Genomic DNA, 288,358 nt, shown 5'->3' on the forward strand with positions numbered 1-288,358 from the left:
GCGCCTGCAGAAAAGCAGGTCGTAAACGCTGGCAAATACATACGAAATGAGTTTTTTTCGTTGTGTAAATATTGAATCTAGGTCAGGCAGGATCGCACGGCGTTTGCGATCGCCGATTGGTCGAAAGTGGCGCGGAAGAGAGCCCGTTTATTTAGGATAAATATACGGATTTCCAAGCCACGATAGTTAGTCGAAGTTTGAACATCGAGGGAGTAGCAGTCATCTTAAAAATCCGAAGATTTTTCCAAAGTTTGACGCTGCGGTTGAGATTCAACCCCTTTTTGTCAAAATGCCAGTGAATTTTCAAACGTTGATGGAAATCTCACTTCCAAAACATTGAATGTTCATTCAGCATACCCTAAACAGAATGTGAGCATTTTGAAAATAATTCCTGAATCATTCAGGAAGTTTGTTGCTGATTCTTTAGCCAATACAATAGACAAATCTAATGAAGCAAATTCTTTGGACTCCTTTGGCATATACATCGTTTTGTATTCCTTCATCCGAAAAACCACATAAAGAATCCATCACTTCAATAATTACGAGGAATATGAAAAACGCCTTCAATCTTTCAATATTTCCTCCCAGAGATGGAAAACCACCAACGAAACAGAATAAAAGTAAATATAAAAATCAATAAAATTTCTGAGGGTGATATTACTTCGACTATACGAATTTTGTCTTCGACTGACTCAATTACTACTTTTCACAATGAAACATTTACGTTGCTCAAATCAAAATATCCGTCGGAGAATACTCATCTAGAACTCAACATTCCAGGAAATGGAAATAATATCCTGGATCCACTTCAAGTAACTGAAATTGATGTTTTACGTGCTGTTAGATCATTTCGCACAGGATCATCTAGTTGGCTGGATTCTCTAAGACCTTCACACTTCCAAGATCTTTTATCAAAAAGCTCCGGATCTAAAGGTGAAAAACTCTTATCTTCTTTGACATCACTATGTAATTTTTTACTTGCTTGCAGAGTTAATTTGGAAGTACTTCCAATTCTGTATGGTGCTTCATTACAAGCTCTGAAGAAGAAATGTGGTGGTATAAGACCTATTGCCGTTGGCACATTTTTTCGACGCTTGGTAGCCAAAATTTCTTGTTTTACCATTAAAAATATATTCGGGAACTTATTTCGTTCCATACAATTTGGATTTGGAACTTCCGGAGGATGTGAAGTAGTCGCTCACGCAGCACCGCAGCATCCGAACTCATCTTCAACCATTTTTCTAAAACTAGATTTTCAAAACGCATTCAACATGATTCACAGACGAGTATTTTTAGAAAGAATCATGGATCTGACATCTCATCTTTTCCACTTCATCAGTCAGTGTTATCAAAAGCCAACATTTTTGAATTTTGAAGACAATGGCATCATATCGGAAAGAGAAGTTCAACAAGGAGATCCTCTGGGTCCTGCACTTTTCTGCGTATCCATCGATCGTCTGACGAAATCAATTCAAAGTGATTTCAACTATTGGTACTTGGATGATGGGTCTATAGGTGGTCACCCGGATATAGTTTTCACTCAGTTCAAAAATATATGATCGTCCTCTGAAGTAATTGAATTAAAATTGAATTTCGAAAAATGCGAAATATTTTTTTTCAAATCACAAGATGCATCAGTAATAGAAAAATTCAACAGTTCAACTCCTGGAATAAGAACAATTAATAGTCACGAATTGACTCTACTTGGTGCACCACTTTCAGAAGAATCTTTGGCTGCATGTTTGAGTCAAAAATCAACTTTCCTAAATTTGATGGCCTCACATATCAAGAGCCTTCCTGCTCACATTGGATAATTTTTACTGAAGCACTCTTTAGCAATTCCTAAATTAATGTATACCCTAAGAAGTAACCCTACATGGCGATGTCGAAAAGAATTAGCACAATTCGATTCAGCACTTCGAGAAATCTTGGAACAAATAACCAATAATAACTTCAAAAACGAATCATGGATCCAAGCTCCGCTTTCAGTGGTATTCGCATCCGACAATCATCATCACTTGCTTTACCAGCTTTTCTCTCCTCCTTCAATAGGGTAAATCATCTTATTCATTCTATTTCACCAAAATTCTTCTTTGATATTGATGATTCAATTTATTTGGAAGCTGGAAAAATATGAATGGAAAAATCGAATGCACCAATACCTGATAACAAGGGCTCTCAAAAATCTTGGGATCTTTCTTTATTGCAGATGTTATATACAGAACTCATGGCTAAGGACTTCCTTACAGATCAAGCTCGCCTCAAAGCTGTAACAACTAAGGAATCTGGTGCCTGGCTCAACGCACTTCCCGTTGCTTCTTTGGGAACATTATTAGACGACGAAAGTTTCAGAATTTCAATAGGTATTCGTTTAGGATATTTGATTTGTGTTAATCACCAATGTCGGTGCGTTTTCGTTGTTGATGAAAATAGTATTCATGGCCTCAGTTGTAAATTTAGTGCAGGTAGCTCTCCCGACATTAGGCATAACTAAACGAGCATTTTCAACAGCCAATATCCTTTCTGTGATTGAACTTCTTGAAATTAGCCGAGATGATGGAAAACGTCCTGATGGAATGTCTCTCATTCCTTGGAGACATGGAAAACCATTGGTTTGGGACTTCACCTGTGTTGATACCCTGACTCGCTCTCATCTCAATTCAACTTCGCAAACATCTGGTGGGGCCGCTGAATATGCTGAGAAAATGAAACAGCGGAAATACATTTGTCTGGAAGATCGATATATTTTCTATCCAATTGCCATTGAAACATTTGGTAGCTTTGGTTCCTTTGCTTCCGATTTTTCAGACTTATAGGTCGGAAAATAATTACAGTAACAGGCGATTCTAGAGCAAGATCATTTCTAATACAACGAATCAGCATTGCAATTCAGAGAGAAATGTTGCATCAATCCTTGGCACGATTTCTCCTTATCAGAGTCTTGATGAAATTTTCTTTAGCCCACTAAACTGGTCTGATACTACGGATTTCTCTCCAGCTTCTTCTGTTGAAAATTATCCAAACGTTAATGAGAGGAAATCAGACTTCAGTTCTGAAAACATTGTAGAAGAAGACTCAACAGGCAAACTCAACACTAGCAGTTTCAACATCATGAAAGGACAAACGCAGAAAAGAAAAAATGTTCAAATCCAGGAAAGTTTTGCAGTGATTCAACAAACAGCCGAATTTCCACTTTTTGCCAACTACCCGCACACTATGATTTTCCCGACGATGAACCACCATCATTCGCCTATGTCTGAACCCGTCAACAATTTTGAGAAATCGCTACTGACCAGGATGCCAAAACGAGTTCAACGACAATCTTCCCTTATGCCCCTTCAAGCTATCCAGAATGTCCCACCAGTTTGTAGATCCAGACTGTTATGGGATGGACATGTTTCTATCTACATATATGATCGACGGTAGGACAGTGAACTTGCAGCCAAGGGGTCTGCTCAATCAAAACAATCACTATTATGTCAACTCTATTTTGCAAGCCCTGATGACATGTCCACCACTTACTAAACAGTCTGAGTAAAAACATCTCTTCGAACGAGAGAATGACATCTACTTCGGTTATATTTGGAATGTGCCGTTTTGTGGAACAGTTTGTTCACCTACCTTCCTACTTTTTGACGAAAGACGGGAGAGTAGATAAAAATTCTAAGAATGACCAAAAAGTTTCAATCAACACTGGCATCCCATTCGGTCCGACGTGGATTTATAAAATGTTGCATAACATGCGGACTGACTGGACAGATGGTAGAGAACAAGATGCAGAAGAGTGTCTAGGTTTTCTTTTGAATGGACTCAATGATGAAATGTTTGAGCTAAATGAGTTGGTTGAATATTATATTAAAGATGAAAAACCTCTCGTTGACTCAGATTTGGGCAATTATTCAAATAATGTATGGACCATAATGGAATCGAAAAATAAAAGACATCCAACCAGAAGGATCGACTTCACCAATACACCGATAAGTGACATCTTCGGGGGGCAAGAGGGCAGCTGAAGTCGAGCGTTCATCGCAACGTGGACCACATTACAGAGAATACCCAGCCTTTCCTCACCCTGCCACTCAACATTGAGAAAGTGAAGACCGTCAGAGAAGCGCTCAAGGTACTTGTCTCCGAGAACAAATTAGAGGGAGTGACTTCGTCGAAAATAAACGAGAGGGTTGAAGCGTGGGAGCAAATTACGCTCTGCAAACTTTCCGTTATCCTTATTTTGCATCTGAAGTTTTTCGAATACAGCAACGATCGTTGCATGAAGATTATCAAGGCATTTGATTTTGAATTCGACTTGAAGTTTGATTCGACTTTGATATCGTTGGAAACACAGTCTCCAATAGAGAAACAATACAAGCTATTCGCCGTCGTTTACCACGAAGGCAAAAATGCCAACATTGGACACTACGTGACCGATGCCTTCCACGTCGGCTACAACTGCTGGATTAGGTACGACGATTCTTCGGTCAAGACCGTGCAAAAGAAGACGTATTGAAACCCCAGAGAACGCGAGGTACTTATTTGCTGTTCTACAGGAAAAGCGATATGATCCTATCTAAATAAGGTTGCTACTTTTACATAGAGTTCAGCGTCTGGAATCTTACGGAATTTCTCTTTTAAGGTTTTATTGAATTTGATATTTTTTTTGGTTCTTTCATTATTCATTATTCTTTCATTGTTCATTATTCTTTCATTAGTGATAGGTATTGTTCAATTTCTACTGATATATGTATTTCATTTATTTAAATGAAGCATTAAGTAATATTTTAAGGAATTTAATAATATTTGGAATATTACAGTTTATGCCAATAGTGTTGTAGATATCTAGGGGAAAGTTGAAGTTGTTTCGCTGCACCCAGTATTTTGGACAATCAGTGAAAATGTGCTCAACACTCAGTTTTGTTTCACACATGTCACACATTGACTCTTCGGTGTGATTTAACAGATAACTGTGCGTGAGATTGATATGACCTAAACGTAGCCGATTGAAGAGCACTTGATGTTTTCGGTTCTTCGTTTCGTCAGGCCACGGTTTTATACATATTTGATTGAACGTAGTTTTGCACCGGACACTTGCCACTGATGTTGCCATTTCTGGACTATCGCTGTTTTCACCAATGTTTTAATGTCTGTAGATACTACTTTCGACACTACTTCGGATTCGGTAGAGGTAATTGCGCCACGAGCACATTCGTCGGCTTTTTCATTGAGCTGAATTCCAATATGTGATGGAATCCAAATGAAACTAATATTTTTTCCATATTGCTGGATCACATGTAGTTCTCTTTTTATTTTCTGTGCAATTGGATTTTTGACGGTTTGACAGTCCAAGGAACAGGTGGATTGAATTTGATAGGAAACGTTTCCGGTAGGGATAGATCGAGTGTAAACAAATGGTCGCGGAACCTCTGGTAAAGATGTTTATGGATTATTGTACGATTTGTGAGGAGATTTCTATATTTATCGCAGAATGTGTTATTGTGAGTGGAATTTTGTTGGATTTGTATTTATTGTTGCTGTATATGCCAAACTGAGACAGGTATGTTTGTTGTGGACAGATGGCTTTCCTGTTGCACAGTAGATGAATTCAACTGGTGTTGTACAGAATGCACCTGAAGATATTCGTAAGGCTTTCTTGTGGATAGTGTCGAGTAACTTGAGTGTTGTCTTGTTCGCCGAGTTGTATGCAATACATCCAAAGTCCATTTTAGATCTGATGAGTGTGCTGTAAACGTGCAGTATTGTTTGACCGTCAGATCCCCACTCTGTATATACCAACGTTTTCAACATATTCAGTCTTCTGTTACACGACTCGGCTAGGCTTTTAATGTGTGCATTCCAATTTAGTTTGTCATCAAATATCACAACCAGGAACTTTATAGTTTTGACATATTTAAGTTTTGTCCATATCGGTAGAGGGGTGTCATATTGGCCGTTTCTTTTTTGGAGAAGAGAATACATTATGTTTTTCTGTTGAGGAAATGAATCCAGTTTCATTGGACCAATGCTCTAGGTTCGAGAGTGTTTCCTGAGACAATGATAATAAAGTGTCTATATTTTTGTTTTTGCAGAAGAATACCAGGTCATCCGCATAAAGACGTGCTTTCATTGGTGAATTATTCTCTTTTAGAATGTCATTCATGGCGATAAGGAACAGAGTTGGGCTGATGACAGATCCTTGTGGGGTACCATTTCATTCGTTCTGACGCAAAAAGTTCTTACTTTCATAAAGTTCTAGATGGAAGCGAAACAGTGCCCGCTAATTTTCCATGAGTCTAGTATTTTCATTATACGGTATCGCCATGCAGTATCAAATGCTCTTTCCATGTCAAAAAAGATGGCCAAACATTTCTGATTTACTGCTAGTGCTTCATGAATATCGCTTTGAAAATCTAGGATATTGTCACTGGCAGATCGATGTTGTTTTAAACCGCTTTGCTCGGGGGTCAATAGATTACGGTGTTCAAGGGTCCAGAGCAGTCTTCTGTTGATGATCTTTCTTAGGATTTTACACATAACACATGTGAGAGAGATCGGTCTATATGAGTTACGGTCGGTTTTTGATTTACGTGCTTAGAGGATGGGAACAATGATCGCCTCTAACCATGCTGATGGAAATTTGTGTTCTATCCATATTATGTTGTATATGCGTGAAAGAAGTTCATGTGCATTATGTGGGAGATTCTTCATAAAAATTACTGTTCTCTTGTTTATCTGATATAGCTCGGTTATCCAATGTCAAGATATTGATACCTTGGTAAGTATTAGTTTCCGATATACTCCTCACCTTTTTCCATACTTCGGTCATGGGTGTTGAGCTATTGATACTCGAAATATAATGTCTTCATGAAGTCCTCTTGTTATTGCTCTGAGTTTTTTGAACTGAATTATATTTTTTGTAGTTTTGTATCGTTTACATTTTTTGAATACTCTTTTACTATCACGTATTGCATATTTGCATTCATTGCTTCACCAGGGAACCGGAATATGTTTAGGGTTAAAAGAAGTTTTTCCAATAGCAATCACAGCTTCTTGCAGAACGACTCTGTTGAAGTTGGCTAGAGTTTCGCCTATATTGTCAGTGATTTCACATGTTGCTATATCTTTCTCTATTGTGGCAGAAAATAGTTTCCAGTCAGCTGATTTGATATTCCATTTTGGAATCTGATTATCCGACTGTTGACTTCTCAGGTTGTTGGATATAACTATTAGATTGTGATCACTGTTATAGTTGAAAGGTAGAGCTTCCCATGTTAGTAGAGGAGTAAGAGTGGGGAGTGTGCGCATTGAATCTGATTTTGCTTCCATCGTTTAATAGGAAAAGATTAAAGTGGTTAATTAGTTTTTCGATCGTCCGACCTCTACTATTGGTGACAAAAGAACCTCATATGATATTATGGCCATTGAAATCACCGACCATAATACGTGGTTGAGGAATTTGTTTTATGAAGCTCAGAAGATCCAAGATATCAACTGTTTCGTTTGGAGGGAAATATATATTGCAGATAATAAACTTACCTGGAGTTTCCATGTTGATAGTGTCAAACTGAAGCTCAGTAAACATATATATTTATTTCGTAGGTTGAAACAAACAGTCTCTTTTGATGTTCTCATGCTTTTATACCACAGTTTAATTCAGTCAGTGATTTCCTATGGTCTTGAACAGTGGGGCTTATCAGCTAAAGCTGATGAAGTGTTTGTTATTCAGAAAAAGGTAATCAGAATTCTGGCTGGGGCATCTTCAAGTGCAAACTGCAGGCCATTATCCATTCGTTATAGTGTATTAACAATGCCTAGTTTGTATATCTACCAAACTCTGATATATATATATATATATATAAGAAAAAATATTTCAATTATTCCTTGAAATGAGCAAACCCATGAACATTTCACCAGAAATAACCTTCAACTTTATCAGCCTTATAGTAGATTGACAGTATCGAAGAATCACCCCATGTGCTGTGGGATTAAACTATATAATAAGCTTAGTAATGACATTAAGTCCTCAAACATTAATGTCTTTAAAAGGAAGCTTAAGGTTTTTCTATTGCAAAAAGCATACTACTCTGTGGATGAGTTTCTCCTTGAGTCATAATCATAATTTGATTGTAGCTTAGTGATTTTATTTTTATTTAAGTTATGCTTTGTATTTGTTTTTCTATAATAGTTTGACCTGTTGTATCAGCCAGTATTTTATGATGATGTTTGCCTAATGTGATTGTAAATGAACACTGATTCAATAAATGTTTGATTGATTGATTGATTGATAGAAATGTTGCTTCCTTCCAATGTGACAGCAATAGCTTTCAAATTAGTATCTATGTCCATGAGATTTGCCTGAATTTTTTCTTGGACAAATATAGCTACGCCATCACTTGCCTTCCTCAAACTCGGACTTTTATCATTTCTGAAATGGGTTTCTTGTAAACAGATTACATTTGATTTTTGTTTCGAAATCAATACTTGTAACATTGATGAGTTACGGTAAAAACCATAGGTAGGTATATTCGAGACTGGCTTGAACGTTCAAAGTTCATTTCTTTAGATTTGTTTGCTTCAAGCATAGTCCACTGACTAATAGGAAAGTTTTTTTCCTTATTCAGAGGAATCGGGCACATTTCGGATATGGAGTTGATTAGTACCTCGTCCACTAGATGGAGTGACATTTTGTTGTTCGCTCCAACTTAGAAAGAGAAATGAAATTCTCTTTGAGAATTCCGATTTTCAATTATGGAATATCATTGACTTTAGGTCGATGATGGCCACTATCTTGTACTGATGAGTGACTAATGAGCCCGAAATCAGTCTGCAAGTGTGCCCGTTCCAAAATTGAAGGTCGACTCTTTCAGTTGTATCGTCAATTGCATATGCAGAAAATTTTCTATGAAGATTCCTGCACTGATGCCTGTCGGATATAATCCAACGCCCTTCGTGGTATAAGCCAGGGGAGTAGTTATTTTCCCATAGGCGTCGGTCCATTTAACCTACTGTGTAGGTATATTTGAGACTGGCTTGAACGTTTAAAGTTTATTTCTTTAGATTTGTTTACTGCTAGTCTTCAAGCATAGCCCACTGACTAATAAGAAACATTTATGTTCCACTGCAGAATAGAGTGAATGCCAAGATATGAAGATAAAAATTTGAATAAGTATGTGGTTTCCTGAGAGGAGTCACTTTCAATATCTGTAACAATCGTCAATGGTTTCTCCTCCAAGATGTTTCAATGATTTTTTCTTTAGTTCAGTGCACCTCGATTTGATATTCCTGTCAGTGGATATATTTCTGTGAGCATATTTACCAATGCTAATAGATCATTGGTTCAATTTTTAATCACACTGACTTGATCAGCGGATCCTCAAACATTGTCGAAAAGGTCCTTAATTTGACTATAATCCAATACAAATGCAGGAGAGTGTGTTTTTATGAAGTTTTCCGTAGGTTTGAATAAATCTTCTATTCGTTTGTTAATTTTTGGTTTTTTGGCTCGAGAGGTTTCCGAAGGTTTGATAAAAGGATCAGCTGTGATATCTTGTTTGTCCGTTTCAGTACTTTCCTCTATTGGTGATAATATATCATCTACAGTACGTTTACCCGACACTGTATTTAGAGGTAACAGGACATGCGAGTCGGGTGGTTGTTCACTTGACGAGGTTTTGCACTGAGACGAAATATGTCCAACATTCTTACCGCTGAAACAGGTGAGTGCATCTTTGGAGAGGAGAATACGATAGGATGTTCCATGAAAAGTTATCAAGATTGATTCCGGGATCGTCATTTCTGGAATGCTGATATAGACCTGTCGTCTGAAAGTCAGAATATGGCTATATTCGGAGACGGATGCGCTAATTCGCAGGAAGGTTATTGGATAAACTGGGGAAAGACCAATTTTTTGTAATTCATGGTTAAGTAGGTCATGAGGAATAGTTGGACACACATTGGACAAAACAAGCTGCTCAGCAGGAGTTATCAGTCGCCTGGCTCTTAGGGATTCGCCGTTTATTTCAATCATTCCATTTTCATTCATAAATTTTTGCTCTTTGCTCCAAAGATACATGCATATTCTGTTGTTCGATAATCTTGATGCAAACAGTATATTTTTAGGTTTATTACAGATCCCACCCCAATTAGGTAGTCTTGAAGTCGAATTCCGCCTATAGCGTTAAATATGATGGCTTGTTCTCTGGTGGAAAATTGTTGTTGAGTAAGTGCAGCAGAGTAGCTTTTATCAGTTGGGTTTCCATTTTGGGATCCTCTGCAGTCAGAAGTTTCGGGTGTAGAGTTCAACTAATCCATTTTAGATCAGCGAGAAGAGATAATTTTCAAGTACGACCCTGGCTACGCAGGTGTACTGAACATATCGTCACCAAAATAGGATTTCTCTTATTTGTATATCAATATGCAAGGTTGGATATGTGGAATTATTTCAAACTGTACTTACAGTTCAATACTGGATAGATCACTTATGATTTACAATGTACCTAATTTTTCAATTTTTAACTTTGAATCACAAGTTTATTTGAGTATAAATATGTTGCTGATATTAGACACGGTTGAACCTTGCCAGCTAGCGACAATTTTGTTCGCAAACTTTTCAATTTAAAAAACACGTACGCTGATTGAGCGAATAATGTGCAAGTTATTCAGAATTCCATTAATTAAATTCATTTCTTCTGGAATCGTCATCATGAAGCTGTCGAAGAAGGGGGTACGGACCCTAATTGTATGAAGGAGGGGACATGGTGTCAATAACGTGGGCAACGAAACAACAAGAAGGCCCACGAGGAAGCTGCCAAGATAATGAAAAGAGAGATTGTGACCCGGATTGTGAGGAGAATGGATTGGATTGGATTGGAGAGAAGGGATTAAAGAATACATCTTGGAAGAATGGCAGCGGAAATGAAAGAGTGGCATGACTGGTCGGCTGTTTTGCAGGTTCTGTAAAAGTTTTATGGGTTCTGCAAAAGAGTCGGATATGAATCACTGAATCTGTAGCGGAAGGCTGTTCATCTACTTACGGAGCACGGTAATTTTCCGAGATATTTCGTAACAAGTCGTTTTCACCTGCGGAATCGAACAATTGTTGCATTTTTTCGAGTATAAGTCGCGTATACATATAGTCGGACCAATATAATTCTTGTCATTCACAGAATAAGTAAATATTGCTTGAAGTCATTAAGATCGATTCAAAACAATTGAGAATCAGAGTGAAAAGGTTCGTAACTGAAGAATACAATGTTTTCTCTTTTACGAACTTCTGTTGAAATTAGTAGGAACTTTCACGAGGAATTTGCCGCTATTTTATACTAACAGCAAATTTTGCGTGTCCAATTCAAGTCAGCTTAGATAAAACATTTTTTCCAATTCGTAACAGAGAGATTTGTGTTGAAATCGTAACTGTGTTATGATCATTTTTACGAATCCGAAATAGTGGTGTACATGAAAGTAACACTTGGCAGGAATTGAAACATAAAATCCAAAATGTTTTTCTTTCGATCATCAAATGGCTGAATTATTGATTGCTGTTAATTGATTCAGAAAAAACCATTTACTTTCTTTTCAGTAGCAATAAAACTTATTCACCGTACTTCGATCAAATTTCTATCGGCAATAACTTCACCATTATGTCAGCAGATAAAACTAAGGATCTTGGTATAATGATTGAGAAGCACTTCAAATGGAACTCACATATATAGATTATCTAGTAAAAAAACTATGATGTATTCTATATAGATTCAGGAGAATAGCAGACATATTTGAAACCAAACAGCTCAAAATTCTTTAACAAAGTTTGATAGAATCACACTTAAAATATGGAATAGTCGGATGAGAAGAGGTTTCCAAAATCTATTTAAAGCCACTTGAAGTAACGCAAAAACGATTCTTAAAAATGATACTTTTCAACAACAGATACGCGAGTGCTGCTCTCTATGAAGAGTCTGTGATTTTTGATATCAGACAAATATTCTTTTACCACATCGCTACAACTCAGTTCTTCAAAAAGACCGAACGTATTAAACCTTTTCATACCTATACTACGAGACAAAAAATGATTATTTAGTACATTTCGCTTCGAAATCTATAGGCCAAAAATGTCTTTAATATTTAGCACCAAAAGTATTCAATCTCCTTCCCGAAACACGGCAAAACGAAACGTCACCATTCAGATTCAAAACTATGTATAAAACAATCGCCTCGTCATTATATACGGTCAATAGGTTTTCATAATGTTATCCTAAGTGCACTTAGTGCCTGTATATCGGTTTATTCCAGTATTTTGAAATCCTAAAAGTTCATACTTTTTATCTCGATATTCATTATTTAACATTTTACATCTTCACACTTTTATACATATATATATATAAAAACACATTTGAAATTCTTCTACATTATTAACACATTAACCGTTATATCATCCATATGCAATAGGTCTCTATAATTCGTAATTATATTACCTGCGATTAATTCAATGTGTATAAGCACACATGTTATATGAGAGTGTGTGTATTTGTGTGAATATATTGTATGGTATTCTGCATAAATAAGTATACTAACTTTGCTCTCACAATAATTGTATACTTGATTATATTGTTAGTAATTTCAGTAAAGTACTCCCTAATAATTTGTTTGTATATACTCATGATGTGCACCCCCACACACAAGCAGTACCTACTGCTTCTGTGGTTCATTCTTGTTCATTCACAATAATGCTGCATTTGTTAAATTATACTCTGTAATTATATTTTCTTATCATTTATACCAAAGTATGCGCTGGTCAGGCGCTATCCCTCGAAGCCCCGATACATTCGGGATGGTGCGCCAGCATTATCAACCAACGATCACTCGCCACACTGTGGGGTAAGTGATCATTGGATCCGAAAATCATGCTCCCTGAGCAAGCGCAGTGAGCCAATAATGACAGCCTTCTGCATCCATCTGTCCGGCTAATACACGCTGATATCAAGTGCATTAGGGTCTCGGTAGATGCGGTAGACTAAGGTGTTGAAGATCTTATTATTTTTTTAACGTGGTGTGCGCTAGTCAGGCCCTATCCCCCGAAGCCCCGATACATTCGAGGGGGCGCACCAGCATTATCAACAAATGACCACTCCCCACACCGTAGGGTAAGTGATCATTGGGTACAAGAATCAGGTGACAGCCTTCTGCATTTGTTTGGCTAAGATTTCTGTCTTAGTGCGGCAAGCCGGTATGATTTTAAGATTCGAGAGTAGAAAGGGCATCATTCTACCAAGGACTCCAATAATCAGAACAACCATCTTGACAGATCATCTGGATAGAGTCTGTTTATTATTATTATTATTATTATTATTATTATTATTATGTTTCGAGTTATATTATCAAGAATATGAAAAAAATGATTTGAAATACTGACAATGGAACTGAACATGTACTTATGATAGATGTAGAGGATTGTGTTCGAATTATGAAAATAATAGGTGAAAATTCGTTGAAAGTTAAATATACATGTAATAGAGTTCTCAAAGATGATATTTTTTAAATTCAGATTCAGCCCATACTTATACAAAAATACAAACATAAGGAGTGAATCTGTTTCCAAAGTTTGTATTGGAAAAATATACAGAAATATAGAAAAGTCGATATTTATTTCAATAATCATAAGATATATTACTCAGTCAAGCAACAACCGAAACTCGAAATACTAAGTTGTATGTATCCACCTCGCTACAATGTGTGTGACTCTATGAGCATAAAAATCATTGACCTATAACTGAATGAAACATCTGAAAACATGTAGCTCAAACATAATTATAAATTACACTCGATAATTATAAAATGTTGAAAAATGAGGTACAACACAAAACATCAACACTTCTTCACATGGAATGGAATATTATCAATTACTAGATATTATACCTACTACAAATTCATGCTATAATTATTGAAATTGTATAAAATTAAAGTTTTTCGTTGTCGTACCTATCTTACATCATCACATAGACATAATAGTCCTGTTCTAAAAAAAATACAATAATTTCTACAATTATATACGAAAATATTATATCTCCCATGATTTCCAAAAACTGAACTCCAAAAATATATTACCTATATTTGATAAAACTCTATTTGGCGTTAATTGTAAATGATATAGCTGTTTTTATTGCAATCAATTTTGAAGTTGTTAAAGTAAGACTTTGGAAAATAATATTTTGCCATCTTTGAAGGTAACCACTGTTCTTTTCTGAATTGATACTGAATTGAAAAATTCATCTCATTCTCAAAGATGGCTGAATATCAATATCATATTTATCACTTGATTTAACTACTTAAACTAAATATACTGGTTTCGTCAGAACGTTGTCACTTTTCCCAATTTCAACCCCAGTAGTTTTCTTTGTTTTCTTGCACTGAGTCTCGACAGTAGATTCCTGGTACCTTCCAGTATAGCACGTTCATCATCGTCCTCTTCTGCGTCCTGTTCTTGACAGGATACGAATCCACTTTCGGGGCGAGAAATTGACAGTGGCTCCAAGAGTTCAAACCAACGTTCTACCTTTGCCGATGAGCTGAGCTGTTAGAAAAAAAAACTACAGATCTGAGGATATAAACATTTGGCTTGCTAAAATTTCGTGAACCTGTAATAGGTACCTGCTAATCTGAGTATATAATCGAAAGAGTAATACTACCTGGGGTGAAAACTCTCAGGCTTAACACATATATGGCGCTAGTCTTATTGCAGTCAGCGATTTTCTAGTTAGTACTAACCTCTAAAAGAAAGCCGTTGAAATTTCATGATACTCTACTCATAAGTTTGAGACTTATTGTGCTGACAGTGACATTACTTTTGTTATTTTCTAAACAATGGATCAAAAATATGTTCGTGTTTTAGTTTTACACTGCTTCTTGATGGGAAAAATATTGTTCAAACGAAGCAACGACTTGAAAAAAGTTTCAAGGACTCCGCTCCATCAGAAACAACAATTAAACGTTGGTTTGCTGACTTCAAATGTGGTCGTAGAGACATAATCGGCTGAAAGGTTATAGCCTCAGTATTTCGAGATGTGTGTTGTGTAATATTCCTCGATTATCTTGAGAAGGAGAATACTATTAACAATGAATAGTATAAAGCGTTATTTGAGTGTTCGAAGGCCGAAATTATGAAGAAACGACCTCAAATGGCAAAGAAAAAAATTTTGTTTCATCAAGACAACGCACTGTATCACAAGTCAATCAAAACAATGGCAAAACTACATGAATTGGACTTCAAATTGCTCCCACATCCACCATATTCATCAGATTTGGCTCCCAGCGACAACTGGCTGTCCGTCAACCTCAAAACAATGTAAAAAATTTGCTCTAATGAAGAGGTTATTGCTGAAATTGAGGCCTATTTTGAAGCAAAAGATAAATTGCTCTACAAAAGTGGTAGTGGAAAGATTGTGTGGCTCTTGACGAAGATTAGACAATGTTGATCAAAAAAACGCGTTATTTTCAGTCCATGTTATTATTGCATTCCGTTCATCTCAAAAATACATAAAATTGAATTTTAAATTAAAAGAGATTAAGATCACAACCTATGAACTGAAAGTTGAAACTGGAAATATGATAAATCAGAATTGAAATACAGAAAAAAATTCTGAATGAACAATTATAGAAGTATGCCAACAAATAAATTGTCAGACATTCATTCGAATAATGATTATTGACAAAATTCATTCAAAATACATGCATTAATTCAAACAACTAACGCGGATAAATACATTCATCCAATCGAATGTGGAAGAAAACAAACATATCAAGATATACATTCATCATAATAACTAACCCTTTATTCTAACAATTGGTAGAAAACACAAATAACGTACATACATGCATTATTGTGATTCAATTATATAGCCTCGTAGGCTTCTTAGAGGGTAATAAACTACACTATACTATAAACTTGTAGTACGTACACTCAGGGTGGTCACAAGATATAGGGTGAAAAAATATATCACAAACCTATACTTCTCATTTAAAAAATTGGGCGTTGTACCTGTCATTTGGTTGAAGGTAAGGGTGGCATTTTTACGTTGAAGAATGTCAAATTATAATAAACTGATGGATGTGGCCGTTACTACGTGGTAGGAAATCATAATGAAGAAAAGAGAAATGAAACTTTCTATGTTTTTTGCCATTTTTATTTGTAACTAACGTTACTGCAGTTTCGTCCTATACGGACATTTTCAAACTTACCTATACAATAAAGTTTGTATAAGTTTGAAAATGTCCGTATAGGACGAAACTGCAGTAACATTAGTTACAAAAGTGGTAAAAAACATAGAAAGTTTCATTTCTCTTTTCTTTATTGTCAAATTATAATTTACATTTGACGTGTTTCGGATTTTTTTTTTAAATATGTACAGTAACCGAAATAATGAACTTATTTCATTTTGATTTCGCACACTGTTTAGTTCTACACATATATTTTGATTTGTGTAATGCGAATATGTTACTGGTATTCGACAGGTGAATTTTCATGAATTTTTCCAGTATTGCTCTAGCCATAATAATACTTCAAACATAATTCAACTAATCACCACATTTTTTTATAACCCGCATTTTGATTTTCCAAACGAATTATGGGGAACACGTAAAATATTTAATGACTAATAAACGCAGATGTGAAATCGAATTTATTGCCATGAATTTACTGACCGACTACCCATGTCAATACCAATTATCCTGAGTTAAATCAACGTATTGCTAATGGGAGATGGGGAGTGTGAAACGAACAAATTTCATAGATTTTTACTGCTTTGTTGATATAATTCACTTCTGAGTGAACGAACAGTAAATTATTCAACTATTAGGATAACTGAATGGGATCATTGAGATGTTTCCCTTATTATACGATTAAAATTAATTTTTGATACCAAAGTACTAAGGAGAACTAAACATTCCAGATGGGCTCCAACGTTGTTAGGTATACAGAGCGACAATTTCAAAACTCACAATGGCTATATCTGAGCAACCAAATAAAATCACTGAAAACAACCTCCATTATAAGGAGGAAACGAAATGATGCAATAGCTAACTTGTTTTCACTTAATCCCCCCCGCCCCCAGCCTTGTGATACTTCATCTGAAAGCCCTTAAGAAATTCTCTTCAACGGTATCCTACAATGCAATCAAAAAATGAAAAGAGAAATGAAAATTTCTATGTTTTTTGCCACTCTCAATTGTAAATAACGTTACTGCAGTTTCGTCCTATATGGACAATCTCAAACTGATATAATAAACTAACAATGATTCATTACATTCGCCAATATATACCATTCAGGTTCTTGATTGAGTATCTGAATTTACAGTTCACAATGCGGATGTGCTAATTTAAAAACCGGAGAGTAAATTAAATCGATTTGATCATTCAACAGGTTTATGCTTGTAAATTTCCAAGGATTCTAAATAATTGAGTTCCTCGCATAGTGCAGAATTTCCGTATCGTTTAGATTCGGAAACTTGTAGTTGCATGCCAAGGAATGGTTTGAAAACGTCGAATCATTTTTTACTACTCTGACGGACCCTTCATGTTCAGCATACCGTTTTTGGAAATTTCGTCCGCATTGTCCCACATAAATACTATTACACTCCGGAAACTTAAACTTATAAACTCCAGATTTTTCTAACTTATCGACCTTATCTTTGGCATTAAAAAGGAAATGAGATAAACTGGCATGTGGTCTGAATGCTACTTCCACATTGGTTTTTCTGAAGAAACCTGCGATTATTTCTATTCTTTTTCCAAAATATGTTAGCGTTACCCATTTCTTGATTTCTGGTTGTTTGACCTGAGGATATATTAATCTGTAAGTGAATTTACGGCTTTGTTTCCTGACTAACTTCTGAATAGTATCTGCGTTGAAACCATTATTATGACCTATCTGTGTAATTGTATCAATTTCCCTAGCTAGATAGTCTGCAGACAAAGGCAGTGAGAATGCTCTGTGCAACATTGAGTTGTAGGTTGCTAATTTATGACTGTCTGGATGGAAAGATTCGCTTGGGATGGTGATGTCTGGGCTAGGTTTTCTGAAAACTTCGAACTCGAATTTATTCTGATTGTGTGTAATGGCCAGGTCTAAGAAATTTATCTGTTTCTTTATCTCTGTTTCGAGTGTGAACTGAATGTTGCTGTTGAGATTGTTCATGAATGTCATAAATTGGTTCAGCTGTCGTGTAGTACCTCTGAAACAGGCAAGAATATCGTCTACATATCTGTACCAAAAGTGAATATGTTTTTTACCCAGGTCGGAGTTAACTATAACGGGCTCCAAGTTGTTCATAAATATGTCTGCTAAAAGTGGACTAAGGGGTGAGCTCCTTGGTAAACCTGAATCCTGTTTATAGAATTTGTTGTTGAACTGTAGGTAGCTCTGATTCAGGCACACATCGAAAGCTGTTGAAACTTCAAAGCAAGAAAGGAAGTAAGGTAAATTTATGAGCTATCACACAAGTTTGTTTCCCCTCCCTATTACAGATTTCTTATATTTTATGTGGTTGCTCAGATGAAGCCATTGTAAGTTTTCAAATTGTCACCCTGTATAATTGTCAGACAATAATTAGATGGGTATTTCGATATCAGTAGTGTCGGGCAGGGTCACGAAGGCAACATTGAAATTTTACTGTTATTAACAAGATCAATCTGTTTAAATATGTTAAAATGTGTTTTTCCGTTAATCAGCTGTCGCCCCATACAAACGACAACTCTCAGAAGTTGAGAAACTTGTGCGAGCTAAGGACTAACGAGGTCTTACCTTTTAACGTCTGATTCCTAACACGGTTGCAGATTAATTCCATTTTCAACCGGATAAATTGTCTCGAGAAAAATATCTGGTCGAGGCGGGAATCGAACCCACGGTCTTCGGATCGTAAGTCGGGCGCACTACCACCGCAGCCAATTCCACAATTGTCGATAATAAATGGAGATTGAGTCAAATGAAAGTCATCGCTGTATTTATTGACGTTTTGTGCTTTCTTGTGCACTTCAATTATAATCAAGAGGATACGTGAATATTTTCCAAGTGCAATCAATTACTTTTTTATTGTTTGAATCGTTAGTTTTATATGCGAAACTCATTTCACGATTTTATGGAAGACTGATAGAAGGTTACACGAGGTTATGTACATTCAACTCTTGATTCAAGGAAAGTGAAAAAATGTAATAATGAACACACTTATCGAGTTTTTGAAGGAGTCCCGGTCATCCTGCTACAATGTTGAGCACGGTACTTTTAACTTTTTCTATTGAGTTATGCTAAGATTCAATTGAAGTATTCATTGTATGAACAAATAATCATCTTGTAGTTAAGACACTCACTGATAAATCTATTTAAGGATAACTATAATTTGTAATCAACACGTCAGTTACTCTGTTACTGTTTTTCTCCTTGCATTGTGAGGCAAACTTATCGCGAGCTCTGTTTCAGGACTTATATTCGAAAAAAAATATTCGCTCCATTGGGAAGTTTGCTCTGCACGATTTCGTCTAATTTAATCTTAATAATTGATAGTTATTGAAAAGTTGAAAAAAAACTGTTATGAACCTGATTTTTCATCAACCAGCTCGATACCTCACAAACGACAACCTTCAGAGGTCAGAAATACGAGCTGATGATTACCGAGGGCTCATCTTATAACGTGCGATTTCTAGCACGGATTGGACGATACACTGAAAATCGACAGTTCGGCCGTGAGGGCTCGACAACCATCCACATAGCGGGTGGTAGAAAGAGTAGAATGAACCGCTCACGCTAACCATGTAACCTTACCTATCCTTTCATTGATCCGGAGTGAGATAACGGTACAAGTGCCCAGTTGTAACGACTAGCTGTGGATATGTGGAGGCAAGGGCGCAAGATGGTTCTTGATTTTCAATAGAAGCTCAATAATGAGTTTTTGTGATGCACTGTTTGGAACCTTTGGTGTAGTAATGAATATTACTGGAGTTTTTTCCCAACACCAAATCGTTATTTTCAACACCTCGACACGTGTTTCGATCACCAAGTGATCATCTTCAAAGAAAAGTAACTAACACGAAGCTAACGCTATTTATGCTATAGATATCCCATACAGGTAACCCATCCAGGTGTACCACCCATACAGGTATACCAACCTAAATTAATTTTACAATTTTGCCTTATCTATTATTTTACGATATATGTTTAACTGTTATAGCTGAAAACAATTTTCAGCTATATAAAAATTAACTTCACAATATTACCTACCTAAATTTATTTTCGCAAAGTGTCCTTATGTAGTGATCAGTAAACCCAACAACATTATTTTAACAAGCTGTATAGTATGCTCTTTAGTATAGGTCCGTCATCGTCATTCATAATATTATTGTGTTTACTTATTTCTACACTCTCATAGGAATCTAGTTGCCTGTTGTTATTAATTTGTCTAACTAATCTTAATGAACTGAAGTCTATGGAATGGTTTTGTTGCAAAATATGATGGGCGACTGCTGATTTTTCAGGTCTTCCATATTTTAAGTGTGCTATGTGTTCCTTATATCTTACTTTAATAGATCTTTTTGTCTGTCCATAATATTTTGCATCGCAGTCCTTACATTCAATTTCGTAAATTCCTGACTCATATTTTGCAACAAACCATTCCATAGGCTTCAGTTCAATAAGATTAGTTAGACAAGTTAACAACAACAGACAACTAGATGCCTATTAGTGTGTAGAAATAAGTAAACACGATAATATTATGAATAACGATGACGGACCTATACCAAAGAGCATACAGCTTGTTAAAATAATGTTGTTGGGTTTACTGATTACTACATAAGGCCACATTGCAAAAATAAATTTAGGTAGGCAATATTGTGAAATTAATTTTTATATAGCTGAAAATTGTTTTATATACAGCTATAACAGTTAAACATATATCGTAAAATAATATATAAGGCAGAATTGTAAAATTAATTTAGGTTGGTATACCTGTATGCGTGGTACACCTGGATGGTTTACCTGTATGGCATATCTGTAGCATAAATAGCGTTAGCTACGTGTTAGTTACTAGTTTAATATTCCTCTTTGAAGATGATCACTTGGTGATCGAAACACGTGTCGAGGTGTTAAAAATAACGATTTGGTGTTGGGAAAAAAACTCCAGTAATATTCAATAATAAGTGCTGAAAAGCGTTACCAAATTGAAGTTGTTAATTGGAAGCTCTCTACAGAAGTTTATAGAAATAATGTACCCCTTTTCAACACTCGTCACTATAGATAGGTACTCTGTTACACAAGAATAGAAAACACTTCGAGACTACCAATAAAACAAGGAAAACGGTTCAAGTTAGAATTTGAGGTAATTCCTTATAATTGGACTGGTCCCTGAACAAACGAATTAGTGTCAATCATTGAATAAGGAACTCTTTCCCAATGATGGCCTCTATAAGGATATTTAACAAATACAGTGTCTTTTCCAAAGGGTGCATTAAGCCTTACAATCTAGGATGGAAATTATATTCTCCGAAACTATCAAGTAAACTCCAAATGGTTGTCTTGTGATCTTCCAATTCGACTCCTCTGATCCAGACGATCCGGGATTCTCCAGTAGTAGTAGCCACCCCCAGACACGTCTTTGGCGCTCTTCTTGAGTCCAATCTCCGGTGGTTTTTATATCGGTTGATTTTGGTTGTATGTCTTTTACTAGTTTTTATATACTATGATGTATTCCGTTCCACTACGTTTTACTACGTCAACTATGCTTCATTACTTTTTACTACGCTTCACTAAGCTTGGTTAATTTTTATATTTGTGTTTTTGTTCGACTTTGAGGTTTTAGTTTTTGCCTGGCAGAACTAGTATAAAAAACTATTGTCAAAAAAATACAATTGATTCTAAGGTTAGTTACAATTCACAATTTCAAAATATGATTCAATATCATCCCTATTCAATTTCGTTTCTATAAATACTTTGACAGTTGAATTTCACTTGGATGGATGACTATCAGGAATCAATAATAATTTTTCTCGCCACTAGTTGTTGTTTCTTTAAAAGACAAGTACGGAAAAGACCGTTTGAAAACTTCATTCTTCATACACAGAATCGGTAACGGTTCAAAGTTCAAAGTATCCTCTCACCTAACAAAATAGACATATAAACAAATTCTACCGATTCTAAAAATGACATAAAAATAGATATCTCTTTTTGTGCCTCACTTCTAATTTGGCTTTACAATACACTGTAAATATGAATTCCATGACTGAACAACATTACTCTTTGAAAATAAATTCTATAACTGAACAAAAAAAGAATATTACGTGACGTCTAGTTGCATACCTAACCGGGATGCGGATAAAATCTTCCAAACAAACAATATGGCTTTTTATTTGAGAGAGGTACTGAAAACTGCTCAGAAGAATCCCAGATCTGTGAAAATATGAAATAAGGAATTCAAATATTTGGTATGTTACAATCCACAAATTGAAATCGGAAAAATTGAAGGTTTCTTTGGGTTTAGATTGTGTCGCATATAATATAAAATGACAAGTGGAAAAACGGAACGTTACAACTCAACCGGCTACTATTCTCTGCACTCTTTCTATATTGATGGAGAAGAATTGCCATACTAGAAATTATGACAGGATTTGTTTTTCACGAATATAACTTCTGGTATTTTGGAGCGTGGCATATTGAGGGAAAACATTCACTGAGATAGTTCAGTTCATTTGTTGCGCAATCTGTAGTCTGAATTTAGCGACCGCATTTCGGAAGAAGCTGTATAACATATCAGTCTAACATCAATCCCCCTAACTCCTACTGACAATCATTTGATTATCATGTCTTTTTATGCTTTATGAAGTGGAGCCTCAATTCGAGTATATCATCTAATGAAATACAAAAATCTGCATGCAAAAATTGTCACGCCACTGTCTGTGGCTGAACTATTTAGTATTTTCCACGCGGTACATTATGCAATGACAGATTCTAATTATCGTAATTTAGGCACAGATATTAATGGGTGCTTTAGATCTTCGTCTCATAAATAAAAATGATGAAAGGACAAAATCCCACATGTGATAAATATAGTGGACTCCCGTGCTGTTGATTTTCGTGAATGGATTTTATTTGAAAGCTATTTAAAGAATCACATATTCGAATTTGTGCTGAAAAATATTTGCTTCAAAGAATACTTGAAAACGATGAAATTTTTGAAGGCTATAGGCAGCGTATACCGAGCTTTACAGCTAGACCTGTTTTATCGATTGAAATGAACATTTGTGCTAATATTTCATGTAAATCCAAAAATAAATTTCGATTTTGAAACTGAGTTTCTGGGTTTATTTTATCGTTCCTTTTCTCTAGAAATGATCTGATAACATAGTTCTCATACACTAATTCCAATGAATTCAAAATGTGTGCCATCCCAACATTGTAAAAACGTTTCTTTCAGCAAATGCTTTCGCTTATAATAATTCAAAATGAAATTTTCCGAGCTATAGTCTCGAAATTTCGTCGACTACTAAAACCTCAAGTTCTTTACTTAGCAAAATTTGGACAATTATGTATTTGCACATATTCAAACCGACTAAACTTGATGCAATCCGGTTGTAACCTTCGAGAAAATTCAACACATTTTCGACTCCAAAAGTTATTCGATCCATTCGTTTATAACAAATAGATTTCTTTAGGTGAGGAGAGAACATTTCTAATGAAAAATAATTGAATATTCGATTAAAACAACAATCGATTTTAGACGATTAGTTCCTATGAGCCATTTGAACGAATTTTACTTTTAATAACGTTTCCCACTGGCAAAACTAGTGTCTATTTTGTGTATCTCTGACTTTCATTTGTTGATACATTTATGAAGAACATTGAGTGTTCACTGGTTTCACCAATGTAAAATACGGTAAGTTTGGTAATACGTTCTCTACTGGTTCTATGATAGCTGACACTCCTGACACGGAACAGAAAAAGCTGAAAATGAAAGTTCCATATGTAATTTTATGAATAATAATCTAACAAAACCTCAGATAACCCTATACTACCAAATGTGTTGGCTTTAGGAGAATCTTGTTAGTTTTCTTTTTCAAATACTCCCAAAAACTACAGTACAATAGAAAAGCATTGCAAGTCGTTTAGGACTGCGATATCACAGTATTTACTCAAATTCTTGGAGTCTTTTTCACACGCTTTATATTAGCTTAACCTGTATGCATGTTTGTTTGTAACTCTCTTTTTCATTTCATATCGGGATCTGTATTAGACAGAATTATCGACATTATTGCTTGATCTATTCGCGGGCAGATGGCGCAGTACGTAACCTTCTTGATATAATTCGAACTCACTTTACATATATTTCTTCATTTGAAAACAGTATTTTTATTCATTAACACGCGCGCCTGCTGCCTCATTTGTAACCCTTCTTCGCGCGCCTGCTACCTTGGGCTTGGTAGCTGATTTTCAGGCTCTCTCTCTGGAATCGGAAAAGATCAATGGTCACTTTTCTAAACAACATACGGCTGATTCATCCCAAAGTTTAGATGAAAAACAAAAACAAGAACCATTGCCAATAACTGGATTCACGAAATTGCAAGTGAATACTCACTCCTGAAAGGTCCGAATTTGTGCTAGGTTATTCTTATGGGTCTACGTCGTATGTATTCTAGTCCATCCCTGGCCTCCATGAATACTGGACATCACATTCTGTTGATTCATGTATTTTCTTCTTTCATGATGGATTTTTTGGAACGCTTATGCATATCACTAGCATCTCCATGAAGTCATGGGAATCATGCGTTGAATCAGACGAAACAGCAGTTTTCTCGTATCTTATTACGCAGTCTACTTGTGCCAATGCACACAGCGACAGCTACGATTGTGTTTCTGAACCACAAGACTAGTAAATCATGGAAACACCGTTGGATATCGAAAGATTTCTTTTGTACTTGACCGATCTAATTGTTGTTGCGTAGTCAATAAGTTGGCTTGGGGATGTTCTTGATGTTGTGCAATTTGAATAGTTTTCCAATGTGATGTAGACTGGGTCAACCTCTGGCGGCTGGCTCGTGATCAATGTTGGAGTATTTCTCTGTAAACCTTCGTAGTAAGCGTACCAACTTGGACTAGAGGTTTGATGAAGTAAGTACATCTCTTTTCATTTTCAGACGAAGGTTATAATCTGCCGCTGTACTTGCAATCATTGATGGTTTTGTTGTCTATAATTCTGATTTCCAAAGGAAGAATTCGCCCGATCTTGAAACTGGTTTTGGATCTATTGGGACTGATTTTGTGCCTCACTCTGTTGAGCACTGTACTAGACAGGTGGGTTATGCTGGAAAGCGTTGAAGTTTGACAACGATCTAGGCTCACTGTTTCTAGACTGCTCAATCGCAAGAGTTATCATTATAGCACGATTTTTCCTAGGTGGTAATTTGAGTTCTTAATGAGATTGATGTGGGGAAGTTTGCAATAAACTGCGTGACCCAGTTATCTGTGAATTTCACTGTTGACCAGAACATCCAGAAATAATATCTTGTTTCGTTTTCTTTTCTTACGGTAAACTGCAGCTGATGTGAGGTTCCTATGTTTTTATACCACTCGTATTTGTAACTGAAGTTAATGCAGTTTCGTCCTATAAGGACATTTTCTAACGAATACAAAGATCTCATTTTTCTTGATGATCTTCTACCACTGTTCTTATACTCGTTTCCTATGGTTCCATATAACAAAGGTGTCATCATGTAGCGAAACCAATAGATAGGTACCTATTAATGGAGCTACGCTTTCATCTCGCTTTCATCCCGCGAACTTGCAACCACAGGGCTGCAAATTCTTACTGCTCTGATATGGTAAAATTGACGTATTTTGAAAGTATCTTAAAAATGTTGAATTCAGTATATAGGAGATCTCGAATAGCGTTTCGTAAATGCGCTTGAAAATCCAAATATATTAACGGAGATACAAAAAAACTCGAATGAATTTTGAATTTTAACTAACACATGCTGGAATATATAATCGAAACCTTTTGGTAGAAGAAATGATGATACAGTGTATCCAACAATCATATATTCGCAGACCTAGATGGCTACCATGATGTATCCAAATATAATTATGGGAAAGACTTGATTGCTACATTTGCGGTTTGTTCCAATGTTTCAACCTATTTCGAGCAATTATTATCTACTCGGTAATTTTGACAGTGATTCAGTGAAATTTGTTAAGAACTATCAAGAAAACGAATTGGTATAAGAAGGAATACATTTCTGATTTACCTGTACAAAGTTTTTTAAATAATCCTAAGATAATATATCTATATATTACTACTCCAACTTTTCATCCTATTTTATTGGAATATGTCAATCATTTGTCTATGGGGGGGCAAAAACTGGTACCTACGGTAGTTGTCGGCGAAGACTACCAGTGGAATGGATGTTCAACTCAAGCACTATAAACACTTTGACTTTAGCGGTCCATCATTTGGTTGTATGTCTAGCCCAGTTTGTCCGTTGTACTTGAGACATAAGTTCGCTTCGATTTGGCACTTTTTCACTAGTAGTTCTAGTAATCCCAGGTCCGTTCATAGGCTTCAGGGTGTCAGCTAATCTCAAATTCGTAAAAATGTCACTAACGTCTTCTGTGGAATCCGAAGGAACAGGCACTATCACTCTAACTCTACCTTCTGAATCCGTCGTAGTAAGCGTACCAACTTGGGCTAGAGGTTTGATGAAGTTAGTACCTTTCTGTTCATTTTTAGAGGGAGGATGAGAAAGTGGTGAGGATTCTTTCGTCTGCCGCTGCACTTGCAATCGTTGGTGGGTTTGTTGTCCATAATTCTGAATTTTAGAGTCCGAATTCATCCGATCTTGTAACTGGTATTGTATATGCTGGGACTGATTCTGTGCAGATGCCTCATTCTGGTTGGCATTATACTGGACAGGTGGGCTATGTTGGAAAGCGTTGAAGTTTGATAACTGTCTAGGCTCACTGTTTCTAGATGTGCTCAATCGCTTCTCCGCCTCTGTACTCCCGCAAAAAGAATTTCGCATCAACAAAGGCGATGGCGGAATTTTCTTTTGCGGAGGCGGTTGTAAAGTGTAATTATTGTTCAAGAGCGGTTGGTTATATACATTCGGTGATAAAAACGGCAGCGATTGTGAGTAGAGATACTGATAAGGGGATGGCGGGTAGCCGCTTGAAGCTTGTAATCTTTGCAACAATTGAGATTCAAACGAGGTAATTTCGGGATATGTAAAATTGAACATGCTTCCACCCGGGTTGAATGTACTTCTGAGAGGTGAGGGTGGCAGACATGATGAGGCTCCTCTGTTTTCGATTAGTCCCTGTGAGTGCATTCCGTAAGATTGAGATGCAGAGGTGTTATTTGTATATACTGGTTCAGATATATCAGAGAGGTAGTTTTCGCCCACTGCTTGATGAGACTGCTGTTGAAAAAAAACAATATATATTTAGAAGTTTCAATATTTCAAAAAAATGTTTTGTTCATTCGTCGAAGTTTATGACTTTTGAATCCATTGAGGTTTAAAAACCAGTCACAGGACCAATGTTTTCATTTTCAGAGTAGACTACAGTGATATAGATATTTTTGTTAGAATGAGAAGAAAAAAGTTTCATTGTATATTCAATGAACAATAAAAAACGATTTTAAGTAGATAGAGCTTTCATGGTGGTCGTCTGCTTGATTGTCTTCATCAAGATATTGTGTTGTACATTACCCATTGCTTAGTTTTCAATTGTTTACTATGGAAAATCTTTGAAACGTCCATGCCTGGCATTGGAGTTATGACCATTTATTCTTCAATATAAAAACATACCTAATAATTATCATCAAATCAAGATGGTATAATCAAAATAATCCAAATGCAATTCACCAAATTGAAGAACATGTGGTATTATTATGATTGCATCTATTATTCATAACTCTCATATTTTTTGCAGTAAAAAACAATTACGTAACTCGAATTTATGAGTTTGCATTTTTTGTTTTGCGAATCATAATCATCTGCTGATCTAACTGAACAATGAAACTTCAATTCATGATAATCAAGACACAAATGAAGTGAGGCTCTCGTAATTATATTTAATTTTATGGTATGTCCAAACAATGACATGAAAAAAAAATCAGATTTCTCTCATCGAAGGACATCGGAATATAATGGTATGTTATACGATTTTTAAAAACTTTCGAGTAATTTTTCATTTTTCCAAATTTTACCACTAGATTTTTTTTTGTAATCCACACCAAACAGTGGTAGGTTGTCCGAACAGAACATTCAAATTGATAGAACAATTTTATTATTTGCTTGGGTTGTTGAATGGTGATTTGGCAAAAAATTGACTGAATAAATGACAACTGATTTGACGGATGTAGCTTTAACAAGTTATCAATTGTCAAAGTACCTGTTGGAAGACCCAATAGAAAAAGGAGTCTAGTGATACCTTTTTCAATACTTTTCCAAAAGTAAAACACTGTTTTACTTTCGGAAACCGATTCAGTTATTCCTGAAGTATTAGCAGTTTACAGGCCGTTTCATTTATCATGTAGTAACATTGTTATATTCTAAACCGTAACAGATACGAAGATGATTAAATGGGAAAAAAGGTAACTTTCATGGGGAAAAATAAAATGGGCAAACAAAATTTACGGACACTCTCGCTCTTTTCGGGTTATACGGGGAAAACCAAAAATGCTGTTTTTTTAATGGAATTTTTATTTCGGAGTATATCAAAAAATGGAAACAGAAAAAATCATTGATTTCGAAATATAGGTACTATGATGATGTAATGATGAATATTCGATGAAACGTTTCGTGTCAACATGACCACCATAAACTATTTTAAAATACGGACCTGTCTTTTTTATTACAGATATTGATAAAGCAATATATTCACAATTTAAGAATATCACATATGATATTTTTATAGCGTTTCATTTGAAATAACCACCATCAACAGTGACAACAATTTTAAATTATGGTCCTGTCGTTACTTCTTTTGTGAATTGTTTCGATTTCTTCAAAATATTATTCAGACAACCCAATATTTCGGATATTTTTGTATTGCCGTAATCTTTCTTTCAAGGCTTATTTATCCCTAATCAATTATAATTCGTAATATTTTCATAATTCTCAATCCTGGAAGTTACGAAAATATAAGTTTTTGGTCAAAATTCGATTGTTGTATAATTTGGTATGATCATATAGCATCTAAATTCATTTGCCATCTTGAATGCGTAGGCTTTGCTTGGTTTCTATGGCAGGAAAAATGAATGCGGTGTTGATATCTGTTGAGAACTGTCAGACGTTTATGAACATATCAAAGATGTATTCAAATGACGAAAGGACTGATATGCTATTCAGTTATGAAAAATCAAATAGAATTCCTTTTTTGGCGAAGAATATGCATGTTGAGCTATACCCGAATCGTCGTATTCCAAACATCCAAATGTTTAGACAATTAGAAAGAAATTTGAGGAACTATGGTGCATTTGACAAAAGGAAAACAAAAAAATGTGTGGAAAATGTTACTGGAAGTGTGAGGAATCAAATAAACTAAATGGGTACGCGAATATTACCACATAAAAATTTACACAGGGAAAACACTTTTTTTTAATTTAGGATTGGCCAGTTACAAAAATTGTGCTAATCAAGATTGTTCTTTACGAAAAGTTGCCCACAAAATGGTGATTTCTGTAAAATCCACCAGAACTATTTTGAAAAAGAACAAATATAAATGCTACAGGATACGCAAAGTTCATCACCTCAATGAAAGGGATTACGGAAGGAGAGTACGACTTGCGAAGTGTTTGAGACGTAGAAATAGGGAAGTTAGAAATATATCTAAAAAAATTATATGGACGGACGAATCAAAATTCACCAACAATGGTTGATTTAACAGAAATATCCATTATAGCTGGAATGATACAAATGAACATTTACATAGGAAAACCAATTTCCAAGAAAGGTTCGGAATGAATGTTTGGTTTGGAATTCTGGGAACAAACATCCTTGGCCCTTTCTTTTACGATGATCATCTGAATAGTGAAACGTATCTTCATTTTTCTTTTATTGTATTCGATGGCTACTTAGATGAATTGCCACTGAATATCCGCCATGAAATACAACATTTTCAACAGGACGGCGCTCCTCCTCATAATGCAGCAATAGTAAGGGAACATTTAGATGCAATATTACTAAGAAAATAGATTGGAAACAATGGACTAATTAACTGGCCTGCTCGATCCCCAGATCTTACTACATTAGATTTTATTGTCTGGGAATACATAGAGAGTAAAGTTTTTTTCACCACGAAGTATAGATATCGACCATCTCAAATAAAAAATAAGAGATGCATGTATTAGTATAACACTTATTATTATTTCCACAGAAATTGTCTTGACCGACAACTTATGTGCATTCAATAAAGAGGTCGTCAATTCGAACATTTAATGTAGATTGCCATGCAGCTTTGATTTTCCGTATTGGTTTTATTTTTCCTAAAAGTTCATGATAAAATGAATGGTTTTTCTGTTTGATTGTTGTCACTGATGATGGTGATTATTTCAAATGAAACGCTATAAAAATATCTAATGTGATATACCCTTGGATTGTGAATGTATCGCTTTATCAATATCTGTAATAAAAAAGACAGATCCGTATTAAAAAAAAAGTTGATGATTGGCATGTTGACACGAAACTTTTTATTGAATATATATTACCACATCGTCATAGTACACTTCGAATACAATTACATTTTCCTTTTCCATTGTTTGGTATTGTACGAAATAACGATTCCACTCGAAAAAAAAGAAAAACAGCATTTTTGGTTTTCTCGTATAACTCGAGAAGGGCGAGAGTCCCCGTAAATTTCCTTCAACCGTTGTATTGTTCCCGTCTTCGTACCTATTACGGTTTAGAATATAGCAATGTTACCACATGATGAAAGAAACGGCCTGTATATCCTTTTTGAGAATCTGCAAATGAATGACTTGTGTTGCACTGTTTGGAACCTTTAGTGTAGTAATGAATATTACTGAAGTTTAATCCCAACACCCAACCGTTATTTTTTAACACCTCGACACGTGTTTTAATCACCAAGTGATCATCTTCAAGAGAAAGATTGAACGACTGATAAACATAATGATTTCAAGAGAAAATGCATCCCTGACTCACTCCAGTTTATTTCAATAAAAATTCAAAATGTTCAACATTCGCTTTCTTACAATAGTATGAGGTCTTGTTATTTTGATTTTGTTGCAAAACAACTATTTTTATATCCACTAGTTCCTAAAGGAATTGTATTTATACATTGCACATTTCTGAGAATACATACACCCTCAATAATATTTAGAGGCGACATATCAGAAGATCTAGAAGGCCTTTTTGAAGGACCACGAGTGCCTATCGATCGGTTTGCCTTTCAAACCAGCATTTCGTAATAAGAATATAGCTCATTTTGCTGAAACGTAACATCAGTTGAAAAATGATTTGGGTTCGTCAAACATCCTAAACGGTAGATAAGCAGATGTGGTTTCCCAATTCAGCTCACTGGATCACCTGATATGGCGCCTGTCGATATTTTTGAAGGGGATGAAAATGAATATTTCATAATGTGAGAAATAAATATGTAAACGAACATTATTGTTGTGAGAAAGGAAATGATGAAAATATTGAACATTTAATAGAATATATTGAAGTGAATCATGGAGACTTTGATATCTTGTTCCGTTCTAAAGTTGAGATGGTGGGTGACTATTTACGTCCGCACTGTATACATACTAAAACTTGTTCACATTTATATTTGAGAGCAGATCATTTCGTGATTGAAAAAACGATTTATGAAAAATTTGCCACGGTTTGAATTAATGTGAATCCTAGTCAAAAATATTCGGTTATTCAAATTCTCGAAACAACAAAAATCTGATAATATTCATTGAGTATATTTGGATACCCCTCGATGCAAGAAATGTTCTTTTGTAACGTCATAGTTTAGAACACACTGTATTTGTTGTTTTTTTGTGATCATTGTCTATCATTCATGCTGAGTGAGTTTGAAAAAGATATTTTCAAAATAAAATTTTTTGTTAACTAGCTGTCGTCCCCTACGAGTGACAACCCTCAAAAGTCGAAACTTGGGATTAACGAGGTCTTGCCTTCAACGTCTTATCTCGCTCGTGCTCGATCTGAAGAAAGGACTACTTCTCAAACTGAATGAACAAAACAATGATATTTTGTAAGCATTGAAATCTTTCTTTCTTTTGATATCTTCGAAAAAGTCTAAGCAATATGTTAGCTTAGCTAAACGGGTATCATTACAGAGTTTCATGAGAAACTTGTCAGTTTGTCATTTATAAATGAAATGATAATTGGAAAAAATCGCTTACAGGAGTTTTCACAGAAAATCTGTGGAGTTTCATTTTACTTTTCATTATGAATTATTTCTTATTCTATTCACTTCACCATTCATTTATTGAAATCGAATGTTTCATTCATTTGTTTGACATATTTATGTAGAATGACAAAGAAAGAAGTGTATTGTTTGATGAAATTTGTACGAAGCTGGACTATTGCAAGTTCATGAAAAATTTTGCAACAGTTAATATTTCTATTCTTGAAATGTAAAAATGTCAGTTTGAGTCTCAGTGTAAATGAAAAGCAGTATAAATGAAATTTTATTCAATTTATCGTTTCATATTCATCAGGCAAATATTTACCGATAACGTATCGATAGCTCAGCTGTGCCTCTTTTCAATTATCATTTCATTTTTAGAGACAAGAAGATCTTTGAAAAAACTATTTTTTTAGATTTCCTTGTTTCATCGGTAATAATGAGTAGGTGTTCGATTCATTTACGATTCTCAAATTCAGTTGTCGAGTGGCACATCAGTTCAGGATGGGAAGTTTTCTTTTTCAAAAATAATCGATGGATTCAATGATCAATATTATATAATCCCTTAGTCTTTAGAAGGATTGTTTTTGCTTTTTCTATCTGTAATTCAATTATTGTTTTCTGGTTAATACTATACACATACTGATAGAGAATACTTTCACCAAAAGAAAGTTGAAATTTGATTCACTTGCTCAAAGACCTAGCTCACAAGACGAAGACAATGCACTTCAGTTACTTACAAAATAGAAAAAGTTAACGAGTTACAGTAATCTTCCCTAAATTCTACCAAATTTTACCGCCGACTGTTATGAGAATGACTCTCGATATCATCAATAATAACTGCATTCTGCAGTTTTAGCCAAATTATGTAAATGGTCAATAACCTATGCTTGATTAGATAAAGAATATTGAATTAGCAGATCCAAGAAAGAGCAGATCTTTTTTCATAACAAAATTGAAATATCTCAAGTCTAAATAATTAATAGGAATGCATTCTGCAGTTTTGCGGCAAATTCAGTAACTTGTCAATAACCTATGCTTGACCAGATATTGAACATTGAATTAGCAGATTCAAGAAAAAGCAAATATTTTTTTATAACCAATTCAAACAATAATTAATTGTGAAATTGATCACCTTCGTATCTATTGTTGCTTTCATTCTACAATTTAGTGTCTTCAAAAACGTCACATAGTTGAGTAAAGTGAACATATCTTTCTTATTCAAATTAGTTCGATAGATTTGTCGGTCCTAATAAGTACTGACTTTCAATTTCTTATCAAATGAATATATGCTCAATCCCTAAGTGAATCAATGAGGCTGTAGTAAGCTGGACCACCTCAAATTACTTCAAAACTCAATCGACAACTGAACTCTTGATACACTGTATATTCTATTCAATACCACACTGAATGATGGACGTGTGATTCACGATTCAACATTCAAAAATACGGTCTGGTTAACTTCCTCATTAAATGAATCGACCACTCCATTCTCAAGATAACTAATATATATTTACCTAACACTCAGGGTCAGAGAACACATCCAGAAGCATATGGTTATTGTTATCCAGAGATTTCGTAAAGACCTGCACATAAAACGGCGGACATATCTTTGGATTAGTAGCGTTGACGTCATTCAGTTGGAGCCAGATAAAGCGGAAACACTTTTTATTGCACTCGGAAAATGGTCAGCCATGCTGAATAGCAATTGGATACTTTTTGGTAAGCGAGAATAACTTCTAGCGCATGCTTTGGATGTAATGTGAATACAGATGCATAGTTCGATATTTTTCATCATCTTGAATAGTGTGTAAAAATTATATTCCGAACTCTCATATACATAATTTCTCCATCTCCACATTTAGCAGAGACAGGAACAGTTAGGAAGCTCAAAGCCAATAAACTGATAATAATATCACAAAAGTGATATTATTATCAGTTTATTGAAGTATTTTTGTACATGAATATGCCTAAAAAATATTATAACGAATGAATCGAAGAGTTTTTGTATTATCTATAATTATAAATTCTTATTGCAAAGCGCTTTCGACTTTCGTCATCATCAGTTCTCACCTGAAAGTAAGTGATCTAATTGAAAAGAAAGTTTTTTTCTGGAATTAATTTTTTTTCTAATTTTGAGGTTATGAATTTAGGAAAAATTATTTATGTTTACTTACTTGTCAGGCAACAGAAACTATAGAAAATGGGGCTATAGTACATTTGTGAAATTTAATTTATTTGTGAAATTTAATATGGTCGCCGAATGCAGATTTTTCAGATTTTTTCAGATGTTCAATAATGCGAGTGATAGATAGGTCTACATGTTCTACCTCAGACTAGAATTGTTTGTAGAGCTGGAGAGTTCCAAAGAACTTTCCAATAATGATTACTCCTTGAATACTCTAGTAAACTTATACAGAGATTTCCTTTCCCTTCATAAAAGGATTATGAATTAAAAATCGAAAATTTATTATTTGAACATATAATTTTATATTGTCTTCTCCACAACAATTTTTTTTGAATCCATAGTGGATCACTCCACATGTTGGTACCACTATTTTGCAACATGACACTTGACACATTCTGTCGCAAGTTGCCCTTCATTCATATCATACTTCAACGATCCACATGGCCACAATCTCTAACATGTATTTCGTTGGTTATTAGGCTGATTAGTTTTATATAAATAAAATTTTATAAATGTACTATGTACTCATTTTCTATACTTTCTGTTGCCTAATACGTAAGTATTTATAAATAATTTATTCTTAATTCATAACCTCCAAATTACAAAAAATTTAATTTTCACAAAAAACTTTCTTTTCAATTAGATCAGTTAGTTTCAGGTGAGCACTAATTGATGACGAAAGTTGAAAACGCTTTGCAATAAGAATTTATGATTATTCACTTTCATACAAAAACTCTTTGATTCATTCATTCAATAAGAGTATTCAGCTTCCCAAATCTATTAATATTGTGAATATCATCTAATTTTGAACTAAAAAATGGAATTCGGACAAAGTATGTCATTTGGCCAAAAAATTAGAGCATTTCGTGTGAAGGTCATTTTCATGGTCCTAATTATAATTTTGTATATTACTCATAATTCATGCTCAAATTGAAAGGGGTATATTTTTAGGAAAGAAATTTCCCATTTTTTCATAGAGATTAGGAAGTAGAAAGCCCGAAACCTTTCTTTCTCATAGTTCTCATAGTTATTCCACAAAAGTATGCGAGAATAACAGAAATGACATTCGAAAGTGTACTTTTATATAATAGTGGAAGCAGCATTGAATACACTTATATAGAATACATACGAATGAAAAGATGAATGAATTAAATAATTTTCACTCGAAGGAAATCAGGAGACAGACTTCACAAGATTATTGGCAGATACGATAAGACGAAGAGATCTACAACTGGAGGAAGGAAATATTTTTTGGAGCTACAATGCACGATTAAAGTCTTAAAATAGTACAACTAGACAACAACAAGTCGTCAATAATACCAACAGAAATACACAAATTGTCATTCGAAAGACTTCAAACTTTGCCATTACGCAAACAGTTTTGCGCAGATCTCAATCAGAAAATCTAATATTTATATCTTTCAGTAAACAAGCCTTTTGTTCTCTATGGACTGCTGGAGATTCCTATTTCTTTTCAGAGATATTTTTGCTGGGATTAGTTCAGCTTTTCAAAGTATTTTGTCAATATTGTGAATGAAATCGTAGTCATATACAGAGACAACTCGTCAGTTTCATTATTGGGAGATATCAACCATAACCTTCCTGTGGGAGACTTTGAAAATGTCATCTTCGAGGATTGATAACGAAATTACCACTCGAACAAATCATAAACTTGTTTGAGTGTCATATCTGAAAATGACACTTTACATAAGACTTCTTCACGCAAGCCATTAGTCTGCTAATAAAAACACTAGTGTCACTGTTAACAACAATTAAAAAGATCTCATCAATAGGAATTATATCTCCAGAAAACGAGTAGACCAAATATTGGACAGATGACAGGACGACACAGGGGGGAAAAAACCTAACAAAACACCTAAAGAGCAACAGTAAATATCTGGGAAGCCATACAACGAAAGCTCAACTATGCTAAAGACAAAGAGGAACGTGAGAGGATGAAAAAATCAGAGAAGACTCGTATACACTAAAGAAAATATCACAAAAATCACATATGTATGAAAACCGATTCACGAATTATAAAAGAGAAACATCACCCTGTAAATTGTGTCACATCGGTGACAGTGTCATGTCAGTGATCAATTGACTTATCGATATATTTTTTCACTATTTTGAGTATTTATATTTTTTTAATAGCCGTGATTTTCATGTCGACCTCATGATTGAGTAATTAAAATTTTCAACTTTAAATTTTCATTTCAGTTTGTTTTTCTACAGATTTGGTTTTGGATTTTCCGATATTTTACCTAATATTACCCCAACAATTTGTTGCATAGTTTAAATTTCTTCAATTCTACTGTTTTCTCGATTAATATTTTTAAACAACAGAAATTCGAAAATTCTTTATTTGAAAAACAAGCTTCTATCATTTCATAGAACTTTTGGCTAAGAGCTATTAGACTGGAATATGTGGACATTTGAAAAAAGTGATTGTTACAAAAAATTGGTTACACAAAAACGTCATACTATGATACACAATTGAGAAATGAATATTACATAAATAGTGAATAACATGAACAGTGAATTTAACATTATATTTGTTTTTTTTTAGGAAACCAGCCGCTCAGTCCATTATGTAGAAGAAATTTTAAACAATTTTTCATCTACATGTGAAATAAACTGTCGCTTCTTGAACAGATTCTCGGAATCATTCATCATTTGTTTTTTTATAGGAGAGCAAAATGTTTTCGGAAACTTGACGAAAACTTGAAAATAGTACTCCATGTCATAAAGAAATGCAATTTACAATTATGTACCTGATAGTTATTGCAGTGGATGAAAAAGTATATATAAAATAAAATGGGTGTGGCAAACGATGTGATGAATAAGGTTATAATATACGAAATTTTAGCAAGCTGCAGCCAACAGTAATACATCACAAAAAATACAAACTTCTTAAAACATACCTGCGGCATCGTCATGTGGGGAGGTGTTTGTTGTTGGCCTGGTTTTTCGCCCTGTAGATGTGCCACCAATGCTGCTATATGGTCCAGTAACTCACGATTATGAATTAACAGTTGATGAGTTCTCGCTTGAGCTTCCAGTCTTGCACTCTAACATAAAAAAAGATCAATATTTGTTAAAAAAAGCATGTATTTTAAAAAACGAACTTCATACAACCAATAGAGGACTAACTAACACGTTACATAACGAAAATATCCATAACCATTCGAAATCAAATTTCCTAAAAATGGAGCCCATTTAAATTCATTGGAGTCAACTCCAACTCTTACTTCTAGCCACACATCAATCATTTCTTGAGTATAAATTGAAAAAAAAAATAATTTTTGAATACAAAGACTTTCTTTAAATTTAATTTCATTAAATTATTGACTGTGCTTGCATAATATCCATTTCTTGTTCAAGAGGAACACATATCTGAGAGTAGTAGTATTTTTGCCATGTATACATTAAATTAAGAGCTTTTGTGTTTTTTTATAATTAAAGTATTATACTCTCACAATTGTTGCGAACCTCCACACTAAACTAACTGAATATGTCGTTGTTGAATATGTACGCCGATTCCTCACACTTTATTTTCAACCAGTGTTGCTCCCTGTCAATGATTTCAGCTTCGTGCCATAAGCTGTTATATTGGTGGGATCAAATGGACTTTTGGAAGGCAGGAAACGTTAAAATACTAGTTGATCATGCATTGAATCACTGAAATAGAAAGAGAAGTTTCGACAAAGAATTGGGCCACATCAGGAAATATTTTCCATGGAATGACTACTCCAAGAAGCTTCGTTTTTTTTTCTTCTTCTGGAATTCCAATCTCTTAACACGTTGGCGAATACTGGAAATCTGAACCTTTGGCATTCACCATGAAACATTATTAACGCCATTTGAACAAACGAAAGAAAGGTAAGTGACAAACGTGCCGCCAACAATTAAGCCTTACATTTTCTGCTGACGCATGAGCAACAGTAAAGTTGCCAAGAGACAAATCCGTTTGGAAAGGAAAATTGATACGTGTAATCAAGGGAAAGGACAATTGTGTGACTGATTGCGAATCCACGTGAGGAAAAGTGGCTAAACATTCAACACTAAATTGTGAAGATGAGCATGAATAAGAAGTACATAACTTCCACACTTATATCAAAATGGTGCAATTATTTGTCTGAATTATTTGTTGGGAATTGATGATTCAAGAATTTCTCAAGTTTTCTGATAGAGCATGCCTAATATAATATATGCATAAAAAGATAAATATCAAAACACAACAAACACAAGGGGTTATTTGACTATTGATTTCAGAAACTTAGCGTGATGATAATCACCATAATGATACATCCATATCCGTTTCATTTATCCATTATGTGAAAAGAAGTTTTTTGTTCGTTGTGGAATTGGCCGAAACTTTTATCTAAACTTTATCATGGGATTATCACATAAAAGTTTACAAAACCTGAACACGTGTTTTATTATATAATAATTCAATAATACTATGCAAGATAGTGGCCATCATCGTTCATTTCTTTAGATTTGTTTACTGCCAGTCTTCAAGCATAGCCCACTGACTAATAAGAAAGTCTTTCTTCGTTATTCAGAGGAATCGGGCAAATTTTGGATATGCAGTTGATTAGTACCTCGTCCACTAGATGGAGTGACATTTTGTTGATCCCTCCAACTTATGTAGAGGAATGAAATACTCTGAAAGAATTACGATTTTCAATTATGAAATATCATTGACTTTAGGTCGATGGTGGCCACTATCTTGCACTGATGAGTGGCTAATAAGCCCGAAACCGGTCTGCAAGTGTGCCCGTTTCAAAATTGAAGGTCGACTCTTCCAGTTGTATTGCCAATTGCATATGCAGGAAAGTTTCTGTGAAGATTCCTGCACTGATGCCTGTCGGATATAATTATTGGTAATGGTAATGGTATTAGCCAGGGAAGTAGTTGTTTTCTGATAGGTGTCAGTCCATTCAACCTACTGTGTAGGTATATTCGAGACTGGCGTTACGGTAAAATTTCAATATAATTTTTTATAATGCGGTTGGATAGAAACATTTTCCAGCTAATCCAGTCTCTTTACCTCTCTTCTGGATTATCACGATAGACACTTTAATATAATTTTCTCCACAAATATGATTTTATTCACCCTGATTCTTTGTTTAAGTTCTCGTAATATTTTCAGAAATGTTCACTGTTGTTCAAAACCATCAGTTATTAGTTATGACTGATAACGACATGAGTTTGAAACTAAATACCCGTATCCCAAATTTCACGTTATTTCTGAAATAGGAGCTTAATTTTCACTTTCGTTGATTCAAGTCTAATTTGCAGAGCGGACCAATAAAAATGTACAAGATCGGTTTTTCATAAATGGCATGATACCTCGATGTGAGCTCAAAACCTTGGATCTTAGAAGCGATCATGGGCCAGACGAAAGAGGGTATAACAAGTCATCTTTTTTTTGTATACTTCTTCCTTTTTCAAATTTAATGCAGTAGATATTGAAAAAACATAAGTCAACTTGAAGACATTTACTTTTTATACACTTTTTAATGCCATTTTTTGTAGGAAAAAATGAATGATGGAAACATAGCTCGATGACTTTAACAAATATTCGAAATTGTGACATTTTGTATTCCTGGAGGTTTTGTTCAAGCGGTTTTGGTCGTTCTGAAGCATTTCCTTTATTATGTTAGGATACTCAGCAATGATTCGTTGATTTATAGCATCTAGAGATGCTGGTTGAATTTTAATAATTGAAATCTCAAGGTGATCCCACTAAGAATCGAACGATCTCCAGTCGGATGATTTTGTGGGCCCTCTACTGGTACTCTACGAGTGAAACCACGTAAAAATTCTTTCAAATTATGACAAAGCGCAAAGGTAATAGGAAAAGATATCCTATTTTGTTGAAATATAAACTTACTTTGATTTAAACGATCACTAAGATGTTCAAAAATGTGTTTCAATGCGGGAATAGCAGAGTTTTGTAATAATTGTCAGTATATTTCTCCGGAAAAATTTTTTGGTGGGAAGAAACGACCAACAGCTTCTTAGAATGTTGGGTGTCTACTTGGATCGAGTTTTCGTCAGCTTAATATCGACGATTATGATCTTGTAAATCTGATAATGTACATATGATCGAAATTATCGTTTCTTACAACCCTAACTTTCATTGCTTTGTGTTTCATTATTATATTTTGAGTAATAATTCTTTGTTTGCCATCAAACCTGCTTCTACAAATTCTGCTACGAACTCAGTAATAAATTTCTGGTTGAAATCTCATCTGGATTTTGTCCGTTGAACAATGGTGTTAGAATATTAGTGCACCTACTGTTTTCTTAGTAAAGTTGAATCCATTTCTTTTATTCTCAATGAAAGATAGCTGAAACGGCGATCAGTTTTCAATTACAAGCATTGTACCCCGAATAATTAATTGTGAACGATTAAGTGGAGTAATTCGACAAAAAACCGGACTAGCTGCATGATAGAATATTAGTTCCGAAAACATAGTTACATAACACATATTTTTGTCAGAATAATCTTAATATCTACTGTATTGACACCTCATGCCATTTGAGATTCGAAGGTTGGAGCTGATCCCACCAAAAGGATGAGTGTAATAGAATTGAAAGTATGATTTATAGATTTTCGTCTCGAGATGGAAATCGATAAATCTGTAAGATATATTTTCTGAACGCCTCGTGTCGACATGATTGGCCAATGTAGTGAAAATTCACTGTGGTCTTTTATTTCTATTATCAAATTCCCAGAACATAAATACATACCTGTTCCGCAACCAATTGTTCTTTCGTCAATTGTAATTGAGCTAGAGCAGCCTGAGTTTGTTGATTTTGTTGCTCCAACTGTTCCCTCATGAGCTGTAGCTCATGGTGAGCTGACAGGGCAGTACCAGCGGGTGGTAGGCTGCTGGTAGCACTTCCAGCACTGACAGTTGTAAGTATGTCACTATGAGGTGAGGAATACGTTTCCGCTAACGACTAGAAAACGAAAAAATGATTGTCACAAAAATTAAGGAAGTGAATATACTATCAAATGAAATCTTCGTAAAAGAAACTTGTTTTATCGGTTAGTTAATTGTTTGACAATTCTCTGAATTGCTATCACCTGACTTTGGTGGAACTTATGAAGAAAACATATTTCGGAAAAAGTCAAAAAGATTGTGTTGAAGATTGAGTCAAAACGAAATCATAAGATTCCTTCGCCATTTTTTATGTCAGTTTCGTTCAAATGAAAAATTTGTGTTAAAAACTCTATAATTAACATAGTCATCTACTGTTTCATTGTATTAACGTTTCGAAAACTGAAATCTGCCGTGAAAAGAATCTAAAAACTATATATCTAGCAGTTCACTTCGTTTTCTTCTGAGAATTATGTTGATTATAAGTTTTGATGCCGTCGTAAAAATTGTTCATTGATGTCAGTTTTGTTGTCAAACAGCAAAGATATCATCTACAAATGTACACTTTCAAATTGATCTGGTTTGAACAGAAGATTATTTGAAATGTTGTTGTCTTTGTACTTCTACATCTACACAAAAACAATACTGAACACCTGGTCTGCAAAGAAAATCTATCAAAAACTAATCTCTTGTAAATACATTCCTTTCAAACCCACAGCTATGCCCTTATCTTGTCGATATCAGTCAGTTCAAAATTGAAAGTAGTTTTCCTCTATAGATACATAATATTACCAATTCCAATATAGAACTGATATCCATCTTCTTTTGGTGTTTTAGATTTGAATCAATTTCAAACCTAGACCTCGCAACGTGTATAGAGTTATCAAATTTTGTAAGTTAGCAAAAACTTCAATTCAGTCCAAAATAAATATTTCCGTTCAGTAATGTACTTCACTGCCAAGAAAAGAATGATGTGAAGAATTGGTGCACCAATAGAAAACGTTTGAATTATTGAAGGCATACTACGATGCATCATACGAATGTATTTTCTTGTTGGTTATATTTCTGACTTACCATACGTTTCATTTGTGATACGTGTATCATAAATAAGAAGGAATTTGAATATATTGAAAATGAAATAATGAAAAGTTTTCAGCAACTTTCATTAACGATTTTGTTGACGTGTGAATATTTTTTAAATATTGACATTATTTATAATCATTTCAGGAATGCTATCGAAAATAAAATAATTTGGGGTAAACCTGAAAAAATCATGACTAGAAACATTGCTGGTTGTGAAATGAAAACTAGCGTTTTCTTTGGTTCTAATTTAAGAATGAAAGTAATTTTTCACGAAAGGTTTTTCTCAGATATCATTATTAATTGTTCATATCCAGATTGAGAAAAAAATATTAGTTTCTGTGAAAATCAATATCTATGTCAAAACTGTTTGCCTGGTTAGTAGGCCACGACCTGCAGGTTTTTGAGCCTGACATTTCATGATCAAAGACGATAGAACAAACGTCAAACTATTCTAGTTATCTTCTCAGTAAGTAACTACACTGTACTGTGAGAGCATCTGGGGGTCCGTTGTCTGATTTTTCCATGTCCACCTTAGTTACCAAAAAAAGCTTTGACATAATCATCTCCGGACAAGAATGTTCTCATTGTAAATCGCCTGATGATGTACATATACAGGGGTTGCGGTAATCCATTCATGGGTGCATTGCAGCCCCATACCGAGGCACTGGACGGCTTATGCTGTTCCGTGATCCTCGCCTGCTTCTGTACGGATCCGAGCGTTCGAGGTGTCGGGGCTCGCGGTCCTTCCGGGCTCTAGTATCCGAGTCTAGTCTTGGAGGGCACCAAGGCAGACGCTTGGGGTGTCGGACCCCGGTTGGACGGAGCTACTAGTATCCGAGCTTAGGACCCCGACCGGCCACTTCCGGGACCATATTCCCAACTGATTTAGCATGGTTGGCGGGGGCAGGTGTGCGACGCGAGCACTCTCTGGCGAAAGAAGAGCTTAGTTAACTTGTACGAACGTTCGGTCGAACGCTGCCGATGGTCCTGTTAGCCACACTAAGTAGATGTAAGGAGGCAACTCCGGTTTTGGTGAGCGGGAGGAAGCCCTGCGAAATCCTGTTGGTGTGGGGTGAGGGGCGGTTAGGCCCCCCAGACTCTCTTAATGGCAAAAACTAAAGCGATACCAATGACAGGTACTGGTTCGATGAAACCGCTTACAGTGTCCTACCTTGCTAGGGAGTCAGCAACTTTGTTACCTTCCAGGTCTTGTCCTATGTGGATTTCCTCCCCGCCAAGAAAAAAAGGTCAGTGTGGAGAGGATTTCTTAAAAAACATTTTACTGAGTCTTCCTATTGAAGATAGTATTTTACTTGGTGCAAACAAGAGCTGTCAGAGCCGTCTAATCATCAGAGAATATGCTCATTGATTCATGAATGAGGTTAGTTCCTGCCAATTTCCCCATATGCAAATCAAGAGCGTGAATTTTTGCTTGAAATACGGTTGCATGAGTCTTTAGGTTTGTCTTCGGTACCAAACTTCATACACCTGTATTGAACCCTGAAGGTATTTTTGATCAATCTGTGAGCTGATATATTATGTTTTTTCCATTAATCAGCTATTGCACACCTGCGAACGACAACCCTCAGAAGTCGAAACTTGTGCGAGCTGAAGACTAACGAGGTCTTACCTTCAAACGTGTGATTCCTAACACGGGTTGGACGATAGCGTTCAGTCTGCATCTTGAACCATCGACTCACACATCGGCCGATTGACTGAGTGAACAAAGCACCCATGTCGAACCGCCTGTCTGCCGAACGACCTACCTACTCTTAATATTTCCTGCTTTCGAAAGATCCAATCATTTCTACTGGGGAACAGGACTGCATAAGATAGTTCGTAGTTGAGAGCTGGAGACAAAGAGTTGGAGGTTTTTATAACTGTAAAAATGCACAATTCTGAAAACCGTCCTCGACGCCTACTTCTTCATGATGTAGGGAAAATTGGTTGTTTGGCACAAATTATTTTTATCGAGTTTTCCTTAAATAAATATATGTGATATGAATGTATTCATTTTTTGAAGAGCTTCTCAAATGATTTGAAAATTTCTGACTGATAAGAGACGAAGAGAATTGGTTCTCCTATTAAAACTAATTTTTATCGGCTCAATAGAGTGTTGGAGAACTGTTGATGAATTCCCCTTCGTAGCATCAAATATCTGAACTTGTTAATCAAAATCTCGCACAAACTTTTATCCAATTCCCAGTTAATCAGAACTCCGATAAAAAGCTTTCAACTGACGTGCTTCAGTTCATTAAGAACTCATTCGAAAGCTGTCCGAAATCTGATAAAAAAACATTCTTGAGATAAAATGATATTTTTCCACAATCTACTTCTTAATAAGAGCTTCGAAAGTTAATGGATGTGACAAATGTAATCACTGGACGGAGTGGAAATTGTAATGACCTGGTTGAAAAGTTTAATTTATTATACCTGTAACAATAAAAGAGGAAATTTATAAAAAATTATTGTTGACTGTTGAGTGAGTTAAAAAACCATATATAATACTAGAAGTTTTTGTTTCGGACACATTCCAATCTGAACCCGATTCACGTAGGCGTGAATCGGGTTCAATACATAATTTGAATTGCAAATTATGTATTGAGACGGACGTTCTTTGAAATATATTGTCTCATGAGAGAAGTGTGTGTTGGTTCATAAAAGATCATAATTTTAACAACGACCGTTTCAACGCATACCTTACATCGCATTGAATTTCACGACCGTGTGCATCGGATCTTAGATTTCCCTTTAACATTTGTTTATTTTTCCATTGTGTTTTAAATAGTTTTATTTATTTATGTCTCAAAGAAATATTAGTTGTGATCTTTTCCATTCGAAAATATCTAAATTAGTCATTTATATACAGTATGCAGTATTTAATCTTATTGAAAATCACAGAGATAGGCATCCATATTTCTTACGCAAGTACTTTTATAGCAGTTCACAACTATCGTTGCCTCATTATCATTGAGTGAAGCTACTTTCGGGTTGAAGATGGAGCAGAACTAGAACGGTGACACTTCTAAAGTGAAAAACTCAGAATAAGATAACCTATAACCCTCTCGAGATGGGTAAGGTCGCAGATGTCACATGAAACTAGATTGGGTATTAGAAATTCTCCAAATCTAGTCCTCAGGTTATAATATATAATATATCAAAATCTTCATTTACACCCAGTTAAAAAAACAGCTGAATAGACAGATCGCTTCAAGAAATTTATTATAAAGTTTTTGTTAATGAAATTATGTTATTATACTCTTATGAAGGAGATTTTTTTAATTCAAATAATTTATTCACATACAGATACATATAACAGATGAGTTGTCTAATAGCAATACGGTGAATGAATGGTGATTCAACTCACGAGGTGGAATTCCACCTGTTAGTGAGCATTGACATAACATAATAATAATAGTAATAGTTCAGTCTTGTGAAAATGTAAATGTGAATTTTATACATTAGAGTTTCAGACATATTAAGTATATATACAAACATACATGTAGAGAGAACAAAACACAGTATGTAATACACAAATTATATACACACACATATGAAGCAGAAATATATATAAAAAAAAAAAACTGGTAGATTCAATAGCAAGGTCAATGGTATGAGAGATACATAATAATCTATTAACAAAACGTATTGGATGTAAACATTGTGAGGTCATACATTTTCAATAATATTCCTTATTTTTTACGAGGTGTATTCAGTAACAAAATTTTCAATTTAACTTTGAATTTATGGAAAATTGATTCATTTTGTATATCCTGTGGTAGTGACTTGTGAACCTTCAGGCCCTAAATAATTGGAGTTTTTCTATCCTATTGTTTTTTTCTTAAATGGTATCATGATATTCTAATTGTTTTTTGTATTATAATTGTGATAATTGTGATTATATTATTATAATTGTGAACAAATTAGATTTGTTCTTGTATTGTACAATAGTTGATCTCATGTAGTATAGCATTCTAGGGTCAAAAATTCCAGAGTCTCTATATAATAGATTCGAGGAACCGTTTTTGGATTACTTCAACTTACTGAGGTGAGTTTTGGAAACTGAACCCCAGGCAACTATGCCATAATTTATATGGGATTCTATCAAGCTCTTATAGAGTATAATTCTTTGTTTTATATTCAAAATATCAATGAATTTTTTGAATTTGTGAAGAATACATCGTAATTTTTTTATTATGTATCCAATTTGGTGGTCCCATCTGAGGTGACAGTCTATTATTATACCTAAGTATTTAATTTTTTTCTCACGGCTTGTTCAGATACTACAAGTTCGTAATTTGGTGAGTTAACATCGAAACTACCAAAAGTTAAGTAAAAACTTTCTTTAAAATTGATTGATATTAGCCTCTAGTCAAACCTTTTTTTATTTTTATGCATATCTGAAGATGAAGATTATTCCAATAAAAATTATCTAATTATTTGTGAGAAATTATGACATCTTCATAAAATGCTATGAGGCTGGGAGCACGAAAATCGCGAGCGATGGCGACAGTCGTGCTGAAGTAGAGTTATGAACAAAATGTCACGTCATCGTAACACAAGATCACATCGAAGAGAACTATTGGAGCCAAGTTTACTAATGAGCACGTAGTTATCATTACCTAGAGATGGTGTTCATTCAATAAATGAAGAAAGAAGTAATCTTGGCGAATCTAACCTTTATTACGAGGTGAGGTAAACATTTTTACTGTCCCATAGCTGGTTTTGACAAAATACACGGGATAAATTCTTCATTATCAATTTCCATCTGATATTGGTATTCTAATATTTTTCTAAACTACTGTAATCGCGAGCGACTTAATCACACTAGTTTGTTCTTGTCGCTTCCGCGGTGCGTCGCTCTGTTTCCGCCCGTGCATCGCTCGATCGCTACGCCTCGCCACCGCTCGTTTCGTGCGCGTCACCTATACTGTAGATGTTGTTGTATGCATCGCCACCGTTCCGTCGTCGCATCGCTCCGCCATCACTCGGCCGTCGCCATTTTCGTGCCAGTAGCCTGACATTTTGGGTAATTTATCAGTAACGTTTCCACAAATGAAAACGAGCATATAGCCTCTACTTATGTCAGTCATATTTTGTACAAGTAGCCGTCAATGAATTTTTAGTGAATATTTCTACCACTCATGCTGGTGTTATTCATGAACGACAATCCTGTTCTCGAAGTTATTATGCAACAATTTCTTTAGAAATAACATAATTTCTATATACTACACTTATCTCATCTTTCAACTCAGATTATCAAATCATCTGTTTGCCAGCGGATAATTCTGCAGACAAAAAATGCACATCTTACAAAAAATAAAATCTAGATTGATTCATTCTAAAGATGGGTGATATTTTTCTTGATTCGTTAAGAATAATAAAGATTTAGAAAAATATCTCTAATATCTCAATATTAGCAGGAGAAAATGGACGAAGAAAAGACTTTTTTAATGAAAAACTACTCGAATATGTCGAATGAAATATTTTTCAGTTCTTCGTCCATTTTGAATTCGGAAAATTCGCTGAGGAACAAAATGAAAATATATCACAGTACACATGTTAACCATGGTTATAAAACAATTTTCACACCTATATAAGTACGAAGATTGTTCTGCTATCATGGGTACCTAGTGTTACTTTTCCATCAAGTAACAGGTCTGTGTATTGATGAAGTATATTAATGAAAACTTCGAATCCTCCATCAATAATTAGAGAAAGAAGTAAATTTCAAAAATTATACCTCACGATTTGATCTCCACAAACTTCATTTGGAAAAATATCATCACAACATGTTTCGCTAGCACAGTAGCTTTTTCAAGTGTATGAATGAAGAAGTGACTTATCAGCAAAGAACATCCCTGTAGTGAAATTTTGCTGTATCTGTTGAAATCTTGTGAATTGTTTTCTCAAGCATAACAATTGAAATAATATATCTAAGCTCTTCCTTCGGAGATGAAGAGATCACCCATTGAATTCCTGAAGTTGGTTCAGAACTTGTGCGAACATTCACGTGGATTTGTAATTTCCCAGATAATACAACCCGGAATTAATTATCAATTATGTCAGAATTATCCCGCCTATAATTCTGGAACTTCCGACATTACTGGTCTTGTAACCCGTGTTCTAATTGGAAATGACGGTAATGGGAATAAGAGGGGAACTAACTCTTGGAAGATATCTTAAACCCCGAGAGTTGACGTTGAACTCTTGGATAATGCATTTAAGTTGATATCCTCAGTTCATCAATATGAATAAACCCTAAACTTCATTATATATTAGGTGATATCATCTTGTTCTTTCCTACGAGCTTGATGATAATATATTTTGAAAAAACTCCTTCGAAAACCCGAGGCTCTTCCATCATGTTAAACCGTATATGACGTGCCTGAAAGTCACAAAATAATATGCTAGTAAGACCTATCGAGAATACGACATGTTTGTCTACTTATGAGCTAGTGGCTAACGACCCTATAGTCTAGTTCACAATTCAAAATTCGCGTTTGACAGAGATAAAGCTATCGAAAATATTAGCAATAGCTACTTGGAGTCAGGATGGCGTGTAGAAGAATGTTCTTTAGTCATTCTCCACCCCATTTGGTATTATGAAATTAGGATGGAAAAAGGCTTTTAACTTTTTCTTAATATGTAACTCAAAAACTATCAATACTTGACAAATAGAAATGAGATATTTTGAAAGTAGGGAAACAATGAAAACGTCTAGTACAAACAGAAAAAAGTTTTATCATTCTGTTGTCATGGAAAAATAATGACTTGAAAAAATTGAATTGAAGGGGTTATATTTTTAGGAGTGATTAATTTTTGGGAAATAAAGTTTTTAGCTTTCTCCTACTCCATCTTCATACAAAAAAAGGAAGAGGGAATCTTCCAAAGAAAGGAAGGAAGTGATCAATTTGAAAATAAATAACTCTATACATGGATGTGTAGATCATGCAAAGAAGTAACTTTCAGACACAAACTGAAAGAAAGTCCTCCTGAAACAGCTACTTTTATATAAACATTGAATTACACGAAATAAAAAAATTCTTTCGAAACAAATACATCTATATGAACACTGAATTATACAGAAGATACTTTTCTCTACTCAGTTTGATTTTCAAACATGACAGTGTTCCATGTAAGTGCAATTTGTTACCATTCATTTCAAGTAGAACTCATGTGAATGATATCTGATTTTTATTCCACAACGAATGTTTGAAATACAAACTGAGTTAGAGAAAAGTATCTTCTGTACAATTCAGTGTTCATATAGAAGTATTTGTTTCGAAAGATTTTTTTTCTTTCGTGTAATTCAATGTTTATATGAAAGTAGCTGTTTCAGGAGGACTTTCTTGCAGTTTGTGTCTGAAAGTTACTTCTTTGCATGATCTACACATCCATGTATAAAGTTACTTATTTTCAAATTGATTACTTCTTTCCTTTCTTTGGAAGATTCCCTCATCCTTTTTTTTTGGAGTAGCAGTAGTAGAAAGCCAAAAACTTTCTTGAAAAAATTGTTCGTATTTTTTTATTTATAATTATTTGTTCAAATAAAAGAGAGGATATTTCAGGATAGATTGGTTTCGGAAAGAGAGCTTCTTTCTTTCTACTTCTCGATCGCCTCCATACATTTTTTGTATGAAGATGATGAATGAGTATAAAGTCAGAAAGCTTCTACTCAAAAATGAATTTTTTATTCTACAATAATTTGAATAATCAATAACGGCATTAACATCTCTCAGAGGAATAACAATTTTTTTTTTCATAATCAATAGAATTGTCTATTGATTTGAAAACCCCTTAAAAATTCTGATTATCATTTATTTTTTTAAGAAATGATTGAAGTTTCAGAAATACCTAGACGTATATAATGAATATTTCTTTTTATTTTTCATCATACCTCTTGATATTACACGATACTAGATGGTTGATTTGTTTAGAAACAAATTGATATAAGAGAAAAAACGCGTTAAACACAATAATTCCAGCGCCGTTCTAACATTTCAATACCACATTTGTAGAAGGATTTATCTTTTGCCTCAAAATAAACTCTTCATTCGAGCGCAATTTCCCACCAGTGAGCATTTTTTTGAGGTCTGCGAACAGCCAGTGTCGCTGGGAGCAATTCGAAGTTCAATTCATATAGTTTTTCCATTATTTTTTATTGGTTTGTGACACGGTACGTTGTCTTGATGAAACAAATTTTTGTTGTCTTTGCCATATGCGATCGTTTCTTTGCAATTTTGGCCTTCAAACGCTCCAATAACGTTATATAATATTCGAAGTTGATGTTATTTACCTTCTCAAAATAGTCGATGAATAATACATAACTTTTCCAGCTAATTGACGAGGTTCACCAGTTGCCCTCCATTCAGATGACGATCGTTTCGATTCCGGAGTGAAGTACCTAATGGATCAATGTTTCGTCCATTGTCACATATCGACAAAAAAAATCCGGTTTTTTATGTTTAAACATGACCAAACACTGCTCGGAATCATCAAGACGTTCTTGTTTTTGGTCAACAGTAAGCTCGCGCGGCACCCACTTTGAGCAGAACCTTCTCATAGTCAAATGCTCATGCAATATAAAGCCAACACATGATATATTTACAATGTCAGCTAACTCACGCAACTTCACTTTTAGATCATTCAAAACGATTTTGTGGATTTTTTTCATGTTTTCTGGTGTTACTGTCTTATTTCGACGGCCACTGCGTTCTGCATCATCGCTGTCTACCTACGACCACGTAGAAAAGCTACGTTTCATTGTTATTTCCGAAGAAACGGAGTCCTTAAAATACTTTTCAAGCCATTGCTTCGCTTGAACCATATTTTTTCCCATCAAAAAGCAGTGTGAAACTCAAAACACAGAATTGTTTTGAACCGTTGTTATGGAATTAACAAAAGTAGTCTCACTCTTAGCGCAATAACTCACAAACTCATGAGTGGAATATCATGAAATTTCAACAGATTCGTTTAAAAGATTAGTTTCAACTGAAAAAACGGTGAATACAAGACTAGCGCCATCTATCTTAGGCCCGAGACTTTTCAATCCATTGATGATTAACTGTTATAGCAATTTATTTATAGAATTTTATTTTTTGATTTTTAGTATTTTTCATGAACAACAACGTTGTTCGATGATAAAATGTCTGACAAATTCTCTATCATAGATGTGTTTCAATAAATCAACTCGTGTTTTCTTTTTCACATGATATTTCAGTTTTTATTGTATCGATGTTTATATATAATTGAACTTTCGATGAATTATGATTCATGATGATTAATGAGTTATAGAAGTTTCAATCTGAGAGTTTAGCTGGTTATCAAAATCATATTTTTTTTATTTCTGAATAAACAATAGCGGTACTTTGAAATAAACGCTTCAGTCATTACAAAATATTTGAAGTGAAATCATAGCAAAATATAAAAATGTGAAGCGAATAAAAACGAAAATATATAAAACGCGACACGAGTTAGATGATTATATTTTGAAACATTTATGTATAATTGAAACTATATGGGATATGGATATAATTGAATAATACTTTGGCAGACATTTCAACACTTAATAAATTTGTCCCAGAACTGCATTACATTTTTTTCATTATTCAATGTATCAACAATTGAAAAATGAAAATTGTATATATAAGAGTTCAAAAGTTACATGAATTGGTTCCTCAACAAATCGAGTTGTCGTTATCGTGATATATTGATAAGTATTGTGAAAAATTAAAAAAATTGAATATGGCTATTTCTGAAATTTAAATTACTTTCGAAACGAAACGAAAAGGAAATAAAATAATGGATTTGTTTTAACAAAGTTTTAATTAGACAAGTTGATCTATCTGGGACCTGCTGTAGTAGTTAGTCCAGTTAAAATAGACAAAAAAGTACTGATTATAAATTTTTTAGCTCTTTTAAATGGACTAACTACTACAGCAGGTCCCGGAAAGTAGAGTAATTCATTGATGACACATTTCCAAAAATTCGTTTGGTCAAAGACAATATACCAGCTGACCAGCAAAGTATCGCTAGCAGACATCAGTGCCTTGTTTGCTCACTGTTTATCTTGACGTATTTCTAGTGGGACGGTATTTTTATGAACAAACGGAAATTTCTCTACGGGAAAATTGGTGGAATGTCTCGTAGAGCGAGCATGAAAACATATTGTTGACCGCGTTTCATTGATGACACATCCATGGTATAACAGCACAGTAAAAAGTAACTAACACATTTTTGATATATCCGAATTCCCGCAACCCATCAGGATCCCGATTCACAATTGAACGGGAAATCCAAGGAATCATCGCATTCTTAGATGTACTAGTAAAGATGGAATATTGGGTCATAAAGTGTTTGGGAAATCAACGCATACAGTCAGATATCCGAATGAGAAATCTAACCCCAGCCGCGACAAAAGAGATAAGAGTTTCTTCGGGAAACTCAGTGGCAAAATGATCCAGAAAAGAGAATGTCAAGGCAACTCCAAATGGGCATGTCATTGAAAAAACTTCTCTGCAAAATGTAGGTAATCGACATCATCATGAGAAGTACAATGTGAAATCGATTTTTTCGCTAATTTCGGATCTTTACCTCCCAAAACTCAAGAACTCAAGAGAAATTATCACTTGGCACATACCGATAAATCACCAGTAGCAAAACATACATTAGAAAAGGTACCCACGTTATCGCATTCGAAAAGATACAATACCTCGTTCAAACACAGAATTACTATCCAAGACATTATAGGGAGGCGATAGAAATTCAGAAACACAGGAATAATCACAACCGAATAGAAGTAGGAATCACCATTATTGAAATCTGATTACGTTAACCCAATTGCTCTCGAATCAGGTGATCCAATTCAACCAAAAGTAATAAAACCAATTGAAACCATCCGAAAACCAGAACCTATTCTGTAGATTCAACCAGAACACTTTGTCTGTTGCCTAATCGCATTTGATAATGTCTACCACAAATGATAGTGTCTGAAAAATAATTTTCCATATCGGTTTACAACTGCAAGGTGCTTAGATAACCTTATCGATCCGTTATCATATTCTTTTATTTGGAAGCTGAACTAAATTACGAGTGGAACAGATATTAGATATTTCAACTACTTTCCATGACCCTTTCTTTGAAATAAAAAAGAAACCTGATTTTACTTCATTTCTGAAATGATTTTGAATCCATGTGATGAAATATGCCGATATTTGATGGAAATCCATGATGTATTCAAGTGAGATTGTGCTTGTTAGATTTAGAATGTATGTTTTTATCATTCCCTCTGTATGTATATAAATTTTCTACTTAGTTTATGTGATATCTGATAATATTTTCAGTTGAATCAAGTTTATTAGTGAGAAGATTTTTGATTTAGAGTTGTCGAATCAAAAAAATGTATAAACATCAGTAAGACTTTATTTGAGTATAAAATCATACCCATCCCATATTCAAAAGTGCGATTTTCTCCAAACAGTTCACAGAACACAACATGTGTTTCACTTCTCCAGTCGTGTTTATACTCACTGGAGAATGTACAAACCTAAAGTGTAGTGATACACGTGTTTCAGTTTTGTGAACTAGTCAGTGGAAATCTAACAAAAAAGTGTAACTTGAATGAAACTTGAATTCTTTGATTGCAAAGTTACATTATGTTGTATGCAACTGACCAATTAGTTGGATAGGATAGGATAGGATAGGTAATGACTATCTGTGACAACATGATTCAATGATATTTGATCTGAGAGATCATTCACGTTCATGTCCTGAAGTAGTTTTTCACGATTCTATTCCATTTCAGGCGATGTAAGATATAGCTCTACTTTTCAAACCAATTTTTTCAAAAAATTCATCGAAATCTGACTCTCTCAATATAAAAGAACAACCTCACATTACCTATTCATTGATAGGTTTATTCAAGTGAAATTATTTATACTGAGTGAACTGTATACATTGGCTTACCAGTGGAGCCTTTTTGGGGTTATTATTTGGTGGGGGCGGCAGTATATCTAGTTGAGGAGGTGGCCTATTATTCTTAACAGTTTCTACGTCCTTCAGGCTGCAGTCATCCGGAGGCAATGACATTCTGTCACTAGCACCTTCCGACATTATATCTGGAATAAAATAAAATCGTGTTTAGCACAAAATAATAACCAAACAGCAACGATCGAAATGTCATTTCGAGAGTGGAAAAAATCACACGTACATAAAAACTAGTGAGGAATCACACGACAATCGATAATTATTTTTCACGGAACAACTTGTTAGCAGTACGTTGAGGATGTTTGAGCTCCACAAGAACAATACGTAGGTACATCTTAAGCATCCCTTGTTCAGGTATTTCTTGTATTGGCATAGATATGTGGATGACGTTTTGGTGTGTTCTACAGGTACTAAGAGACAATTGGATATTTACCAAAATTCATGATAACATTGAATTCACTATTGTAGTAAAAGCAGACAATTCAAAGTTAATCAATTTCTTGGACTTGACAATTAGTTGAAAAAACAACAAACATGATTTTTCAATTTATCACAAACCTTCCCATACGGATTGAACTATTCATTACGATTCTACCCATCCGTACCAACACAAAATGGCATCTTATAATAGCATGATTCATATATAAATCAATATTCTTTTTCCAATAGATGATTTCAATTAAGAACTCAACAAGGACATTCCAGTAAACAACGGATTTAAAACGAAATTATTAAAAAAAATAATTTCCAAAAGAGTCTTCGCAAAAGCAGTTCGGGAGGTTTTTTCTGCTGACGAGTAAGATAATCAAATCAAAATATGAAACTTCAATATATTTTTAACAAACAACAGAAGAAGTGGCTTCATTTTTGAATAAACAAGATATTGAAATTGCCTATAGAACAAGTGATCCTTTGGGAAACCTAGTTAAAAATGATAAAGACGAAATATCCAAATTCGAAAAATCAGGAATTTATAAATTATCATGTGGCACTTGTCCTAAGGTGTATATTGGTCAAACTGGCAGAAAATTTAGCATTCGCATACAAGAACATCATATGACCTATGTGAATGAGGAAACAAGTTCAACATATTCAAATCATATTTTAGAAGAAAATCATACATTTAACGAAGATTTTGAAATTTCACACATAGAAAAAAAAAAGGTTTAGAGCTCAATTATTTGAAATCAATTATCAAACTTAAACATTCAAATATTTTACCGAATGACCAATTGAATTTTGATAGATCACCATTACTGAAATGGTTTTCTTAGAAATCGACATTGTATTATTTATGTAGGCTTGATATAATAAATAGGCTTTAGGTAATCATAATTTGAGGATGTACCTACCTTAGGAATGAAAGTTGAGTAGATGCTTTGGGTAATTGTGATGGAAGAAATACCTATGTAGGTATCTCTCACTTGATGAGTGGAGTATATAAAAATGGAGTATATAGAATTAACTTGCAGTATGTCATTCACTACGAGAAAGCTAATGTGATAGCGAAACATGTAAAGTGATATATGTGATATATTTTTGAAAATGAAGTTCCTGAAAATAGAATCATGAGATGTAGTTTATGGAAAAACATTGCTATGGAAAAAATTCAATATCAACGATTTGATACAGAAAATTACAATAAAAATTAATGAAAATATCCAATGGAGTGATATCAAATAGCCAGAGCAAAAAAGAATGATTGCTCTGAGATGAGATAAGAGCTTGGCGGGACGAAGCAGCTCTGTCTGGTGTTGAATCACGAATGTGTTATTTTTCGTCTCTGGCTTGAACTAGCTGATTTAATCCAGTCATTTTAGAGGGTTTGCCTAGAAAAGTGGACATACCCAGCTGTGAATTTGTATTAACTTTGTATTTTGGCATCATAAAAATATTCTCTCAAAATTCACATATGATTCGACGGTCAAAAGTCAAAAAAAACGACTTTTTGCACGTTTGAAGAAATAAATTCTCTACAACTTTTGTTTCAAACATTTTTCCATACGTTGAATCGTTTTTGAGATAGAGGGTTGTACCGATCGAAATAAGTTCATTTGAGGTTTATAAATTATTACTTAATAAATAATTATGAATAATTTTCATTTTTTATTAACAAATACATTATATTTGAATATTTTTTTCCTTAATTATTCATTTTCAAATAAGTATCACTTCATTTAATAACACTTACCTGCCCGTGTAGTTATGAATTTGTAGAGGAAAACATATATATTACATTATAATTTAAATCTAATCTACAGTAATTATTCTTCAATAAATAAAAATGAATAGACGAGAAAAAAATTTTAAATGATATTTTTATTAAAACATCTCATTTGATACATTCGTGAATGTCAAAATTAAAAAAACAGATAAAATAATTACAAGAATAATGAGTTTTGATTTCAATTTTCTATTCTTCATCGTCGTCGTCTTCTCGAAGCTGTAAATATTCAAGGGCGTTATCATCTTCATTGTCATCTTCACCCAGATTCGTTTCCAATTCTTCCATGATTTCTGGATCAAAGGACCTATCTTCCTTAACATCGATCTCTAATGCTACAGAATTGAGACAAGCTTGCCCTTTACACTGGCCACAAGCTGAAGAGCATTGCAACCCCGCTTTCCTTCGTCCACATCTTAAACCACAACCACTTTTGCAGTTACAGAATATCGTATTGAATAACTCATCTGGAGCAGGTGGTAAAATGGTCATGATAGGTTCTAGCAATCCGTTACGCATAATCCAACCCCATTCCTGGGGTTCCAAATCATGTCCTAAACAAGTTTGAACTTGGTAATGAACACGATTAAAATGTTGGTGAGCTGCTCCACTTGTTGGTGAGATATTTGATAACTGCACAGGTTTATTGAGCTTTGTTAGCTCGACATATTGTGCATAACGAAGATGATCGATAGTATCTACAGACTTTCGAGCATTATAAACAGCTAATAAAGTTTGCAATCCACTATCAAATGATCTTTGAACCGGGCAGTTTTCTTCTTCAAATGCTGCGGCAAGTTCATCCAAATTAGAAAGTTTCTCGAATGTTCTTGAAAACGTTTTTTTTACCCTTTTTCAAAGAGCGCAGAAGTCGTATCACAGCCGCTTAAAGCGTGACGAAACAAAATATGTTTTTTAGAACTTGAATATTTGTCGAAACTCATAGAGGAGTATATTTCCGTTTTCACAGTTGCTTTGCCAACTTTTTCAAAGAAAATTTCTTGTTCAAGAGATAGTGTACGCTCAATTACAATTACAAGTAAATCAATATCTTTACCGACTATAATTGCTGTTCTTTGACGTTTAGATTATTCAATAGCTGTCTCAATAATGGGAACAACCGCATCATCTCTGGCCTGTTTAGTGTTGATGTATTTGTTGATGAAAAATGAAAATTATTTATAATTATTTATTAAGTAATAATTTATAAACCTTGTATGAGCTGATTTCGATTGGGACAACCAGTTGATTTCAAATAATATTTATTCTGCGCTCGCGCTGCCCATCGGAAACGAGATATTGGTATTATATCCAGAAATAAGGCATTGTTCAAGAAAGGCAATATTTTCGAAATCAGTATCTATGAGTCTATTTTGAACTCAATATCACAGTGAATACTTATTCAATTTGATCAAAAACCAGCACTCCAGTAAGTGCACTTTTGCCAACGTAACACAAGTCGAATGATTTCATCACCATAAAAACTGGGTGCCGGAATTCGATAAAGTCGAGAAAGACCGTTTTTGCCTGGTCCTGATTGGCGAAGATTCTACCGGTGAGAAAGTTAGTGAAGTGCTTGAAAAGATGGCAGTCGGTTGGCGAAAGATCTGGGAAGTATGGTGGGTGAGGCAGAATTTCGACACTCAATTGTTTCAATTTTCAGACGATGATTTGTGAAACGTGCGGATGGGCGTTGTCGTGGAGCAGGATTGGACCTCTACTGTTGACCAGTGCCGGCTGCTGCTGATGTTATTTTCGGTACATCTCGTCGATTTTCTCATGATAGAACTCTCCTGTGATAGTTTGGCCAGGTTGCAGAAAGTTATAATGAATCACATCAGCCGCTGACCATGGTCTATGTATGGTGGAATTCTGTCATTGGTGAGTGCCTAGGTGGCTCATCTGTGAACAATCATCGTCCTGAACGTTCCCTGTGATTGTAAAGGATCTACTTTTCATCACCGGTGACGATCATTTCGGTTGCGCAAAACCGAAGAACAACAGACTTTGGAACGTGACAATTTCTGTCAATCGTTCAAACCGTGGGGCACCCACTTTTTGAACTCTTCCCCTTTCCAATATGTTTGAACCTTCAAAAACCGCATGAGAGTTGACGCCTAGTTCCTCCGCTGTCCCACGCAACGTTTGTTGTGAGTCAGCGCCAGTGAAATAGGGATGTAGTAAGTGGTAGTCTAATCAAGTTCAGAAACATGGAAAATGGAGATAAAGGTCCTAAAAATATGAGCGATAGCTCATTCGATTCGGAATCACCTCTAGAAAAAGGTTTTTGAAGGATTTTGGTGCAGGTAAAAAATTGCAATTGTTATTAACAAAATAAGAAAAAAAAATGGTATTTAGTTTTTCGTTAATAACTCAAAAAATATTAATATTTGAGAAATTTTGAAAAAAAACTCGTTAAAGAGAAGAAAGTTTTCGATAAAAAAGTTCCAACTCCCGAAACTATCTCCATTATTTATAATTTTAATTCAACGTTGGAAATAGGGTTCCGCGCGGCTGTTGCGGCATGCGCGCGCTGCCGCTAAAGAGAGTTTATCAAAAGAAATAATAAAACATAAAATGATATTTTTAAAATTTGAAAAAAACCGAGTATTTTCTTAACATCTCTTGATCGAGTCCCGTACAAAAAAAAGTTTTATCACCATTTTTCGAAAAGTTATTCAATTGTTAACTAACAAATTTTTTCCCAATCTCCGTTGGCATAAATAATGGGATAAAAGGTATAAATAGTTGGTCTATAAATTTTAAACTTCATGGAGCCTTTTTGATATATATATTCCATACGATCCTTCGATAAAAGTTCACAAAAATTCATTGATTTGTTAATTATGATTTTTTATAACTATTGCAAAATTAAATATCTAAAAATTGTTGATATTTTTTTTTAATTGATATTAAGCTGTTTGTTTTCACATTGAACAATGGCAGTTATTAACATAGGATGTGAATTTTTTACGTAATTTGTTTATTGAATTGTTTGAAACAAATAGAGAAATCCAATATTTTTGAAAAATTTTTTGTGCTATTTTGTTGTCTAGAGATGATTATAAATAAAAAAAATTCCTAATTTCAATTTTTAGTTGTTTAAAATCGATTTTTTTATATCTCGAATGTTTAAATAATTATATAAGAAATAATTTTGCTTTTAAAAATCATAATTCACACTTTTAAATAGTATGGCAGAAAAATATATATTTCATTTATCATTTAATTCTTCATTAGTTTAAAAATTTGTTATAAACAAATATTGACCAACGTTACATTTTTTTCTGAAGCAAAAAAAATTATAAAAACAGCTATATATGAAAAAGTGCCATAAAAAAATTATATGATTAATTAAATCATAAAATTGAAATATATTGAAAAAAAAATTGTATCTATATATAGCTGTTTTTATAATTTTTTTCTGCTTCAGAAAAAAAATATAAAGTTGGTCAATATTTGTTTATAACAAATTGTTAAACTAATAAACAATTGAATAATGAATTTTTTTCGCCAAACTATTTAAAAGTGTGAATTATGATTTTAAAATTATTTCTTAACTAATTTATCAAACAATAGAAATATAAAAAAATCGTAATTTCAGTTTTTTGTTCAATGAATTTGTTCTTTTTCGGTTAATCTTTTTAATTTTTTACAGATTCTTTCAGGGATTTCAAATCAATTTGTATTATATTATGGACAATGAAGTCCGAACTGATGAAATAAAAGGTAAGACTTCCGAGGGTTGTCGTTCGTAGGGGTGCGACAGCTGGTGAACGAAAAAAACATTTTAAATATATTTTTTAACATATCATGAGCGCATGAAATATCCATCATCTATCGCTGTTTGGTTAATCTATTCATGAGCAGATCTGAAATAAAATCGCTATCCATAATAATAATTATTGAATTTTCACAATGAATCGTATTTTGAACTTGTTTCGCTACTCGGTAGCTTCATCAGTTACTGGTACATCGAACTATTCTACAACATCTTTTATATAACAGTACGTAATTAATGGCAAACCTCATTAGACAAATTATTGAATCTGTTAAAAACAGGTATATTTTGAAAGAAGAATTAGGAAAAAAATGATGTTACTTCTAGGAAATCAAGTAAAATGTTATATCAAAACCTAATTAGATATATGTATGAATATGTTAATTATGAAAACAAGTTCAAGTTCAAGTTTTCCGTTAACCACCTGTCGCACCCCTACGAACGACAACCCTCAAAACTCGAAACTTGTACGAGCTAAGGACTAACGAAGTCTTACCTTTTAACGTGTGATTCCCAACACGGGTTGGACGATAGCAAGTGAAAATCGATCGTTCAGCCTAGGGCTTAAACCACCGACCAACATGGCTGTCTATTCGAGTGAGTGAACAAAGCACCCACATCGAACCGACCAGCTAGTGACCGATTGAATGATTGTTTGTTGGTTATTTGAAAAAAAAATTTAATATTTGCGTTTACTGATTTCCAGAGATTGTGTAAGGTTCAATTTTTGTACTTGTGATGCACGGTTTGGAACATTTGATGTAATAATGAATATTACTGGAGTTTTTTCCCAACACCAAACGGTTATTTTAACACCTCGATACCTGTTTCGATCACTTAGTGATCATCTTCAAGAAAAAGATCAAGATCTCCAGTAATATTCAATTTTTGTACTTCATTTTCTGTAAGTAATGTGTCGTAATCCATGCTGATATCGTGATTATTCTCTCAAATGTGGCAAGCATTAGTGGAATCAGTTTTATCAAGTTCAAAACTTTATATATGTTTGGAGATTCTCAATTTGATAATTCTTAAAATTCCTTCTATGAAAACTTCACCTGAGAATAAATATTGGTGGCTAACATCACAACCTTAATAAAATCGTTTGAAAATATGGTAGAATTGACCGATGTTTGATGAAAATCTATTACAACGTATTCAAAAAAACTGTTCAATGTGAGAATTCCATTTGACACAACAAGTGTTTCGCTATACAATATCATCTTCGAACATCACATTATGCTAATGTATAGCAAAACACGTGTCGCGGTTTTGTGAACTGTCAAGTGTTTTTTGAATACGTTGAAAACGAATATTTATCGAAATTGCATTTTACAGAAACGATCGAACAGAATTTATTATGAATGCGTGGTCGTTCACAATTTCCAACAGGATATTATTGCGAAGATGCTAGTTTCATATTTAATATTTCTTGAAGGAATTAATATCAACGTTAAAACTCCACCAACGCAAACGATTTGTTTACGATGATTATTGGCTTTCACGACGTTGAATTCTGAATTGCACTAGCTTTTCATAAGTATCATAAATTACCGTTCCGCTGCCGTGTTTTCACGACGAAATTTTATGGTACGCTAATAAATTGCTTGAATTACATTGCTTTGCAAACATGTATCGAGAACACGTCTCACTAAATTGGATGAGTAACGTGTTGATGGAAACAATTGGTAGTCGAAATATTTCGATGTGACCGAATACGATTCTTTCTGTTTTATTAATTTTCAACAAAGGAGCGGTGTTATGAGTGTTATGAGTCGTTTGGAAACTAGGCTCATAACACTAGATGCAAATAAAAATAGGAATTAAAAAATTTTGAAGTTTTTGCAATCAACGAAAATGAACATGAATCTGTCATCACATTGATAAAGGGGTGTCCACACTATGCCGATGGCAAGGTCGATCGATAATGTCGAACGACATAGGCGACAGTTGCCTCTTCCACACATAATACTGCTGTGTGGACGTATTTCATCAGTCGACTGTGAGTAGTTGAGTGAGAAGAGAGTGAGTAAGAAATATTCTAAATAAATTATATTTAGTGAAACAAGCGAAACAAAAACAAAATGAGTGATGAAGATTCTCTTCATCACTCTTCGCTGCTACTGTCATATTTTTGTCCACGCTTGTAAACTAACATGTTCATCGTTCCAGGAGGTTTTGGATTCGACCTAGTTTCGTTAATGGGAGAAAAAAGTACAGTACAATTGAATTTATAAAAGATTTATTGTTGGATGAACAATTATTTTCATTCGACTGTCGGAAAAATCGATTTCATTCGACTCGACATTTATCGATGGACACGTCCACACTACGTCGACTATGTCGATCGACCGCTGTCGATCGACACATTCGACATAGTGTGGACGCGCCTTAAGCCAGATTATGTAAGTTACGATCATAAACTTACTCATACTAATGGAACAGGGTACGATCACGTGATTAGAAATACGTCGTTTCAAATACATACGAAGTCTGTTCTAAATGAAATAGTTTCAAAAACTAAAAAACACGCTTTTGAAGAACATCGAACTGAAAAGTTGAAAATAATTTAAAAAAAAATAAGCTTGAAACAATAACGAACGAAAAATACTAGTATTATTGTGATGAAAGCGACGGGTGCTTGATATACAAAAAATATGGCACAAAGCGCCCACGCCAGTATTTTTCGATATTGTTTCGAGATAATTTTTAACTTTTCAGTTCGATGTTCTTTAAAAGCGTGTTTTTTAGTTTTTTAAATTACATTTATTTTTCATTTTTCAGTATCGTTTGCTATAAAAGCGTGTTTTAGTCTTTTGAAACTATATTTATTTTATCTTAACTTTGGAATCAATCAGCCGGACAGGAAGCCTGAAAATCAGCCAACAAGTCCAAGAAAGGCAGAAAGCGCGCAAAGGAGGGTTACAAATAAGGCAGCAGACGAGCGTGTTATTAAAAAAATACTTTTTTCAAATGAGTAAAGTGAGTTCGCGCCATCTGTCCGCGAATAGACCAAGCAATAACGTCGATAATTCTGTCAAATCAGATCTTGAGCATTCAAACAGGAATAAATATGAAATGAAAAGGAGAGTTACAAACAAACAAACATACATACATACAGGTGAAGCTAATAAAAGCGTGATGAAATAATAATAAATAGTATATTTTTGTCAAATGAAGAAATACATGTGAAGTGATTTCGAATTATATCAGGGCAAGCGAAATAAATCCTTTCAATCAAAAATACAATTGACAACTTTTCAGAACTAAATCACTTGGTACAAGAATAACAGTTTTCTCCAAAGTTATAATGCATACCACTTTTCTTCCATACAGATACCACTCCGGCTTATGAAGCCAGTTGAATGCCATCAAAAGTGCAATATAGTTATCGAATTTGGTTCCACAAGAGACATTTATGGAAAATAACAAAAGATGTACAGGTTTCCAACAGACGTATACTGATGAATCAAACTATTTGTTCAGGAAATGAATGAACGCATAAAAGTTCCATATCCAAGATCTAGCATATTCAATGAAGAGTTATATGTTATATGGCAAGCCCTAATGTTTTACACATTCATAGTGAAAAACGACCATTTTTCATATGTAAAGATTCTATCAGTGCAAAAAATGCATATTTTTCCGAGACAAAAACACTTTGTCAGCAAATATTACCTACCTTTCTCATGATCTTCAACTGAAAAATGAAATAATAATTATAATTATAATGCCAAGTCAAGTACCTAAGTATCAAGGGGAATGAAATTGCAGGTAGAACAGTACGAGCTACTTCTAAGTTGATTATGATGGCATTTCACAAAATTTTGCGTGGCTGGAGTCGAAAAAACAACAAATGATCCCAACAAACGCTAGAACACACTAAACTCATATTAAATCATCTATTGGAGGAATAACCAACCAGTTCGAAAGGTTTGCGAAAGGTTTGCCACAAAGCTGTGACATTCACAGGCATACTATGTCCAGTATATGCACTGATCCATCAAATATGTAACTTGTTCAATGATTTATACTCAGTTATTGTGAAAAAATCAAATTTGATGGAAAAAATATGAGTGTGATCTGGAAGGGGGTAATCATCGTATCAGTCGAAACATAACTGAATGGTTTTGATAAACCACCGTTTGTACTTTCATTTTGATGAGCTCTATTGTGATTAATTTGTCCAAATAATTATCAGCAAAGAAGTGGAATCAACAGAATCAGCCATAATAACGAAAGTGAACAATTTTCTTTAAATATTGAACGAAAGGAATTTTTTGTGAGGGAAAATCAGTTTTTAATCGACCACAATCTGAAAATTATGAAAATAATAATGGGAAAACTTTTCAGTTTTCCCGTTTTCCCATCTTCTAATATATTTCATAATATATGAAATATTATATTGTGAAGCATTCCTATGAATAATATTTGTTTTGATATCATAACATCTGTCAGTACTTAATGTGTAAAATGATTTTCGTGTAATTCACTGTTCATATGAGAGTAGTTGTTTCTTCCAGTTTGTATCAGAAAAAATCTTCTGTGTATGATCTATATAGTCTATCTTTCTAAAAACTTTTCATTGTAGTTATTTTCTTTCTTTCATTGGAAGTTTTCCACATTATTTTTCCAGAGAAGAAGAAGTATAAAAAAACTTTTCACAAAAAAAATTGACCTCTTCTATAATCATTCTCGTTGTAATTCAAACATATATTATAGTTCAACAAATTCAATTTTCTCTGAGTTAGTTGGTGAAACCTCAAATAATTGATTAATTACTCATGATAAAATATCTTCCATATATTTTCGAATTATGGAGACACCGTAGACATTTTCCAGTGAAAAATAGCCTATTATCTATCAACGACATCCATAAAATAATCTCATTAAAAGCACGTCCTGATATTTCATGAATAAATGAGTAATTAAGCACTTCGAGAAAGTTATTTTCAGTTCTTCATTGACGTCATATTAACAAAGACCTACAAACCGTAGGAATAAATCGCGAAACATTATTTTGAAGTACAAAACATGCACCTTCGCACTATATCATTTCAGTGGTTATTTTTGAAATTGGGTCTCTTAGGTGATAATTTCAAAGCCGCACAAGCTCGGTTTGATAGAATCTAAACCATGATGTTTATTATAGATTATGAAATGAAATTTTTTGTAATTGACATTAAAAATCCATTTCACTATCAGTTTTTATTTCCTGCGACACATTTCGAACACATCATCCTGACCTAATTGGATTATTTTATAACTGGAATTATATAGTGGAACCATTTTATAGCTCTAAAAACTTCGTTGTGGAAATTACCCCAAAAGTAATTTCAAATGATGATTATTATCAGTATCATATTCGTTGTTGAATCGCTCGGTCAGTGAATTTTTTCAAGAAATACAAGCGTATGAAAAACTTATAGGCTTACTTATAAACTTACAGCTTGTGTCAAAAACGGGTATTTTGCGGGAAGTTTTGCAAGAGTTTTCAAATTTGGTTCTATATGGTACTTTGGGCTGCTGAACCCGAATCTGAGGTTTGCCAATAATATTTTTTTTTTGCAAAAATTGTGAATAAAATCGACTTTGTTTTCGTTTTTTACGAATAACTCGAAAACTACGCATTTAGAGTAGAAAGATCACCTATACAGAAAGGAAGGAGGTAAAATTTCCTATATTTTATGTTGTTAAAGTTTTTTTCTACGGTCAACTATTAAGCCATGGGAGGACGATAAAATAGAGGGAAAACCCCAAAACTCCAAAAATCGAGATTTTCGACGATTTCACACGGGAATGCAATATTGAAGTTGGAAGCTTGTGCATCCCCAGTTGAAGACCTCATCCTCTTTTTACAACGTGATCAACATCTTCAAAAACCCCAACGCCTCCCAAGAAGCAGTAATCGCTGCAGGAGAACGTTTTCTGGTTTCCCTGTACGGTTACACAGGGAAAACCTCACCCAAAATCAACCACCTGAGGTTAATCTTCTTCACCAAGGCAGCGTTCACGTTCAACTCAAACGTAGCAGCTTTACCACCTAGTGCTGCTGCAGCGAGGAAGCACTCTCTCAGGGTCTACCACCAGGTTCAGCACTGGTTTGGTGTGGAAAAAGACCCTGAGGAGTGGGGTTGAAGAAAAGCGATATCAGATTTAGAGCCAGTGATCACGCTTGCTCCCCCAGCTCCCCCTGCGCTTCTAGCTGATTTCGTGCAAGTGCACCACAAATTGCCAGCGAAATTGTGGGTGCAGGAAGGCAGGTTTATCCTGCTCCTTCTTATGCTTGCAATACCTCATTATTACTCGATCCGTTATTGAAATTTAGCTCCTTCCACTGATTCTACGCTTTTTTTCCTTTACAGATGAAGATGATCCAGATCCTAGTGAACGGCACTCGAAAAGGTTGAGGACTTAAGAGAATCGAAGGTACAATAATTTGCGGATTGCAGAGAAACAGTATTTTGACAGTCAAAACTTTCTGAACTTCCTAGACTTCTCACAATCCTCACTAGAAAAAGAATTCGAAGATTGAAGAATGAAGATGATGACAATTTTAACGTTCATATTACTATTACTATACACAAATTTCATTTCGTACATATAAACGATTCCATGTTTTTATAATCAATATATTATTTGAAACTGAATTGAACCAACCAATTTCCAGGGCCGTAATTCAAAAAGGAATAATTCACACAATTATTATCGAATATTACCGAAAAATTCCGAAATATAAAGTTGAATTTAATTTCTCGGTATGAAGTGAATGTCTACGATCCGAAAACTAGAACAAAAAATACAGGTTCGTATTTAAAAATTCAAAGATGGGGGTGGCCCAAGTCAGATGACACCCTGTATAAAAAATTCATGGATATATTCTGAGAGCCCACATTAAGTGCCAATAGCAAAATGTGGACACATTTTCAATATGTCTGCGAATAAAGAAGATATAGGCAAAAAAATAATTTGGAATTTTTTGGTTTTTCCTGCATATCTCCAGAACCAAAAGAGCTATATTCGATTCCTTTACATCATTGAATAGGACTCTAAAATACGCAACTTAGCCATAATTTAAACGACACTCCATCTCTCATCGTTTACGAGATCCCCATGTACAGAAACGAATTTGAATAGCCCTGTATATATATATATATATATATATATATATATATATATATATATATATATATATATATATATATATATATATATCCACCATACCCGCAAGTTCAAACCATCCACCATCACACAAAATGGCTGCCTATAACGCATTCATATATAGAATGTTAAGGATACCACTCAGCAAAGAAGCCCGAAACAAAGAACGGAAAGTCATATACCAAATAGCGAACGAAAACGGATACACCCAGAAGACAATAGATGAACTAGAAAACAGAATGAAACAAAAAATACAGAACAAGGATCAAGCCACCCCAACAGACAAAACAACAAAACGATGGACAGCATTTACGTACGTAGGACACCAAACCAAAAAACTAACAAACATCTTCAAACCACTGAACATCAACATCACATACAAGCCGAACACGAAGATAACACAAAAAATAAACAACTATGAAAAAGAAGAAGACAAAGACCAAAACGGGATATACAGTATACAATGCTCGGACTGCAACAAATTCTATACCGGCCAAACCAAGAGAAAACTAATCCAAAGGTTCAATGAGCACAAAAAGGCATACATGAATCCAATAGTATATAAATCAAACCTCGCAACCCACGCCATACAAAACAAACATAATTTCCCCCCACCAGAGAACATAAAACTCATAAAACAAGTCAACAAGGGTAACCGCATGGACATTTGGGAAAACTTGAACATGCATATATTCAACAGTCATAAATCACTTATCGAGGAACAAGTACAAATCAAAACACAACAAGATATATACATTCCTAGAGAATATCTAACACAAAGAAGAGTACCTGATGCAGTACAAATACAGGCAAATTCACCTAAAGTACCTGAAATACCTGAGTTGAGACGCTCTGACCGTATAAAGAGGCAGACGACAGGATGACAAGTTCAGTTTGAGGAGTGCCTAGAAGATGACAGTACTACCAACTGTCGAAAGCGCTCGCGGATAATTAATAGAATATATAAAGCTTCAAATCCTTTTTGTAAAATTTAATATTAGAATATATATATATATATATATATATATATATATATATATATATATATATATATATATATACATATATATATATACAAAAATACTATTCAGAACCAATTTTCAAAACTCTTGCAAAACTTTCCGCAAAAAAAACACAAGCTGCCTATTAACATGTTCATTAGTGGTGAACGTCTTTTGAATTATTTTCTATATACAAGGAATTCAATCACTTTATTGCATTTGTATAGTTTTAAAATATAAACAACAATTTGATATGAATAATATGTAATATTCCGGTCACTTTAGACATTCGAAGCTACCTAAATTCCCACCAAGGTGAAAATCAGTAAGATTGTTTAAAAAATGATTGCAAATGAAATTTGAAAGATCTTCATCTTTCCCCTGTGCGGAAAAAAATGTATTCAAGGTCAAAGGTAAAAAAAATGAGTTTTTCGCGATTTTCAGCAAAACGATAAATTTTATCATAAAAATACTCCAGGAAAAAATTGTAGTCCATAAAGTTATCTACAAAAAATGTATCGATACTTTTTTTCCTACGAGCCACCCTGGTGGCAAGGAAACGTGTAGATATTAAGACGATTACAACTTTTACAATTTTTTTGAGTCGTTATATCTCAAAAACGGTGACTCGTAGGAAAAAAGTATCCATACATTTTTGGTAGATAATTTTATGATCTACAATTTTTGTCAGAAGTATTTTCATGTTAAGCTCGCCGTTTTGCTGGAAAGCGAAAAAAACTAATTTTTTTGACCTTTGACCTTGAATAATTTTTTACATACAGGGGAAAGATGGAGAACTTTCAAATTTCATTTTTAATCATATTTTGAACAATCTTAGTGATTTTCAGCTTGGTAGGAATTTACGTAGCGTTACTCTTATTTTTTGGTCTAATTTGATCGGACTAGTAAGTACAGAGTATTGAGTGTCAGGTCATGAAACTGGAAATGATTCTCCATAATGCTCAATTCTGTCGCTAGAGCAGGAATTAGAAAGATTGGAACTTTCGATTGAAAAAATTATAAAACATTTTTCGAATCAATGCAGAAACTATGTTCCAATTTGATTTTTACTGTGTACTTTTCCCGTCAAAGTTGACCCATGTGATTTGGGTTTGATTCCTTCAGGAGTGGAAACAGCTAGAGTTTCTCACTTCTAACTCATCACATTCCAAATCCTCAAATTTAGTTGAATTTCTATTTGCAATCGACAGTGACAAATGCACTTTCATGCTCCTACTCCAATTTAAAAATAATATAATCGTGTTGAATTCTGTTCACAATCAGATTTATTCACTTTTTCCGGCATATTTGTTGGAATAACTCATTTATCACCTACTGTATATTTTGACATATTGTGATCCTGACGAATGTTCCTGTATATGTTAATATTTGGCACTCAATTAGATGATTTTTTTACGGTACCGAAATATCTGACCACTTAAAAATAGACGATGTAATTGATTGAGTTGTATTTCTAGATCGTCGATTGAAACCGATTTATCTATAATTATTTTTATCCGATTGAACGAAATACGAAATCTCAGCCGTCAAACTACCATTAAATTTGATTTAAATTGGTGCAAACACATCTATCAAAAAGTCATCGATTGCTGTTTATTTGAGTTGGATTATGGGGTATAAGAACTCTCATTGAAAATTCAATCCTATTTATTTTTTCGCCATCGAAAATTTTACAACTGTTTTATTTCTGACTCCGACCATAAATTCGAGATTGTTTTCTTTGGAAGGTTATATTATAACATAGCAACTATAGTTATCTGAACATTTAACCACTGAACTGAAAAGGACGATTGCATTTATTTAAATATTATCATACAACTGAAACAATGATACGAACAAGATGCTTTGTTTGAGAAACTGAAAAATTTATGAGGAATAAAATTTCATTTTTTATTTGTTTTCATTTGTTATATTTCGAGTTCCTTTTCAGTAGAGAGATATCAAATTTGTTTGGATAAAACCTCATTCTAAAACTAAAAACGATTTGATTATATATTTTTTTGGTTGAGAAATACTTTCATGTCATCATTCAGGTTAAAACCCAGTTAAATTTGATCAAACTTGAGCAGATCGAAGCCATAATCGAGTTACAGAGTTTGGATTATGATCCGAACCATTTTAGTTCAGTTCCGTACACGAGAGAGAAAGAGAGGATATCCAGATGCTTCCCTCACAAAAGAGCTATTGAATTTGAATGGGTATAAACGATTTTCTTTTAAATCGAATTTTCTAAAAGAAAATTTGGTGGTTCGAAATACATGTATCCAATTGGACTTCCTGAATAGTGTATAGGTAGTATCACGTAAAAAATTAGATGGGGATCTTATTGAAGGAAGACTATAATTATATCAAATAACAAAGTATCTTTAAATAATTCTGGGATAACGAGTGATTTCTAGGAATATCAACAATACTTTGAAAAACCTCCTATAGTTTTCGGATTTTTTATTATACCGAAATTGATTGAAATCATATTTTTCCTTACGCTCTATCTTTCTCTTTTAACGAAACTTTCGGTTGATCGAATTTTACCAAGCTTATTCGTCAGCCAACCAAATTTTATAAACAATTTTTTCTAGGTAGTGTACTCATAAACCCTAAAACCCAATGAATACCCCTATTGGTATAAGCTACCACTCTTTTTTCCTGAAACCACTCCAAATTTTTCTGAATAGGGCATTCGAGTGCTTTCACCCCTCTTCCCCTCTCCCTGTCACCGCTTCATCGGTTTTAGTGGGAGCTGACCGTTTGGCGGGATTCGACCATGTTCCACTTGATTGAAGGTTTCCATATGTTGCGTATCTCTATACTAACTCGGCTAAATGCGTTGTTGGAAAACATATATGCGGCTTCTTCGAGTTTCCTCCTTGTGGAGTCCAAACATGCACTGCTATTGCTGATTTGCTAGTTTCTCCTCGCTGTGTATGTTTTTTGTGCTCGGCAATGCAAACTTTCAATGTCCTCTTAGTTTCACCAATGTAGGACTCTCCGCAGTCGAAGGGTAGCCGGTAAATGCAATTCTTGGAATCGCAGTCCGCGTTCGGTGGCCTGGTTTTCGTGAGGCTGCTACGGGTAGTGTTCCCAGATCTGAAGCAGGTTCTGATGTTATACTTGGACCCAATTGTTCTTAACCTTTCCGACAATCCTCTGATGTAGGAAAGTACAAGTACTGGTTCTGGCGGCTTTTCTTCCTTGTGAGGCTCTTGCTGTCTCCTAGCCAAAGTCTGTTCCACCATCACTTTGAAGTAACCATTCCATTGAAGATCATTTTTGATGATGCCTAGTTCCTTTTCGAGACCTTCCTTTGTATCACAGAGCCCGAAAGCACGGTTTACAAGAGTCTTGATGATTCCTCTCTTAGTCGATGGATGGTGGTTGGATTCCTCGTTCAGATACTGTGCCGTGTTAGATGTTTCCCACTCAGTATTGGTCCTCTTTACCAGTAGGTCGAAGAATGGCAATTCGTTGTGGACTTCCTTCTCCGTTGTGAAAGTGATGGAAGGTCCTATGTTGTTGATGTGCTCCAGGAAGGTGTCTAGTTATGTATTCCCATGGTTCCATATTATGAAAGTGTCGTCAAAATATATCAAACCAGACTCAGGGATTTTTGTGGGCTTCTTCAATGGCCAAAGTTTCAAACCACTCCATATATATGTTGGCTATTACCCATTGGCAGTCCCTCATCTTGCGTAAAGAATTCGTCCTTCAGTTGGAAATGGCAGTTTTGTACACTGCATCCTAGTAGTTCCATGATTTATTGTATCTTTCCGGTCCCCATCTTCGGATAGCTTCCTCTGTATGATTTGAAGTACTTTTTTTAGCTGATCTTTTTGATTTTTATATATTCTTTCAGGGATTTCAAATCAATGTATGTCATACTAGTACTATGTTGCTGTATCGCTGCTGTTCCAATGTTTTGACAGAATCAGAATCAACGAACTTAGACGTGCGTAGCGTTATAGAACAGTGCTTCCAAAAAATTGTTCTACAGCGCCATTTAGTGGCGAGTTACAGGAAAATTGATAGCCTTAAAACCTTCTCTATGAAAAAATAAATATACATGTCAAGTTTCATTACGATCGGTTGAGCGATGTAGAGGTTTATCACTTACCAACTAACCAACAAACATCCATTTTTATATATATAATTAGATAATGGAAATCCGACCTAATGAAATAATAGGCGATTGATCGAATATTAACAAATATATTAGTTCGATCGTTTTACCCGAGTAATTCCTTCATGAAAATTTCTTGGCGTTTCCTTGGCTTCTTTCTGATATAAATAGGTGGAATCGTTTTTGAGACTATCGTACATGCCAGCATTTGGAAAATCTACAGTCTTTTTAACGCATTCTTCTTTGTTCATGGCTACTACAATTTTGCCTTTATCAGCTCGCGTGAAAACAATGTTATTTGCTGCAGATTTGTCTTTTATGAATTTAACTAGTTTCAATTCCGGATTGAGGCCTCTCAAAAAAGATTCCAAGTCAAATGCTGAACATCCACAAAAACTAAAAAGAAGGAGAATTCTGGTGGTGGGAAAGCTAAAACGAAGAATTGGTTTAAAGGAAAAGTACTTAACAAGCTGAATAAACGAGTACTTTTCAATAAAGATTCTTATGAAAAACTCTACAAAGAAGTATCATCCTATAAGTTGATCACCCCATCTGTAGTCTCTGAACGTTCGAAGATTCATGGCTCACTCGTAAGGAGGACTCTTATCAAGTTACAACAAAAAGGATTGATAAAACATGTTGTACAGAATAGGGCACAGCTGATCGATACAAGAACAACAATAGGGGATGACTAAGTTCCATAATTCAAAGATAGAATGTACCTTGTAAAATAAAAGCCCAATTAAACAGCTCTTTCAAATAAAATATTTTTAAAACTCATCGCAGTTATTCAAAACCACACCAATTTCAAATCATACTATTTGATCATTAGAATTCAAGATATCACACTCCGGAAAAATGCGATGTAAAGAATCTGTTCCCCAGTATTCCTCCGAATGAAACGATGACACTTGTAGAGAATCCATTGGACGAAAGGTCTATCAATCCTATAATGAAACAGGAAATATTAGACTTGCTTACCGTTTGTTTGTCACAGAATCACTTCCAATTCAATGAAATTGTTTACTAATCCTGCAAAGGTTTCATAATGGAAAACCCACTTAGTCCCATTCTGACAGAAATTTTCATGGACAGTAACCCACTGGTAGGAAGTTTCGTGTATTGGTATAAACATGTAGATGATATCCTGGTATGCTTCACAGGAACGATCAGACAATTGACTAACTTCTTGAATTTCATGAATTCTCCCCACCCTTCCATTACATTCACCATGGAGATACAAAAGTACGTAAAGCAGGACATACAGATATTATCGTTCATAATTCGTCTACCCACTCTTATCATTCCAAAGTAACAGCATTCAACAGTATGAACCACAGAATGATAAATGTTCCCTTGTCAAATGCGAATTTCAATAAAGAACTGAATATAATAAAACAAATAGCCGTCAACAATTATTATAATAGCAGTCTAATACATTCTCTATTATCAAAAAAGTTACAGCCAAGCTGAGGATAAAATTTATAGAATCTTAGCCTACTCAGGCCAACCCACCATGAATATTTCAAATTTTCTCCACAACAAAAGTGTATATGTTGCTTTTTAAACCAATAACTTAGTCATGCACATTAAGAATAACAAACATAAAAGTTCATTTGAATATCGAAACACGGTGACGGTTTTTGTAAAACCCTTTATAGTGAAAATCATACAATAAACTGTATTAATGAGTTTTAATATGGATTTTCATCAAGTATCTATACTATTAGGAAATATTTGAGTAATACAAAAAGGTACATATAACATCCCAAAACAAACGTCTCTTGGATGACACTCATAAACAAATAAAAACTAAAAAAACGTCTTCAAATGGCTCGAAATAATTTCAATTGAGTTGATACCTAACTTGCTTTTGTTTGAAAGTGAATGAAAATGTTTCATTGGGAATTTCATCCCATTGTTTAATATGACTTGAAATCTCTGAAAATTGAAATGAATAGCTGAAAATAACAATCAAATTAGGAAGAAAATAGTGGTCAAGTAGTCCCAAGCTGAGACTATCCACAGGGACGAACACTGGTTCAAGAGGAAAGTTAAAGAAGCTGGATATATGTTTTCCAACGATGCATTCAGCAAATCTTGCGCAGGGATACGCAAAATATAGAAACCCGTAATCAACTGGAAAACGATCAACTTTCTCCAAACGGCTGAACCGTTGATGCGGAAAAAGCGGATAGGTGAAATCCCCCCAATTACCTATAAATAGTCATCTCTCGAAGAAATAGTCAAGCCGTCACCCGATACTAACAATGGATTAGACAATAGAAGTCAGAACTAATGGAATTCAACTAACCACTACGTTTTCTTTATTTTCTGTCTGTAATGAATCAAACATTTTCGTTTCAGTAGAGATATACAGAATTTTCGTCGAAAGAAAAGTACACAGTTTCTTCAGCTGAAAAAATGAATGGGATATAGGATGTATTCATGATATTTCTACTGTATTTTTGGGTATATAACCTCCACAATCTAACCAATAAACAAAACTGAATCAATTGAGGATCTGCTGAAATTCAATATAGGGGAAATTGAAAGGTTCACCCCGAAACGTTACCACTATAGAGTTCAATTAGTCAGTACTCATCTGTCGTACTCGTGAATACATTGACTAATAGGACTCTTCAGTTAATTTAACTTCGTTCATTTCCCAGATTTGTAAGGTTATGTACATTGAAAAGCAGTAAGAAATATTGAGTTCTCCACAAAAAAAGCTCTCAAAGAATATTTATGGTATTTTGAGTCTTATTACAAGTGTGACTAAACAAACGTTTCTCAAATGACACTCATAAATATATAATTTTCAAGTCGTTAAAAAAAGGACAAGATATTTGGTCATTTCTGGAATGATGAATAATATTATCATAGATGACTGACTCGAAATTTTCTTCTCTGAAACACGATTTTTCTATCGATGGTAATTCGTCAGAAGAAATTAAGATTATCAATGTTTGAAACTGATCGGACATGAGTTATACTTATGTGTTAATGTTGACTGTTTCACCAAATATTTCAAAGAGAAAAAATGTATATATGATATACCATCATGATTTGAATTATTTATAAATCATCAGTATGTAATTAGGAATTAACTCACCTCTCTTGGGCTTATCACTATTAATATCACTTAAACGGTCGCTAAGTAAGTCTTGCGTAAGCGTATCTTGTTCATCTTGATCCAGATGTTCATTTTCGGGAGCATTTATCGAAAGTTTATGGCACACTTCAAATGCTTGACCTATGGTTCGCACAACTCGCATGGCTTGGCTCTGTAACAAAAACATTCTGCAATGTTATATAAACATAAATTTTTCTCTGTATTTCATTTGGAGGTTTTATCAGTGTGTGAATATTTGTTTGAAGGTGGTTGACAATGTTTCGTGGTGCCACAATCTGTTTAAAAAAAAAATCTGTTTTTCCGTTAACCAGCTGTCGCACCCCTACGAACGACAACCCTCAGAAGTCGAAACTTGTGCGAGCTATGGATTAACGAGGTCTTACCTTTTAACGTGTGATTCCTAACACGGGTTGGACGATAGCAAGTGAAGATCGATCGTTCAGACTAGGGCTTGAACCACCGACCAACACGGCAGTCAATTCGAGTGAGTGAACAAAGCACCCATGCCGAACCGCTTGGCTATCGACCGGATACTAACATCGAAACGTCATGAAGTAGCTTGGCTTGGAATCTTTTAATTTTTTTGTTTTCATTTCTTGTTAATGATTTTTTAATACAGTCATCACCCGAAGACGATTGTGGATACTAACAATCGAAACGTCGTTAAGTAACTTGGCTTGGAATCTATTAATTTTTTTATTTTTAATTTCTTCTTAATACTTTTGTAATTTTTATCTCGTGTTAATAGTTCAATCATTGATTGTTGCCTGTATTTTATTCCATTGGTAATTTCAGTTTTTTCTTATAATTTTCTATAGATTCAATTCATATCATACCAGCTTTTACCGCGGCTTCGCTCGCATTTATGCCATTAAAAAAGTGTCAGTACAACTTGTGCTGCACGGGCTCGCGATGAATTTTTGGATAGATCAGATTTTCGCTTCCCAGGCATTTTTAGAGAGAAACATAGTAAGACTTGAAATCAGTGAGTAAGAAATAATCAAGTGGCATCTACCCACAAAAATGACACCTAACCTAAAAATAAAAATGACAGAAGAAATTAACAATGAATATAGAAAAATTCCAAACAGCTGAAACTCTAGTCAATTGGATTGGAATGGATATTGTCGGGACTATGAATAATACAGTGCGACGTTATTCCGGTATTGAGGGTTGGAACTTCATTACTGGAATGCTAGATGACGTTAAAGTAGATAGATAGATGATCGGTTGAGTAGTTTTCGCATAAAACCGTAACAAACAAACTTACTTTCGCATTTATAATATTATAGTCTATTTCAAAAGAGTGTAGAGTAATAAAATCTCATTAAGTATTCAAAAGCGCTACAGGGTGATCCGTCAATAAATTCTGTCACTTCCCTAGTCCGCATTGCAAAATTATGTCGTTTCATAAAGAGCAGGTAGGTATCACCCTGTTTTAAGGGATTTGTCCATTGTTATCGACGGATAAATACTGAGCCAGAGGCGTGCTAGTGGGATAATTGCCAAAAGAATATGCATTCATAAAAATTATATTAAAGGAAATAAAAATTTGATACAGCAGAACAGTGTTATTAAAAAAATATAAAATGTAACAATAAAATATATACGAACCGAAATCGGGAAATACTCACAAACACACACGAACGAACTTTACGTATTGAAACACTTGTGGGGACTTTAAATCAATTTATTCACAAAAACGACAAGAACTTTACTGGATACGTTATTACAATTTGACACTTGAACAATACTAAAACTGTGAACTTCCCTTAACGTTTAACAACACTCTATTTATACCCTAATTGAATGTTCTAGAGATTACTAGGTACAATTTTCGAGAACCTTCCGAGAAAATAATTATTCAGACTACCCTTAATTCTAAACCCTAACCTAAGCAAAAGTGTCACTGTCACTGATACACTGGTCTCTGTCCAGATTGCTTATCCCGCTACAGTATATTTACAATTCAATTAAATTATTCTACATCAGTATAGTCTTCATCCGAAGAACTGTCATCATCCCCTGGTGTTATAATTATAGGGTCAACCACCTGATCGACCAAGTTGTCCAGTTCCCACATTTTATCTTCCTCTTTTAAAACATGCTGGATTGCTTTTTGCCAGTTTTCTGATGTGATTTCCATAATGGCTTGATCAAACAATACCTTGACATCTTTCATTTTAAATGTGGTATTGTGCCTTGCAACATATCCTTTAACTTGTGCCCATATAAGTTCTATAGGATTTAATTCGCAATGATATGGCGGTAGGCGCAGCACAGTTACTTTATAGTTTTCTGCTACATCTTCTACGGCATATTTCATGAAGCGAGATTTATGTTGTTTTACTATGGCTAGTAGTTCCTTCTTTACTGAATTCGTCTCAAACTGAATACCTTTATTTGACAGCCAGTTAATAATTTCTTGCTTTCTCCAAGCTGAAGTTGGTACCTTCTCTAAGCGCCTTGAATGGTAGCTTGCATTATCCATAACCACGACCGAATCAGCTGAAAGAAATTTTAACATTTCCCCGAAGTAGTCTTCGAAGACATCCGAATTCATGTCCTCATGATAATCTCCCGTCCGGCACGACTCAAAGCTTAACAAACCTTCTTTTAAAAATCCGTCTTCGCTTCCAATGTGAGCAATTATAAGCCTCTTCCCTTTTCCCGAAGGCACTTTAATACCCGTCGAAAGGCCTTCTATGAAAGCTTGGCGAGAACTTGTTATATTTTTATCTTGCCACATTTTTTTGACTATATAACCTTCGTTTATTTACGTCTCATCAAGATAAAAAATTTTCTTTTGCTCTCTGCGGTACTGCTTTATAGTTGTCAAATATTTTCGTCTCCAGCAAACAATTTCATCACTTTCCAGTAATAGTGCCTTTCGATTGTGCTTTTCCCAGGCAAAATTCATACTTTTTAAAGTTTTCCATAAAAGTTTTCTAGATATCAAAGGAATATCGTTATCTTGGCTTATCTCGATAAATATTTTTTCAAGAGTGGGTATTTCCTTTTTAAAATAAAACGAATGAACTTTTCTTCGAATGTCACATTTGGTGTCTTCATCTAAGATTTTTATTGGTCTTCCTGATTTTCTCTTGCATGGACTTACCTGGCCTGATATCTTTCTTTCTCGCAATAATTTAAAAATCGTGGACTGTCCAATTCCAGTCATTCGGGCACATCGCTCAACACTTTCTTGCACAGACAAACTAGGGTGATCGTGTTTTATGCAATCATATACATTTAAAATTATAACTTTTTCGCAAACAGATAGCGGAGAATTTTTTACACTTCTTTTCTTTGGAGTAAATGTCCCCATTTTATAACTTTTTCACTATTTCTATATCACAATATCACTGTACGTTTAATTGGTGTAGTAACAATTACTATTATAACTCGAATGTTTAAGACACCATTACAATATATTTAAACCCTTTTTCTTAATTACCTGGGTTTAATAGGTATTGCATGATTGGTGGGCAGGGTCAAAAAGGGATTATTATAATGACATGGCACCTCGGAACTAAGTGTTAACCCTTTTTTGAGAAATCATGCTCAAGTATATGAACCCAAATTGCATATTAAATAAGTTTACAAGAACCACTAAAATTAATCTTAATCTTTTTTTAAGAAATTTTACTTACCTAAATACATGTAGGTACTTAGTTTTAGACCAAATTACTTCCCAAAAATGGCCTTTTATTATTATCTATGTCTGTAATTTTTAATTTACTTTAATTATTAAGTTTAATAATCCTAAGATTTGCCTACGCCCATGGACGACAACGAAATTCAGGCAAATTTTATGACACTTCATGATTTATTACTCTACACTCTTTTGAAATAGACTATAGTAGGGATAGGGTTAGTAGGGATTAAACAATGGAAGTCTGAACTAATGAAATGCACGTTTGAATATTTGTACTATATTCAACTGTTTTTCAATGAAGTTACAGTTGAATACAACTCAATAATTGTGTTTGCAACATGATGTCTTATTTCACTACGCAACCATGAGTTTTGCAAGAATATTCCGGTTGAGTAAAATTATTGGGGTGAGTAAAAGATATTCTTGATTCTGTGCTGAACGCCTCATAACAAACGATTCGAAAATATTTTACATTATTTGATCATCTAGGTTGCTTATCTAAAGACATGAATTCAGGCGTTAAATCACTGCCTGTTCCATTGATTCAGACCACAAAAGAGGTTATTTTCCATTTGAAGAGTTTTCTTTAAAACCACCATTCGTGTATGACATGACAACGTCATTTTGATACAATATTTGAATTCAGTTTCTAATTTTTTCAGAATATGGTTTACTTTGAGAACACGGCTCACTTAATGTGTTTTTGAAATTCTTTTTTCTCACTTTCATCATTTTATATTTTTTATCAATCTTATTAACAGATGAATTATTATGTTTTTTGAAATACATTTTTTGTGAAGGACTCAATACTTCTTACTGAGTTTTTGGATTATAACCTTTCACAATCTTTCTTCAATGGTCGACTCATCTTAAAACAATCTTTTTTTGTTTTTCGAAACCTGACTTTTGACTCAGAATGTGAATAGCTTCAATTCTTTTGACATACTCCATACGTATGTCGAAAGAATTGAATCTATTCACAATTTGAGAAGAAAATTGAGAAGTAAATTAGAATGAATTCCTCAACAATGGTTGTACGAGGGTGCTCTAAAAAGTTTGCGACCTCAACATGAAGAAAGCAGCACTCTTAAATAAAAGATATTGAATTTCGGTTTTCATCTGTTGACAGTTACTCACCAAAATTTCAACCATTTTGTACGCGCAGTTTTTATGTAACAGTCGTTTAAGTGAGTTGATGTGTATGGGCACCATCATTAACCACAGTAAAACATTGGGTAACTGAATTTAAACGTGAGAGCTTTCGGGACGACCAACAACTACAACTACCGACAAAAACATCGCCAAAGTTAATGACGACCGCCAAATTAAAGTGAGAGAGACAGGAGAGATTATGCACATGTTAAAAGAACGTGTTTGTCATTTATTGAATCAAAGGTTTCCGCGCGTTGGGTCCCGAGCTTGCTCAGTTAGTACCAAAAACGTGCTCTAATGAACATTTCCAACGCTCTGTTGTCGCAGATTAGGCGCAATAAATCCGAGTCTTAGCGCCAAATAATTACTGTAAATGAAACTTGGATACACGATTACACCCGAAGTAAAAATACAGTACAAACAGTGGACTGCAGAGGGGGAACTGGCTCCGAAAAAAGCAGCGGCTGGGAAAGTAATGGCGACTATTTTTTGAGTTAGTCATGGAGTTATTTCAATAGATCGCCTTCAAAAAGAAAAAACAACTAGAGGAGTAACTACTACTAAAGGCGGAAAAATGGCCACATTTGCAGAAAAAGAAAATCATTGATGATGTTTAATGATCAAATCGATTTAGTTTACTCATCGGTTTTCAAATTAGCATATCCATATTGTTACAAGTAAACAAAATTCAGGTAAGTACTCAATTGAGCTAAATACCTCTATTATTACCTACAGTGGTGTTATCTAAAGGCTAATGTAATCAATCATCCTTAGTTTAAACTGCAGTAACGTTAGTTACAAATAAAAGTGGTAGAAAGTTTCAATTCTCATTTTTTATAACTTTTTTGATCGTTCCACAATTATCTGGGATGTTCTGGTTTCACGAATATTCAAGACTATTTCCGAACATTCCACCTCATTCCAGAATGTTCCGGGATGTTCTGAAATGTTGTGAAATGCTTTCGAATACTTTGGAATGTTCTGGACTATTCCAAGAACTTCTTGGAGGACAAAATATCCAGTCTATATATCTTAGTACTCTAATCTGTTAGTTCATGAAAATTAATAACACAATCCATGACTGTGTCTTTCGAAAGCGTTCCTTACATTATGGAAGAAGTCCGGAGTCACAAATCGACATTCCCGAACAATTATCTGTCGCAGGTCTTCTGTTCAACGCATTAATGGCTCAGGTTGTGGTCTGGATGATCCGTATTGTAAATTCTTGCAGCACCTTTAGCACATTTATTATTTCGATAATAGGTTTCAATAATTTCTATTCTTTTCTCAGTAGAATAAACCATGTTGGAATACAGTGAACAAGAATGACCGAATAATAATTCGTGAAGAAGTGACAGTGGCCAACTATCTACTTTTTGTTCTGCGACAACTAGATTCAACAAAAAGTACCAGTGCAGAAAAAACTAAGTGTCGTCCATTTTAAAATATATACTATTAATTAAATGAATTCTACAAATCTAGAAGACCTGCGACAGATAATTTTTCGGGAATGCCGATTTCTGACTCCGGACATTTTCAATAATGTAAGAAACGCTTTCGAAAGTAGACTCTACTATTGTATGGAACTAGATGGAGGTCATTTCGAACACTCTATCCGTTGATTGTGTTGCAATTGATATTACTTTTGTTGATTTCTTCAATAAAATGAGCGACAGCGAATTTTCTCTTTTTTCTTACATAGAACGTTCAACATTCAATTTCTCACAAACGAATGAACCAATTTCAAAAAAATCACAGAAGTAATAGAGGGACAAAATACCTTCTGAAATGATGTATAATTCGACCCCCATGCCATTGAAAAAAATAGTGGGGTAGTTGCAGAATTAGTTCCCCTAGAAATTAAAATTGACGTGTTCATCGAAATTTTCGATTACCCCTGACTTACAGGGGTTGCGTTGGAACGCAATGTATGTCTGCTATCCGGGGGAAGCCGGGTCCGTTCGCTAGTCAAAAATGAAATAATTCGTTTTCTCTCATTGGAATACTGAAAGCTATTCTATTCAATAGAATATTATTCTAAGCATTTCTAACATTTTTCAATCATACGAGTATGAGATACATATCCTATGAGAAATACCATTCTTGTCACGTACTGAATAGAATTATGATAATGATAACGTAATATATCATGCCTGTGTACAGAAAATTTGCCCAATTTCTATTCTTCTCGCCTCACATGATAATTTGAACCCTCAAGGTGAAAGCAGTGAGTTCGGTTCGGGATGTTTTTTGTCAGAATAGCTCATTTATTATACATGAGGAACTGATAAGGCAAGGAAAATAGTATGAATTCATGGATACAGTTAGTTGAGCCGAGTTAAAAAAATGTGTATTCTCAAGAGAACTGTTATTTTCAATTTTGTATTTTGAGTGTTATTTTCAATTTTGTGTTTTCATACACTGTCCATGTATAAAGTTGAGATATTATTTCGATTGTTTACACTAGTTTCTGAGAAAGTGTTCAAAGCAATACACAAAAACAACAAATAATGAAACAGAAAAACTCGAAAGTTAGCGGAATATATTTCAACAACAGACAGTGAAAATATGTTGAACTATCAAAACACATAGACTATTTAGTTCGCCTTCTTGGTTTTGAATGCTCAGCATCCTAATGCTCGAGAATTTGGTTCCAGTGTTTGTGGTGTTTACATTAACTAAGTACAGTTCGTGATGTGAATTCAAAACTATTTCATTTTGTCTAATTTAACATTTTTCAATTTACAACCTGAGTAAAAAAATTAAGTCAGGAGCAGGAGCTAGAGTATTCATCATTTCTTTTGAAAACATTGGTTGTGCTATATTGATACAATTTTTTTTTTGTTTTGGTAGGTTTTCAAACTAGTTTTTTTCCATAAACTCAAAGAACGTGTGGTAGTACTAACGGATGTTTCCATTACTGAAAATAATTATTAAATCATTATCTTTATTACTACCATCCTGTGTGTATAGAATGATCGTAAATAACTCATAACACGACTGTTCTGCATTCACTCATGGCGGTATAAGTGCTCAGTAATGTTTTTTTCACTGACCAGCAACAAGAGCTTTATGAAATACATCCAAAGTTATGAAAAATTCAATATATTGCTTTGCTGATGTCAGCACACTTGTCTCATCTTTATATTTGGATTCCAAGACATCGGCTGTGGATGCACATCTTCACCGGCAGCAGTGAATATCCTGATGAGGATCTAGACTAGAAGTAATTTCGAATTGGGATGAAAGTAACCAGGTTCAATTCAATGCCACAAAAACCCCGGCATCGGTTTTCTCGAAAAAGATAAATGTCTCCGAACCGGATACAATAATGTCAGGTCAGACAATTCCTCTTTCTGCTTCGATAAGTTTGGTGGTGGTTAAAATTGTCACCAATTAATATGTTTTGGCACAATCATGTCGCTGGAATTGCAAAGGCTGCTTTTCAAAAGTTTGCAACACTATTCTGAACCATAAAACTTTACATACCTCAGCAACTTTTGATGCTTTATAAAGATCAGATCAGACCTTCTTTGCAGTATTGTTCTCATGAATGAAGCTCCTCCCCCAAACATACCCTGAAGCTGCTGGATTCCATCCAGAAAAGAGCTATCCGCCTGATTGGAGACGCGAACATCACTTCCAACCTTGATAGTCTGGAAAATCGAAGAAAGGTTGGAAATTTGTCTCTCTTTTATAGATACTTCCACGGGAAGTGTTCAAGTGACTTGGCTCATTTGATTCCACCAAGAGAAATACATATCAGAAATACGCAACGGACTGTGGCTGCTCATCGCTTTGAGGTTCAACTCAGTACACCTCGAGCTTTACTGTTTGAGAACTCTTTCATTTGGATAACGGCGTTTATGTAGAATAAACTTCCCGAGAACGTTTTTCCAAATGGATTTGGAGTTGATTTCATGGTTTCAGTTATTATTCTCATCGTTTGGTTTAACTGAACGTCGACTTCATTAGTGTGAGAGCTATTTAGGCATACCGGTGCACAGTATTCTGCTGTAGAATATACCAAAGCCAACGCGAAGGTTCGCCGTGTGGTCGCAGCAGCACCCCATGACGTTCCGGCGAGTTTAGTTACTATATTATTTCGTGTTCTCATTTTGGCGGCTATATTCGTAAGGTGGTCTCTGAAAGTTAGTGTCCAATCGAGTGTTACTACCAAAGAGATATTGTTATGTTTGATGACCCTGCCATTAAAAGTAATATTGAGAGTGTCGTTCGCATTAGATAGATAAGATTAGTTAGATGAGTTATAGAGGCAGACTTCAGTGTTGCTGATGTTGGTACAAGAGTCGCCATCGTTTGAAGTGGTCGGCAAGTGCTATTAAATCACGTCCGAAGACGCCCAAAAAAGCTATGGCTGTGAGAATCTCACAGTTATGTATCTTTTGAATACGTTATTAAATCTTCGTTTAAGGCCCTCTCTCCTACTGTCTTGGTTATATCTCGAAATGTAATGGCCAAGTCGACGGCACAGGCAACCTTTTTTGATTTTGTTTCAGGTAGGTCTGCTGTGTAGATGTTAAAACATCAATGAGGCAAGTATTGACCCCTGAGGAAGGCCATTGATCAGCTTTCACGACGACGCTCGTGGTGCCATTAATACAAACCTGAAGTAATGTGTTTATAGAGAAAACTTTCTCTATAAACCAAGAAAGACTGAAGCAGTACCTCAGTGGGTGCTTTTTCTGGAGAATCGCAATTGTCATTCTGGTACCATTTCCTAAGACTACATCCGGTAACGAGTACCTTATGATTGTGATGAATTATTTCTCCAAATAGCCTGAAAGAGTAGCCTTACCCAAGCAAGGAGCTGAAACGGTGGCATAAGCCCTGTTGCAGCACCTAATTGCCAGGCATGGAGTATCCCAGAAGTTACACTCGGATCAGGGTCGCAACTTAGAATCGGATGTAAGGAAGGAAATGATGATTTTGTTGGGAATAGAAAAGACACACATACAGTCCTATGGAATGATCGAGGGGTATAATCATACCATAAATAACTACCTCTCGATGTTTTTTTACAAAAACCAACGAGACTGGAATACATTTATTCCTCTCTTTCTGTTGGCTTACAGGAGTTCCCAACATGATACGACAGGTTACATACCATCCATGTTATTAACTGGTTGCAAACTGAAGCTTTCGATAGCTGTGATGTGTACAGTCTCAAAGTATGTGAATACTATGTGAATGACCTGAAGGGGAAATTAGAAATTGTACACAAATTCGTCAGATTCAACTCACAGCTTTCCAGTGACATGATGGAGGTAATATTTGACAGAAAGTCGCTGCCGGTGAGCTTTAAGGAGGACGATGAAGTGTGGCTCTACCAACCCCAACTTCGGAAGGTTTGTGTACCAAATTGCAGAGACCATGGCAAGAACCTTAGTTGATAACCAAAAATATAAACGATCTGGTGTATAGAATCCGATTGTCACCCGGAAGCAAGTCTAAAGTTGTCTACACAGAGAGACTGTGGGTCGAGATGTTCCCTCTTGGATTGTTGTTCAGGGCGAACAACATCATGGAAGAAGGTAGTGTTGTAAATTATGCCCTCAAGAAATCAATTGTGACGTGCTCAACTCGTCGCGCGCTCGCGGCCATTCTAGAAGTGGCGTTGCTTCGGGAATAATGTTATCATCGACGTCAATGGAATTTCGGCGAAATTTCTACCGCTACCTAGGAGCACATCGATATAGTAAAGTTTCGCAGACAGTGCAGTACAGAGCGATCTAACAAGGCGATATACATTTGAATAAAAAAAGAAGTTTTATTTGACGGTGGTTGACAATGTTTTGTGATGCATTTCAGTAGTTCGGACTTCCATTATCTAATATGATATAAATTGATTCGAAATCCCTGAAAGCATCTGTAAAAAATTGAAATTGAAAGAGATTTTCTGAAAAATAACAATTATATTAAGCAAAAAAACTGCAACAACTACAAGCGACAACAAAAAATCGAAGAATTTAACTATTAACACGAGATCAAAAATTAAAAAATCATCAACAAGAAATGAAAGTTAAAAATTAAAAGATTCCAAACCATGTTACTTCACGACGTTTCGATTGCTAGTATCCACACCGTTAGTCAGTGAAGCTATAGATCACGCCGTAGACGACCCCTCCCGATATAGAAGTCCCCGACACTCTGTCGAATGAGGCCCTCATGTCTATCTCACCCCAGGCAGGTAGGGGTACACCGCGAAGGGCGGTACTGATGTCTGAGAACATTCATCCCGCCATCACAAATCAGTTATGACCCATTTGTCTCTCTGACAAAAGCCAGTCTGAAGGATAGGGGAGCTAGGCTCCAGCCTGAATGAAATCGAGATAATGAACATGTAGTAACCACAATCATCTTCGGATGATAACTGGACATGGCCGTTGCATTGGACTTATTCCTCCGAGATCTGACTATTTATAGGTCACCTATATCCCCTCTTTCCTCTCTCCGCTTCATCGTTTTCAGCGGAAGCTGACCGTATGGCGGCAGTTGGTCATGTTCCGCTTGGTTAGAGGTTTGCATATGTTCTGTATCTCTATACTAGCTTGGCTAAATGCGTTATTGGACAACATATATGAGGCTTCTTTGAATTTTCTCCCAAGTGTTCCTCCTTGTGGATGATTTCAGCTTGAGCCTACTTGATGCTATGTTGATGTTTCTCCTCGCTGTGTGTATTTCTTGTGCTCGGCAATGCGAACTATCAATGGCCTCTTACTTTCACCAATGTGTGATTCTTCGCACTCGCAGGGTATCCAGAAAATGCAATTCTTGGAATCGCAGTCCGCGTTTAGTTGTCTGGTTTTCGTGAGGCTGCTTCGGATAGTGTTTCCAGATCTGAAACAGGTTCTGATGTTATACTTGGACCCAATCCTTCTTTTGTTTCCGACAATCCTCTGATGTAGGGAAGTACAAGTACTGGTTGTGGCGGCTTCTCTTCCTTGTGGAGCTCTTGCTCTTCCAAAATGATGGTGAAACAGGATTCAGCTAGAAGACAGCAAGAGCTCCACAAGAAATAGAATCCGCCACATTCAGTACTTGTATTTCCCTACATCAGAGGATTATCGGAAAGGATAAGAAGGATTGGGTCCAAGTATAACATCAGAAACTGTTTGAGATCTGAGAACACTATCCGTTGCAGGCTCAAGAAAACCAAGACACCAAACGCGCACTGCGATTTCAAGATTCGCATGTACTAGATACCCTGTGAGTGCGGTATATTCAGTTTTCTTTGCTTAAAATAGTTGTTATTTTTCAGATGATCTTTTTTAATTTTTTACAGATTCTTTCAGGGATTTCAAATCAATTTATATCATATTAGACAATGGAAGTCCATGTCATGAGTAATGCGCAAGCGCACCTCATTGCAATATCGGAAAGAGCACAATAAACCAGTTTATGCCAAGTGTGGTTTTGATTAAGGTGTCCCTATCATAATATGGCGCAGTCGGAAAGATACGAACCTGCACTCCCAAAGGGAATCTGATTTCCGATCAATTTTTTCTTTGCAGCTCTTGAGTAAATTCTATTTCTCCTCTCGATTGTATTTGTGTTCGAGATTTTTACTAGATAAGACCTGTCGTTGTAAATTTTCATGACAATACTGATTTATATTAAGCTTTGGAAGAATTCTAGATTTTTTTCTCGTTATAAGACTTTGTAAAATCATTTTTATGTGTGAAGTGATTCTTTACTTTTTCTTCATTTTGAATTTTTGGATTTAATTTATTTCCGAGGACAGGTAGAGCTCCTCGCATTATCCTACTATTGAGAAGTTGAGAAGAACTTCCAATTTTATTATGTAATGGAGTATTACGTAGCTCCAAGAGGGCCAAATAAATATCAGTATTGCCATACAAACATTTCTTCAGTATATTTTTAACGGATCCGATAGCTCGTTCCACGAGGCCATTCGATTGTTGGTGGTGTGGACTTGGAAATTATGTTGAAAATTCCAATCTATTGAAAAATTTTTGAATTCGTGCATGGGCCGTTATCAAAATACAATTCAGTTGGAACAGAGTGACAGATAATATAAAGTGAATAATGTTAGCGACTGGAGAAATGTATGGTAAAATGGATTAACATAGTCACTCAGTCAAAAAAATAAAAAATCAAACTCTGCTTTACTTTGCCAAGCTTGCGCTTCTAATGGGAAGCTTCTTCAGGGCCTATAATTTAATGATTTTTGAATATTTTCGCCTTTGAATAACATTACAAATCATACTTGAAGTAAAAATGAGTGGAAAACAATAAATTGAAGATATAAATTGACGTAAAAGTTAACATGTATAAGATTTTTTGTGGGTTTGACAAATGTCATACCTTCACATAAATGTCATTTTTCAATGGGTATGATGATTTGATAATTTTTTACTCTTTCTTTACAGTAAAAAATTATCAAATCATCATACTCATTGAAAAATGACATTTATGTGAAGGTATGACATAAATGTCATTTATCAATGGGTATGATGATTTGATAATTTTTTACCCTTTCCTTACAGTAAAAAATTATATATATATATATATATATATATATATATATATATATATATATATATATATATATATATATGTATATATATATTGATTGTTCTTAATTGTTATTAAAATTGTGAAAAATAGAAGATGTTATGAGTAATGCGCAAGCGCACCTCACTGCAATATCGGAAAGAGCAAGTGTCCCTATCATAACAGTTCGAACTAATGTAATGCAGAGAAGTTTTACTTGAAAGGTTTGGTTGTAATAACAGTGAAATAAAGTTGAGTTTGATCATTGTACAATGTAGTTAATTATTATTGAACTCACGGGGAAAACGTAACAATATTATATATGTGTCATATATAAGTATAATTTTTACATTGTTTTTTAAAATTTTGGTCTCGAAACATCCTTAGAGAAATATTTTCAAAGAATATACTGAGAGAATTAACCTCAGAAAAAATACTCAAAGTGGAATAATTGGGAGCGAGGTTGAACCGCTGAGGTAGAAATTACCTGCTCCGGTGATTTTACATAGTCGTTTCATTATTTTTATATATAAAGCATTTCGACATGTATTCCAAAATAACTTTTTTCACGACTGAAATCAACAGCCAAACATCATACAAACCTTCATCATAAGATATAACATTATAAACTAAAATGTAGTTACCTCTAAGATTTCATCTTCGAAGCTTGGTGTACGGTGCAATATTCCGTTGAAACTGGCATTCCTTGGCATCTTGGGGCTTTCAACTTGCAGAAGCCCTCCATTGCAGTCGGACATATCCATTAAACTACCAAACCTTCTATCCAATTTGATATCATTATTTCCTCCAATAATTTCCGGCACTCTGAAGGACAGTTTCTTTCTTGGCCTTTCGAGGGCCAGCGCCTCTGTATACATTGGAGAGTCTAATTTGTCAACGCAAACTGTGGCCGGTCTCTCCCTGTTGAGGGATTTCGATGGAAAATCATCTTCATCCGTAATTTCAATTTTTATTGGATAAGCACCGACTGAGTTTTGTTTCTTCAGACCTACTGATTTTTTTTCATTAGAAGTTGGATGGCGAGTATTGACGTAAACATGATTCTTATTAGGGCGTTGTTTGAAAAAATAATCAAGCGTTACTTGAGTCTTTGACTTCGTCATTCCCTTTTTCTGCGATTCAGAAGTATCTAGATTTTTGTTTGATTTGAGGGCTTCACTAAGGCTGATGAGTTTCTTTCTAGCTTTGGTTAAGACATCTTGCTTCTTCTTCACAACAGATTCTGGATCAAGCATGTCCAAACTGGGATGACGCACTCGAATCTCTTTGTTTTTCTTATTCATCATTCAAAGTGTTCAAATCCAGATTCAGTTCATGATACACATTCTAGCTGATAATATATATATATATATATATATATATATATATATATATATATATATATATATATATATATATATATATATATAGTGCATTTCATTAATGCCGCCCCTTTCATTTTTTGAACAGGTCAACTCAAAAAATTGAAATTTGGGATGATGAAATTAATGCATGAATACTTTATTTTGAAGTTTTGAAGTGAAATTGACTAACGAAACAGTCAAGATGGCGACTAGGCGTCATCTGGGAAAAAACATTAAATAGAAAGTGGGGTCTTGTGATACATAATTTTGAAGCTCCTGACAAATGCTTCACAACTCTAGAATATAATGTCAATATCTTCAACTGCTACAAAATGGAGGAACTTTTAATAATTGACTGAATACATTGATATTTAACTACATAATATGAGGTAATAAGCTTGAGGTCAGTTCAGAAGGTGCTCGAAATGGTTGCCTTGATCTTCTTGACATATGAACAGCCTATTCGATATATCACGCCGAACATTTTCGAACATAGTAACGTCAATATCTCTACAAATATTTATCATTCTCTGGCGTATATCCAATATTGAAGCAGGTTCAGTTTCGTACACCTTTTGCTTCAAATAGACCAATAAAAAAAGTCCGAAGGTGTCAATTATGGCGAGCGGGCTGGCCATTCTGCAGAACCTCGACGTCCAATCCAACGACCGGGAAAAGTAGTATCCAAATAGTTTTTCACTTGTCTACAGTAATGTGGTGGTGTGGTTGGAATACAATATTCATATCGCATTCATTAGGATTCGCTTCGACGATTTCAGTGATGAGAGGGTTAACAGTAGTTTCCAGCATAATACAGTTCCCCTATTAAATTTTGATCAATACATAATGGTGCTACAATATGGTTTCCCAATATTCCTTCGTAAACGATAATTTTTTCTGGATATTGGGTATGTGTTTCCCGGAAAACATGAGTGTTGGTGTCACTCCAATAACGTTTAACAAAAAATGACACAACAAACCTTTATCGGGTTGTTGTGATTGCCATATGACAGATAAAAAGAAATATTCCTAGAAATATCGATATTAATGTGTTTGTCTTCAGGAAATTATTAAATATTCCGCCATTTCGTAGTAGGCGGATATATTGACTTCATATTCTAGGGTTGTGAAGTATTCGTCATGAGCTTCGAAATAATGTGTCACAGAACCCTCCATTTGTATTGATTTTTCATTTCCCAGATGGCGCCCAGTCGCCATCTTGAAAGTTTCATCTGTCAATTTCACATCAAAATAAAGTATTCATGCTTTTATTTCATTATCCCAAATTTAAATTTCTTCAATTGACTCGTTCAAAAAATGGAAGGAGGGGAACATTAAAGAAATGCACTGTATAATTCTGATAGATTTCTTTATACAGCTCTCTTAAATTTTGGACAATTTGATGAATGTATGGTGTTATCGTTATTCAAATGATTTGTGTTAGACTGGGTTATGTGGAGCAATAATCAAGCACAGAAACCTAAGGATAAGAGAAACAACTAGGCGAATGTGTCTAATACAGGAACCACTCGAGGAGCCACTTTGAAAAGCACATTTTTTTGGCTTCAGTTAGTAGGTTGAGAAACGACAAAAGATCCAATTTCCGAAAGTTATTTAAATAATATTCAATGATAATTTGTTGAGTTTCTAGTATTTGTTAATGATATCAATTATGATTAGAACCTGTTTTTAAATTTCTAGGATATTCTAGATGTATTTCTGGATATTCAACGGAACCATTGTCATTGCAAAATTTCGTATTTTTTCATCCATATTTACTTTTCTACTCGCTTCAAAATTGTCAGTTGAATGAAACAGACCATGAATGTACTGTTATTTCGAACAGTTTACATAGTTATCCAGTTTGTTCATTAGATCGATCGATCATAGTGAACGCATTATTCACCTGATTCATAAAATGTAGATAATGAATGAAAATGCATTTGAAAATTCAAATTCAGTGTGGCCAGGATACCCATGAGTCCGAATTCACTTATAGTTTGATTGGGTTAACTAATTTTATCCTTTCCTGCAATCACACCTGATCAAATTCGACTAAATGAGTTCAGCTTCTTAACGAAGCCAATCAGTTCATTACGTAAACTCAAAAACCCACTCTTGAGCTCAATATACTCAGAGAAGAAATATTTCTCAATCAACATTCCTGAGATTACTCTCAATATTACGGTGAATGCAAACTATCCCAGGTAAATTATATAAGTTTTGCTATATAGCCGATTGAAAATTTGTAAACTTCTAGTTCATCCTAATCAATTACCTACTGGGTGATTTCTTATATTTTCCCAAGGTGTATTATACAAGTAGTTCAATAGTACTCATTTCAACATTTCGTTAGAATCAAAAATCATTCTAAATATGGAATAATATCACGAATTTTGAGAAGGAAGTGAGGTACTATTGGTAGGTATAGGTATGTTTCAATAATATTTTGATTTTCATGGCGCAGACAGATTTTGGTCTTTACGACCATTCCACTCACTAATCTACTTCACAAGTTGAAATTCGTGTTCAACAAAGATGGGTTTTGCAACACATAAAAAATGTTAATTGTCATTTGTGAATCGAAACAGAAAAATAAGACATTCAGGCTTTATTTAATGTTTCTTTAATACGTCAATAATTGATGATGCTAGGTACAATTTTCATAAGAGATTTGGTAACTAATCGTACATGAACAAACAGATTAGTTCATCATATAGACAAATATTTTTTTACCGTTTTGTTGTCAAATGTGTACTTATTTGCTAGGATATAACTTTGATCCCAAAAATAATAATCACCATTTTTCAACAGGATAACAGAAAAAATGTTTTTCACACTTAAATTTACTAAATTTACACAATGTGATTGTTGAAAACATGTTTTGAAGAAATATTCCGACAATGATTTATTTTTTTCAGAAAGCGAGTAAAATTCTAGAAAAACGGATTTTTAACAAAATCATATTTTTGAGAATTCCTCATAACACGATTGTTTGATTTGTTAGGAAGCAAACTAATATAGCAGTTTTTAGATGTAAGATCATTTGCTCTTTGAAATGAGGGAAAAGATCATGAGGTAAAAGATCAAGTTTTTACCTACTAGTTTAGCGACGAATGTTTTTGTTCTATCGTCCGACTTTCCCTCCTAGGAGTCTCTGTTATTCGTTCATGAACTCGGAAGGAGAATAGGCCAAGCAACGAAAGATCACCGTTCTACCTCTTTTTGATAGAAAGAATAAGTATTGCTATTCAACGTGGCAATGCTGCTTCGGTCCTTGGAACTATTGCTCCTTCACATAATTTTGATGAGATCATGCATTGCCCTAACTTCAGTACGGAACTGAAATCTCTTCGAAACAAGCCGTGATATGTGGATATTCATCAGTCTCCTATCAAGGTTAATTCACAAGTGATTGATCCACCTTCTTCTATTTCAGTGGGGTCAGTGGACTCAGGTCATTCTTGCCACCCAATCCTCGTAGTTCTGGTTCCCTTTCAGTGGAAAAGCTCATGAAGCAAGAGCCGAATCGATCCCTCTTCACTTGGAAAGATCGATCGCAGCTTGAGAAATGGTTCTTATGGAGATTCTGTGAAATGTGTTCTTCCTTACGAGTCAGTAGAGAGTTGTCCTGAAAATCTAGAGAAGAAAATTGGATTGGATGATTTAGGAAACATTTGCTACATGAATCGCATTTTGCAAGTGTTGTTCATGACGAAGAATTTCAAGAACGAGGTTTTAATGACGAACGAGAACGGAAATGTTTCCTAGTTATTCATGAAACTCAAACACCTGTTCATGCAGCTGCAGTTTCGTGAGAATGTATCATCTTTGCCTCCAACCGATTTCCTGGACTCTTTGAAGTCCACTAGATACTCGTTGGGACAACGAGAGGATTGTTCCGAATTCTTGGGGTTCTTGTTGAATACTCTTCGTGAGCAAAACAATAGCAAAATCAATACTCCTGACCGCTCTAGATTGACTGATTCCGTACAGTCCATCTCGTCTTGCGTTTGTAAATCTTTTGCTGGAAAAATCCTCACTTGTTCACTTTGTAGTAAATGTTCAAGAGGTAGCGAAAACTTATGTGAATTTCTGGAACTTCATCTAGCTTTTCCTAATATGACTAATAACCAGTCCGTGAAAAGCACATTGTTAAATCATATGAAAATGAAATTTTTTACAGGTGATGATCGACTGTATTGCCAAACATGCGACAAACTAACTGACTGTTATAAGAAAATAAGTATAGCTGAGGCACCAGTCAATCTAATAATAACACTGATGATCTTCAAACAAGACTCAACCTCTGACGGAAGAAGAAAACTCTTTGGAAGGTTCGAAATAGATGAACATTTCAATCTAGCAGATCACTATTATAATATTCATGCAGTCATTGTTCACTGTGATTCTGGCGTTGAATTTGATCATTATTACGCCTTGGTCAAAGACGAAACGGACTGGTTTAAGTTTGACGATAGTCTTGTCACGAAGTGTTCTGTCGATGCAATGAATCTATTGGAGCCTCTGGAGATACCCTACATTTTGTTTCATAGGATACAGGTAAATCAAGATCTTCAGATGATGTGGTGCTGCAGGTTTTTCCAGGTTTTCCTGCAGCTGAAAAAGCAAATTCGCCAGTGGAATCAAAGAAGTTGCCCCGGAGCGCTAATTAATTTTTATTGTTGTTTTTATTTTTATCGTTGTTTTAATATTGAATTATACGAAAGAAAATATAGTCACTCCTAGGATAAGTGATGGTTTTTTCGTTGGGACATAGTGTAGTCATACTTTCTTGAAAATAGCTTCAAAGTCGAAGCTAAACATCCAAAAACCCTATACATGGTTTAACCCGGGCTTGATTATCATATAAATTGACAAAAAACAATCATAATTGGAAAACGTGAAATCTGTTGAATGTGTGCTGCTATTGTTTGATAATTATTTCAGTTATATTAAGTGTGAGTGCTCCACTGATATTGTTGATTGATGTGTCTCTTTCTACCGAAACAAATCACCTGGAAAGTTATTTTGTTTGATCACTTTCAGTTGTGTTCTGTAATAAATCGTCATAGTTCGTTCACTATTCAACATCGTGCCAAAATCGTATGTCTTTCGGGACAGTTTTATTAATATATTCGAAACAAATAAAACTAATTATAGTTTATGAAGAATATGTGTATATTCCACGCTTCAAATTAAATATATTAAAGTGACTTGCAGGTAATAAGGAAAGAATGAATTTTTCGTGTTCACACAAAGGTCTGAAATATCATTGTTTATATTTGGATTGAAAGTATGATGTGGGTAGGATTGTTCATTTTTGAATACGAAATTTTTCAGTGAAGCTGAATCATTCTCATTTTTTTTTTGTAACACTTGAGAAAATTATTTCGATTTTCAAATGGATCCAAACATTATTTTGGTCCTTCGATTTATTTTTGAACGCAAATTGCTAATGTCTCACAGCATTCAGTAAAAAAGCGTGCCAGAAATATAGATTGCCTTGAAGTAGAACAAAAGAAAACGGTATCAAAATTATATCTAAACGATGAAACTGAACAGTTATCATCACAATATGTCAATTTTTTTTTGTAACTGGCAAGTTTCCTTCATTGTTGAAAATATCGATTATTATCTTCTTCTTTCTGAAAGAGGAAAAAATGCAGACTTTAAGAACAACCGCCCAACAGGTCTGATTTCTACAGCACCTAATATTATCGCCTATTATTAGTCTTGGGACCTTCGGTACCTAACATTATTTTAATTATCCAGCATAGGTTTTCTATGAAACCAATGCAACAATTTGACTGCGTCAATCATGACATTTTCCTGGATCAATTCCAATATTACACATAATTCACAATATTGGTTCGAATCCTGAACGTCTAATGCAAAATATGATATTTCTTTGATATATAATATTTGCAACATATGCGTCGTCAGAGTAATAATATAGATCTGTCTGTTGTGTCTGTTTTTCGATAACCAACTGTCGCCTCTACGAACGACAGCTCAAAAGTCGGAACTAGCGAGGTCTTACTCTTCTAAGGTGCGACTCTTAGCACGAGTTGGACGACGTCCAGCCTCACATCTCGTACCACCGTTCTACCTGACGGTCGTTTGAATGAGTGATGTTCACTCGTGTGTGGTATGGTATTCATTAAATAAAACGAAACAATGGTGTCCCCTATTGCAGAAAGGGTTGAGTTCATTGAACTGTATTATCAAAACAGCAGATGTGCGCAAAGAGCTGCTGAAAGATTCGATCAGCAATATAGCAGAACTATGTCGCGGCAATGTGCATCTGAATTCGTTTCCAAATTCAGAAAAATGGTGATAGAAAACAAACCAAAAACTGTTAATCCAACCTCCAGTCATAATTGAGACAACAACAGTAACAATTCTGGGCCATCTTGAGCTTGAACATATGTTGAGTAAAAGACAACTAGTGACTGTTTTCGGTATTTCACGAAGCCTTCAGCGTATTTTGGAACGTCACAAATTGCATTCTCATATTGCATCAAACATGAATGGAGGTAATGATTTTGATCAACATTTACAATGCGGTGAGAATGCGAGTGCAAATCCCAAAATGAATATGTGCCAATTTTGTTAATGGTACAGTTGATCACTTTATTACCTAATATTGGGCTAATTTGAACCCCTACATATTTCATGAGATTCATGAATGTATGGGCTGGTATTTTTTGTGATCGTATCATTGGTCACGTATTCTTCGAAGGAAATCCATAAGGTGAACTGTATCTGGAACTGCTTGGAGACACAAATGAAACCATGTTAACTAACATTATTGAAAATAACAAAAAATATCTCGAGAATCATTTGCTATTTCAACGCTATGCTCCGCCTACTCGGCATTATTTAGATCAACACTTCCTAGGTCATTGGCTTCGTGAGCTAGGTTATATCGAATGGCCCCCACGATGACCAGACCAGTCTCTCTTAGATTTCGTTAGGGGGGCGCAAATTTGAAAAACATCTAGAATGTACCAAAATCACACTGTAACTTCACCCATGAACAGTGATTCACCCCACTGGTCGAGGTTTGAAGTCATATTGTTGCATGTATTAAGACAAAATGCCCCCCTCAAATTTAAATTCTACCTGTACGAGCATTTTTCCATATCTACGATATCATCACCCAAAATCCCATGTCAAGTCATCAAAATCATCTATCGTGATACTTTTCCTAAATGTTTTGTATTTCATTCGCATATTGTATATTTTGTATTTTCAAATTTGTAGTTTGCTTTGACTATCTGTATAGATAAGATATTAATGTTTTATTTATCTACTGACAAGATATATTTTATATATTCTTCGACCGAAAAAAATTATAAGGTTTATATACACGTTGAACTACAAAGAGCTTATAGTCAACTTGTATAAACCAAAAAAAAATATTAGATTTATCATCCTTACACAAATTCGAATTATGTACCTTCATTCATTTGGCCAAAAATAAGCTCAAACATTCAAATTTGACTTTCAAAATCAATAGTGACCAACACAACCATTTGACAATATATTCAGGCAATCTGATATTAATGAAAATGAAAACAAATATTTGACAAAATTTGATTTATTATAAAGGTGTCAAATTTCACAATGAGCTACCCAATGCTTAAAAAAATTAATAAACAAAAATTCCGAATTAATTTGAAGAAATATTTATTGTTTGTATAGATATTATTATCTGATGAGTACATTTATGTTCATGTTTATAATAATATTCAAACATATATGTATGTATATATGTGTATATGTATGTCTATTTATATTTTTTTCAAGTTTCAGTTCTGATTTATCTTTTTTTGTGTGCTCTGTGGGTACTTAGTTATCAGTTAGTTTTTTGAATCATTGTTATTATTATCATTTCATTATATTCATTTATATTGTCTCTGATAATAATTAGTATCTATTTGACAAAGTACCTGAATTTTGAGTTCGGTTGATGGAAGGTTTCAACTAAAAATAACGAATTCCTCAACGCTTTACGGAAAAGAGCGACCTGGTATTATTATTCCATTCGATATCAAACTTCCCTAAAATTGTTCTCTGCATTTTATTGTACATTTCATTTGTCTTCTACATAGATCGTGTTGTGTAGAGATGCTCAGATAACAATGTGAGTGGAAATGACGGTAATCTTTCGTAAGTCCCGCTGCATCAGTTTTGCTAACGATGCATAAAAAGATCGCTGTAACTTTATGCTAATGGAAGTAGTTTGTTACGTTGCCACTGTGAATATATTTTTCCATTTTGTCATGCAATATCACACTCAAATATTGAATTGAAATCGTTCGATTCGCTAACCTACCAATAATTCGAGTTGAAAATTGATTTTTGTTGTTTCTCACATACGTATCTACGACTAATCTAATCAAAAATTCCATGGGAATGACCTCTTGTCATGTACTATAATGGATAGCAATTCTGTGAATGAAATCTATTTAAATTCCATAACGAATATTTGGTGTACCGACTGAATAGGAAAAAGTGTTTTTTAAATAATTCCATGTTCCTATGAAAGTAGTTGTTGTAGGGGCTTTTTCTTCCAGTTTGTGTCTGGAGGTTACTTCTTTGCATGATCCACTCAACTTTGTGAACAGTTTATTTTTTCAATTGATGGCTTTTTTCCTTTCTTTGAAAAATCCTCAATGGAGGTGGAAAAGTAGAAAGTCAAAAGCTTTATTTCAAAAATATTATTATCTTCTGAAAATATACTTATTTCAATCTAAACTAGTTTCTGTTGTTTTTTACAAATGTAATCTATCCTTTACATGGAGTCTCCACTAAAAGGCATGTCAATCGTGAAATTTCTAGCAGAAATGAACGACTAGAGAAAATGAAATGAATTGGTGATTTACCGTTGGTAACAACCTTGGAAAATATAAGCAAATGCAGAAAATGGTGAGTTTAGTGCTTGGTCTCAACAAGTGATCTGAAGGTATCGCTGTCAGACAGAATAACAGATATTATATTTAATGACAGTTATGACTATACGATTAAGGGTCCTGAATGTTCTCTTTCAATTATTTATTATTAAAGTGATCTTCCCCAATCAGATTCAGAAATACTTTTGTTTAAAAAATCTGTTTCTCGGTTAACCAGTTGTCGCACCCCTACGAACGACAACCCTTAGAAGTCAAAACTTGTGCGAGCCAAGGATTAACGAGGTCTTACCTTTCAATGTGTGATTGCTTCTAGGTATCTTCAATTAAGACATTTTCGATTCATATTTCTTGAAAACATTTTTCATTTTTCAAGAATTTCAAACTATTTTCATATTTCTTGATATTGAAAAAAATCCTTACATAATTACTTACAATTATTTTGAAAACTAGCAATTTACATTTGTTCATAATTATTTCACAAGAATTTAGTAATTGTATATGAACTTATTTCATATTTTGTGTCGTACAGAAGATCAATATAACGAATTGAAGGGGTTATATTTTTAGAAGTGATTAATTCTTGGGAAAGAAAGTTTTTGGCTTTCTACTTCTCGCATCATTATACAAAAATTGTGGGAATCTTTCGAAGAAAGGAAGGAAGTAATCAATTTGAAAATAAGTAACTCTGTACATGGATGTGTTGATCATGCAAAGAAGCAACTTTCATTCAAACTGGAAGAAAACCCTCCTGAAACAGCTACTTTCATATAAACATTGAATTACACGAAAGAAAAAATTCATTCTTTCGAAAGTTTGTACTCCAAACATTCGTTATGGAATAAAATAAGATATCATTCATAGGAGGTCTACTTTAAATGAATGGTAACAAATTGCACTTACATGGAACACTGTCTACCAGTGAAGATGACAGTGTTGCAGGTAAGTGCAATTTTTTGTTATCTTCTGTATAATTCAGTGTTTATATGGAAATATTCATCTCGAAAGAATTTTTTTCTTTCGTGTAATTCAATATTTATGAAAGTAGCTGTTTCAGAAGGACTTTTCCAGTTTGTGTCTGAAAGTTGCTTCTTTGCACTTTGCATCCATGTATAGAGTTACTCATTTTCAACTTGATTACTTTCTTCGAAATGAAGTAATAGAAAGCCAAAAACTTTCTTTCCCATCAATTTAACATTATAGAAAAATCGTCGAATCATGAGAACATAAGTTGGAAATGGTAAGAGGAAAAATAAATAAATCTATTTCAAAATAGTTATTGATTTCTTGATTTCGTAAGAAAAAATTAGAAGAGAAAAAGCGAAAAGGTTAATAAATATGTTGCATGTTACTTCTTATTGCGTTGTACACTCACACAGTGTTAATTAAGGTGATAGGATGCTCATTTTGTCCAGAATACAGGGTAGCATTTCGTTATTGGAATGATTCAAACGATTATCAATTTGAATATATATTCAAACAATTAACTCCAATGAACATTAGGTCTTTCTAACCATTTGTATCAAACATTATTGAATTATTCAATGCCCAAATCAAACTTTCCATCCAAATTTAATTAATGGCTACGTAGCTAGCAAACGTTCCTATTGAGTTTCACATCGAATAAATACAACCGAACTGTTCAACCGATTGAAAAGAATCGAAATCGATTCGAACACAGGCGTCGTCAACGCCATTATTTTCTCGGAACCTAATATTTACTTTTTCCATATGAAGTCTAACATTTGGAGTGAGGAGTTTACTGCTGTTTTTTCTTTCGTTGAAATAAATCCAATATACATAATAATCCAGTAACTTTGTCGCCTGAAAGTATGGGGTGGTAGTATGCGTCAAATCCAGTAGTTCTGATTTTTTGCAGACTTGTTTGTGATGTTGGCCTGATGAATAATTTGAGTTTGTGACCTCGGGCGCTGAATGCAACTTTTTCAAAAATCAAAAAAACCACAAAAATCGGGTTTTTCCTCCAATTTTGGCGATAATAACAATAACAAGGACTGGTTTTTGAAATCTGGTAGTTCTGATTTTTTGCAGACTTGTTTGTGATGTTGACCCAATGAATAATCCAAGTTTGTGACCTCGGACGCCGAACACAACTTTGTCAAAAATCGAAAAAACCGCGAAAACTCGGATTTTTCCTCCAATTTTGGCGATAGTAACCCTGAAGAACTAGTTTTTGAAATCCTATGGTTCTGATTTTTTGCAGACTTGTTTGTGATGTTGGCCTTATGTATAACCCAAATTTGTGACCTTGGGCGCCGAACGTAACTTTGTCAAAAATCGCGAAAAATCAGGTTTATTCTCCAATTTTGGCGATAATAACCCTAAAGGATCAGTTTCTGAACTCCGGTAGTTCTGATTTTTCAGACTTGTTTGTGATGTTGACCTGATGAATAATCCAATTTTTTTTTTCGTTTCAGTTGTTGACTGGCAGTTGTTGTCCCAGTTCCAACCTGGGTTTGTGTTTTATATCTAAGGAGACTTTAAGTGAAGTTCAAGTGCGCCTAGTGAAGAAAAGAGGTTTAAAAAAAAAATCTGTTTTTCCGTCAACCAGCTGTCGCACCACTACGGACGACAACCCTCAGAAGTCGATACTTGTGCGAGCCAAGGATTAACGAGGTCTTATTTTTCAACGTGTGATTCCTAACACGGGTTGGACGATAGCAAGTGAAGATCGATCGTTCAGACTAGGACTTGAACCACCGACCAACACGGCAATCAATTCGAGTGAGTGAACAAAGCACCTACGCCGAACCGCTTGGCTACCGACCGACCGTCGAGGTGTGGAAACCCTTCTTGCGTCGAGTATTTCCCTCAAGAAAATCAGCGTTTATTGAAGGGCGTAAATGAGATATATGTGCACAGTGCTTGTCAGATAAAATACAACAATCCGAAGTTGATCAAAGCAGTTGTTAGCAGTGGAAAATCAAATATTAGGCCATCAAGGGCTACGAGATCAGTCTCTAAGTAGTTCAATTTCAGAGAACACTGTTGTCTATGTGGAGACAAAATAACTGAAGAGTTCCTTGTGGCAGAAAGAAAGAAGAAGCCAGGAAAACGGAACAATGTCATTACTGCGGAAAAGTTGTACAACAATCTTTTAAGCAGCGGAGAAACGTGGTGATGAATGGGCTCTTAAAATAAAAGACCGTATATCTGAAAACACAGATTTGGTAGCCTTTGATGCCAGATATCATCAGTTTTGACAAACAAAGCTCTACCAGGCACCTACAACAGAAAAGTCCAGGGGAAATCGTCAGCATCCCACAGTTGATAAGGCCATGGAGATTTTTTTTTTATTTCTGGGAGAAAACGCTGAAAAGTGTCAGTTTTCTCTAGACGAACTCATGGACCAGATAGAATGAGAACGACCTCGACTACGAACGGTGAAAAATTGCTTGTTTGAAAAGTATGGGGAGGACATTTTGATCGTTGAGAGACTCTTCAAACACACGACTGTTTGTTTTAAAAACACAGGTCGTCAAATTCTCACCAGTACATGGTATGACAGTAGAAGCTCAGATCCTCAAGCAGTAAGACTAGGCGTGGTGAAAGCAGCTGCTGAAGTCATAGGAGAGGATATACGGTCGCAAGTGTACGCTACAACACAATTCACACCATCCGACGACTTTTTCCAGAATGTAGATTCAGTTATTCCTAATTCTTTGAAACTGTTGCTCGAAATGGTAATTTTGAAAAACCAACGAAGCTGCTTGAATTCCTATAGAAAGGTCGTTGCTATTGTACATTCAATAATATCGGCAGTCAGGCCTCGCTCGTTTATCTCTGGTTTACTGCATGTGATTGGTGCATTCTTGTATCACACCAGAGATGCAGCCTCACAACACCTCTTGCAGATGATTTCTAGCGGCTGTTCGAAGGGTTGTGGGAACACGTGCAGCTGCAGAAAGGCAGGATTGGATTGCTCATCAATCTGCAGGTACTGCATTGGGACCTCTTGTGACAATACCTGATGTTGGAGTAGTAGATACCCCAGAAGGCGACAATCTGTCCGATGTCGAAATGGAGGATGACGTCAACGATTTATCACCATCCCCTGATGGGGATATGCCATCCCAATGCGTCGATCCAGATACGGTCGGACTTCAACCAGGACCATCCAAGAGGGCTGAATTAATGAAAATGTTTGATTGATTTTCAATTGATTTACTATATTGATTCACAACTAATTTGATTTAATACTCAATTTGATTTATTTTTAATATTATTCAATTTCCTACAAATGAACTTATTAACTTTTGTTGTACTTATTTTTTTTTTACTATTCTACTATTCGTAGCTTAATAAATAATAGACGAAATCAAAGATAATAATAATAATTAAATAATAATTTTTTATTATTTCCTTGTTAAAAAGTACATTGTTATACGTACAGTGACAAGGAAAACGTCTGAGGGTAGGACACGTTACAGAGTATAATGTTTGTAGTAATCAATAATCTAAAAATATGATACATATAGGTATATACATATAATTATTTGTTTGGCTTAGATTATGTAAAAAAAAATAACTATAAATAAATGAAAGTCAATTTTATCACATCGTTGTGATATTTCGTCACTAAAATATAAAAAAAACAGTTTAAAATTCGTCAAGTGTGTAGCAATTTTTTTCAATAAGTGCCTTTTCCAGTCTTGATTTAAAAATGTTAAGATTTGGTGATATTTTAATTGATTCTCCTAATTTATTAAACATTTTTGGTCCAAGATAAAGAAAACTTTTCTGGTAAAGAGTTGTTATATGAATATTGGGCATCAGTTTGTCTCTAGAACGAGTTGGATAATTATGTTGCTGGAAAGGTGTATTATGCTTGTTTCTATAAACGTATATACACAATTCATAAATATAGAGACCAGCAACAGTTAGTATCTTGAGATTTTTAAAAGCATATCTACATGATTCTCTCCAACCAATACCGGTAATGATTTTTACTGCATTTTTTTGCAAAATAAATATTCTTTCAGCAGCAGATCCGGTACCCCAAATCAAAATTCCATATCTCAAGTGGCAGTTTATGGTCGCATATAAGCTCAGTAAAATCTCTTTACTACAAAAATTAGTCATGAATCTCAGAGCATAGCACTTTTTTCTCAATTTAATACAGAGGGTCACAATATGAGGAATCCATGTGAGTTTGTAGTCCAAGGTGACGCCTAACATTTTTGTAGAAGTACAAGATTCAATTGGCAGATCCCCATTTTCATGGATAACAAAATGTTCGGGCCACTTACTAATTGTGAACTTCATCATCACAGTTTTAGATGTATTGAGTGTTAAGTGATTTTTTTCTGCCTATATGTTTACTTGTTTATGTACATCCTGGGTTCTTTCCTGTAGGGTCGTTACATCAATTTCCTTCACTATGAAATTTGTGTCATCTGCATACGCTACTGTGTGAATAGTTGACAATCCTTGAAAATATTTCATCAGATCATTTGCATTTATCAAAAATAGTATAGGTCCAAGTATTGATCCCTGTGGGACACCCTGCCTAATGGTTGCCAACTGACTGAGAGTGTTTCCAACACTGACACGTTGCCCTCTATTTTCCAGGTAGGATTTCATTAAATCTAGGGCAACTCCTCTTACACCATATCTTTCCAATTTCCCCAATAGCAGGTCATCATTAACGCAATCGAAAGCTCTGGAGAAGTCTATGAACAATCCGCAAATATGGAATTTACCATCAAGTGCATTAACCACATGCTCATTGAACTCATAAAGTGCTGTTTCTGTTCTTTTATTCTTTGTGAAACCGTGTTGGTTTTCTGAAAAAAGGTTATTTGTTGTGAAGAAAGACATTAATTGATTTTTTAAATTTAGTTCAAAAATCTTGGAAATACTTGAGAGTAAGCTAATTCCCCTGTAGTTTTCATAGAGGTTTCTATCCCCTTTTTTATACATTTGTGTTACTTTTGCTAGTTTCAGACTATCCGGAAAAATTCCATTTTCAGTAGACAAGTTTATGATATACGTCATTGGGCTGCAAAGTTCATAAGAACATTTTTTCAATAAATTGTTTGATATCTCATCGTAACCACTTGCGTTTGAATGCTTTAAGCTCTTTATCAATTCTATAATTTCGGGTTCCGTTAGTGGACGCAAAAACATTGATTTTTCGCATATTGAGATATTGCTTTTCATGTAATCGAAGTCTACATTTCGCGGCTGTATGAAATTTGAGAACTCATTATTGAAGTTGTAGGCCATGTCTATGTTTGATACTTCAATACCATCTTGTTGAATTTTTATTTCATTTACCACGTATTCTTTTTTTTTGAATAGTATGTACCGTATGCCACATTGATTTGACTTTGTTGCTGGAAATAGACATTTTGTCATTTACGCACTGCTTTTAACTGGCTTTTAGTTTTTCCCTATACGTTTGGGTCACTCTCTTATATATCTCCGTATAATTATTATTAACTCTAGCACATTCTGAATAGAGGTTTACTTGGTGTTTCAGTTCGTGAAGTTCTGGAGTGAAAATGTCAAAATTATGCTTTTTTGTCTGCTTTCGGAAGCGTTTCACCGGGACAATCAATTCAATATATTATTGAAGAATATTGTTGAAACTTTCATAAGCTTTGTTTGGGCATATTTCTTCATAGACGTCATCCCACGACTCCTTCTGTAGGACAGCCTTGAAGTTTCGAATGTTTTCTTCTTAAAAAAAATCACCGGACGTTTTGAACATTATTATTATTATTATTAAAGATGAAATTGTTTTATTTCAAAACTGACTCATTTTTGAAACATGTGTTCCATTACATAAATAAGAATTTATCAATTCTTCTACATTTCCCTCCTTCCTCTTTGAGTTGTTCATTTCAATGTCTTTCTAGTTCATACATCATCGTTCACACTTTTCATTTTCTTTTCTAACATCTCATCATAAAAAGCTTCGATGATATAATCAGGGTCAAAGTTATATTAATCAGAAAAACAGAATTGCAAAAATTTTTTTCAAAAACTAATCCATCGGGATTGTAATCGCCAAAATTTGAAAAAACTCGATTTTTTCGCGGTTTTTTCGATTTTCGACAAAGTTTCGTTTGAAGATCGAGGTCACAAACTTGGATTATTTATTAGGCCAACATCACAACCAAGTCTGCAAAAAATCAGAACTACCGGATTTGACGCATGCTGTGATGTATAAAGTTACTGGACTATAATGTCGCTCGTGAACCAGGCTCAGTTTATAATGATGAATGTTATTCCCTAACATTCAAAAATTTTGCCAATTTCGAAAATATGATAGAACTAACCAATACTTGATGGAAATCCATTATAACGTATTAAAAAAAAACTTTAATGTGAGATTTTTATTTGACAGTTCGCGTGATAATAGTGGACGCGAAACGGTTTGAATAATATTTATTCTGAGAATTCTATAATCATTATCATGTATAATTTTGTTTTATGTATAAAAATTTTGAAATTTTTGAGCATCTGATTCTTAACCGATTGAGAAACTGAGAAGACTGAAATTCTTCAGCGATATTCAATGTTGAGATATACTAGTATTCAGTAAAAAAAGTATAAATCATATATTTTCCACGTGTGTCGCGACCTTCTAACGGGGATGAGCATTGAACTATCTTATAATGATACAAAACGGTCAGGAGACATTGAAAACACTTTCAACAAAAACGCAGGATTGGAACGGCATCAAACCGAAACTTTTTTCACATTTGCTGTATATTTTGAAAGCTAATAGAATCTAAAAATGTCAAATATGGTGATATTGAATAAGTTCATTCTCGACTCTCTTATTACTGACTGATGTATCAGCTACATCATAAATGATACAGGGTGTTTCCTAACTACGGTGCGAAACTTCAGAGGGTGATTCGTTAGGTCGTTAAAATAAGTTTTTATCAACATAGATCCGGAGTTACTTCGTTTCTGAGATGAAGGACATTGAAGTTTGAAAGAAAGCGATATTTATTTAATATCATAAAGATCCTAACACCGATTTGGTTGAAATTTGCTGCAATTATTTGAAGTAATAAGGCGCTTATTCAGCTCTAACCAGATTGACTCTCAGTGGGCACTACAGCCAATAATTTTGGGGAAAATGTACGTTGTAGTTTTTTATTTTTTTTTATTGAATAACTGAAAATAAAACTTTCTCATCGCCTGTGTTTTCTTCATGTCTCGCTTCGTTTTCAAGAAAAAAAACTGAAACCACTTTGCACATCATTAACACCTGCTTTGTAGATCAGCTGACAGTGATAGTGTTGTCATATCAGTGAAAGTCCATCATGAATAATTTTTCTAACGCTGAAATGGCATTTCATTTGTGGATTAGCAAATGAAAATGCGAAAGAAGCACGGAGAATTTGCCAGGACAGATATCTTAACAGAGTATTTCCATGTGCTGACATTTTGAACGCTACATGCAAGATTATATGAAACTGGTAGTTTCAATGAAAATGCAGACCAGAAACTATAGACGCCTGGACTAGAAGAAACTATACTCGATGCGATAGAAGATCCTTCAGATAGTACCAGAAAAATTGCACTGCAGCTAGAAGTCGGCCCAAAAATCATATGGACAGTCCTAAAAAGAAACCTTCTATACCCATATCACATACAACGGGTCCAAGCTCTACTGCCTCAGGATTTTCACCCAAGATTAATACTTTGCAGGTGGTTGATGGCACACAATAGTAATTTTTCACCTAATATTTTATTCACGAATGAAGCAAATTTTTCACGAGATGCTATTATGTTATTAGAGAAATTCATTTTCAGCAACAATTTTCGCTGAACTTTTCAGTAGAAATGATTGGTGACTACCTAATTGGCCCATTTTTTTACTAGCAAAATCACCCATTTTGTTAGAAGAAGCGTCGGTACTCGTAAAAGGCAACATGTGGTTCATGCAGGACGGGGATCCTGCTCATTTTAGTGTTCTTGCTTGTCAGCATTTCGACATCACCTACCCTAGTCGCTGGATTGGACGTGCAGGACCTCAAAATTGGCCAACTCACAGTCCTGATATGAATCCTCTAGATTTATATTTATGGGGTCATCTTCATCTCCTATACTAGATGTGAATGACTTGAGGAATTGAATAATTGGCAGTTGAAATGTCATAAAGAATACTCCAGGTATTTTTTAACGTGTCAGTCAGTCAATGACAAACTGAATGCAGTAGTGTATTTCATCAGAAGGTAGACATTTCGCTCATTTACTTCAAGATCGAAATTATTTATTATTTAATTTTGCTCTTTATTTTATGTTGTCCATGGATAGTTTTTAGAATTGATTTTTTCTCGAAAACTAAGCTTGATATGAAGTAAACACAAGCGACGGAAAGGTTGTTAATTTAGTTGCTTGATCTAAACAAATTGAAAACTAAATAAATGTCAGTGGCGGTTCTTTTCTTTTTTCCTAATATTATTGGCTGTGGTGCGCACTGAGACGCCACTGGACCTAATGATTTCAATTTTGTTCGGGCTAAATAAGCGCCTCATTACTTCAAATAACTGTAGCAAATTTCAGCCAAATCGTTGTAAGGATATTTATGATATTTTATAAATACCGGTTTTTTATTAACTTGAACGCCCTGTATCTCAGAAACGAAGCAACTTCGGACATATGTTCATGAAAACTTTTTTCTTAAAACGAACTAACGAATCACTCGCTGAAATTTCGTAACGAAGTTAGGAAACACCCTGTATATGTTCATTGATTTTTTGCAAATTATTCAGAAACAATAGTTATCAGGTACATACATTTGTGTGTGTTTTTAAAAGTGGACTACGAATATTGAATAATATAAAAAGAAAAATCATGCAAATTTTGTTTTTTCATGGAATTATTCAAAAACTTTCATCAGTAATACGAACTATTCAACTGTTCAAAAATACTAGGTACGACTATTTATAAGCAAATAATCTTTTTTTGTGTATTTTCCACGTTCGTCGAAACTTTGCAAAATGCGGAAACGAAATAAGCGCACAAAACTCTATTAGCACGACACGAAACGGTCATAAACAGTTCGTGAACTCCTTCCTCTAATAACACAAATGCTGGAATCGAACGGCAACAAACCGCAATTTGAAACAGACCACGATGCGCACTCGCGTCTAACAAACCACTGACGTTTGAATTTGAATTAGCCATGCAAACAGACGTCCAGGTGACCGTGGAGCGTTCGCACTGCCGTCGCAACGCTAGGACTCGCCAATCGCACCTCCAAGACGTATTCGTCAAAGAAAATTATTTATAGTTTGCCGCGACACTTTCATTTTGGCGGGATGAATTCGAGATAATCAAAGGCCAATGTGAACAAACAACTGAAAATTGTTGTGTGTGAGAATTTCGCTAAGGAAATTCACATAGGGGATCTCCAAGTCTCTCGCTCCCGAGAGAGGGGAAGGCTCTTAACGCCAAAATGCAACGCATCCAGTGGAGGTTTCAGAAGGAGCCGCCACGTTTCGGGAGACGAGAGCTCTCACGTCTCCTCCACCTCGAGCCGGGGAGCCACGTCTCCTCCTCAAAATGCAAAAGGGAGGAGTGAAAACAGCTCTCCTTGGTCTGCAAGGTGCTCAACATAGATTTCGCAACTTTATCCATCCCATTCTTGATCTGATTAACAGAAAAACAGATTTTAAACAGACAGAACTGATTCTTGATCGTTGACATCTCTGTCGTGGAGGTTTGTGTCGACGGTAGAGAAGGTAGGTACATGGCAACAGCTCGCGTGTGATCCATTCCTGGCCTCAAGGAGCCAGGAACTAAAAAGGTTCCCAGTGTGAATGGGAGTTAGGTAGGAGTAATAAACGCTCCCGAATAGGAGCGAAGGACGTGAAGCTCCATGTGTGAAAGAGTCCTTTAAAGATAGACATATACCGTCGCGGACTTTTATGTAGACCTTTTTATGGAGTAAAATACTGTAGTACATTATTTTGATCTATCAGGTTCAGACAGCGTATGAAATGTGAACGCAAAAAAAGTATTTATTCATGACATCACATTAGAAACATCTACAATTATCAGTGTTTCTCCAATATATTACGCATGTTTATACAATGCATTTCTTCAATATTTTCCCTCCCTTTTATTTTTTCAACGGTTCAACTCAAAATATTGAAATTTGAGATAATGAATACTTTATTTTGAAATAAAATTGACAGCTGAAATTTTCAAGATGGCGACTGAGAGCCATCTGAAAAAAAAAAGAATTGAATGGAAAGGGCAGTCTTGTGAAGCTCCTGACGGATACTTCACAACCCTAGAATATAATGTCAATATCTTCAACTACTACAAAATGGCGGAACTTTCAATAATTGCCTGAAACATTGCCATTCAACTACATAATATGAAGTAACAAGCTTGGGGTCAGTTCAGAAAATGCTCATACTTTGAACTCATTGACATATGAACAGCCCATCTGATATTTCACGCCGAACATTTTCGAACACAGTAACATCAATAGCTCTGCAAATATTTATTATTCTCTGCCGTTTATCCCATATTGGAGCAGGTTCAGTTTCGTACACCTTTTGCTTCAAATAGCCCTATAAAAAAAGTCCAAAGGTGTCAAATCTGGCGAACGGGCTGGTCATTCTGTAGGACCTCGACGGCCAATCCAACGACCGGGAAAAGTAGTATCCAAATAGTTTCTTACTTGTCTGGAGTAATATGGTGGTGTTTCATCTTGTTGGAATCCATCTTGTTGGAATAGATGAATCACTTCATCTATTAAAGCAACCACATCAAAATTCTTTGCGCAGTTTTGAAGATATAAGCATACATAGGGACAGACAGCGGAAAGCAACGTTGTTTTATGCTGTGAAGTGATGAAGAAACACACAAGTGTGAACTTTTCATTTTTCAAAACACAAATTGTGTCAAACCTTTACCACAAACTTTAAAGTGTGGTTACTTATTGGATTATTGAGTTACTTGTGCCATTGTTCAAAATTCTGCCTATTTACATCCAAACATCTCACTTATGGTCCATTATTAGATAGGAGACAAAAATTACTTGTTCTCCATTTAAACTTCATCTTGAAAACCAACAATTCATCTATGATATTCAGAAGTCACAATATCAAATTTTTTTGTTGTAATATTACATTTTAAAAACAAATCTAAAAACTACTTTGAATATCAGTAATTTCATTGAAATCAAAAGGAATAACTGACGTACAGTTAATGCATCTAGCCGCTTCAAGTAAGTCGTCTGACCCGGGTGCCGGCTTTACGGTCTCATTTCAAGGCACGATAAATCTCAACAATGAAAGTGTTTCATTAAAAATATGATTTAAGTTATTTACGTAATCTTTCAATATATTTGAACATTGTGCCTTCGATAATTGTACTTTTGAACAAATATTCTCATTGAAATTCCATGTTTTTCAGTACTCAGCTGATGATATTTCAGGAAAAAATCTTCACGAATACCACTCGACCAATAAATGTTCTCAGATAAATAAATGTTCATTGTCCAGTCGAGCAATAGCATGATATTGCTACTAGGAATAAAATAACGAAACTGAAAATAGAAAAATATACAGGGTTTTTCATTTGAAATGAATGACGTATATATACATTCTCGACCTGTTGAAATAACGATTATCGTAGCACGCCCTGTACGTATGATTTTAAATTTCGTTACGAACTGTGACCTCTCTGGTCGGCGAGCTTTACATGTCATTTTGTACTTCAGATACGTCTCATGCTCCATTGAAGTTGTTTTCATTTCTAAAAGAGTGATGACTAGAAAATAACGGGACTGTTTTTCTGTGGGTAGAAGCTGAGAGCCACAACAATGAACGCCATATTTTCTAGTCGACTGGAATACCCCCTACATCCCCCTTCTACTTCACCTCCGGTTGAATGACAGTAGCTTGCTCAGTCCAGCCACAGCTTTTGTTTGTATTGGAACTTGTATCTGCCGCTCGTCGAAAAAAAATATAGGCATTCCAATTGAGGTGAAGAAAGCGGCTGGACTAAGAATTTTTGGACCCAGTGGTAACTACGGCCTGATGACTTCGACAATTGCGGAACTAGCCGAACGTTACACCCATGCTCAATCCCTAAAGAGATGGGATGAAATCAAAGGATGCAATTTTGCCAGGATCACCCTGGGCGACGTTGAGAAGCTAGCGTCGAAATAATATCTGGCGATGATCTGGAAAAATCTACGCTTAACAGTAGGATTACTGACTAGCCACTGTCAACTAAGGGAACTCCTCCATAATATGGGGCTAGTGGACACACCTCTATGCAGGATGTGTGAACAAGAAGGTGAAACTGTCAGGCATGTCCTATGCGAGTGTCCGGAGTTTTTGTCAGTAAGAGAGTGTGTCCACCTTCCTGGAAAGGACAGGATGGACAATGACCTGGGAGGACAACTCCTCGGGAGGATGTACAGTGGGTCACATGTGACCACATGTGTGTTGTGGGTCTACACTCAGCCTCCCTACTCTACAGATACAGTTAGTTTGGAGCCAATCGCTTTCTTCCTTTCTCCTCGGAATTTTTTCACGTTTTTTTTCAACAGAAGATAGTAAACACCAAAGTACTGGATTTTGCTGATTTTGCTGATTTTGCCGACTCAAAATCTTGAAAATCGTTATCTCTGGTAACTTAATACCTGCGATACCACGATATGAAAGTTTCCTTATCAAAAAAAGTTGATGTTTCGCAGACAGCAGTTCTTTTTTTTGGTGGTCTCGTAGTTTGGTCATTGCTTGGAAAGTTGTATCGCAATCGATTTTCTACTAGGACAATTACAACAAGTATAAAGTATCACTAGTTCCATTAATGGGAGGAGATAAATTAGATGAACATGTTACCGTACTGGGTTGGGAGCAAAAAAGTGTTGTATACCAATAATATACTTGTTGCTGTAACCAATGCCAAGCTATTCACAATGCGATGGCACGATAAATGTTTCGAACAATATCATACCTCAATTTAATGCGACTATTTTCATAATGATCACTTCAGAAACCGTTTCTTCTTGCAAATTAATATTTTAGGAAATTCAAGTTATGATTCCTGAATACATTTTAGGACTCGATGCGTAATAAATGACCAATATATGTGTGATATATAATCAAACCACATTGATATCATAATTCTGGAATAATTCTGAATTTTTTATGGACATGGTAGATTTTTGATCGAACTGAGCTAATCTACAATTGATGAGCCTTATACAATGTCGGTGAAATTTTGGGAATGAGCCAAAAATGAAAATGAGAAAACCTAAAAAGTTTCCATTTGAAAATGTATGGTTCTATACGCAACCTTTGAGTTGCTGGTTGGTTTCCGTTTTGTTTTGTTCCTTCGCAATAATCCAATCCGATGTGAACTGGTCTCAGTGTAACTAGATGACCTATTTTGTTGTTCGGTGAATATATTGCTGAGATCGAGTAAAAGTTAACTCTCCTAGATATGTGTACATGACATTTATGTAAATGTACAAGTTCAGGATCTCTAATTGTAACTACATCATTGAAACTGTCTATTACATTTTTAGGAATTTGTACGGTTACTTTACTTCCATACTTACGTGAACTTGATACCTGAAAATCGTCAAGAAGACCGTATAATGTGTCAGTTATGTTAATGTAATATTTTTTCCATTGTGTTTAGCTGATCAAGGAACTCGGAATTGTTCCTTAAGTCATGATAACAACGGGAGATGTACCATTTTTGTCATTATGGATTCAAGCCAAAATTTTATTTTTGGATGTTTTGTTTATTTATATCGGTGATGCAAGGAAAGTATTTTTTGTAACGTTTGAAAAGAAAGCGACATTTTCATGAAATATGAAGGCCAAATAAAAGATAATAAACAAGAAAAAAATATAGACAGGATACGAAACAGTCTATTGTGGTTTTAACGCAAACAAGCCTAAATAATCCTTGCGATAATTCGAATGAGAAGCTATCAGTAAGACAGACGCAAAAAAATGATTTTGTCAATAACATTATAGAGTCCGTTAGACGTATTCATCTGGAAAAATCAAAATAGCCCATTTTTAGGTGTATATTGATACTATTCCAGACTTTGAAATTGAACTGAACATAATTTTAAATAAAGTTGGGTATCTGAGTATTCCTTTTTTAAACTGCCAAACGTGAGAAAAAATATAACAGTAAGAACATTATTTGCAGTTCTAGACATAGTCGTAATTGAAGAATATTAATGATAAAGTGTATCAGGAACATGTATGTGAAACGTATTACTGAATCGAGAGGATATACGAGAGATAATGAATAATATATTCGAATAGGGTTGGACGTTCTACATTCACTATAACTTTTGAGTGATATGAGCTCTTTCGACAAACACTCATAACTACAATATCTTTCATGATATTTTCCATGCGTTTCAGAAATAATATCTGTATATTTTGGATAACTGGAGTATATTTTATATGATACGGATTCCCAAATCTACAACAGTATTCTGATCTACTTCAAACGACTACTGAATATGGACAACATAGGTACAGAATAGTGCATATTGTCAATTGCACAAAACATGTTTATGCTGAGCGACAGCATTTGACTGTCGCTGAAAATCACAACATTTTGAAAATGCCCCCCCCCCCAACTTAATAATGATAACTGTCAACTGATAACTTTTGCAAGTGAAGAACTTTTCACATATAGCCAGTAGGCATACTTGAAGACTGGCTTTGAATCAAATCATTAGTTCAGGCCAGTCTCTACTCCCTACACTATAGGTTGATAGACTGACACCCATCAGAAAACAACTACTTCCCTGGCTAATACCACGTAAGGCGTTGGATTCTATCCGATAGGTGTCAGTGCAGGATTCTTCAATAAAGTTATTCCTGCATATGCGATACAACTGCCGCAATAGATTTTCAATTATTGAAACACACTTGCAGACCGGTTTCGGTCTGTTTGGCCATCATCATAAAGTTGATGATTTCCGATAATTGAAAATCGAATTCCTTCAGAGTATCATTTTTCAAACTAGGCTGAAACAACAGGTTAGTCATGGCCCCATCTGCCTGTGAACGAGGTAACCAAGCGCTTATCCAAAATTTGCCCAATTCATCGTATGAGGAAAGAAAATTTTTCACATATAGTCAGTAGGCATACTTGAAGTTTTCCTTCGGATATGCGGTTGGTTACCTCGTTCACAGGCAGATCGGAAGATGACAAACCTGTTGTTTTTTGTCCGCTTTAGTCTAGTTCAAGGAATGATATTCTGAAGGAATTCGATTTTCATTTATCGGAAATCATCAACTTCATGATGATGATAGACACTTCCCTGCACTAACGAGTGGCCAAACAGCCCGAAACCGGTCTGCAAGTGTGTTTCAATAATTGAAAATCTATTGCGGGAGTTGTATCGCCAACAGCATATATAGAAATTACTTTCATGGAGAATCCTGCACTGACATCTGTCGGATATAATCTGACGCCCTATGTGATATTAGCCAGGGAAGTAGTAGTTTTCTTATGGGTGTCATTCCATCATCCAAGTAAAGAAGGATGGATCAAAAACACCTTCAAGTCTCAGACAGACAAACAAACGGCTTTGAAAACACTAGTCACTCACCGATGAATATCCAAGTTGGTAGTGAACTGCCAACAAAAGACTCTCCGCAATAAGAAGAGTCAACAAATTGTAGCTGATCTAGATTCCTGGCCACATTAGCCTCAAAGGTAATGAAACTGCTAACTTAATTGCCAGAGAAGGCGCTACAAGCAGCTTCATCGGAAATGAACCGTCACTTCAGGTTTTGGCCAACAAATACTGAATACTTAAACTTCAAAAAGAGTTTCAAACTTCGAGTAAAATCTGCAACGATTGACCCCTTTCTAGTCATTAATACATCAGTTGAAGTAGGTCAGGTTAGGTCCAAAGTGAGTGGGTCTATTCGACCCTCCTCCGCAACACGCAAGGGTTTATTGTGGCCCACACCTATTCACACCCGAACAAATAAACCCAGCTTCTCAACGAAGCCGATTAGTTTGTATGGTGAGTGGTCTTTCAGGTCAGATGCGAAACTCTATGAAAACCTGATTCGGTACCCAGCGGGGCAGGCACAAAATATGTGCTCTGCTGTTTCATCATTTTCCAAAGAGAGGGGACACACAGTTCTAGTCTCTTCATATGTTGATTCAAATGAAAGTGGCCTGTCAGAAGGCCTGTTAGACATCGTAGCTATAGTCCAACAATTGTTTAGTTTCAAGCTTCAAAGGGTCAATGAACGCCTTGGAGTGAGCCAATCCTGGTAGATTCTACCAAAGTCCATGAATTTTCTTGCCATCCAGTTATTCAATCTTTATTTGGCGAAGCCTAAAGCGATGTCAATAACAGGTTGTCGAAGTAGGTTACCGAACAATTGTTGAACAACTGCCAGAATAAACAAAGTTGTCGTCTGAATCATCGTATGCAGAGAGTTGAACTGTCGGAAGACAGCGCGAGTTGTGTCTATTTGAAAGATGATGAAACAACAGCTTGCCCTTCTGCGGACCGAGTCACGTGTTTGTCAGGGTTTCACGTATTCCATTTGACCTGAAACATCACTCACCGAATGAATTAATCAGCTCCACTGAGAATACCCGTCCAAATTGTACTCGGCATTTTTCTCTGCAAAATAATTCTTCACGAAATTGATTGCATCTTTATTCGACAGAAATATATGTCTTTCGAGTGCCATTCTTTGATAGGGGAACAGAAAGAAGTCACTTGGGGCCAGATCTGGTGAGTAAGGAGGAGGGTCAAGCAGTTCAAACCGTAATTCGTGGATATTCGCCATTGCAACCACTGAGGTGTGAGACGGTGCGTTTCCTTGGTGAGACAGTTTTTTTTTTTGCAAATGTGGTCGTTTTTCCCCGTGTTCTGTCTTCAGCTTGTTAAACAATAATGCGTAGTAGGTGTTAAGTTTCTGAAGAAAATCGATTAAAATAACTCCATGACTACCCCAAAATGTAGTTGACATTACTTTCCCTGCATAAAAAACAGGTTTTTGCTTTTTTTGGCGCCGGTTACCCCTATGCTTTCTCAAGTCCAAATGTTGTTTCAGTATGTGACAAACACGTTCTTTTGACTCTGCTATCTCTGTCACTTTAATTTAGCTGTCGTCTTGCACCATGTGGTGAGCTTTGACGAGGTTTTCGTCGGTAGTTGCAATTTTTGAACGTTCCGAACGTACATGGTCTCTCAAGCTCTTAAGGCCAAGTTTATATTTAGCTGCTCAAATTTTCTATGTGGTAATTGCCTTTTAAAAACAAATATTCAATAATAGTTCGATACTCTATTTTGTCCATTTTCATGAGCAACTGCACATCCAACATGGCTAAAACTCTGGTGAATAACTGTCAACAGATGAACAACAGAATTCACTAGCTTTCATTTACGAGTGCTGCTTCCTTCATGTTGAAATCGGAAAGTTTCAGTCGATCCTCATATATGTTTACTGTGTACCGTCTAATCTGTGCTGAAATAGCAAGACGAACTGAATATTACTGGAGTTTTTTCCCAACACCGAATCGTTATTTTTAACACCTCGACACGTGTTTTGATCACCAAGTGATCATCTTCAAAGAGGAAGATTAAAACTAGAAACTAATGCGAGCTAACCTATTTATGCTATATAGGTATCCCATTGAGGTAAACCATACCACCCTAAATTAATTTTACAATTTTGCCTTATCTTTCATTTTACAGTATATATTTATATGAAACAATGTTCAGCTATATAAAAATAGATTTCACAATATTGCCTATGCAAATTTATTTTTGCAATGTGTCCTTATGTAGTAATCAGTAAACCCAACATTATTTTATTTTAACAAGCTATATAGTATGCTCTTTGGTAAAGGTCCATCATCGTTATTCATAATATTATTTTGTTTACTTATTTCTACACTCTCATAGGCATCTAGTTGCCTGTTGTTGTTAATGAACTGAAGTCTATGGAATGGTTTTGTTGCAAAATATGATGGGCGACTGCTGATTTTTCAGATCTTCCATATTTCAAGTGTGCTATGTGTTCCTTATATCTTACTTCAATAGATCTTTTTGTCTGTCCATAATATTTTGCATCGCAGTCCTTACATTCAATTTCGTAAATTCCAGACTTTTCCGAATTCTCGACTTTGTCTTCTGGACTTTCCAAAAGACTCTGTAGTGTATGACTTGTTTTAAAAAAATGAAAATGGCTTGATTTATAAATCGATTATCTGTACACTAACCGTAGTCTCTAAGAATTAGATAGCTATAGTCTATATAAAAAACTAACATATAGATTAGACGAAAATGATTACATACAATGGAATGACTTTTAGAGAGGAATGTTTCGGATGACTGAATCAAAATATATCAGAAAAATGTGTACGCTCAATAAGAAATTCAAAACCCTCATATCTAAGCATAAACCGAAAGAAACCACTCCGAAAGTCATAAATATTGTTGAAATTCGTTCATCACAATCGTTTGATAAGGAAGAGATAAACCTTTTGAACAACGGTTTGAAATTTGGCATCCCGCCTTCCGAGAAAGTTCTTGAGGATATCGTTGCTAGTGTTGAAAGTTCGATTCAATATATGCCCGATTCCTCGAACGGACTAGTTCGAGAAAAGGTCAGGAATCAAATCTCTAAGAACAAGATAACTGATAAACGGAAGCATTCAATAAACAACAATGAAAATCAAAAGAAATTTATAAAACGATTGAGAGAAAAGGAGGTAACAAAGTAGTAATTTCAAATAACGATTTGGTGTTGGGAAAGAACTCCAGTAATATTCATTACTACACCAAAGGTTCTAAATAGTGCATCATAAGAAGACAAACTGAAACAAACATGTTTCAATATATGCCTTTGATCACATAAAATTCCTTCAGTTTTCCCTATTTATATTTCAAATATTCGCAGTGGAATTTGAAACCACTATCATCCATGACACATTGGTCGTAAATGGAAAAAGTCCCGTATAAATTTTCACTTCCAAAGGTAGCTCTTTAACCCTAGTGAACTACAGAATTCACAACTAAAACATCCATTTTCAAATATGAATATTTTGAAACACAATTTCTGCTGTAAAAATACTGGACAAAACATGTGTTTCGATATTGATCTATCAGCCACTCAAAAATCATGAATGTGGAAAAGAAATAACTTATTTCTTTCTGTATTTGGAAAAGTTTTTCACACCATTTCAAATTCATGGTGAAAACTATGAATCCATAATATTCATGAACTTCCTTTTTCAATTGACTCACTTCATATACCTAGAGAAAAATCTAAAAAACACCAATTCCTACAAAAATTATTTTGTCAAAAACTTCATATAATATACATTCAAATTTGGTCTCAGTAGGAATTAATATGAAATATCAATTTTCAAAAAATTACATTAACTTCTCTATAAATGCATTCCCCAGTAAGACAACCGGTACATTGAAATAGATTCGTTTACGTCGGCAGCATCGACACTGTCTGTTTATAAAAAGTCCGTTGGAATAATATTTATTTTTCTTTTCCGAATACTCGACTGAAATAAATAAGGTAATTTATATCAAAGTGAGAAAGTGAGGGAATTTATCCTGTAGACGGCAGGAAATTGCGGTGAATTTTCGAGAGTATTGAGAATGGGAGCAATGAAATGAAGTTGTTTTATGGGAAAGAAATACCATTTTCGAAACGAAGGAATAATACTCGATGCGAAAGACGAGAGTATGACATGTAATATACAACAGTTAAAGAAACAAATGATGGGGTTGATGTTCCAAAAATTGATGTACTTTTTCAGCTGAAACGATTTAAATTATTCCTGGAATGTTTTTCAGTATTTTTGCACAGGAACGTGACTTCAAAAATCCGTCTTCCAATCATGGTTGAACGTTGAATTCAGAATTGTGGAAATTTTGAGTACTTTATTGAAATGTAGGTTTCTGTGAATGAGTTTTTCAAATCAAATTGACAAATCCACTCTATGAAGCGTTGTTGTATCAATTTAATTTATTGAAATTATTCACCAATATTCGGAGTATTAGACAAAGTCGCTTGTGACTATCATACATTTGAATAAAAACATTACGTTCTCTAAAAAACCACAAACTGCTCTGAAAGCGGTGCCTGCATGGTTTACTAATGCAAATTATGAAGATTATGTAATTACAATCTCAAAACAGTTGAGTCTTTAAATAATGTAGTTGATGACACCATTGAAAAGGAATTGAAGGGAAGAAGACATTTTGGGCAGTCTCTTTCAACTGAAGCTTTTCTACAGGCACTAAGACGATTTATTGCTAGGAGGGGAACAGTATCAGCCAGTATCAGCCAATAACCAAATGAAAAACTTAGATTGGAAAGAAATTTTGAAACACTCATCAGTTCAACGAATCACCTGGAAATTCAACGTCCCTTCAGCACCCTGGTGGAGTGGATGGTGGGAGCGTATCCTGAGAATGATCAAGGAACTTTTGAGAAGAAATCTAGGAAAGAAAATCTTCGATTATGAAGAACTTCTGACACTGTTTTGTGACTGCGAATCGATTATAAATTCAAGGCAACTCACATACGTTTCGGACAATACAGATGAACTAATTCCCGTAACACCGTTATCTTTTCTACGAAGCATCCCAACCTCATAAGTACCAGATATGGATCAAATTGAAAGAACAAGCATCAAAAAGAGATTCCGATATTTCCAGAAAATTCGAGAAAATCTTCGTGAGAGATTCAGAAATGAATATCTGGCAAATTTGGTACATTTAGAACAAAGAAAATGTAGTGAGTTGGTTATTGGATCTGACAATACCAAGAGAATTATTTGGCCGATGGGAAGAATCAAAGCTACAGGTGAATTAATACGCCCAATTCAACAATCTACCCGCTAGAAATTTCAAACTCTAATGGAGAACCAGAAATGCTAGTCAAACTCGTAAAACGACCCATTTCAAATTCCAAAGTAACTCCATATGGAGACGAAACAACCAAAGAAGATCATCCAAATCAGGAAAGCAAACAATCTTCAACTACAGGATAAGAAAGGGTTTCAGAGAAAGCCGTCCCTGTGTGTACTAGGTCAGGATAATTGGTCAAGATTTCTGATCGATATATAAGTTTGCAATTCAACATTGCAAAAGGTGGGAGAATGTAGGAGTTCGAGAGTTGCAGCATCGTTTGTGATTTTATTACATGCTGTATATTTTATGTCAATTTGAGTTTGTGAGTTACAAGTTTGCTTACACATATGATAGGACAATTGTTTTTGAGATAGTAAAAATAAAACTGTAAAAGTCAAAAAAAATATCTCAGTTTTTTTATATAATTCACCACACTCAACAAGGGCACTGAAGCACGAATAGCCGCTTCCCTCAAAGAACTTTTCGAAAACAACAGATTCGGTCGTACCGAACCATCTTCTGTAGGAAAAAGAAAGAAACTCAAAGTAGAATCTGGGAGAAGTATTACAGTAGATGATATCGTAACAGAATAAGAAATCGTACTAATGCATACTGGTTCAGATGAGCTAGAAATGTTTTTTGATCTAAAATATATTGAATGTGAATACATTGAAGCTGACGAAAGAATAGATGATAATGAAATGACTGATAATGCAACTAAAAAGACTGAACTAATAAAATAAGAAATCAATGATTTCATTTCAGTAGAACTTAAGATAACAAAAAGGAAAGCTATTAGATGATGGAAAACGGCTCATTCATGTACTCATTCCTGAGATCACCTCAGAAAATGGAAACAACCTATATTTTTTCAATTGTACCAAACACCTCTGTGATAATACCCAATGAATTTATGAAACCAATGGGAAAGCCACAAATGTTAAGAAGTCACCTTAATTTCTAATCTATCAGTTGATTATTATTCTGTTATTATTGTGTAATAATATTTTTTATTTCATTTTTTATTGTTGTTATTATTTTCTTATTTACTTTTTTAATAAATAATATATGTGTACTATTATATTCTGTTTTGTTTCACTAGAACAAAATATACCCATAATTTGAATTTTTGACATATTTTAGGCGATTTTATTTTGAACGATTTTCGAATTACCCTACAATAGTCTGACAGTGTATATCACTTTGGCAACCCCATTCAGGTGGTAGGTGCATTTTGAGCAATTCTATCAGTCCTGAGAGTTTCATCGTTCCACCTCGAATGTTACGGAAGATACGGGGGTGTTTCCATAAGAAGTGAGACAAATTCGGATTTTTCAGGACTGAAACTTTTTCAGAAAAAAATTGGATTCGTTGTAAGTTGGTAGTCCTGATCACGAATCTGAAGGAATATTTTAGCCTATTCTGCTCCCTAATATGTTTTATCGTAAAAATAGGGTGTTCCATCGCGAGTTACGGACTGTGTATAGCACTTTGTCCAACTCCATTCAGGTGGTAGGTGCATTTTGAGTATATATATATATATATATATATATATATATATATATATATATATATATATATATATATATATATATATATATATATATATAATATAGTTATTGTGATTCATTTATAATCAGAAATTATTATTGAATAACGAAATTAGTTAACTCCCTAACTATTTTGATAAAGGGGAACTGCTGGAAGGTAGGGAGCACTATATCGTTTACTTGAACTATCTACTCATATACTCTAATTCGAAAATACCCACTATATACTTGTAATGCACTGTTTGGAACGTTTGGTGTAGTAATGAGTTCTTTAAATAGTCAAAATAAATGGTATATTGGGAGATAATGAACTCACTTGGAATATTTCGTTTCCTACTGAGGAAATTATGTGTGTCACATAAGTGTTTCTGAAAAGACTTAGTGATAGTTTTTACATTTTTCAATATTCTAATGAATTGCCTTCAAATTCAGTCCAATAACATTGAATATCATTTCATTATTAACATCAATTGATGTGACTGCTGATAATAAGCAGTTGATTACCTTCACAAAACGTGAATAATTTATGGAAAATTGTGTTTCAAAGCAAGCGGAGCACTTTCATCATGTGAGAAGCTTTATTTAATTAATGAACTGGAGTTGGCAAATTCACAAAGTTAATGACGTATATCCGTGAATAATAACGTTTTATATAAAAATGAAACATTATGCCATTGCACAGACTGATGCGGAGAAGCCAAGTTTGAAACAAAGGCAGTACCAAAGAAATTACAGAAGGATAATTAATTCACTCTGAACAGATTTTTTGTTAATGGAGTTGTACGAATATAAATCTGAGAAAGGTACCCGGCAAACAAATTTTCTAATGTTTCCGGGTTCATTAGCCGTGCTCTCCAGGTTTTCATAATTGACACTTCGTCTGCTGATATTATCAAGGCATACTGAAAATGTTCCTGGTGCGTTTGTACTTTCAATGGGACTGAGTATCGGACAACCGACTGCTCTTACATAATTAGTCTCACCTTTCTTCAATTAATGAAATTGATCTATGTGTTATGGAGTGCCGGTCCCCAACCATGATTCTGGCTAAGGAGGAAAAGTTTGCTCTTACACCACACACTATTCCAGATGAGGAGTAAATCTATATCGAGACAACGGGGATCCTGAAACGAGTAAAATCTACTAAACCCAACATGACATGTACAGAAAGAGCAGCCTTAAAAGCTCTGAACAATAATGTGAACAACCTCACCTTATGTGCTGATAAAAACATACCACCGTTCCGTTGAACGAGCACGACCATAGGAAAACGATAGTTGATCTACTTGACCTCCAACACATATAACGTACTCAAGCGAGCTCCGACCAACTGCTTCTTAGTAAAAACCAACTTGTTAATTCGTGCATCATCTATTAACCAGGATATGAACAGAGCGTTACAGAGAAGCAAGGCATTACCAACTTGGTCATAAAGAATACCGAAAATTCACGAGCCGGATGTGCCACTTAGGCCGATTGTCAGTGCCATAGGCTCTTCGACGTATGACACAGCCAAGTGCTCATTGGGTCTTCTAAAGCCACTTATGGGGAATACAAATTCATTCGTCAGAGACTCAGCTCACTTTTTTGAAAAGATTTGCGATTTGAAACTGAATCCTCATGACGTGTTGGTAAGTTTTGATGTATCCCTATTCACAATGGTTCCGGTTGGTGAAACTCTGCAACTCATCAGCGGATTATTTCCTGCCGACATCAGCGCCTTATTTCAACATTAATTAACATCAACATACTTCCAGTAAGATAAAAAAGTCTCTGAGCAAAAAGAATTGTTGCAATCAGTAGTCCAGTACGTGCCAACTTCTACATGGAACAAATCGAATGACGAGCTCCGTCTAGAACATTTCGTCAGTCCGATCCTCCTGCTGGTTACGATATAATGATGGTACCTTCATGGTTTGGAGTCACGGGCAAGAGGAATTTGCAGAATCCAGTTCAAAATGGAGGAAATAGAGGAGAAAAGAATCGTTTTTCTGAATGTATTAGTAAGAAGACTGGAGAGTGGCAGACTGGAGTATGAAGTATACAGGAAACCAACCCATACGGACCAATATTTGAATAAAATCTCTAATCATCATCCGATAGAGTGATGATTGGAGAAGTTATTAGGATTCTGGTAGAAAGGACAAGACGTGTCTGCGAACTATAAGAGGACATGTATCATGTGAAGAATACGTTTCTGCGTAACGCAAAAACGAGGCCGGAGTCAACCAAGCCTTACGAATCATACATGACCATTTTTAGTTTGCGCATCGCAACAAGGTAAAACACTTCGACCGTTGCCGCATCGCTTTCGATGATATCTGCCGCAGTAGCAGACGAAACGTCAGGTATAAAAACCTGCAGACCACGGCTAATGAACGTGGAAACATCTGACATCGGCCGTGAAAGCCTACAAACCATGATCATTGAGAGATTAATTGTTGAGCTGTTGAGAAAATTCCTTCAAAAAACGGTGTCTGGGACTAAGTTTCACCAGGCCATACACTCCACGCGAAATCAAGCGGAATATTTATAAGAGAGAAACAAATTACCAACTATTCATCGAGGTTATTTGTTATATTTGATTTGATGAATATACATCTCTTTTCTATAGAAGCCACTATCTGTTCGGATGCGAAAAGACTATCTGAAATAGATTTTTTTTCAATAACACATCTGTTCTATGATCCATTACTCAATACTTGGTAATTGGTAATTAAAAAATAACCAGACTGAAAATTTCTTGTAGTTCAAACTCGAACTACAAAAAGTTCTGCAGGTCATTAACAAAATAGACACAACTTGTATCAAATTACTAGATATATTCTATTCTATTTCGTACACTGAAAACAAATTTTCTGACTCTTAAGACTGGGGGCATGAAAATCGCGACGACCGAGAGATGGCGACCGTGGCGCGGCGAGGCGTCGCCCCGCGCGACGAGAAGTATATTGTATGGGCACGAAACTTCGCCATCGTAACACAAGTTTACTTCGAAGATGATCATTGAAACCAAGTCTTCTAATGAGAACTCAGTTATTATTACCTAGAAAGAAGTAATTCTGACGAATTTTCTACCCTTTATTACGAGTTGAGTTGAACATTTTTACTGTCCTATAGAGCAGGTTTGACAAAATACACGAACTAAATTCTTCATAGAAAATGATGATGGCCGAGCGATGGCGAAGCGACGACGGAACGGTGACTATGCATAAAACAACATTTACAATATAGGTGACGCGCACGAAACGAGCTGTGGCGGGGCGGAGCGATCGAGCGATGCTCGGACGGTAGGAGAGCGACGTCTAGACAGAGGCAGAGGCGACAAGAACAACCTAGTGTGAATAGGTCGCCTTTGCTTCGCGCGGGGCCGCCTCGCGGTCGCCATCGCTGGGCCGTTGCGATTTTCGTACCCCCAGCCTAAGCATCAACAATGGGATCGACAAAAAAATTGGAATCACGAACTTATTACTCAATGTATAATGAATATAGTTTGAAAAACACGCTTTTAAAAAACATCGAACTGAAAAGTTAAAAATATATTTTCAAAATGAGCTTGAAACAATAACGAAAAATAAATACTAGTATTATTGTGAAAAAAGCGACGGGCGCTTGATATAAAAAAATATAGCACAAGGCGCCCACGCTTTTTCCACAAATATACTAGTATTTTTCGTTCATTATTGTTTAAGGCTTATTAAAAAAAATTCCAACTACTTAATTCGATGTTCTTTTAAAGCGTGTTTTTTAGTTTTTGAAACTATGTTTATTTTTAGTTTTTTTGTTTCGTATGCTATGAAAGCCTTTGTTTAGTATTTTTAAACTATATTTATTTTATACAAACTTTGGGATCAATCAGCCGTATATTGTTCAGAAAAATGATCATTGATATTTTCCGACTCCGGAGAGGGAATTTGAAAATCAGTTACCAATCCCAAGGCAGCAGGCGCGCAAAGGAGGGTTACAAATAAGGCAGCAGGCGCGCGTGTTCATAAAAAAATACTTTTTTCAAATGAAGAAATACATGTTAAGTGAGTTCGAATTATATCAAGGAGGTTACGTACAGCGCCATCTGTCCGCGAATAGATCAAGCAATAATGTCGATATATCAAGGATGTTACCCACAGCGCCATCTGCCCACGAACAGATCAAGCAAAAATGTCAATATATCAAGGAGGTTACGTACAGCGCCATCTGCCCGCGAATAGATCAAGCAATACTGTCGAAAATACTGTCAAATACAGATCCCGAGCTTAAGAGTTACAGACAAACATACTTACATACAGGTGAAGCTAATATAAATCATATAAAAACGATCAAACAGTAGAAGGCTCGACAGCGTTTAAAGAGTTAACAGCGGCTAAAAGCAGTGGTCATGTTCAACCGATTGAAATGTATATATTTCAAGTAAATTGAAAAATTTGCAATTGGAAATTAAGTTTAGTTTATATCCTGATTTTTTTTCTGAAAAAATTTCAAAATATATATTCCTCGTACATCAGGCTAGATTAATTACAATGCATGCAATCTCATGATTTTTGAAGTTTTGCTTTCAAGCAAATGCCCTTGCGTATATTAATTCAAAATTATACATTCAAGTCATTTGTTTCACAAAATTCACAAAATCATAAACATCTGGAGCTGACTGAGATATTAAAAGATGCCTGAGATTCATATTCAGACTCTGTCATCTTCAGATGAATCAGGAATGGAGTCGTATTTCGTGCAAGAGATTTATTTGTGAATCACGCCATCACGGCTTTCACGCCATCATCAGTGCGATACCTGCAAGTAAGTAAAACTCGTGTAATTTGTTTGGAGTTGAACTTTAAATTATTTTTTGAATCACTTTCTCGTCAAGTATATTCAAGAAGATCCTGAAGAATCAAAATACAAAACCTTAGTACAACACTTCTTTGAGTAAATGTGAACATGAACATAACAATATATACCCTTTTGGGTTCAATACATTATAATTTTGTTTAAAAATTATGAAATTATTTCCAGAGTGCTCAATGATTAGTACGAGGAGGAAAAGGAAGTAAAAATTTGACATAGACATAAGGTCATCATTATTTATAGAACATATTTAGTTTGACAAATGACATATGTAGTAACCACAATACGTTAAAATTCTCCAAGGTGAGCAAAGAATTATTCAATTGGGATTTTGAGAAAACTCACATTTCCACATGCTGCTAACTTGGTTAGCGAAACGCACTTTGAGAGGCAGTATGTTGTCCTGGTGCGGTTCTGGTGGTGTTTTAACGCTCGTCACAGTGAATAACAGAAACAGATCGTCATGTTTGATACTAATATGGAAGAATGAATCAGGGAATACAATCCAAATGATATCCCGAAGAATACGACAGCAAATAACTTTCAAAACAAGGCTGGTGCTATAAGTGTCGTGAAAAGATGAAAAAAAATGTTCAGGTTGAACAATTCCCAAGAAGCAAAGTATTCGAAATGGTTTTCCAATAGTTACTCAAAATAATGAACGAAATGTTGTTTCTGATCACGTTACACTACTTTACACTATTGATAGAAGAAAGTTAATGAACGCAATAGTGGAATATTTTTCTCTGTGTGAAAATGAGACATATAACATTTCAAACAAATTCTAGAAAAGGAGGTAAGAAATACGAAACATGAATTTTCTGGCGTCTCATAAAATAAAGTTCATTCATTTGTATCTAGAAGACTTGGTCGCTTATAATGAGTAGAATAAGTCTATCACTGACATAAAATGGAAAAAATAATGAACAGGAGATTGGCTTCGACCGTCAGCGACGAAAAATAATGATGTTTGCTTAGTACTGGGAGCAGATTTCCAGATTTCAATAATGGAGGATAGATCGTGTCCCATTTTTCATCTGACGTCGAATTCGAGCCGATATTAATAAATTTAGAGTTTGATATGATGAAAAACTATCACGAACGGAGTGAGTTGGACATGAAATTGTAGAATTTTATTATAATGGTGCCAAAATGATATTTGATACTGCTCGCAAAATAACTTTCGTGGTATTCTTCAATGGATAATTATAATTATAGTATACGTAATTGAAATGTTTTGATACCACATCAGTGGAGATGGACTTCACTCAATTTTAGTTCATCCCCTGATGATGCCAACTCACTTCGAGAAAATTGTTGTTTGTGTTCATTCCATTCTAAGCTAAATATTTCACTTCTCTCAACCAACTTACAGATGATTCTACTGAAATATGATGATACCTGGTGAATTTTATTTGCAAAATAGGTATTGGTTGTACGTTGGTTTTTATAAGGCGTGTTTGCAGATAGACCAAAATTTTTCGGAACAATAAAGTTCGAAGTGAGACGGACAATGACGTTTGATGGTGGACACTACATATACATTTTATTTATCATGAATATCACATGTTGAATCATTTTCTTCGAACTGATGAAAATATGTTATTTCAGTCAATGAAAATAAATATTTCTGTTAATGAAATGAGAAAGATAGAAATATAACATTTCATTTCCATGTTTTGAAAAAATGAGAAAATTAAAACTATACACGCCGTTTCTTTCATCATGTGGTAACATTGCTATTTTCTAAACCGATACGAAGACGATTAAATGGGAAAAAAGGTGACCGTCATTGGTAACAATACAATAGTCGAATAAAATTTATGGGGGACTCTCTCCCTTCTCGAATTATACGGGAAAAACCAAAAATGCTGTTATTCGTTTTTCTCGAATTGATTTATTATTCCGGAGAAGATTCAATAATGAATATTCGATGAAACGTTTCGTGTCAACATGATCAACATCAACTTTTTTTTAATACAAACCTGTCTTTTTCATTACAGATATTGATAAAGTCAAAAATTCACAATTTGAAGGTGAATAACATTTGATATTTTTTTATAGCATTTCATTTGAAATAACTACTATCATCAGTGACAACAATTTTAAATTACGGTCCTGTCGTTACTTCTGTAAATTGTTTCGATTTCTTCAAAATATAATTTAGATTTCCCAATGAATTCGACAGGTAGGCACCCTAACACAATGAAAATTCGTACTTTTTCGTTTTGGAAATTTTTGTATTGCCGTAATCCTTCTTTCGAAGGTTATTTCTCGCCAATCAATTATAATTCGTAATATTTTTATGATTCTCAATCCTGGAAGTAACCAAAATATCAGTTTTTGATCAAAATTCGATTGTTGTATAATTTAGTATGATCAAATAGCATCTCAATTTATTTACCATTTGAAAGGCGTAGGCTTTCCTTGGTTTCTATGGCAGGAAAAATTAATGCTTCGTTGATATATGTTGAGAACCAGAACTATTTTGAAAAAGAACAAATGTAAACGCTACAGAATACGCAAAGTCCGTCACCTTAATGAAAGGGATTATGGAAGGAGAGTACGATTTGCAAAAGTGGTTAAGACGTAGAAATAGGGAAGTTGAATATATTTGTAAAAAAATAATAGGACGGGCGAAAAAAAATTCACCAACAATGATTGGTTGAACAGAAATATCCATTATGGGTGGAATAATATAAATGAACATTCACATGTTCGAACGAAAAAATTTCCGATAAATGGAAAAGAGTAATAATTCAAAATATCTCGTAAAAAAATTAAAGACTTTTGAAGTGTGTTACAAAATTCGGAAACTCATATAAGGAAGTACTAAAATTTACTTTTCGTCCAACTTAGAACATATAACATGGATGGGATTCTATTATATCTGAAATGGTAAAAGGGCTAAAAAATTTAATTACTACTCCTCTGACATTTGTAATAAACACGTGTTTACAGCAAGGTAAATTTCCAAATTGCTTGAAGTTAGGAATCATCAAGCCCTTGTACAAGAATGGAAATAGGGCAAAAACCAAAAATTACCGGCCAGTCTCTTTGTTGTCGGTGTTTTCTTAAATATTTGAGAAAATCGTGGAGACACAAATGTATGCATTTTTTGAAAAATTTAGAGTTCTCTCCAACAACCAGTTTGGATTTAGGGAAGGTCGAAGTACAGAGGATGCGATATATGCATGGACAAAAAAATTTGCGTTTTTGTAGATCTATTTTTTTTGTGTCCCAAACGCCTTCTCCAAAAACTTCAAACCTATGGGATAAGAGGACCCTCATACCTACTAATGGAAAGCTATGTGTCAGAACGAAAACAAGTTACAGAAATCGATGGAATAGTAAGTTTCCCATGGGCAGTTTTTTATGGAGTTCCACAGGGAACGGTTCTTGGACCTCTATTATTAACTCTTTACATAAACAGTCTCATGACATATCGATCTACAGGTAAAATCATCAGTATTGCTGATGATAGGGCAATACTTTATAAGGACAAAACTTGAACAGATGTAAAAAATAAAGCCGAACAAGACTTTCATGGTATATGTGACTGGTTCAAATTCAACAGTTCAACAATGAATGATGAAAAGTCATACTATTTACCATTCACATCATATTCCAACTATTTACCAGAATTAGGTCCTTTGGTGGTGAGCAATATAACACACATTCTAGAAAAAGATAGGTCGAAGTACTTAGGGATAATTACACACTTAAGATGGAACCTTCACGTTCATCATGTTAAAAATAAGCTAAGGGGATTGCTTATCGAATTTAGATATTTCGCTGACTTTTTGAGTACAGAGAACTTGAAAATATTATATCTCGCACTAATACACTACCGGTTATCATATGGAATATAAAGATGGGGAGGCGTAGTTCCATGTAATCTACATAATTTGAACGTTATGCAAAAGTGGATTTTGAAGATAATTTACAGGAAAAATATTACTTATTCCAGTGATTTATTATTTCTGGAAAATGGCATTTTTGATATGAGACAAATCTTCACTTATCGGATTCTAATCAATATACACAGAAACAATTGAACATCATCACAATACGAGAACAAAAAGTAGATATATCAATGAAACGACATGTGGAAAAACTATCGGTCAAAGGTCAGTGGAATGTTCAGCACCAAAAGTTTATAATCTACTTCCTGATGATATAAAAAAAGTTAAATCTTATAAATCCTACAAACTCCATGTGGAAAAGTGGTTGAAGTATACAGATAGAAAAGTTTTCAACGACCTCGTAGACTTGAAACTACTACGCTAACTTACGAGTGACATACATCAGACCGAATATTTATTTGTATGAATTATAAGAAAAAAGGAACTGAATTTAACATTTTCATAAAAACTTCCCGGAATTGGCATTATCCAACCGTGTTTTCAATTTTCCCTAATTCTGACATATTTCCGATAAAAATAAACTTCCCAAAATTGACATCCACTAAACCAATGTTGATAATTTCAGCATTCAGGCAGTTATATTCCGATAATTATTCAGAAACTACTTCAACTGTATTCATTCACTTCATCATAACCGCAAACATTCAGAAAAAAATTTTTAATTTTAGATTGTATTTTTCTATAATTTTAAATTGTATTTTTGTATAGATTTGTGAACTCAATAAATGTCACGCACAAGCTCTATCACCTTCAGTGACTTCTCATGTTCATTTCTGTGCTTGTTATATGTTCATCTTTCATCTTTTTATACATTTTTTTGAAGTAAACATTATTTTTTTTGATATTATTATTATTATGATGTATATCTTCTGATGATACTGACTTAGTGAGCGATAGAGAAATGTTTTGTTCTGATTCATTTTATGACAGAGTAACCAAATTCTACTCAACATGGTGAAAGAGAATTGTTTATTCCCATTTGTAATGAATTTCTTCAGGTGAAAACCATTGTTTGCTTGAGACCAGCGGGATAACATATCGTTTTTACTTCAAATTTTATATCAAAAATACAATTTCAATGAATAATAGTTAAACGAAAAATGGGAACTAAAAGTTCCTCTATTTTTATACTACTTTTTTCAATCACTGACGCTGCTGCAGTTTAGTCTAAAAAGGTCATTCTCAAACGAGTACAATAAACTGGTGTAAAAATAGAAAGTTTTTTTTCTAATTTTTCATGATGATGACCTATCACGTAGTAACGGCTATATCAATCAATCTATTAGATAATTAAACATTTAGGGCATGAACAACTCATAAAATATGTATTAATTGATACTTCTCAAATATCATATGCAAATTTCCCTCTTCACTTTATTCACTTTTGCCACAATGAGATATCTATGAAATTCAAAGAAACCGTGTATTTTCAAACATATTGCACACAAAAAAAGATTCGATAGTAATCGTTGAATTCTTTAGAACAATATTCGATATTTTTCAATAGACGAATTTGTTTTTTGGCAGTACTTCAATAATGAATATTTTTATATTCACACATCGATAAGAGGAGGCAGATAAGAAGATGAAAATTTGTGTGGGTATGCATATAACTTTTTTATCGGATCGTAATATACATCGTTACTCATTCCAATTTTGACACCCTTGACAGAAATAGTGAAACAAACGCTCAAGTTCACAAAAAAATTAAAAATAAACACTTTGAAAAAATGTTGTGATTGGCACCTTCGCCATAACTTGGTATCGAATTCCGAGCCTCATGAAATTAATTAGTCAGATATTTCAACGATTTCGTGGGTTGTGGGACATTATATTTGGATCCGGTCCAATATTCGATAAGCAATAATATCTTTTTCTGAATTCGGTAATTGAATATTGGTTGAAATGACGTGAGGACAGATTGAAAATCGCGTGGAATTGCGACTAGAAATGCAACAGTTTCAGGTAAAAACGTCAAGATAGTAAGTGACAAGCGTTATACATATAACAGTACTGATACATGTGCCAAGAAAATTAACATAATGAAAAAATCCAAACATTCATCTCTCCGAACTTCGTACATAGTAGGATCTGAAAAATTCCTGACAAAAAAATACAACTCTCCTGGCAAATATCACAATATTATCCAATGAACGTTTGTACAAGTTTCAGCGGGAACTCGCTGGAATCAATCTGATGATCACCTACAGATCGGTTTCGAACTATTACTCCTCGTCAGTGCAGAACTGATCTCACCCAGACAGCAGAGCCATATGTTACTCGACTGATCTGCTATCCAGATGTCAACAAAATAACATATCGATCATGCCCAAAAGTGTATGTAGGAAGGATTTCGAAAACGAGAATCTCAGAACATGAAGTTTCGAAGTGAAGAAGACCAATTCCACCTATGCGTGTTATCTTTTAGAAAACGAGAAAAATTTAAATGTTTGTGAAAATTGTGTAATTATAATTATGGATAGTGTTATCATTTTCATCAAGTAACGAGCCACTCCATTCACAATCGAATGTTGCTCAAATGGTTCTTGAATTACTTTAATTATACTAACGAAAACACTGATTTTTGTGTAATGTATACATATTATCGAATATTTGATTTGTTGTTGACTTTTTACACCTTCAATTATTATTATATTATTTATAGCAAATATAATAATGATAATAATAATATTTATGAACACCCGCAACAATGAACTGCGCAACTCGATAACCCCGGATGACGTTCGAAGGGCCCTTGTTGGTTTCAAGAACTTTGCTGCTCCAGGCCCAGATGGGCTGAACACTGATTGGTGGAAAAAACTACCAAACACCCACCGCCATCTGGCCAGAGTTTTCAACTCATAGCTGGACGGAAAGTAGGCGATTCCGAATTGGTTTGTCGAGGAGCGGACCGTTCTCATCGCCAAAAGCGGAGATATGTCGATTCCTAAGAATTACAGGCCGATAACATGCTTGAATTCGTGTTATAAGTTGTTTACAAGCATCTTATACACATGAATACTCACCGCAGTTGACCGAGTGTTCCAACGGATATATGAGCAGAGAGGAGTCGCTGGATGTGAAGAGAACCTGCTCATCGATAGATGTGCAACGCAGGACTCGATACAATATAAGCGTAACCTCTCTATGGCCTGGATCGATTACCGTAAGGCATTTAATACAAATTCGCATGAGCTCATCTTGCGTTTGCTCAGATGCCTTGAGGTACACGACAACATAGTGAGATGCATTGAACAACTGATATCACTTTGGTGAACTCGCTTCACCATAACATCTGGTCAAGCCAGAGTCCAAACAGGGTGGGCAACTTTCAGAAGGGGTGTATTTCAGGGCGATTCCCACAGTCCCCTTCTCTTCTGCATCTCACTATTGCCATTATCAGAAATACTCGAGGGTATTACTGTGGCACCCCCGGAAACCGGAGGCACAAGGTCCCCCATCTGTTTTATATGGATGATCTTAAACTTTATGCCTCTGGAGAGAAGAATCTCCATCAGTCCTTGAGGGTGGTGGAAGAGTACACGCATGCTATCGGTATGAAATTCGGGATAGACAAATGTGCAATGGTCCATCTCAAAAGAGGACGATGCGGGGACTACGGAGAGGATATGCAGCGCTTAGATGGAAGCATCCTACACTATTGGATGACGGAGAGACGTAAAGTTACCTCGAGGTGAAACGACACAACTCACAAGAGGCAACAGCAGTGAAGAACTCCCTCCGCGGCAAGTATCAGCACAAACTTCGACAGATCTTGTCATCGGAACTGTCGGGGAAACACAAAGTTACTACAACAAATATGCTTGCCGTTCCAATCTTACTCTACTCGTTTTGAGTAGTGAAGTGGACTCGGGAGGAGCTGTATCAACTCGATGTAAAGACCCAAAAAATGATGCATCTCTATAGGAGTTCGCATCCCAAATCGTCCTTCCACGGTTGTACTTCCCTCGACAACAGGGAGGCCGTGGACTTTTGAGTTTGGAGAATCTACATGACAGAATGGTACTGGTTACAGCTTGAGAAGCCGTCAGGAGTTCGGATCTCCTTCTCTGCATGGTCTGTAACCATGAGAGAGCAGGAATTGGAGCATTTCTCTTTAGGTCAGCTGCCCGAGCAGCTGATGAACTCGGTATAGTTTTCGACTCTGAACGAGATGACCACAACTCTGTCACCGAGTTGGAACCCGTTCAGCAAAATGCTCAGATAAAAGCCGCAGAGATCACCTTACTTCTGCGGAGACACGAGGATAAGCCGATGCATGGGGTCTTCTTCCATAACATTGGAGACATTGGCTTATCAAAGCGCCTGACGTTCGCTTTTCTCAGGTCGAGTGGGCTGAATTCGGAAACTAGGGGGTTCATCATGGCTTGCCAGGATGGTGTCTTCAACACCTTAGTCTACCGCAGTCGCGTGATGGATATAGAGGTTCCTGACACAAGGTGCAGGGCCTTCCTATCAGCATGTCCGGCATATGTGGTCTCGGCCTATATTCATCGACATAACGCGGCCCTAAAAGTGCTATATCACCACCTACGGCACTCTTACGGTATTGACGAGACACCGGTGTTGCCCTACGCTCCGGGGGATATTGAATCCGTTGTGGGGAACGAGAAGTGACAAATTTATTAGAACTATTCGTTCCCCACCCTCAGGCTCATACAAGCTAATAAGCCTGATGTAGTCCTTCTCGACCTCCAGAGCAAAACGATATTTGTCGTGGAGTTTTCAGCTCCTGGCGAAACGAATATCGTCAGAAAATTGGAGGAAAAACGGAGATTTTCCCTTCAAACTCCGTAGACTCCATTCAGATCACTCTATCAAGATGAGTGTTCTGATTATTGGAGTCCTTGGTGGAATGATGTCCTCTCTACTCTCGAATCTTAAAATCATACCGACTTGCCGCACTAAGTCAGAAATTTTAGCCGCACAGATGCAGAAGGCTGTCATTCTTGGCTCACTGCGCTTGCTCAGGGCACATGATTCTCGGACCCAATGATCACTTACCCCACGGTGCGGGGAGTGGTCGTTGGTTGATAATGCTGGCGCGCCCTCCCGATTGTATCGGGGCTGCGGGGGATAGGGCCTGACCAGCGCATGCTTTGGTAAAAAATAATAATAATTATCGTCTTTATTATTTTCAAAAAATATATAAAAAAATCAAGAATGAGAAAATATATATTGACAGAATATTTTTGAAAATAAAGGGTGAATTCAGGTCAGTTCAACAACAACAACAACAACCGAAGTGTTCTTAGTGTTCTTCCACTTAAGTTGTTATCTGAATGTCAATTGTTTTTCACTGGACTATTTCATTTTCAATTTGCGTTATACAAAAGACAAATTTTATTTGGTTCATATATGGATTTTTTTTTTTTGGCATATTTGTCACTCTGAACCCTTTCTTGCGAGGAACTCAGTGACATGCAGAAATACGAAAACTATAGCACTAAATTGAATGCCTCAGTCAGGTCCATCTGATATTTTCCTATAATTACCATGACAAGATACTTTTGTTCAAAAAAGAAACATGCTTGACAGAGTACTTACCTTCTTATTCGACTTGAAAACAGCACATTTGAAAACATTGGATGCTCCGTCTCTAGCTATGTAACTAAATATCTTGAGGTCCTGGGAATCGTGCGAAACGTAAAATATCCTATAAACGGGATGGCTGAGTAATACTGATTTTCCATCATCCATCCAATGTTTCCGCTGGAAGAAAGACAGAAATAGACAATTTCTTATAAATAATCTGGTTTCACAGTTTTCAAAATTACATATTCGAAAATATACATTCCTGAAGGATTATTCTGCTAGAACCTCTAAATGTATAGCTGTATTTGGCTCCAAAAATACGCTCCCTAGTTTGGCGATTTCACAGATCTCATGTAGTCCAAAACCCAATTAATTCGAAATTTTATCACTATATGTACTGTATTACTTGATTTGTTCCAAATATTGCATTTCAAAATCAATTTTTTTCTGGATTGATCTTGAGGTAACCTCAAAATCAGAAGGTAAGTGAACTTCAAATAGCTCTATATCAAATCTGCACTGATAGCAGAAATTTGCACTGATAGGAGACCAGCCCTATTGGCCTTGAACGGACAACGTGTTACCTCAGGGCTACTACTAGAGTGCCACCAAGATTTAGCCAAAGCCTCGGTAGATAATAACATTATCCTGAGGTGGATTAAAGGACAAGACAGGAGTAAAGGTAATCGCATTGCCGACTCTTTAGCCAAGGAAGCGGCTGGACTGAGAATTTCAGGACCCAGTGGCACCTACTCTGACTTCGACAATTGCGGAACTAGCCAAACGTTACGCCCATGCTCAATCCCTGAAGAGATGGGATAAAATCAAAGGATGCAATTTTGCCAGGATCACCCTGGGCGACCCTGGGAAACTGGCGCCGAAGAAATATCTGGCGATGACCAGAAAAAATATACGCTTAACATTAGAATTTTTGACTGGCCACTGTCAACTAATGAAACACCTCTATAATATGGGGCTAGTGGACACACCTCTATGCAGGATGTATCAACAGGAAAATGAAACTGCAAGGCATGTCCTATGCGAGTGTCCGGAGTTATCGACAATACGAGAGTGTATGTTCGGCGAGTCCTGGCCTACACCTGCCGATATAAAGGAGATGACTCCTAGTGACCTATCCACCTTACTGGAAAAGACAGGATGGACGATGACCTAGGAGGACAACTCCTCGAGCGGATGTACAATGGGTCACATGTGGCTTAACTGCTGTGAGCCTACACTCACCCTCCCTACTCTACAGATACAGATAGATCTATGTGAATAGATCGTTCCTGTTTTCCATCGTTGAGGCGAGAGGTTGGGAATGATAATAACATAAATTGAAGTCATTGAAAATTTCCAGTATGTTCATTCATGTAGACAATCGAATGTAATATCTGGATATGATTATTTTATTGACATCTTCCAAAGGAAATATACCTGTCTTCGTCTAGGGTCTAAGATCTTTTCAAAAGAGAATTTTTGGGTTGGAATTGAAACAGAAACCATTTATGATATGAATATATAAATTCAATTAATTTGTGAATACAAGATGCTGCCTGATTGGCCTTTTCACTGACATACGTCACGCAGTAACTTTTCGGGATAAACTCTTCAATTTGCACCACATATTCTCTATTGAGAATTTATTATTAGTCTGTGGAAGAAGAATTTATATATTAGTCTGTGTTGTAAATGTACTAAAATTAAAATGCCCAATTTGTGTATATTACATAATATAAAAATAATTCTGGACACTTCATCTTTGGAATCATCTGAAATAGAAACATAATTCAAAAGTCAAACTTTGAATAGAATTCTAAATAGACTATTTAGGAAAAAGTTCACTCTGAAGTACCAAAAAATTCACAAAAGATTTTGAAAATAGCGTGAAAATTTATATTTAAAAAAATGCAACTTCTTTCAACCTCCAAATTTTCAAAGAATACTGAGTATTGTTGTATTTAATAGAAAATTCAATGCAATTGAACTCTCATTTCCGAAGCTATTAATCGTTAAAATATAGCAAAATGTTGGTTAAGCCAAATATATAAAAAATGTATTTGAAGAACAATCTCAGTGTTACTATCTCCATTCGGGTTTGAAGGTCATCGCCAGCATGAGTGGCTGGCTTCTTCAGACGTTTATTCATCTTGATAGCAGCTGATAGTGGATCTTTTTTGTCTTTCGCATATAAGGCTTTGTTGTATTTTCTGGTGAGCTGGAACACTGTTTTTATTTTATGCTTCCCTAAGATTTTTCCTATTCTGTCTGTAACCCTAGGAATGAACGGATGAACGGTAGAAATGCACTTGCAACCGTTTGAGTTTTCTCCCTATTTTGACTTGTGAAAGTCTTCAGTTTCATGGCCTTGTTGATCTCGGTTACACTGTATTTTTTCGATCTCAAAGCCACTAGAAGATGCTCAATTAGATCCTTAAATCTGCGAAATATCCACTATTAGCTGCGGGGGTATACCGTATACCATGCACATGCGGAAAAGTTTATATCGGTAACACCAAATGATCCATGGGTACAAGGCTGAATGAACATGAGAGAAACTGTAGATTAGGTCAAATAGACAAATCGACAGTAGCGAAACACGCGCTTAGCGAAGGAGATCACACGATACTGTTTGAAGATATGAAACTACTTGCCCCCGATCATGTATCATGTATACCACACTCGGCTTGTACGGGAAGCCATAGAAATCCATAAACATACGGAAAACTACAACAGAAGAGAAGAGGCGGTAACGCTCAACCGGATTTGGAATCCCATACTGGAAGATTCTGAAGTGGCAACAGTGCAATGCAATGTTTCGTCATTATCAGGTAATAACACTTCGGCCAATAGAAACGCATCAACAAGAGAGGCGAACTATCTGAATCGACATGAATACAACCTACAAATCAGAAATCACAAGTCATCAGTGAATCATCAAGATGAATAAACCTCTGAAGAAGCCAGCCACTCGTGATGGCGGAACGTTAGGATGCAGTTCCAAACTACGACGGCCTTCAAACCCTAATGGATAGTTACACTGAAAATCTCGGCTGCATGAGCCTTAGCCAATTCCTCAAAGAGTAATATTCAAAAACAATTAAATATATGTGAAAGAAAAAAATTATGGAGCTATTGGACATTTAATGTTTCTCAATGAACTGAAAATGGGTGGAACACCCTAGCTAAAGAATGAAAGAGAGTTTGAGGAAGACTTCGATATTCGTTGAAAACTGAATATTATTGATCACGAAAGCAATTCTTGAACCCAAATGATCGATTTATTAATTTTCTTCATTCATTTCATACAATTTAATTCGAGTTCGTATCACAGTGAATTAGATTCAGTGAGAGAGCTATGAAAGTTGAAGTAATGTGTCCAACTGAGTCAAGAAAAATAAAGTCGAAAAAAAATTGCTGTTGAAAATTATTTTTACACTCGCATCAAAACAAGTGAAACAGCAATGTCTCAACTTCTGAATTCACAACCAGAAGGATTTTAAAAGCTCCAAGGCTCCTTAATAAATATCTAGTGTTTCCGTAGTCTCAAGCTACTTCCGTGAAACTGGGAGAGTTTAGAGCATTTTCTTGTATCTCTACATGAGCAGAAAACTTTAACGTTTCTTAACGAGAACACTCACCTTTCGCTTTTTCCTCAGTGTAACTTTGACGCCATCCACGGAAACTTCTATTGTCACCTTCTTTTTCTTGATTCCTTTGGCTTTGAACTCGTACTGAAAGAGATATACTGTTTAAATGGGCAACATCAATCCTGTCACAAAAGTTAACGCGTCGCATGTAACTTTCTTTATGTTAAGCGCGATGTTTTAAGTGTAGGTGGTGCTTCAAGGATTCTTGGCAGATTTCAATTATTCTATTTCACTCATATTATAGTAGAAAAAACAGTTTGCTATTTTGATTCAAGGAAGGATTGTCTAATAATCCTGGCTGAAGAGTAAGCTGCTTAGAATTGATTCAGATTACAAATGATATTTGTGTATACAAACATTATTCTCACTCAGAATTAAACAGGAAAGGAATTCAGCTTCAGTTGAATTAGGTACTTTTATGACCAATATGAAATGATTTTCAATTCGTATTATTGTATTGAAGGATTTCTTTGGTTTGATATAATTGTTATTTTCAGCTATTCATTTTAATTTGCAATTGTATCCGTTCTTTCAGGGATTTCAAATCATTTTATATTGTGTTAGACAGTTAGACAATGGAATTCCCAACTGATGAAATTCATGAATTCGTAATCCACTACAAACCAACATAGACACAGTCATCAATAATCATCACTGTCATGAAAAATGAAATTCGATAAAACAAATTGTCGTATACAACAACTCCAACCCGAACTTGATTCTCCTTCAGGAGATGAAAAAAAATCATCTTCTGAAGAAGAAAAAAGTATCACAGTTCTGGTATTTGGGAAAAGTTCTTGTTTTTAAATGTGGAATTTGAATAATGACTGTCATGGATACTAACAGAAGTGTTCCTGGCATATTCGACGTTGATGCTGCCCCGGTTTCAGATGTTTTAAATAATTACAGAGTATCTAATATTAACGAAGAATTCAATCCAAAATTTAAAAAAATATATTTTAGCAGTTTACCACCATATAAGTCTGAGTTATTACAAAAATCCTTCCGAGCTAATTTCATTACTAGCATATGGAACAATGCAAATCAAAAGCAACCTACCATTTTAACTTCTGAAAACAATAGGTGGACTTTAGAAGAAAACTAGTATCCTTTTCATTGCTTTGATGGTGACCAATTACCAGGAGACGTTAGTGAATCTCTTCAAGAATCAGATAATGAGGAATTTTTATATTTGCAGTTTACTGTTTTATAGTTCTTTCATCTATTTTTCGAAGAAGAAGCTGCCAGAAATGACAACATAGCTGATGATGATAAAGATGATGACTCGAATGGACAATATCATGATTGGGCTAATGATGAAAATTCCAATGATTATGACAACGATTACGATGATTAAAAGATAGGCAAATATTTTTTTAGCTAATCATAGTTAAGTATTTTTTATGAAATAATTTTTGTTTCAATTGTTTCAACTGTTACCTTTTTATAATGAAATGAAAATAATTCATCATGAAACCAAATTGCGTGGAATAAATTCGTTTTTCTGAATATATGCAATAAATTAACTCAACTATCAATTAATGATTACTTCAATGTTGAAGTTCGTCTTATTTGAATCGAAAGCATTAACTACTTCAAAAATATTCAAATATTTTACTCTGAGACGCAAGCGCATATTGCTCTTGAGCTCATTCTCTCGACTGTGTTCAGGGAATGTTTAGTCACTACAATTTGTCTGACTGATGACATATAACTTTGTAGTGCCTCATTATTCCATAATTTGTAACCAATTCCTCATATTTTGAAGTATACATATCAAAATATCATACATATAAAATGAAAAATTCTTTTGCGTCATATCGACAACTTGGTTGATGACACACATCAAAAAGAGTATATCAGTTCTTGTGTAGCAGCGTTTATATTGGACTCTATTTTTTTCATACCATATTTGAGGAATGAAAATGGGGGAGAAAAAATTCAATAATTTTTAGTCTGCTACAAGCACAAGTGTACATGTTAATGAGAGAGCACATTATCATGGTTAACTTTTGCGCAAAGCAATCAACTTACCCGTATCCTTCGCATGGCAGCCACGATTTCAACTTTGCTTGTGGGTCTTGGTACGTCCAATGTTCCGATGTACTGGAACAAAAATTCATAGATGAAATCTCCTGTCACCTTCTTTCTATCAAGATATAGAAATAAGGCGATAATTGCTTTCGGCTAGCTTTTTCAGGGCGGCAAAGGCGTAGGTCGTTACAAGGTGAAGGTTCTCAGAAATCCAATTTTTGACTGAGAATAAGCTTGATTTACCTTGATGTTACTTTGGACGCCATCTACAGTTTTTAAAGTGGTTTCAAACTCATTCTCAGACCCGTCTCTGTAGAAAGACTTTCTTGGGTGTCTGAAATCCCCAAAATGCAAATGATACAAATCAATTTGTTTTATTAATTTAATTTGTTTGTTGGGATCACTTCATATGAAATAAAGTTTGCTACAATTTATTATGAAATACCAAAATTGAACACAGATGGGAACACTGTCCCTTTTTACATTTCAATACTTGAATAAAAATTACCGTATAGTTTCTTACCTAAGGATGAATGCATTCAAACCTTTTTTGTATTAAGAATAATTTCCATAAAGACTAGTTTAACTCCTTTTATCTGCCCAGTGATAAGAATGTGGTGGTAGCTCCCAGAGATCTCTAACGTGGAATTCAGGTCCGATGAAACTTATAGGTTTCCTTCCATTGTCATATGATTAAAAAAAAAAACACAAAACTCCTCAAAAAAAACTTTCTTGCTTTGTCTTCCACTTTTTTTATGCATACTAATCTTCCTGTATACCAATTTTTCTATGTATACTAATTTTTTCCAAGTATACTAATTTTTCTAATTATACTAATTTTTCTAATTATACTATTTTTTCTGGCAGAACTAAAAGAGACAGAAAGAGAAATGAAATTACCTCTTAAATGTGTCTAAAAAAATATATATATATTTTTATATTTCTCTTGAAGCTAGTTGAGATTATTACTTAAATGAAAATAATTATATTAGATATTTACCTCTTGACTTATTAATATGGAATTCACTATCTTATAAGGTTTTCAGAATTTTTTAATTGTTAACCTCACATGAGTTCTCAGCGGCGCCAGGACAGAAAATGGCCAAGCACTTCCGTCCTCTTCAATTCCAAAATTCTAATTTCAATAAAAAACATTTTCTATTTTCTAAAGGTTACCAACAATTTGGAACATAAATCCCAAACGAAAATTCGCGCTTGCGCTATGACCCATATTTTCCACTAAATGATCATCTGAGAATCCATGTTAATAAAACACAAACTAGACAAGTGTCTCTCAATTCTACCGCCTGATTTACTAAAAATGAAGAAGAAGAGAACAAAGCAGTGTCACTGTTATCGTTCTTTTCACATAACCAAAACAGGACTGGATTTATTTACAAATTAAATCAATAATAAAAGATACTTTTCGGTTGAACGCCGCATCAAAGATCTCGGTGAGCTGTGAAAATAAAAGTATTATACATCGAGAAATCACAATTTATGTATGTCTTCAATAACACAAATTTATATGGTTTACAAGTAATAATTGAATGGAAAAAAGGTACACTTTATTCTTCTTCGATGAAGAAAGTAACGATTACACAATTGTAAACGTTACATTACCCCCTTTCTTGGAAAGAAAAATTTGTGTATCACAAATTTTTCTATAAATCACACTAATACTTCGCCAATTGATAGGCCAGACGCATACTTATAACTCAAGATAGAAAGCTCCATATCACAAAGTTAAAAATAAATAACATCAACACTTATAACAGCTTCAGAAGGCAGTCGTCAAATAAAATTAGCTAAGAAAATTCCATTTTGAAGCAAACCAATATGATGATCTTCCCAACATGGTGACAGGTCATCCATATGTTGAGAAACCAGTACTGAAAGTTCCATATCAAATAATCCCAACATGAATGAATGGTGGCGCTAGTCATTAAAGTAAGTATAACTTTATCTCTACTAGCAGAAACAGTGGTCTTACTGTCATGGATTCTTCCATATAACTAACCAAACGTAGGTTACGAAATCCTCCACTAGCTAGGGACATGCCAAGTCCAAGTTGCTTTAGACCCAATGTCAGAGATAGCTAGCCTCTACCTCACAAATGTTTTCACTGGAGTATGTTCCAGACATAAACATGCATAATGTCATTTCAGAAGAAGATTGGCCAAATCTCCCTGAAATTATTCACCACCATGTAACTTATGATGCAAAAAAAAAATCTGCATATCCAGCAAGCAATTTTATTCACATTCCTAATCTAAAATTATATACAATTATTTACAGTTAAGTATAGGTATACTTGCATTTGATCAGTGAAGTTGATCAGACTTCAAAGCAAATATGTCGTGTAGATTACGACAAGTCCTACACATCTACGTGTAGTTACTATTTCATTGCATACTTGTACAAGATTTTCCAAATATTATTTACACTTACCTAAGGTTACCTACTCAAGGTTACCTACCCAAGGTTAGGCTAAGTGACCTTACCAATAAACATGAATATTACCATTTTTATTCATCAATAACTATCAATCTTTCTTCCGGGGATACTCGCATAGACTTTTTAATCAAACCTACTATAATTTATTTTAAATCTCATAAAATTAAGTTATTCTGTCTGAAATAATCTAGGAATATTTTCATTACTTAAATGAATTCATAAATTATAATATTTCTCCAGAAATGATTCAGACAAAAATAATTTACAAATCAAGGTTGTACAAAGTCATTGAGTGGGCAACTAGTTTCAAAAAATAAAAACCAATTTATTTTTGAACAAGGAAAATGAAAATTAAATTTTCAATCAAGAAAGAATTGAAATCAGCATTATTACACCTCAATTGGCCAAATCACAATCTGACCCAAAATATGGCTTGAGATTAGAAACATGCCACGTCCCAGCCGGTGTATTATCAAGATTACTCAACTCGTAAGCCACTTTCGATAAAACCCTTTTGATTTTGCACAATACAAACTTAGGAGCTAGTTTACTAGAAAATTGATTAGCAGCATCTGATAAAGTGAAATTTTGTTTCCAGACCTTTTCACCAACACTAAAAATATGTTCACGCTTTCTTAGATTGTAGTATTTTGCATTTTTCTTATAAGATTCAGAAAGCTTCTCCTGAACTTTCTTATAAATTGGAGGGAGTTTTTCCAGTTCCTCAGAATAAACTTTTCTGGCTTCTTCATTATTATTTAATTCAAAATCCAAGTCATCTCCATAATAGTCTCCTGAGACAGGGGTTATTCTTCCAAAATTTAAGAAATTCGGACTAAAACCAGTCACTTCATGAACGGCAGAATTCATAGCATGCTGAATTCTTAATGTCTCTTTGTCCCAGTCTTTATGAGATTCTTTTATGAAACATCGTATTGCAGTTCCAATGGTACGATTGTTTCTTTCTGTTGGATTGTTTTGTGGAAAATACCTACAATTGTACCAAACTTTCGAGATTTTATGTTTTTCAATAAAATCCTTGAACACTTTGCCTTTATGGGCTGAAGCATTATCTAATAATAATATTTGAGGAAAGCCAAAAGTTAAGAACACTTCTTCTAAGAAATTCGTAATCGCCTGCGCAGTTGCATTTCTGACAGGTTTCATTACTACATATTTTGAAAAATAGTCTGAAGCCACGATTAGAAATTTATTTCCTTTATTACTCCTAGGGAATGGACCCATTACATCGGTACTAACTAATTGAAATGGAAAGCTTACTCTCTTTTCTGCTCCCATTAAACCAAAACGACTTGAATTTAAAGTCTTTTGACTACTACATACTTGACATTGACGGACATATTTGAGAACATCTTTTCTCATTTGTGGCCAATAAAAATTTTCAGTAATTCTCTTTAAAGTTTTAAAAAATCCTAGATGACTTGCAGTTGGCAAATCATGGCCATCAGAAATAATTTTCTGCCTTTCAGAAAATGGGACTAATAATTTCCATTCTGAAATATTAGATTTTAACGCTATTTTTCTGGCTGTATGCTTGAAAACATATCCATCTTTTATCATCCAATTACTGTACTTTTCAGGATATTTATTTATACTATCTTTTAGTTTTAGGTACCACGGTTCAAGTTTATCTAATGAAACCCCAAAATATTTATTTCTATAGGAAGAGGAGCTCGAGATAGAGCGTCTGGAGTGACATGGAGTTTACCTTTTCTATGGATTACTTCAAAATCAAATACAGATAGTCTCATTGCCCATCGACTGAGTCTACCTGAACTACTAGACATTTTTGAAAGATATTTTAAACTGGCATGGTCTGTTATAACCTTGAAATGAACCTCTTCAATATAGGGTCGGAATTTCTCCAACGAAAATATTAGAGCTAAACACTCACGCTCTGTGGTTGAGTAGTTTCGCTCTGCCCGATTCAAACTTCGGCTTGCGTATGCAATTACCTTTTTCTCACCATTTTGAATTTGGGTGAGTACTCCACCTAATCCTGTATCACTAGCATCTGCTTGAACAGTAAACTCTAAAGAAAAGTTAGGAGCTGTTAGAATTGGTGATGAAACTAATTTCTGTTTAATTTCGATAAAAGCTTTTTCTGATGATTCATTCCAAGTAATTGCCTGTTTTTTATGTTTGCCTTTCAATAATTCATTCAGTGGACTTATCAAAGTACTAAAGTGGGGAATAAAACGCCTGTACCAGGAACACATTCCTACAAAACGTTTAATCTCAGTTGTAGTTTGAGGTCTAGGATATTCAACCATTGCTTTAATTTTCTCAGGGGACGTTCTTAATCCTCTGTGATCTACCACAAAACCTAAATATTGCAAAGATTCTCTAAAAAATTTGCACTTTGTAAGATTAACCGTTAAATTTGCATCTAATAAGCGTCTATGGACTTCTTTCAATAGAGCTATGTGTTCAGAAAAAGTTGAAGTACACATCACAATGTCATCTAAATAAACAAAAACTTTTGGTTGTAGTTCTGGACCTAGTATCCTATCCATTAGTCTTTGCATAATAGCAGCTGAATTAGATAGACCGAATGGGAGGCGTTTGTGGTGAAACAATCCTCGCCCTGGTATGGAAAAAGCTGTTTTTTCTTTACTCTCATTATCCAATGGAATTTGCCAAAAACCAGCCCGAAGATCTATCGTAGAGATAAATTTTGCATTATTTAGCATATTTAGAATATCATCAACTGAAGGAAGTGGATATGAATCTTTTTTTGTTATTTCATTTAGAGCCCTTCCGTCAAAACAAAATCTAAAATCACCATTAGCTTTCTTTACTAATAATACTGGAGAACTCCAGGGGCTAAATGAAGGTTCTACTATATCCAAAGCAAGCATTCTATCCAACTCCTTGTTAAGATTTTCTAACATATATGGAGACATACGGTATTGTCTCTTTTTAAACGGAGGATGATCTCCTGTTTCAATATGAGCTGTTATTTTATCCGTAAAACCTAAACGATCTTCATAAGAAATAGATTTGAATGAATTAATAACCTTTTTCATTTCCAACACCTGTTCTTTACTAAGATTTTTACAAATTCCTACATTCAAATTATTTTCTTCAGGAACTTCTGACAAAATACTAATTTCCATTCCTAGATTGCTATGAATATTCCATGTACTATTTTTAAAATCAATTGTTAACTCAAATTGTTTTAAAAAATCACTCCCTAATATAAGTCCACATTGAAGAGACGGTATTACAGACACTTTAACTATTTTACAAACATCTTTTAGACATAGGGGTAGCTCACAAATACCAATTACATTTTGTTGCTTACCATCAGCAGTAGTAACAATTCCATGTTTAGTTTTATCTAATTTAATTTTATGCTTTTTCAACAAATCTAAGGAATGTTTACCTAAGCAACTTATATTGGCTCCACTGTCAAGCAAAGATATAATTTGATCATTGTAAATATCAACCGATATGTATGGTCTATTGTCAAAAGGTTTGGAAATGCAAAGAGGTGACAAAATTTCTTTATTCTCATTATTCAAAACATTAGGTTTAATTAAACTTGGTACCGATATTCTGTGAGAATTTTGAAAATGAGAGAAAGGGGTCCTTTTTCTAAATCTATATTTTTTAGAACTTCCACATTCATAACCATCACTTCTCACTAAACTTTGACGACTTGACAAAGTCGTCATCCTCATACGTTTTTTGGATTACAAGAAGGGCAATTCAATTTGGTAAAGTCTGGTTTACCACAATTATAACAATACTTTTTAGGTGGCTCTCTACAATCTCTTTTAATATGACCAATTTTTCCACAACCAAAACACTTACTAGAAGAAGGTTTAATGTTTGTATACTTTTTAGAAGAAGAAGGATTATTTGACTTATTATTCACTACACTTGCATGAGCATTTGATGAACTGAATGATTTCTTCTCATTTCTCCAACCTCTTGATCCAAAACTATCTCTTTTATTTTCAGGAAATGATTCTACATAAGCAAGATCTGTTTCCAAGCAACTCAAAGATTTTGGATGAGTGTATTTTTGTTTAATTCTAGAAGCTTCATCAATTCTTTTACAAAAACCTATCAGTTCTGAAGGGCTATTGATGTCTTGTAAGACTAAATGATCTATATATTTTGGTAAAATATTCCTTCTTATTATTTTTAAACATTCTAGGTGATTTACCGGTTGATTCAATCTACTAAAAAGACCTTGCATTGTTGCTACATAAATATCAATAGGCTCATCTCGACCTTGAGTACGATTTTTAATTTCTTCTAGAAGTTTCTCATCATAACATGTAGGCAAAAAGGCACTTTCCATACGAGTTACTAATTGTTGCCAGTTAAACACTTCATGTTTAATTGACCTATACCATATTAAAGCTCTTCCTGTGAATAAATCTATACAGGAATTGAAAAGTTCTAGTTCCGAAACATTACGAGATTGCGAAAGTTCATTCACTCTTTCAAGAAAAGACTTTAAACTAGTTGAACCGTCGAATTGAATTCCCCATTTGTAAACAGGAACTTGTTTTCCTAAACCAGGAGAAATTGCGGAAAACAATTGTGCAGGGTCTGAAACAACATTCATTGCAAGCTTTGCATCTAACTCAATGCAACTAGCATTTGCATGATTTTTATAATCTGAATAAAGAATTCTGCTTTCTTCAGGACGCTCTGGAATTTTAAAGCGATTTACTCTACCGGTTAAAGAAGTTAATCTTGATTCTATTATTTTATACATGGGATCATTTTTTGAAGCTTTGAAATTAAGTATTAAAGATTCCAAATCGGACAGAGTTTTATCAATGAAAGTTTTTTCATCTTCTGCTACAAAATTATTATCCTGCAGTATTGTTGACACCGTTTCTGTTGACAACAATCTCCCCAAAATTATTCTTTTAGATGTTAAAGTTTTTCTACTAGCTACTACGTTACGAATACGTAGTTCGTAATCTATTTCTTCCTCACTGAGATATAAAGGTTCCATTTTTCCATCCATTTTAACCACAAAAATTTCACAACTACAAAAATAATAAAAAGAATTTTTTCAAGGATATGAACTAATATGAAATTAACTCTAAAAGGTTCGTGAAGACGTACCACCAATATAATATATTTTATTTGCAATTGACAATCTCACACCCTAATCAAATTTCTGTGAACCTTCAAACCAAAAGTAATCTAGGCCCCACGTTGGGCGCCATTTTAATGTCACCTTCTTTCTATCAAGATATAGAAATAAGGCGATAATTGCTTTCGGCTAGCTTTTTCAGGGCGGCAAAGGCGTAGGTCGTTACAAGGTGAAGGTTCTCAGAAATCCAATTTTTGACTGAGAATAAGCTTGATTTACCTTGATGTTACTTTGGACGCCATCTACAGTTTTTAAAGTGGTTTCAAACTCATTCTCAGACCCGTCTCTGTAGAAAGACTTTCTTGGGTGTCTGAAATCCCCAAAATGCAAATGATACAAATCAATTTGTTTTATTAATTTAATTTGTTTGTTGGGATCACTTCATATGAAATAAAGTTTGCTACAATTTATTATGAAATACCAAAATTGAACACAGATGGGAACACTGTCCCTTTTTACATTTCAATACTTGAATAAAAATTACCGTATAGTTTCTTACCTAAGGATGAATGCATTCAAACCTTTTTTGTATTAAGAATAATTTCCATAAAGACTAGTTTAACTCCTTTTATCTGCCCAGTGATAAGAATGTGGTGGTAGCTCCCAGAGATCTCTAACGTGGAATTCAGGTCCGATGAAACTTATAGGTTTCCTTCCATTGTCATATGATTAAAAAAAAAAACACAAAACTCCTCAAAAAAAACTTTCTTGCTTTGTCTTCCACTTTTTTTATGCATACTAATCTTCCTGTATACCAATTTTTCTATGTATACTAATTTTTTCCAAGTATACTAATTTTTCTAATTATACTAATTTTTCTAATTATACTATTTTTTCTGGCAGAACTAAAAGAGACAGAAAGAGAAATGAAATTACCTCTTAAATGTGTCTAAAAAAATATATATATATATTTTTATATTTCTCTTGAAGCTAGTTGAGATTATTACTTAAATGAAAATAATTATATTAGATATTTACCTCTTGACTTATTAATATGGAATTCACTATCTTATAAGGTTTTCAGAATTTTTTAATTGTTAACCTCACATGAGTTCTCAGCGGCGCCAGGACAGAAAATGGCCAAGCACTTCCGTCCTCTCCAATTCCAAAATTCTAATTTCAATAAAAAACATTTCCTATTTTCTAAAGGTTACCAACAATTTGGAACATAAATCCCAAACGAAAATTCGCGCTTGCGCTATGACCCATATTTTCCACTAAATGATCATCTGAGAATCCATGTTAATAAAACACAAACTAGACAAGTGTCTCTCAATTCTACCGCCTGATTTACTAAAAATGAAGAAGAAGAGAACAAAGCAGTGTCACTGTTATCGTTCTTTTCACATAACCAAAACAGGACTGGATTTATTTACAAATTAAATCAATAATAAAAGATACTTCTCGGTTGAACGCCGCATCAAAGATCTCGGTGAGCTGTGAAAATAAAAGTATTATACATCGAGAAATCACAATTTATGTATGTCTTCAATAACACAAATTTATATGGTTTACAAGTAATAATTGAATGGAAAAAAGGTACACTTTATTCTTCTTTGATGAAGAAAGTAACGATTACACAATTGTAAACGTTACACTCCAACATTTAATTTTGAAGCTAATGACGGACTGAGTGGGCAAAGGGAAAAAACTGTGGGAAAAATATGTGTTTTTAACCACTAGTTCGAACCCTGGAGTATTTTCTAACGATTTATCTCATCCTGCATTCAACCAATACGTCATTCATAATATTATTCTATTCAGATCAGTACGTTAGGAAAAATTTCATTAACTACTAGAAAATCGATATGATCATCTACATAAATATACTTTCGAAAATGAGAGATTCAGTGTTCCACATTCATGTTACATACTGGAACAATCTATTCACATTTCGATAAATACATTGGCAGGATGACATGGATATTTATCATAAATAAAACTGTTGTGTTTTCAAGGATTTCGAACACTACTTCATCACAAATATTGCTAAATAAAAAACGTAAGAAAGCTCATTGAATATGTGACGATATCTTCACAAATCCAATGAGTAATGAGGGGAAGCTAATAAATAGATAATCCAAAAAGTTTTTAGTTTGAATTGGCCTGTTTTTGAAAATAACTGCACACCTTCTAGAATATTTATGAAAGAAGAAAAATTTATAAGAAAAGAAATTCCATCTCAACCAACACAAACAATGCTTTCATACTTCAGTTTTCGACACGCCAAATTGTCAGAAATCAAACCATACTGCCTTGAACTGTACTGTGGTATAGATAGTTTCCATTTCCAAATTGAAAATAGTGTTCATCACAGTAAATAAAAACTGTCCGTTAGACGTTTGAAACGTTTGAAATATATTCTCGAGGATAAAAAATGGTATTTGTGGGCTATCCCTAAGATATAGACATATACCATAAGAATTATTTTTTGTATACCTTTTTAAGGTGTATAATACTGTTGTACATTTTTTGATGTGCTGCAAGCGGCTCCATTGGACCAGAACCTGTCATTGGCATCGCTTTGGGCTCTGCCAAACAAACACTGAACACCTGGATGGTAAGAAGATTTATGGACTTCTGGCAAAATCTTTCAGGATTGGCTCACTCAAAGGCGTTTATTCACCCTTCGAAGCTTGATTCCAAACAGTTGTTGGACTACAGTAGGGATGAACTACGATGTCTAACAGGCCTTCTCACAGGTCACTGTCATTTGAATCGTCACGTGCAGAGACTTGGACTGTCGGAAGACAGTGTGTGTCGCCTCTGTCTGGAAAATGATGAAACAGCAGAGCATATACTTTGTGCCTGCCCCGCTGGGGACCGAATCAGGTTCTTTGAGTTCGGCAGATCCATACTCTCACCATCTGTCCTGAAAGACCACTCACCATACAAACTAATCGGCTTTGTTAAGAAGCTGGGTTTATTTAGCCGAGTGTGAATAGTTGTGAGCCACAATAAACCCTTGTGGGTTGCAGTGGTGGGTCGAATATACCCACACACTTTAGGACCTTCCTACCAACCTACATTTTTTTATCTACCTCGTAGGGTTCAGCCAACGTTTGCAATGTAAACACCAAAAAAATGTGTTCATTCACGACATCAGATTAGAAACCTTTGAAATTATAAGTACTTGTAGAATAGAATAGAATATAATAGAATTTATTCGTGCAATGTATACATAAATAGTACTCGCATACGTCAATGGGATAAACAGTATATAAATTAAAATCAATGTAACACAATACAGTGAAATAAATACATAAATATTGTTGTATGAAAATATATCTATTATTAGACACGCAACAAATTTGTTGATGAGTCGAAATAATTAAAATATTCTTCGAATGTATAATAGACATTCTGTGAAAAAATATTCTTGATTTCCACTTTATAAGTGTTCATACTCATGTCCAAAGTCTGAAACTCATATGGTAACACGTTAAAAAAGTTCAAAGATATATATGAATAAGAGTTGCGATTTACCTAAGCCTAATTTTGGTAGCCTCACATTTGTTTTGGCCCTGGTATCATGGTAGTGTATGCCCTTCTGCTCAGTCAATTTATTTTCACCTATTAAATGTTTAACATAACACAGACATTCATATATGAAGCAAGATCGCAGAGTTAATATACGTAGATTTTTGAAAAGAGGTTTACAATGATCGTCGTATTTAGCCTGTGCCATAATTCTTACTACTTCTTTTTTTAGTTTGAATATTATACCTAGATGTCATGATGAACCCCAAATTATTAGTCCATATGTCATTATACTGTGAAAAATGGCGAAATAAGCTACTCTTGAACAATCCGTTGTTATTATGTTGCTAAGTTGTCTTATCATGTATATATACATGGACAGTCACTCCACCAGAAAGTTTCATCAGCGTATATTATAGAAGACACATTCATTACTTTTAGAGTCATATCATTAATGCAAATGATAAATAATCCAGGACCCAGGACTGAACCCTGCGGTACTCCATAATTGACTTTTAAAGGTTTTGATATGTCGCCGTTGAATTTAACACGTTGCTGGCGGCATGCGAGGTAGGATGTAAATAGATTCAGAGCTTTTCCTCTGATCCCATAATATTCTAATTTTTGTAATAATACACCGTGGTCCACCATATCAAACGCTTGGAACATGTCATGTCGCAGATTGCACCGATGATCTCCTCTATCTGTAACCAAATTGAGCATTGCTTAACAGGTTCTATTTTTAGTTTTTTTTTTAATGCACTGTTTGGAATCTTGGGTGTAGTACTGTACTCGTTATGAATGTTACTGGAGTTTTATCCCAACACTTGGTGGTGGTATTTTTTGTATAATTCAATGTTCATACAAAAATAGTTTCGAAAATATTTTTTCTTTCGTGTAATTGAATGTTTATATGAAAGAAGTTATTTCGAATGGGCTTGTTCTCCCAGTTTGTGTCTGAAAGCAACTTCTTTGCATAATTTACACCTCTTTGTAACGAATCTATTTTGAAATCAATTGCTTTTTTTCTTCCTTTGGAGGATTTCCATATACCCAAATAGACAACCAGATATGCCACTCGAAGTAAAAATGAAAGATATTTACTGTCAGAATTTGAATTGAGTCAGTGATATTATTTATAAGTCCATTTTTCAATTGCCTTCATTTGTTATAAATCATTGGAGAAATATATAGTCAAAAAGGATTTTTATCTTCATTCGAGTATCAAACAAATTATCCAAAATCTCATGGCTGTAAATTCAGACTAAACAAAATATTTTCAAAAATTCCTCAAACTTTTTGCTACAAAATATTTGAAATAAAATAATTTGTAAATGACAATCGTTTGCGATTCGGATTAAACGGTGTGCGGAACTGGCGTCGTGATTATTTTGGGCAGACATATGTGTTATGACGTCACTTCAGCCAAAATAAACTCAGGTTGATTGTTTTATATTTACATATTACGTTATAGATTTTTTAGAACATGCGTTCAGACAAAGCAATGATGGTGCTATATTTCATAGGCCGGTCAATCTAGACATTGGACATTTCAAATGGAATAATTGAAATCCTCATTTATTTCAAGATCAAATACCACCGCGAGGAATCTCTGTTTTTTTATTGATTCAAGTAATGGTTTTGAACACGATTCCCAAATGATTAGGGAAACCTACATTTTAACATAACATCTACTCTGATTGAAATACATTCATTCATGATGAAGAACTGAAGATCAGAATTTAGAACACATTTTTAAAAACGTGGGTATTAGAAAATAGGCTAGAGTGAAAGTTTAAGCTAGACCAGAGGCTAGGTATGAAAATATTAATTATTGAAGATGAGAAATGCATAACAAAATATTAGAATACAAATTTATGGAGTTTGTGGCATAAAATCGCAGCAAAGATCACGGAACTACAACCTATTAACAATTTATCGGAACCTTCAAAAAATGAAGGGCAAAATTGATGCTAAGAGAAGATTTTGCTTGTTGTCGAAACCTTTCAAGAGGAGGTTTTTCCTATATCGCAAACCTTCGTACGTTTCAGAAAAAACTAATTTATCTTGTTTAATATCACAACAAACATATATACACTTTCTAGATTTTGCAAAATCAAAGAGCCAAATTTTGATTTTGCACACTTTCCATTACTGAAGCATCATATACACATATAACTCAATATTTGTATTCACTATCTTTTAACTCCTGTCTGAACTTTGACCCCTCTTATTTCATTATCAATTTAGTCCCTATTCTCAATGAAATATACTATAACCATGAATTGATTTTTCTGTAGTGAATTAGTTACGTCTGCCTCAATAAAACTTTCATGGACTGAAAACACCTTTATTCAAACCTTGAACATCGCGAGTTTCGCTTTATAAAAGTCCAGAGTTGATTAAGATGTTGTATCGATAATCACTTATATCTCATGACGTCACATTAACTTTAAGCAAACGCGAAGTTTGACTGTCTCGTAGCTTGATAACGGTAACTGCTATGGATTAAGAATTTTTGTCATTGCATTTAAGATGAGAAGAACTATCAAAATATATGGAAAACATTCAAATTTCAATGTTATGAAAAAGCCTTTTGAATCATTAGGATGTTCTATCTGGAATATTCCTACTTGACCGTCATCAATCAAGATATACAAAGTCTCCAAAATCAGCAGAAAATAACGTAGATTCAATTGAGTTGGAATGAGAGAGCTTTTACCATGGTGATATATTCAATTTTCAATGTACTGATGGGTGGCGGCTAAAATATCTATAATTCTGCCAGATCTTACAGACATAAACATAAGTACTCTACTGAAGCTATAGAGCTTTTGTGTGATGGTGCATAAACAACACAATGCATCGCTAATTTTACACGCTTTATATTAGCTTCACCTGTATGTATGGATGTATGTTTGTAAGTTTGTAACTTTCCTTTCCATTTCATTTCGGGATCTGTATTTGACAGAATTATCGACATTCCTGCTTGATCTATTCGCGGGCAGATGGCGCTGTACGTACCTCCTTGATATAATTCGAACTCACTTTACATGTATTTTCTTTATATGAAAAAAGTAATTTTTCATATTAATACGCTTTTATTAGCTTCACCTGTATGTATTTGTGTATGTTGGTTTTTTTGTCCTTTTGTTTGTAACTCCAGAATTATCGACATTATTGCTTGATCTATTCGCGGGAGATGGCGCTGTACGTAACCTCCTTGATATATCGACAAAATTCGAACTCACTTCAAATTTATTTCTTCATTTGAAAAAAGTATTTTTTTTATTAACACGCGCGCCTGCTGTCTTATTTGTAACCCTCCTTTGCGCGCCTGCTGCCTTGGGCTGAGTACTGATTTTCAATGATACACTGTTTGGAACTTTTGGTGTAGTAATGAATATTACTGGAGTTTTTTCCCAACACCAAATCGTTGTTTTTAATACAATTTTCAGCTATATAAAAATTAATTTCACAATATTGCCTATCCAAATTCATGTTGCAATGTGTCCTTATATAGTAATCAGTAAACCCAACAACATTATTTTATTTTAACAAGCTATATAGTATGCTCTTTGGTATCGGTCCGTCATCGTTATTCATAATATTATTGAGTTTACTTATTTCTACACACTCATAGGCATCTAGTTGCCTGTTGTTGTTAACTTGTCTAACTGATCCTAATGAACTGAAGTCTGCTGATTTTTCAGGTCTTCCATATTTTAAGTGTGCTATGTGTTCCTTATATCTGACTTCAATAGATATTTTTGTCTGTCCATAATATTTTGCATCGCAGTCCTTACATTCGATTTCGTAAATTCCAGACTTTTCCGAATTCTCGACTTTGTCTTTTGGACTTCCCAAAAGGCTCTGTAGTGTATGGCTTGTTTTAAAAACCACCTTCATACCTAGTTCCTTGAAAATCTTTCCAAAGTTCCTCGTATATTGGTGGTATGGAACTGAGATGTGTTTATCTTGGTTTTTGTCCTATCTGAAAGTCGAGATTTCGTTCATTCTTAACCTAAACTTCTTCTTCCTTATTATGTCATCTACAATACCCCTCGAGAAACCGTTACCGCCTGCTATTTCCTGTATTGTACGTCTTTCTTTTGTGAACCTATCATGTGTTAGAGGGAAAGTCAAAAGACGATGCACTGAAAAATTCAACCCAGCACGTTTGTGCTGTCCACAGTGATGTGAACTGTCAGGAATATACCTGTACGTGCTTGTTTCTTTTCTAAATATATCGTTTTCTAACCCTCCATATTGGCTCCTCCTTACCAAAACGTCAAGAAATGGTAATTGTCCCTTATTTTCTAACTCTTACCTGAATTTTATTGTTGAACATCTATTATTTAAAATGGAGCCAAAGTCGTCAATATTCGATTTTTTGGTATTGAATATCGCGAAAATATTATCCACATACCAAATCCTAGGAAAATAGTTCATCTTTTCTTTGGTTTCCATTTCGAATCTGCTCATGAACAGGTCTGCCAGGTAGGGGAACAAGGGGTTTCCCATGGCCGTTCCTTCCTGTTGTTCATAAAAGCAACCTTCTACCTGGAACCGATTTTATTTCATACACAAATTAGTAAGATAAACGAATTCATCGATTTCGTTATCATTGAAATTATTTTTCTCTAGTGATTCCTGAGGTTTTTGCAAGGTCTGTGGAATTAGGACGCTAGGAAATAAGGAAGTAACATCGAAAAAAACAAAATTTTAACCTTCTTGCAGAACCACGTTTTTTGTATATTGTATGAACTCTAAAGAGTTTTTTATACTAAAACTTGGTTCCGCAATAGACAAGGTTTCAAATTCCTTAGTGAGCCACTTTGCTATTTGGTATTGGTAACTACCAATAGCTGACACGATGGGGCAATATACTTTCGACACCGTTGGGTTGGAAACTTGTAACTTCCGCTTCATACTTACCCCTCAACTGAAACGGAAGTTACAAGTTTTCAACCCAACGGTGTCAAAACTATATTGCCTCCCAAAAATCCACAAACCGGGAAAATCAATGCTCCCCATCGTGTCAGCTATTGGAGCTCCTACCTACCAAATAGCAAAGTGGCTCACTAAGGAATTTGAAACCTTGTCTATTGCGGAACCAAGTTTTAGTATAAAAAACTCTTTAGAGTTCATACATCATACAAAAAACGTGGTTCTGCAAGAAGGTGAGATTTTGGTTTCTTTTGATGTTAGTTCCTTATTTAGTAGCGTCCCAATCCCACAGACCTTGCAATTCCTCAGGGAATTACTAGAGGAGAATAATTTTAATAATAACGAAATCGATGAATTCGTTTCTCTTAAAAATTTGAGTATAAAACAAAATCGGTTCCAGGTAGAAGGTTGCTTTTATGAACAACAGGAAGGAACGGCCATGGGAAACCCCTTGTCCCCCTACCTGGCAGACCTATTCATGAGTAGATTCGAAATGGAAACCAAAGAAAAGTCGAAGTATTTTCCTAGGATTTGGCTAAGGTATGTGGATGATATTTTCGAGATATTCAATACCAAAAAATCGAATATTGACGACTTTGTTTCCATTTTAAATAATAGATGTCCATCAATAAAATTCACCTATGAGTTAAAAAATAAGGAATAACTACCATCTCTTGACGTTTTGGTAATGAGGAGCCAATATGGAGAGGGTTAGAATACGATATATTAAGAAAAGAAACAAGCAAGTATAGGTATATTCCTGACAGTTCACATCAGTGTGGACAGCACACTCGTGCTGGGTTGAATTTTTTAGTGCATCTATCTTTTGACTTTCCCTCTAACACATGATAGGTTCACAAAAGAAAGACGTACAATACAGGAAATAGCAGCCACTAATGGTTTCTCGAGGGGTATTATAGATGACATAATAAGGAAGAAGAAGTTTAGGTTGAGAATGAACGAAATCTCGACTTTCAGAAACGACAAAAACCAAGATAAATACATCTCAGTTCCATACCACCAATATACGAGGAACTTTGGAAAGATTTTCAAGGAACTAGGTATGAAGGTGGTTTTTAAAACAAGTCATACACTATAGAGCCTTTTGGGAAGTCCAAAAGACAAAGACGAGAATTCGGAAAAGTCTGGAATTTACGAAATTGAATGAAAGTACTGCGATGCAAAATACTATGGACAGACAAAAAGATCTATTAAAGTAAGATATAAGGAACACATAGCACACTTAAAATATGGAAGATCTGAAAAATCAGCAGTCGCCCATCATATTTTGCAACAAAACCATTCCATAGACTTCAGTTCATTAAGATTAGTTAGACAAGTTAACAACAACAGGCAACCAGATGCCTATGAGAGTGTAGAAATAAGTAAACACAATAATATTATGATTGACGATGACGGACCTATACCAAAGAGCATACTATATAGCTTGTTAAAATAAAATAATGTTGTTGGCTTTACTGATTACTACATAAGGACACATTGCAAAAATAAATTTGGATAGTCAATATTGTGAAATTAATTTTTATATAGCTGAAAATTGTATATAAACATATATTGTAAAATAATAGATAAAGCAAAATTGTAAAATTAATTTAGGTTGGTATACCTGTATGGGTGGTACGCCTGGATGGTTTACCTGTATGGAATACCTATATAGCATAAATAAGTTAGCTCGCATTAGTTTCTAGTTTCAATCTTCCTTTTTGAAAATGATCACTTGGTGATCGAAACACGTGTCGAGGTGTTAAAAACAACGATTTGGTGTTGGAAAGAAACACCAGTAATATTGATTTTCAATGGTCGTTTTTCCAAACAATATACGGCAGATTGATTCCAAAGTTTAGCTAAAATGAATATATTTTTAAAAGACTAAAAATACGCTTTTATATCATACGAATCTAAAAAATAAAAAAAGAATACAGTTTAAAAAACACCCTTTTTAAGAAAATCGAACTAAAAAGATAAAAATATATTTTTTTAATAAGCTTAAAACAATAACGAACGAAAAATACTAGTATTATTGTGAAAAAAGCGTGCATTATATGCACGCATATAGTGCATTATATAATAATGTTTTCATACGTTTGTTTTAAGGTGGTTGACAATGTTCCGTATTTCATTAGTTCGGACTTCCATTGTCTAATACTAGTATGATATAAGTTGATTTGAAATCCCTGAAAAAATCCATAAAAATTAAAAATATTAGGTAAAGAATAACAATATTCCAAGCCAAGTTAATTCACGGATTGGCTGTCCTTGTTCATCTTTCACTGCCTGAACCACTGTGCATGCTGTTTTCAGCGAGTGCATTGGCTTAGGATGTTGGGGTTGAGCAAACCGGCCATCGGATGCCTGCTTCCACGTAGCCCCGCTGGATACGGGAATGACAGAATCACTTGTAGTTCTGTTATTCCCTAACTGAAAGGCATCCCAACGATGGCTTAATCCTAAGGTGTGTGTATCCGTGCCGAGAGGATTTAGTTCAGGAGCGAGTCTACAGAGGCAATGGATATAGTTTAGGAGCGAGAGCTGCGGCGTACGCAGAATCTGTCTCATGTAGGGGAACAAACCCCCCCCATGAGCAGGTCAGCAAACGTTTGCGCTCAAATGATGTTTCACCAAAACCAGATGCGAAAAAGCCCTGCACGGCTGAATCTAAGACATCGTCAGGTGTTGCTGACGTGCAAAAACCCTCATATGGGAAGGTTTTCGTGGGTATCAAGGCGGAAATATTGTAACTTGACTATCCGACTACCTCATTACCAAAGCATATACTTTGTGCCTGCCCTGCTGGAGACCGAATCAGGTCTTTAGAGTTCGGCAGAGCCGTACTCTAACTATCAGACCTGAAATACCACTCACCATACAAACTAATCGGCTTCGTTAAGAAGCTGGGTTTATTTGGCCGAGTGTGAATAGGTGTGAGCCACAATAAACCCTTGCGTGTTGCGGTGGAGGGTCGAATAGACCCACTCACTTTGAATCTAACCTTACCTAACCTACTTCACGACGTTTCGATTGTTAGAATCGACAATCGTCTTCATGTGATAAATAATATTTTCAATTTTTATAGATTTTTTCAGGGATTTCAAATCAACTTATATCATATTATACAATGAAAGTCCGAACTAATGAAATGCAATGTTTTCCTAGTGCGTACATAAAAAGTATACTTCTTATTATTTACTAAGTCGTAAAATGTAGAACTGTAGCCTCTGGCATAAATTTATCAAAAAAGTAACTGTTTCTGAACACCAGAAATGCAAAACTTTTTTCGACCCGCGTTTCACCAACCAAGCTAGTATCTTCAGTAGGTGAAGTAGAATATAGTCTTCAGAAGATGAACGCGCGTCGAGAAGAGTGTTGCAGTTTTGGTATTTGACAATAGTGCTTGTTTTTTGGATTTACCACTGATTGCTTGAAAGTTAGAAACCGATTAAAGCCGTTATTGAATACAGTACCCGTAAAATTAAAGAAAAACAATTTGAAATTGTTTATGAAGTTTGTGTTTGTGAAGTTATGACAATTATTGCTACTATCACTCAGAATTCGAATTGAATTTTCAACCATATTATGATAATCTATACATGATAGTGATACAAATAGTTCAGGATTTTACTGTCGGTTTTGGAAACCTCTTCAATTAATTGTTGAAGTCAAGTTTTCTGTAGAGTTTTGCAATTATCATGCCGACAGAATGTATAGCAAAACTCAATATTAATCTTCACAAAATAATCCCATATTCATATCGAACACTGGATGATCTTGACATTCCACGTAAGCCCGCCAAAAAAGTCAACCTTGGATTCGGAGAGAATGACCGTCGAAGTGTTGAGTAATTTGAGGTCGTCTCGTAGTCCAGAATTTATATCGTTCTGTTGTAATTTCACTTTTGCTTCCTCAGTAGAGCCTGCGTAAAACACGTCGTCATTTAGAGTTCACATCTTCATTTCGAGTTCACTTTCATGCTTAGAATTGCCCCAATTGAAACTCATTGTGAAAAACGTGACGGATTATACTAAAGCATGTCATTCCATAAACGATGTGGATAATTGTTGTTTTCTTTAGTTTTTGCTCTTTAGAAAACAAATTTTGAAGAACAGCAATTACGATTGACGCTTATGACAAAAATTTCAGTGGTCTACTTTTTCATTTTTGAAAAAGTAAGTAGATCAGTACCAAGTCTTCCTAAACTTCATATTAGTGTATCACGCATAAATAATGAAATGTCATGAAATATACAATGTGGGCCATCGAAAACTTGAAATGGAGGTTTTGGGTACTAATCTTGCAAATCCTGAAAAACGATCAGACAGGTCGATTTTTATTGGGAGGGGGACAATTTTTTTCCCATTTACAGCGTCGTCACTTCAACCCCGGAGCAGAGTGGTGAACGACCCTTGGAATTTCATTAGGGAACTGGAGGGCGAGTCGCACATCTTTTGAAAAATCATTTCTATTAAGTAGGAACACGAGAAAATACATTTTTTGGAATGACACAAATGCTTAGAATACCAACTAAGGACTAGTTGTCTAGCGAATATCGCCAATCTATAGGAGACTAGCTATCATCTTATTCGGTCATAATCATATTCAGTTGAAACTCATTCAGATCTAGCAAATGAATGGAGAATGCGTACCCCTGAATGAGAATATGGGTTTAGTAAATGTATGAAACTTTCACAGGTAAAATGAAGCATAATTCACGGTACGATGACTTTTATTTGATAGTAACAAGACATCATTATTATATTTACTGTGTGACACCTACGAACACATCTCAATACCAGCATTTCCGTTACTCTTGACTAATGGCATTTCTAGCAAATGTATAATCACCCACTCATAAGGAGCGGCTAAATGTTGAGGAAACTAAGGCTTGAAATAAAATGTATTTATGATGATGATATTTATTAAATGTTCAGTTCTCAAACCGAGTACAGAACTATTCATATATAAATAAACCTATTTCAGGAATGAATAAAATTTTTAATGTAAATTATAAACAACTTGATATCATAAAAAAAATTCCAAATATCGAAGTTGATAATATTTTGAACTCAAGTGAAGAGAGTGAAACAAAGAAATATCGCTCACAAAGTAACCGTCATACATATTATAAAACAAAGTCCCTGCTCCGCATCTGTATGTCTGAACGCGATAAACTCAAAAACTACCGAGCAGATAATTCACACGGTTCTCACAAATGAATGAAGTGGAAAGATTTATCAACTTCGCGATATCTGGTTAACGGAAAAAGACATATTTTTTCAAACATATTATGGGTAAGGAGTCGAAGTGGTGATGTTTCCCGTGCAAAGCCCGGATGTTCTGATATCTTTGAGATATAAGAAATCAATTGCCAATGCGTTGGTTTTTTTACTTGGTAAATCACTTCGGAAGTTGAGATCGTATTTTTGTCTTCAGATGAGTACTTTTTTTTCAAAATTAAAATGGTTGGTTGTTAACGTTCATTTGAATGGTTTTTATCAAATATCATCATCATTAGTTGAATAGTAATCTGAAAATATGTTTTATTACGGTATACAGGGTGTAACTAAATAAGTATAAAACATTCAAGGAGGTGATTCCTCATTAAAAAAAAAGATATGATCTTTCATATAAAGAAATTTCATTGGAGCATCTCTTGTTAAGATACAGCCCCTTAAAGGGGGTACATGAAATTTGCATAACAATTATTTTCACAAGCACTAAAAAATTAACCTGACGTTTTGTACTAACAAAAAGACACATAGCCAGAAATTCATTTGGTTCACCCCATGGTTGTAAGGGGTGGAAAACGCAACCTCTAAAATTTATTTCCAATGTAAATTTCTGTCTTATTATTTGTTTACCATTTAAAAATTTATTTCCGATAGCCCGTTTCATTCTAAACAAAAAATGTCTCCTGGGATTTTTGCCCAAAATAAACCAGTTCGCACCAAAAAATTATTTTACGAACAACTACAGAGATACATCGTCATAAATGCGAAAATACGAAACTACTCTATCTAGTAGGTCGCTATTAGCGATAGTGACAATTAAATTGGTATGACGCTGTCAGTTTGTGAATTTTCGAAATTGTATTGATACTAATTGTGTGTTGTTGTTCTGTTCTTAATTTGTTGCTTTAATAATTCACTTGTTATTGAAATGGCATACACAAATGAGGAAATGGCTGATATGCATTACGTTTATGGTCTGTCGCAGGGGAATGGGTTTGAAGCTTCTAGAAGATATGCTGAAATGTATCCTCAACGGCAGCATCCTTCACATAGAATATTTGCTCGACTCCATCAACGATTACGAGAATATGGTTCATTCGACAAAAGAACGCAGGATTGTGGTCGCCATCGAGAAGTACGAACACCACAGCTTGAGGAAGCAGTACTTAATTTGATTGAAGAACAACCTACTACCAGTACTAGAAAGAGTGCTTTCCAGGTAAATGTTGATCATATGACGGTATTTCGAATTTTGAAGGAACAACTCTTATACCCTTACCATATGCAACGAGTACAGGCACTGTTACCGCGAGACTTTCCGAACCGTCTTGAATTTTGCAATTGGATGCTGAAAATGATTAGAAGAAATTGTGACTTTCTGAAGACGATAGAACTCACAGACGAATATAGTTTTTCTCGGAACAAGATTATTAATTTTCATAATTACCACATACGGGCTGATGAAAACCCTCACGCTATTGTCGAAACTGACCATCAAGAATAGTTTCTCTTAACGTGTGGCTCGGAGTTATTGGGAATGATTTAATTTGGCCTCATTTTCTACCTCCTCGATTAAATGGTGAGGCATACGTTCAATTTTTAAAAGAAGTGCATCCAGTACTGCTGGAGGAAGTTCCTCTGGGCGTCAGAAGGGATTTGTTTTTTATGCATGATGGGGCTCCCGCCCATTTTAGTCAAGTAAAACGTCAGCATTTAACTGAAACATATGCAAATCAGTGGATAGGTCGAGGAGGACCACAGAACTGGCCCGCTCGATCCCCGAATCTCAGTCCTCTCGATTTCTCTATTTGAGGCCATTTACAGCATTTGGTTTATCGTACTCCTGTTTGCGATGTAGAGGACTTAAGAAACCGCATCATCGATGCGTGCAGGGTAATCATAGATACTCCAGGAATATTTGAGCGAATACGTGGCTCAATGCGCCGACGTCTAGACGCATGTGTAATGTCTGAAGGTAGACATATTGAACATTTACTATGATTTCTACATGTAGTGTGTTTTGTTATTAATAAATTAGTTTTGTTTATTACCCTTTAATCGTTTAATGCAGGTACTAACTACGAAATAACAATAAATCCAGTTCGCATTTATGACGATATATCTCTGTAGTTGTTCGTAAAATAATTTTTTGCTGCGAACTGGTTTATTTTGGGCAAAAAACCCAAGAAACATTTTTTGTTTAGAATAAAACAGGCTATCGGAAATAAATTTTTAAATAGTAAACAAATAATAAAACAAAAAGTTACATTGGAAATAAATTTTAGGGGTTGCGTTTTCCACCCCTTACAACCATGGGGTAAACCAAATAAATTTCTGACTAAGTATCTTTCTGGTAGTACAAAACGTTAGGTTAATTTCAATATTGTAACTTTTTAGTGCTTGTGAAAAAAATTGTTATACCAATTTTATGTACCCCCTTTAAGGGGATGTATCTTAACAAGGGATGCTCCAATGAAATTTTTTTATATGAAAGATCCTACCTTTTTTTCGACGAGGAATCACCTTAAATGTTTTACACTTATTTATTTACACCCTGTATGTGATCTACTATCCGAGCGGAACTAGTTAAAAATGATGTTTGTTAGTACAGTAACAATCGATAAAATGATTAAAATAAAAAATTAATTCATGACAAAATCACGGATTCATTGAATAATTATATATTTATAAATAAAACTGAAAATAAAACAAAATATTGTGAACCCTCTATGAAGGTCTGAATTATTTGACAAATACTTAGAAATCACCGCGGAAAACATCATCATTTCAAGCTAAGCAAAAATATAAAAAAATACTTATTTGGAATGTGTGTATCCCCTTCAACCGATACTGCTGTCGAAACAGAAAAGTGTCATAAAAAAAAGAATCACTAGTCGCATAGCCCTAGAAAAAAATCCTATTTTCTTAAGGGCAATACGCAAGCACTACAGGGAAATCATTAAGGCGCTCTAAGAGCTGTGCCTTGGCGAAAGTAGCGATTCACATTGGATTTGAATAGCTGGAGATTAGATCAATTTGGAAAAACATTTTCAGGCAGTTTATTCCACATGAACGCAGTTCTCCAAATGAAAAAGTTTGTTTTTTTTTGGCCTTCGAAAGCATGGTCCATAATAGCCAGCAACTAAACGTTAGTTTTTCTCTCAATTTTTCGAAAACAAGGGAACGGGTATTAGGATATTACTTTTCAACTGCAGGTTACAATCATTCACGAAGTTCATCATAGCGTCTATCACTTGTGGTTTGTTCAGTGCCAGTATGTGCAGTATATTTAACGGTGGTATTATGTTAATTTTCCCGTCTTAATGTTTCCATGGAATCTTTGGTTTGTTTCTGATGTTCTAAAAAATATTTAGTCAATATCAGATATTACATTACATGTGGCACATTTGTTTGACTCAACGATTCCTATTTTCGGACATGCATGCTATCCAGCATGCATGTCCGAATTTCAGTCTGGTTATTGTGACAATTGTTTTCCGTCCGTACTTAAATTTTTGTGCCATATTACCGCTGGGATTTTTAGTACTAACCTGGGGAAGTTCTTAAACAGTGAAGTTTGACGTGTACTGAGTTGAACCTCAAAATGATGAGCAACCACAGTTCGTCGCATATTTCTGATATGTACCACTCTAGGTGGAATCAAATGTGCCAAGTCCCGAAGAAGTATCTATAGAAGAGAGACAAATCTCCAACCATTCTTTGATGTTTCAGGCTATCAAGATTACAAGTGATGTTCGCGTCTCCAATCAGGCGGATGGCTCTCTTCTGGATGGAATCCAGCAACTCCAGGGCATGTTTGAGGACAGAGCTCCATACATGAGAACAATACTCCAAAGAAGGTCTGATCTAAGCTTTATAAAGCACCAAAAGTTGCTGAGGTGTGTACAGTTTTCTGGTTCGGAAGTGTTCCAAGCTTCTGAGAAGAAGCCTTTTGGTTCAACCCCCAACAAACTTATCGAAGCAGAAAGCGAAATGGTCTGACCTGACATTATTATATCCAGTTCGGAGACATTTATCTTCTTGGCGAAAACCGATGCTTGGGTTTTTATGGCATCGAATTGAACCTGGTTACTTTCACCCCGATTCGAATTCAAGTGAAAATCTCACATTGAAGTGTGTTTTTTGGATACGCTATAATGGATTTTCATCAAGTATCAGTCAGTACTATCATATAGTTTCATTTCTACCTCCCATGAGTTTTTTGTACCATAATTATATGCAGTCGAATATTCAAGAATAGAGAACGAAACTAGACTTGCGTTATGGCTCGGAAAATGCACATTGAATAATAAAAATCTGTTTTTCCGTTAACCAGCTGTCGCACCCCTACGAACGACAACCCTCAGAAGTCAAAACTCGTGCGAGTTAAGGATTAACGAGGTCTTGCCTTTTAACGTATGATTCCTAACACAGGTTGGACGATAGCAAGTGAAAATCCAGCGTTCAGCCTGGGGCTTGAACCACCGACCAACACGGCGGTCGATTTGAGTAAGTGAACAAAGCACCCACGTCGAACCGACTGGCTACCGACCGGTAGCTACTTCACTTCATTGAAAAACTTTGTAACCATCTGAATGTAACTGAAAATTACTGTTTCAGTTCTCAGGACTTTTAATGAATTCTGATATAAAGATTTCTAAAAAGTTGAGAAAGAAATGAATGATACACAAAAATATCAAAATACAGGATTCACTGTTTAAGAACTCTTCCATTTGGAGAACGACGTTTATGTAGAATAAACTTCCTGAGAACGTTTTTCCAAATGGATTTAATCTCCAGCAAATCAAATCCAATGTGAATCACTACTTTCGTACAGGCACCACTTTAAGAGCGCCTTACGATTTTCCTGTAGTGCTTGTGTTAGGTATGAAATGAGTAAGAATAATGAGAAAAAAACTGACTCAATACCAAAAATATAACAATATCTGATGAAGTTATCAAAAAGAAAAAAATACGAAATGAGAAAAACAATGAGTATGAAATTCACAACGCTAATTTGAAAAAAGAAACAAATTATTGTTACCCGAAATAGAAATGAGTAAATAAGTGAAAAATGTCAATGATATGCACAAAACGAAAATCAAAATAATAAAGTGATAAAAATAACTGACAAAAATGCGAAAATAAAAAATTAGGAAAAGAATTTGAAATCCAGCTACGTCAGGATGGTTTGTTAGTTTTCACCATCGTCTTGGAGAGATACCTGAATTTTATACTCATACTGCATTTTTTATCATTCAATAACAACCCTCAGAAGTATAAACTTGTGCAAGCTGAGGACTAACGAAGTCTTATCTTTTAAAGAATGATTCATTTAGTCACTGCATTATAATTGGGTTCCGATATTGAATGTAGTATTTTCATTTTTTCAATATTTCATTCGTCTATATTTTTATATTTCCTTCTCGTATCTAATTACATTACACCAAGAAACATTGTCAACTTGATTTACGTATCGCACTACATTAATCTTATTATATTTAAGTTTTTCAGAATTCTACTTCATGCTACGTGAAAACAGACAGACCATATAAACCCCAAATACTTTTGGTTGGATGCCGGTCACGTTGGGTTGCAAAGGATATGTAGTGGAAAAAGGCAATTAATTGATACCTCGTTATTGAATGTAATATTATGTTGTTCAAAAAATAGGGTGGAAGTTCAAATTTCGCGGGCTACATTCAATTAAGTATCGATTTTTTTCATGTTGGTACACTCGTCTCGAACATATGTTCATATATTCAGATGTTTAGCATGTTTAGTTTGTTGATGAGAGGCTTAACAATAAGAAATGTTTTTCTGTTATCGAAAAAAAAATAAATCAAATAATCTGCATACAATCTGTGTAAAAAATGGAATTGATCGCTCAAAAACATTGAAATGTTGACAAAGGCATACAGTGATTGTACTCTTAATCAGAAAAGTACAAGCATTTCACCGAAAGTCGAGAATGGCGACGATCGTCCTGGACGCCCCTACACATCAACAACTGATGACAATGTTGAAGAAGTGAAGAAAAGTGTTATTGAGACTCATCGAATCACTATTATAGAAGTTGCTGAGGCATGTCGTTTGACTCATGCAATTTTCTCGAAAATTTCGTTCATGAATCATGGCAATGAAGTTCGATCCTAAACTGCTGAATTTTGAACAGAAAAACCGGAACATGAGCATCGCGCAGGAATTGTTGCATGACGTCAACGACGATCCAGATTTGCTTAAAAGGGTCATAACTGGTGACGAATTATGGGTAAGTATATGATTATGACATTGGAATCGAAATCAAAGTTCAATCGTCCCAATGGAAGAGCCCAGGAGAGCCGTGGTGTAGTGTATCAGGAGTTCTTGTCACATGGTCGTACGATCAGTAAGGAGTATCATTTTAAAAGTATGCGCCGCTTGCGCAATACAAAGAAAACGTCCGGTATTATGGAGAAACAATTCATGCATTTTGCATCACGATAAAGCACCTATTCGCTTATCATTGCTTGTTCGTAATTTCTTGTCAAAAAACAACACGGTTATTATGCCTCAGCCACCATATTCACCAGAATTGTCCCCTGCAACTTTTAACTGTGCTCAATTTCAGCTATAGGAATACTTCACCTACAGTTCACCTATACAGTGACCACAACATTTTTGACTTTGTTGGTATTCTCTCCAGAAAGAACCACTTCTCCAAAAGTTGTTGAATAAATTGTCTTGCCGGTGTATTCAAAGAGGTTTGGGTAATTTCATTCACGTCTTGAACCCGTAACGCAAATAGGTTCAATCTTCCACCAATCTAGTCTATCGAATCTAAGATTGAATATTGAAGATCCATTCATAAAGCACATCAACAATTATTATTATTTGTTCCTAAAGTTCATTCCTATTTCCAGTAAAATTTTCGAAAATTTCATCAGTATCACTAAGTACTCCTTTTAGAAACCTTTGAGGCGTTCTCACTATAGGATCTTGAGAAAATTAACTAGGTTTCATTGATTCTACCTACCTACCAATATCAGTAGTCTTCGACGATTAAGAAGAGAAGAAATGAAAAACTGTCCTCAAATTAACACTTCATTGAAAATGGAACATCCTCTGTACCACATTCTGAAAGAATCTATTAATAGTGTCAGTGTGTTGATTAAGACAAAACAACAGTTGTTCAACTCAATAAGGTATTTACACTTTTGTTGTAGAAGAAAGGAGGTATCGTAAATTACTGTTGATGTCTCTTATCGATTTTCTCTCGAAGAAGTAGAATTGCATTCTTTCGCCATTTTCACTTAAGTGTAAAATATATTCATTGCTTTCTAAGAAAAGTACTTTCAATGGTTCGATTCCAAAGAAATATTCAGATTAATAAATACTTTTGTCAATAGGATAATATTAGATACAAGCTATTCGCAACATCGTTTGAAGACTTCAGAAAAAGTGTTCATGTACTTACCACGTTTGATATATAAAAATCGTTTTACGAAAGTATCAGTCAAGTCAGCTGAACAGTATTTCTATAATATTTTTTCACAACAAATGTTTTATGTGATTCATTGAATTGATATAACCTTCTTATCAGATGACTGACTATAATAGATAGATAGATAGATAGATTTTATTTGACTACGTTATGTAAAAAGAAAAAACATTTGTAGCAAGTCATATCATTCAATATAAAATGTAAAACTAGGAAGAATGTGTCAGTTTATAGTATAATACAGACTTAAATAAATATAACTGAAATACAAATTGCCTAAAACGCACGTACAGTCGTGCAATATTTAAAATAGAGGAAGAACTTCTTCATATATATATAAATACAATAAATGGGTTCTGCATATCAACGTACAGTGTTCTATATGTCCATGTGGGAAGATGCAAATTCTTCCACAGAGTAGAAACAATAATAAATAACATGAGGTCATCACAATACATTAGTAAAAACTCCTTCAAAAACGGATATTGTTTTGATATCAGTACGCACAAATACACTGACAAACATCCTGAAAATCATTGTTTTGGATTTTATTGCGTTAGTGAAAACTCCCAATGATTAACGGCTTTCCTCAAAAATCTCTCACCTACAAACAGCACTCAGTTGCACTTTAATTGCATGTATTGGTTTTGAGTATCCCACTGATACAACAAATGAAATAGTCATAAATCAAAATAGTTTAAACTTGTTTGGCTTACATTGTTGACTTTAAACAACCAGATACTTCAGTGATTTGAATAGATTTTTATTTTGCTGGTAACTCAGATCGAATATACTGAAAATTATTATTCTTCGTGAAAATAATCGTCTTTCGTTTTATTCGAAACTATGATAGAAATTGTGTGAAAAATAACATTTTATTGTTTTGGAGCTGACAAAGTTGAGGAAACTGAGAGAATAGTTCATGTTTATATTTTCAATGTATATTATAATCATTCTCGTAATCAGTAAGTAGTCATATTCAATTCTGGATGTGAGAATTTCCCTAAAAAATTTCAATAATATCCAAATGAGCGAAGTATTTCGATAAATGAATGTCAAAAATTGAAAAAGTAAAAATAAAACTAATAAAAATCATGACCCAACCTAACATCAAAAAGTAAATAATTGAGAAAATAGAAGGCTACCAAAGGTATTTGACCGAGTAGTGCAATAATAATAATAATTTTATTAGTTTCAAGACACACACAGTTTTTAGACACGTCAGTACAATTTCTAAAATAGGTTTGAGAGGATAAGATTCGTCAATATAGTTTCTAAAAAATGCTTGTAGATAAATTAGAGTTACAAAAAAATACAAGTTAACAAGATAAAATTCCAATCGTATGAGCTTTACAAATTATAAATGACTTCAAAAAATTGATCAATTTCATATAAAGGATGTTTGGTTAATAGTTTTTTAATCTTCTGAATGGCAAGTTACGAAATTTGATAGCATAGTTTAACTCATATATCATCATTATCATTTTCAACCTATTAGCTGTAGGAACAAGGTTTGATTTATTTCTTGTATCATGTTGGTGTATATCCTTGTGAGCAACTATATTCATCAAGTTTTGTTGAACAAGAAGCAGATTTTCAAAGGCAATAACTGAGTATAGGGTCATTATTTCAAGTTTTGCAAACATTTGTCGACACTTTTCATTATAATTGGCAGAGAATATTCTTCTTTTTGAATGACGAATATTCTATGAAGATGTACCTATGATGCATCATTCCAATTGATCATACCATACCTAAGGAATGAATGAAAAAGTGAATGATACGTTGCCGCAAAGTGCTGCACTTTGATTTACTATTTTGTCAATTATTTTGATAGCAAAAACTGTCTTGCTAAGTTTACTACGCATGCTAATTATATGGTCTATCCATTTCGGGTTGAAATCTATTTGTACTCCCAAAAATTGGATAGAATTTTTATTATCTCGATTTAAGCAAATTGTTTCAAAAGTTAGAGTTTCTGTTTTTTGTTCATTGAGAATCAAGTCATTTAGTGTGAACCATGATCGAGCTTTCTATAATATGTCAGTATGGATCATATGAGGATCATCTATTTTATCTATTTATTGCTCAAGGTTGCATCATCTGCATACAATATAGTTTCTATGTCTGACGAGTTCATCATGTGAGGCAGGTCGTTGATATAGATTAGAAACAGAAGTGGCCCCAATATTGACCCTTGTGGTACTCCTCCTAATATTTTTCTTTTTTCACTTTCGATATTTTCTAGATCAACAATTTGATATCTTTCGTTAAGGTATGACTTCATCATTTCCAGGCAGACACCTTTCACTCCGTAGAAATCTACTTTGGCCAATAAAATCGAGTGATTTACAGAATCGAATGCTGAATTAAGGTCTGTAAAAACGCTCATATATTTTTCTTGGTTTCATTTTTTAACTTGGTAATGATTATTCTCACCTCATCTGTCGTTACAGGCCTAAAGACCATCGACTTATTTGTGTTCATTTTGTTATCCATGAAAGCAATAGGGTCAATATCACATTTTGGGTATTGCAATAGAGTTATGTTAGGTTGATACCGCAATAGAAGAAATGATTTAAACGCATACATTTGGTAGTTTTTGTACTTGAGATTTCCAAGAATACTTTATTCAAAGTCGACGGTAGCTCTTGTAATATTACGAAATTGTATCATAATATTTGTGAATCGAGGAATTCTGTCTTTATTATATAATGCAGGTGAATATTTCGTCCCTAGCTGATATCACAGTGAGCACGTTTTCCTAGTCCGAAACCTGTCAATTTCTGGTAAAAAAACTGCACTCATCCTACGGACTGCGCCAGTTACGTATCAAAGATACGAAGATACTTTTTCAAAAATACACCAACAAGATGGACTCACTGAACAGAATGAGTGAAAGTCGATTTTAGTATTAATTACATTCTTTGTTTTGTCAATTCAGCTCATAGGTGGTCTGGAATAGCGGATGTGAATCCCTGTGCAGAGTTTGGTCAGAGAACTCGATTTATCATTTTGAAAAATTCGAATTGTTTATCAGATCATTACGTAGATTCATTCATAACAATTGAAATCCACTTTATGTTCCATACAAAAATTTCTACACAGAAAGTTAGCTAATATCTAATCGAATCTTTATTGATACCTTTGATTTGACAGTTTGACAGTGGTTTGACAGTTGAAAACAATTATAATCAAGTATATTTAAGAAACACTCTATTGTGAGATTTTCACCAAACAGTTTTACAAAAACGCAATACGTGTTTCTCTATGCAATAGTTTCTTCAGACGTGTCTTGACTCCCAAATATTGAGTTTCAAACGAATAAGTTAAACACCGTACCGGAACATAACAGCAAAACCAACAAAGAGCGGACTAGTTTGTTTTTGATGCTCGAATGTTTGAGTAAACACAATTCTGTAAGATATATCCAGTTCAGTGCCTTCAAAAAGTTAATGTAATTTTCACAGTTGAATACATTTCTTTCAGAGACAGAGTTTTGAACCCCATATAATTTCAAATCTACAAGGAGTTCAATGCCTGCAAAAGAAAAGCAAACTCGGTTAGAAATAAAATTCGAGGATTCTGTCAGATTCGCGAGCGATCATTCAATATGATTAATCAGCGGGCACGGATTTCGTCCTTTTCGATTCCCTTTGATGAACCTTGGACCGGGTTTTTGAGATTTAGGGGAAAGTTCATTCAACGGTATTGATAAAATACGACAGTTGAATGAGCAACGTATTATGTTTGGCCATTTCCACTTCACATTGAATTCAACTGAGATATATTTTTTGTATTTAAAACATCGTCGTGTGGAACGAAACCCTGAATTATTTAAATGAGTCGCAACTTGGGTCAAATTTGATTTCTGAGTCGTCCAGTATAACTGTTTCCAAAAATTATGGAAATGGAACTTGTAAATGAAAAATGTTACTATATTTTTTTATTCATTTCAAGATAATTTTCCATTATTAACATAAAATCGTTTATATATTTTCGTAAAGTAATAACTGCCAGATTACATAGGTCTGTGATAAAAAAATTGTAAAATATTTAACTAGTGATTTTAACAGCATTTTCTGTGCAGATCACGGAAAAAATATTTAAAAAATGTTATCACCACCAGATAAGTCACAAATTTCACCTGAAATTTTCTTATTAAATTGGTTTTTAGGTTCGGTATGCGTTCGATGTTTCTGTATTATGTAGCCTATATAATCGGTAAATTGAGTCTGAATTATGCTTTTATGATGAACAAGTTACTACACAATTTGAGTGTATATCTAAGATAAAATACGGTTTTAATCTATTTATTTCAATAACAAAACGAATCTAAACTGGGAAAATCCAGTTCCTACTGGAACAAGGCATGTATGTGTCAGTCTGTCTGCCCCCCTCCCTAAACTAACTGTCTGCTGGGCGCCGGGCGTGACCTTAGTTGCAGGCAGTGACTCGATCAGTGGAGCCAGTGGAGCCAGCCACTGTGGTGTACACATCAAACAGTTTTGTGCTACCGTTTTGAGAAGAAATGGCTACTAAAGGATGTGTTAACTCTCCTAACAGTTTCTGTTTTATTTGTGGGTCTTATACCATCAAGAGGTAACAAAGGAGTATTTCTAATTTTGTTCAGCAGGTGTATTTTGCATTTTTCAAGTATCTTTCTGAAAAGTTTCCTGGTCTATCCGATGCTATGTCGTTGGGCCTGACATAAGAAAACTTTCAAAAGATGAAAGCTTTTTCACTAAAATGGAAATGAAAGAAAAAAATGCCTGGAAACAGGCTTTCTTGGAAACAAAAAAGACCCAAACTACAAAACTTTGGTTGCTGAATTGATACAAAACTACAAAATGTTGGGCTGCAATATGAGTGTCAAAGTCCATTTCCTTCACTCACATCTGGATTACTTTCCCGAAAATCTAGGGGCTGTAAGTGAAAAACAAGGAGACATAAAAGAAATGGAACGCAGATGCCAAGTTCGGTGGAATGTTAACATGATGGCAGACTACTGTTGGATGTTGAAAAGGAAAAATTCACAGCCGAATAAGTACCAAAAGAAACTTTGACGGAAAAAGAAAACGTTTTTAATCACTTATAATCACTTTGCAAACACTTTTGTATCACTATTATGCTTAGTTCAGCTGTGTAGCATTGTTTTTATTGCTTTTACTTCATGTCAAAATAATAAAAATAACTCCACAATTACTCGTTTTTTTGTACTTTTTCAATTATATAATCCTTATTTTGTAAGCAAACTTTACGTGATAGATAAAAACAAATATCATTTTTGAAATCATCGCAAAAAACTACATAAAGATCAGTTGACGAAATCAAAACCATTTTTTAAAAAGTTTTTTTTGCAGACCTGTGTTATTTTCTGACACCATTAAATTTTCTCTTTATTGCCTTCATTTTCTATTGAAAACACTTTCCCAACACCAGAACAAAATTACGACGCGCGTTTTGCTAACCAAGTTAGCGCCTTCAGGAGATCATTATGACTGAATTTTACTACTATGTTATTTTTTTTTTATATGAAGGCATCCAGAAACCTGTTGTCATGTACCGGTCTCAACCATTTTAAACATTTCTCACTTATTCTGTGGTCGTTCGGTATGGCATGTTGAGCGACACTAGATTTATCCGGTTTATGAAACCGAACATGCGAAACATGTTCCTTGTAGCGAGCTAATATGGTCCTTTTGGTTTGACCAACATATTTCTTATCACAATCCTCGCAGCTCATTTCGTAAATCCCAGATTTTCCTTTTTCCAACGTCTTGTGTTTCGGACTACCCAACACTGGTCGAATTGTACGTGCAATTTTGAAAATCACTCTCATATTCAATTTTTTTAATGTTTGGATCAGCCTTTTGGTGTATTTGGATTTATATGAAAGCACTATGAATTCTGAATCTTTCTCTTTCGAGGCATTTCGAACTGTCAAGTGTCTTCATTTTGTCGAACTCAATCACGGGTTGATACGTAGCATAACAGAAGCAATCAGTTGTCAAGCTAAAATCAAACCATGATGCAGACACTATTGAATATAAATATGTATCTAATGTTGATTATCCATCGTTATTTCGAGAGTACCTATTTGTCGTTTTTCTGAAGTATTTTTGTGTTTCGGTCACAGTTTTCATTTGAACGAGAATTTTCCAGAAACAAGATCTACCAACTGTAAACTATGTGAAGATTCACAAGTTTTTCATATCTTAGTGTTGATATGAGAGATATGAAAAGTATAAGGTAAACTTTGCTTTTCAATCAATTATGGCATTATGGCAATGAACAAATATTGAATGATACACCTAAAATATCTGAAGCACAACCAATTGTTAAATTCGTGTTTGTCAGATTGTGATAATGACACCAATATCCTCCACCAACAGCATAAATATTTTCTTTCTAACTTAATCCTTAAATCAATATTGAAAAAAAATTAAGTTTCATTTAAAAAAAATGATAATGTAGATAATTTACTAAAAACTAAAAAATAATTCGGAAAGTCCTAGGTAGTAGTCATTACACCACACACCTCAGCAAACTACGGTTTGCTGTATATATATATATATATATATATATATATATATATATATATATATATATATATATATATATATATATATATATATATCAATATCTTAACAAGAAGGGGTCAAACTTCAAGTACTAAAATTTGACCTAAACAAATGAACGAACAAACGAACAAACAAAAAAAATAAAACAGTTTAATTACGGAGACTTGACACACCAAATGAAAATCAGTTATAAGGTGTACTTCTAACATGATGGTTCTGACAGAATATACCTTAAAATTCATGAAAAAAGTTCATTCTTCATGTGGATGATTATAAACATCAATATGAGGTTAACGACTAAAATGTCAGTGGAGCAGAAAATTAGTAAAATTCGTATTTCTACTGAAATTTGATACTATTTCTGGAGTAAAATTATACCACAACTGATTTGAAAATCTATTCAAACGAAACGATGTCGTATTAAAAAAATCTAGTATATGAATATCAATGAATCCGAAATCAAAAGTCTGGATGAAGTTTGTGGATATTTCGATAGTTTTATTGTTAATAAATAATAACTTACCCAACTTCCTGAGTTACTTATTTGAATTCAAAGACATATTCAAGTCACAATTCAGTTCCATGACCAGAATTTGGTTGTTCATAACTCAGTTAAAAAATATGTTCTGTTGAAATCTGTTTTCCGTTAACGAGGTCTTACCTTTCAACGTGTGATTTCTAGCACGGGTTGGACGATAGGAAGTGGAAATCTAATCCTGGAGTTTTTTCTGTCAGTTGGCATAATCTCCAATGTTAAATTTCAATTATGAATTAGTTCAATCCTAAAGTATAGTTATGATTTTTTGCACTAATAGTCACCTTTTGTCTAATTGAAAAAAGGTTTCACACTCCTAAATCTCAAAATGGGTAGCAATTTAGCACCTTTACGACTCTTATTATTTTTCATGCATTTCTGTTATTTTCCAAAACTTTGTGGTATCTTGAATAGTCCTTTATATTTATCAACTACTTTCCTGTTATTTTTATCGATTTCGATAAATGATGCTGAATTTTCTTCGATTTACAAATTCACAGGCTTTGACTTGAACAGCTATTACAGTCACTTACAGATATTCTCATAATGATATACATTTTCGAACTCATTGATTTTGCATGGATTATGACTGAAACCATTCACATGGTTTACTTGTTTTTTCAGTTTATGGATGGATTCAAAATCAATTCATTGGTAGTTTTTTATTTTTTTAGATTATTTAACATGCAACTTTTTTGTCGCAGTTATTCCAGTTACAAACGCTGAAATGGAAATGCGGAAGAAGCACGGAGAATTAACCAGGATATCTGGATGTTAAGATATCTTAACAGAATAATTCCATGTACTGAAACTTTTAGAACGCTCCATGCGGAATTGTGTGACACTGGTAGTTTTAATTGTGGTGGAGAACCAGAAACTGTAACAACGCCTGAACTAGACGAAGCTATACTTGATGCGATAGAGAAAGATCCTTCAAATAGTACAGGGAAGATTACACTGCAGCTGGAAGTCAGATCAGAAACCGATTGGACAGTTCTAAAAAAATACCTACTTTACACATATCACATACAGCGCTACTGCCTCTGGATTTTAACCCAAGATAATTGTTTTTCAGGTGGTTGATTCATACGATAGCATACAATACTGATTCACTACTAAATATTTTATTTACGGACGAAAAAAATTTTTCACGAGATGCTAGTACGAACTTTCACAATGACCATTGTTTTTCAATTATTGATTTAATTCAAATTTTACAATTTAAAAAAAGTAATCAGATTTCACCAATAATTTTTGACCAGATAAATTAATATCTAATCAATATTTTATTCACTATGACTTTATAGTATAAAAATTAATGTATAAAAACAAAGAAATGTGTGGTGGAAAACTTAGACGAGATTGGTATTGTTAACGGTAACTGGTAAGACGGTATGTCTTGCAACAAGATGTTTCTACGGTACTTGCAAAAGATGAACTTTTGTGATACTATTACTTTCGGACGCAGACTGAATCTAATTTTCACTTGGTCCTATCCCCCAAAATATTCCTTTCGAGAGAGGGTAATTCATAAGGATAGGCTGGAATTATTGTCAAGTCACGTATTTCCCGAACATCTTTGAAAAGCGTCGAAATTCGGCAAACAGAGAAATTAGTAAAGATTGTAGATAATAGCTGCCGTAATTTCAAGAAGGTGGAAAAGCAGATATATGTCACGTTATCTATAGAAATCTCGGTATTTGAACCCAACTAAAGAAATGAAATGAAATAAACGGTCTTGAGAAAGTTAACAATAGAAGTATAGATAGGTATTTTATTGAGTGTTGAATTGCAGATATACCCTTCGTAAATAAATACCAATAACGTGGAAGTTTCCGATTTCAAAATAACAAGAAATGAACAATAAAGAATTTGAGATTACCATTCGAGCCGAGGGTCAAAAATATTAAATCAAACAATTATTAAAATTATGTAAAAAAAACACTGATACGTTTCAACACCATTTTTGAGCTAACGAAAATCCCCACGTTATTAGAGAAAGTCATTTTCAGCAACAATTTTCGGTGAACGTTTGGGTAGGAATGATTGGAATATTAACAGGAAACTCCTACAATTTAGATCATTCATCCGTTTTGTTAAAGAAAGTGCCGATACTTGTAAGAGGCAACATGTGGTTGGACGTTCCGAACCTCAAAATTGGCCAGCTCGCAGTCCTGATATCAATCCTCTAGAGAAATCGAATAATTGACAAAAATACAATGTCATAAGGGACACTTCAGGTATTTTTGAACGTGTCAGACAATCAATTACAAATCGATTGCAGTCGTGTATTTTATCAGAAAGTGGACATTTGCCTCATTTACCTAAAGGTCGAAATTGTATATTATTCACTTTTGGTTTTTATTTTATGTTGTCCATGAATAGTTTTCAGAAGTGTTTTTTTTTTCTCGAAAACGAAGCTTGTTGATATAACACAGGCGACGAAAAAGTATTTTCAGTTGATTATTCAACAAAAAAACTAAAAAACTACAAAAAAGTCAATGGCGTTCTTTTTTTCTCAATATTATTGGCTGTGGTGCCCACTGAGGCGCCACTGGAAAAAGGCACCATATTACTTCAAATGAATAATTCATGAATACCGTTTTTTTTAAACTTCAAAGTCTTGTATCTCCGAAACGAAACAACTCCAGACATATGATAACGGAAACTTTTTTTAAAACAACCTAACGAATCACCCTCCGAAGTTTCGTACCCCTGAAATCTGAGAAAACTGTGAAGTTCCAGAATTTTCAGCTTCGGTTTGAATTGCATATAAAATATCTTATTCGAGTAACACCCTCTTGTAAGATTTCCACTGAACAGTTCACAAATCCGCAACAAGTGTATACAATAACTTCCTCGAACGTTTTTATATTGAACATGCTTTTTTTCAATTTCCGAACAACGCGACGTGCAAATTAATGATTTTTATATTTTTCATGAGAAAACTGTACATCAAATGAAAGAAAATCAGGGCACCAGATGTGCTCAGAAAGGAATGGGGATTTTAAAAATATTTCCCATTTTGTGAAAAAGTCAATTTTGTATGTTTGATGTGATTCAGCGAAACTCCGCACGGATACTACTGGGAAGAATGCAAAATTATCTTGCACAGCAGCAAATGTTTTTCAGTATACAGAAGATGAGTACACAGAGAAAAACTCATAGTCTGATCATCGCTCAGGCTGATGTAAATGGAGATGAAATAGAATGCAAGTTAGTGACAAAAATGAGCAGCCAGTGACATTTTAGATTCCACAAATAAATGAGATTTGAAAAAGATTCCTCGTCATCAGTGATGACCCTTTCAAGCAAATCTGGTTCACCGTCATTCAACAATTCCTGAGCGATGTTTTCTGTTCAAAATTAAGCAATTCAGAACGAACTTCGTTGATACATGCTGCATTCTCAAAATGTATGAAAAAATTGCATGACATAAGCCAACCGATATGCCAACATCCTTAGCCACTTTTCTCATAATAATTCGACGATTCTTCATAAAAATTCTCCCCACTTTCTCAACATTTTCATCGATTATTGATGTGCTGGGGCGTCTAGAGCGAGCGTCATCAGTCACATTTTCTCGACCTATGAAAAGCTTGTACCACTTGTTAACATTTTTCTGACTCAGGTTACAATCACCGTATGCCACTGTCAACATTTCAAGTGTTTTTAGCACTTGAATTTTTTTACACAAAATTTGATGTAAATTCTTTGATCCATTTTTTTCGATAGCAGAAAATCACCGATTACGCAAAATGCTTCAAACTTTTATGCCTCTCACCAACAAAATGAACATGTTAAACAGCTAAAACTGTACACATATGTTCGAGATGAGACTACCGAAGCGAAAAAATAGAAAAATCGCTAATCTTATGAACGTAGCCTGCGAAATTCGAACATTCACCTTACTTTTTGGAACAGTCCATGTACAAAAAATTATAATATAACTGAGAGATTATAGTCAAAATATCATCATCAGGAGTCATATTACATTAGTCATATATGTTATACTCTCACAAACAAAAATATTTCATTTTAGGCCTTGATTTCATGTTTATTTCTATTTGTCTGTATCTTTATAGTGTTTATTACTAAATGGTATATGCTGAAATATGCAACGTATATTGATTGCTGAATAATCCTGATAATTGAAACTTTATAACACACTTGTAGAAGAAGTAGTAGAATAGACTAGTTTTGGTAATAATATTTAATCAGAACAAGCAACAATGATGACAAAATGAAAGTTTTTTGAAGTAACATGATAACAGTTCAGTACTTAGTTTTTTCTTTCCTAGCTCTAACGATAACGAGCATCCTCCATGGCATACTCAGCAAAAGGTATTTGATGATTTCTTGTAGAATTCGATTCTATTCTTCTTCTGCAGCAATTCTTAATCCTGCAATTGAGTAAGGAGTTGGCTGTCCTTGTTCATCTTAGGTTTGTGTATCCATGACGAGAGGATGAATGACACTGAGCCTATCAGCTTCCTCTACGGAACCTTCGAAATACCGGGCGCCCTCTCGTTGTAGCATCGCCTTGTCACGGTAATGCGGGGCTCTGCCGTGATTGACTTCCTTTCCCTAGCTACTCGTGGGATTTTTTTATGGACAGAGTAAACTTAAAAACTCTTTTTGGCGCTGAGTCTATAGAGGAGATGGATGTCGAGCTTATGACTTCAACTGACCATCCTGTAAATTTAGATCAGGAGAGAGTCTACACTGACCCACTGAGTCCCACTGACCTCCCCGTAAATATATTTCAGGAGCGAGAGCTTCTCAACTCCCCAACTCCTGAACGACTGAATCGTCTTTTCAAGAGCGAGGTATCTTATAAAATCACCTTGCACCAAATTCTTAAGTGGCGTACGCAGAATCTGTCTCAGGTGGAGGAATGAACCCCCATGAGCAGTTTAGCAAACGTTTGCGCTCAAGTGATGATTCACCAAGAGCAGAGGCGAAAAAGCCCTTCACGGTTGAATCTAAGGCATCGTCAGGTGTAGCTGACGTGCAAAAACCCTCATATGGGAAGGTTGTCGCGGGTATCAAGATGGGAATCTTGCACCTTGACTATCCGACTACTTCATTGACGATGAAACAGCAGAGCATATACCTTATGACTGCCCCGCTGGGGACCGAATCAGGTTTTTAAAGTTTGGCAGAGCTGAAAGACCACTCGCCATATAAACAATTCAGGCTTCGTCAAGAAGCTGGGTTTATTTGGTCGAGTGTGAATAGGTGTGATCCACAATAAAATCTTGCGGGTTGCGGTGGAGGGTCGAATAGACCCACCCACTAACCTAACCTAACCTAACCTAGGAGTTAAATTTCGTGCTCAGTGCTTTTTAGGATGTCCCGAATATGTTCTATGGAAATTGTTTCAGGACTTCTTGGTGGCCACTCCACTGCCTCAAGTACAACAACATCAAGATAGTGGGTGACTGCTACATCATGCATTAGCACGAAATGGTCGTAATCAATGAAGCTGCCGTAAGATGAAATATGCTCTTCAAGAATGTTGCATATGTACCAGTCAGCAGTTATTCATAAATTCACCTCTATAAGCTCGGTGCGACTGTCCCAAATAATGCCACCCCACAGCATAATGGAACCATCACCAAAGCTAACGTTATGTACAATATTACATTCTGCGATAAGTTTTCCAGATCTTCTGTATACTTGGCCACGTCTATCTGGTTTCCATAACTGTATTCTTGTTTTATCTGTGAAAATAATTTTCCCCACTGATGTTCATTCCAGTTGACCTGGGCTATGGCAAATTCTAACCGTCTAGATTTGTGACGTAGGAGAATCCTTGGAACTCTGGCAGGGCGTTTTGGATTTAAACCAACTTCTTTGAATCTTCTTACTGTTTTGACACTTATGGTAACTTGTCTTGTGCTCAGTAAATCATTTCTGAGATGCAGAGCTGTGAGCGTGCGATATAGCAAATATTGAATTTTCAAATATTGGTCCTCTCTTGCGTTGTACATCTCTTACGTCCTTGACCAGACCGCCTTTCGAACTCTCCAGTCTCATTGTATCGCTTCACAATAGGAGAAACAGTCGATTGATGGATATGCAATCTCCGCGCAATATCTGTCTGCATCCCTCATTGTCTAAAGTAACAATTTCAACACAAACTAATTCGCACAAATGCGCCATGTCACTAAAAAAACTATAGAATCAAGACATAAAACACTCGAAATGTCATTCTGATAACAATAAACAAAACACTAGACATTAATAGTGACAAAGACACACTATTCAAAGTTTGTAATTTGTACCTTTATTTTACTTATTCAGCTATAGCGACTATGTCTGAGCATTCTTTCATATATACTGAATGGAAATTCACGTAAAATAGTTTTGCCTTTGATATTTATCTTGAAATGAAATATGCAATATTTTTGTCCCAGAGTGTAGTAGTAAAAACCTTTACTATAGCCACGATTAATTTTCATATTCTAATGAGAACCTTCCTGAAATATCTAATGGCATATCTGAGATAAAAACCAATGTTCTCAGTGCGGTCCTCGTGATGAAGAATAAATTGAAAACCATCCGCCAAGAGCCACAAGGCCATTAATTTTGAAAGCGTCAGTAACATCTCCATAGAAGATTTGAATAACAAAAAGTGATTATCAAGCATAGGCTGCTCCTTATTTCTATGAAAACTAATTTAATCTTGCGGAGAGAGTTCGTGGACCCATAGCAACAAAGTATTCATCAATGACTTAACACTATAGTGTTTATTCTGACTCTCACAGCTGTTTAAACCGCATGAGGCGTGCTTCGTTGCATTTGATTCCGTTTACAGAATAAAAGTTACGTATAACTGGTTTCGTCGTGCTCTCTGAATATATGTCTTGCTTATTTTACTCGTATATGGCGAGTTATAAATTATATGATCAATTCAAGTTTAAATTGGAGATGTTTTGGAAAATTAATTGGGCGGTTTCCTATATTAAAAATTCATATCACCAAAATGTCTATTGAAAGTAAACTAGATTCAGAAAATTGCACCCTACACAGCAATAATTTTCTACAAGGTTCAAATTAGAATATCTTCTTGGACTGCAGCACACGAGAAAATCTAAGACTGGTAGATTATGTTTGAGCAAAAGCTCTTCCAAAGTAAGGAGTATGAAACATCATAGAAAACAGGTAACTCTGAAACAATCGTAAAGTCTGTTGAAATGACATAAAAGTTTTTGGCTTTCTAAGATTCTCAGGGTTAGGCTCTAACTTGAGGTGTAGATGCTTCTATAAACATTCAGTAGTTTGTTATTGAGAATTCATTATAATTTTCAGAAACTAAAACTATGAGGCATAAGATTTTGCTCTTAACAAAAATTTATTCACTCGTGATGCACTGTTCGGAAACTTTGGTGTAATAATGAATATTACTGGATTTCTATCCCAACACCAAACCGTTATTTTTAACACCTCAACACGTGTTTCAAGTGTTGAGATACAACTCCAGTACTATTAAAAACGGACATAAAGTCATGTGAAGAATATCACTATGATTTATTGCTGAAGTACAAAGTTGAGAATAGAGGAGTTTGCCAAAATTGAGTTCATTTCGTATCTGAAAACAGATATAGTGATAGTTGAACTTAACTTCATGGAAAAAAATCACATTATCTGTTGTCAAAAACTACTAACCACTTTCACTCATTGTATGCCTTTCAATATACATAATGAACTAATACTGAATTCACTTCAAATGTGACAAAAACTTATACAGTGTGTGCGATTTCAAACCGCAACATCCTGTTATTTTGGAACTCATGAACCGATTATGAAAAATGACAATTTCAAATTATGCTACTCGACGAACTCTATCCAAAAATGTTAACAGATATGAATTATTCTCATTTTCAAGGCTTACTATGATCTGCAAAATTGGTCGAAATGTCGATAAGGACCATTAGGCATTTTTTATCGGAAAAGTGGATACCCCATTCGATTTCAAACATCTAGATTCCAAATTTCTGCCCAATTATTATACTATGACAAATTTACAAATCCATGATTTTTTTACTGATCTTGTATGAAATTCTATGAATTTTACCGAAAAGATTAAGTTACCATTCTATTATGTGTGATTGATGACTTGTTTACTTTATGGTAATTCATGATCACTTAAATGAAATTAATAAAACACTGAGTTTTATACTTGATAGTATATCCTCCTTCAAGCGCTATATATTTTTCATAACGTCATCTCAAATTCAGGCAAGTCTTCCTCAATTGGCCTGGTGTTATTTCACCACACTTTTGCCACATTATGCCAATTTGATGGAGTTAGGTTTGGTGATCGAGGGGGCCAACAAGTAAAAGAGTTGTTCCTTCCAATCTATCTTTTTCAACAAGATATTGCCGCACAGCAATCACATTGCGAATGGAGGCACCGCCTTGCTGAAATATAACATTTCTGCGTTCTTCAATGTATAGTTCTTCCATGAAATCCAAGAGAGTCGTTGTCAAAAAATTATCAAATTCTCCACTGTTTAGTATGTTTTCAAAAAACACTAGACCTATTGTACGGTTTCTGAATATTCCTACTCGGACATTGATTTTTTGTGAATATTGTCTTTTTGCATTCATCATCCAGTGTGTATTCTCCCTTGCCCAGTACCTGGAATTTCGAGTGGAAGTTAGTGGTAAATGTCTCCTCATTGGTGAAGAGAATATTGCTCAGATTTATTATTATTCAAATATTCACCTTGGCAGAATAAACAGAATTTCAACCTTCGTTCCGTCAAGCAAATAACTTTATTTTCAAACTTGTACGTATTTTAGATATACTAACGTGTATATTTCGTGAAATCTGCCGCAAGCTATTTTTCGGGTTTCTTTGAACATACTCTAAAATGTATCCGCCTATCTTTATATTCCCTCTTTGTCTCGGTACATGTGTTTCATTTACTCTTCCGTTCTATTGAATAACGTATTGATCCTGGAAACAGTTGTATGGTGAATTGGTTCACGATCTGGATGTCTTCTTTTGTATGTATACTATTGTATAGTGAAACACGTAATGAAATACGTATTGTGAAACATTCACTCTTCACTGTTCTGTGAAAGTAACACAATAAAGTGTTAGATACCTAAGTATAATAAGGGTAACTTTCATTTGCTATATAATTTATGAACTCAATAACGCACACAATTCTTACTATTCGTTAAACGAAGAGTTAATCTAATGGCATATTCATCATAATTTGGAAATTATTCATGAAGATTAATATATCAGAAGTTTCAAAACAGATGAAACCCAGAAATGCAATACATTTGCATAATACATTTAATAAATCAGGAGAAGTCACAACAAAATTTGATAAATAGATTTTCCGGAATTATGAAGACATTTCAACTGTCGTCGTGAATCATATCTATATTCATCTAGGAAAAACGGAATATCCATTACCTCCGTATGTGTCATAAAAGTGTCCTGGATTTCGAATGGAATATATCCTTTTTCACTTAACATCATAATTCATTCCAGGTATTCGTGATGAATTAATGAATTCCAATGAAAATGATACATGTGATGTGAAAAATTATGTGAATGACACATTGATGGCATCATATTCTGAAAAATGTGGACAAATGAAATACGTTATCAATTATCAGCTGGTGAATGAGAGTTAAATATTAGGTTTCAGTTTTTCATTCTGCTTATTTTTAATTCTTCAATAATATCATAAAAACATTTGACGATCAACCTCGACCGTGTTTGCTCATTGAGCAAATTTGAATTCAATTCACAATTTTAATGGTTTGAATACGAAGAGGCAGGAAATGAATGATAATTTGCGTTATTTCATTCATTGTTTTCACTATCATTGAGTAACTGATGATAGCAGTGTTTATTATTTCAATCCTTTTATAGGTCTATTCAAATTCGAGTCTCTGTATGGGGGCCTCTATAGATGGTAAGCGATAGAGTTGTTCAAATTCCAGGGTGTTTTCTAACTATGGTACGAAACTTCAGAGGGTGATTTGTTAGGTCGTTTTGAGAAAAATGGTAGCTTGAAATAAAAAAAAAATGGTAAATATTCTCAACCCGAATTGGTGTAATGATATGATCATGGATAAATCAATATCAGAAATATAATGAATAAAGATAAAAATTTTGCTACTCAGTTTGCCCTGTTATGCTTTTGAAAAAAAATCAAATACTCAGTAACTTGTATTAAAAAATATTCGCCTGTCATGTAAGATGTACTGGCTAATTGGACTTTTTTATTTAAAGTGTATTTTACTTAGCAAATTTTCGCAGGAAACCATTCAATTCATTTTAAGTATACTACATTTGTACAATTTCTCCATCGATTCTGATTTTTACATTTTTCAGATTCTAGAATTTCATAAACTATTCAGGAAATCCAAGAGCAATATATCATCCATTTTTGTTGTGAATATATGTTGATATCATTCGATATTAACATTCAGCCAGATTGAAGAATTCAAGCAACGCCAAAGGTAACCGACAAGTGACAGGAGAAACTGAATAAAATAAGTAAAAAAAAATTTTTATGTTGAACGGTTTTAATAAAAAAAAAAAGATAATAATGATTTAGATAATGTACTAAAAACTAAAAACTGATTCTGAAGGTTCTAGGTAGTAGTCATCACACCACTCTCCTCAGCAATCTACGGTATTGATCAGATAAAATAATAATGAAATTGTTGGGCATACATATTTACTCAGGTTACGTTATATCATTATTATATTTTATTTTTCAATAAAACTGTTTAAGATGAAATTTGTTTGTAGGTACCCATTTCATTTTCAAGTTTTTAGTTTCTAATTTTCATCCACCATTTCGTAGCTGCGGCTATCTCGAATTTGCATCTTTTTCAAAGTGTACTACCATTCTACTAGTCAAGCCCTGTTAATTAATACCCTTATTGAGGTAGTTGAGAGAAAGTATGTAATCCGCCATTTTGTCCCTGCAACAATCTTGAATTTAAAATAATACAGAATTTATCAAATTATATTGCCATCAAAACTAAATGTTTGTACCAAATATCAAATCAATCTGTCAACAGTAAGGGGGTCAAACTGCAATTGAAGGGCACTACGTAAAAAGTGCCTAAGTAATATTTTTGCGAGTTTAAACTAATAGCACCATATAGATATGAATTGAATGTACTTTTAATTACCCTATTTATTTTTTGCCTAAAATGTTCCGAAGTGCCTCATTTCTTACGTCGCATTTATTAAGCGAGGAGAGGTTTCGTACAAGATGAAGTGTTAAAAAAGATAAGTGTTAAAAAAGATAAGTGTTAAAAAAGTACCTAACTTTCAAAAAGAACCAAAGTGTTATCAGATACAGAAAAGTCCGTGTTTTGTTATTTTCATTGTGTTGTTGTCATGTAGTAGCCTTGTTTTTCACAGTCTTTATATATCCATTTTCAACAGACGACGATGAAAAATGGCCTCCTTCCAAAAATAAGAATAAATAATGTGACAAATCAGGTCACAATGTTCTTGTTCTGAAAATTTTGCAACCAAGGGCCCTAATGAAGGTTATTACAGCTTTAGATTTCTATCTGAAGAAATACAAAACCGATAAACAAGTTATATTGTCAATTTATTGTGACAACTGTTTTTCGCAGAATAAAAACAAATTTTTGTTCACGTATTTGGATTATCTTTCACAAGCTCTTTCACAAGGTCCTGATATATTATCCTATTCCAGGGCATTCAATGATGCCAATAGACCGATCCTTTGCAATGATAGAAAAAAAAGACTTGAGACTGTAAAGGTAGATAAACCTAACAATAAAGATCCTTTTAAAATATTGTTTTGGAACATAGCTTATTTATCAAAAATGCTGATATTTCCGATGAATTCCCAACGTTGAGGGTGCGAGACTATAAACAGTTTTATGCGACTAAAATAAAACAATCAATTCCAGAAATTTCAAAATGTCGATCTGTAATATTCTCTACAAATGATAAACCTAAACTTAGAGAAACTATGACAGGGGATTATTGAAATTCTTTGGCTCTTTACAACGTAGGATGTCAAAGATTTATTGCTAACCTATTTCCAATTAATGCCTATAATCATTTCATGAAGCTTAAATCTGAAAAACTAGCCAATATCAAATTCTTTGTTTATTATATAGACAACAAAGAAAATCGAGAATTTTATAAGGTGTTAGACGAATCATCCCATGAAAAGAAAATCGTGGAAGAAGATGAATCAGACGCTGAAGATTATGAATAGAATATTTTTTAAGTTTTTTTGCTTACTTATCTTATGTGTTAGTATTTTGTTTTGCTTTGTATAATAAAAATGTTGATTTGGGTTATATATTACAGTCTGTGAAAAAAAATTATTTTTTTTTAAAGAAGTTTCTAAGTGAAAATTTGTATTATTTTTTACAAAAGAACTATATGTCACCTTATATAATACCTAAATACATGTTCAATCTCAGAAAAAAGTTGAAATTTTTAAAACTCTCACCACTTTATTTCCATCAAAAATTGAAACTTTCAATCTTCCGTATCTCAATACCAGAAAAATTCACTTAGGGACTTTTTGTATAGAGCCCTTCAATTACTAAATTTGACTTAAACAAACAGGGCTAACTGGATAAAACCGTTTGATTAAAAAATACTGACCTAAAAGAATGTCAACTCATTAGGTTATCATTTTTGGAACCAAGTATCCCCATAGTTCACCGTTTTCAGTATAACGTCATCAATTTGTGGGATTCTTTGGACCACCAAACCTTTGTATCGTTGTTTTTTTATTATTTCAGTGAAAGATCTTACTATTTCTTTCAGTTAACTATCCTTCAGAAGTGGACATAGACATCAGGATTCTTCCTTTTATTTAACGAAAGAAGAAATTAAATTATTGAACCCCGAGTATTGAAAAGCACTTAACAAAACCGAAATGTTGAAAGAAATATATTTCGAAAACCCTCATCAACTGTACTATCCAAGATGCAGAAAGACAAGGACGTTCATTTTCCAAAGAATTCAAATGTATGAAGTAATTTTTATGTTCGAGCAGCATTTAAAATCTTACCTTGGCTTGAAAAACAATTCCATGATGAAATGCTTCATCGGGATGGAGTGGAATTCTTGTATCGTAGTCATCGTTTTGCACCAAGTCATACTGCCTTTTTGATGGCATTTTGTTCTTTTTACATTTTCACAGAAAATTTCACAACCCGCTACTCGATACGGAGCGATAATCAGATGTTGGCACTGAATAATTATTATTACTTTCCGATATCAACACTGACACATGTTTTCAACCAAAAATAAATCTAGAAATGTTTCAGATCCCACGGCGAAAATAAACTAACTAGTTGAGCTGAAAGTGAGCGACTGCTGGGGTTCTTATGATTGAAAAACGTGCTTTCCATGCCTCGCAGTGACAACATTCGGGCTGGGGATCATGATTCATATCAGTTCGAGTTCACAGCTTCCAATAGCACCTGAAACAGAAGTACAATGTCACTTCCGAAGAATTCATTTGATTCTACATAAAACATTATCTCATTCATAGTATGTTCTCACGCAGAATTCAGCAGCTGGCATATTGCGTTAGCGATTGTTGTGCAACCTTGTTTTTTATTTACATTTTTATTGTATCACACAGATCATTTCATTAGGAATGTGTGAAACAGTTACTGACGTTTCAATATGAGCTCTTTGAATTTGTCTGCTATGAATTCATGTAATTCAAAAATAGTTTTTAATATAGTATCTTTCAGTTTTCATTGCATAAAATTCTGGTGTTTCAAATCTAAAATAACGTTAATCTCTTTATTATTATGCACTCCGTACGTTAATATGTGACGTTGAATTTCTACGCGATGAACACAAATGATTTTTCTATCCAACATATTTTAAGGACAGAACACGAACACTACAGGATAGTTTTTTTTTTTTATGGAATCCAGCAGCTTCAGGATATGCTTAGGAGCGAAGCCCCATACATGAGTACAATACTCCACAGAAGGTCTGATCTGAGCTTTATTAAGCATCGAAAGTTGCTGAGATATGTACAGTTTTCTGATTCGGAACAGTGTTCTAAGCTTTTGAGAAGCTGCCTTCGCAATTCCAGCGTCACGATTGTGCGATGACATATTGGTGTCTATTTTGACCCCCAACAAACTTATCGAAGCAGAGACTGTTTGAGACATATTGAATACAAGTATTTGAGACTGATTTTCCACATCTCCACAATTTTGGATCCGGTTCATCTCCTAGAATTCTGGGCATTGACTAATAGGTAGTAAGTATGATATAGACAATGTTTTTATGTAAATATTTGTAATTTACTTTATTTATCCAAGTTATTAGGCTGAAATAGCCTGTTTGGGTAATGAATAAATAAAGAGAAATTGTGTGTTCTCACATTATTGTATCTGGTTCGGAGATATTTATCGTTTTGGAGGAAACCGATGCCTGGGTTTTCGTGGCATTGAATGGATCTTGATTACTTCTACACCAATTCGAAATCACCTATAGATCCTCATTGAAATATGCAATCTCCTGCTACCGGTGAAAGTTTGCATCTGCAGCCGATGTATTGAAATCTGAATGGAATAACGAGACGAGAGTGTGCTGTCGTCGTCAGCAATTCAATAAATTGGATTTTTTGGTTTTTCCCAATAAATCGTTGATATACAATAAAAAAGGTTTGAGACAATATGGATCCCTCAGGAACACCAGCGTTGATGGTGAAAGTATTCGATACATATCCATCGACAGCCACTTGCAGGGAACGTTTTTTCAAGAAGCTGGAAAGCGATTCCAAAAAAATATCAGATAAGCCATATCATCGAAGTTTGGTCAACAAACCCTCAAGTCACACACGGTCAAAGGACTGAGCTTTTGACAACAGCTTTTGACTATCCATGTTTCTCGGCTGCGTGATTCCAAATATGGTGACACACGATAGAAGGTGATCTTTGTTTCCGAAAGCAATATTGATGATCGCTCAAGATGTTGATGCCGTCCAAATATTTGAAGATATGGTGGTTTACGGCTTTATCCATGATTTTTGATATCACTGGTAGCAAAGCGACTGGTCTATAGTTGTTTGGAAGATTGGTGCACCTTTCAAGTACGATAACTGGCACTTTATCAGGACCAGACGCCTTGTTGATATCAAGCTGTTTCAAAATTCGCCTGACTAGACGTTGTCGAAAAGTAATTTCCGGCATCGTGGATTTCAGTGTGAGAATAGTGGGTGGTGCCTTTCCCAGAAAATCGACTGAAGAGTGGGACGCAACTTTTTCAGCTGATATATTTGCTTTTTCTACGTCTGTTGTAATCGAACCATCCGTTTGTGTATGTGGTGGAATTTTGAAGGATCTAGACTCGTAGGGATTGGCAAGCAGTTATTCCCTAATTCTCTGATTGTGAAGTTCTTTGCTTGCATTTATTCAAATTTTGCAGCTGTTGCGAGCATTCACAAACCTAGTTCTGTTTTCGGCACGGGAATTTTTGCGCCATTGCCGGTAGGCGAGATTTTTGGGGGCGTCAGCTTTCTCTTTGTTGAACCAAGAATTGCCGTTAGGAGTTCGTTTCATTGAGAAAGGAATATGTGCATCCATGGATGATAGAATAACTTCCAAGACTTCAAATGCACAAGTTGATGGATCATTAGAGCTGAAACAAATGTCTAGCCAGGGTAAATTTCGAAAATGATCTTGATGATACTCCCACTTAGCAGATCTGTAATGCCAAACTTCACGCGGCTTAGATTGTTCCTCACTTATCGGTAATTCACTCAATAGTGTAATGAATTTGTGGTCAGAAGACGCATCACATAAGGATCAGAACAGCATTACAACGTGTTTGGAAAACTGGTACACATACTCGAAGACCACGACTGAACGGCATAGAACTACTTCTAAGAGACGATGAATCAATGCTTCAGGAAACAGAAAATCGTTCAAGCTATAGCCCTAGAGCGAGCCGTGGCGTAAGTCATTTGATTAGAGAAGTACACCATATCAGTTTTTCTTGATCTTACCAGACCACTCAACGAAGCAAATATGAGTAATAGGGAACTGGAGAAAGTGTCATATTTTGGAAAGTTATAGCCTATTAAGCTCGTATATAGTCATTATTGCACATAGGTATATGTTGTGAACAAGTTCATATCCAGTAAAAATGAAATTGAAATTGCAAAGTTCAATTATTATTGATGTTTGGCACGAACAAATATTTTGCAATCATATATCATAGTCCGTCAACATTCGTGTTGTCCGTGTTTGCGGAGTGCAGGTACGGAAGGAACAAATCCCAAATATACAGCCGCGGCTAGCGACCGGCCGACGGCTGACGTGACGTCCCTACCGCCACTTCTCTCGCTACTCTTCTGAGACCGTTTCACCTCCCTATCTCCCTCCCGCTACTGCAGGTACTCCGCGGACATGAAATGCACGACATTGACACGGCTGGTACATTGATACTTGTTCGAACTTGCTCAGTACGATTGAGCGTTGAATGAGATGAACGAGTTTGTGCATGTTCAACTCGTTCTTACAGGCTGTATTTCAATGTTTCCACGCAGCGTACCCCGCTTCGCAATTTTCCTTTCTGTTCCATCAGTGGTGTCGCGCATAGTCATTAAGACAGTAGGTACTTGAGCTCAACATTTCACTTTGGTTGAATTAAAACAGTTTCTACTGATCTCCGACCGCATCTTCACTAGTTTAATATTGGCAAATATAAATATGGGTCACCAAAAAAACTCAACAATTATCTGGTTCACCTAGGGCTATTGCACTATTCTTCCGTAACAATAAAATCTTTATTTCAACCTCGTTTCCTAGATAGAACATAATTTTTTGAAAACAATAATACGGGAGACTGTTGAACCTAGACAATATTGTATTTTGGACCAGGTTGAATACCTTGAATACACTTGACTGTGCTGCCAACTAGTATCAGTGATACTGGTTGAGAAAGTTGTTTTGTGTTGAAAATTTGATTGTTTGAGTGACAAATTGAGTGAGAGTATCTCTGCGAGTCATTGACAAACTTTTTTTGCGTACTGAGTTTTATGAATTAGTCCATCATCACACGTTGCAACATAAGTTTTTCCAATTTTTCAGACATTCAGGTTGCACTCAGGGGTAGAGAAGGTATAAGAAGAAAACCGCTATATATAAAAACGTTTAGGCAAGCACTTGGGTCTTCAAGCTTAGATGATCTAAAAAACAACGATTTATCGAGAGGCAGCAAAACTGTCTAAAACTGGTAGATAAACGTTGAACAGGCAAAATTGGTTACCAGAATTTCGTCAATTATGCATTTAAACAAGTATTTTCCAATGATGGAGATAAACATCATTAGCTATTTGCTAATTATTGCAGGAATGCAATATGGGTTAACCACATAGTGAGTTAGATCACTAGTTTATGAATTTGCAAAAGTGAGTATTGAAAAAATGCCTGCAGGCTTGCAGGAGAACTATTTGACCACATACCAGAGGCTCAAGCCCAATGACAAGTTTCATTAACACTAATGTTGGATTATTTTTCAATGACATAAAAGGAGGACGTGGAATATACGGTACATTTTTGTCAGATGAAATTATTTGAAATACGGATAAAATAGGTTTAAGTATAATTCATGGACTATCTAAGATAGTTGCTCCCAAAGATGTTAAGCAAGGAGGAAGTGCTGCATCGGCTAAAAGAGGGAGGGACTTTGGTTACAGTGATGGATGGTAAATGCAATTGGTAATGGTTTGTCTTTCCAACAGTTTATTTTGAAGAAAGAATATACGCTTGATAGTGTATTTGTAAAGCGAAACACATGTTTAGTGAAAATTTCACAAGAACCCACACAGCACCAGATATTCATGGAATATTCCCTGTATATCATAAAACGAACGTATATATTCCAAATATTCATAGAATATTCTTGGAATATATACATGCCTTTAGAATATTCATAGAATATGCTTGAATGAATATGGCAGGATTATTCCCGAAAGAATGTGCATAGAATGTCTATAAATGGATTATTCTCCCTTGAATATTCTAAGAATATTGTCGATCGAATATACCATATGGTATATTCTTAGAATATATCCCCACGGTATATTTTGGAATATTCTATACAATGGAATTTTGAATTATCTTATAATAACGTATTCAAATAATTCAATATTATTAAAAACAAAAATATTTGAAGATCTTAATCGAATGCATAACCTAATGTATATAACCCTGATAGTGTTAACTAGTTTTTGAACTCAACGCGAAGATTCTAGATGAAATGCTCCAACAGCAACTGTTGGAAACGACAAAAAAATTTGAATGGACCAATTGCATCAATAAATTGGTTAATTCTCATCCTATTTATCTTTTTGTACTTGAAATTATTTAATTACAAAGCGAAAAATCCTGGAAACAGAGAAATGGGGAAGTGAAGAATTGGAGTAAACGTTTCTCATTGGTCAATTGAAGTGTAGCTCGCGACAGTCGAATAAGCTCTATGAAAGCGGCTGTCCCTTAATGCTTGGTACCTTTGCGTTAAATTCGACATTTGATTCAACATGGCGGTTGATGTGGCAGGTTCGCGTGTGTAATGCATGGTGTGTTGGTGTTATTATCGAAGTATAATTCTGTCACGTTCAGTGTACCATTTATAATTTGGGGTTGTCCAATTTGCAGGACAGCGAATAGTTTGATTTTGGATCTTCAAACAGGAGAGTTGCATATATTCAGTCTTTAAGAAAAGTAAGTAAAATGCAATAGTATCGATAGTAAAGTCATGGTGATTAACCTACTATACCTCATTTTAGGTTCGAGGAGAGTTGGTGTGTGGGATTTGTTGGTTTGACTAAGTACATGTTTGAACTAGAGTGATTTCAGTTGTGTATCTTCAATAGAGAAAAGTAAGTGAATGACACATTCTTTTGTATAATTTGTTTTCATAATTTTTATCACTCGTTTTCAAGATAGTATCAATTTGCCCGAAAAGAAACAGAATGGTACCTGGTACAGGCAGGTGCGCCAAAGAACTGAAAACGTAACGAGTACTTTTCAACAAGACAATGCAAGTTGCTCTCCAAGTCATAAAATGTTGTAAATGTTCATGAGTAACCTATGTGAAAAATATCTATTTGATTTTTATTCCAGTTTTATTGTGCCACTTTCAAATAGTGATAATGAACGTTAATGTGCATTTTGTTCCAGGTATGACTATTGAAACACTGGCTGATGCATTGTTGGACAAATATAAGGAAAACTATTCTGGTGAGCAAAGTTTGGATAACTTTGAGTAAGTGAAATTCATTGAAGAACCCATCATACCACTCATTTTAAATACTTCATTTGTGGGTTTATTTTTGTAAGTGAGAAACCTAACCTAACCTATTTCTTGATGTAATACATTTTTTCTTTTTCAATGAAATGATATATTTATTATTTTTTAATTAGTGCTGATGAATTCACAGAGTTGTTATTTTAGTATATTTTTTAGTATACATTTGTTTGAGAGTAGGAACATCCTAATTTGAATACATTTCTAATATTTGTAATATGACAGTATTCAGGAATATTCTATTCAGTGAATAAATATTTTGAATTAGATTTTTTATTTTTAATATTGGTTGAAACGTCAAATATTTCAGTGTATATTGTTTTTAAAATATATTTGTTTATGAATATTATGTGTTTTATTACTTGTGTGAATCTTGCATGAAAATGCAATATATACATGCCTAATAGCGTTTACTCGTCACATTCTTGGAATATTCCAAATATTCCTAGAATATTCATAAAATATATTTGAAGAATATTCTATGGTGTTTCCCTATTGTATATTCCTACAATAAACTAAGAATATCCTGAATATTTTATGAATATTCGTCGGGTTCTATTCCTGGAATATTCTTAATAGAATATACCTTACATATTCTAAGAATATTATAAGATATTCCAAGAATATTCCCAAGGAATATTCTTAAAATATATCAAAGGTTCGCCAGGAGCACTTCTAGGGAATATTCTCCAGAAGATATATATATCCATGGCATATTCATAGCATAATACAATATCCTTAAATGTATATTCATGAAATATACCTGGAATATCTATTGCTATGTGGGAAACTGTTACTTGAATAAAATTTCATACTTCAATTCAGAGTTTCAACTTTCACCTTTCATCATGAGTATCGTATATGCATGAATATTGTATATTTGCAAAATTTTTGAAAAACTTTATGCAACGAAGATGAAGTTGGTGCTTCCTGAAAAAATAAAATCCAAGTGGAGGTTACAAATGCGCTTCAATTAGAGAGGAATTTTATTCAAAGGTACAATACCTTTCGAATATGTTGATTTTTTCAAAACCCTACGGAAATTCAAGTATCAATGCTGAAAAAATACATCATACACGAAGTGGCTCAAAAAAACTATCAGAAATTTGAATAGTAGGCCATGACTTCCATTTTCAATATAACTTGGAATTCGGTACAACTTCTCAAAAAACATTTTGTTATATTTTTCCGAAATAAAAGTACTTTTTTGAACGAATTCAATATTTTTTGACCTGCCCTGTATGCTGTTTGACTTGAAGTCTTCCTAAGTGCATCTAAGAGAGTTATAAAATACACTAACTTCTGGTGCTATTCAAATTTTGACTACACAATTGATAAAATAATATCTAATTTGCTGCAAATTTAATTGCCACCCTGTATAATTCACAAGCATATCTTATTAGAAATTCCAAGAATCATCAATTCTCTTATCCAACTAACAGGATGTGTATATTGCAATATCACGTTCGAGTTAACGAAATATCTGTTTGCTTCGTTACAGAAACTAAGATAAAGGTTATCGAACAAAGAGTGAAAACTGAGACGAGGAAAACCTGTACAAAACTAAACAAAGAATGGAGAGTGGGTCCATGAGGCAGTGTAATAGACACCAGTTGACCTTGACCACTATTTTTGAAGAATGAATGCTGTTCACCGAGTTGAATGAACGATGAATTTGGTCTAGAGCAGGAGTTTAAGCTCTTCCTGGGTTCCACAACGATTTTAATAAAAGTGGAATAATTTGTAGTCAAAACATTACCAATATAATATCGAATATTTCGTAATACTGATATTTATTTGGTTCACGTTTCAGGAGTTCTTTTTTCCCTGGGTAGAAGAGATTTATGAATCAAATGTAGAAAGGTGTTTTTATTTTCTTGTTAAAATAATAATATCAATAATGATAATAACTTAATTCCCTTATGTCGATATAGGAATCGTCACAACAAAAAATACATGAATTGCTTTCATACACAAATGTAGAAAATGTAAAGTCATCAACAATGATGAATTAGATAAAAATTGAGGCTCATATAAAATGAAATTGATGAAATATAAGATAATTTCGTATGCATTATGCACTTATAGGAGTTTCATACTGTTAATAAATACATTTATGATTTTATCAATGAATATGTGAAAGTTTGTTAATATTCAAAAATAGATCTAAGTGATTCCGTGAATTGTATACCGTATGAAATACAAATCAAACATTTTCGGGCCATAAATGCCTGGTCAACATTTGAATCGTTTCTCTATAATATAATAATACAATAAACTACCCAATGATATCATATTCAGAAAGAAATGTACAAAACTATTTAGTGATAAAACCTATTATGACCTACAAGAATATTTTGACGATGCCCTGTAATTCAGAATGTGTGGAAATTGCGATTCTACTGTGTGAGAAAAAACTACTTTTATTCGTTTTTCTAGTTCTTGTCATGTAACCTCGCATGTGTATGTATATATAGTTCATATTTTATTTTAATCCTTTACATTTTATACATTTATACTTCACATCTTATACTAATGTTAATATTAATATTTATTTATGACATTATGTTTGTAATAAGAATTTTATTATTAAACAATAAACATATCATCAATCAATCAATATATAATGAAACTCCGTACAACAGGATCAATTGTATAGACACCCTTAGATATTTTACTACTTAAACTTTAAGGTGTAGTAGAGCACAGAAACTGCTAACTACTTCATACTTGAATTATTTCATAATAAAAATGTCTTTGATTCGACTACAGAATGATTAATATTGAATATTTTATGATGAAATTTGGTATACCACCATTTGGGTATATGAAAAAATTGCTAACACGATTTCTTGTATTTTGAAAATATTCGCAGCAGGCTTTGGTTTTTGGAGAAAGAAAATTCAAAATAAAGTTCTTCGAAATCGGAGAAAAGATGCAAATTTTAGGAAGGTGTCCCGCTTTCAAGTGAGTATGTATACAGTTCATTCTATTTGGAACGAGCCAATCTGAATAACTTTTGCAGGAAAAATACAAAAACACGTCAACCATAGTATACAGGTGGACACATTTTGACATATTCACATTTGATGTTACTTCCCCTATCGCACCCCCAGAGCATGTCACCAATTTTTTTAAATGGATCACCCTATATTGTTTCGCATTATGAGATGCTCCACGATGATCAGATTTCAACAAAGTATGAAACATATGGTCTGAAGCGTATAGTTCGGGAGCTACAAATTATTTCAGTTGAAAAGGAGCCACCCAGAATAATTATTGAAACGATTTTCAGGAAAAATAAAACACCTCAACAATATTCTAAAGGGGTACACATTTTGACATATTCACATTTGATATAATTTTCCCTATCGCACTCCTAGAGCATATCACCATTTTTTTCAAATGGATCAATTGTTTCGCATCATCAGATGTTCCATATGAACTGATTCCCACAAAGTAGAATAGGTACTAATGAAAATAGAAATGAATATTTCTATGTTTTTTACCACTTTTATTTGTAACTAACGTTACTGCAGTTTCGTCCTATATGGACATTCTCAAACTTATATAATAAGTTAAGTTTATTCTCAACCTTATACAATAAATAAAGTTTATTGTATAAGTTTGAGAATGTCCATATAGGACGTAACTGCAGTAACGTTAGTTACAAATAAAAGTGGTAAATTTCCATTTCCAAAAAGTATTATTTTGTCTAGTTGAGTTTGAATTCGATATTCTCTTCATTTTGTATTTGTCTCATTCTACAATAACAATTACCTACCAGGAGAAGTTACAATTGTTGTTTTTGTTTTTGTGAATTCTTGAGAACGGACTGAAATAGTGGGTTTGGAAATGAAATACTGCTGCTGCTAGCCGTATGTTCAAAGATAATGATCCAGGAAGACATGTACGACATAATCACGTTTTGGAATTATTGAACAAATTTATCTGTTAACAATAAAAAGTATAACCGTTCAGGAGTTGTCAACGATGAAGCTATTTGTACTGCAGTTTTAGGGCACGTTGGATTAATGGAAAATTCGCAATATCTTACTAAGTTATCTCGAATCAGGAATCAGTCGTGCAAATGTTTTCAGGATCCTTCATAAGTACAAGTTTCATCCATATAAGATTAGACTAGTGCATAAATTGAACGAAGATGATTTCGATAGACATATCGAGTTTTGTGAAAGTCTCACTGAACAGATCAACTTGCTTCAGAATTTTTTGTATAACATTTATTTTTGGAATGAATGTACGTTTAGTTTGAATGGAGAGGTGAATCGGCAAAATTGTCGATATTGGAGTGATACCAATCCTCATTTATACCGTCAATACAGAATGGCCACCAAGGTATTCAGATCTCACTCCTGTAGATTTTATTCTATGGATTAATTTGAACTCTAAAGTGTATAAGATAGAATCAACAACAATGGAAGATTTGAGAGAGAATATCATGAGGCATAGCAGACAAATAACTTTCGAGATTCTCAAACATGAGAGGGAGGCAATGGAAACTCGTTTGTACCATTGTATAGAAGTTGGTGGAAACGTTTTTGAACATTTACTAAAGAAAAATTTTTCCTTCTCATTGTCCAGTCATCAGATTTTGATTTAAGAAACAATAATTTAATCCAATGCATCAACAAACTTGAGATAAATCTACTAAACAGTTATGGACTGAAAAGTCCCAGAAGGACGACCACAATGATGAGCAGTCTTAGAATAATGAGAGCCTAAATACGAGAGGAGATATAGAAACAACAGTTTGTGACATTGCAATGAGTGATTGCAGTATTGTGAGTCAGTCAACTATCCAGTATTATTTCAAATATGTGGTAGTTGTGGTAGTTGTGGTTGACAGATGTTTTCAATTCCGTTTTTAATTTAGTATAACTTCTAGTACATTTCAATGACGATGGTGAAGAATTGTAGAGTTTCTGATCGTGATTGATATCAAGTGAGTGATATTGATATACCGATATTGTTTGAGAGGCGTCCTCATAGACGCCTGAACTGTCAGTCATCGACATCTAACCAGAGAGCGCTGCGGTTCAATTTTATTTGACTTTCATCTGAACGAAACATTTTTATGCTAATAGTTACTTGAAACGCATACCTGAATAATTTTTTGACAGTGAAGAAATAGAGCACGACATCACACAAAACAGTACTCGAATAACCAATTCGAAACTATCACCATTGACAGTTGAGCATTTCACTGCTGAAACTCCTTAGAATATACGTTAGGGAAGGATATATCACCCACTGGAAATCGGTGATGGATGCACGTGGTGGAATCGTTAGGCCGTAACAAACGCGATCTAAAACAAAGGCTGCAAGAGACTACAGGGAATGAAATCCATCGGCAAATCGAATTGAACGAGGGCCAGCTGCAGGACATAATGATTACCACCTGCCATTTAGAACGGCGAAAAATCATGTTCCTGCAACTCAAATCAAGGACAGGATTTGAAAAGGTTCGAGAATTTGGCGGGTATTAGCTAACCCCTCTTTGATCATGCCGAGTTTGTTAATTGAGTTCAAGTAACTCCAGTATAACTTTCCCGGTGATTCTCGATTAGGAAGTACTTGGAATACTGAAGTGAAATTCAGGAAATGACATTTGGAAAATTATTCGTTAAGTTGGATACGATTTCAGCCACAGGTATTATTTCAAATCCTTTCTATTATGGGAGTGTGAATTATGTGTTGGTAAATTGAAATGAAACCATCTCAGGAAAATTTCTCACGTTGAAAAATTCAAAAGACAGGACAGGAGAAATATCAGAAGACAAAAATCAATAATGAAAAGATTAAAATGATTAGAAAGGAAGTTTTCGGCTTTCTACATCTCCATCTTGATACAAAAAATGTGGGAGTCTTCCAAAGAAAGGAAGGAAGCAATCAATTAAAAAAAGGAAATATATACATAGATGTGTAGATCATGCAAAGAAGTAACTTTCAGACACAAACTGGAAGAAAAAGCCCTCTTAAAACAGCCATTTTCATAAAAACATTGAATATCACGAAATAAAAATACTTTCGAAACAAATACTTTCATAAGAACATCGAATTATACAAAAAAAAACACTTTTGTCCACTCAGTTTGTATTCCAAACGATCGTTATGGAATTTAATCAGATATCACTCACAGGATTCCTACACAATATACTAAATGGAAGAGGTACTCGTAAAATGGAACAATATCAATCTCACTGGTAGACATCCAGTGTTTCGCCGTAAGCTCATAAAAATATAACCCTTTCAATGTGAACATGGAAATGGTATTCTAAAGAAGTTACGGAATCAGTTCAAGACGAAGACATTGATGAAGAACAACAGATACAAAATAATAAAAAAAACCAGTAACCAGTAACGAAATGAAATTACTTTGAAGATGACCAACTTCATGGGTCGAAAAAGAAAACAGAAACTCCTCAAACTGCTCAAAGATATCACAAAGATTAAAACATACTAAATGAAGGGAACATGAACAATCATGCCGATATATGAAAAAAGAGATGAGAAATATTGCCCATACTATAAAGGTATATCATTTACTAGCATTCCAGGAATTTAGAATGATGAACAGGAATAATAGAAGGAAGACTGAGGGATAAATTACAAAACATATTAGAAGGATCTCAACGTGGGTTCAGGAAAAGCAGAAGCACAGATATATGTAATAAGGCAACTGGGGTGAAAATAAAAAAGGGGTGATAGCTAGATGTATAGACCTGAAAAAGGCATTCGATAAGGTAAAGATAAAAAATGTATGGGACAGTCTGAAGAGAAGAATCCAATCTACTCATGCCATCGATGACAGTGCATAATGACATTCATTCGCTCATCTGATTGAATTCAGCCAAAGAAATCTAGTTCAAATTGAATGGGTTGTATTTTTAGAAGAGGTGATGAAGAACAACAGATACAAAATAATGAAGAAAACCAGCAAACAGTAACAAAATGAAATTACTTTGAAAATGACAAAATTCATGGGTCGAAATATGAAACAGAAATTCCTCAAACTGCTCAACGATATCACAAAGATTAAAACATACCAAATGACGGGAACATATGAACAATTATGCCAATATATGAAAAAAGAGAAGCGTTCCAATAATTAAGAATAATAATGAATAATATGTGTGATTGATGACTTGTTTACTTTATGGTAATTCATGATCACTCAAATGAAATGAATAAAAATACTTTTATCTAAATACCATTAGTAGATTTTATTTATACGACCGGTTTCGGGTTTGACCCTAGCAGTTTTATACTTGATAATGGGGTCAAACCTGAAACCGGTCGTATAAATGAAATCTATCAGTGATATTTACACAAAACTGTTTTTATTCACTTCATTTAAGTAATAATGAACAAGAATAATACAAGGAAAACTGAAGGATACATTAGAAAATACATTAAAATACTCTCAACATGGATTCAGAAAATGCAGAAGCACGGATATCTGTAATGAGGCAACTGGGGTGAAAATAAAAATGAGATGATGGCTATATGTATACTTCATAGACCTCGAAAAGGCATTCGATAATGTGAAGTTAAAAAATGTATTGGTCAGTCCTAAGAGAAGAGGAATTGAAAAACATATTAGAAATAATGAAAGCATTCTGAAGGAATAATAAAAAACTAGGAACTCACAATGGAAAGTCAACATAATTTGGGACAAAAATCGATCTGAAACAAGGATGAGTACTGAGTTCACTATTATATTATTTTAGATATGTTATGAAGAAGAGCAAATGAAAATTTTAAAGTAATATGACGAAAAAGTCACAATACAGGAACTACTGTTCGCAGAGAACACTAGGGAAGAAATAAGTACCAAAAAATATAAAAACCTTATACATGAAAATGTTGTAAGATCATCCCTAATCTGTGATGAGTGTACGAGTAAAATAATAGCTCTAGAAATGAGATTGTCAAGGTAACTTGAACGTATGATGAAAAAATATGAAATAATGAATGAAAGAGTTACACACATTCTAAGCGTCAAACCATCACATATAGTTGTAGAACAACGGCAGTTAGGATGGCTAGGACATATCCACAGAAGGTGGAAAGATAGAATTGCAAGCAAAGTTCCTGAAACCAGATTACTACATTATAATATAGATGGAAACACCAAAAAAAAATGTTTTGTACAGAGGTATGTTTTTTGGTGACCGGAGTGTTAAAAAAAATGAATAAAAAATGGAGAGAATTCGTTTACATTTTTGTATTCATGAAATGAATTGGGAATCTCATTTGCTCAACAAAAAGCAATTGATATAAAATTTCATTACGTTGCAAGGTAGAAAATTATTTTAATCTATTTCAAGAAATATATTTTTGAAATTTTGAACATCAATAGTATGAGAATAGTTTATATGTGTGGGTAAAAGTTGTGAAAAGCATGTTATGTAAGAATTGGTTAAAAAATCATGTCTCGAGAAGTTTTAGATTTTTAGATGTTAAACACGACCTATTGTAGTCTATGATTCTAGTCCAAAAATAGAAATTGAATATTCTATTCACAATATAGTATTGCACGGTTAATAAATGATGTTAGCAACCTTTCCTGTTATTCGACTCAAACTCGCAACTGTAGAATATGGTACATCTAATGTTTGAGGTTACTTTCTATAATTTTGAATTAACTTCCAAAAATTCGAAAAAAATTGATCTGATTTCTCTTAAACGGCCACTGAATTTTATGTCACCGTTACTTGGTTAATAAAATGTATGTTGTGACATTTCTTATTCCTGACATTAGGATAATTGTAGATGACAAGAAATAGACAACAGGTTTCCTACAATGCCAATCATTAATGATACCAATCACAGCTGGTCGTGAATAGTCTTCTTGGTAAATTACGTACAATCGTGAGGTAATGATGCTGACGCTCTCTACGTGAATGTCTGAATGAATGGGAAAAAGGTCTCGCTGGTGAACCATGTGGCTCAATTTGTGTTCGATATCGAAAGTTAGTCGATATTTCAATATAATGAAGAAACAGAAAATCAAACAAAAGTTTTTTAACAAAATCAATCTGAAAATTACTTTTCATAAGTAGTAGTTTTCATAGTTACTGAAAAAAATTAATTCATTTCGTGTTAGGAATCACACATTAAAAGGTAAGACCTCTTTAGTCCTTAGATCGCACAAGTTTCGACTTTTGAGAGTTGTCGTTCGTAAGTGGCCGACAGCCGGTTGAAGGAAAAACAGATTTTAACACATTTTTCAACAGATTCATTTTCTTATTACATTGCTAAATACATAAATGAAATAACACCAAAGTTGAAATAACTCTCGTCATCGACTTTCTGGACGCTTATCATCAGATTTCTTGATACATACAAGTTCAATTGTCATTATTGAGTTCTGTTGTTATTTTTTCCTAATAATAAAAAATTTTTTACTCTTAATACCAAGTACGATCTGAGAATTATTAACATTAACTATGTTAAAAAAATATTTATTTATGTTTTCTTGACTAATTTTTATCTCCAATTTGATCTGAGATTTATTAATTTAGTGATAGCAATGTTTATATTCCTTGTAGCGTAACTGCATTCGAAAGTTATAAAATGTATTTTTTGTGTTTGTTCTGACTTGACATTTAGTAGTCTGTATCGAGTTCAGTGGGAGAACATATGGCAGTCTGCACCTATCGGTGCCGATTTCCATACTGAATGTCGCCCATTTACCTATTTAGTTTACATCTATGAAATGAACGAAAATTATCAATGACTTTCATTATTATCATTTTTTTTAGCGTACGTAGTATGCGCTGGTCAAGCCCTATCCCTCAAAAGCCCAGATACATTCGGGAGGGCGCGTCAGCATTATCAACCAACGACCACTCTCCACATCGTGGGGAAAATGACTATTGGGTCCGAGAATCATGTGCCCTGAGCAAGCGCAGTGAGCCAAGGATGATAGCCTTCTGCATCTGTCCGGCTAAGATTTCTGCCTTTGTGCGGCAAGCCGGTATGATTTCAAAATTCGAAAGTAGAAAGGGCATCGTTTTACCGAGGACCCCAATAATCAGAACAACCATCTTGACAGAGTGGTCTGGATAAAGTCTGCGGAGTTCGGAGAGAATCTCGATATTTTCCCCCTATTTTCGAACGATATTCGTCTTACCAGGAGCTGAAAACTCCACGACAAATATCGTATTGCTATGGTGGTCGAAAAGAATCATGACTTGTATGAGCCTGAGGGTGGGGAACAAATAATTCCAATAAATTTGGCACTTTTCGTTCCCCACAATGGATTCAATATCCCCCGAAGCGTGGGGCAACACCAGTGTCTAGTCATTACCGTAAGAGTGCCGTAGATGGTAATATAGCACTCTTAGGGCCGCGATATGTCGATGGATATAGGCCTAGACCGCATATGCTGGACATGCTGACAGCAAGTGCATAAAGGTCTCGGACGCTTCGCGGCAGACCGTGAACCTTGTGTCAGGAACCATTCTGGCATGATATGATGAACCCCTCAGTTTTTGACTTCAGCCCACTCGATCTGAGGAAAACGAAACATAGGCACTTTGATAAGCCAAGGTCTTGACGCAGAAATGAGGTGATCTCTGCGGCTTGTATATATGCCTTTTGCTGAACGGGTTTCAACTCGGTAACAGAGTTGTGATCACCTGGCTCAGTGTCAGAAACTAAACCGAGTTCATCAGCTGCTTGGGCAGATGCTCTGAACGGAAATGCTCCAAGGCCATCTCTCTCATGGTCGCGGACCATGCAAAAAAGGGGATCCGAACTCCAGAAGACTTTACAAGCTACAACCATTAAATCCACTTCAAACTTCAAACAAATCCACTTCACAACTACAAGCGAATAGAGTGAGATTGAAACGGCAAGCATGTTTGTGGCAGCAACTTTGTTTTTCTGAGTTTTTCTGAGTTTGTGCTGATACTTGCTGCGGAGAGAGTTATTCACTGTTGTTGCATTCTGTAGAGCGCTCTGCGTATTCTGTTGTCTCCATTGGTGGCATGATGCGAGTCTCCTCTCCAGCCGAGCTAACGGGTGATAGAACTGTCACTTGTACCACGTCAGCAGGCTGGGAAGGAGCTTTATAGCTTTGACGCCGAAGATAGAATACGTAATCCCTAAAAGAATTTTTGCGAAAAAGTCGGCATTCTCCGGATGTGTTTCACACTACTAAGCATGCATTCTCGCCATGTACCCTCTTCTACGGGCTAACTACTCTCGTATCAAGGCTTAAGACTATCTCTCAGCTCATGCGTCCACTCAAAGCGTCCATTGTCATTGCCAGGGTTGACATCGGTCGAAAAATTATCGTTATGGGCCCCACCATCTTGCCTTCGACACCTCCAAGCGGGTCAATTGTAGGGGCCTCTTTCTCGATTCTCAGGAAGCAAGTTTTGGGTCAACCGAGTGGTTATACCTGTGGGCCAACGGCCGGTACCAGAGGAAGAATAATTTTCTCTTTCCCGGGTGCGCCTGGGCTTCCGGTCCTGTTTTGCACCAGGGTAAGTGGTGGCGCAACTCACCAAAGGCCACAGGTGTTAGTGGCCATCACTGCTTATCATCATTATTGCCATTTTTTTACCGTAGTATGCTCTGGTCAGGCCCTATCCCTCGGAGTCCTGATACATTCGGGAGGGCGCGCCAGCATTATCAACCAACAACCACTCCTCACACCGTGTGGTAAGTGATCGTTATTTATGCCCTGTATCCATTCGGTGAATTCATTCAATTTTCCGTTATACATTCCTTCCGATATCTTAGGAACAGTACTCAACTTGGCGCGTTTTTTCTGAAATTTCGTCGCAAAAATTCATACCTCCAGTTTGTAGTTTATGAAAAAATGAGGCGATATGTAATCAACCAATGAGTTAGGAAAGAACCACACAAAGCTCGGTTGATATATTTCAAAGTTAACTTCCAAATTCACAACAAGCGCCACTCACCAGAATTGCAATACTCTCCTCAACGCGCGTTTCAGCAACCAAGTTGACGTCTTTGGTTTTCTTCATCTCCTCAGGACGCCAACTTGGTTGGTGAGACGCGCGTCGAGAAGAGTATTGCATTGCTGGTGGTTATAAAAATTGCTTGTCTTGGATTTATTCCACGCCAGAGGTGCCATTTTTACTTTCTATTTCAACTTTCAAACCATTTTCCATCGAAAAGAATTGAAATATCTTCAGGCTAACTCATTTATCGAAACGTTTGCTTGTTGTCAAACAAGTAACAGAAAATTCGTAAACAATAAAAGGTTTGAACTTTCATTTCGTTCCTGTGCCAAAAATCGCTATTACGAGTATAATAATCGCCAGTATTGTGAACTAGCTTTACGATAAATTATTTCGGGCAATATATTTGAAAGAAATAATAATCCACCATATGAATAATATTCAATGTACTTAGATCTTCGTGATAGTAATTTCTCCGCCTGCAATAATATTTCTCTAGTATAACTTAGTGAATATGACTCCATTTGAGAAGTTACAATTCGTAGAAAATTACCAAAAATACAACGACAATCTTCATCGAATCATACAAAATGCAATATTTCCAATGTATAAGATAACTAGCGACCCGCCGCGGCTCCGCACGGGTGCAATGCTGATAATAGATATGAATTTACCCACGGAAATTTCAAGGCCATAAAGAAGTAGTGATGAAAAAATAATATTGTTTTATGGACGCGGCAGGCACTCCACTTGAAATATTTGAAAATCTTTATTGCACATCTACAACATGAAATGAACCTACATACAAAATTACAGCCTCCGAAAATACAGCGGAACGAAGAAACAGTGATGAAAAGATAATTTTTATATGTTAACGCACCCCAGCGAGCCCCAGTTGGAACATTTGAATATCCTTTCTTATTGCGAATATCCAACATAAAACGAACCTACATAAAAAATTCAGCCTCCGAAAATATACCGTTATGTAAATACAGTGATGAAAAGGTAACTTCATTTTATGAACGCCCCTTTTCTCTCGCGGCTGGCGCCCCAGTTGAAATATTCAATAATGATTCCTCATTAGGAATACAATACAACATAAAACGAACCTACATACAAAATTTTAGCCTCCGAAAACATACCGGTATGGAGAAACAGTGACGAAAAGTAACTTTATATTATGAACGCGCCTTTTACCCCACGGCTGAGGCATCAACTGGAATATTTGAAAATATTTCCTTATTGCACATTTAAAACATAAAACGAACCTACATAGAAAATTTCAGCCCCGAAAACATAGCGGTACGGAGAAAAAGCGAAGAAAATGTAATTCTCCAGTACGGAGAAACAGTTTAATGGGTGTTAAGTGAGTAACTTTCGCATTTATAAGTATATATTTCAACGTAAATCTATTGATGAAATCATTATACAAGTGAAAGACGAATTGATGAACGACACATTTCATTCATGAAAAAATAGATTTAAAATGTATTACTTCGAAGGTAGATTTTTCTCTATCGAAGTAGGCATGAACTGTATATAAAAAACTATTTAATACAGTTTATTGTGACTTTCACTATAAAGGGTTTTACAAAAATCGCTTCTCTATATTATCATCATTAATTTTTTTTATATTGTATACAGAGGTTAATCGTATGGTTCTTTATGACATAAATTTTATCGTTTCAATATTTCATTACATTACTTCAATACTATCTTATCGATTTTTCATTGAAACAAGCATAAACAAGTTTATGCTTGAGAAAGCTATTGTATAGCGAAACACGTGTAGCGGTTTTTGTAAAACCCTTCATAGTGAAATTCATACAATAAACTGTATCAATTAGTTTTTTATATGGATTTTCATCAAGTATCCGCCAGTTTTATTCAATTATTGTATTGTATATTTAAAAAAATTATGTTCCACGGTGTTTAAGGTCGCACTCCTCCGATATTTAAGAAACTTTTTGTGGATATGAGGATATACCTATCAAAAAATACTCTTTTGAATAAAATTTTTTTCCAAATTCCTTTTTGACATCGAATTTGTTACCCTATAGAAATGACTCATGTGGCAGAACAATGTTTGCCAGGTCAGCTATTATATTAGTAAACTCTCATCGGGAGTAATTATATACTTAAGACTTCCTTTGTGTTCAGTGTGTTACATCATCCACAGCTTTACCTATAGCTGGAATGCAGGTTACCTGCATCGTGCCACGCAAATTATTTTTGTCCAGTGGCGTAGTCAAACAGAGGTCCTTCAATTATTTTATTGGCAAATGACTGAAACCTTCTCAAGATGCATAAGGACTGAAAAAACGATGTCGGGGAGTTATTCCACCATTCTTGAAAGATTTTGTCCAGGAGTTTATCTTCGAATCTTCAGAGAAAACCATATTTCAATTTGTATTTCAAACATTCGTAATGGAATCGAATCAGATATCATACACAGGATTCCTACATAATATAAATACTGATAGAAGTAAAATTTCACTTACATGGAACACTGTCATCCTCACTGGTAGGCAGCCGGATGTTTCGCCGTGAGACACCTGTCCTATTGGTTCTTCAGTATCAAATACGAATAACATTATAAAAAAGAAACACTCAATTCGTTCAAAAAATTTCGGCTTTTTGTCATGTAATGGGTCAAATACACCCATGTAATATTATCAGTGACAGTACATAAATTATAACATTCAATGGCTTATTTAATTAAATCCCATCCAAAGCAATCTTGTTCAAATTGAAAGGGTATATTTTTAGAAGAAAATAATTTTTTCCTATTTTTCTTTCGTTTAATTCAATATTTATTTGATAGAGTTTAAATTAGAAAAGCACAAGGTTCAAAAATGATCACATATTTCTGAATATTGAGTTTTTTCTACAGAACCAGTCATAAAGATTAGGAAGAATTTCATTACATCGTTTTTTCACAGAATCATTGGATTGTTCGGAGATAAGTATGTTGTGTTTCAATTTGATCAACTCAAAAATTAGGTCTTTCTGAAACTCGGCCTTGGAAAATTACTATATAATCACATAATAGAATAATTAGGTAAATTACGTGAACAGTTGCAATTGAAACGTTAATGTTCAGTCCCAACGATTTATGTTCAACTGAAACATTGAGGATTCAAAGGCGGATTTTCATCAAACGGACAAAACAGCAACTGTGTTAATTTCAGCAAAACTTGAGTTGTCAGAATAAGAAATATTTTGAAGACTTTCTGTCGTGGACGACTGTTTTGTTAACAACGAAATGTCCCGTCGGCAGGCTGGATTATTGAAAGGTTTCGGCATTTTGTCTGTGTTTTTGTGAATAGAATTCGCTATGTGGAAACGGTCAGCGATAAGCAACGATTCAGATTGATGTAATATATCTGTAATTTGTATTCTGTTTGAAAATTTTGGGTCTCAGTTCATTAAACAAGTTCTCAAATTAGTGATTTGATATTCTAAGAGAATTACGAAACGATGATCTCAGTTGTATTCATTCCTATATCATCATTTATTAAATCTGCCATAATCTCATCCATTCCATAATCTATTCGTCTCTTCAACAATGATCGCATCTAATATTCTTTTTCTGTCGCTTCTTTCGCCTAAAAGATTCGATCATAAAAACAGCAGCCTAATATGAAAACATAGTCTACAAACGGCCTGATGGAAACTCTTTTTGTAGTGGAAACGATAAAAACATTTCACAACCAAACACAAGATTTAGACTAATTTTTTCCTGGTGGAATTCGAGTTTTGAGTTTGTTCTCGAAACTAAAACAAGTTTTCTGTGCCTGGTTTGGAAAACGAAACTAGTGGCAAGTGAGTTCGTTTGGTGGAAATCCATCTTGAGTGTTTAAAAGTTGATTTTTTTCAAGTCTTAAACTCAAGTTATCATTAACTAGTGTTGGATACTACCGTTGTCACTTTCGTGCATTGCTTATCATTCAAATTCACTCTGAGTTATGACCTGTTGTCAATTTTATTCGTATAAGTATTACAAGCTAATAGTTGAGATATTTTAAAGAATCAGTATGAGATTAAAGAGAAGCCTAAAATGGTGAGATATCAGATTCAAAACCAGATCATTTTCTCAAGATAGTTTCCAACTTTGCTATTTCGTCAAAATATTTTTGAAACTGATCAGAACTTAGTACTTCTGAAGATGAAACGTAATATCGCAAATAAACTGAGGCGCCAGCCCCAGTTGAAATATTCAAAAATCTTTCCTTATTGCACAAATACAACATATAACAATCTACAAACAAAATTTCAGCCTCCGAAAATATAGCCGTGAGGAAAAACAATGATGAAAAAGTAACTTTATTTTATGTGAACACGCCTTTTCTCCCGTGGCCAAGGCCTCTGTTGAAATTTTCAAAAATCGTTTCTTATTGCACATCTACGACATAAAACGAACCTACATACAAAATTCAGCCTTCGAAAATATAGCAGTACGGAGAAACAGTGATGAAAAGGTAATTTCATATGTAAACGCGCCCCTTTTATACCCAGGGGGGATACCCAGTTGAAATATTTGAAAATCCTCACTTATTGCATATCTTCAACATGACAGGAACGTACATACAAAATGTCAGCCTCCGAAAATATGGCGGTACGGAGAGTACGGAGGTACGGTAAGGTAATTTTCACATGTGAAAGCGCCCCTTTCACCCTCACAGGGAGCTCCCCAGTTGGAGTATTTGAAAATCCTTTCCTAGTGCGCATCTAAGACCTAATGAGCACCTATATACCAAATTTTAGCTTCCTAGGACCTACCAGTACGGAGAATGAGTGTTGAATGACTTGCATTTGTAAGTATAGATGAAATTGACCTCAGTACACTTAAGTAATATCCTGTTCGCTGTGAAATGGAACTGCATCATTAAATATATATACGGGGTGGATAAATGAGAACGAAACAAGGTTAATATCTGCCAGTATCAATGTCAGTCAATATCAGAAATGTTAATAAATGTTCCACTCCCAACCATAGATAATGAAAATTGAGTTTGTTCATGCATATGATTTTTTGTAAGTTTTTTAGTTTGAGTTGAATTTTGCAACTGAATTATGGAGCACTTATCTCCAGCCGATTCAGCTAAAATGTTTCATACACGTTGAGTTTGGATAACAATTGATAGTTACATAAGTGAAATCATTCTACATCTAACACGGTGGGCCGCTCAAGATGGCTAACTAGTTATTTTTTATGCGCTCTCATGATATGAGTATCAGATGGAAGAGTTCGCTGAACAGAATGAAAAAATTATGTCACTCTAAATCTAATAATAAGGCAAAAGAATCAAGAAGGCGGACTAATTAAGAACGACGATATAGGTAGCAATCTGTCATCATTATCTATGCATCCCCACGATATGGATATGAAATCAAGAGGTTGAAAAAAAAATTAGCAAATTTCAGAAAATTTTTACTTGACAAAAGAGCATGCGCTGAACTAACTGACTATTATATAAAAACGAGTATAGCTGAGGCACCAGTCAATCTAATAATGACACTGATGATCTTCAAACATGACTCAACCTCTGACGGAAGCACCAAACTCTTACGAAGGTTCGAAATAGATGAACACTTCAATCTAGCAGACCACTACGAGTATTATAACATTCATGCAGTCATTGTTCACTGTGGTTCTGGCGTTGAATCTGGTCATTATTACGCATTGGTCAAAGACGAAACGGATTGGTTTAAGTTTGACGGTAGCCGTGTCACGAAGCATTCTGGCGATGTTTTTAATTTATTGGAGCCTTTGAAGACACCCTACATTTTGTTTTATAATAGAGAGTACATTGACAGATCAAGGTCTTCAGATAATGTGGTGCTGCAGGTTTCTCCGGATTTTCTTGCAGCTGAAAAAGCAAATGCACACTGGAATCAATGAAGTCGCCACGGAGCGCCAATTAATTTTTGTTGTTTCATAATTTCATAATTTGTACTACTCTCATCTTTGATGAATAATAAAATTGTTAAAGAAAAAATATTTCGAAAATTTTCAAAATCACAAAAATCACACATGTTCCAAAAAAGTTTCGAATGAAATCGAACCCATCAATTCATCACATTACACAATTTATAAGATATAAAAGCTGATAACGAAATTTACCTGTGTATACAATAGCGATTCTAATGAATTATCCAAAATTGATATGCGTTTGTGGACTCGTTTGTTTGTGAACTCGAAAAGGATGATTAAGTCTTGAAAGAGGATACTTCATTGAATGGTTTAGGTCGTTTATGTAGATCAATTAAAATTATCAATTCATATTTTCATTTTCAGATTCAGAATCTTTGTTCACCATAAGTGGTGTACTGAATATCTAAATTACTATTCTAAAAAGAAAATATTCATTTGTGAAGGATACGCTCAAGAACTATTCAAGGATTTTTTTACCTATGTAAAATCTACATTATCAACGAGTAACTATAGGCCTGTATTTCATTTTCCTTATTAAAACAATTATGTCAACAATGCTGTCAAAAAAATGTCTATAAGATAACTGATGAATAAAATTGTGAGTATTAAACTGGCTCTTTTCCAATGAAAGTCTTCCTAAGTATATAATTTTGTATTGAAATCACAACTTCTTACCAATGACATGAATAGAAATCTAGTCACATGTAGGCATATTTCTTTTTTTTTGGATGGTGAACACCGTACAATTTACATTGAAACTATGAAAAAAGTTTTCGATCATATTATTAGGATTATTGAGAATTTCTTTGAAACTAAACTCATTCATGCTACTAACTACCTACTGAGCTAACCTCTATTTCATGCTTAAATAACAAAGAATATTGAACACATATCAGAGGCACACCTGTCGGTATGAAGAGATGGCATATTCCATATTCCAAATTGCCACTTTTACAATGACCAATGAGAAACAGTTTCATCAATATCCAGCACCATATGCTTAGCAATCAGTGAGTTATGACCGACTCTGTCAGGTGTATGAGCAAACTGTATAACTTGTTTCTAAAGAACCGACGATTTAGTTTCCATTCACAATAAAAACTTATTGGTTTTCAAGAATATACTTCAACTCGTTATTGAGACCATCATGAAAAATTTGTACAACTTGAATATACAGTGCTAGTCAAAAGTCCCCTCCCCCCTCGTATCTTTTGAACGGGTATACTTATAATAATGAAATTTGGAGTGTGGAAATAAACGGATGTAGGCTTCTTAACTGGTCATAACAGGTGACGCAATAGTCATAAATGACGTCACCAGGCCACTGTGACCAAAAATTTTAAATGGGACCCTATGGCAAGTGACAGCTCGTTTGAAGGGTATTGAAAATACCTATTCAGTCATACCAATTTTGTTTGGGTTTCGGCTGATTTTGATTGATAAATTGAAGAAATACGAAAATTATAGTTTCGCATTTAATTAATGAAGATTTAAGAACCAGTTCTTATAATAAGTGTTCAAAATGTGCTCCATCTACTTCCTGGCAGTAATGCATCCTATTGCTAAACTCTTGTCGTACTCGTCCCAGTGTGTCAGCGGAAATTGCCCTACATTCTTCAACAATTCGTTGTTTCAGAATGGCAATACTGTCAGGTGCTGTAGCGTAAACCTTAGATTTCAAGTACCCCCATAGAAAAAAATCTAATGGTGTAAGGTCCGGTGACCGAGCTGGCCATTCGATCGAACCTCGTCGTCCAATCCATCTACCACGATATTCTTCATCTAGGTAACGTCTTACTGCACCGTAATAGTGTGCAGGAGCACCATCTTGTTGAAACGTTATTTCCAAGTTGTCGAATTCATCTGGATTATCTTCTAGAATTTCAAGAATTAACGCCTCAATATCAGTTTGTAACATCTCCAGATACAATTCACCGGTTAAGTTAGCATTGAGAAAAAGAGGCCCAACTATGTGGTTTCCCAAAATACCTGCCCAAACATTTACTTTTTCTGGAAATTGAGTATGTTTTTCACGAAAGATGTGAGGATTTGTGTCACTCCAATACCTCACATTTTGAGTGTTAACATTTCCATTGAGAAAGAAAGTACTTTCCTCACTAAAACAAATTGTCTGTATGTAGCCTGGTTGTTGGTTCATTTTATCGGACATAGTTTCACAGAATTCTAGTCTTCGGTCGGGGTCATCATCTGAAAGTTGGTGCACCATTTTCAATTTGTATGGATGAAATTTGTTTTTAGCCAACACCCTATGTACTGTCCTTTGACTGACTTCACAGATAGACGCAACTTGGGCTGTGGAAGAAGTAGGGTTCACTACCATTTCTCCAAGTATGTCAATTTTTTTGTCATCACTAATTGTTGGTCGACCAGATCGTTTGGCATCTTGAACACTACCTGATGCTTCAAACTTCCGAAGAAGCTCCCTCAAATAAACCCTCGATATAGGGCGATCGGGGTACCTCTCATTAAACAGTCGTTCCGCTGCATGGAAATTGTTTCTACATTCACCAATTATTAAGATAGCTGCTACTTTGTCGGCTACAGTACGTACCATTTTGCCTATGTAAACACTTAAACGTCTCGTTAAACAATAGCTTAGGTAAATTTTCAAGATATAAACACTTTTGACAAGTAGATAATTCAAACACGTCAACCTTTTTGACAATGAACCAGAGGCGTACTTTAAAATCTTTATTAATTAAATGCGAAACAATAATTTTTGTATTTCTTCAATTCATCAATCAAAATCAGCCGAAACCCAAACAAAATTGGTATGACTGAATAGGTATTTTCAATACCTTTCAAACTAGCTGTCACTTGCCATAGGGTCCCATTTAAAATTTTTGGTCACAGTGGCCTTGTGACGTCATTTATGACTATTGCGTCACCTGTTATGACCAGTTAAGAAGCCTACATCCGTTTATTTCCACTCTCCAAATTTCATTATTATAAGTATACCCGTTCCAAAGATACGAGGGGGGGAGGGGACTTTTGACTAGCACTGTATATTCTTGCATGGGAACGAAACAATATTTTTTGAACTCGGTAGATGTTGTGTTCAACTGATAAACAAGCTCAACACTCAACAAACAATCAGTCTTACAGTCCACATTCTCGTCTAGTTTCTGATAATGTAGACTCGGGTGACAAATAAAAAATTAAATTTTAGGAGTGAGAAGAAAATTTTCAAAAACAACTTTTTGTCAACATGGTTGAAAAAGGAGAATGAAGTTACAATCAATTAGAACTAATTTCATTTATTACAATACATAATTTATTTCATGGTATAACTTGTCGCGTGAGTCACCTACTATTTGTAAAAATAGCAATATAATAACATGATCTTGCCATTGGTAATTTTGAGACAAAATCATGTTATTTCAATAAAAAGAAAAACCCTGCGACATGCTTTTTATAGCATGTTACTACAAGATTGTTTCAATTTTTCTCTTGATAATTATTTTCTACGTTTGTTTAAAAGCGGTTGATAATTTTTCATCTTGAATTTTATAACTTTGGACTTCCATTGTATATTATGATTCTGATATGATTCAATATATATCAAAGAAACGAATAAAATTAGAATGAAGAGTTGAAATATCATTTATATTGAGCAATAACACGTGAAATGAAAATACCATAAGAGAAATAAAATAATCAACATTAAATGTGAAAATAACCAAAGTGAAAAAGAAATAAAAAGGAATAAAAATAAAAATCAACAATAAAATCAAAAAAGAACTTCAAAAATTCGACTTTTTGATTGTTATTATCCACAATCGTCTTCGATTGATGACTGAACTATTCCTCGGAGAGACGAATATTTATATGATATTCGAGCGCTTTCACCTATCCCCTCTCAGCGTTCAATCGGTTTAGCGGGAGTTGATCGTTTTTCCGCTAAATTACAGGTTTCCATATGTTTCGTATCTCTACGCTAGCTTTACTGAATGCGTCGTTAGACAACATATATGCAGCTTCTTTCAACTTTCCCTTGAAACAGTGTTCCTGTTTGTGGATGATCCCAGCTTGGGACTACTTGATGTTATGTTCCTCGCTGTGTGTTTCTTTTGTGATCAGCAATGCAGACTTTCAATGACCATTTAGTTTCACTAATATAGGATTTGCTGCACTCACAGGATATCCGGTAAATGCTATTTTCGAAATGACAGTCCGCGTTTGGTGGTCTGGTTTTCGTGAGGGTGTTACGGATAGTTTTTCGAAATCTGAAGTAGGTTACTTGAACCCAATTTTTTTATCCTTTCCGAAAATCCTCTGATGTAGGGAAGTCCAAGCACTGGTTGTGAGGCTTCCTTGCGAGGCTCTTGCTGTCTTTTAGCAGAAGTCTGTTCCACCATCACTTAAAAGTAACTATTCCTTCGAAGATCTTTTCTGATGATGCCTAGTTCCTTCTCGAGACCTTCCTTCGTATTACAGAGCCCGAAAACACGATTCGCTAGTCTTGATGATTCATCTCTTTTTCCGAAAACCCACTCATACGTGACAGTATCTGAATCACGAATCCAACCACCATCATCACCTGAAGGCGATTGTGGACACTTAACATCGAAACGTCGTTAAGTATAACTTGGTTTGGAATCTCTTTGAATTTTTTCTTTCTTGTTTAATTTTCTCTTGCTCAATTTCATTACTATTCATTTCTTTTTCACTCTGTGGTCATTTTCACTTTTTATCTTGATTATTTTATTTTATTTTCATTTTACGTTTTACTGCTTGATATAATTGATATTTCAGCAATTCATTCTAAATTTTATTTGTTTCTTTCATAGCTTTCGAATCATATTCGCACATGCACCTTACTTAGAGCGCCTTAAAGATTTTCCTGTAGTGCTTGTATTTTGTCTTAAAAAATTCATTGACAATGAAAGTCTGAAGTAGTAAAATTCAATTTATTTTCTACAACAATAATAAATGCGAGTCATCAAATTTTAAAACTCCTTCAGCCAAGATAGCAGTAACTCACGTGTGTACACATCATCATGGCACTCGAGAGAAAATGCAAAAATATTCATGTTCTATTCTGGCTATACCCATCTTGCAGCATTTTCATCTCCGAATATACTGTTTGACGTGACCGAAACAGTGAAGACAAATGACACTCAAGTTATTCAAGCATCGATCGCTTCAAAGGAAGTTAGATAGGAAAAAAATCAAAGAAATATTGTCGTGAACTATTATTGTCTTCAGAAGTGAATATTTTGTTCGAAGTGTAAAACAACATGAATCAATTGAATAAAGGAAATAATTTCAGGAGAGATAAGTTTTTGGGAAAATCGCTTGTCGGCTTCCTAATTTTCAAACAAGAAATGTGGGAAACTTTCGAAGAAATAAGAAAAAGAAAATATCTATAATAGTAACTCTTCATACAGATTTGGTAGAAGCAAGAAATTTTTTTTACATATGAACTGGAAGAAAACCCTTCCGAAATAGTTTCTTTCATATAAACCTTACATTTTACAAAAATCATTTTTTTCTAATCAATTTGTAAATATTTGAAACGCAAATTTTTTTCAGATTTGAAAACTTCCCTAGAATTTATAAAATTTTCAACCTACCGACTGTAAAAATCATAAACTCAAGCGTTTACGCTTAAGGAAGCTATTGTATAGCGAAACACCTGTCGCTGTTTTTGTGAATCACTTTTATAGTGAAAATCATACAATGAACTGTATTATTTATTTGTTTATTAAGGATTTTCATCAAGTATCGGCCAGTTCTATTCAAGAATGTATCAGATTGAGTGATTTAAGTTACTTTATTTGTTAATGTGATCATATCTTAATTTTTATTCAAAAATGTTTTTTATTGACAACATTGAGAAACTATCAACAAAAATCTAATCCATACACATTTCAGTTCATTTAACTTTTTCGACCATTGTAGGAAGTGGTATTGATTAGAATAAATTGTAAAATAACCCAGCCTATAGTTTTCTATTCAATATTCGATGATCGATTCGGTAATATAATGTTTTTTTAAGAAAATATCAGCCTTCAATTGCTGCTATCAAGTCTTTCCATGTTTCAAACTCAATCTGACTTCAGTGTATAATTTCTGAAATCATCATCGTGAAACGATGAAAAAATGTATCAAAACATATTCATCATTCATTTTTCATTCCGGTAACTGTAATCATAGTACGGTGTTTGATGAGTAAATCAATTTCAAAGTCAGAAAGTTTAGTTAATGAACAAACGATCATTTTTATAGATTAATCATAAAAGATCCTAGAGATTGAATTTTATAGAATAAACAACATGAAAGAAATGTTAGCAATATTTAGTTCATAATTTGAACTCATCTACGTTATAAAATCTAGGGTAATGCTAATTCCATATCAGATTAATCACTGATACAAAAAATTATGAACTGCATAGAGGCAACAAATCTATCAAATGTTGTGGATTTGTTGAAACAGTCACATTCACCAAGAAATTACACTAAAAACAAATAATGTTTTTTTCTTCACACTACTTTTAACTATGTCTTATAGTTTAATAAATTTATACTTTATACAACTACTGCATTCAAATATGTGTTATTCTTCTGGTCGATTCAACAAGAAGAATATATCCACAGCAAGCACTTTTCCAAATCACCAAACATGCAATACTCTTTTGGACGCATGTTTCACAAACCAAAAGAGCACCACTATTGATGACTTAACAGATGTTCAAGTCCACTGATGTCAATATCAAACAATCGCAGATCCTACAATAGTAAGTAATATTTTGAACTCCATTTTTCAGCTAGCAATTTGAAAACCCTTAGATGAGATAGGTAATTATAATGCATTCAATCTATGTACAAATTTGACATATCGATGTATCAAAGAATAACTGTTGATATTCTGTATCTGTGTCTGTAGAATGGGGAGGGTGAGTGTAAGCCCACAGCACTTAAGCCACATGCGACCCATTGTACATCCTCCCGAGGACTTGTCCTCCTAGGTCATCGTCCATCCGGTTTTTTCCAGGAAGGTGGACAGGTTACTTGGAGACATCTCCTTTATATTGGCAGGTGTAGGCCAAGACTCGCCGAACACACTCTCTTATTTACGATAACTCCGGGCACTCTCATAGGACATGCCTGACAGTCTCATCTTCCTGTTCACACATCCAGCATAGAGGTGTGTCCACTAGCCCAATATTATGGAGGTGTTTCCTCAGTTGACAGTGGCCAGTCAGAAAATCTACTGGTAAACATAGTTTTTTCCTGGTTATCGCCAGATATTTCTTCGGCGCCAGCTTCCCAGGGTCGCCCAGGGTGATCCTGGCAAAATCACATCCTTTGATTCCATCCCATCTCTTTAGGCATTGAGCATGGACGTAACATTTGGCTATTTCCTCAATTGTCGAAGCTATCAGGCCGTAGGTGCCACTGAGTCCTAAAATTCTTAGTCCAGCCACTTCCTTGGCTAAAGAGTCGGTAATGCAACTACCTTTACTCCTGTCGTGCCCTTTAACCCACCTCAGGATAATGTTATTATCTACCGATGCTTTGGCTAAATCTTGGTGGCACTCTAGTACTAGCCCTGAGGTAACACGTTGTTTGTTCAAGGCTAAAAAGGCTTGTCTGCTGTCAGTGCAGATCAACTGTTGATATTATAGATATATGAATTGAAGAATAAAAGATCAAGTGGATCAGACAAGATACCGAATTTTCTTTACAATTATTCTAAATTCCGTATTAATTTTTCTTTTAAATTGTTTCGTTCTACAATGGCACTTTTCATATTTCTTTTGAATTTATAAAGTGACCCGTATATTTAAAAATGCTTCCGAAATAATTTCTGAAAATCAACATGGGTTTAAAATACAAAAACTGATATCCACCTCAAGAGGGCATTCGATTATGTCTATCATGATAATCTGCTCATGAAACTGAAAAATGATGGGCTATAGAACACGGTCTTGAAAAGGATAAATATTTCCTCACGAAACCGACAGTGATATATAAATATGAATGTCAGAAATAACACCAACAGCGGGAGACAAATTAAGTTCATGGTGCTCAGTCATCTTTTTATATCACGACAAAACGCATTATCTGAGGTTTTCAAACTACTGAAAGATATATCCAGAACTCCAGTGAAAACATTTTTGGTTATCAAGTAGCACAAAACTGTAGTAGCACTGTGACAACTCAGTACTAAATCTCAACTCTCAAAATTAGCTATTTGAAAAGGTACCAAAAAGATACTGAATGAAAACGAAATGCTGAATATTCATTATGGTTGAATAGAATGAAGGTTGAGATATGATTTTTACTTTTTTTAAATGTATTTAAATAATAAAATTATAAAACAACAACAAAAATTAATTGGTGCTCCGGGGCGACTTCATTGATTCCAGTGGCGTATTTGCTTTTTCAAGTGCAGGAAAACCCGGAAAAACCTGCAGCACCACATCATCTGAAGATCTTGATTTGACAATGTCCTCTCTCATAAAACAAAATGTAGGGTGTCTCCAGAGGTTCCAATAAATTCAATAAATCGCCAGAACACTTAGTGACATAACTACGGTCAAACTTAAACCAGTCCGTTTCGTCTTTGGCCAAGGCGTAATAATGACCAGATTCAACACCAGAACCACAGTGAACAATGACTGCATGAAGGTTATGATAGTGGTCTGCTAGATTGAAGTGTTGATCTATTTCGAACCTTCGTAAGAGTTTGTTGCTTCCTTCAGAGGTTGAGTCACGTTTGAAGATCATCAGTGTTATTATTAAATTGACTGGTGCCTCAACTATACTTGTTTTCTTATAACAGTCAGTTAGTTTGGCGCAGGTTTGGCTATACAGTCGATCATCACCTGTTAAAAGTTCCATTTTCAGATAATTTAACAATAAGCTTTGCACGGACTGGTTAGTAGTCATATTAGGAAACGCTAGTTGAAGTTCCATAAATTCACATACGTTTTAGCTACGCTACTGAGGATTTTCCCTGCAAAAGATTTACAAACACAAGTCGAGATAGACTGTACGGAATCATTCAATCCAGATCGGTCAGGAGTATTGATTCTGCTATTGTTTTGCTCACGAAGAGTATTCAACAAGAACCCCAAGAATTCGGAACAATCCTCTTGTTGTTCTGACGCGTATCTAGTGGACTTTAAAGTCTCCAGGAAATCGGTTGGAGGAAAAGATACATTCTTACGAAACTGCAAAAATAATACGAACGGTCTTCTGTGTTTCAAAGAGTCAAAGCTGTAGAATTTTGTTCAACAAATTAAATATCTCAACTGTATCTGCACTTCATACATTTGAAATGTGCATAAATATGTTAAATAAATTGATAGATGGAACCGTCACTATGTGTAGATCATCGTCATAAAAATGAAAAATAAAACTTTGTTTTTTAACAGTTATATTTGTAACTAATGTCGTTACTGCAGTTTCGTTCTAAAAGGACAATTTCAAACAATTACAACTATAATATATTTTTCGATTTGACCATCGAATCTGAAAGGTTTGATGTTCATAGTGAACACATAAGATAATTTCTATATGCCACAAACAAAATACCTAATCTCAAATAGATCCTCAAAAATATGAGTCTAATGGTCTACAATAAATTATGCAATAATTTGAAAGTATGTTCAAGTCTCTACTCTGTTACAGATGTTTTTAAAATATATATAATGTACTCCCTTTCATTTTCCACTACACATTGTTCCTTTGGGGGCTCACTATACCCATTTCATATTTCAAAAAATGGTCACATATAGTGGTGATAATTGTAAAGCTTTTCAGACGAATATGACGTTGATACTCAATGAATTAAATAATAACTTATCTCAAGAATTTCATGCCTTTCACACCAAACAATTTTATGAGTTATTGCACAATTAAAACTATACCGGGTGATTTTCTACGGTGGCTCACCCCTGTAACTTTGTATTATTGTATAGTACATACTCTTTCTTTTTTTTATATACTTGTATTATAGGTGTTTTTTACTAATTTGTCATGTAGGATGAGCTTATGGAGGTATATGTATATTCATGTGTTTGTGTGATGTTTTTATTTACAGTGGAAACATTGATCTTTCTATTCAAATTATGCATTACTTCAATTCTAGTTCCGAAAGGTGGAACACTGACTTGCTTCAAATGTATTGTATGGATATGTAACGTAGCCAATAAAGATCTATTCTATTCTAATGGAGATAGAAAAACGAAATTTGGGGGTTGAGTATTATAGTTCCATTCACATTCTTTACATATTTACTTGCTTTGCCGTACTTCTGGTTTGATCGGAAATGACCCCAACTTTCGATTTTCGAATGGGATATTCTATATTTTTATTCATTTAGTTATTTCAATGGAAAATGTCATTATAAATCCAACAATACTTCACTTGTCAATATTTGATAAATAAAATCATTTTTATTCCCATTTTTATTTTTTGATCTAGAATGCCATGGATCGTGTAAATCGCTTCATTCTTCATCAAGTAACATGGTGAAAGTACCACTTTGAGGCTTATGTCTTCACAGTCGTTTTAGGAATTTTTCCAGTTAACTTGATTTTTTCAAAGGCAAGGGGGTGGCTAAACGGCTTTTTGTGAAAGATCATTTTCTTACGAATAATTTGATGCCACACACTTCCACTTTATTTTCTATATTTTTCTGAATAATTGCAAGAAAGTCGCACATTAGTCCATCAAGGTTATGAATTTTCAAAATGGCCTACTCCTTGATCACGGCAAAGTTCAACTTTTTCAATTGTTGCTCGCATCACATTGATTAGCTGTTCCTCAGTGTTGTTCTGGAATGCCACCCATACTTTATGCTCTACTTCTTCACGAGTAGCTGGTGTTGTATTATAAACCTGATTTTTAATTGTTCCCCTGAGAAAATATCTAGCAGAGTAAGATCTGGTGATCTAGAATATGAAAAAGAAATGATACATTTATCAAAAATATGACAACTCAAGAATGTACCTCGCAGGTCACTGAATAGGTCCAATCCACTTTTCTGGAAAGGTGTCATTCAGATGTTCTTTTACAACTTGAAAATTATGAGGTGGCGCTCCATCTTGTTGAAAATAGATATCAACTTGATTAGCCAGTGGCAAATATTCAAATTTGATTTCTAAGGAACTGTAGATATCTTTCCGCAGCCAGTTGTCCGTCGAAAATCATTGGCCCCAAAAGTTTTCCTCCGAATATACCCATCCAGCAATTGAAACCAATTTAAAATTTCCTTCTTGCATCAGATGTAAATTTCTTTGAGACCAGTACCTTTTATTATTTCTATTGAACATACCCAAGTTGGTGAATCGAGTTTCATCAGAATAAATAATTGTAAATGGAAAACGTAAATCTTTTCTGTATTTAGTCAGAAACCAGTTGCAATAAGTCAGTCTTCGGTTGTGATCGTTATCGTAAAGATGTTGGTGTAGTTGGTACTTGAATGATCGATAATTATTTTTGTGAAGAATTCTTCTGGTTCATTTCTAATTTGTCTTTATAGTTTTGGAAAATAATGCCAAGTAGGATTGCGACGATTAGGGAACCTCTGAGCATAAATTCGAGCTGCATCAGTTGCAGTCTTTTTTGTTTCTCCGTAAATTAGCAACATGTCAATTTTCTCGTTTCTAGTATAATTTGCCATATCTAATTATAAACTACAACTAGCCTATTTTTGTTTAGGTAGTCCTAGAAACAGCTTCAATTGTTTGTCAGGGATAAGTAGAATAACAGGACTTATATAAGTATACCGAATACGTATTATTTGTTATTAGGTATGATCGTTTATTGCAATTATTCGGAAAAATAGAGGAAATAAAGTGAAAGTGTGTGGCATCAAATTATTCATAAAAAAATGATCTTTCACAAAAAGCCGACGGGCCACCCCCTTTCCATTTGAAAAAATCAACTCAACTGGAAAAATTCATATTTGCGACTATGAAATAATTCTTAAAACGACTGTGAAGTCACAAGCCAGAAAGTCGTAGTTTTCCCATGTTACTTGATGAAGAACGAAGCGATTTACACGATCCATGGCATTCTAGATCAAAAAATAAAAATTAGAATAAAAATAATTTTATTTGTCAAATATTGTCAAGTGAAGTATTGTTGGATTCAGAATATAATTCTCGATCGAAATAAGTAAAAATATATAGTATGTCCCATTTAAAAATCGAAAGTTGGGGTCATTTCCGATCAAAAAGGAACTACGGCAAAGCAAGTATGTATGTCAGAAAATTTAAATTGAACTATAATACACAACTTCCAATTTTCGTTTTTCTATTTCCAATAATAAAAAAGTTATAGGGGTGAGCCACCTCAGAGAATCACCTGGTAGAGAGAGAAAATTAATTCAAACAACCCGACAAACCGATGCGACACGCGTCATGAAGAATGGTTGCAATTGCGTTGGTTTGATTTAATGTGGTGAATCACTTCCAATTGGAATACAGTTTTTTCTATGACCCAAAATATTAAAAATAAGATTTTTTCATAACATCATAAAAGATGATAATCGTAGGAAAATTCGTGCTGTAATTGCAACCATTGACTTTTGACTCTAAACAAATTTTGTTATTCGAAAATATAACTCTCCACTGGCAACGTCACGCGGTGTATAAATATTCCGCAACGCTATTCCACAATGAATAATGATATCCAGCTTCCATGCCGTGTGCTCAGGACACCGTAACAAGGAGCAACGTACCTGCGTTCTTTTATTTTCGCGTACAAAAACAAGTCTATCTTGACGTACACAGAGCATCGTGCACCGTGGTGCAATTTCAAGCGATTTATGCAGAAATAAAAATGTTCACGTTCGTTTCCATGTTGTTTCTTCAGTACTATTAATGAAACTGGTGATTAGTACAGTAGTTAGAAACTGAACGAAGCACTGGGTATTTCTGAAAAATGTCAGGTTGAAAAGATGAATTGCGGTTACAGTCAACTACTGAACAAATTATACGAGAACTTGGCAGCAAACATGACACGTCGCGAGAGGAAGTAAAAAATGTGGTATGCATATCAGATTACATGCGAATAACTTTGCTGCAACATTAGTTTGTTTGGTTTCATAAAGATCGAATCGAATATCAATATCCCAATTTCACATACAGTCTTATTTTTGTCCACTAATAACAAATCGAAAATAATCAATCCTTTATCGGAGATGCGCGGCCATTCAAAAGTTGACAAAGTCAACAGCTGAATTCGTCTACTTGCGCTATGTAAACTCGTGAATTGACCACTTTACTGCGTTGATCACTATGTACTGATCCAGAAAATGCATCACTATGAGGTTCGTGGAGTTGCCAAAGATTGGATGAGTTCCTATCAAGAGAACAGATCACAAACAGTGGTAATCCAAGGTGTTCACATTCAGTCCTTGGCCTGCAAACAAGGAGTTTCACAGGGGTCTATACTCGGACCACTGCTTTTTCTTATTTATGCTCAAAAGGTGCGCCGACTTTTCAACCTGTCTTACAAGAAAGGGTTTTTTTGTTCTTGTTGGAAGATTGCTCGCGTTCAGCCTATTCCCAAAAAAGGCAAAAAAAAATCTTCCACGCAACTATAGATCAGTCGCTTTGCTATCAGTGATATCAAAAATTATGGAGAAAGCCGAGAACCAACATATCCTTTATTTGGGAGGCTTCAATATCTTCAGCGATCATCAATATGGCTTTCGGAAAGAAAGCCATATTGATGATCCTGCAAGAGGTTTTCGACGAACATCTCTCGAACACTTGTTCAGTCATTCCATTTGGATTCCAGGACATCGTACGCGGATACACATCTTCACCGGCAGCAGGAGGTTCCATATCCTAATGAAAATCTAGAAATAATTTCAGATTGGGGTGAAAGTAACCAGGTTCAATTGAATGCCACAAAAACCCAGGCATCGGTTTTCTCCAAATAGATAAATGTCTCCGAGCCGGATATAATAATATCAGGTCAGACAATTCCACTTTCTGCTTAGATAAGTTTGTTGGGGATTAAAATGGACACCAATATGTCTTGGTACAATCATGTCGCTGGAATTGCAAAAACCGCTTCTCAGAAGCTTGGAACACTGTTCCGAACTAGCAAACGGTACACACCTCAGCAAATTTTCTATGCTTCATAAAGCTCAGATTAGACCTTCTTTGGAGTATTGTTCTCATTTATGGAGCTCTGCCCCTCAGTATAGCCTGAAGCTGCTGGATTCCCTCCAGAAAAGAGCCATCCGCCTGATTGGAGACGCGAACATCACTTGCAACCTTGATAGTCTGGAACATCGAAGAAAGGTTGGAGATTTGTTTCTCTTCTATAGATACTTTCACGGGAAGTGTTCAAGTGACTTGGCACATTTGATTCCACCAAGTGCGATAGATATCAAAAATACGCGACGGACTGAGGCTGCTCATCGCTTTGAGCTTCAACTCAGTACACCTCAAACTTCACTGTTTGAAAAGTCTCTCATTTGGAGAACTGCGATTATGTGGAATAAACTTCTCCAGGAAAAATTAAACTCTCCTTTCTCTTGAAGATGATCACTTGGTGATTGAAACACGTGTCGAAGTGTTGAAATAACAGTTTGGTGTTGGAAAAAAACTCCAGTAATATACAACTAGTCTGTACAATACTGGTGACTGACTCTATTCAGTTCAAGTTATCACACGAGGGAATACATTCTGAGCCCTCATTAACCTGTAATCAGAAAAATTAAAGATTGTTAACTTGGACAAATATCAAATTCATAATATACTCACTCGAAGGGTTTACTCAAACCTGACTGTGTGAAATATTGCATGTAGGTTCATTTCATGTTTTAGATGTGCAATAAAAAAGGATTTTTCAATATTCCAAGTGAAGCGCCCCACTGAGGTAAAAGGGGCGCTTTACATATGAAAATTATCTTTTCGTCACTGTTTTTCCGTACCTCTATATTTTCGAAGGTTAAAATTTTGTATGTAGGTTCGTTTTATATTGTAGATATGCAATAAAAAAGGATTTTTAAATTTTCCAGCCGCGAGGTAAAAAGGTGCGTCCATAAAACAAAATTATCTTTTTATCACTGTTTCTCCATGCTCTTAAAATTCCGGTGGTCAATTTATATTCAGTATGAGCATTGCACCCGTGCGGATCCCGAGCGCTAGTCAATTATGTTTGAGAACAAATACAGTAACAAAAATATGTAAGTATAATAATATGATGATAATAAGTTCAACGTTTTATGTTATTATTTTTATGGTTGGACATTTTTTTATTGTATTGCTTGAATTGGAACTAAAGACACTTTCAAACGTCAACACTGCCTCAGTAATAATAGTAGTATCGATGAATATGCTATACTCAATTTGAAAATTCTTTCTAATTTTATGTTCCCTAGCTAGCTTTCACAAAAAACCCTCTCAATTGATTATAAAAAGTACAGTATCTCCTACCTCGATTCGATATAAAAAATGTCTATTCATATAATGAAAACAAAAAATAATGGAAATAGCATCTGACCATATCAGTTTGAAATGTATTACAGATCCTAATCTCATCATTTCTTATTCAAGTAACGCTTCAATATGAGATTTTCACTGGACAGTTTACAAAACCTCAACATGTGTTTCACTATACAATAGCTTCCTCAGGCGTGTTCGTAGTGTATGAAGCCTACTACTACTTACCTTATAACAAAAGGTAATATTTTTTCCCAAAATCAAAATGTTATTACTTCAAAAGGGTTAACTGATGTACCAAATTCAAAGTTGCTTCCTCCCACGTGTATATTTTCCGTTGTAAAGTGATTCCAATACGTTTGAATATTATATCCACTTAATGGCGAGTAGAGAATGGATGCACGCATCCAGCATAAATGATGAGCAAACAGGAAGTTAATTTGTTATAGCTTATTCAGTGTTTTGTATATTTTAAATAACTCATGAATTATGTATTTTATAATGCTGAACAATGAACTACGTTGATTTGAATAATGAAACGTAGATTTCATTGAATTCATTATCGACCGTATTGTCCGAATATTTCAACAAGGGGAGAATTGAGAGCTCAAGCACTCTTAAATCTCAAAGGCCAAAAAAACCAATACATAGAAATGAACCGGCAATGAACTAGTCCACGTGGACTGTAGACCTGGCGGTTCCTATTAGATAATTTTTACTAACCGAGTTTTATAATTGGCTGAAGAGTCATAAAATTTTATTTGAAGTCATGTTACGGTGACGAATAGAAATCAGGGAATTCGGGAATGGTTATCGCCGTCGTTTTCAGTTCAGGAACTGATCGCGATTTGAGTGTTGAAATTCGATATTGGTGCAGTTATAATAACTTAAAATTTTGTTTTTTGTTTAAAATGTGACGTCCTTGGCCAAGTATCAGTAGTAATAATTAGTGTGACGCAGACTTTTTCCAGTGTAGTGATACCAAAAGCGATGGTGAGCCATGCGAAAAAGAGATACCAGTGATTAAGATTCAGATGCATTTGAATATTGGAACACAGAGAGTATGTTTCAATCTATATAAGAGTCTCCATATCGAATTTGATTTCAAGTGAAACAAACTATTACAATAAACATCAGATTTGACCAAAATTCCTTTCTCAACTGTACGTAAAATAGTCAAAAACTAACCTTATGAACTCAAGACGGAATGTGATACAGGATTATCAAAATCTTTAGATGTTCATCTGATAAAATTATTAAAAAAAACAATATACGGCTGGTACAAAAGCAATGAGATTCCTACAACTGAAATCATCAGGAAGAAATTGAATACTTCCGGCCATAACGTGAGCCGTTATGACGAAATGTGACAGAATGGAATAAAGTAACTAGGATTTTCATTTGAAATAACAAACAAACTTCAAGCAGTTATGGAACATAGAAGAATAGTGGAATTGCGTAACAAATATTTGGACAAATAACTAAATATAGACAAGAACAACGACAAATTTTATATTTGGACGAAACTTGGAATGATTTTCACGACACAGTTATGAAAGGGTGGACTGATGGTTCGAGAATGTGTACGCTTAACATGCCTGCAAACTGCGACTAATCATTATGCATTGCGAAGGAAGTTAAGGGTGGATTCCGACTTCTTTGAAATTATGTGGAAAAAAACTTTAGGACTGCAATATTGACTATCATGAGAACATGGAAAATAATATTTTCGAGAAAAGGTTTCAAAACACATTGATCCCAAATTTGGATACAAATAGTGTAATAGTTCTTGACAACGCCTCCTATCATTCGCGACAGCTTATCGAAATACCGAAAAAAATTTGAGAAAAGATGAAAAGATAAAGTTTTACAGACAAAAACATTTGAAAAAGTGTATGGCTTTGAGAGTATTGCTGAAAAGTATGGACACACCACACTTCTCCCCTATTTTTGTGTTCTCAATCCCATCGAGTTGATTTGGGAAGAATTGAACCAAAGCATCAGGCGTGAAAAAAATTCTCCAAAATCTGATAAGAAAGTGATAGGGCTAATTAAAGAAGAAGTATCTAATATTACCGAAGAAGACTGGCAGAAAAGAATGAAAAAAGTTATTTCAGTTGAAAAAGACTATTGAAAAAAAATATTGCTGAAAAGGGAAATCACATCAAGGCTGATCAGAATATAACCATGAATTTAGTGGAGAAAAGTGTTCTGTTTGAGAAAAAATAGAAAAATTAGTACACCCTTTCTCCAAGCAAAAAAATCTCAGACTTCTTAGTGACATATTGATCGAAAATTCTCATCCCAGAAAACTTTTCAATAAAATAATTTTCAATACTACCAGTAATACAATGTCCGATGTAATCAACAGAAATGTATGTGATGATAGTTTACCTATCAATTTTTCTTATAAATCTATACCTAACCTTGGAAATGTATCTTCAAATATCAGAAAACTTTTTCATAATGAACAAAATATCAAAATATGCCAAAGAAATATTAAAACTGTATAGGATTTGAATGCTAAATTGGAAGGTAAAACGGATACTACCAAAAAGTCAAATGTGATTTAATAATAACATTTCTTGTAACAATTGTAACTTGGAGTATAATGGAACAACATCTAGAATTCCTAATGATAGAATAAATTCACATAAAAGTGATATAAAGCTCAATAAGAAATAATGCACATTAGCACAACATTCTATAGAAACAAGACATAAACCAAATTACTCTAATATCAAAGTATTACATACAGAAAAAATATTTCTAAACGCCTTTTTCTTGAAATGGTTAAAATTAATGAGTATTCTGTTTTTATGAATAAGAAAACTGACATTGATAATCTCAGCAGTATATACAGTAACTTACTATAACTACATCAAAAACATACAAAACCCAACAACACTAAAGAAAAAACAAAAAAATTGTATTTATAAAATACCTTATTCTTGTGGTAAAAGTTACATTGGTGAAACCATTGAAAGTGCGTGAGAATGAACATCGAGATTATATAAAAAATAGACAATTGACAGGATCAAAACTATCAGAACACATTTTAAAATCAGACAGTGAACATCGGGTGGAATGGAATAGGACAAGAAAGATTACCAATGAGCCTCATTCTAAGAGACGTAAGCTAAAAGAATCAGCGTAAATTCTCATGTCTGGAGAGAACTGTATCTCGAATAGCTCCTTAGAAATAGACCGTACTTGGCTACCCATCTTGAAGAAAACTTTGGATAGTGGCGAAATGGCAACAAACTGATATCGGAGAGTACCTTGTATTACATCGAATGTTTCAGTTGTCAATCAACAACATTGACATAATTTCATATTTCAAAACTTCTTTGACATCTGTCGAAGAAGTAAAGAAATAAGCTCTCAAAAAAGGAATAACTGCGTATATATTCGAATTTTTTATCCATCTCTGAAGACGGAGGCAGATTTTGGCCTCCGAAACATAAAAGATAAGTATTATTTCTCAATAATTTTTTTGTTAGGCAAAATTGTTAAATACGACAAGTTACTGATAAATAGAAGATTTTTCTTTGTGAAAAATACTTTAATTTTTACGCAGTAACTTATCGGGGTAAACTAAAAAGTTTGCCCTTCTACACTTGTATAAAGTTTTCCATTATAATTTTTATATTTTTCAGATTGTGGAAGGTAACAATTACCCAAAAAAAGGTGATAAAAAAATAATTATAATGAAAATTGTATCCATCAATAACTCTTTCTTTATAGTCAAAGATTATGAAATCAGCATCTCCATTGAAAATGACATTTATGGGAAGGTATGACATTTGTCAAACCCAAAGTAATCCTATACATGTTCAAATTTCTTCGTCAATTTGTATGTTCAATTTATTGTTTTTGACTCATTTCTACTGTACGTAAGTATGATTTGTAATGTTTTTCAATGGCGGAAAAACTCACAATTGAATAAATTATAGGCCCTGAAGAAGCTTCCCATTAGAAGCGAAAGTTTGGCAAAGTAGAGCAGAGTTTTGATTTTTGATTTTTTGACTAAGACTGTGATTCTTTTATGAACAGAAATGATTATTATTGAATATATTATTATCATACAATTTATCAGGAAATTTTGGGCATGAAGCGTATGGTAAAAAAATTGATTCCAAAATTGCTGAATTCTGACCAAAAAAAACCTTCGCATCAGGATCGCTCAGGAATTGTTGAATGACGTCAACAGCATTCCTGATTTGCCAAAAAAAGGTCATAACTGGTGACGAATCATGGGTATATGGTTAAGACATCGAAACCAAAGTCCAATCGTCCCAATAGAGGAGCCCAGGAGAGCCAATAGCAAAAGAGCACGCCAAGTTCGATCAACTGTCAAGGTTTTTCTTACACCGTAATCATAACTCAGCCTTGCCTCCCTGCGACGTTTTCTTGTTTCCAAGATGAAAGAGACCCATAAAAGGATGACGTTTTGTGACGATTGAGAAGATAAAACTGAATCGCTGAATGAGATCAGAACATACCAAGTAGAATTGGAAAAACGATCGCACGATGGTCAAGTGAATAAATATTTTTTGAAAAAAAATTAATCTCAGCATTTTGATTCGCTGTTCATGAAGGAAGTGAATAATCAGTGGGTCCGAAGGTCGTATAATCTTCGTTGAAGAATAACCTATGGAAAGAATCATTATCCAAAGCCAATGCCCCTTTAAGAGAAAAAAACTGATGATTGGTGTACTGAATGAATTCCAAACGTCTGAATGGATTGTAAATGGTAGTGTTAATGGTGTTGGGAAATATACAATATCGTCCTTTCTTTATGTTTCACCCAAGTTCATATAGGTATGTCATGAAACAACTTTGCCTTTATCACTTAATTTTATTAAAAATTCATGGTTTCTTGAGATTCATTTTCACACTTTTATGATCCACACCAGAACAGTTTCTTGAGAAAATTTATTTGAAATTTACGGCCACGAAGAAAACATTACTATCCAACATATTACAAACTCCTTTGGAAATCCAGAATCAGATGAAACATATTAACTGACGATAATGACGAATCACTTCGGGCCCAAATTGTTTAAAGCTTGTCGCTCACTTGTTGTCGGTCCATCCCATTTATCAAAAGAGGGCAAATCTGGGAGAGTTTCATCGTCTTTTCAACGATCTGAAAGAAGACGAGGTGAGATTTTTCCAGTATTTCCGATTGGAGAGCTGGACGGTCTTGGCTGTGCCGTGCCCGGCTAGTGGGCGCGGGCCATCACAAAGCAAATTGCAAGACCAATTTGAATATTAAACGATAATCTAAAACAAAAGGATGAGAAATCTTCCTGTAATTATAAAGTTTATCCAGAGTTTTTATTTTTTGATCGATTTTTTTATTGAAAAATTTTTACGAATCAAAAGTACCTACAGATTTCAGCGTTACCACATGGTGGTAATTTTATAGTCTCTAATTTTTCGACAGAAGATCCATATCACGAATGTCAGAGATAAAAGAGGCGCTCCAAGGCGGTGAGTTGTAAAGCAAAGCTTCGACATAGGTAATTGGAAACTAGTTTCAAGTAGTTGCTTCACTCTGATCACAGTTACATATATTTGATAATGATAACGTATACATTTATTTACAATATATTACCACAGCTTGCAATCAATAAACATATATAACAATTATATGTTCTGACAAAAAAAAGAATTCCAGTTATATATGTTCATCTGAATTCCATCTACCTGCCCATACCACTAACCCAACCCACAGTCTTTACCTTGACTCGGATGAAAGAGATTCTAAAACAATCGCTTTTGCATTCAACAGATCATACAAATGAGATATCACAGGAAATTCAAGAAACTTTGGCAGATATAGATATGTTTATTGAAATATTTCTATTTACCCTATGAAGTTAACTAATATACACTTTTTCTGAAATGTCATCTATTATTATCTCATATATGTGGATAATTTTACTTGGAAGCATATTCATGAGAACTGCGAAAACGACATAGCCTTTCAAGATTGAAAGAAATAATTATTCAACCTACAACCGACCTGCGGAAGTTGTTAACCTTCACTGGGATGAAGGATAATTCGTTATTTGATGAATACAACGCTGTGAAATATTAAAAAAACGAATTTTTCGGTAACGAAAAAAAATGAGAGCAAATAAGAAAGTTTGGCCATACTTTACGATGTTACCTAAATATTTGGAAATACACATCAAATACTTAGATATCAGATGATTTGCAACTTGCGATGGCAGTTCAAACACGATTCATCAATAATACAAGATAATCAGTACTACTCAGTAAATATGTTTTGAATGAATATTTTCAGTTCTTATATTTATTAAGCAGTCAACCGGTAGGTAGATACTTCAATCTCAAACAACTTTATTTCTTTTCAAAAATATCACTCATAATTGCCTACTTATTATATGTAGCATAAGATTAAGGAAAACCCCAATGTTTCTATACAATCAAAAATAGGAAGGTTCCTTCGCAGGTGTCCTATTTCAATGATTTGGAAAATGATTTTCGGAAAAATTGCATTATCTTCTATAAATACTAGTAGGTATCTCTTGTTTACATTTCATTCATCAAATTGACACCACATGGTCCAATTTGACTTTGAGGGGTTCCCTACTGTACGAGTACCTCAGGACAACTCCATTTTTATGAAGAAAAGTATTCGAGTCTCCTCAAAGCTTCGTTTGAAGGAAAATTGTAAATTGTGTCGCTCACAATTTGAAAATTTGATTGAACTCATCCATTGGATAACTAGCAACGGTCAAAGCAATAATTTCTAGGGGTTAAAGATAAATCTGAATATCCATGATAAGGAAATATAACTAAACATTTTACCAGCTATTAAGATTAAGATATAACTCATTAAATTTTATAGGCAATCGTTTTCAATTCCTTTTGAATCATTAGACAACTTACCGTAAACACTCTACACAATATCCAGTTACCACTCAAATCAAAACAAACACACACCACTTTGTAGTCGATGCTTTAACATCTCGAACTAAAGATAGGCGGTATGGACTGAACTATACCGGGGGTCACCCATGAACAGTTTTTGAATAGTTGTTGTTTCCTGTATGCAACGTGTTTTGGTGATGACGAAACAGACGAAGATGCATTTAGCGCCGCTTAGGGTCGACACTCGCCGCAGTCGACGCTAGACTTCTCTCCGATTTCAAAGCTCTAGCTGAAGCGGTTTCAGATTCGAATTTGTTGCTTTCAAACAGGTTCTAGGGCTTCACGCTACCAATGATGTGTGTTGCGACATCTAGCGGCTAGTAGCTCTGATGGATTGAATAGAAGAAAGGGAACTAGCCTCATTTTGTTTTACAGATACATTCAGGATCTCTCTTCAAACAACGATTGTACTGAAACAAAAATCTTCAAACTACAGATTAACTAATTAATGTTCAGATGATGATTCAACAACGTGCAAATATACGTAAGCTACATAAAAAATCGAAACCACCACTCGATAGTAATGTAATCAGATCATAGATGGCCAATGAACTATTTGATATTATTGAAATAACAAGTTCTTGTTTTCAAATTCGACTCAGGTTGGAAATTCAATTGAAATGGTTTCCATATATGAAAAAAATTAATGTTTGATAATAATTATCGTAATTTATTTACAGTTTCAGAAAATGAAAAAGCACTTTTTCGACACCAGAACAAAAACAATATTTTTGACTCACTTATCCATAGTCAAATTAGCGTCATCAGGAGATGGAGGCAGAATTTTTACATTTGAAATAGGTTTATTTTATATAATCATTAGATCAGCTAATGATGTATATAATTGTTTTAGATTGTAATAATATCTCAGTTCCTATTTATATTCCTATTCATATTTGCCTGAATTCTTTTTGTGTAAGAGAGTAAAAAACGCCGAATTGGACTTTCATAGGTCTCATCATACAATTTTTGATTATCAAAATACCAAAAGCGTTTAGAACATGTTGTTATGTACCTGTCTCAACAATTTCAAGCATTCACCACCAAATTCTGTGATCGATCTCTATGGCATCTTGACCGATACTGCATTTCTCTGGTCTACGAAACAGAATATTCGAAACATATTCTTTGAAAATTGTAATTGGATTGGTTACGCAAGACGACAGATGATATAACGGTAAAAGAAAAGTATAAAATACTGAAGAGGAATATTGATAAGAAATTTTCTCTCGAGAAAAAATCGCATTATAAAGCAATCATTAGTGAATCGGATAACAAAACGAAAACACTTTAGTACATTGTAAACAAAGTTGAAGGAAACCATAAATCTAATAAAATATCTGAAATTAATTTTGATAACGAGGTCCTAACCGAACCAGAAAACGTGGCCCCTGTGTTTGGAAGATATTTATAAACAGTGATAACTGATAAATTGAATGAACATTTTTGTCAACAGTTTTCCACCCAATGTACCATAGGTGAATTCAATCCTGCACCAATATTCTTTGAACATTGGTGCACAAAGGACGAAATACTTGAGGTCATAAACTCATTACCGAATAAAAAATCTACAGGTCTGGACGAAATTCCGATTCCAGTAATTAAAGACACCAGTGATATAATTACACCAGTTTTCGAGCATATTATCAATCTGTCCGTAATGCAAGACAAATTTCCTTCTAGCCTCAAATTAGCCTCTATAATTCTTATTTAGAAAAAGGCGATCCAAGTAATATTGAGAATTATAGACCAATCGCTTTACTAAGCATTTTTTTTAAACTGATAGAGAAAGTAATGGCCAATAGAATCACAAATTTTCTCAACAAATATCAGGTTTTATGTGACTACCAGCATGGATTCCGTAGTGGTTTATCAAGTGAAACAAGCACGATTGAATTTGTTCAATATGCCAACAACAAAATGGACTCTAGCGAATTCGTGATCTCAATTTTCTTTGATCTTACTACAGCTTTCGACTCGGTCGATATTTCTTTCATATCTAATAAATTGAATAAACTTGGTGTCCGCGGCCCAATCAATGAGTGGATCGTGTCCTTCCTCGAACGAAGAAAGTTCATTGTTAAGATTGATGACGTCATCTCGGAGTAATTTGAAACAGATATTGGTACACCCCAGGAAAGCGTACTCGGTCCTCTAATTTTCCTCATTTTCATTAACGACCTTCCCATTCACATATCTCAAGGAAAGGTGCTTACGTATGCAAATGATACTTACATTACTGTGTCAGATACTTCATCTGTAAGACTATCTGAAAAGGTCAACATAATCCTAAGAGAGTTCAAGCACTGGTGCTTTAAAAATAAACTTATGATTAATCATAATGAGACGAAATATATAGAGTTTTGAAGCAAATATAGAACACCTCTGCAACACCGCTCTCATTTGAAGGAGTGTCAATTGAGCCATCTATAATGGTGAAGTTCTTAGGAACACAATTCGCATGTCGATGTAGTTTGTGGCAAGCTGAACAAATGTTTTTATGTGGTCTCCTTACTCCAAAACATGCTGGAACGAGATTGTCTGCTTGAAGTTTACTATGCATTGGGTACTTCGCTATTTCATATAGTATCGTTGTCTGGGGTCAAACGTCCGAACTACAAAGAGTGTTTGTGTTGCAAAAACGTATTATTAGATGTATATTCTGCTTATCTTATAGAACATTAAGCAGAGACACCTTCAAAAGTAATAAAATTCTCACGGTGCCATGTATTTATTTATTAAAACTTTTTACTCACATTTTCAAGAACCTAAGCAGCTTTAGAAGGCATTACGATATTCACATGTATGACACCAGAAACAAAATAAGTATTCTACCGAAGAAAATTCATCACTCCATGCAAAAAAAAGCCCCAGTGACTACTGGAATTCTCGAATTGAGAGAGAGAGCAGAAGTCCAGATATTTTCAAACGCAAATTAAAGAAAGTACTGGCCGAAGGATGCTTTTACTCCCTCCGTGAATTCGAACTTTTTTGTCGTTAGTGACTTTCAGTACTGACCTTCTCATGTTTCTTCATATCTTGCTTTATCTTTGTGTGATTTTTCACAGGCGGTGAAGTATGCATCACTGAAATACCCGATAAAAAATTGGGTTTTTGACTCGATGTTTCATAACATTCAAAAATGTATTATTTTTTTTTCAAAACATTATTTATGTATGTCATTTCATTTGTATATATTCATCGGACACAATTTAATTTGTGAACTTGGACTAATTCGATCTATTACTTGTTATTAGGATATGGATGCTATAAAATTTGAATTTGAATTGGTATCATATTAGACAATGTAAGTCCAAACTAATGAAATGCACCACGAAACATTGTCGACCACCTTCAAACAATCATTTATTTGATTAACATTACATAGTGCTTAGATGTACAACAGAGTGAGTAACAATAACAAATAAAATAGAAAACCCATAAGAGGTGAAACCTTGTGCATGAGAATGCTATTAAACATCAATCTGAACTATAAAATGTAATAATGAAATGAAAACAATAATAATAAATATTATAAAAGTGCAGATATGTATATATAAAAGTGTATTATGTACACTATACGTTTAGATCAAAAAGTTATACAATGACAATAAAATCTAACAATAAAAGTGAAATGAATATGGGAGTATAGGTAACGTTGGGCGCCTACAAAGATAATCTATTTTCGTTTCGTTCATTATATATAAATCTCTTATGATGTTCACAAATATAAGCATAAACATATATTGATAAATTCAGCCAATGAACAATACATGATTTCTTCATTATGTTGCACATTTTGATAAACGTGTTATTTGCACCGTAAGTAAATTTAAAAAAGTATTCATTAGGAGAGTAGGAGAAGAAATCAAATATATTACATAGGAGTTAAGTATCTTTTCCTCACCTGGATATTTACTGCACTCATCCTGCTGGATGAAAAGTGGCACTTTCCTTCCTAGTAATATAAATAGCTATACGCTATTCATTCACTTCCATTTTAAATCTACTCGTGAACATATCTACCATTAAGGGAGGCACCACATTTCCCATTGCGGTACAGTCATGCTGCTTGTAGACAAAGTTGTTGGATTGAAACTAATTCTGTTCCATATATAAATTCGTGCTGCATGTACTATTCACTACGTTAACAGCTTCAGAAACTTAACGAATTACACTGCAACTGTAGTTACACAGTAGCTACAGAGTATAACCGACATACAATTAAAACTGATTCTGAAATCGAGCAAGAGAGCTTTTGGGATTGAGATTGAAATGAAGAAGAGATACTGAATTTCAAAAATGTATAGACGATTCATTAATAAACGTATCATTCCTCATTTCCGAATATATATGCGTAACGATGTAGATATCAGATCATCATATAATTTCATTAGGTATGCAGCTTATAAATCATAATGATAAAGTATCTCTGGAAAACATAATAGTTGATTTTGATTGAAATATGTTAGTTCGTGAAGGAACGTTTGTAATGTGGATATTTCAGAAACACTTAATCTTATTGAAAGGGTATAGATGATACTCATTTGTTTCGTAGAAAATTGTTCAACATTCTCGAAATCAGGGGAATATCAGCAAAATATAGGCGAAATCAGATGCAATAAGCAAAGATGAGAAGACGAAAAGAAATAAAGTATGCCATGACAAAATGAGCGTAACGAAACTTTCTAATTGCCCGATTAGATGTTGTTTCTCTCTTTAGCAATGTCTGTTTAGAGACTTTTCTCTAACATATTGAATGAAACATATTTTGGTCAATTTTGAAATATTCATAAACACAATTTCTTCCAACTCATCACTTTCATTTTCAACAATATATATTTCTATCTCAATGATCAAATTCATAATAGCTATTTATGATATGAGTGTGATATTTCTATGAAAACACATTTTGACATCTCTTGTCAGTTAACTGTTTTCATGTTATCGCATTTGCTGTGAAGTGGCCGTGTCAGGTGACGCCGATTCATCTGGTTACCAACAAACAGTATTATTTACAGCTCATGCGTTTAATTTGAAGTCACATTTAAAGTTCTTGCTGGTGTTTAATGTCTTGCATAATGAAGAACAATAGTGAGGAATTGTGTTCATGACGATATTGCATATTCTAATTTTCTTAGCTGGTGTAGACTTAAGAACGTCGAAGGAAATTTCAGCGAAACCGTCTTCTTAGCCTATCTAGAAGAGAAATAAAAAATATGGAACTCTTCAACTTTGTGGAGCAAGTTTTCAAATGATAAAGTCGAGTGCGCTCGTTAAAAAGTGTGTTATTAGGAGCAAATATGTCAAGGTAATAGCTATTAGCATTCTTGAAGCGAAAAAATGAAAGTTATAGGCCCAAAAAATCAAAAACTCTTACGTTCGAACAAGTCCAGAGGTTTATAAATGAGGCGCTAGATGAAAAATATGTATTTGATAATAAAAGTTGCCACTATTTTCGGAATATATGGAGCTAGCAGAATCAGTTGTAAATTTAACGGATATTAAGAAGCACGGGGATGGAAGTCTACAACAGTAGCTGAGGGTTACATCGATCAATCTATTTCTTGTAAAAAGGCTATTGCTGAAAGAACCATCCCAACAGCTAGCTCCAGCGTTACAGCATCATCCTCTTCACTTCAAGAATTGAATGTTAATGCACATGTAATTATCAATATATTACAAGGCTTTTCAAGATCGCAAAGTATTATTATCAGCAGTTGTTCTAATTGTACTTTTCATATTAATTATTATTATAGTAATGAACTGAAGTCTATGTAATGGTTTTGTTGCAAAACATGACGGGCGACTGCTGATTTTTCTGGTCTTCCATATTTTAGGTGTGCTAAGTGTTCCTTATATCTTATTTCAATAGATATTTTAGTCTGTCCCGTAATATTTTGAAACGTAGTCATTACATTTAATTTGGTAAATTTCACACTTTTTCTAATTCTCGACTTTTTCCTTTGGATTTCCTAAAAGGCTCTGTAGTGTATGACTCGTTTCAAATACCACCTTCATACCTTTTTCCTTGAAAATCTTCCCAAAGTTCTTTGTGTATTGGTGGTATGGAACTGAGATACATTTATCTTAATTTTCATCGTTTCTAAAAGTCAGGATTTCGTGCATTCTTGAAGTAAACTTTTTCTTCCTTATAATATCATCTAGAATACCTTTCGAGAAACTGTTACTGACTGCTTTTTCTTATACTTATTTTTACTTTTTTCTTTGTAAACCTCTCATGTGTGAGAGGAAACGATGCATTGGAGAATTCAACCCAGCCATTCAATTCCAGACTTCAGGTCATTATTATTAGTTAGACGACTTAACAACAACAGGCATTCAGATGCCTATGAGAAATTCGAAATGAGTCGACATAATGATATTATGAATAACAATGGTGGACCAATACCTAATTTTTTACTGTATAACTTCTTGAAATAATATTTTTAGTTATCAGATTTACCTGGCTAGTAGATAAGGCAACATTGAGACGCGGTACCCAGCAGAAATATGTATGGTATGAATAAGGAAAACATATCTATATAGATTTAGTTCATTCTTACTCTTGAAGACTACCACTTGGTAATTAAAACACGTATCGAGGTGCTAAAAATAACGGATTGGTGTTAGGATAGAACTCCAGTAATATTCATTACCAAAGGTTCCAAACAGTTAATTACCAGTACTTAATATTTCATACCAAGTATATTTATTAGCAACTCATTTCCTGATCTTCTGTTGAAGAAGATTTTATTTAGCACGCATACCATTGACCTTCAACTTAATATCAATAATAATCACTTAGATCGAATCTCTTTGCATTACAATAGTAATACAAATGAGAGTAATAAACTTCAAGATTGTGCTCTTCTTCACTTAACATCAATGATGTGACACCTAAATTTTGCAGAATTCTTAAAAAATTCAATGTAAATACCATGTATCAACTGTAGAAGTGGATATATTTTTCAAACATCAAGACTACCTACTCAAAGACATGTTTACTTCCCACAAAAGTGATAGTAGATTACACCCTGAGAGATATGCCCTCAAAAATCATGTTTTTGATGAAGGCAACAAAATGGACTATAACTAAGCTGAAATTTTGACGATTGAAAAAGGAGTCTAGAAGATTGTTCCTATAAATGTAAGTCATTTCACAATCAGAGAATCGATATCAACCCCCTCAGCGAAAATTATGCCTTTTTTACTCGACATTGGTAAACATATATACAAATTCCAAAGAACATGTTTCTGAAATCTGAATAATTGATTCTGGCACATCCGAATCCAATTATCATTCATCATTTAATATTTTTGTCAATGAAAGAATAAGTGTCCCTTCATACAATGAAGAATTGTAGAGTTTCTAATGTTTAAAGTTCAAAGTTTTTTATAAAATTCACAATGGGGGTTCTCATTGGTTTTCGTACTTTAACAGCAGATGTCCCTCAACACTCTTGTATCAGAACTGAATTCCTTGACAGGTGTCATTGTCATGTTTCTTGTCCCTCTCTTTCTCGATACCGAGTACATGGTCTCATACCGGTATATTATATTTCAAACACATTCGGATATTATATCAAGAAATTTCATGGAATCATTATGTCTTAGTGAGGAATCAAGCTATTTCAACTTAGTGAATTGTCTGACCATACTGACATGTAAAATTTTCATACACTTCACATTTTTTGACATGGCCAACCTCAACAACAGTAAGTTTTAACTTCGTTTTGTAAATTTGAAAATTTCATTATTACTATTGAAACCTTTTGTAGCTTTTTCCTGAAGATGATGATAAATTTTATCGAAAAAATGGAATAACTTGTGTTATAAGAGTACCCTTCCAAAGATACTGTCCAAGTTTTGTTCATAACCAGTCAGCAAAGACGGATGAAATTCTTTTGATGCACTATAGTTTTTACGATCACTCCTAATTAAATTCAGCAATAGGTAGATACAGTATTTCATCATGCATTATGTAGGTTTCTTTCAAATTTTCTGAGGAAAAAATAGTTTTTGTTACATAAAATTTTATTCTGAATAAAATAAATCAACTGAAGTTGAAAAGCTTTTCATCATCACCTTCAACTCAAAGAGAAGTGGTTTCCATGGAAATTTGTGAAAAATACTTTTCTAACTTCACTCCATTAAAATTTCCCGTTATAATCACGATATGGTCTCTTCTATCTTGTTATCATTACTCATTTCTCTGATTTCTCATCCAAAGGACGGAACTAGGCTGGAACAACAACAAAATAATAACAAGTTGAAATAGTTATAATCTTTGTACTTGTAAAAATGTCATTCAGCAAATAATTGGATTCAGTGCGATGGATATTCAAAACAAAATGTAGATTACTGTGAACGAAAACACCGTTATTTTGAAGTTAAATTAATTTCCATTTAAATTTTGATTTCTGTGAAATAACATTCGTAAATAGCTTACATTTTCCGTTATCATTACAACATTTTTTCAATTTTTCTCCGCAAAATTCTGTATTGTAATGATTTCCTATTACTTCATTCAATGGTTCAGGGTTACATTTCTCATTTGTCAAGAATTTCAACTCGATTTTTGTAAATATCAAAATTTTTTCAGAAATGTTCCAGTTGTAATGTTTTTTTTTCACACCATTGTGAAGAAGATACTCCAACGAAAAAAAATACCACCGATAAGTTTGAAAAAACCGTTTTTAGAACGAGCAATTTGAAAAACTCGCACTTTACTCAAAAAATCATAAAAAACAAATCATTTTTGCGTTTCTGGTTTCTCTAATTTCTCCGGAAAATGTCAGGTTATGTGGGAAAATGTTTATGCAAAAGTGTTGGACATTTATATTTCCCACAACTTCCGTATTCAATTTTTTCCACTAGAAGTTTTATTCATGATGAAAACCTTGAGAAACCATTTTCACTCCTGAAATTCATTTCATCCCCCAACACATTACCTTTTTTATTACTACTCATATATTATTAATAACTTTTTCTCTTGATGATTTATTTACCTTGGCCTTTAAAAGATTAATTGAAAAGATTAACTGAATTGATGAAAATTCGTTAGATAGTTGATGAGTTCATCGCGTTCAGACAGACGCGGCGGGACTTTGTTTCATAATACGTAGTGATATTCATCAATTCATTAATCTTTTACAAATTTCTACAATATTCATCGTTTTCACTACTCTTTGTATATAGAGGTTAGTCTATATTGTACAGTTACTATTATTGAACTTGACTGTGGTGACATCTTCAGGTGACTAGCGATGATTTCGTACTAGTGAATGCCACCGTCTGCTTTGTTTGACTAAAATCCTCGAGGTGGCAGCTCACTCTATTTACAATGATTCGAAAAATTGAAGGATTTCACGAGGTACATATATGGAATTATTTGAAGTGTACCTTGATTATATACCTATTTTGAGAATATTTGGAAAGTTGATAATGTGTACGAAAGAATGTACTTAATAACATTTTGAAAAGCTACTACGGAGTTATGCGTGAAAATTTGATTTTTTTCATGAAATGTAAAAAAGTTCTCGCAGTTCTCAAAACTAGATTTATTTCCTTGAAGCAAACTGTTTATAACTTACTCATTTTCACATCCACAAAAGAATGCCGCTTAAAATATACATTGTTTTGCTTTTGCACACCTCTCAGGCATTTTTCGATTCAAGGATTACAATTGGTCTCCACTTTCTGAGGGGGTTCGTATCACTAAATGAAGTGATCTTTAATAAATGATTCAGAACAAGAGAAAGAAAATAAATAAAAACCGCTAGTGCTAGCTACACAAGCTCAGAATGTAAGATTTTTTAATTCATGCATCACTGGTATCGGCAGTGATACCTTTTAGGTATATCAAAAGTGCTGTCGAATTCAGATGCGAACTCAATTTCTTAGATATTGAGGATACTTCATGATATTTTTTACTTCAATTACTAATTTTGATTGTGTATAAATTGAAAGTATTTTGTCTGTAATTGTGATTTGATTATACGAGTAGGTGCTTATTAGGAGCAATCATCCCAAAAAGCGGATATGATTCAGATTTATTAGAATTCAAATAACTTACTAGATTCCAGTTTAATAAATGAGATGAGCAAGGTTAACATAAAGTTAACATAAAGTTGAATGGTATTAGAATAGTTATTTGCTAAATCAGAAGTTCGACCTTGATGATCTCAGATAATTAAAACTATATAATCGTTGATCTCGCGTATTTTCTCAAATATCCACCATTTTGGCCACCTTCAAGTAAACATGACTCAAGAAACATTAGACATAAAAACAAATTAACTATGCCACAACATCGCACTGCACAGTTTCAGTGATCATTTCTTTTTGGGTACTGTAAAACTCTATAATTCATTGCCTGAGCAATTGAAGAGATTCAATATCAGGAAATTCAAATACAAATATAAAAATTATATCTATGATAGTCAGTAATGTCAACTTTTGCTTTTTAGACAACAGATCAATTGAATTAAATTATTTATCAACTATCTTTAGAAGGTAATCACAAATTATCATTTCATTTACGGTTCTCATTTCGTGGAAAAATCACTGTTAATTGCATTTATTTTTGTATGTTTGCGTGCATTATGGAGTGGTGCTTGTTGGTTGAGTTAGAGTAGCTTTGAGCTAGACTTCGCCAAGGAGTACCAGAATCTCCTGTAACCTATTTTCATTTTCAAATATATCTTTGTATTGTTTTTTTTTGTATCATCAATAAAGCCGATTTATTATTATTATTATTATTATTATTATTATTATTATTATTATTTTTTCACCGTAGTGTGCGCTGGTCAGGCCCTATCCCCCGAAGCCCCGATACATTCGGGAGGGAGCGCCAGCATAATCAACCAATGACACTCCCCACACCGTGGGGTAAGTGACCATTCGGTCCGAGAATCATGTGCCCTGAGCAAACGCAGTGAGCCAAAAATGACAGCCTTCTGCATCTGTGCGGCTAAGATTTCTGCCTTAGTGCGGCAAGCCGGTATGATTTTGAGATTCGAGAGTAGAGAAGACATCATTCCACCTAGGACTCCAATAATCAGAACGACCATCTTGACAGAGTGATCTGGATAGAGTCTGCGGAGTTCGAAGAGAAAATCTCGATATTTTATCCGTTTTTCCTCCTCTTTTCTGACGATATTCGTCTCGCCAGGAGCTGAAAACTCCACGACAAATATCGTTTTGGTCTGGTGATCGAGAAGGACTACATCAGGCTTATTAGCTTGTATGAGTCTGAGGGTGGGGAACGAATAGTTTCAATAAATTCGGCACTTCTCGTTCCCCACAACGGATTCAATATCCCCTGGAGCGTAGGGCAACACCGGTGTCTCGTCAATACCGTACGAGTGCCGTAGATGGTAATATAGCACTCTTAGGGCCGCGTTATGTCGATGGATATAGGCCGAGACCGCGTATGCTGGACATGCTGATAGCAAGTGCATTAGGGTCTCGGGCGCCTCGCGGAAGGCCCTGCACCTTGTATCAGGAACCTCTATACCCATCACGCGACTGCGATAGACTAAGGTGTTGAAGACACCATCCTGGCAAGCCATGATGAACCCCTCAGTTTCCGACTTCAGCCCACTCGACCTGAGAAAAGCGAACGTCAGGCGCTTTGATAAGCCAAGGTCTTCAATGTTATTGAAGAAGATCCCATGCATTGGCTTATCCCTGTGTCTCCGCAGAAGTGAGGTGATCTCTGCGGCTTTTATCTGAGCTTTTTGCTGAACGGGTTCCAACTCGGTGACAGAGTTATAGTCACCTCGTTCAGAGTCAAAAACTATACCGAGTTCATCAGCTGCTAGAGCAGCCCTAAGGAGGAATGCTCCAATTCCTGCTCTCTCATGGTCACGGACGTCTCCCTACGGAGAAGGGAGTCCGAACTCCTGACGACTTTACAGGCTGTATCCGGTACCATTCTGTCATGTAGACACTCCAAACTCAAAAGCTCACGACCTCCTTGTTGTCGGGGGAAGTACAACCGTGGAACGGACGATTTGGGATGCAAACTCCTATAGAGATGCATCATTTTTCGGGTCCTTACGTCGAGTTGATACAGCTCCTCCCGAGTCCACTTCACTACTCCAAACGAGTAGAGTAAGATTGGAACGGCAAGCATATTTGTTGCTGCAACTTTGTTCTTCCCCGACAGCTCCGATGACCAGATCTGTCGAAGTTTGTGCTGATACTTGCTGCGGAGAGAGTTTTTCACTGCAGTTACCTCTTGTGAGTGGCGTTGTTCCACCCCGAGGTAAGTATACGTCTCTCCGGCATCCAGATGGTGTAGGATGCTTCCATCTACGAGCTGCACATCTTCTCCGTAGTCCCCGCATCGTCCTCTTTTGAGATGAACCATTGCACATTTATCTATCCCGAATTTCATACCGATAGCATGCGTGTACTCTTCCACCACCCTCAAGGACTGATGGAGATCCTTCTCTCCAGAGGCATAAAGTTTAAGATCATCCATATAAAACAGATAGGTGACCTTGTGCCTCCTGTTTCCGGGGGTGCCACAGTTATACCCTCGAGTATTTCTGAGCGCAACGGATAATGGCAATAGTGAAATGCAGAATAGAAGGAGACTGAGGGAATCACCCTGAAATACACCCCTTCTGAAAGTGACCCACCCTGTTTAGACTCTTGCTTGACCAGATGTTATGGTGAAGCGAGTTCATAATAATGGTTTCAATGCAGACACAATTCAGAAGTTAGTCTGAAAACAAAGCCGTAAATTCACTTACAGATTAATATACCACCAGATCAAACAATCAGAAATCCAGAAATCGGTAACTAACATATGTCTGTGAAAGAACACACCTAATCGCGAGTTTCTTCAGAGAAACAATGTGAAAGTGGCATTCAGACCACATGCCAGAATATCTGATTTCCTTTTCAATGCCAAAGTTAAGGTGGACAAGTTGGAGAAATCTGGAGTTTATAAGCTCAAGTGTCCGGAGTGAAAAAGTGTTAATGTGGGACAATGTGGTCGAAATATCTCAAATAGGTATGCTGAACATGAAAGGTCCTCCAGACTAGGTAAAAATGATTCACGATTTCAAACCATTCCTTGGGATGCAACCACAAGTTCCCGAATCTGAGCGATACAAAAATTTTGCACTATACAAGGGAGGGTTGCAAACTCAATTATTTGAAATCCTCAAAATTCAGAAGCATAAGCATTGCGGGTGCATCCTGTTGAGTGATTTCACCATTTTTCAAATTTTCGTACCCACATTGTCACAGGTATACAAAATTCAGGTACTAAATTAAGCTAAGTACCTCTATTATTACCTACAGTGGTGTTATATAAAGGCTAATGTAATTAATAATTTCTAGTTTAATGTATAAGTTTAAAAATGTCCTTATAGGATATTTTTAAACTTATACTAACTGTATAAGTAAACTGCAGTCCTATAAGGACATAGAAAGTTTCATTTATAAATAAAATTACACTGAATAGCTGAAATATTATTCATAGTAAACAATAAAAAGTGGACTGAAAATACAATAAAGCAAATAAAATGATCAAGATAGAAAATGAAAATCATCATATCACCTTTTTTGGAAAATTGAAGCCATTTCTTCAAATTACTATTCACAAAGCAAGATCAGTTGATCAGTTTCGACGTGGAAAGCCTTCACACTACTATTCCTGTCGAAGAAGCACTTCAAATCATACAGAGGAAGCTATCCAAAGAAGACGACCGGGAAGATAGAACTAACTTACCTATAAAAGTGAACATATATGGAATTACTAGGGTGCTGTGTACGGAACTGCTGAAGGGCGAATTATTTACGGAAGATGAGGGACTGTCAATGGGATCGCCACTTTCACCAGTTATAATCAACATTTATGTGGAGTGGTTGAAACTCTGTCCATCGAAGAAGCGCCGAGTCTGGTTGAGATACGTTGACGACACCTTCATAATAAGGAACCATGGGAATACAGAACAAAACACCTTTCAGAAGCACGTTAACAGCATAAGACTTTTGATCATGAAGTCTTTCCTTGTAGTGGTTGTATTATTGGAAGTAAAAATCTGGACAAGTTTTGAGTAGGAAACATCTGTAAACCGAAGAGCAGTTCCACGGATCCAACCATCAACAATCTACCAAAACAGGGATCACCAAAACATAACGTAAAGAGTTTAATTTACCGATTCCTTACAAGATATCAAGCATTAACTTTCATTTCAGTAGAATAAATAGTCTTTATATTTAGTTTTGGAATTTGTAAAATATTATTGTTTGAGGGAGTTGGGAACAGAATCATATTTTTGACAAATTTGATACCTGAAAGACAGCCTGAATACTTATGTTTTGAATTTGTGCAAGTTTGGCATTGCAAGCATATTTTCATATCGAATATTCAAGTTGTCGATGTCTGTACGATATGTAATTTTTCTATGAAGATATAAGGGGTTTTTGATTACATTTTTTTTGCGGAAAAAACAGGCAGCATTAGATAACCTTCTTTTACTAGTTTATTGAAGTTTTCATGAGATATTTTGTCGCCAAACAATAGCAAAAATTATTCTAAAGCACGAGTTTTGAAGTTTTGGAATCTTATTTTTGTATTGAGTGGTTAAACATGGGCCATACAGAACATCCGCGTAGTTTTAAACTGAAAGCACCAAAGATTCACACAAGGATGATTTCACATGATAAGGCAAAATATGTCGGTTACCATGAATGATTTTCAGTGTAGAGTAGGCACATTTATTGACAAATTTTAAAAATCTCAGATCTTCATTAATTGGAACACCAAGAACTGACAATATCTAGTGATTCATTTCGAATAGAGATATTGGTAGAGTTAATCACTATATTTTTCTTATTTATCATTTTATATGTACCTATGTAGGTATGCACTAAACAATAATTTTATCAAGAAACATGTCAAATAGATTATATCTATCTATTCATATCTAGCCAATAATAATGCTATCATAAGTCAATGTAGAACTTTTGAATTCACTTTATAAAAACCGGCTGGCATGTTCCGAACCCAACTCATAAATGCTGGTTGCCAAACTACTGCAAGGTAAAAACTGAGCCTTTGGATTTCACCTTTCATCCTTATATAAAAAACTGTGGAAAACTCCTGAGGAAAGGACGAAATCATGAACTGTTTTTTCTTTAGAAGTTTCTCACAATTTTTTGTATGAAGATGGAGAAATGCCAAAAAATAATCTCTTCTGAAATACACCCCACATGATTCAAACAATATTTCTATGGCTAAGATTGAATCAAAAGAGCGTATGAATCTCTTTACATCTTCGTGACATGAGTAGATGTAACTCTTTTTTTTTGAATTTATTTATTGAATTAGGATTCATTACTATACAGGTTAGCTAACTTAAAATATAATATAATCAACAAAATTTATATAAATAATACAACTCTATATACATACATAATTTGAACTGGACAAAAAGAAATTTTTCAATTTCCATTATGAATATATTTTAATAGTTCGCTTTTGAAAATGTTTAATGGTAGAGTAGATTTAATTGAATCAGGTAAATCATTGAATAGGACAAAACCTTCAAAAAGTAAACTGCTCATACTTTATCTTGTATTTGTTCTATTTATATGAATGTGACTGTTGTGCCTAATAATGTATAAGTATAATGGTGATGAATGTCCTTATTGAAAGTTATTAGCAAGTATGCAAGTATTATAGCAAGTATGGTGGGGTCATTTCATTTAATATTTTATAAATGAAAACCATGAAACGATAGAATAATCTTTTGGATACTGAGAGCCATTGTAGAGCAGATAGTATGGTAGAAATTGGTGTAAACCTACCTATTACATTTTAAAATTATTCTCATTCCTTTATTTTATAGTTTTTATAATTGTTGCACTTTGTTCAAATTAAAAGAGAATAAAATAGATGCACAGTAGTCAAAATGGGGTTGGATTATTGATTTATATACCATAATTTTTGTACCTGTTAAGTTATTGGCGATTCTTGAGAAAAAATATAACTTTTTTGCAATATTTTTTTCAATATACTTGAAGTGGTCGTCGGATGATTAGCAATTATCAAGTTGAAATCTCAAATACTTCACTAATGTTACTATTTCTGTACGTTCATCTTCAATTTTTATATGACATGAAAACATAATGTTATGAATGAAATCAGTGCATCATCCTGTAATATTATCCAGAAAGGTGCTGATGAGGTAAAAAGCAAGGGCGTCTCATTCCAAAACTTCGACGTCCGCCATTGAGGATGTAATTGAAATGTCGAACTCTTTCTTATATTATATAGCGTTCCCACAATTAATATTTGAATCAATTACATAACGATTGTTTGTTGTACAAACTGAATGGAAAAAAGGATTTTCGTGTAATTCAATGTTCATATATAAAAGTAGATGTTCCGAAAGGTATTTTCCGTTTGGAGTAATTCAATGTCATTGTGAAACCAATTACTTCGAAAATGTTTCTTTCTTCATTTTGTATCTGGAAGAAACTGCTATGTATTCTGAAGTAGAAAGTCAAAAAGCTTTTTTATCTCAAAAAACTTATATTTTTTGGGAGTATTTCCTTTTCAATGTGCACAATGATATTGAGATAAAAGTAAAAGAAATTCCACTCTCATTTTGAACTTCTGACCGAAGGTATTGAAAACTGATTATGAAAATTCAACATTCATCTGAAGCACCGAAAACCATCATAATTAATTTACATAATGTGGTTTGTTCGGTTTCAGTGTTAGTCAGAATCATCGACTATATTCGTACAATGTCTACTGAATTATGTAATATCAGAATCTTTCGACTGATATAAATAGCTGTATATTCATATTTTTGGAAAAATCTTTATTTTATAACGCATATTGCCGTTTCCAATCCAATTCATGGAAAAAATTATTCGTTAAATGAATTTTGTAAAGTATTAAAAACTAACTCAAAAGAACAAAATGTTTTATTGCAATTTTTGGTCACGTGAATATCACCTTGAGACATTTGTTAATCCTCTGTTTCCTTCCATAATAAATTTTGGTGAAAACCTATATAAATTCATCAGTTCAAGCTGAGATTGTAAATGTTTAACTATACATTATTGTAAATCAATGTCTTCTTGAAATATCGTCAATAAATTAGAAAATCTTTATTGTCGTTATAGGTGTAGTATCTAATTCCAATGTCAGAGTTTCGAAATACGAAATTTTCCTTTGTAAATATATTGGAAGTTGATTTTCTACGTGGCTATAGACAACGTTCGTTTCACGACAACATGTTCATCGAGTGTTTCGAAGAATAAATGAAGGTCAGAATATCGGTATCTTCGACTGTTGAAACAATTTTCAGGTTTGTTATCCTAATCAGTACCGGACTGGGATTCATATCATTAAAATGTTCCTTCATAATTTTCCAAATCAAATTAGAGAAACGCGGAGAAAGCATTGCCTTTTTTTTTGGTGAGCTGGCGAACACTATTTCAGATCAGTTTTTTTTGGATATCCTGTTCTATGGTTCAACGAGATTTCTGTACAATTCCAGATATTAAATGTTTGTACAGTCTTTCCTAACTATGGTACAAAACTCCAGAAGGTGATTCGCTAGGTAGTTTTGAGTAAAACAGTTCCTATGAGCAACTGTCTGAAGTTGCTTCGTTTCTGAGATACAGAGTGTCAAAGTTTAAAAAAAGGTTTTTATAAAATACCATGAATCTCCTCCCACCGATTTGTTTAAATCTTGCTACTGTTATTTGAAGTAGTAAGACGCTTATTTAGCCCCGACTAGATTGAAATTATTAGGTCCAGTGGAGTCTCAGTAGATACCACAATATTGGAAAAAAATATGTTACTGACTTGTAGTTTCTTATTTTTCCAAGGTAATCAACTGAAAGTACAACTTTCTCGTCGCTTGAGTTTTCTTCATATCCAGTTTAGTTTTCGAGAAAAAATATGAAGCCACTGCATATCATGGACACCTGCTTTGGATACCAGCTGACAATGATAGTATTGTCATATCAGTGGAAGTTAGAGTTGTCAATTAGCAGTGACTCCATCACGAATGATTTTACTAACGCTGAAATATCTGGCATGCACTTTATTCATGAATTTACTAGGACAGATATCTCAACTGAGTAATTCCATGTGCTAAAACATTTGGAACGTTACATGCAATATTATATGAAACTGGGAGTTTTACATAATGTTGCAGAAACTATACTGCCTAAGGATTTTCACCCAAGATTAATGTTTTGCAGGTGGTTGATTCATTTGAAAGCACACAATAATATTTCATTTAAGAATGAAACAAATTATTTACCAGATGCTATTATGAACTTTCACAATGACTATTTTTGGGCTTTCGATAATCCACACATTATTAGAAAAAGTCATTTTGAGAAAAGATTTTCGCTGAACGTTTGGGTAGGAATGATTGGCCCATTTTTTCTACCAGCAAGATTAACAGGTAAATCCTACATGGACTTTTTGCGAAATAATTTACCCATTTTGTTAAAATGGGTAAATTAGAGGCAACATGTGGTTTATGCACGACGAGGCTCCAGCTCATTTCGGTGTTCTTGTTCGTCAGCATCTCGACATCACCTACCCTAATCGCTGCTATAGACGTGCAGGACCTTAAAAATAACCAAGGCTAACCTGATATGAATCCTCTAGATTCCTATTCATGAGGTCATCTAAAAGCTCTTGTTAAGGAAACTCCTGTACTTGATGTGAATGACTTGAGGAATTGAATAATTGACAATTGCAGTGTTATAAGGAATAATAATAATGATAATGTTTTTATTCCTTTGAAATGAGCATTCAATAATGATATAGGAAACGCCAAGTAAAAGAAACATGTTAGATGTATAATACAGAGTTAATAAATAACATAGAGATTACAAAGTAGTCATTGATAGAATAAAAACATTCCTCTAAAAGGTATTCTTTAGCTTTCTGTTTGAAAGTAGACATTAATAGGATACTCTTTATATTTGAAGGCAGACGATTGAATAACTTGGAGCTTGCTAGAGAGGGTGATTTTTGAAACAATTTCGTACGATGTTGCTGCAGTTTAATTAGATTTCAATTTCTTGTTGGATAATTGTGACACTTTGAATTAGTTTCAAACTCAGACTCCTTCTTTTTTACAAAAAGCAGACAATTATAAATGTATGTAGATGATAGCATTAAAATTTTTCTTTCCCTATAATGGGTCTACAGCAATCTGTGTGTCGAAAACCATACGACTTATTGTGTTCAGTTTCGACTATAGTTCCGCAGGACTATCAGCTCCTTCTGAGACTGCAGTATCAAAGGCGAAAAGTGATATTGATTTTGTACCTAGATGTTGAGGTAAATCATTGATATAAATCAAAAAAGTCAGTGGTTCCAATACTGAGCCCTGTGGAACTCCAATGTCTACGTTGAAAACAGAGTTCGTATCATCCCATGTCACAAATGATTTCCTTAACTTCATATATGATATAACCAATGCAAGAAATGTTCCTCTAATACCTTTTGCATATAATTTGTTTGTAAGTATATCAAATTGTATGGAGTCGAATGCCTTGGATAAGTCAAAGAAAAGCGCAGCTACACATTCACCTTTGTCAATACCATTATAAATATGCTCCAGGAAAGTTGTAGCAGCTCCTTCCGTCGACTTACCGGGGCAGTATCCATTGTGTATATATTGTGTTAAACCAAAAAAGGAAATGATCTGTTACAGATTATTTTTTCATTTACCTTAGCCAACACCCTGGGAATTGTTACTGGTCTATAATTATCGATTATAAGGGGGTTATTTTTCTTGAAGGTGTAAGAGAATTGCTTTTCCAATTTTCAGTGGGTCTGGAAACTCCAGGTATTTTTGAACATGTCAGTCAATTAATGACAAATCGATTGCAGTCCTGTATTGTATCAGAAGACCCTGTTTCTCCCAATTTGCATTTTTCAATGATATTCATTACACTAACACTATATTTCTTCATGAAGAGGCAGTTGAATACAAAGTAAATGGGGCCCGTGGGGATTTATTACGACAAAATAAACCGGGATTCTCAACGACATCGCTCACTTTATTTTCTCAGGTGAGATGGCAAGAGACAAAGACTCTACCGAACGGTGTGAACCTAATCTGGTCCGCGGTACGGCAGGCACAGATTCAAGTATGTGCTCCATTACCGAGGCCCGAATTTCCTTATGAACATTATCTACTCCAAGGTTGAAATACAATAAATCATTTTCCTCAATCTAGTGAGAACCTGCAACATGAATTCTTGTTACTTGTTAGTAGATCTCTTATGACGAATTTTAGGGAGACGTTTTTCCATGGCTGCAAGGTACTAACTGCACCCAACAGCCATGATACACTCTCCTGGTACTCAGAACAAAACTGCCCATTTCAGAAAGTGAGCTGATGCAAAATATCAATGAAAGGATTTAAGAAAAGAGAATATTAGCACATGAAAAATAAAAATGCTATTACAATAGAGGAGCAAAAGACTTGCGATCTTCAAATGAAGGGGATAATGTATATTACAGACGAGGAAAGGTTTAGGAGAAAGGTAAAATCCCTAGGGCCTAAGTTGCAGATACATATGACGGTCAACTTTTGAGAAACCGAAAATTCATCGATCGCAAACACTCTGGATGAAAAAAAATAGAGTCGGAAACACAATCACCCACAACTTCTATTTTAATCATCTCTAAAAAATCTGAAAGAATGCTTAGAATATCATCAAAATTTAAAGATTTTGAATTATATAAGTAATTAAACTTGAACGGATGAATCTATTATATCATTATACCTACTTTGATGACAACTAGATGTAAGCATTAGGAACTGTCATGTTCGGTGTTAGTTACTGAAATACAGTTGAAAGATTAGCTGTAGAAGTTATTATTTCCTTCATATATTACATACACTCAGGACATTTTCGAAGTGACATGAAAAATCTAAGTTATATTTTTCATTATCAATCAAGATTGCATTGGAACTCACACGTTTTGAATCGTCGCAATCGATTTCAGAACAAAGCAACTTTGTAAGTTCAATTTTCCTCTTCCCGCCATCACCATGCTAGACTAGTAGGTATAATGTTTGGTATTCCGACAGAGTCAACGAATGGTTCTCCAGCAATGATTACATCCATTAGAAAAACGTTGAATAGACAGTAATTTCAGTCTCTGTATACCGACCGCTCGGGTGAAATCTATTTTTAGCTGAGTTTCTTGTTATTTTGCAATGCCCGATAACGTTTCGGACCTCTATGCAGTTTATTTTATTATCATAGATGAATAAGGTAAAGTCAGTAAGAAAACCGGTCCGACTATGATTCCACTTGCCTTGTTTTAGAATTTCTATCACGCTCTCGAAAGCATTTATGCAGGAAGGCATAGCTAGAGTTGGCACGGTGAAGTTGATGCATTAATGACTTACAAGTTCACATGAAGAAGCCTTGAGTTTTCGCAGAAAGAAGCAGACAAATAATTTTCCAAAAGTAGAATTATTTCGAGAAAGTGTATCTGTACGATTTATTAATCAAATACGACACACCGATGCTGAGAAGTACCGAATTTATTGAAAATATTTTGTCCCGACCTTTTTATTTCAAGGACAAAACACAAGCACTTCAGCAAAATCGTTAAGGCGCTCTGAGAGCAGTGCCTGTGCGGAAGTAGTGATTCACATTGAATTTGAATCGCTGGAGATTAAATATATTTGGAAAAACGTTCTAAGGAAGTTTATTCTACATACATTCAGTTCTCCAAATGAAAGAGTGAAGTTCGAGTTGTACTGAGTTGAACCTCAAAACAATGAGCAGCCGCAGTGCGTTCCGTATTTCTGATATGTGCCGCTCTTGGTGAAATCAAATGTGCAAAGTCACTTGAACACTTCGTGTAAAAGTATTCATAGAAGAAAGTCAAATCCCTAACCTTTCTTCAATGTTCCAGCCTATCAAGGTTCGCGTCTCCAATCAGGCTGATGACTCTTTTCTGGATGGAATCCATCAGTTTCAGGTTAAGCTTAGGGGTGGAGCTTCATACATGAGAACAATACTCCAAAGAAGGTCTGATCTGAGCCTTATAAAGCATCAAAATTTGCTGAGGTGTGTACAATTTTCTGGTTCGAAACAGTGGTCCACGATTCTGAGAAGCAGCCTTTGCAATTCCAGCGACATGATTGTGCCATGACATATTGGTATCCATTTTGACCCCCAGTAAACTAATCGAAGCAGAAAGCGGAATTGTCTGTCCTGACATTATTATATCCGGTTCGCAGACATTTATATTTTTGGGGAAAACCGATACGCAACCTCCTGCTGCCGGTGAAGATGTGCATCCGCAGCCAATGTCCTGGAATACAAATGCAATGAAGAAACAAGTGTGCTGTATTTCATCAGTTCGGACACTTCCATTGTCTAATATGATATAAATTGATTTGAAATCCTTGAAAGAATCTGTAGAAAACTAAAAAGATTATTTGAAAAAATTATTTTATTGAGCAAAAAACTGAAATTACGATGGAATAACATACAAGCAACAACAAAAAAACAAAAGAATTGAACTATTAACACGAGCTGAAAAAAATAATGAAGAAGGATGAAGAAGGATTTTCCGCTCAGACCGATCATTAGCTCCAGAGATTCAACAACTCAGATTTTGTCCAGATTTTTACTACCAATAATTAAACCACTGCAAGGAAAACCATCATCTTTTATGAAAATTTCAAGGCATTTTGTTGAACTTCTAGGGGAAATCGAAGTCAAAGAGAAGGATTAGCTGATCAGTTTTGACGTGAAAAGCCTCTATACTAACATTCCTGTCGAAGAAGCACTTCAAATCATACAGAAGAAGCTATCCAAAGAAGACGACCGGGAAGATAGAACGAACTTACCTATAAAAGTAAACATGGAATTACTAGGGTGCTGTGTACGGAACTGCCACTTCCAACTGAAGGACGAATTCTTTACGCAAGATGAGGGACTGCCAATATACAGTGTCACCATTGAAGTGCGCACCATATGGGAATTTTTTTTTTCGAAAATTTTCAATGAAGTTTAACTTCGGCACTTGTTTGTGCTTCAAATTTAACTTAAAATGATGCGGCCAACTGCGACCCACTGACGTTCAGTGTTTGTCAAATTCAACTTTATTTTTGAAAAAAATTGAAAAAGTGCATTTCTAGATCGAATTTAACAAAAAGTTACTTGAAAAAGTTGTGTCTACGGCAATTTTATATCCATATGCCAAATTTTATGCAACTAGGATAAAGTTAACGTTTTGCTTATTTTTGACAGATATCCCCTTTATTTTAAAAAACAAGTTCGGTTAATTGTCATCAATTCATGTATACATAACAAACTCATCATAGAGTTTAACTTTTCTGATGAATTTTCACTTATACGGACATTTTTAGAGAGAAATTGAAAATGTGCTATAAAAATTTTAACATGACTGGTTTCAATCACTTGGCTATTTTCTTAAACAAACGTCAGTACCTTCAATTTTGAAAAAGCAGACACAATTCAAAACAGCAATAAGTATTAATAAAATTACTAGAGTTGAAATTACATTGAAATTTCAATATTCAGTATTTACAGATTATTTATAAACACTAACTAGGGCGGTAAGGATGCTTAATCACGTTGAATAAAATTTTTAAGTAGGTCTTGACAAACAAAATGCATGATATGGTAGTCTCAAGTTGTTGATTTACTTGTCAAATTTTTAACAGTTATTGTTGCAATAATGTTGTCTCTTCAGGAAAGAATAGAAATAGATTTATTATGTGGTGAGAATACACCATACCGGCAAGTAGCTAACATTTTTAATGAACGGCATCCAGAAAAAAATGTTCAACATACTATTGTGTCAAGGATAATGTCGAAATTCAGAGAAACAGGATACGTAGCAAATCAATTTGAGAAAAAGCAAACTCCAAGTAAATATGATGAGGAGGCCCAACTTAACATTTGTTTAAAAGTTATTGGACACGGGCAAACGAGCATAACCGATATTATAAAAAATACCGATTACAAGAGAGAAAGTGTTAGAAAAATTTTATTAGAGAATAAATTTTGGCCTTACAAGCAAAAATTTATTAAAACATTAAAAGAACGAGATTTTGATGTCCGTTTGGGGTTTTCATTCTGGTTTCAAGGAGAGAGAGAAGAATATGTAAAGTTTCCGTATAAAACTTTATGGACAGATGAGACAACGTTCTCTTTGAATGGAACGGTAAGTTCTCAAAATTGCAGATGGTGGGCCCAAGAAAATCCCAATTTCACAGTTGAATGTGGTGATCAGTATTCATTTAAAACTAATGTATGGTGTGGGATACTTAACGACCAAATAATTGGGCCATTTTTCTTTAGGAAAAATTTATCATCCGTCGGTTATCTTAACCTTTTGAATAATGAGGTTAGTGAAGTTTTAGATAATATGCCTTTGAATATTAAATACGACCTATGGTATCAGCTTGATGGCGCACCTATACATCGCACGTTTGCTGTAAAATAGTCCCTCCAACAAATGTTCAGAGGCAAAGTTATTGGACGTAACTGGAAAAATTATTAGCCACCTAGATCACCCGACTTGAAACCTTTGGACTTTTTCTTGTGGTGTTACCTGAAACAAAAAGTATATCGAAGTAGACCATTTACTGACATGCAACATCTGGAAAATACCATTCGCGAGTGCTGTGCAAATATAAATCTCCGATTTATTAAACATGCAGTTACAGATGTCAGTAGAAGGACCATAATTTATATTGAACGTGGAGGACGACATACTGAAATGTAGGCTATAAGTGTTTGACAACCTCATTTAGATCAATAAGTAATTTTTTGTACCCATTTGTATTTTCTATAATATTATTGTTGTTTAAAATTTATAATAATGATAACAGTTTTATCGAAATTATTTGCATTTTTGTAGATGCCTCTGCTTTCTCGAAATCAAAGGTTTTTTTAAGAAAATAGCCAAGTGATTGAAACTTTGCACCAGTCATGTTAAAATTTTTATAGCAAATTTCTAATTTCTCTCTAAAAATGTCCGTATAAGTAAAAATGTATCAGAAAAGTTAAACTCCATTATGAATTTGTTATGTATACATGAATTGATGACAATTAATCGAACTTGTTTTTTAAAATAAAGGGAATATCTGTCAAAAATAAGCAAAACGTTAACTTTATCCTAGTTGCATAAAATTTGGCTTATGGATATAAAATTGCCGTAGACACAACTTTTCCAAGTAACTTTTTGTTAAATTCGATCTAGAAATGCACTTTTTCAATTTAAAAAAAAAAAGTTGAATTTGACAAACACTGAACGTCAGTGGGTCGCAGTTGGCCGCATCATTTTGGGTTAAATTCAAAGCACAAACAAGTGCGTTAGTTGAACTTCATTGAAACTTTTCTAAAAAAAGTTTCCCATATGGTGCGCACTTTAATGGTGACACTGTATATATGGAGTGGTTTGAAACTCTTGCCATTGAATAAGCTCATAAGAATACCCGAGTCTGGTTGAGATACGTGGACGACAACTTCATAATATGGAACCATGGGAATGCAGAACTAGACACTTTCCTGGAGCACATCAACAACGTAAGTCCTTCCATCACCTTCACAATGGAGAAGGAAGTCCACAACGAATTGCCTTTCTCAGACGTATTGGTGAAGAGAATCGACACTTAATGGGAAAAATCTGTATATCGAAAATCCACTCACACGGGACAGTATCTGAACCAGGAATCCACCCACCATCAATCGACTAAGAGAGGAATCATCAAGACTCTACTAGACCGTGCTTTCGGGCTCTGCAATACAAAGGAAGGTCTCGAAAAGGAACTAGGCATCATCCAAAATGACCTTCAACGGAACGGTTACTCCAAAGTGATAGAAGTGATAGAAGAGGCTTTAGCTAGAAGACAGCAAGAGCTCCCACGAGGAAGAGAAGCCGCGGCAACCAGTAAGTGTACTTTCCTATATCAGAGGATAGTCAGAAAGAATAAGAATGATTGATTCCAAGTATAACATCAGAACCTGCTTCAGATCTGGGAACATTATCTGTAGCAGTTTCACAAAAACCAGGCCACCAAACGCGGACTGCGATTCTAAGAATTGCATTTACCAGATACTCTGCGAGTGCGGAGAATCATACATCGGTGAAACCAAGAGGCCATTGAAAGTGCGCATTGGATGATTGAGATGAAGGTTCTTTTAGAGGTATATTCAGAAGCGCTCCACGAACTGCATGAAGACTTCTGAGATAGCTGGAGCAATGTTCAAACTGATGGCTTTTTTCTCTACTCTGAGACGAAAACGCATTCAAAACAAGATCTTCAAAATAGATCATCATGTTTTGCAATTTAAACAGTCTCCTTGGCTGAGGCTGAGGCAGTGATATCAAGACCTGAATTCAAAAATTATACCATATTCAATGAATGAAGATCTGATTGCTGTTGAACTCAATAAAACTCGGATTTTGTTTAATAAACCTATATATTTCGAGATGGCGATCCTGGACATTCATTCATAACTTTCAATATCAAGAGATTGAAAAAAAAATGAAAATAATTTTTCTATAGCATATATATACAAATATCGTTAGTATACAGGCTGATTCACGGTGGATGGCACATTAGACGTTTCTGGTGAACCAGACAACGGATCACTTTGAAAATTTAATGGAGGGCATATTCGGACATTCTCTAGCCAACTAAAATATTTTCGACAATGCGGTGTTGCCGCTTCTATTAGAAAGCAGTAGCAACTTTGGTTTTTCAAATAGAACACTCTGTATATAATATCATTTTTGGAATCTCCAATAATTGCCCGACAACTTTTCTTGATATTTCGCTATACCTATCTGTTACCGTTTTCGAAATAAAAATTAATTTCAATTTTTTTCTTCGAAAATCATGACTTCTAAAAATGCCGATATCTTTTAGTTAAGAAGTACTATGATATCGAAATTTGGTTTGGAGTTAGGTGATACTTGGACACTTCCCACACGTCAGCCTAATCTCCGTTACTTCAATACAGGGTGGTAAAAAAATACAGTTTTTTCGTTTGCTTGAAAAAGTTGCTGAAATTTGATTATTTTAAATGGAACACCCTGTATATTATTAAAAATTCGGAAAGCTGCTGAAATTTGCTTTCTTTCTATGTATATCATACCTATACCTAACTAGTCAAGTTTCGGACTTATGAACATTTATTTGTGAAAATGTCCCTTCAGAATGGTATTTCCATTCGGTATTTGGTAAGCAGGCCATGATTACTATTTGACAGTAGCGTTGTGACATTCTCCTAATAATATCGACATTTTCGTCACTTCAGAAGTTGCAAATACCTTCAAAACGATGGAACAAAACTATTCAAACGAAGTTCTTATGAATTTGTTTATTATTTTTGGACAGTGTGACGAAATTATCAGCAGAACATGTAGAAAGTTCAATGAAATGTATCCGAATCTACCGCCAATGAACCTCAAGAAATTTATACGAATTCAGAACAATTTCAATATTTTTGGATAAACTTTAAAAAAGCACCAAGAAACTTGAAATTGGAAATATTGATATGAATAATTATAAAAAAGTAAAACAATCATGTGGAATATTTCAAAATATGTTCGAATCGCTGGCCGTTCACTTCCAAGCACTTTAAAATGCGGGTGTTGACTGCTTTCGTGGTGGCAGATCTGATTTCATTGGGATCCAAATCTTCAAATGTTTGGGCAATCCTTTCTAACAATTCATCTCTCGAACGCACGGGTATTTTGTAAACTTTTTCTTTAAACATTTCCCACAAATAAAAATCTAATGGATTAAGATCGGGTGATCTCGCTGGCCAATTCCATGGTCCCAAGCGCCTCATCCACCGATCGTCAAATAGTCTATCCAGTTCTGCGCTCACTTCTCTTGTGCAATGTGCAGGAGCTCCGTCTAGTTGGTACCAACAGTTTCGATAATCTTCGAGTGGCAGATTATCCACGAAACTGTCTACAGTATTCTCCAAAATATTCAGGTAGCTTCTGGATGTTAATGACTCCTCGTATATCACGTACCTCAATTTGTTGTCCATCAACATGCAGAAGACATTAAAACTAAATTTTTCTTGAAATCCGGCTTCTTTTGTGACGTGAGGATTTTTACTGGACCAATAATGACGATTTTTTCTATCGAAAATCCCTTCTCTCGAAAATTTCGATTCATCAGTCCAAATAATTTTATTTGAAAAAAGTGGATCTTCTTGAATGCGTGTCAACAACATTTCACAAAATTCTACTCTCTGTTGAGGATCTTGAGGCTTCATTGCTTGAATTTTGGTGAATTTATAATCATGCATTTTATGTCTTCGCAAGATTCTTTGAACCGATGAATATTTTATACCCAAATCTTCTTCAGCACTTCTTATCGATGACTCGGGAAATGCGTGAAAATATGCTAAGACATTAATCTGGTTGTCTTCGAAAGTTACGGGTCGAGGCAAGTATCTTGGTGCTTTTAAAGTTGATCCAAATGCATTGAAATTGTTCTGAATTCGTATAAATTTCTTGAGGTTCATTGACGGTAGATTCGGATACATTTCATTGAACTTTCTACATGTTCTGCTGATAATTTTGTCACACTGTCCAGAAATAATAAACAAATTCATAAGAACTTCGTTTGAATAGTTTTGTTCCATCGTTTTGAAGGTATTTGCAACTTCTGAAGTGACGAAAATGTCGATATTATTAGGAGAATGTCACAACGCTACTGTCAAATAGTAATCATGGTCTGCTTACCAAATACCGAATGGAAATACCATTCTGAAGGGACATTTTCACAAATAAATGTTCATAAGTCCGAAACTTGACTAGTTAGGTATAGGTATGAACATAGAAAGAAAGCAAATTTCAGCAGCTTTCCGAATTTTCAATAATATACAGGGTGTTCCATTTAAAATAATCAAATTTCAGCAACTTTTTCAAGCAAACGAAAAAACTGTATTTTTTTACCACCCTGTATTGAAGTAACGGAGATTAGGCTGACGTGTGGGAAGTGTCCAAGTATCACCTAACTCCAAACCAAATTTCGATATCATAGTACTTCTTAACTAAAAGATATCGGCATTTTTATAAGTCATGATTTTCGAAGAAAAAAATTGAAATTAATTTTTATTTCGAAAACGGTAACAGATAGGTATAGGAAAACATCAAGAAAAGTTGTCGGGCAATTGTTGGAGATTCCAAAAATAATATTATATACAGAGTGTTCCATTTGAAAAATCAAAGTTGCTACTGCTTTCTAATAGAAGCGGCAACACCGCATTGTCGAAAATATTTTAGTTGGCTAGAAAATGTCCGAATATGCCCTCCATTAAATTTTCAAAGTGATCCGCTGTCTGGTTCACCAGAAACGTCTAATGTGCCATCCACCGTGAATCAGCCTGTATGAAATCCTGTACAGAGATATACGAGTATATGAAGTAATACGAAGAGATTGTCATTTGAGATTTGACACTTCGGACTATCCGGACAACAATAGTTATGATATCCAACAAATCAATGAAAAAATGCTTGAAATGATAAATATTGAAAATAATGGTGTTATTATGGAAGAAATCATTGGTTTGTTTTCGAAGTTATACAGGGTTCTGCAACAGTGTCGCGGTGTTCCATATCTCTATATAGGAAGCAGATAGGAATCTAATTTTCTATAATATTACCTTATTGCTCGAGCTCGACAAAATAAAAATATTGGCGGTCACACAGGGTGTTCGATTTTTTCTGGGCGAATCCCAACTGTGTCTTTTTAAATGGCAACCTATATTTTTTATCGCTTTTTCGGTTTCTTCATAGAAAATAAAATAAACTTTATGTATATCTGCACTTCGAAAATATTGATGGTTTTCGAGATATCTAGCATGACAGGTTTTTTTTTCCAATATTCGTCACTCAGAATATTTGAAATTATAAAGTGGTGCCAAGTCCAGTTGAAATTGATTTTTGGTCGAATATTCTACATTGGTAACTCTCTCAAACGATATATCTGAAATCGACCTGTGATATACAGGGTATGAAAAACCGCTTGCCAAATATTGTAAATGAAAATTTGCAAAATCTCCCTTATATTAAATGGAACACCCTGTATATTATTGATCCATAAGAAGCGCCAACGAAACCTCTACAAATTTCATTAAGTATTCCCTATGGCTAAGTTCAATAGTTTTTCTTAAATGAGCATTTCTTTCGAAAAATGGTCATTTTTTCAAAGCGAAATCCATTTGACGACTGATAAGAATATACAAAAAATACCCTTTCCTTAAAATATCGCCCATTCCTAAAATTACCTGTTGCTAGATAAACAAGTTGCGAATTACACCACAAAATGGACGTTCTTGAATAGTTACAATAATTTCAAAAATCTCGGAATTTGTGCCATATTCTTTCGGTCTAAAACAACCTTTCAGCGAATGAAATATTTATTGGAAATCAAGTAGTCTGGCAAATGACAGAACAAAATATTTGGCTGCAAATGAATATTGAAATTTTTAGTCAATCGTGAAGTTGAACTGTCGGTATAATTTCATCAGAATGTTGTTATCAAAAAGTGATTTGATTGATATGATTTTCATATTAGGTGAATCAGACAGGAATTGTTTATTGGCAAGTAGAATTTATTCTCAACGGTATCCAGATAGAAGGCATCCAGATGAAAGATCTTTCCGAAAGGTCTTGGGACGATTCGTTGAAACTGGATCTATTAATTATTCCAAACATGAGCGCATCAAGCCAGCTACTAATGAAGATAATGAATTGCAAGTTCTTCTTGCTGTTGAAGAAGATCCTAGTAGGAGTCAACGACAAATTGGGGAAATAGTGGATATAAGTGAGAGATCAGTGCAACGAGTATTGAAGAAACATCGCTTGCATCCATACCACGTTCAGTTACATCAAGAACTACTGTATGCTGATTTCGAGAAAAGAGTGAGATTTTGCAATTGGGCCATGAACAAAATTCGTCGAAACGAATATTTTTTCAATAATATTTTATGGTCGGATGAATCGACATTCCATAAAAATGGATTTGTAAATCGACATAATTACCATTATTATGCGACAGAAAATCCTCACTTATTGAGACAGGTGGATTATCAACATAGGTGGTCGATAAATGTCTGGGGAGGCATCATTGGAGAATATGTAATTGGTCCATACTTTTTTGAGGGACATATGAATGGTGCAATGTATCTCAATTTCTTACGAAATGATTTACCAGGTTTGTTAGATGATATTCCTCTTGACCTCCGCAATAGAATGTGGTTACAACATGATGGTGCACCTGCTCACTATTCGGCAGAAGTGAGAGATCATCTAAATGAAGTATTTCCCAATAAATGGATAGGACGGAATGGGCCTGTACGGTGGCCCGCTAGATCACCAGATTTGACGAAACTAGATTTTTTCTTATGGGGATACATAAAAAATATGGTTTACGTTGAGCCACCAACTTCTCCCGAAAATATGCGACTTAGAATAACGAAAGCTTTTCGCAGCATTACACCAGCTGTCTTGCGCAGGGTAGAACAGTCTTTCAAACATAGACTTCAGTTCTGCATTCAAGAAAATGGAAGACATGTTGAACATATTTTATAAAAGTTTCATTATCAACCTTAATTAAACTCTCCCTTTTGTAGTTTTGTAATTTGCCAGTTGACAAATTTGAATATCTAGAACTCAAGCTCTGAATGAATATAATAACATGAAAAAAATAGTTATTTATAATGTTTCTTGTTTGGTTTGATATTGCACGATTTATGAGTGAAATTCTGCATCCAATGAAAAAATAATTTTCCATTTAGCAAAAAGTGATAGGTACATACATTTATTTCGTTAAAAAATATTTGTTTGGACACCTTCTAATGTACAAAATTGAAACAAGATATCTTTCGAATATTTTTATCAGTCGTCAAATGGATTTCGCTTTGAAAAAATGACCATTTTTCGAAAGAAATGCTCATTTAAGAAAAACTATTGAACTTAGCCATAGGGAATACTTAATGAAATTTGTAGAGGTTTCGTTGGCGCTTCTTATGGATCAATAATATACAGGGTGTTCCATTTAATCTAAGGAAGATTTTGCAAATTTTCATTTACAATATTTGGCAAGCGGTTTTTCATACCCTGTATATCACAGGTCGATTTCAGATATATCGTTTGAGAGAGTTACCAATGTAGAATATTCGACCACAAAAAAATTTCAACTGGACTTGGCACCACTTTATAATTTCAAATATTCTGAGTGACGAATATTGGAAAAAAAAACCTGTCATGCTAGAAATCTCGAAAACCGTCAATATTTTCGAAGTGCAGATATACATAAAGTTTATTTTATTTTCTATGAAGAAACCGAAAAAGCGATAAAAAATATAGGTTGCCATTTAAAAAGACACAGTTGGGATCCGCCCAGAAAAAATCGAACACCCTGTGTGACCGCCAATATTTTTATTTTGTCGAGCTCGAGCAATAAGGTAATATTATAGAAAATTAGATTCCTATCTGCTTCCTATATAGAGATATGGAACACCGCGCCACTGTTGCAGGACCCTGTATACTTCAAAATTACAGACTGATAAAAATGAACGTGATAGTTTGGAAATAAAACTTGAAACGTATGAATACGAACCTAATGAAATTGAAGAAATAATGAATGCAGAAGGTGTGGGAAAACACAGTTAAAAGAAAATAATCTGGAGAAGGTTGTTATCCAAAACTCAATTCGATCTGAGAAGTATACTATCTATACTGTCAAACAAAAATGCTTTGGATAGTTTCGATGATGAAAGAAGTTTGATCCCCGGATCATATGAAACTTTATCTTGAGTTCATTATTTTATCGTGGATAGACGTGAAGACGATGAAGGCATTTTGAGAAAGATGAAGATCATCAAGTCAGGAAACTGTTTGGGTAAAATATATATATATATATATATATATATATATATATATATATATATATATATATATATATATCTATTTTATTAATACAATTGAACATTTTGTAGTACATAATAATATAAAAAAAATATTGATCTCATGTTATGGAAAGTTGTTCAGACAATTTTTTTCAAACAGCTTTTATTTATGACGATTTGGTAGTAACACTAACAAGAATCCGTTAGAAATTATTGTTTTCTGTTGAATTTCAGTTCGATTTCCTATGTATTCTTAGTGATAACTGGTAATATCTTGCTAATTTTTTTCTATTCAGAATATTGTTGACATAAAATTCTTCGAAGATTGATACAAATGTGGTGGATTTTAATGAATCTAGGGACAAATTCAATATACATTCAGTGAAATTTTGATTCATATATTGAATTTTTTGAAAACTAGTGACAAAATCATCAGGAATTCAATGAAACAAATGACAAAATCAATAGAACTTCAATGAAATTATAGTGAATATACTGAATTTCTGCTAAATCTAGTGACAAAATCAACAAGATCGTGAATTTCGTGAATTCCGTGAAGTTTTAGTTATCATAAACAATATTTGAAAAATTTAGTAGGAGAATTAATGAGATTTCAATGAATCTATCGACAAAATCAGTCTAGTGACAGAATCGACAGAAATTTAGTGGAATTTCAATAAACGTAATGAATTTTTTGAAAATTCAGTGATGAATTTGACAAGATTTCAATGGATCTAGTGACAAAATTGACAGAAATTCAGTGAAATTCAGGTAAATATAATGAATTTTCGAAAAACCTAGTGACAAAATTAACAGAATATTAATGAATATAGTAATAAAATCAACAAGATGGATCTATTTTTCATTAATGAAGATTTATATTGGGAAATGTGGATTTCACTATATGAATCTTAGGAAAAATATAGTGAAATTTGTGGGGAATCTAGGGACTTTTCGAAGATATCTGTTGACATTTTCAACAAATATATTGACTGTTTTGGTAAATCCAGTGACTTTTCAGGCAAATCTAGTAACTTCGCTGGAATCTAGTGACTTTTTGAGGAATCTAATGACAAAAATGTCATCTTGGACCTGCTTTTTTCTCATGGAGATCTACACGGGCAAACGGTCATTTCAGCCTTAGTTCTCTTGCAATATTCTTGGATGAATCCAGTTCCATTATCAAAAGGTTTCCTTTTGAAAATTTCTGTTATTCAACTCTGTATATGAATCATTTACTCGTTTTAAAATATTTGATATTTCTGTCATATTGTTCTACACTAGGATTGAAAAGTAAGCTGTTCATTCAACCTTGTCATCCCAGTGTTTATTTGACAGATATCAGAATTTTGTTAACTTAGAGTTCATCAATAACAAAACCTGAAACGTAGATTATTCTTCCACCTTGGCCTACTGAGAAGAGATATAAGAAATAGACCAGTTATCAACGCTGTTAAATTACCTCACTGCATTTTTTGAAATCCAACTTCACTAACTGAAATAGTTAACAAACTCATCATTTCATGAGCACTACAGCATTACACCATAAGGAGCTAACAGATGGAGTCCCCTAATATAAGTACGGAAAGTGGATGACTTGGACACCTCTTCAGAAGTAGTCATGCAGTATATAAGTATTACTAATAATATAAACCGGATCAAGTTATACAGATTCCATAGATTTATAAACTACAAATTTTCGTTTTCAGTATGGAACGAGAGTAAAGACAGTAAATGTAAGTGGAAAACCATTTGTTGAGAAAAAATATCGAACTATGTTCCTTCTGGTGAAACATAATACTGAAATTTGAATATCTTGCACTCATAACTAAAATGAAAAATTACTCACCTCATATCCAAAACGAGCACTTTCCTGATATACCAGAACTGCAATCCTCTTTTCGAAAGAGTGGGAAAAGTGCTTGTTTCGGATTTATTTAACGCCAGAGGTTCCAGTTTAACTTTTTATCATTTGTCATATGTTCTGAAAATATTAACCAAAATTTTCAAATTGATACTGGTAACCGATTTAACTATCCATTATGTGTATTTTTACTTCGTTTATATTTTTCGAAAGAATTCTAAAAGTATTAAGTAAAACGAGCAAAGCTTAATTGATAAAAATTCCGATGGAGTGTAATGAAAAATGAGATGGAAAGTTCACCTGTTAGTCAGTATTTTGTGGTATTCATATATTTTGCCTACATAATGAAAAAAATGAAATTTCTGTACTTGCCTTCTTTAGATGGTAAAAGTTTCGAGAAAAAAACCTTTTTCGTTTTCGAAACCCAAAATTCACTTGAAAACGATGCCCCATTTGAAAACAGCTATATTTTCGTTTGAAGATGGTGCGTTTCATCATTTCGCACTTTCATTTTCTAATACGATATACTATAATTTGAGATCCCTTGTTTCGATTGTTAGTATCCACAATTGTTTTCGGGTGATGACTGGACTATTCCTCCAATAGATGACTATCTATAGGTTATTCGAGTGCTTTCCATATATTGCGTATCTCTACGCTAGCTTGGCTGAATGGTCGTTAGACAACATATATGCAGCCTCTTTGAATTTCCTCCTGAACTAGTGTTCCTCCCTGTGGATGATCTCAGCTTGGGCCACTTGATGTTATGTTGTGAGTTCAAATATGCTCTGATATTCCCGATTTGCTGGTTTCTCCTCGCTGTGTGTGTTTCTTGTGCCCGGCAATGCGAACTTTCAATGGCCTCTTAGTTTCAGCGATATAGGATTTCCCGCACTCACAGGGTATTCGGTAAATGCAATTCTTGGAATCGCAATTCGCCGTCAATGGCCTGGTTTTCGTGAGGCTGCTACGGATAGTGTTTCCGGATCTGAAGCAGGTTCTGATGTTGTACTTGGACCAAATTCTTCTTATCCTTTCCGATAATCCTCTGATGTAGCGAAGTGCAAAAACTGGTTGTGACGGCTTCTCTTCCTTGCGAGGCTCTTACTGTGCTTAAGCTAAAGTCTGTTCCATCATCGCTTTAGAGTAGCTATTCCGTTGAAGATCATTTTTGATGTTGTGTAGTTCCTTCTCGAAACCTTTCTTCGTCTTGACGATTCCTCTTTTAGTCGATTGATGGTTGTTGGATTCGTGGTTCAGATACTGTTCCGTATGAGTGGGTTTTCAGTATACAGATTTTTCCCACTTAGTGTCGGTCCTCTTCACCGATACGTCTAAGAATGGCAATTCGTTGTGGACTTCCTTCTCCATTGTGAAAGTGATGGAAGGAAAGCGTCTGATTCAGTATTCCCATGGTTCCATATTATAATGGTGTCGTCAACATTTTCTCATTATTTAATAGGGTTTCTTGGTGACAATTTTTGTTTTACTCCAATTTATTTCATGATCACTTCAGCAGATTCAGAATTTTGTGCTTCTTTTAGAGGATTTTCATTCGAAATTTTGATCATCTGAAGAAAGCAAAGTACAGAAATTTCATTTTTTTCAATAGATTATTCGATTCGAAGGCAAAATTTATGAATACAAGTTACTGACTAACTAGACTCTTCAATAGTTTATATTACGCAGAGATTTTGTGGAACGTGGTTGTTGATGTAAACTGCTGAGTGAAATAAAATAATCAAATCAATATCATAAAATATAACAAGAAATTCGAAAAAAAAACATTTCATTTATTAGTATCAATTGTCGTCTTCTGGTTATTAGTCAGAATGGTTCAATCACCCATTGAGCAATTTGATAGCCATCGTAATGACAACTACACATGGTTGTTCGGTGATATCATGCCTGAAATAAAACGCCGTTTTTATCGTGTCGAAAATATTCACTGGAAACATCATTATAAAACATCATGTTATCATCGCATTGTTTTTCAAGAAATATAAGTAATCGTTTCTGAAATCCTATCTTTTCATTGACTAGTCTATAACCTCAAAAATTTCTCTTCAGGCGCCTGTTGACGGTAGTATCAAAATGACTCTCATTTCCAGCGATTTGCACAGTTAACCGACATATTTAATGAAGATGAACTTGAGATAGCATTGATTTAACATTCGTGTCGACGCAATTATTACGAAATATTTACAAAAAACTATAAAGATGGGTAAACAAAGTTGTGAATATTTTTCGTAAAAATTGCTAGCATTTCTTTCTTATTATTGATCGCAAGTTCTACTTTCTTATACTTTGTTCGAATGAAATAATAATCGTATGGATATAAGGCAATCATTTGAGGCCTCTTTCTCAAATAAATTATAATCTAATTATCTTCTCCTGAAATCTTCTTTCGTATTATGCATAATTCATTGTGTCTTGTACTTTTGATCATTATTCAAACACATTTTTTAATTCCTGATAACCTTCTAATTGTCACTGGAATTATTTGATAAACCAGAAAAGTAGGTTCAGAAGGGATTTTTCATTGGTTTAAAGAGAAGTATGAGCATTATAAATTAATAACTGTGTCATGATCATAATTGAATAGGATTGTAGGTATTTAGTCGGGTATCGAAACATATTGCATAATATTTCTAATTGAAGGTAGTGAATAGTGATAGTTTTGCAGAGTTTGGAGTTTTTCTTCAATTAGTAAAACGCTCACCACTCGTTACTTCGGTTGATGTTGAAATTGTATGTTTCACTTGAACAAGAGCATCACGAAGTATTGTCAAACATTTGAAAATGTGATAAATCATTGTTCATTTTTTGGATAATGAGAAACTCGTTTTATGAGGATAGACTCAGTGTTGGATGTCTTGTAGAGTTATGGTTTCAGATGAAAAATTGAACATAATTTGTGGAAATGAATGATAAACAACGGAGCCAGTTTCAAAACATTCAATATGGGGTTCCACAAGGAACGCTTTTTGGGCCAATATTATTTTCAATCTATCTGATTCAACTATTAGCTCTGCATCTTTTATGAAGCGTCGTGTTGGCCAGATCTCAAAACCGTAATAGAAAATGAATATCACTATGACTGGTTCAGTGCAAATTCAATCACCATAATATATTATACCACGTATTTGCCATTTACTAGCTGGAAAAGTGAACTTCCGAACTTTTCCTTCTAAAATGAAAGAATTCGAATAGACTAAATACATTGGGCTATTTATATATCATAGATCGACATTCGAGGTGGAATCTCCATGTGACAAAAGTAACTCAAAACCCAGTAACGTTACTTACAAATAAAAGTGGTAAAAAACATAGAAAGTTTCAATTCTCTTTTCTTCATACTACCATTTTAATTCACTAGAAACTAATATACTCATCAGAGATGCCCAAACCAGATTCATGGTAGGACCAATTCATTTCTGGTTCAGGTTTACAGATATTTCAGAGTAAGTTCAAAAATTCATCCAAATTCTAATTCATATTAAGTTCGTATTTCGATATCCACAAGGTACATTTCAATTTTATAGTCCAATATTATATTTCAGTGAAATCTTCAGAATCTACGATCACGAATGGTGTCCCATAAATGTCAGAGTTGGTTCTCTGTGTGGTCTATTGAACCTTCCTAAAGTATGTTCAACTTATCCAATCGATATCAATAGTTGGCCGTTGGTTTTGAAAAAAAAACTTGACGAATCCGTACAATATAAAAACAGTTCTACACAGTTCAATACAAACTATCATGTTTTGAGTACTGACGTTACAAATAATTACAATGAACTTCATTTCAATTTAGATTCCCATAGAGTTTGACCTTGATGGTGGTTTATTTTACGGCAGCTGCACGCAAACAAAGTGCTCTTTGGTGTTGACCGAAAATATGATCTGTTTATTTGTTGTTTGTACTAATAATAATACGTTAAAAATTGATTTTCTCATGCTATGCACGTATTTCAATTATTTTTGTGCAGGATATATCAATAGAAAGGTACATTTTCATTTCATATCATTTCAGATAAGTAAATGAAAAAACTATAAATATTTCATATTGTGTTACATCCAAATGAAAGAATGTTTTGCATCAATAAATGAAAGTGAAAATATGAGTCAGTGAATGAATTCCGATGAAGGGAAAGTTGAAACAATAACGAAAACAAAAATTTTACAGAAGTGGGGATGGTGAAAGCTTCGAAATGGCTTCACAACCAGACAAGTTTATATTGAAAATGATTCTGATCATCAATAAGAATCTTGGAACATGAGCTTTTTGATTGATATTGTCTAACACTTCTTCATATGAATTAGTGATTTTGTTTATTTATTTTTATTCATTTATTCACCCTAACAGACCACATAGGTCTAATCACAACGATGACCTCATTACATACAATATTTTATACTAAAAAAAATCACATAACAAAATGAGTGTGATGATCCTACAAAGACATTGCCACTAGATAGGTATATAATATATTTTTTCCTTAAATTTGCTAGAGAATCTGTCCAATCTATATCGAGCATAGCATTCAGTTCATTTGCGAGACGTAACATACCTGCAAGTGGAACACATATAGAGCAGAAATTCTGTATATAAAACATCGTATTTGATGATTGACAAAGTTTCATGTTGAATTTCACTAGTTCGGACTTCCATTGTCTAATGTATAAAATGATTTGAAATCCCTGAAGCAACTGAAATGAAGGAGAATTAAAAATGAATAGCTGAAAATAACAATTATATTAAGCAAAAATAACCTGAAATGAAAGAATGGTGAAATAAAATACAACTAAAAATAGAGCGATCGAACAAAAAATATAAAGAAATAAAAATGAAAATAAAAAGTTAAGAGAGTCCGAGCCACGTTAGTTCACGACGTTTTGATTGTTAGTATCTACAATCGTCTTCGGGTGATGACTGGACTGATTCCTCCGAGAGATGACTATTTATGGGTCGTTCGAGTACTTTCACTTATCCCCGCTTTCCATTTCCTTGCTTTTTACTGTCAACTTATGGAAGTATTCAATGTATCTTTTCCAAAATGAAACGAAAAAAGCCTTTGGTAACAGCTGGAATTAAAGTATCTTCAAAAAACATGCGTTCCTTGCATTACATAAAAAAATTCACAAACAATCCTGCTATACATGAATATTTTTTTAAATACCGTAGTAAATACAGAAATCAAATAAAATTAACAAAAGAAAACTACTATAAAAATAGAATCAATTTATCAAATAATGAAATGAAGGAAACATGGTCTATCATTAACGATAGACAAGATAAGAATAAAAAGAAAAGAATCACCGATGTGCCGCATTGCCGAGCACAAGAAACACACACAGCGAGGGGAAACCAGCAAATCAGGAATAGCAGACCATGTTTGGACCCATCAACACAACATCGAGTGGTCCCAAGATGAGATCATACACAGAGAGTAACATTGCTTTAGGAAAAAATTCAAGGAAGCCGCATACATGTTGTCCAACAACGTATTCAGCCAGTATTACAAGTGAATCTCTGTTTTCCAAATAATTTTTGAACAATTTGAGGGTATTTTCAGTTATCCCATAATGACTCAACTTCCACAATAAAATGTCATGATCTACTTTATCGAAAGCTTTTTGAAAGTCTATATAGATAGTATCCAGTTGAGATTTGTTTTAAAGTACCTCTTCTGCTTTGTGAGTGAAAGTTAACAAATTTGACTCTATAGATTTATTTCTTACAAAACCGTTTTGCTCTGCCCTGATAAAATTTTCAACAAACTGATATAATCTGTTGTATACAATTTGTTCAAATATTTTAGCTGATAGATTTTGGCCTATAATTTTCAATAGACGTTTTATTGCCAGATTTGAAAATTGGAGATACTATCGATGTTTTCCATGCAGAAGGAAACACATTAGTAGATGAAATAAATTGAAAATATGCCCTAGTGGTTGTTTCAACCAGTCACTACAAGCTTTGATGATGTATTGTGGTATGCCATCCACTACCGCTGAGTTTTTAGGCTTCAGTTTTTTTACGGCGTAGAAAAAATCCGAATCGGTAATTGCATACAATGAAAAACTGTCTTTACTTTTATTGTTACTTAATTCAAAATTCAAATTATATTTAGCCTTGGTAATGGAAAACACTGAAGTGAAAAATTTTGATTTTACGTTAATTCCTTTATATGAGAATTTACCATTACTGAAAGAGGTATTTCTCTTATTATTTACGTGATTACAAAAATATGCAATATTTCCTGTTGAATTTTGTTCAAGGTTTCTGAAATATTTTTTTCTTCCAATCTCATCAGATTCCGAACTGTTTTTCTCAAATTTTTATATCTGTCATTATATAAATCAGAAGTAAATCGTAATCTTCTATACATATCCTTCTCTTTCAAGTGATCTTTGATCTCTTTTGTAAACCATATTGGAAACCGTTTTTTACCCTCATATAATGTGGACTAAGATACACAAACTTCAACTATTTCATTCTAAACGTTATAGAATTCACCTAAAGTTCTGTTTACTTCAAATTTTTCACTTAAAGTCTCACTCCAGTTAGCTTTCCTAATACAGTGATCATTCATATATGTTTTTCACTTCATTTATCCTTTTTTGACTCTGGAATAGGAAAATGGAAAATGTTAAGTGCTACCTCAAGCGGTTGGAGAAAAATTTTTATACCGTTGATTATCAGAGCTGAGGAATATGTATTCCCAAGCACTTAGTTACATTTTCAGACCAGTGAGGCATCTAGTAAAAGTGTACGTGGATTAGCGATTTCTTTCATTTTTTATGTTGGCACATTCCTTTCCAACATATGTTCATAGTTTTAGCTGTTTAGTTTGTTGGTGTGTGGCAGAAAGTTAGAAGTGGGCGATTTTCTGCTGTCGAAACCAAATGGATCAAAGAATTGGCATCAGAATTCATATAAAAAATTGAATTGATTGTTCAAATATATTACAGTGATTATACTCTGAGTCAGAAAAATGTGCTATAAGATTTTCACAGAAGGCTGGAAAGATGCGAATGTCGTCGCTCGTCCTGGACTCCCCAGCACGTCAATTGAGAAAGTGAAGAAAATTGTTATAGAGAAACGTCAAGTTACCATAAGGGAAGTTGCTGAAGATGTCGGCATATCAGTTAACTCATGCCATGCAAGTTTTCCGAAAATTTTTGGTACGAAATATGTGGCAGCGAAGTTCGTTCCGAAATTGATGAATTTTGACCAAAATATCATTGCAAGAAACGGCAATACAGATTTGCCCTGAAGGGTCATAGCTGGTATCAAATCATGGGTATATGGTTATGACAGTTGAACCCAATGGAACAGTCCAGAAGAGCCAAGACCAAAAAAAGCACGTCAAGTATGATCAAATGTCATGGTTTTGCTCACTGTTTTCTTCGATTACCGTGACTTAGTGCATTAGAAGTTCTTGCCACATGACCATTCGGTCAATAAGGAGCATCATTCCTATACATTTCATGTCTTGTGGGAAAATAAATATTTTTTTCTCTGTAGTGTGCGCTGGTCAGGCCCTATCCCCCAAAGCCTCGATACATTCGGGAGAACGCGCCATCATTATCAACCAATGACCACTCCCCACACCGTGGGGTAAGTGATCATTGGGTCCGAGAATCATGTGCCCTGAGTCAGCGCAGTGAGCCAAGAATGACAGCCTTCTGCATCTGTGCGGCTGAGATTTCTGCCTTAGTGCGGCAAGCCAGTATGATTTTAAGATTCGAGAGTAGAAAGGGCATCATTCCACCAAAGACTCCAATAATCAGAACAACTATCTTGACAGAGTGATCTGGATAGAGTCTGCGGAGTTCGAAGAGAAAATCTCGATATTTTATCCGTTTTTCCTCCTCTTTTCTGACGATATTTGTCTCGCCAGAAGCTGAAAACTCCACGACAAATATCGTTTTGCTCTGGTGGTCGAAAACGACAACATCAGGCTTATTAGCTTGTATGAGTCTGAGGGTGGGGAACGAATAGTTCCAATAAATTCGAGAAAAGCGAACATCAGGTGCTTTGATAAGCCAAGGTCTCCAATGTTATTGAAGAAGACCCCATGCATTGGGTCATCCTTCTGTTTCCGCAGAAATAAGGTGATCTCTGCGGCTTTTATCTGAGCTTTTTGCTGAACGGGTTCCAACTCGGTGACAGAGTTGTGGTCACCTCGTTCAGTGTCGAAAACTATACCGAGTTCACCAGCTGCTCGGGCAACTGCCCTAAAGAGAAATGCTCCAACTCCTGCTCTCTCAGGGTCACGGACCATGCAGAGAAGGGGATCCGAACTCCTGACGACTTTACAGGCTGTATCCAGTACCATTCTGTCATGTAGACACTCCAAATTCAAAAGTCCACGGCCTCCCTGTTGTCGAGGTTAAGTACAACCGTGGAACGGACGATTTGGGATGCAAACTCCTATAGAGATGCGTCATTTTTTGGGTCTTCACGTCGAGTTGATACAGCTTCTCCCGCGTCCACTTCTCCACTCCAAACGAGTAGAGTAAGATTGGAACGGCAAGCATATTTGTTGCAGCAACTTTGTTCTTCCCCGACAGGTCCGATGACCAGATCTGTCGAAGTTTCTACTGATACTTGCCTCGGAGAGAGTTTTTCACTGCTGATACCTCTTATTATTATTATTATCATCTTGAAGTAATGCGCCGCTTGCGAGAAGCAATACGAGAAAAACGTCCGGTATTGTGGAAAAACTATTCATGACTTTTGCATCACGATAATGCACATGCTCACTCGTCGTTACGTGTTCGTGAGTTTTTAGCCAAAATTGATAACATATTCATGCCACAGCCACCGTATTCGCCAGATTTGGCCCGCTACGAATTTTTCCTGTTGCCGAAATTGAAAATACCTATGAAAATATGGCATTTTGCGGTAACTGAATTCAGCCGAATGGCTGAAAAAGTCCAAGGACATACCAAAAACTGCTTTGAGGATTGGAGAAAAGCTGGCACTAGTATATTATTATATCTGAGGGGAACTACTTTAAAGGAGATGAAATAGAAATTGATGAATAAATGAATCGTTTTTGGGAAAAATTGAAAATTCGCCATATTTTTATTGAACACACACCGTATTTGCAAAAGACTATTCGTATTTAATACGAATAGAAAGTGTGAAATTTACTTGCAAATTCTTACGAATACCATTTGCAAATAAGTCTCAGCTAACTTAATATTTGTTAAGCTACGAATGAAGTGATTTCCCGAATAGTTCCTAAATAGTGGGGTAGATATAGCTCAATCACACATTTTGCAGAAGAAATTGTTATATACTAATAATTGGGTTAGCACTTGCTTCATACAGGGCGTTCCAACGACCTCTCCAGTCAGAAACGGACATGTAATGGACATTTTCAAATAACACGTCAATTTTTATTTCTAGGAGGACTTATTCTGATATGAAAATCATACACGAAGCTTCACCCCCTGCGGTCAGCAACTACCCCCTATTTTTTTCAATTGCCTGGGGGGTCGAGTGATACATCATAAAAAAGTTATTTTGTCCCTCTATTACCACTGTAATTTTTTCTAAATTGGTCCATTCGTTATCGAGAAATCAAATGTTGAACGCTTTATTTGCTGTCGTTCATTTTAATGAGGAAATCAACAACAAATAATAACAGTGGAAACAAAATCAACGAATAAATTGTTCAAAATGACCTCCACCTAGTTCCTATAATAATACAGTCTACTCTCGAAAGCTTTCCGTACATTATTCAAGATGTCCGGAGTCAGCAATCGGCATTCCCGAACAAATCTCTGTTGCAGGTCTTCTAGATTTGTAGACTTAGTAGAGTACACTTTCAACTGCAGGTGTCCCCACAGAAAGAAGTCCATCGGTGTGAGATCAGGGGATCTAGCTGGCCACTCCACTGGACCCCATCTGCCGATCCAACGCATTGGAAAACGTTTGTTCAAAAAAAAGTCTCACTAGAACATCAAAATGTGGGTGCACTATCCTGCTGGAATCTTATTTTATTTTCTACTAAATTGTCATCATTTTCTAAAATTTGTGCTATCATAGTCTACACATTCTGGTAATAGATTTAAGTATATGTCTCCATTGAAATTACCTTCAATGAAGAATGGTGCAACAATATGATCACCAAGAATGCCGGCCCAGATAGTTTATTTTTGTGAAGTTTGTAAATGTGTTTCCATCACCAATTGAGGATTCACATCGCTCCAGTAACGACAATTATGTCTATTCACTTCACCATTCAACATGAAAAAACTTTCGTCTGAGAAACCTGTATTGATCAATTTCCTGCTGAACAACTCACAAAAATGAAGCCGACGATCAGGATCATCTTCGTTTATTTCTTGAATTAGCCTTATTTTCGAAAGATGTAATTTCTAAGTTTCCAAAATTCGAAAAACACTAGTAGCTGAGACACCAGACACTCTAGCTACTTGTCTGATAGATTGTCGATTACCATTTGTACATGTCCTAAAACTGCAAGTTCAACTCAGTCATTTCTGACAGGACGGGATACTTAATGTTTTCTGTTGTCAACAGAGCCTGAAGTTCGAAACTTATCCATTAACTGTTTAACGTATTGATGGCTCACATTGTGGTCTGGATGATTCGTATTATGAATTATTGCAGCAGCTTTAGCACATTCATTATTTCGATAATAGGTTGCAACAATTTCTATTCTTTATTCAGTAAAATAAACCATGTTGGAACACAGTGAACAAGGATGACTGAATAATAATTCGTCAAGAAGTGACAGGGGCCAACTATCTACTTTTTGTTCTGAAACAACTAGGTTCAACAAAAACTACCAGTGCAGAAAAAACTGACAGTGTCGTCCATTTCAAAAAGTTTGCTACTGATTAAATGAATTCTATGAATCTAGAAAACCTGCGACAGAGAATTGTTCAAGAATGCCGATTTCTGACTCCGGACATCTTCTATAATGTAAGGAACGCTTTCGAAAGTAGACTGTATTATTGTATGGAACTAGATGTAGATCATTTTGAACACTTTATTCATTGATTGTGTTGCCATTGATATTACTTTTGTTGATACCCTCAATAAAATGAGCGACAGCGAATTTTCTAATTTTTCTTAAATAAAACGTTCAACATTTAATTTCTCAATAACGAATGAACCAATTTCGAAAAATAGAGGAACAAAAGACCTTTCAAATGATGTACCACTTGACCCCCCATGCCTTCGAAAAAGATAGGGGGTAGTTGATGACCGTAGGTGGGTGAAGTTTTGGGTATGATTTTCATATTAGAATTAGTCCCCCTTGAAAAAAATTAACACGTCCGTTTCTGACACACAGGGGGGTCAAGTTTTCATTGAAACGCCCTGTATAAATACAGCTACTGAAGTTGCCTTTTCAAGTTAGATGGTTCAATACGAAAAGATATTTTTTGGACTGAATATTTCTACAACTGAAAAAAATCAAAATGAGCCTGTGGTCCTACAGAATAAAATTGAAAACTAATTTCAATAAATATCAAAGGTTTAAAAAAACTATCAAAATGAAATGTTCAACAAATTCTGGAGAATCGTTATACAAAAACACTGAGAATGGTACACTAACACATAACCACCTGTTACTACGGTATCTTTTCTAAAAAATACGTTCGGTAAACTTTTTCACATGACTGATAATTCATTTGAGAATCCATTATCATGCTGAATCACTTATCATATACGAATTTATCAATAAATGCACAAGACGCCTTTTTTGGCGTCAGTAATGAGATAATAATTTTCCAAAAGTTTTGTCCAGATAATCAGATATTGTAGTAATTAATTCTTCTATGTTTAAACGATTCAACAATTTATAAGCATTTACTGCTTCAAGTCAACGATTTTGAAAAGTTTCATACAGCTGTTTGAAGTGAGGTTGATATCTAGTGTTTTGAGTCGATTGCTTATGTTCACAAAATGAAAATGGGTTTCGGATTGAGAACTGAATGGTGATGAAATTGAAATTAAAAAAAACTAATCAATACACGTGTCGCGGTTTTCGTAAAACCCTTTCATAGTGAAAATGATTCAATAAACTGTATTGATTAGTTTTTAAATATGAATTTTCATCAAGTATTGGCCAGTTCTATTCAATTATTGAAAATACTTTATTGAAAAATAACGATTGATTGATAACAACTTTGTTTCAATGACGATCCACAAACAAGTATACTTCCATGAAAACTTAGAAACCTTTTTGTTACCTCAGTAAATGAAATTCATCTCCTGTGTTCAATAAAATTTCATTTAGAATCCTTCATAATGGTGAAAGTGAATTGAAGGATACCAATTTCTAAATATGCATCATCAGAAAGTTTTGTATTCAATTTATGAGGATGAAATGAGGATACATTTTTCAAATAGTAATCACAATAGTCGATGAAAATGTATCAACTAGAACATTGGCAATTCCAAGAACACATTCAAAAGTGATTAGCTCTGTTAAGGTATTTCTGAATACAGGGAATTTACTTGAAATTTTGATAATGGATATTCCCACTGTAACATAATTTCAAAGTTGATCAATTCAGTGAAGCAAATTAATACTACATATCATAAAAGTCCCTCCACCACACTTGTTTGTCTGTCTGTCCATCGAATTATGATGAACTCTACTACCGAACAGATTTTCACACGATGTTCACCATTGGTCAGACGTTCATGTGTATAATCCATTAATGTTTTGTCAGAATCTTCAGCATTTCATGCACATTATAATTACCCCTCACGTCATACAATTTGAAATTATGTCTTAGGAGTTATAGCAAAGGTGAAACTAGTGCGTGAAAAAATGAATTCAAGCAACCTCACACACCGATGCGATAGGCGTGATGAAAAAATGTTATTGCGTTGATTGGAAGGCTGTGATCGTACTTACGGTATCTAATAATTTTTTCGACGAGCGAATAGCATATTTTCTTGAGTTTTTCAAAAACAATGTATCTCAAAGGTAGAAATACTCACAAAATCTTTGCCTGTAATTAAAAAAGAAACATTTTTAAAGAGAAATTAGTTTTTGAGAAAAAGCATTTGGGCTTTCTAATTTTCCATCTTCAAACAAAAAATGGTTCCAAGGCAAAGACACTGCAACTATTTTCAATTTCAAATGAAAACTATAGAAAAAAGAATTGAAGCTCAGGAGCTATATTTTCTCCCTTCAAGATCATTTTTGAATATTGCAATTGTTTGTGTGCACGTTTGTAACTTTCTCTCAATGTTCTTGCTTTGGATTCATTACAAATCCAATGAGCCTTCACATGTGCTTCATATAAGTATATTGTTCAGTATTTATATTCACTATAATTTGTTTACTCTATGTTTTACCCTGTATATAGTAATATTTAGTTTGATGTTCAGTTGTTGTAACTAAAACAAGAAGAATAAAAAAAACTTTTTTGACTGACATTGAATTTCAATATTTCGTTATTCGAGACCGGATTAAACCTAGATATTTCAGGTAAAACACAACATTAATTGGTTCTTCGAAACCGGATTAAACCACGGCAGGGTTCCATTCAAAAAAGGAAATCGATTAAGTCTAATACTAGTAGCACACGTTCAGAAAAAGTCAAAAAAGAATTGATGATTCAGGCAGAAATCAAGAAGGAAGAACTGGAGCAGAAATTATTGAAGAAAGAACAAGATATTCTTGACTTACCATTAGCCTTCAAGTTGTCACAAATGGAATATGAATCTTGGGATGCATTAAAAGAATAAACAAAATTACAGAAATAAAGATATCACTTTAGCCACAAAATTTGTTAGCAAAAAATGCATTTGCTGTAAAGATCAATTTCATAGTTTATTTTCATGTCATGTTTTCAAGTCATTTTCCGTTGATGAAAGATGGTCATTTGCGACAAAGAATAGGATTTGTTTTTCTTATCTGACACCTTTTCATGGTTTGAAAAATTGTAGAAGAAAAAATATATGTACAGGTGATAGATGTAAGAGAGTACATCATGAGCTTCTACATGAAAATGAAGACAATAGAAAAACAAATTCTACTTCCCAAATCACTGATATTGAAACCAATTGTCATATTTCATCAAATAGACGAGTGTTACTGAAAATTTTACCAGTCTCTATTTCAAATGGCATAAAAGAAATTGATACGTATGCTCTCTTAGCCAAGCTAGTACCATAACTTTAATTGATGAAAATATCGCTGATGATTTGGATCTTGATGGTCCTCAAAAGTCTTTATGTATCCAATGGACAAATAATCAGACAGTAGAGCAGGATGACTCAAGATTTGTTACTTTCAAAATATCGTCAAAAACGTGTAGGTAATTCTAATTCGAATTTTTATTTGAGGCATGTTCGAACAATCGAAAATCTTTCATTGCCAAAACAAACTGTCGATATTGATCAGATTTCTTTGAAATATCCTAATATTGACAACAAAATACAATCTATTGCATTTGTATTCGTAAGCAAGAAAATAATTTCGGGGCCTTGGCATGGACCCGATCTCACGAAAACATTGTTAGGTTGGGTAGTTCATGGAAATCTACATCATAGTAACGATGATATGAAAAAATTCGTTTGTTTTGTGGATTTGCAAATAAAATGAATTAGACATTCCTCATGACCTGGTTGAAAAACAAGGGAAAATGGAATCATTTCCTACTTCAAGACAATCTTCATCCAGAGAAGACATTAGAGCTCAAGAGATCATTGATTCTACAATGCGGAGAATAGGTCCCCACTAAGGGACCAGAATTTTTGGACATGACTTCAGAATTTTGGCTTGTTGAAGAAAAATTCAGTACAAATAATAATGGACAGAAGGTAGACATGGAAGAAAATAATGAACTGGTTCATGTAGATATGAACGAAAAAGGAAAGGTAGTAACGACTGAT

The 288,358-nt window shown here is 34.6% G+C and overlaps 2 protein-coding genes, 3 long non-coding RNA genes and 1 pseudogene across 6 annotated transcripts; 4 read left to right on the forward strand and 2 right to left on the reverse strand.

Moving 5' to 3' along the window:
* Positions 1-2,227: 2,227 nt before the first annotated feature.
* On the forward strand, positions 2,228-4,504 carry LOC141481117 (ubiquitin carboxyl-terminal hydrolase 10-B-like). The gene is made up of 2 exons (XM_074172232.1): positions 2,228-2,363; positions 4,050-4,504. Exons 1-2 carry the CDS (start codon positions 2,228-2,230, stop codon positions 4,502-4,504), a joined length of 591 nt encoding a protein of 196 aa, XP_074028333.1.
* A 21,534-nt stretch (positions 4,505-26,038) lies between these two features.
* Positions 26,039-238,853, reverse strand: LOC111507868 (capon-like protein). 2 transcript variants are annotated; one of them, XM_074171896.1, is made up of 10 exons: positions 238,584-238,853; positions 192,038-192,452; positions 143,090-143,161; positions 141,047-141,139; positions 137,418-137,582; positions 75,971-76,142; positions 54,530-54,681; positions 41,346-41,558; positions 37,505-37,651; positions 26,039-27,429 (listed from the first exon to the last, which is right to left on the reverse strand). In XM_074171896.1, the coding sequence occupies exons 2-10, from the start codon at positions 192,143-192,145 to the stop codon at positions 26,461-26,463; spliced, it is 2,091 nt and encodes a 696-aa protein (XP_074027997.1). In that variant the 5' UTR covers positions 192,146-192,452; positions 238,584-238,853; the 3' UTR covers positions 26,039-26,460. The 2 variants fall into 2 exon arrangements, with proteins under 2 accessions (XP_074027997.1, XP_074027996.1); XM_074171895.1 differs by lacking the exons at positions 137,418-137,582; positions 141,047-141,139; positions 143,090-143,161; positions 192,038-192,452; positions 238,584-238,853 and adding exons at positions 89,984-90,690; positions 109,521-109,827.
* Positions 32,038-37,511, forward strand: LOC111514818 (uncharacterized). The gene is made up of 3 exons (XR_002723438.2): positions 32,038-32,236; positions 33,921-34,114; positions 37,150-37,511. It is a non-coding gene; the product is annotated as an uncharacterized lncRNA (long non-coding RNA).
* LOC111507869 (small ribosomal subunit protein eS25-like) lies at positions 73,054-73,550 on the forward strand (annotated as a pseudogene).
* Positions 143,458-144,254, reverse strand: LOC141481012 (uncharacterized). The gene is made up of 2 exons (XR_012464697.1): positions 144,090-144,254; positions 143,458-143,958 (listed from the first exon to the last, which is right to left on the reverse strand). It is a non-coding gene; the product is annotated as an uncharacterized lncRNA (long non-coding RNA).
* LOC141481011 (uncharacterized) lies at positions 144,901-148,566 on the forward strand. Its single transcript, XR_012464696.1, has 3 exons — positions 144,901-145,039; positions 147,173-147,547; positions 148,060-148,566. It is a non-coding gene; the product is annotated as an uncharacterized lncRNA (long non-coding RNA).
* Positions 238,854-288,358: the final 49,505 nt, after the last annotated feature.

The sequence above is a fragment of the Leptinotarsa decemlineata genome, unplaced genomic scaffold, assembly GCF_025532065.1.
Source record: "Leptinotarsa decemlineata unplaced genomic scaffold, Ldec_3_MD MMD2_tig00000035_RagTag_RagTag, whole genome shotgun sequence".
In the NCBI taxonomy this organism is placed as follows: domain Eukaryota; kingdom Metazoa; phylum Arthropoda; class Insecta; order Coleoptera; family Chrysomelidae; genus Leptinotarsa; species Leptinotarsa decemlineata.

Excerpts from the sequence above, each read along its gene's own strand:
- LOC141481117 (XM_074172232.1), top strand. The coding sequence starts at position 2,228 with ATGGCTAAGGACTTCCTTACAGATCAAGCTCGCCTCAAAGCTGTAACA. Across the intron at positions 2,364-4,049 it reads AAGTTTCAGAATTTCAATAG|AGAATACCCAGCCTTTCCTC; the intron begins GTATTCGTTTAG and ends ACCACATTACAG.
- LOC111507868 (XM_074171895.1), bottom strand. The coding sequence starts at position 90,646 with ATGATGAATAAGAAAAACAAAGAGATTCGAGTGCGTCATCCCAGTTTG. Across the intron at positions 41,559-54,529 it reads ACCCCAAAAAGGCTCCACTG|TCGTTAGCGGAAACGTATTC; the intron begins GTAAGCCAATGT and ends TTCGTTTTCTAG. Across the intron at positions 37,652-41,345 it reads AACAATTGGTTGCGGAACAG|AGTGCAAGACTGGAAGCTCA; the intron begins GTATGTATTTAT and ends TTTTTATGTTAG.